Below are 288,358 nucleotides of genomic sequence, written 5' to 3'. Positions count from 1 at the left end.
CAGGAAACAGTCTTGACCTCAATCCTATCGAAAATTTATGGCACCGTTTGAAAACTCTTGTCCGAATGAGGCGCCCATCAAATAAAAGGGAACTAATTGAGGCTATAATTTTTTCCTGGCATCATGTAATAACGAAAGAAGAACTTAAAACTCTTGTCAGCTCAATGAAACGTCGATGTGAAGCTGTAATAAAAAATAATGTGTACCCTACTAAGTACTGATAACTCACTGCAATCATCACTATCTAATGTATATCGATAACTATTATCGTTTAACTTTTTTTTTTGTATTGCAAATAATTGAATTTTGTGTTATGTATTGAATAGAGTTATAAATTCTCTTTAAAATGATATATGCAAGTTTGCATTTTGTGAAACTTAACGTTTTCTATAAGCATACAAAATTCAAAAACTTACAAATTTCCAAAAGTGTCCACAATTTTGGACACCACTCTATCTAATCTTGATATCATGATACCAGAAGATTTAATTGCATTGAAGTAGGATGTCTTATTAAAAACTCTTAAGGTTCTGAATTTTAAAAGTCATCTAAGAGTAAAAAGTAGTTACCGAACCAAGATTATTGACTTTTGTCTCATCTTAACGAGTGGAAGCCAGCTTTAGGAAAGTCAGAAGTTTACTACGGAAAATTAAAAAACAGACTGAATATCTCTGAACGAGGTGGTTTAAGAATTAAGTTAAGCTAAGGTTTATGCCAAGTATTAAAAAAAGTGCCTCGATCTATCAAGCATGAAACATCGATACATTATGAGGCTGCTTTGATGACATTGAAAAATAGATTTGTGAAGAAAATACGATTATGCAGTCCATTTGAACCAGTTATTTCAAATTTCTGTTGTTAGAAGTATAACCGAAATAATTAGATTGATAAGGTTGATTGATAAAGCCAACACTCACATTAGAATTTTAGAATTGTTAAAGGGCCAAACAAGATCTTTCGATATTTTACTGGAAATAATTGCAATAGAATTTGCTCTGGAATTCAACAGAACACATCAGATAATGACTAGAATTTTAAGGAATTATTTATCTTTCTAGCCAAAAAAGATAGGTCTAGACAAAGAAAATACTTATTTAGTAGTAAGACTAAAAATTATCAGAATTTTAGTATCAAATTTAAAAGTAATTTAAGAAAATTTGAAAAATAAAGCGCTTAGCATTAATCGGAATGTATCAGATGTTAGTTATATTACAAATACTAACCAAAAAAGAAAGGAAAACTATATTTCGTAATAGTAAGGACCATGATTTTTGCGAATCTAGAGTGTCTGGTAGGAAAAATATAATTATTAAAAATAAATAATCGATGTTTTTGCTGTTTTTTAAAATTCCATTTGATGTGTTTCTGTAAAATTAAACTCGTCCATTACATGAGAATTGTAATAGATTAGCTCAGTACTACTTGCTATGCCAAAAAACAATAAATCAGCTTAACCAATCAGGCGAATGTGGAATTCGAATATACTTACTCAGTGCAGTTCGTCTGGTTGTTGGTCAAAGCAGGCCTCAATTTCTAAAATTAGAAGTGGGTATGGAAAATTAGAAACCTTATGGAAGATCATCAGAAAAGATGATAAAAATTAAATAAAAGTAATAAAATAATTATTAACTAAATAACTGAATAAATGATAAAATAATTATTAACTAAAATAACTGAATGATTAAAATTAAATAAAATGTTAAGAGATAAACAAAGATTTAATATATTATTAAAGTAATAATAAATATTTAAATAACGAAATAAAAATCCGGACTCCGTTTTATTGTGGCTGCAGCTGGAATTACGATTTCACTCAGAAACTAAGAAATAGCTCAGTTGAACTCCGCTGAATTTAAGCCCTCACTGTACAGAATGATATACTATTTAAAGGGATGATAGAAACAAAGACTGTTCTTTTTCCAGCCTGTCATATATTCTTCTGCGTGGGTTCTGGATATATATTTACTTCTTAATGTATACGTGAATGTAACGGGGACATTGCACAGAAAAGACATTTAACACAACGAATGCATTATTAACACACGAACAAAACACATAGTTAACACAAAAATAGAAACCACGTTTATCATTACGCGTTGCATTCGTTACTTGGTTACTATCAGTCTCTTCTTTTCCAATGTAAGTCACGCGCGAGAGAGAGGCGTTGCACACCACACGGCTAAATTGCGCATGCGTGGTCATCACATCATCAGACAGCCCATCAAGGAAAAAATACAAAACGGTTAAAGTGTCACTGATGAAAATAGACAAAATATTAGAAGCAACCTGAGAGTATGAAAGGAAATTTTAATGGAGATTTGTAGGTATGAAAAAAAGAGAGAAGAGTCCAACACTTTTTGATCACGATCTCCTGCTAATATAATTCTAACTGTCAAGTAGAATGTGACGGTCAGGATTTGGCTGTCAAATCAAAGGATTGATTTGTAACTGAGAACAAACGGTTTCCGAAAGTTTTCTTCCTTCCATGTTTGGCTACAGCATTCCAAGAAGTCTGCAGGTGCTCTTCGGCGCGGGAAGTCATTATTAGCATTGCACGTGCACGATCAAATTCTAATACTTTCGGGAACGAAGTATTTATCTTCTCTCACAAATTTATTGCACTTCTTGAAAAATAACCCTTTAATGTATGGGTGAGCGCTTTTCTTTTTTTAAAAGTCCCAACCTTGATCCAGTGGTTTATTCGCAGGTAAAAACAAACTTGCGTTCAGAAGTTAGAATCAATTTTTAAGATTCACTTACTGTTAAAATAAAATTTTCGGGATCAAAAGTATTTTCTTCAAACATTGTAGTTCAGTACATAAAAGAATGGTTGGAGCCCTTTTATTTAGGGCACCTATGCGATTCGGCTAGAATTATGATTTATTTCAAAAAGTTAAAACTATTCAAAGAGGAGGATTATCTGTTTAATCTTTTGGGTCCACAAAAGGCCAGTGCAATGAAGTTAAGATTGAGAAGCTGAAATGACCCTAAGCTATTGAGATAGAAGCATTAGTTACTGAAATCTTTACTGCTGCACCAATTTCGGTTTCCAGTGTAAATATTCGGAATATTTTCAAACAAAATGATTTAATTTTAGCTGCTGCATGTAGTGCCTGGAATGAAATTATTCATATTTTAATAAGACTAGGTAATTGTAAGGTAACACACAAAACGTTGAAAAAACGCCCTTTTGGGCGTAATGTAAAATCTGAAAGCTTTCAGATTTTTTTTTTCAGGTTTATACGTCGTTTTGCCATAAGGATGTTTCGCCCAGTTTTCCTTTCCCCTTATCACCTAAGGAGGAGTATTCTTTTCCCAAATTCCTCCTAATCTCAGCTCCAGGTGTTCAATGAACAAAATACAGATGTCCGCCGAACACATCGCGGGTGAAATCGTCGCTAAGAAAACATGACAAGGCGAAAACGTCATCGTGGGAGAAAAGAAAGCAAAGAAAAACATTGCAGTTCTAAAACATAGTGGTACAAAACATCGTCATGGAAAATGAAGCGGTTCAAAAACTACCCAGTTTAAAAGCCCCGTCATGGAAAATGAAGTGATTCAAAAACTATTCAGTTTAAAAACATCGTCGTTGAAAATATCGTGCTAAAAAATAAAGCACAAATCATCGTATGGTGATACTATGGCATACATACGTTTTCGGGCTTAAAATTAGCATATTTGAATAACGATTTGCGAATGCAAGAAAGAATGTGGAATGTCTTTAGTTTTACATTTTATATTTTTTAATTAACGAATAAATTTTTGCTGAAAAAAATAAGATAAAAATTTAAGCAAAGACTGAAAATGAGAAAAAAATTCTAAGCATAGAGCTTAATAAAATTTCAAACTTTTGTACATAATTAATAAAGGTTCTTAATTATTAATTTTTTTATAAAGTTTTATCTGGTAATTTTAAAAGTAAAAACATAGTATAAAAAATATTAGAAAAGGAAGATAAGTAACTGCATGCTGTACCTCTATTAAAATTGTTTAGTTAATTAACATATTATAAAATTATGTTAACTGCTATAAGCAGCATTAATCTTCTACAAATTTTTAGTTTCTGAATGCTTAAGTTTCCTTCCGAATTTTTCAGCAAAATTTATTAGTTCAAACATATAAAAGTAAAAATATCCTTCATTCCTTTTTGCACTCACAAATCAGTATGTGAACATGCTTTTACAATTTTTGAAACCTGAAAAACGCAAGCTTGCGATAATTTGTAGGGGCTTTATTGTTTCACTAAGATATTTTCGACGTGTGGTGTAGCGGCCGAAACCGCTATACAAACCCCAGGTTGTTATGCAGGTTTGAAATGAACTTCAAACTCAAGTTTTAACAATAACATGAATTTTAATAAGATAAAAACATTAATAGTTGCGATTCTTGACAGTATGAAACTTAAATATATTTAGTCCCGTAATTTCAGAATTTTGTTACAGGAAAAATGCTCGAACGCATTTATACACGAGGAATGATCATTCTTAGGCCCATATCACACGACGTTTGTTTCACACGAACAACTGTTTCGGACAATTTTTTTCACTAGTTTACTATTGATAGAAAGACGTGCGACTTTTTCCTTCCTTTCCAAAAAAAATTGCAAGTTGTTCGTTTTCAACCAATCAGCTATCAGCTTGTTGAAATGGGGAACCAGTTTCTCCTGTGTTAACCCCAAAGCGATCTATGGTGATTGGTTGTTGTGACAAAGCAGAAAAATTGTTCCAAACAGTGGTTCTTCCGAAACAAACCGCCGTGTGATAGCAGCCTTAGCAGGCAAACATGCCCATAGCTCTAAACAGTAAAGTTCCCCTCCTCTCAGGAAACCATCCTATATATCTCCCTGTGTTTACCTTGCGCTGAACTCCCGAAGGGGGAAGATTCTTTCACTCATACATAACAAAGTGTCCATCTCGTGACCCTGATGAAAAGACTTCTTTTACCTCTTTGTTCACTGGAGTGACCCACAAGGCTGCAACCGGAATCATTAACAAAGGCATAGAATTTCACCACTGATATGAAAACTATTTCAATCTGAAATCACTCATCCTAGACAAAGAATCTTTATGCCACCTTATCACAACTCCTCCCCTCATAGAAGAATTTCCTTAGTCTATGGAAGGGAAAATTCTAAATACAAAACACAAGTGGTAACCATTTAAGTGATAATAGCGAAGCCAGTTACATTACCCTGCACTTATTTCTAGATAACATCACCTTGAGACAGATAAACATAAAAACAAAAATACAACAAAAATAATTTAAACTACTCGTAATGTCTGCCTCATACAAAGTATATTCCTCAGATTTTACAAAATGCTAATACTTAAGATAAAACACTTAATTCTAACCATTTTGACAAAGAAACATACTTTGAAAACAAATTTAAATCCACAAAAATATTATTAAAAAACGCTACAAAAACGTTTTACAACAACTATCATTTTCCTAGAATCAATCTGCGTTGAATCAGCCAAAAGATAAGGAATATCAACTTCTCTCTCGATATCCTCCATCATGAGATTTACAAACTCAGGGCACTGATAACAAGGTTCAATCAAATTTCCCTGACAAATGGTATCACTGTTATGGGTACCCTTAATCTCTACGGTATGGTTGGTTTCAGAACTCACGCTGGTTACTTTCCAATCTTTTCCGTTTTCTAAGCACAAAGCTTTCGATACTGTTTTCAAAGTGGAATGCAACCTTTCAACAGAATTGCTCTGAGGATGACACACAGAAGAATGATACACCTTACTAAAAAACTCAGATGTAAGTTCACTGGTAAACGATCTACCCAAATCACACTGAATTTCCTTAGGTTAACCTGATCTAGAAAAGATTTGTATCAAGGCTTGAATCACACTTTTTAGAGCTTAAATTCTGTACAGGAATGGCATCTGGATGTTTGGAAGCAACACAAATTGACGTGATTAAATATTTATTTTCAAGTGAACTAGGGATCAGAGGTCCTACTGCGTCAATATTTAATCTGCTATACACTTCTGATATAAAGGGCACAATCTTCATTTGGGCTTTCTTTTTATCCCTATTGTGACCTACACGCTGACAAATATCGCACACGTCCTCACAAATTCTTCAATTTCCTTGTAACAATTTGGCCAGAAATAGTGTGTCAAAACTCTATCCTTGGTTTTTGTTACCCCTAAATGACCAGAGATTTCCTCATGGCATAACTTCAAGATCCCTTTCCTAAAAACCAGAGGCACACACAGCTGAAACTTATCTTCCCCCTTTTTTTAGAACATGCCAACTCTGAGTAGTCTCTCCTTTACAATTTATAAACTCTTTTTCATTTTCGCTTTCCCCTTTCTTCCAGAGGGCCGCTAAACTAGCGCATGTTTTTTGTGCTCCCGAGAATTCTGCTGGTGAAACATCCGCAAGGTAAAGATTTGCAATCCTTTCTTCTGAACTGATGACTGGAATTTCAATAGAGTCCTCCGTATTACTTGTTAACTTACCTTCCTTCGAAAGCTCATTATTCACAACATTTTCCCTTTCTATCTCTTCCTCCTCTTCCGATCTGGAATATAAATCTTCTGCGCTCGTTCTCTCTAAACTCCTGCGCGCATGCGCCTGACTACGAATTTCCACAGCATTCAAGAGAACCGGTCGTTTCCTAATTTCCTCTATCAACTGTGCAGTTTTATTTCCTAACAAACAGTACTCTTTATCTAATTCTACCGGAGTAACCGCTGCCTTTGTGGCGACCACACCAAAATCACCTTCAATGGTGACTTTCGCTAAAGGTAAAGATTTGCATTCTGTGTCCAAAGGCTGTTTCATCCATACAGTTTCCCCTAATAAGTCACTAGTATTAATCCAAGTACTATTACACAGATCTATTCCAGCTCCAATATCACTCAGATATTCTCTCTCTATCCCATTAATTACTGCTTTCTTGAAATACGACTAAAACACTTCTCTAAACTCTCCGTTCCTAAATTATTCACCAGATTGGCCTTATTCTTTTCCATCGATGGACAGTTAGGTCGGATATACCCGTCTTTTCCACATTGGTAACGCTTTATTTTCCACTGTTTCTCGAAACTCGCTTCATTGAAAGCTGTCTGTTTCTTAGAATCCTCCATTTTTCTATGCTCCTCCGATTTAATTCTTTGATGACCACTACTTTTCTGATTATAACTACCATTGGAATTCACATACCGCTCTCTAGCTTTCTCAAATGGTTTCTTAAACCCCGCTCTCTGCTCTAATCTCCTTGTATCTCTTCGCAAAGCCTGTCGCATTTCTCTGCTAAAATAGAAGCTGTTTTAAATTCTTTCCAATTATCTAAGTAGTGTTCTCTTATTTCTAAAGGGACTCGCCGCTTAATTGGCTCGGTGAGCATAAGTTCCTTAAGACTTTCAAAATCTTGAACTTCCACGGAATCTAACCAATTCTCTAAATGTACTCTCAATTCATACACTAAATCTGCCCATAAAATTCCGTTTTTTTTTTTTTTTCCTAGAATGTTCTTCAAATTTTGTTTTTAGAGCCAAAGAACTGAGCTTGAATCTATGCATGAGTAATTTCTTTTCATGCTGATAATCATCCCCTTTATCCGCTGGTTCTTTTACTATTAACTGCGCTACATCATGAAGTAATAAAGGAATTAATTGCTAGACCCAGTCGATCTCATTAATGTTCTCCTTTTGAGCCTGTTTCTCAAATAGCATAAAGAATAATGAAATATCTATATTATTCGGTTCAAAACGCGGTACTATATCTTTCAAATTAACCCTTTTCTCTCTAGATTGTTCAACTGTCGAAACCGTGGAAGCTAAGTTTATTAGTCTAAACTACGTTCATCAGTTTTAACTTTTCCAATTCAAAAATTTGCTCACGTTCCCGTTCTGCTCTCTCCCGTTCGGCTATTTCTTCTGCTTTTTTTCTGCTCAGCCGCAGCCCAAATTCTTGCCGCGTATTCTTTCGCCGCTTCCTCTTCAAACTCCTCGGCATTATGAAGAGCCTACCTAATTTCTCTTACTTTATTGGTCTGAGACACATTTGTATCAAAATCCTCCGCTAACTCCAATAGCAGAGCTTTAGTAAATTTCCTCATAAACTCACCCATTATGGAAAACTAAAGCAAAATAGCCTACCCTAATATGCAAAAACAACAGGTCAATTTCTCCAAAATTGTGTAATACCCTAATAATTTCTGAACACTAATTGCCTTAAAACACTTTAATGATCTGTACCTATTTCACCTCTGCATACATACAAAACATAAATCACAAATGTTAATTAAGATGCAAATTTTTCCTGCACTATCTCAACTATACAAATACTGTCCTCTAACACTGAACCGATTTAAAAACTAAATTTTTCTAAAGCATAACGTTACAATACTTCATACAATTTAAACAGTTCATAGAACAATAGAATAAACAGTTAAATGCCAATTAGCAAAGGTAACCACAAGAATAACTTTCAATAACCCAAAGAAACTTTTGATCCCCAATAACAGAGCTATATCCAAAATCAACCTAGTCTCGAATAACTGGCATAACGTCTCCAAAATCACAAAAATGGTACTCACCAATTTGAAGACGCCTTCGATGACTCTCCTGGCACTAACTTGGATACTCCAACTCTTCCGGGAAATTTCACTATTTTGCGGCCCTAGATCACACTCTGGCGTTTCTTTCTGACACACTGTCACTGTCCTTGAACGCAAAATTAGATCGTTCTCGTGCAGAGAAGAAAGTCTTGACTGCTCACATAAAATCCTTTACAATACTGCCTTTTCTGGAACTTCCATTCGACGATCCGGAACACTCACACGACGAGATGTACGGAAAACAACGCACGATGTTAACTGAAGTTTACGGGCGAAACGTCCGTCCCTAAATTTACTCTCAGGAACAGTCCCTAAATGCTGCCACCAATTTTAATATTACTGCTGTAGTGTAGTGGCCAAACCGCTACATAAACCCCGGGTTGTGATGCAGGTTTGAAATGAACTTCAAACTCAAATTCTAACAATAACATAAATTTTAATAAGATAAAAACATTAATAGTTGCGATTCTTAACAGTATGGGACTTGGATATATTTAGTCCCGTAATTTCAGATTTTGTTACATGAAAAATGCACTAATGCATTTAGACACGAGGAATGATCGTTCTTAGCAGACCAACATGCCCATACCATAAACAAGAAAGTTCCCCTCTTCTGAGGAAACCACCTTATATATCTCCCTGTGTTTACTTGCGTTGAGCTCCGGAGGGGCAAAGATTCTTTCACTCATACATAACAAAGTGTCCATCTCGTGACCCTGATGAAAAGACATTTTTGACCTCTTTGTCCACTGGAGTGACCCACGAGGCTGCAACCGGAATCATTAACAAAGGCACAGAATTTCACCACTGATATGAAATCTATTGCACTCTGAAATCACTCATCCTAAACAAAGAACCTTTATACCCCCTTATCATAGACAATAATGTTTTTAAAGTGCGAAGTTTTTAACCGCTTTATTTTCTATGACGATGTTTTGTACCCCAATGTTTTAAAAATGCGATGTTTTCTCCTTGCTTTCTTTTGTTCCACGACGTTTTGTCTGACGACTTTTTCGCCTTGCATTGTTTTCTTCCTGACGTTTTCGTCCTCGATGTTTCCGCCTGCAACCGGGAATACACATATCGCCTAATATTCATTCAATTATCATTGAAAATGACCTTAATGATTTAGTGAACTTAAGAAAATTCTCTATTTTTATATATATCTATATACTGTGTTGCAAAAAGATTGTACTATTAATAATTTTTTGTTAGGTATCACGCAAACGATTACTTTGTATCATAGTACGATAAACATTGCGTCAGTAAAATTATTTACATTAACTAAAAAACTGGGTAAGTATTCTAGATGAAAAAGTATTAAATTTAAATTCTAGATGAAAAAGTATTAAATTGCGTTAGTAAACCTAGGAGATGCCAGTTGAATGTAGAGAATTAAATGGCAAATTAAAAGTTTTGAAGAAAACATTTTTAAGCAATAAAGTTTTGTTCGAAAATTAGTTTGATATTGTAAGCTACTGCATTGAGAAGTCTAGTGTTGAAATGTTAAATAAAGTATTTTAGTCCAAAGGGGCAATTTTCCTAGAAGGACTATTAATTTCGTTTTGGCATTTCGCATTGATTTACGATAAATGTCCGTTCACTTTTCAAATTGTTGCCACTAAATTATTAGAGCCCTGTATTGTATTTAAAGAAATTAAATAATGAAGAATCTGCATAAATGTATATAGTGTTATGTTAATTTCTTCTGACACCAGTTGTTACGTTATTTTCTTCCTTCACGTTCGTTAGGGGTTTGTAGATTGGGCATGAATAACGACGACACTTGATGAAGTATCGAAACACACTTTATTTAGCCAGTACTAATCAGGATAGCTCCAAAGTCACGTTTTACAGTCGTCGAAGATCTACTATACACTCGCTGGAACAATCAGCGACACAGCCTTCAGGTTATCAGGCTATAACGGGGAAGATCTCCACGTTCTCTCCACGCTACAACTCGCGATGCACTAGACGACACACAGAGCACAGCTCCCGACTCTTTGGTTCAGCCGTTCCCGGAGCTCAACACGCTCTCTCGACGATGCACTAACCGCGATATACGAAGAGACTCTTTCGATGCACTCGACGACCCACTCGGCACTCGCTGCCCGGCTGTCAACTTGATCGTCTCCGCACGGACTGACTCGCTAGACGAGACACCAAATGTCTCGCACTTCTCGAGGCACACTCCATCTGACTGCGGACAAGCGGGGTTTATATAGCTTTCGGCTTGTGTTCGAGAACATTCTGGGGTAAACCTGTAAGAATTCGTTCCGAAAGGTTCTCCATCCGTTCATGGTATATCGCCAATTTTGTCGCCAAATGGGTGATTTATCGCCAAATGTGGCAACCATGTATTTCTTGTTATTTTATGGCAACCCTAAAACTGCTTTGCGGGAAAGCCATCTTACCGCGCCTGTATATTTCGTAACAATATGTTTCTCGCATTGTGATAAAACAACGGTACCTAGAGCCATCAAGTTTTGAATAACGTACGTTTCTACCCGAATATGGGCATCTGGAAGCCCATATTTGGAATTTGGAAAATGTTTTATTATCTATTTCATATTTTGTAAAACTTTAACGAATTTTTAATTAACAAACTCAACGATTACAATGGCAACACTGTACGGGAAAAAAAATTATCTCCAGCGCGCGAGACTGGGTATCGGAATTTCTAAAGATATGCTCATTTTAAAATTATTTTGCGATATTACAGTTGAACTGAATTTTATGGTTTAAGTGCGAAGAACATGATATTTAATAAATAAAGGTAACACACAAAATGTTCAAAAAACGCCTTTTTGGACGTAATTTAAAATCTGAAACCTTTCATATTTTTCTTTTTCATATTATATTGCGATTTAAATAGCAAACATTGTGCTCACTGAAAAAGAATATATTTTAATAGATTGTTGAAAACAGAGAGTATCTAAATAGATTGTTTAAACCATTGAGAACCAATAATATATCGTATAGTTAAATCCTTACCAATTCCTCTCACTTTTTCTGTGCTTTATTTATTTTGTTTTTTAAGTTATACCTTTAAGATCCAATAGGCCCTACTATCACCCTCTTCTCTGATCTGAGTTACAATCGTAATGTTTGAAACTATGCTTTATAAAATTAAGTTTTGTGACTGGTTGTCCTGTAATCTAATTGCTTAAGAGTCACTTAATTTTTTTTTTTACCTGATTTTGTAAAGGTGATTGGTGTATATCAAACGTGATCTCATCTCTTTGTGTTGGGACGCCATGTAATTTTAAAATTCACTTTATGAGACGTTATTGATGTCGAGAATTTGAATTACGATTAGTACTTAGGCTTTGTCAACGTAAAATGTCTTTTCCCGCCTTTTTGGGCGTAATGTAAAATTTGAAATCTTTCAGATTTTATTTATTTATTTTTTTTAAAGTTTCATCAGAGCTTTGCATATGCATTTTTCAAACTTTATTTGATTTTGTAATAACGTATTACACCTGCAAAATGCTATTTTTAGCGCAAATATTTTAATACTTTAAACATAACAGTTTTACTCCTAATTTACATATTTATTTATTTACATAGTATGTACAGTTTTAGATCATGAGCAATATAAAAAGGCGATTCTTTACGATAATAGTTAAATAAGTATAATCTTATCATTAGTTTCACAAATTAAACTTCCACATGCATAAAATAATGCTTACTTTTATGCAAAAATAAGGCATTACTTTCCCCACTTCATCTCTATTTTTAATGTCAGACGGGATTAGTTCAGAGTAACATTTCGTGAATGGGTGTTTTAAATACTTTTAGGGGAAAAATAAACTGATTAGTAAAATGTAACATTTTTTGAATATTTTAATTAATCGCTTTCATTGGGAAGGGGGGACATTTTACTAGACAAAGACTGTGATTTTTTTTTAAACTGTTGATAATGAATTAGGTCGCTAAAAATTTATTTTCACCTGGCTGAGTTTGGAGCAACAAAATCTTAAAAATCTTTTAGAAGGGCAATGTATATTCATGTAAAGTAACTTCCTAACGAAAAGACTCGCTACTCAAAATTTTCCGTAGACATAACGTGAAGATAACCCATTTTCCGTTAAAAAGCATTCCACGAGACAGCTCTCTTGCTAGGCTGATAGATTTTGTGTTTCAGCAATTAAGCTAAACCTAATCTTCTTCAAATTTAGACAACTTTAACAAAAATATGAAATTTGAATTAAAATTCAGTCTAAAACTATATATCGAATCAAATTCGCATTCGTTGTCTTCTGAATTATTATGGTATTATTTCTTTATCACAGAAATACATCTAGTAAAGTGTTGTCTGTTCAGCCAACATTAAGTAATATATTGGGCAAAAGTCGACAAAATTTCGATCGGGAATTACCAGTAGGTTACTGAAGGGCTCAAGTAAAAATGCGTTCTTTTTAAAGCTAATATTAAAAAACAATACAAAAATGCTTTAAATAGGTGAGTAGTTTCAAATAAATTAAATTTTAGAATATTAAATGTGTTTATTGAATCTAAAAATAATCATATAAATGTGATTATCATATCATATTAAATATGATGTAAAATAGCGAAATTTACGTTGTATTGCAATGTAAAATATTTTATGCAAATAAATTGCAGGGAGAAAAAAAAAAAAAAAAAAAAAGAAACCCTAAGCCGAGAGCATCTTAACGAGTAGAAAAAAGCAGAAATATCTTGGCTTTTGGGTGAACGAGAAAGAGCGAGTATTATTGGAGGTATAATCCCTCCGCTGGTCGGAAAGGGGTAGATGGGATCTGGGCGAGAGGTTACTAGAAGGTAAAGGATAACCATCAAAGGGAGGTGAAATTTTTACCGTCGATGTGAGAAAACATTTTTGTGCGAAAACACTTCTACCCGATTTTTTAAAATTGAGAATTATCGAAGCATTACAAAAACAAGGATAAAAAGAAATAACGAAATTTAGCAAACACCAATACGAAAGAAATAACAAGAGCAAAAAATAATTAAAAATAATTTAAAGCTGTAGAGAGAAGACGCATTCAACTGAGACGAAACCGAGAAGACGGATAGTAAACATCCTCTTTCCCATGAAAAGCATTCATTACCAAAAAAATAACGGTTAAACATTCTCTTGGATCACTCCTCTTTGAAATATACTGCTCTGTTGCTATAGCGACCGCCACTACCCAGACATAATCGCCAGACCAGTTCTCTTAGTAAACAGACAGTAGCGAGACTATTTTTCAGTTGATTTTGAGTTGAACATTACATTTCTAGCAGTAATTAGTTCAGGGGTTCCCAGCGAGATTGGTATTGATGCCCTGGGTGTCAATTCAGTTGAGGTCAGTGACGATTAGGGGGTTGATTGGGGGTACATAGCCGAAAGTACGCCGACAATTAATCGGAATAATCAATATCGCAATGATTGAGGGGAAAATATTAATAAATATATAATTAACTGCTTATCTGTATAAAGGTGTATCATATATTTATGAAGAAATCATATAAAATAAATAAAAGGGAAAAAGTACACAAAAATTGTTTAATGCAGTTTTAAAATCAATAATATATTTTATAAATATATAAATTTTTTTATGCAATACATGCAATATAACACAGTAAAAATGCCAGAAGAATTGATTCCATTGAAGGAGGATGTTCAAGCACAAGTCTTACTTACAACGCTATATTCTGGAATTTAAAAGTCATCTGAAAAAAAATATCCTCAAACTAAAAGATGGTGCACCAGCGGCCGAGCGTTAAAAGCCGCTGAACACTGGTAGTTCGGTCCGGGGTTCGAATCCTGGTGAACGGGGCTGCATGCGCGTTTTTGTGGTTTTCCGCATGTGTAATGTGGATACAAGCCAGTTTCCCTTAAATAGACCTCCACGGGCATCCCTCTCTCTCCGTGTAGTGCCTAAGGGCGGAGCACGTAATAAGGAAAAAAAAAAACTAAAAGTTGTTACCGAACAACATTATTGACATTACCTTCTTCTTACTAGAAGCATGCTTTAGTCAAGCCAGTAATTTATTACGCAAAACAAAAATAGGATTGTATATTTTTGAACTGTATGTTTAAGAATTAAGGTAAGCAGTTTTATGCTAAATGTTAAAAATATTGTAGGAATACGTGAACAGCAGTCGTCACATTCATAAAAATTGAGCTTCTGTATAATTACAATTTGCGGTGTTGTTCCTGAAAACATATTTATCTTTGTAATATTAGAAATAATAAATAACAATACAGGGGGAAAAAATTTGAAAGGTTTCAGATTTTAAATTACGTCCAAAGGGGCGTTTTTTTTAAATTTTGTGTGCTATCTTTATTTATTAAATATCACATTCTTCGCACTTAAACCATAAAACTCAATTCAAGAGAAATATCGCAAAATAATTTTAAATTGAGCATATCTTTAGAATTTCTGATACACAGTCTCACGCGCTGGAGATAAAAAAAAAAAAAAAAAAAAAAAAAAAAAAAAAAAGTTTTTTTCTGTATAACGTTGTCATTACTCGCTTTGAAATCCTTGAGTTTGTTAATCAAAAATTCGTTAAAGTTTTACAAAATATGAAATCGATAATAAAACAAATTCCAAATTTCGGCTTCCAGATGCCCATATTCGCAGTAGAATTACGTCATTCAAAATTGGATGGCTCTAGGTACCGTTGTTTTATCACAATACGAGAAATATACATACATTTATGCAGATTCTTCATTATTTAATTTCTTCAAATAAAATACAGGTCGATAATATTTAGTGGTAATAGTTTAAAAAGTGAAACGGACATTCAGAGTAATTAGACGCAAAATCGCAAAACGAAAACAATAGTCCCTCAGGACAAACAAAGCCCCTTTGGAACAATAAATCTAACAAACCATTGGTTTTCAAAGCTGTTGTTCATATGTTTAGTCTTAATTGTCAAGTTATTTTTAGGTAATTATTTGTATTATGGTTCTGATGTATGCTATATGTTTTAGAGAAAAATGTAAATTAATCGACGGGAAAAATTGCGGCGCAGCCTACCGGAGCCAAGTCCCAGTACTTTTTTATTTTTGGAATAAATTATAATTCCAGTTGGAGCTCACTAGAGCGCTAAACAAGAAGGTTCCGGCGTTTCTTTTATGCAACTAAACAACAAATTTAGTAGAAATTTGATTTCGAAAATTTTATTTTTAATAATAAAATTATATTAAAAATCGATTCTAACGTCTGAATGGGTATCCGCCGAAAACGTCGCGGCAGAAACATCGCGGACGAGAACGTCGCGGAGAAAACAACGCAAGGAGAAAGCGTCGTGGTACAAAACATCGCAGCTCTAAAAAATCGCGGCACAAAATATCGTGGTCGAAAATAAAGCGGTTCGAAAGCTTCGCAGTTTAAAAACATCGTCGTGAAAAATAAAGTACCTACAAATCATCGCATGACGATAACATCGCACACATGCGTTTTTCAGGATTTGAAAGTTATAAATGCATGTTCGTATAAAGATCGTAGAGCACAAGAAAGAAAGATGGATTCTTGTACTCCTATATTTCATATATTTGAACGAACTAATAAATTTTTGCTGAAAAAATAAGAAGGAAAATTAAGTATTTAAAAATTGAAAATGAGTAGAAAATTAATGAAACTTAAAAAGCTTATTTTAAATTTTTATAGTTAATTAACAAAGGTCATTAATAAATTAAGGTTTTTTTTTATAAACTGATAATTTTTCATGAAAAATACAGTCTAAAAATGCTTAAAAAAGGAAGATAAATAACTCCATGAGGTTACCTCTATAAAAATTGCTTAGTTAATGATCAAACTATTTTCTTTCACATTTGTTAATCTGATATTGTTTTAATGAAAATTATATATTGTTTTGTTTCCGTTTATTCTTAAAGTGTCGTTAACATTTTCATGTATAGCGTGCAATCAATTTTTTGGATGTCGATTTGTTAGTTATAACGAAAGTCAGTTACATAATATGTCACTATGCGATTTGAAAAATGCTTATGTGCGAATCATGCGATGATTTGTAGGTACTTTATATTTTTTACCACGATATTTTCGACGACGATGTTTTTAAACTGCGAAGTTTTTTAACCGCTTTATTTTCGACCAGAATATTTTATACCGCGATATTTTAGAACTGCGATGGATTTTCCCATGATGTTTTGCACCACGATGTTTTCTCCTAGCGTTGTTTTCTCCCCGACGTTTTCGCCCGCGATGTTTTTGCCGCTATGTTTTCGGCTGTAACCGTCTGAATGCATGCCTTTCTTTTCTTGGGAAACAAACCCTTGAACGGAGGTCGAGACTTGTAAGGAAAGAGAAGCTTCCATCCTCATGTCAAAGGCTTATTCTCCAGAATAAATTTGTGGGAAAATTGTCATTTTTTTTTTCACAGTTAACCATCGGATTTGGAGAAAATTTGTTCCCCTGCCACATTCTGCTTGACAGCTAGAATTATACTGAGAGGAGATCGTGGTCAGAAAATGTTGGAATTTTCTGTTTTTGTTTTCTTGCCTATACGTAATCCGTTAAAATTTGCTCTATATTCTGTTTCTGTTTACAGCATTTTCTCTTGTCTCATTAGTGACGCTTTAAACATTTTAACATTTTTCATTGGTGTGCTGGAAAAAGAGTGGTCTTTATTTCTATCATCCCTTTAAGCACTGCATTATTTAGGTATTAATTTCAACCGGAGAACGTTTGAGCTACTTCTTAAATTTTGTGTGAAATTTTAATTCCAGTCGCAACCGCAAATAAGTTAAGGTCCAGTACTTTAATTTATTACTTAAATTATTTTAATAATTAATTATTTTATTTATTTAGTTATTCTTGCTCTTCTTTCCTCACGGTCTTCCATAGTGCTCCGGCACTACTAATTTTAGAAATTAAGTCCTGGGTCAGTGCAAGAAAAAGGTTGAAAATCCTCGTATTAATTAGTTTGTAGTATCAATTTCTTCGTATTCCTATCGTAAGAGCAAGATGTATGCCATTTACACTTTTTAAAATTTTATAGTATACACTTATTAATTTGGTCATTAAAAATAACAGTGTTTCAAATTAGTTTTGTTGGTCTTGATCATAGAATTAAATATGAGTTATAAATACTGTACTAAAATTTATTTAAATTATGTGGTTTTTTTCTCGAATAAAATCTAGTTCAAATTACTTTTCTAAATTTAACTCTCGCTGTGTAATTTTTTCTCAAAATCATCATCAAAGTAGCATTGTATAATTTGATATATTATTTATTGTTTATAGTTTTGCTGATCTTGACAACAGTATTAAACACAGGTTACTGTATAAAAACTGAACTAGAATTTATTTCAAATATGTGATTTTTCTCTCATAAAAACTAATTTTAATTATTATTATTTTTTAGATTTCACTCCGTCTGTGTAACTTTTTTTTTTAATTCATCATTAGTTCATTCATATAGCAGTGATTTATGTTAGCATAATTTGATATTTTATTTAGCGTTTATTTCACTGACGTGATATCGGAATTTTAAGAATTTAAATTTTATTTTACGGATAATGAATTGTTTTCACGCTTCTGGTTTTGAACAAAGAAAGCGTAAGAAGAAGACACAGGAAAAAAACAAGCAAAACAAAACAAAAATGCAATATGTGCTGTTGAAATTGTTATTCATACAAAAACAAACGATATCGCCACGGAAGTTGAGCCGGAAGAAAAGACGAAAGAAAAACAAAAAAAGTAGTCAGTTTTCTGGAAACAAAAAAGTACACGTAGAAATGACAGAAAAGAAGGTAATGTAATCAAAGTATTTGAAATGAAAAATGTAAACACCACCAGGAAAATGCAGGGAAATGCAAAGTATACGAGTTATATCAAATACAGTTAATGATATTTTAGTTTTAGGAAATATGGAGATTTTTATGGTCTTTAAATTTAATAACAAATATGCAATATTACTTTCTTAAAAATAAATCACCGTCAATTTTTTTTTTTTTTTTTTTTTTTTTTTTTTTTTTTTTGCACATTCCGCTGAAAGAAGCTGAAAAAACTGTAGCTCGGTCCTTAAAGAAAGACCTTTTTTATTCGCAACAAAAGGAAAGCGGTGAAAAAATTGAGAGAAGTTCAAGCAGTAAAGCAATTGGCAGCTATGTTTACTAGATATTTTGGATGAAACGAATAACTTTCATAGAAGGATACTCGGACTGGAAAAGTGAAAAAGGTAATAGTGGCAAGAAAACGAAAGTTCTACTAATCATAGGCATCCGTCAAAAATTTTAATGGCAAGAAAAATTTAGTTGAAAGGCATATAAACAATTAGATGAAAAAATACGGAGGAAAAGTGCTGTTACAGATAGTAGCAAAACAAACAAGCATTTCACTTAAAATTTCCATGCCTTTCGTGTTAGCCGCTAACTGTTTGCTGCTTCCCATAGTGGAAGTTGCATAGGAGCTCTAAATAAATTATGTGAATTTTTAGCTTCTCATACGAAACAAATATTGAAATATTAAAAATCATTGAACCAAGAAAAATTAGAAACTCTCGGGTGAAAAGTATTAGTCAAACAGTATTCGTCAAACATTTTTCAGTTGTAACGGACTGTACCTCTCATATAACAAATGTAGATCAATTAACTTTCATATTGCGCCATTTGTCAGAAAAGGGAATCCGAATAGGGAAATATTTTTGGATTTTTATCTTTCGCACACAGACAAATTTTTAGAAAATGAAGTTTTAAACAGTCTTGAAATATTAGGTCCGGATATTTGCAGCTGTAGAGGATAAAGCTATGACAATGGGGCAAATGTCTCTGGAAAATACAATAGATTCCAAGACAGTAATGCCTATTACGTTCCATATGCTTCACATTCGTTAAATCTGATAGTGAATAATGATAGTGAATAATCCTGTTTACAAGCAGTAACATATTTTAATTTATTGGAGAACATTTGTGCCTTTTTCTCGGCTTCTACTCATAGATGCAACATTTTAGGGATTTTTTTTTGGGGGGGGGCAAATAAACGTTTTACAGTATAAAAATTATGTATAACTAAATGATATTGTAGAGGTGAAGCAGTTACAGCAATTAACTGCGGGTTCAATTAAATAAAAAATACTCTACTTGATATATCTCTAGATGAATCTCAGAAAGGTTCTGTAAAAGTGGAATCACAAGAAATAGCAAAGAAAATTAAAATCTAGAATAATTCATTTTATTAACAGTTATTTGGGATAAAATAAATGCAAACATTAAATCTTTACAAGATCCTACTATGACAATTCCGTTTGCGGGAAATATTTCTGGCAATTTATTTATGTGCATTAATAAGCTAAATTTTATTAACTGTTTAGGGAAATAGTTTTTAAGTAATTTGTGACAAAACATCTTTTGAACTAAAACTACATAGCAGAAGTTACGAAGACTTTTACTAGATTTTTAAATATATTATACAAACTTAGATGAAAACGTATCAATTAGATAAAAACAAAAATTGCTGAAAAAAGGGTACTTTGAAGACAGAGAGAATTAGAGAAGGAACTGTTACAATTTATGTTAATTTTGTAAAAAATAAAGTTTCAAGTTGCCATCTAATATGATAATATTTATAAAGATAAACCAAAATTGTTTCCTCATTTCCACATACAGAAATCTTATTGCGCATGTATTTAACTTTGTCTGTAAAGAATGTATCTGGTGAAAGGTCATTTCAGCATTAAAATGTGTAAAAAATTATTGACGAATTCAAAATTAACTTCTTTAGCTTTACCGTACAAAGAACAAAATATTTTCTAGAATATCAGTTATGAGGAAATAATTGACAATTCTGCAAAACTAAAAGCACACACACACACACACACACACACACACACACACATACACATACACACACACACACACACACACACAAAAAAAAAAAAAAACTATTTATGAATTAATTTCATTTTGTTTGCAAACCGCTTTTGACATGTATCAAAATTAATTTCGTTTATTAATTTATGAGATACAATTTAACAGTTCTAATTCCATCGGTGTATTGATACATAACCAGATGCAAGTTTATAATCAGATTTTGCTATATTTTTATTTCTACTGAAATGAAAAATATAATATGTTGTTTTGTTTTATATTCAAAATTGTTTTTTATAATAAAATTAACATATGTATTAGTTTATTTTATTAACCCAGGAACATTATTTATTTATTTACATTTTTCGACACTTTTTTAGTTATTTGTTTGTACATAAAGGGCGGCAAACTTAGGGCACCCTGAGCGGCAAAAGCTCTAGCTGCGCCATTGTTCTTTGCATGAAATATTCTGTATACCAATACAGAGTAAATACCAGTATTCTATATCGCGTTATTATATATTGATATGTTTACTCTTGAATTCTACGCATGTGCAACATTTTAAAATTTTTAATTATTTGATAATTACCTGCCTACATAAAGCACTTTTAAGACTATACGAAATAAATTAGAACTATACTATGTTTGTTTAATTCATTTATTAGCAGTTTATGAATTATATTATAACGACGCATGCTTTGAAATTGTCAAAGTTAAAACTTTCTATTAAATCAAAAATTCAAACAGATTCTGCAATTTAAGCGGTATTCTTAGAATATAAACCTCTTTGAACTTCGTTTCTGATGAATTTTCTATGAAATAATAGTTTTTCCAGTTCAGTTCCGGATAATTTACGATACAGCGGAACCGTTTCAATTTTAAGGCAATTTATTACTACAGCGTTATTCATCATGTGTCGCTCGGATTATGATTTGAATGTTATCCGTCGAAATTAACGCGGCAAAAACATCGTGAACGAAAACGTCGCGGAGAAAACAAAGCAAAGGCGAAAACGTCGTGGTACAAAATATCGAGAGAGAAAGTGAGTGATGATGGCTTCCGGCCACGGACGTGAACCAAACGGAATTATGTACCACCACAGCGGGGAAAACTCCAAAGTAAACAAAGTTGAATATTACATACTAATAACAGTTTCTATAGATTAATAACTGCAGGCACCAAGCATTATTCTGATTATCTGCTTTAAATGTTGAACATTTTAAACATAAAATTATTCACGTTGTTTCTGCTTACGCAGTGTCTTGAGATTTACTCTATTTCACCAAGGCCTACTCTGTTTTTCAATGTGTTAGACGGGCACATTGCCCAGGCACAGTCAACTGGTTTATTTAAGTGTTAGGTTCTTGTATGTACACAATGAAAGTAATAATGGTCCGCGTCGGCCTTCCTCTTCGCATTCACAGAAAAGAGTTTCCCTAAGTCTAAATCTGTTGAGGTATACTGGGAATGGTCCATAACCTGTCAAGAACTGTGTTAGGCTAGCACGGTGGGTCTTAATTTCCATATTAACTTTTGGCAGTAAAGCGAGATATCCTTCGTCCTCCCTCTGCCCCTGCCCATCTACTTTGCAAATTTTGTAGCAAATTGGTCAAAGTTGTTCGTTTAATGTGAGACCAAGGAAGTTTTGTTGGTCGTTCTAGTAAATTCGTGCAACTGGCTGCCTAGTTAGCCAGTAGGTCAGAGGTTTCATTGCCTTGAATCCCTGTATGAGCAGAACCTATTTTAAAGAAGGTCTTTGTGAGATAGGCATTGCCAGAAACTGTTTTTGAATTATGTATACCAAGGGACACCGGCTGTTTTTAACCTGTGATAGCCGACGCCGGATCGCTGAGTACGGAGAATTTTTGATATTGACATCTGTTCGCATACCTTAATGCAGCACTAGAAGCTCTGCTATAGCTGGAAGTTCTGCTTGGTATACCGAGTTGTTCAAGCCTAGTTTTCTTTTCCACTCAAGTGTTACAATACTATTTTCCAGTCTACAGAAGGTGATGGCCATGCCGTTCTCCGTTTTGGAACCATCTGTAAAAAGGTTATGATTGTTGCTTTGAATTGGTTGGTCATTCGTACCATAGGAGAGATTCGTACCATTGGAAGAAAGTTATTGTAGATGTTTTGCTCCTCGTAATCAAAGTGGTAATAAATGTGACCCTAGAGTGTAGAAGTTTGACCCAGCCTGGTTAACCCTTACGACAGCTGCCTTCCTTTGAACTATCAAATATAGGGAAGGAATTCCTGCCAGTTGTTGTAGGGCTAATGCTGACGTGGTGCAGTAGGCACTGCATATTTGAAGTAGCTGCAGTCTCTGAATAGAGAGCAGGGATTTTCTCATCTGACAGGTAAGTTCACCACCTCAGATTGCCGCGTAAGTGATTACTCTTTCTGCAGTGGTTCCATGCAAAATTTTTCGTAGCTTAGATGAGATACCCTATTTACCTGAAATCATGCGTCTCATGTTGTTGCTTAGGATGCTAATTCAAGTCTTAAGATTCCTGACATGTGGCATCCAGGAAAGTCACGATATTTCAGTTGGGGAGACATTTTATCGGTATCCCATGGAGTTTGAAACTTGGGTTGCGTCTAAGATGCCTAACTGCGCCGAAATCTAAAGATTATGTATGCGCTGTGCCCCATTAGGAGAATAGATCGAGACAGTATTGAGATGTCATTTCGAGGTTGCTCCTCCCTGCCACAGTTAGCATAAAATCGTCCGCGTAGGCTATAATTCGAGCATATTCTAGCTCTCGAAATTATGAAATGCCGAGTTTTCCACTATATTCCACAGGGTTGGTCCTAGGCATCAAGAACTGTGTTAGGCTTTAGAGGGTGGGCACCCTCTAAAGACATTTTTGACACAAGTGCCGCTGTCTGATGTAATTTATACACTTCGATCTTGAAGGTACGAACGAAGGATGGTAATAATGGTTGTGAAACAGGCCATATAGTGCAGTAAATGCATTACGTCTGGCCACCAAAGGGAGTCAAAGGCTCCCTTGATGTCAATGGCTATCGCTAGTGAATTCAAGTCGTTATCCTTGTTCTGTTGGATAGTGGCCATTAAGTATTTTAATGCCTGCTCAGTTGAGTTGCCCATTCGGAATCCATACTGGTTGTGGTGAAGTGCCTTGGTCCTTTGCAGAAAGAAGCTTAAGTATGAAAAGAATTACTCTTTCCTGTACCTTACCGATCGCTGGCAATAGACAGACTGACCTGTAACATAAAGGAACTGCCGTGACTTCCCCCTCTTTTGTTTTAAGTTTACAAAGCTTTCTCTTTCCCAATCGCCGTTTAGCCTACCCTCTCAACCCCTTTTAGTCGATAGGCTTTGCTTCATTTCGCCTGTTCCCCTACTTTTTAGCCGTAATGGCTCTCCCCTTCTTAGACCAGTTTTTAGCTTTTTGCTTCTTCCCTTTTTAGCCGAAAGGCACCCCCTCCTCTTTTAACCGCTGGGCTTTCCTTTTCTTTTTTTCTTTCTTTCTTTTTTTTTTCTTTTTCTTTTCTTTTCTTTCTTTCTTTTTTTAGGCCCTTTTGCTCAGCTGACGTGCTCTGCCTTGTTTTAGCCTATTGGCTTTTGCCCACTTTGGTAGTTAGCACCTGTCTCCTCCTGCCTAACCCGGAGTGAGATAACGGAGTGTTTAGAAGCGTGAGTTCAAACCCACTTACTGGCAGCCAATCGTTACAAAACACCGCAGTCGTTTTCAGTAGCAGGAGCGGTTATAAGAGTTTGTTGTTGTTGTCCTTTTCCTAGGCAAAAGCTTTTGACCGCGTCTGGCATGAGGGGTTTATTTACAAATTATTTAATTTCAACATTGATAGAGAATTGATTGAACTTATCGTATCGTTCATCACTAGGAGGAAATTCACAGTTTCTATAGGTAATGATTTATCTGACACAAAGGAGATCAACGCTGGGGGTCCCTCAAGGGAGCATTATTGGACCCGTGCTCTATCTACTCTACGTTGCCGACTTCCCTAGGGCCCACCTAGACAGGAACAATATTCTAGGATGCTACGCGGACGACACAGCTTTAGCTGTGAGGTCCGCCAATGCTAATCACGCCGTCAAGAAGCTACAAAGTATCATGCCGGAAATTGAGGATTGGTGTACTAGGTGAAGGATCTCCATTAATGCCCAGAAATCCTAACTTTTAGTAATCAGAAAAAAGCACACTACAACGCCTCTCAAAAGAAAATTTCATTTATTCAATGAGAAAGTTCCGCAGGTTAATAAGGCCAAATATCTGGGTGTCGTGATTAACAATAAGCTGAACTGGAACGACCACATCACAAATGTTCGTAAGAAAGCTTATGGTGTGATCAATAGCATGAAGCCACTTTTAAACAAATTTTCCAGCTTAGACCTACGTAGAAAACGTCTCATTTACATAATGAATATCAGGCCAATTATTTCCTATGCTTCCCGGCTTGGAGCACAGCGAAGAAAAAACATCTGCACAGGCTCCAGGTGATTCAAAACACGGTACTCCGTGTAATTACAAATGCCCACTTTTTTTTAGAAATGATACATTGCATAGAGACTTGAAATTCGTCCCAATTGAGGCACACTTACAGAAAGTAAATAGAAATTTCTTTACGAAGGCATTCAACTGCACTCACCTGCAGAAATTCAGTACCTTCGATTATGTCATTCTGAACGAAGACTGCGACAAGCGACCACTAGCGGTCCACCTCGTTAAAGACTCCAATTTTCCGACTTAACACATAGGTGCGATATCTTATTGTATATTTGTATACAGCCGTGCATATGTTTACTTAGCGTTTTAGACATCTGTTTGTATACCTAAATTAATTGTTTTCTGCATCATGCTTCTTTTCCATTGTGATTTCAAAATTTTTATGATACTACTTCACACGCCTTGCTGTCCATGATCGAATTATTTCTGACCGAGCGATGTATCTGTACTCTTTCTTTCCTACCTGCCTAGCTCCCTTCGGGGATACTACGCCCGTACTGTACCACTTGATGCGCCCTTGCGGCATTATTTTATAGAGCCGGACACACTGCACTCTGTGCGGTATTCCGGCAATACAGGAACAGTCAGACAGTCAGTCAGTCCTTTTCCTAATTTTTGTAGGACTTTCTCTTATTTTAGTATGGCATATACTTGTAAATATTATGTAAATAGTGATCTATTTTCTGGAGAAAATACGTGTTTTATGTACTGTTTAATTATGTCAAATGTGTTTTTCACATCCCTCACGTGACAAAGGGGTCACCAACTTTCATCCTGTTCTCTGAATCCACTCAAGCATATTTGCACTTGCATCGCTCCTTGAGTGAGTGAGTGAGTGAGTGATTATGGCGCAAAACCAGAGATGATTATGACGCGCCAAACAAAAGATAAGATGATTACAATTGATGACATTAAAATTCAATAAATAAAAACAAGTAGATAAATGTACCAAATCCAGAGGATGAAGTCATATAAAAACAGGTTAAAAGCACATATTAAAATTCAAGAGACAGTCTTCAAAACAAATTACATTTGGTAATAAAAGCCAATATCTTTTAAATAATAAAATAAATTAGAATTGACCTCTCTTCCGATTAAACGGTCGAGAGGTAAGTCACAGCTATTAAAATATTTCTGGCGAAGACTATTAAAACATGGACACTCAATTAAAATATGACGAACAGATAAACAAACATTACAGTTAAAACAAACAGGCTCATTTTCAGCTTTTAAAAGGTAGTTATGTGTCACTCTAGTGTGACCAATTCTGAGGTGAGTCAAAAGAACTTCCTCCTTACGATTTTTGGTTAATTCCCAGTGCTCAATTCTAGGTTTTACATGTCTTAATTTATTTTGAAGCTGAACATCCCAAAGTTGTTGCCATTTTTTTCGGATCTTTTGTTTCACAACACAACAAATGTCTGCAAAAGGGATGAGACGACTGGACAGTTCAACAGCACATTTTGCTGTGATATCTGCCAGCTCATTCCCTTTTATTCCCACATGCCCGGGAACCCAGCAGTACAGGATATCATACCCACGATTCATTAAGTTTATATGTATTTTGAGAATATCCACTATTACTGGATTTTGAGTATTAGGAAAAGCTTCTATTGATTTAAGAGCACTATACGAATCTGTATAAATTATAAACTTTTTGTAGTAGAGCCTTGAGATGTATAAAAGACTATAATATATCGCAGTTAATTCGGATGTTAAGACAGAGAAAGCATTGTGCAAGCGTCTGCCCTCCATGTGGTCTTTAATTACATATGCCATCCCCACATGATCTTTTGACTTGGACCCATCTGTATAAACTGGAAGATAACTGCTATATTTATTCCTGTGCTCAGCGAAGAGTTGTCTGTATATAATCTCGTTAGTGCTTGCCTTCACATGATACTTAAAAACATCAAGAAGCTGAATCCGTGCATTTTCCCAAGGTGGGATTTCAAAATTCTGTACTGCTTGGGGGTGCATATCAGAGAGGGAAAGTTCCTCAATGACAGGGCGAACTCTTAAAAGAAATGTAGGAACACAAGATGGACGTGTTTCAAATAACGCGTTACTTACATCATCAAGTAAGCACAGCTTATTGGGATGTTCAGGTTGGGATAGTATATTAAAATATTGCAAAAGGGACAATTGTTCACGCCTCAGATAAAGTGATGGTTCATTACAGTCAACATACAGGCTCTGGACAGGAGAAGTCCTGAAGGCTCCTGAACATATCCTCAAACCCTGATGGTGAACAGGATCCAGTTTTAACAAAACAGATGACCGAGCGGATCCATAAACAACTGAGCCATAGTCCAGTCTAGAGCGGATAAGCGCTCTGTAAATGCGAAGCATGGAGCAACGCTCTGCACCCCAGGAGGTGTTCGCCAACACTTTTAACATATTTAGTGTTTTGAGACACTTCTTTCTCAGGTTTAAAACATGAGAAAGGAAAGTCAATTTCTGGTCGAACGTTACTCCTAAAAATTTTACTTCGGGCGCAACTGGAATAATTGTACCATTTAGATATAACTCAGGTTCAGGATGGAGACCTCGCTTCCTACAAAAGTGCACGCACACAGTTTTCTGTTTCGAAAAAGTAAATCCCTGTTTGTCTGACCATTCTTGGATCTTATTCAGAGCCATCTGCAATTGCCTCTCTATGTATCTCATGTCTGCTCCTCGACAGCTAATCTGTAAATCATCTACATATAGTGATCCTAAGATGGTGTGAGGAAGTTCTTTTAATACAGAATTTATTTTTAAACTGAACAGCGTTACACTAAGCACACAGCCTTGAGGCACACCCTCTTCCTGTTGAAAAACATCCGAAAAAACAGAGCCAATCCTTACTTGAAAAGTTCTAGCGTTCAAGAAATTCTGTATGAAAATTGGTAGGTTGCCGCGCAAGCCACTCTCGTGAAGATCCCGGAGTATACCGTATCTCCATGCCTTATCATAAGCTTTCTCAATGTCGAAGAATATTGAGACAAGGTGACTTCTTCTGACAAAGGCTTTCCGAATAGATGTCTCTAATAGAAGCATATTGTCTACGGTCGTTCTCCCCTGTCGAAAACCGCTCTGATAAGGCGATATAATATTATTCTTTTCCAAGAAGTAGACTAGGCGGCTGTTTACCATCTTTTCAAACAGTTTGCAAACACAACTGGTAAGGGCAATTGGCCGATAGTTCGAGGGATTCCTCGGGTCTTTCCCTGGCTTCGCAATAGGAATGACAACAGCTCTCCTCCATGCACTGGGAAATGTACGCTCCTTCCACACTCTATTGTAAAGTGTGAGAAGGGCACTCAGTGACTTATAGGACAGATGCTTTAGCATTTCATAATACACGCCATCCAGACCCGGACAAGACCTATGTGTCTGCAACAAAGCTCTCTTTAATTCAACCATAGTAAAGTCTCTATTGTACGGCTCAAAGTTGGAAGAGTTGAAAGCGATGGGATTTTTCTCAGAGCGTTGCTTGATAGAAAGAAATGCAGGTGAGTAATTTCGGCTGGAAGAAACGGCAGCAAATGTCTCACCAATTGTATTTGCAATTTCTTCTATGGAGCTAATCACTCGGCCATTTTTTTCCAGAAAGGAAAGTGAGTGGTCTTTATACATTCCGCATGCTTTTCGAACTCTTTCCCAAACCCGCTTACTAGGCGTAGAGGATGTTATTGAGGACACATATGAAATCCAGGAATCCCTCTGGCTCTGCCTTCTTACTTTCCGTGCATTTGCTTTGGATCTTTTAAAAGCTATGAGGTTTCGCAGAGTAGGATATCTACGAAAAATACCCCATGCTTTTTTCTGTTTTTTCAGTGCTTCATGACAGTCGCGATTCCACCATGGTTTTGAATATTTTAGTAGTTTTCCTGATGTTCTAGGAATGGAGAGCATAGCTGCCTGAATAATAGTATTAGTAACAGCTTCAACAGCGTCATCGATATGCGCATCTTCTACCATTTCATCTGTGAGCTCTGCAATGGAAGAGAAGAGTTCCCAGTCTGCCCTGTCCAGTATGAATCGAGGGGATCTCGACATGGGGTTTGCTCCTCTTCGTGCAAGAGACACAAAAATAGGATAATGATCGCTGTTGTACAGATCATTTCCGACACTAAAAGTGCAAAATGGCAACAGAGATGGTGAACAGATGGCAAGATCGAGAGCGTGGAATGTCCTTGAAGGCTCATGGAAGTATGTATCTTGCCCATTATTTAGGAGACAAAGGCTGTGATCTTCGATCATCTGCTCAATTTGTCTTCCTCGGCAATTTGTATCTTTGCTACCCCAGAGTGGACTATGGCCGTTAAAATCTCCTATTATAATATAATGCTCAGGCAGCTGCTCTATTAGATTATTTAAATCTTGCTGATAAATGTGCTCATTTGGAGGCAAATACAAAGAAACAAATGAAACAACAATATCAAAATTTATTTGAGTAGCGACAACTTGGAGGGATGTCGTCAAAGGAAGTACATTTGAGGGATAATCCAGTGAGGAGAGGAGACCTACTCCTCCACTGGCACGCTCACCTGCAAGGTTATCCTTCCTGACGAAAGAAAACCTCCGAAGTTTTGCATGGTGTTCTGGTTTCAGATTTGTTTCCTGTATTGCGAAGCACACAGGATGGTACACATTTATTATAGATTTGATGTCAAGCAAATTTCGGTGGAAACCGCGACAGTTCCATGACACGAGGGTGGCCATTATGAATGGTTTTTGTTTTTCCTGTGCTGTTCTTTTGTTTTTCGTGGAAGTAGATGCCTGGGAAATTCCAGACCCTCTTCCACTTCCATAAAGTCTGAATCCGCAGATTCAGAAATCATGTCATCAAGAGAGCTATTGCTGCGACTTCTATTTTTATTTGATATTTTTTGTGTGGCAGTTTTCGGCTTACTTTGAATAATTGTTTCTTTCTTTTGTACTATATGAGTTGCATTTTCTTTTTTCTTGTTGGATGTAGACGGTTGGGTTTTATTTGGTAGGGTCTGTGTGCCTATTGATGTTTGGGTGGCGACTGTACGATATGATTTAACAGCACTGGCGTATGATGAATTTGGTCGAAGCTGTGTGCTCTGGACTAGTCTTCTGGCTTCGGCGTAAGAGATGTTCCTAGTAACTTTTGCAGTCTGGATTTCTTTTTCCGATTTCCATTTTGGGCACAAGCGAGAAAATGCTGGGTGGTCACCCTTGCAATTTATACATAAAGGCGCAGCGGTACAATTATCAGAATCGTGGCCAATCTGTGAGCATCGGGCGCATGTGAGGCTGCCACGACAAGACGTCTTAGAATGGCCGAAACGCTGGCATTGGAAACATCGCATAGGGTTTGGAATATAAGGTCTTACAGGAATATTTAGATATCCGGCCTTAATATTCTTAGGCAGATCAGGCGTGTTGAAGGTAAGGATCACGTGTTTCGTGTCTATCAACTTACCTTCTTTACGCATCTTGATCCGCCTTACACCGCAGACATTTTGTTCGGATAACTCAGAAGCGATCTCTTCTTCAGAAACATACAGAAGGTCGAATTCTGAGATTACACCACGACAATAGTTCAGTGACTTATGGGGTGTTACAGTGACATTCGCTTGCCCAAGTTTAGTAATCTGAAGTAAAGAAGCAGACTGGGTGGCTGAGTGTGTATCAATAAGCAAGTCTCCGGAGCGGAGACGCTTTATGTTTCTCGGCTCACCAATACAAGACTGGATGTATTTGTTTATTACGAAAGGAGACATCTTATGCATTTCGCCAGAAGGACTAGAGATTACTAGGAAACGGGGACTATTGTTATGATTTTTTTTATTTGCATCTGTCCGTAATTTTTTTGCAGAATTTTCAGAACTAGGTTGAGCGACAGGTTGAGTGACTGGTTTAGTAGGAGACGTTTCAGAACTAGGTTGAATGATTGGTTTATTAGTAGATGTTTCAGAACTAGGTTGAGTGATTGGTTTAGTAGATGTTTCAGAACTAGGTTGAATGATTGGTTTAGTAGTAGATGTTTCAGAACTAGGTTGAGAGACTGGAGTGACTTCAAAGTTTTTTAATAAAAAAATATGTGTATTTGCCATATTGAAAATAGAAAAGATTCGGGTCCGACGGCCCCGCCCACCACGGAGCCCAACAAGGGAACACAGATTCCTGTGTTAGGGCTAGCCGGACCTATACGCAAACTGAAGCCCCACAGTCGGCTTTCCCGAAAGCAGGTACTCCCGAGAGCTTGACCCCAAGCCACTGACACAAGGACTAGTGACCAGCCGATTGACACCCGTGAGGACGACTAAGGTGCCTCCCGTTTAGCTGAAGCAGAGGCCAAAGCAGTGTGTTGGGGACAGTACCTCGCCCCTCAACTACCAGGACCCTCCTTTCCAGCGACACGGGTCTCCACGCACGGCAAACACGTGGGCAGTTTTCTCCCCACTTGAAAACTAGAAACAAGGTCTGTTCCAGCCTCTCGTGACGAGCCCCAAACTCCGTAGAGAGAAACCACAAGGGAGAAGGGAAGGGAAAAAGATCCAGCCAAGAGGAGAGGAGACGGAAAAGAGGATAGATCACTGGGGCTCCAGGATCGTGACACCCGTCTCACCAAGAAGATGATCCCCTGAAGGGCTAGGGTACCTCGGGATTGCCACACCCGTACTCACAAAAGTGAGCCCCCTGAGGGACATCGCTCCTTGAAGCACCTACGTTACGATAGGCGGTATATAGCTTGCATACTTAGCAAGCTAGATGCGGCGAAAGCGGCAACTGGAACTCGATAATTTTTCCATAAATTTATGCAAAAAAAGTATTCACATATATGTGAAAGTAAAATTTAAATGAGAAAATTATTAAAACGTGAAAAACTTATTTTAATCACAAACTTCCATACATATTCTTTTAGTTATGTACGGTCAAAAGGGAATATATATGTACGTGGAAAACTTAAATGCATTGGTAATTGCAAAAAATTAAATTTCTGTTAACAGATTCTGTTACACGTAAATTTCGTAGTAACCTAATGTATACTCCAATAGTTGCCGAGCGATTAAGGTTGCTAAATACCTGGTAGTTTACTCCGGGTTTGAATCCAAGTGAGCGGACTTGGTTGCATAAATAATTTTTGTGGTTTTAACATTGCGTAACATGAATACGAACCAATTGACCTTAGAAAGTTCTCCACGAATGTGTCATCTTCTGAGGCCTATAGCCCTTGTGTACTTTGTCATGATCAAATAACCTAATTTTTCACTTGGAAACAGATTTCTTGTATATTCATATTTTAAACGCTGTCCATTGCTAAACAAATGAAATCAAACAAATCAACATATATTTCACAAATCAATACGTATTAAATATTAAATAAGAATAACTTTGAGAATCTGGAATAAAAGTGGAAACATTTTCCTTATTTCCTGTATTTCATTAAAATGATTAACTTTCAATGCTCATAAGAAAATTATTTTCTGAATATCAAACTTTTCAAATCCTTGCAAAGCTAAAAATTACTTTTAATATTTCATATAACTCTTAAAGTAACTAGAGAATATGAAATAAATTCCATAAACTTGAATTCTATGCTGTAATTCATTTAATGCTACCGTTTATTAGCCTAGCATAGGAAAATTTCTCCGCTTTGGGAGAGGGAGCAGTTTATTTATAGGTTTTTTTAGCAAATTTGAGTTTAGTAAATAATAGCAGCATATAGTAAATAGTCATAATGCTGTTTGTCTCAAATCAGTAAATGACTAAAGCACAAAACTTGTTTTGTAATTCCTTAACTTTAATTCACACACTGAAAAATTAAGCGCCAACAGGTATGAGAAGAGCAATTAAGCAACTAGGAAATTTGTGGTGTTGTCAGCTTCTTAAAAATATACCTGAAGTAAAGAAGAATAAATTTCACTGAATACGTGCTATCTGAATTAAATGTATGCAATTTGAGGGGAAAAAATTAAGAATTGAAAACAAGCGGGAACTTTAACGATAAGTAAATTTTAAAAAGTGCCATTTTCTTGCTAAATTCTGATTTCAAAATTTTGGTGCTAAGTGCTTCACTGAATACTGTGTAGATCCACACACTAAAATGCTGCGGAGGTAGAAATCAGATGGAGAAACCTTCTTCCTCCTTGGTTCAGGCTGTCACCTTCGTGAAGGTGAAGGTGAAGGTATAGTTTAAGAGAGTGCGGGAACTTTCGTTTACATTCATTGCGCGTTACATTGACATTCTTTTAAAATGCTGTATTTGATGATATTTTCTTCATTTTTCCCTTTCTTTAAATAATATTCGGGAGTTAAAATTGCGTCTCAGAAAATATCCAGTTTTATCACACCAATATGTTATAAAAATTCCTTCGAGTACTTCACATCATGTCTTTTGTCATGCCCTCATTTAATGTGCTAATTAACAACGCCTCACAAAATTATAAACCACTATGACTGATTGAATAAGACCACCGATTAGAGATTAGTTTCTGTTCCTTGCAAATAGGCTGGCTGCATGTCTGTTTTCGCAATTTTATTTTGCTTAACGAGGCCTTACCATTGGCCAGGAGATTAAAGACTGCTAAATTCTGGGATTTCGTTCCAAGTTCGAACCCAGAAGAATGGCTGGAAACATTTAAAGCATGCTTTAAGAAAGTAAATTCCTAAAATTGTGACTAAATATGTCAATGATATATTTTTTTAAAAATCAACGTCGCGCACTGGTCTATTCAGCATTGGCCACTCCTAAGGCCAGAAGTTACTACCCTGCCTTCTTCGGGATTCGAACTCAGGCCCTTTGGTACCGCAGTAGGCTCCCCTAACCACTATACGTTCTGAGCGGCTCAATGATTAAATATGACTACGTGTTTTCGTGGTTTTCTCCTCGTGTAACATAACACGAGCAAGTTCCTTTAGAAAGTCCTCCACGAAGGCATCCTTTTCCTTAGGCAGTTAGCCCTCATGAGGTTTCCCACATAACCAACAAAGTTCTGCGTAATGTAAATATGACACATAGTTCCCATTAGAAAGTACAATTCATTTGAGGCTTGATTTGGTTTATGTGATTACGTCAAAGCCTCCAAGCCTAAGGGAAGGGATGCCTTCGTGGAGGATTTTCGAAGGTAACTGTCTCATATACACGTCTAACATGGGGAAAATCATGAAAACGCCCATGCAGCCAGCCCGTTCGCGGGATTTGAGTCTCGGACCGAACTACCGGAGATCAGCGATTTTACCGCTCGGCCGCTGGTTACCCATGATTCCACTTGATAGATAAACCTCGTGTGCTTCGTGGTATTTAGGAAAACAGACAAGAAACAACAGAAACAGATAAGACTGACTGTAAGATCTGACTATCTTAGCTATCATAAAGTAAATGGATCTTACTAAGAAACCTGCCAACTTCTCTCACAGGCGTGAATAATACCAACACAGAGGAAGGGTAAAATAAACCCTTTTATTATACATCAAATTCTTAACACAAATGCACATACTTCATGCTTACAATAACACCGTCGATCGCGGTGGAATCCAAAGATAAAGAGTAGTGCTGGACTAATAATTTAATTTAAGGCTAACTAGGCTGAACTAACCACCTACTGGGCGATATACTTATTAAACGACCAAAAAGGCGTATCAGCAGCCCAACGTAACAGCAAGGACAAAATAGTAACGTGCGCTGGCTAGCGAAATTCACATTCTGAATACTAACTTTCCAGTTCTAGCTGCAGCGGTCGCCGCGTCTAGCTTGCTAAATATGCAACCTGTATACCGACAATCGTAACATAGGTGCTTCAAGCAGCGATTGCAAGTACAGAAATGCTTGAGTGGGTCCAGAGAACAGGATGAAAGTTGGTGACTCCTTTGCCACGTGAGGGATGTGAAAAAACACATTTTATAGAATTATACAGTACACAAAACATAAAATATATATTTTTTTCCAGAACATGTACCACTATTTACATAATATTTACAAGTATATGTCATGTTAAAATAGCAGAAAGTCCTACAAAAGATGGAAAAGATTTAGAATGCTTGAGTTTGCATCATATGGAGTTGTAATAACAATTTTAAATCCTATGTAGGGAAATTTTGGTTTTCATTTAATGTAAAAGTTGTGAAAGTTCGCAAGTGCCGATCTTCTTGCAGAATTTCATAGCTGAAGAGAATGAAATGATTCATAATGTTGCAATCTTGTACGTCCTGATACAATTGCTTATTAATCTTGTGTAAGAACTTCTCAAGGGTTTCTACTTTGAATCAACCTTTTCTATCATCATGAAGACACTTATTCCTTACAAAAAGTGGGCATCTGTGATGATACGCAAGTATCTGTTCTGCACACTTGTAATCTGTCAAGTTCCCGTTCAATAATTGTCTTATTACTGAACAGGAACTAACAGATTACTTCATACCGGTGAAGCGTAGGCCATTATTGGCCTAATAACAGAAAGATAAAAAAGTCTCTTCTTATCCAAATCTAGTGAAGAGTATTTTCCAATTATGGGATATTTTCGGTGTCTGAAAGAGTATTGCTTGGCAGCATTGTTTTACGCCAAGCAGAGTTTGGCTTTAGTGTAACCCTAAAGTTATTTCGTTTTTGCCTTATTAGTATGTATGATTTTTGACTTGATATAAGAGCATATGGTTGCTCGCTTTTAGCTAAGTTACATAAGCCCATGCGTGTGCTAGTATTCAATGATGTTGTTCTTGTTAAAATAAATTTGTTATTGTTAATATTACAGGCCACTTACTGAAGTTAAGTTTCATTAAATAAGTTGGAGCTATCTTCGGCAGAAACCGTTTGGTCACTTTAGCCGGAGAAGAATATGGCTGTTACCGTGAAAGACGGAAATTGGAGAATGTCGACTTTCACTGGAGAATGTCAACATTCACCAAATACGTCGGTGAAAGATCGAATATTTCTTTACATTCTTGTACATTCGCACCCTCACCGGTGTATGTCGACAATCACAGATATGCTCTGGTGTAGGTCGAAAAGAGAGGAGTATATGTACACGCTGCCATTCCAAAAGGAAGTGTTCCACAAATAAATACAGTTGTAAAAGCAAGGGCCTCTTGTGCCATTCAAAGTGTCATAATAGTTTAAGTTGTTGCAATAAATAAGATTTGAATCACATAATTTGGTAAGTTTATAACTTCTGGTAAGTTTATAACTTCTATTATTTTCCTTTCTCATTTTGAATGCACTGTGTGTTTTAAGTTCTTATGTTCTTAAGTTCTTATTCTGAGTCACAAGTGCGTTTTTTCGCGAATGAATTAAGGAGAAGGAAATATAATATTCTTATATGTTCAACATTCACCATTAGTACATGGTGAATGTCGACATTCACCGGTCTAAGTCAGAAATAAGAGTATTTGAAAAATATTTCGGACATACACCAAGCGACTATGTGAATGTTGACATTCACCGGTGAAAGTCGACATTCTCCAGATTTCGGTGTTTCACCGCAACATGGCTACTAATATTGTTTCATTGAATCGCCAACGCGGCGTAGTGAAAACGAAACTCGGAGCTTTGATAAAATTCCTTGATGAGTATAAAATGGAGGAAAATAAACTCAACCATGATGTTATTATGAAGATTAAATTGGATTCTTTGTTGGAATTAAAATCTCGGGTCAAACAACTCATAGTGGAATACACCAATTTGCCAGAGGAAATTGACTTGAAGGATAATCTAAGCATTACACAAGAATTGGAAGAAAGCATCGAAGAGTTCGAAGTAAGATTTAGAATTTTTCTTTTTAATTGTGAAACAAATAATAAAGATAAATATGAAACCAAAACTGTTTCTAAATCAAATTTTAAACTGCCTGATTTACCTCTTCCTCAGTTTTATGGTAAATATGAAGATTTTAAAAATTTTAAAGTGCAATTTATGTCTATGATTGGTAATAATAATAATTTAAATGATACTGAGAAACTGTTTTATTTGAAAGGCGTCACTTAAAGGTGAAGCAAAAATGTTAGAATCATGTCAGGATACATTTGAGTCACTATTTTCTGCACTTGAAAGCAGATATGAAAACAAAAGAGCAGTAGTTGATGCCTTTATTAATAATTTGTTGAACTTTGAAAAAATAAATGACTCACCTTTTCAGTTGAGATCACTAGTAGATAATGTTAAAAGATGTTTGAGATCTTTAAGTGTATTAGAATTTGATAGAAATAATTTATCTGATGATTTGATATTAAATATTTTATTGCATAAATTAGATAGAGAATCTAGAAAAGGATTTGAATTAAACGTAAAATCAAATGAAATTTCCAAAATTGATGAATTTTTAGAATTTCTCGAAGAAAGAATTCGCATTCTTGAAGAAATAAAAAAAGTTAGTTTTCCTAAGCAGAGCTATGCTACTAAAGTATTAAATCAATTAAGTCGCTCTAGAAATTCAAAACCCTTGGTAACTAAAACAAACCCTTTTCGAAAGTGTATTATGTGTAAAAAACCACACCCAATTTATCATTCAGTTCGAAATTTAAGAGTATTTCTGTTTCTGAGCGGTATGATTTTGTTAAGGAATATAAATTATGCATTAAATGCCTTTCTCCATCACACGTATTATCGCAGTGTAAAGCTAAATTCAGTTGTTATGTCTGTAAGAGAGACACACATCATATGCTGTTGCATAAAAGTGACGAAAAACAAAATGAATCATCGAAAGAAAAAGAATTTACCTTGAACCTTTCGTCAGTGAATGGGTAAGAAGACTGCCCATCTCCCCCACACACAACTTTGATGGCAGCTGCAAATAAATCTAAATTTGTGTTAATAAATACAGCGATTGTTTATCTTCGTGATGTTTACGATGAACGAATTCCTTTTAGAGCCGTGCTTGATTCAGTTTCGACTTCTAATTTTTGTACTGTAGGTGTTATGAACTCATTAGGAATAAAAAAAAGAACGAGCATTTATTCCAGTTTAGTGGAATAGGCAACACTACTTTGAATGTTAAATCGCAAATAAAGGCGCGTTTATCGAACTTAGAAAAAGAAAATGAATGGGAAATAGAGTTATTAGTTGTTCCTAAAATAACTGACATGACACCATCGAAATCTATTGATATTTCGAAATTAAATATTCCGAAAGGAATAAAGTTAGCTGATGACGAATTTTTCAAGGCAAGAAAGGTAGATTTATTATTAGGAGCGGAATTATTTTTTGAATTTTTAAAAACAGATAAAATACGTTTAGAAGATAATGAGATACTTCTTCAAAACAGCTGCTTCGGCTTTTTAGTTTCTGGAAGCATTAGAATTCCAAATGTAAAAAATTATAACTTAAATTATAGTTTTCTGTCAACAGAGTTGGTTTATTAGATTACGGCAAAGCACTCGTGGGCTATGTGCCTTGAGGGATGCCTTCGTGGAGGACTTTTTAAGGCAAACTGGCTCGTATACACGTTACACATTGTGTGTGTGTGATTATGGCAAAGCCTCGAGGGCTATCTGCCTAAGAGGAGAGATGCCTTCGTGGAGGACTTTCTAAGGGAAACTGGCTCGTATACACGTTACACATGGGGAAAACCACGAAAACGCCAATGCAGCCAGCCCGTTTGCGGGATTCGAACCTCGGACCGAACTACCAGTGTTCAGCGACGTTACCGCTCGGCCGCTGGTGGGCTTTCGTCAACAGAGATTAATTCATTAAATAACTTAGTAAAATGATTCTGGGAAGTTGCAGTAAATGAAACTAAACCTACAGTTAATTCTGAATTAAAATTATTGCAATGAACTTTTTGAAAACTCATTTTACCGACATGCGGATGGAAGATATGTGGTTAAAATGCCGTTCAAGCCAGATATTGGTGAAAACATACAATTAGGGGATTCAAAGGAAATCGCTGATAAAAGACTAAATCAATTGTGGAAACGTTTGTCAAGTGATTCTGTAATGAAAGAACTTTATGTTTCATTTTTAAGGGAATATGAATTATTAAATCATATGGAAAAGATGGAAAACTATTCTGAAACTGAAGGAGGATATTTTCTTCCTCATCGTGGCGTGCTGAAACCTGATAGTAAAACAACAAAGTTACGCATCGTGTTCGACGCGAGTGCCAGAACTGCTAACGATTGTTGATTGAACGACATATTATGTAAAGGTGGAATGATTCAAGAGGAACTTTTTTTCATCATGATACGATTTAGAAAACACATTTATGCATTTACTGCCACTATTGAGAATATGTTTCGACAAATTGAAATATTGAAAGTTGTCATCGCAGACCAAATATCAAAAAATACTTTGGAAGGAAGATGAAACTAAGCCTATAGTAATATACAGACTCAAAACGGTAACTTATGGCACAGCATGTGCTCCATATTTGGCACAAAGGACTCTTCAACAGTTGGCGAAGGATGAAGAAAAGGATTTTCCTGTAGCATCGAAAGTGGTCTTGGAAGATTTCTATGTAGACGACTGTCTTACTGGATCTTCGAATTCGAAGAAATGCATTAAACTCCAGAAAGATTTGACAGCATTGCTCCAAAGAGGAGGAATGAAGCTACACAAGTGGTGTACTAGTTTTGATTCGCAGAACTCTGATTTACAGAATTTTTCATTTGATCGTAATAGTATAATACAACTGTGAAGACGTTAGGTATGTTGTGGAATAATAAGAAGGATACATTGCAATATAAAGTACTGTTAATGAAAAGCCTGATGTTACGAAAAGAGATGTTTTATCTCAAATAGCGAGATTATATGATCCTTTAGGCCTACTCGGTCCTGTTATTAGCAAGGCAAAGATATTCATGCAAGCACTTTGGTTGCTTAAGCTAGACTGGGTGGAACAGTTACCACCACCTCTTGCCAATGAATGGAATTTGTTCATTAAAATTCTTCATAGTATAGAAAATATACAAGTAACTCGTTGCATCTTAAAAGAGAATTTTTCAATGCTCATTTTACAGGGATTTGCGGATGCCTCCGAGAAGGCATTTGGGGCAGTGATATATCTTCAAAGAATTACAAGCCCTGGTGAATATTGTAGTAAACTTCTTTGTAGCAAATCTCGTGATCTCCTAGATCTCCTAGATTAGAACTATCAGGATGTCTACTCCTGTTCAAAATTATGCTAAAGTTTTAAAAGCTTTGAAACTCAAAACTGATGACGTTAAGCTCTGGTCAGATTCAAGCATTGCTTTAGCCTGGATCAATACATCACCACATCTTTTGAAAACCTTTGTGAGTAATAGCACAGCCAACTCTATAATGGCCTTGAAGCGCAAAAGTCACGTGATCGAGATGGTCGATGTGTTGTTGTGGTAGTGTATGATTGTGAATCCGTGGTGGCGGATTTTTTAGATGTATATTTTGCTATTAAGTGATTTTAAATCACTTACGCTAAGGTAAATAATATTTTTATCTATACTTTGTTTTATACTTTTTTAATTTTTAGATTTATTTGGGAAAATTTGTAGCTGTTCTCAATCCTATTCAAGTAATTTCGTTTTAACATAACATCGAATACATTAGTTTGGACGTTTCGCATAGTGTTGTTTTGAATATTTGTTTGGAAATGTACATTAGGAATTCCTTATTTTGATTATTACTTTCTAATGGCATATTTGACATTCTGTCCCAATAAAATAAACTTTATCACCACAAGCATTTCAGGCATTAATAACAACTATAGATGCATTCATTCAATTGATTCCATGTTTGTTTCAAAAGTATGAAGCTGAATACATATTGTTAGGAAAATTTCAAACTAATGTTCCTGAATCACGTTTTAAAATGTATCGGCAAATGTCAGGTTCAGATTATTAAATAAATGACCTACAATTATTAGAAAATGAGAAGAAGCTTCGTTTTATAATTTCATCATCAAATATGAATGTCTGTTTTACCAGATTATGATAAGGATTCTATCTTTACTTTTGCGAATATTAATTGATTATTCAAATTTACTTATTAATGATTTTTTTATAGAAAATGTTTTTTCTGATATTTTAGCAGTGCTAGTTTATGTTTCAGGTTATGATGCCATGAAAAAATTAAGGGTGATAAAATGCAATATTTGCCAGGACTTGTTGCAAAGTACTCATTCAGTAGATACAGCAGATGATATTTTTGGTTTTCTTAAAGAATTAGATAAGGGGGAAATTACGAGTTCCTTGTTGACTTTAAAAACTGATTCATTCTTTGATGGCTGCCTAAAAATAACTAATGATTTCTTGAAATTAATACGAATTCTTAGTTTACTTTTCAGATTTATCTACAACTGTAGGAACACAAGTGAGAAACGAACAAGTAGTATTAGTATAGATGAAATGGAGCTGTCAAGAAATACACTCCTTAAATATATCCAAGGTGTAGGTATTTTGCAGAAGAAATTTCTTTGTTGTAGAAAGGTCTACAGATAACATCAAGGATCAAGTTAAAATATTTTGATCCCTTCTTATATGAAAAATGTCTGATAAGGTGGTAGGATAAAGAATTCAAATTTAAGTTATAGTCAAAGACATCCCATTATTTTGCCTGCCAAGAATACGTTAACTGAACTTATATTTATTTATTTTCATGAAAAGGATTTTCATAATGGTCTACAATCACTATTAAATTCTATTAGACAAATTTATTGGCCCATTAATGGCAGGAATATAGCTAGAAAGGTAGTCCAAAACTGCATAATTTGCTTTAAGGCAAAACCAATCATTTCTCAACAACTTATGGGAGAATTACCTAAAGAGAGAAATAATATTAACTTTACATTTAATTGTTGTGCTATTGATTATTGCGGCCCATTTTTGATAAAGAACAAAGGGCAACGCATGGGTAACTATCATAAGATATATGTTTGTATTTTTGTTTGTATGGTGACAAAAGCAATCCATCTAGAGATTGTCAATGACTTAACCGCAGAAGCATTCATTGCTTGTCTGAAGAGGTTCTTTGCCCGACGAGGTAAACAGAAAAAATATTTAGTGACAATGGAAAAAGCTTTGTTAGTGCAAATACAGAAATTAAAAAATTAATGAGCATATTTTCTAAAGTAGAATGGAACTTAGTTGATTTTCTAGCCGAGGAAGGTGTGCAATGGAAGTTTATACCCCCAAGAGCACCAAATTTTAATGGTCTATCTGAAGCAGGAGTAAAATCCTTTAAATTTCATTTTAAACGAACAGTAGGAAATTCAGTGTTAACCTACGAAGAATTTTTGACAGTAACAGTTCAAGTAGAGGGAATCTTAAATTCTCGCCCTCTTACACCGTTAACTTCTAATATTGATGATTTAAATGTTTTGACCCCTGGTCATTTCCTTATAGGCCGACCGATCAATTAAATAATTGAACCCAATTTAAAAGAAGTAGATAATAACAGACCTAGTTTATGGCAAAAAACTACAAAAATGGTACAAAATATATGGATGAACTGGACTAATAATTACTTGAGCACTTTGATTCAAAGAAATAAATGGATGATTGCTAAACAAAATATTAAAATAGGGGATATGGTAGTGATCAAGGAAGAAAAATCTTCCTACCTAAAAATGGTTGTTAGGGAGAATTGTAGATGTGTTTTATGGGAAGGACAACCTTATGCGAGTTGTCTCCGTCAAAACCAAAAATGGTATTTATAAACGAGCAGTTACTAAAATTGCTGTACTGCCAACTGAGAAATAATGTACGAGTTTTTTATGTTTATTTGAAGGTTTGAATTGTAATCTATCATATTTGTTCTTTTCACATTGCAATTACATGTATTATAATTTGTGCATTAATTTACATTGTATCATTTTGTATTGTATGAACATTTAGTACTTTTTTGAATTTTACTTATTGTATTGAAATTAATATTTCAATGCCGGGCGGGATGTTCAGTGTGTGAAAGAGTATTGCTTGGCAGCATTGTTTTAAGCCAAGCAGAGTTTGGCTTTAGTGTAACCCTAAAGTTATTTCATTTTTCCCTTATTAGTATGTATGATTTTTGACTTGATATATGAGCATATGGTTGCTCGCTTTTAGCTAAGTTACATAGGTATAAGCACATGCGTGTGCTAGTATTCAATAATGTTGCTTTTGTTAAAATTAATTTGTTATTGTTAATATTACAGTCCATTTACTGAAGTTAAGTTTCATTAAATAAGTTGGAGCTTCTTCGGCAGGAACAGGATAAAGAAATTTAATGACTTTTAGAGCCCTGTCTCGTGCGTTATTAACGTGGTGAATCCATGTAAGGCGATCGTTAAACAATATTCCAAGGTATTTTGCTTGAGAGACGACAGGAACAGGTTTATTAAAAAACGCAAGTCCTGTTTTTGAGCGTATCTTTCCTTTTTGTTTCCGAATAATCAGAAGTTGTGATTTGGACGCGTTGACTTGATCTTTCTACTGTACACACCATTTTTCAATGTGGGGAATGAAGTTTTGAACTTTGCCGACAGTATAATTCACATTTGGGGATTTCACCGCTAAGGCAGTGTCATCCGCATAGCAGGCTAAAATATAATTATTCTGCTGAATCTGTGGGAACTCTGAGGCATAAAATAGATACAAAATCGGTCCTAGGACCAAGTCTTGTGGAATACCGCTTAAAATAAATCTTTCGGAGGAGTTTGCACCATTAACACAAACACTGAAATTTCTATTAGTGATGAACGAGTGAATCGTAAGAAGCAGTTCTCTGTCAAAATGACAAGAGATGAGTTTAGAAATAAGTTCCTTATGAAAGACGCGGTCGAAAGCTTTCGCCACATCTAGCATGAGGCGACCACAGCGTTTATTATGGAGCGCAGAGCCAGCAAACTCCGTAATGTACTAAACTACTAAACACTAGTTGTTTAGTAATAACTAGTTGTAAACTTCTAAACACTAGTTGTTTAGTAGTCGAAAGTTTGGCTCGAAATCCAAATTGCTCCGGTGGTAATGACGTAAGCTAAGTTTGCATACGACAAAATAACAATAAATTTTTCTAAACACAGGTAATAAACTGCTCGGACGATAACCGTTAGCTTTCATAAGCTCTTTACCAGGCTTTGGGATTAGAATTCCTTTAGCATTTCTTCATTTCTTTGGAAAGTAGGAATGAAGCATACATGCATTTAAAATGCTTGTCAATTTACAAACAATATTAGGCAGGCAGTTTCTTAATCGCAGTGCTTGTTAGTCCATCTCGCTTTACACACAGAGCGACTTCAATTTTTTAATTATTGTAGCAACTTCAGCAGGAGGTGCGAATTTTGAAATATTTTTAGCAGAAGGTGAATTAAGCCAGTCACGTACACGTAGTAATGGGAAAAGTTCAAAGTCTCTATCAACTGACCATTCATTTGCAGTAAATTGTGTTTCTAAGTGTGTAGCGAATATATCTGCTTTATCCTTATTTGAAGTAGCCACCTTTTTCATTGTGATAGAGGGGGCGATTTGAAACAAAATTTTATTTAAGGTTTTTACTTGGAGTCCAAAGAGAACCATCTTGAATAATGAGTTGTGAATTCCTTATGCAGTTTCACGGCTTTTTTGATATACTTGTAGAGGCGATTTATCGCTCTTTTGGCGACTGGATCCCACGTGGGGTTGTAAACGTTTCTTAGATGGTTTCGCTGTCTCATCAGTTGTCGAATATTTCTGGGAGGTCGAAAAAGTACTTAATTTTTGTTGATAGTATCACTTGCTTCTACAGCATTTTGTATTTGATCAGTGATAAAAGAAATAGCAGAGTCGATGCCATTAACATGATTTAAATCACTTGAATGAATAGCAGAGTTTTTTTATGATGTTTTCGTAAAGTAGCAAATCTGTGATTTTTCCTGTGGAAGTGAGGTCATTTTTTAAGACACACAAATTTTCAATGACTGGAAGACGATCAGGCGAAAGTTCGTGAACAACTTCTAACGTGATAGGAATTGTAGTTGAGGATAAAGCAATGTCTAAAATATCGAAGCGTTCTATCCTGTTGGGGCGACAGGTGTACTCCTCAGGTGCTACTGAACAGATTAACTTACACAATTACCGAACAGGAACTTAACAGATTACAAATGGTATAGAACAGATACTTGCTTATCACCACAGATACCCACTTTTGGTAAGGAATAAGTGTCTTCGTGATGACCTCAAAGTAGAACCCCTTGCGAAGTTCTTACACAAGATTTATAAGCAATTGTATCAGGACGTACAAGATTCCAACATTATGAATCATTTCAATCTCTTCAGCTATGAAATTCTGCAAGAAGATCGGCACTTGCGCACTTTCACAACTTTTACATTAAATGAAAACCAAAATTTCCCTACATAGGATTTAAAATTGTTATTACAACTTTATATGGTGCAGACTCAAGCATTATAAATCTTTTCCCTACTTTTGTAACAGGATGATTTAAAATTGTAATCTTGAAGATTTTTGCCGTTAGAATTGCTACGACAATAGTTCCAAGCAATACCTTTTGCATTTAAATCACCTGCGAGTATTGTAGGGATGTCCGGAGGTAAAAGTAGACCCAGCAGACTTTCAGTTAGATTATTTTGAGGTGTAATATAAAAGGCACTAACATAAGTCTTTATACTAATACATACAGTCACAAAATCACAGCCAAAGTCATTGCATGCTTTCACGCGGCAAGAAGGTAAATTTCTTTTAACATAAATAATAACACCTCCGCCCCGATGGGAAGTTCTATCACAGCGATAAATATGAAAATTTGGGATGTTAAGTCAATGGCATTGTTGTCTGTGCGATTCAGTTATGATCGCTATGTCTATGTCATGATCGTACAAAAATTCATGAAGTTTCTGCTTCGCATTTTGGAGCTCGTTTGAGTTCCATATCAGAAAACGTATTAAATTAGCAGTTTTTGTAAATTTATCCGTTATGGGGTTTTGTTGTGTCCTGAGATGCATTTTTCATATCCTGAATGAGCTGTTTGAATATTGAGAGGGAGACCAGACTCCTTGATGATAGTAACGAAGCTTTTAAGTTCATTAAGGATGTTTCTTGCTTCCAAAGGTGCTTCTGGTGCGAGAGCTAAGAAATACGATTTATTTGTGATGACTCTGTCAGCATAAGATTTAGTTTGTGAGGGCTTAGTAAACTTCTCTTATCCGTGATAGTTTGCCCTGGGTCCCACTTGCAGGCAGTTGGCGCACTTAGGAGAGGTATTTCGGTCCTTGTCGCAGTTATACGACTCATGCGAGTCGCCACATCGAACACACCTAAGATCGTGATTGCAATGCGATTGTGCATGGTGAAACCCTTAGCAGCGGAAACAATGCAGGGGGCCATTGCCTCCTGAATATGTAGAAGGCAATGGCCCAGCACGTACATTATAACGTTCCATAGTAATTCTCATACCATTTATGAATTTTTCACGAAATATGTCATGACTTTTCTTTCCTTTCTAGCGTCACTAAAAAGAGGCGAAGATTTATCACTTCACCATTGCGTCTGCGTTTTAATTGATTAAATCTTGTAACACTATATCCTTTAGCGATAAGCTCATCCGTAATTTCATCAATTGGTGTATAAGTAGGTAAACTCCTGGTTACTGCTTTAATGCACTTGTTTTCAGATAGTTCAAAGCAATAATACCGAACTCCTGCATTTTTTAGCACTTTTATTATCTGTTTGTATAATGTAGGCATTTTGGATTGAATTTTGAAGCCACCCTGAATTAACTTTCCGTAATAATCACTTTCAGCTTGCAGATCTAATTAATAGAGCTTTAACGTGACAGAAGGTGAATCTTTCATCTCATAATAGGTTGTGATTTTCGTCCTAAGGTGCTCTGATTAGTTGAAGGTATCGTCAGTGCAGGTGGATCCTTTGGAGTGGTATTCAGCATCAGGTTTGGAGGCAGCAACAGCCATATCAGCAATCGGTGACTCAGGATTCTCGGGAGGCGAAGGGTAAGGGGTAGGTCTTCCGAATAGGTTTTCGAATGCGTTTCGTAGTGTCCCCTTTCGGATTGTTATCCGAATCTGAACTTTCGTCCAAAGCTTTGTATTTTCCGATGTCCTCATCGGAACATGCAGGACCTTCAGCGCGTCTGACATTTGGCTTAGATGTTGGAAGTTGAGGAAATTCTTCACTATAGGTATCATTGCACGTCGCATGACTAGCAGAACTAACTTGCTCTTGCAGCAGCTCCTGGACAATGAATCGTTTTAGTCGTTTTAAAAAAGACAGGTCGCGAGCATCGTTGTCAGGAAGGTTGTTGTAAACCTCGGCTTGTAACTCGAGGTTTGTGATTTCCTCAGCAATATAGTTGATCAGACGCCCAGTCATAGAACACGAAGCAGCAGCCACAAGCAGGAAAATAAGCACAGCAGGGCCGTACGCCTTATAGGATATATTGAGACGAAGCTCAGGCAACAAACAGCAAAGTCAGGTAACTAAACCAGCTCACTGAAATCAATGTTTGGTTGTGAGAAAGTAGCAAACGCGAGAAGGATCTTTCCAAAATCGCCTACTCGCAAAGTGCTTTTTATCAACAACTCCCGATCTCCTGAATAAACTTCCAGATTCGTCTATATTTATACTCTCTTCACTTGACTTTAAATTTGCATCCTGGCAAGGAAATGCGAAGGGAAGATGAGAGATTCTGGAAAGATACCAAACTTAAAATAATTTGTTATGCAAGTTATAAAAGTAAATAAATTTGTATTATTACTAAAATTATATTTCAAGAAATTTAGTTTGACATCTAAATCTAACATCTAATCTAATACTAATAAATCTTTTTTCCCCATCTCAGCTTGTATAAAAATAAAACCGTATGAAAGTTCTAATTGTTTAGTAAATTATTAAAAATAAAAGTTCCTTTACTTTGAAATTAGAAAAAGCATTAACTATGATACGAATGTGATTTTTTTTTGTTTCTAAGATGTATCAAAAACGACGTTTTGTTGAAGAATGAGTATAAAGCGAGCTTCTGTGGGGAGGGGGGGAGATGGTTTATTAATAATAGTAAAAAAAAACTTGATTTAACTTTTTATTAATTGCTAGCCAAATAAAATCGGATTACTTTAAAATTTTCTTTGTTATGTAATTATCGAAAATTTGTGAAAGCCTCTCATTCAGGATAAAATAATTCAGGTTAAAATAATAATAATAATATGAAAAGTAACATTTTATTCCATTTAGAAACGAAATGTAATTTAAAAACGTAGGGCATAGCCAAACTGCAATTAGCGAGCTGCATGAAGTACTTGGGCTCCTTAAATGCATTTCCCTTGCGATAAATAGTGGTTTTATTTTTTAAGTATAATTACATTCGAAACGGAAATCGCGACACGATACGCTTTTTTATCAATCAGCAATTTCTAAAATTACAATATGCGTGTGACTATTAAATAAATTGTTAATTGTAAGTCGAGCATTGATCGTGAGAGCAACAAACAAAATAGTAGATAATTCCGTATCTGTCTTCGAGTTGCCATTGTAGTCATGTCACTTTTAGAATAGTTAATGGCCATCGGAAAGGGGGCCGCCGAAAACATCGCGGACGAATACGTAGCGCAGAAAATAATGCAAGTCAAAAACGCCGTAATGCAAAGCTTTGAGGGAGAAAAAAAAGTAATGAGAAAACATCGCAGTTCAAAAAATTCCGCTGTAAAACGTCGTCGTCGGAAATAAAGAGGTTTAAAATCATCGCCTTAAAAGCATCGTCGTAGAAAATGTTGTAAAATATAAAGCATCTATAAATCATCGTGCTTTTCAGGCTTTAAAAGTTGTAAATGTATATCCGTATAATGGTTTGTAACCGCAAGAAGAAGTGAGAAATATTTTACTTCTATATTTCATATTTTTGGATTAAATAGCAATGTTTTGCTAAACAATTAAGAAGAGAACTTAAGCATTCAAAAAGTGAAATGTTCTTTTAATTAGAAATTAGGAAAAGCATTACGTATAATTCGAATGTGGTTTTATATCTGTTTTCCGCTTTTGAAAATGGGTAGAAAATTAATGCTACTTATAGCCCTTAATAGAATTTTCAATTTATGTGCTTAACTATTAAAAGTCACTGCTAATTCACCTCTTTAATGACGTCAGTTGTATTGGTAGCTTTCAGTGAAAAATATAGTTTAAAAAAATTAGAAAAGGGATAACAGAAATAACTCCATGAGCTTATCCATATCAAAACTGTTTAACTAATTATCAAATTATTTTCCTTCATCTTTGTTATTCTAATATTCTTTTAGTAAACATTAAACTTTGTTTTGTTTCTTTTTTTTTTTTTTTTTTTTTTTTTTTTTTTTGTCTTCTTGAAATATTAAACATTTTCCATGTGCAGCACAGTCTTAAACGTTTGGATTTTAATTCGTTAGTTATGATGAAACACGTCAGGAGGTAGATATATAATATTTCAAGAGGGAACTGGGGATTTGAATTTATTGGATTACGGCAAAGAATATTAGGGCTATCTGCCTAAGGGAAGGGAGGCTTTTGTAGAGGATTTTCTCAGGAACTAGCTCGTATCCACATTACACATTAAGAAAAACACGAAAGTCTCATACAGTCAATTCGTTCTCGAGATCGAATTACCAGTGTTCAGGAACTTAACCACTAGGCCACTGGTGGCTATTTCAGCAGAAGAATATTAACGGAAACTAATTCGTTTTTACATTATTCATTCAGAAGACACAAATTTTAAATTATGTGTAGAAAACTTAGAAGACCTTTTTTTTTTTTTTTTTTTTTCCAGAAATGGTATGCAATTACAGTAAACCCTCTGAAAGGCGACCATTTACAGTTCTAAATGATTTATTCTTTTATGAAGCTGGTAGTCTTAGAAAAATGATATTCAGTACCAAAGTTTCCTAGCTATGCTGATCACTCTAAGAGGTGGTTATCTTAGGAAGATAATTCACTGTACGTTTTAAATGTTCAAGCAATTAAAAAAAATGAATAAAATATATCCAAAAAAATTAAATAATATTCTTAAAGTACTTATGAGAATTGTCTAAGTGTAAAATTGAATATAAAGATCGACGCCAAGGGTCCTTATGACCAATAGTACGAATTTGTCCATTTCTGACCCAATTTTGAAAGGAAATCCCATGGGATCGGATCTAAAGTCTCCCATCATTCTTCACATACCACCAACCATTCGAGAGGACTTATATTTTAAATGTATTTTAAAATACAAGGCCATGTATTTTAAATGCCCCCACTGTTACACAAAGACACCATACACCTGCAATTATCCAAGCCCTTCTCCGGGATTTGAGCTCGGGCCCAACGATACGGCAGGCTAGTATCGCTGCCACTGTACTAATCAGGTAAACTATTACTTGAAGTTGTTTAATGCAACAAGAATACCGTTTTCCAATTCCTTTGCAATGAGAATACAAGGCTTTCTTCAGAAGACGGAAAATTAGCCTTGTTAATAAATCTTAGATATCACGAGAATAATCAATGAATTTTTACAAACAATGCTATTTTTGAAATCACTGACAACTCTCCTATGCTCAGTTCAACAGCACATAAAGGGTGTCTACGCGTTTCTTTTAAGCAACTTGGAACTTTTTGAGAAAACGTAATGTCACCTGACAGTAACCTATCTGGGCAAAAACTACAAAGTTTATAAACTGCCAAATCAGACTGCCAACATCCACTTGAAACACATTCTGCTGGGTTTTCTTCTCTTCAGTATAGTTCCAGTTTTCATGCAGACTAAATTTCAGACAGACTGAATTTCCGAAGTCCTGTTGGCGACAAAAAATCTTTTTAGAAGCCATCTTTTCGGATCTGACATCAATCAAGACAGCATAATTCATGATCGCTCATGCATGTATAGCATCAGTTTTAAAGTGCATCAAAAAAACAGCAACGCTTGGTTTCCGTCGCGGAATAGAAACTGGTTTTATTAGAGCAACCTCTAATTTCTGGTATCGGCAGTTTGACGTTAACGCTAGACGCATTAGTCGATGATCTAACTTTGCTCATAATTTTTCAGATGTGTCAGAGAAACCCATATAATTGAAAATCCGTGGTTTTGGATCATTTTTTTTTGTTTATGTGGTTACGGCAAAGCCTTGAGGGCTATCTGCCTAAGGGAAGGTATGCTTTCAGGGAGGACTTTCTAAGATAAACTGGCTTGTATACACTTTGTGGAAAACAGCGAAAACTTCCATGCATCCAGCTTTTTCGCGGCATTCGAACCTCAGAACGAACTACTACTAGTGTTTAGCGACCTTACCGCTCGGCCGCTGTTGGTCGTGGTTTTGGATAGAAGGAAAATAAATGGAACTTGTCTAGAAACGCAAAATGGGATTCAAAAGTGGAATATCTTCAAAGTTTTCCCACTTTTCCTATTTTCATCTGGAACAGGATCTGACACCGGTCTAAATTTCAAAAGATCTTTCAGAAGAATTTTAGATGATATGACAAAAGGTGCATTCCTTTCCAAAAGATCAAATAATTATGTTATGTATGATAATATAATACCTTTGGTCAGAATGATTTAACACAACAGAGAATATTTTAATATCACAAAATCTCTTCATTAGGATCCTACTGAAGACCGAGGACTTTTATGGTTTTGTTTCTTGCAATTGTATGAGGTTTCTCACTGGTTACATTTGCTATAGACCGAGGATTTGTTTCTTGCGATAGTATGAGGTTTCACACTGGTTACATTTCATATATTTGCGTTTTTTAGCACTTTTCTTTTATGTGGAGACCATTTGTGGAGTTCAAATCCGCTTTTACTGAGCATTTTTAACCTTTCAATTGCAATTTACAGTTTTCTTGAATATTATTAGCACCAGTTATCACATCAAGCACATAGAAATCTCTTAACACTATACTGTGGCTTTAGGGAAAATGCCGCCCAGACGGGAAAGTGGTTAGTGACACTGACTGCCGTACCGATGGGTCCGAACTTGAACCCCGGAGAAAGCATGCATGTTTGTAAATGTGTAGTTTCCGTGCGACATGGAAGTACTCATATCGAGAATACCCCTCTAGAGATTTGTGGTAGGGAAAGAGGGGTGGTGGGAGACCCTCGGACTCGTACCCCGGACCTGCTACTTCAAAATAGGGGTGGAACTGAGCAAGATCGAACTACCACCTGTATGGTGCTGAAAGCTGCTACCAACTACCAGACGCAACCTTATACTCTTTGCCACGATAAAATTCACGGGCTTGTTCTGATTAGGCCAGATAAATGAGATTAGTCCTAACAACAAGAACACACTTTCCAAAACTGGAAATTGTTTTAGAAATTGTGTAGCCGAATATAGCACAGGAGCAATTCCGTAACGTGACAGTATTTAAGCAGAAAATTGATTATTTTGCATAGAATTATTTCTCCTAAATATTTTCTGGAAACCCCAATGCTTAAATTCAGTTCCAACTTCTCTGTACATTTTCAGAACATCAGCAGTTGTTGCAAGAATGTCAAAACGAAATCTTTGAAGAACATTAATCACATCATCGTGAGGTTTTGGATTAATCATTAAAAGTATCATCAAAACACCTGATGATGATTTTTCATTGACATCGAAAACTAGTCTCATTTTTGGACTTGAGTTCGATTCATTGGGAACAAAATAATGAGGTATATAAAAACTTTCATTCTCCAATTGAAACCCCTCAAGGAACTGAACATAAATTTTTGATGGCCTTCCCTCCTCCCAAATAAAGAAATCTGCGAAAAGCCACTCTTTCAAGAATCATCCAAAACATTTTGGTCAGTTGTCAAACAAAATGCAATTGAATGCCTTCTCCTTTCGTCGCGAGTGTGGGGAGGGGCCTACCAGCAGCTTAGCGGTGATGTCGCGGAACACTGGTAGTTCGGTCGGAGGTTTGAATCCCGCGAAAGGGATGACTGCATGGCCGTTTTCGTTGTTTTCACCATATTAACGTGTATACGAGCCAGTTTCCCTTAGAAAGTCCTCCACGAAGACATCTTCCCTTAGGCAGATAGCCCTCGAGTGCTTTGTCTTAATCAAATAAACCAAACCATACCATCTCGAGTGTAAAAATTTTTAAAATGAATTTCATAATGTTTTTCTTCTGTTATTAGAAGCTGAGAATGCGGGTTGTTCTCTAAGTTCCAGAATGACTTAACTAATTCCTCAGTATTAAGATTTGACTAACAAGGACTGGGTTACACGACTGAGATATTTTAAAAACTATTTTGCCTGAAATGATCGAACTTAATTTTGAACTCAAACTGAAAAGAATGTTTGGATCCGTTTTATAATACCTCCGTTTATTAAAGTTAAAAGCAAATTTATAATTAACATAATGTCAGATTTGCTTGATTTGTAAATTAAAGGATTAGTTGGAAAAAGATCGCGAAAGTTATTAAACGTAATTGAAGGTAAAAACATAAAAGGAATTTTGTTAATAACCTTCTCTGTTAAGAAACAACGGTGGCCCAGAGGCAATGCGTCTCAATGTTTTCTTATTTTTATTATATTTTATCTTAAGGTACACACCTTTATTGGTGGACCAGTTTGATGAGCCCTTATGTGTGAGGCCCTTCGGGGGATTCTGCGATAGGCTCTGGTAAGAGCGGAATTAATTCCCGCTGTAAACCAGAATTTGCAACCAAAGCATCAACAACAGTGGAAATTGAAGGTCATCTTTGAAATAAGTGAACAACACGAAATCAACTTCTCCGTTACTTATAATTCTAAATGTTCCTAAGCAAAAACCTGTATTTGCACTACCTTCAAGCTCAGTCTTTCTGCGCAGCCCCTTGTAAGAATGACCTCCGACTTCCAGTACACAATAAACATCAGGATTTCACAATTCTTGTACTTCATTAGGAATTCTGATCACCACAGAACAGAGTAAAATACGACTATGCACAGTAAGCGGAGCGTTCGCAGATACAGTTGTAGATGTCGGAGTTTCTTTTGAACTTGTGCCTGCCTCTGAGTCTTCATAATGTTTAGGTACAAACGAGAAAACTTGTGAAGAAAGAAAAGCTTTAAATACCGACTTCTTCAGCTTCTCAATATGCCACATTCTATCATGAGTTTTCCGAAATGCTTACATATACATACGTGCACACTTAATTTTTAACTTGATATTATGCTCGAAAAAGTAGTTAAATAAGAGTTTATTGCTTTTCACAAATTGTGTTCTTCTTTGGACATCTAGCAGAAAAAATTTCGAGCATTTAAATAAATGACCATTTTTTTTTAATAATAGCTACATTTAGAATTTGCAGAAAACACATTTACATAGTCTTTTAATTTTTTTTTTTTTTTTTTTTTTGTTAACACTTTAATATTTTGTAGCTTCCTTAAGTTAATTATTTATAACTTCACAATTTCATCTTTTTTCAAATCTCTTTCATGCTACAATTTAGTTGATGAATTTGCTACTTAAAAAATTACAAAAATCTGTAAATTATCATTAATCTTTTATTTATTTTCTTGCTGTTGCAAACCACCCAAGCCACGAGTAACTACTTTCACTGTATCTACTAAACACAAAACTGCCGAAACCGATTCATTTTGAATTTAGTACTATAAGTCTTCTAATATGTGCAAATATTAATTCAGGTTTGTTAAAGTAAATCTTCCACTAATTCTCATACCGTAGTGTAATTTTGATCCGATATTGCTAATTCGATACACATCAGGTTTTAGTGAATATTTTAAGTGCCGTAATTTTTAGTATCTGATAAATTGGAATTATTATGCCCATAAGCCTTGGAAACATCATTGAAATTTAGTCATACTTGCAGGTTCTCATTAAATGTTAGAAAATTTAAGTTTGGCTATTTAACGCTTTTTAATAATGTTTTATCAGCATTTAAAACCAATTCTGAACACAGTTTAAGCGCTTTAGATCTCTTCTTTAATTTTAGAATTCTTTCATCTAAATTTTACTGAATGTTAAAATGTTCACCAAATTTTTCAAGTATTTCTTTTAATTCGTTACTGAGTGGGTTGTATTTTTTTACAAGTAATCACACGCTCTTAAATCATATTATCTAAGCCAAAATTTTACCTTTGTACATTATTTGTGTCTTTAATATTTTCCTTTTCAGCGTTCCTTTTTTACTCATTCTTATTTATGTTTTTATAAACATATAGCTTCCCATCTTGAAGTTTCCAAATAACCTAAAACCCCTATCACGTATGCAATTCGTAGCCGGAACATGGCGTCGAAAGAAATATTTCTCAGAAACCCATTTCTAGGAAACCGACGTAGTTGGGTTACCATCTTCATTTGGTAAATAGACTTGAAAGCCAAACAGAAATTAGTTATTCCTCAGATTGATGAAAGAGACCTTTGTTTTCAAATTCCGTATTTATACAAAGTATATTTTGTAATTATTTTAATACTGTTGGCTCAGTACCTTGACAAAATGACACCTGTTTATTACATTAATTGTTACTTTTAAATTGTATATTTTTTACTCCGATTCTTGTGATGATCTGTTGTACATATTGTTGCGTGCGTACGGGTTCATTATGAATTGAATAAACAAGTCCGATGAAAAATGAACAAACATTTATTATTATCACAACAAATAAAACAAAATGCTTAAATTTCTTCAACTATTCGTACAGTATTACAATATCTCACAGTAGTTATCTTTTAACTACTCAAACGTTCAAACAGAACTTAATTCAAAACAGCTAAAGAAACCTAATCCGCGAATTCGCTCCAGTCAACAAGAAGCAGTTTTCTAAACAAACTCTTAAAACAACAACTAACTGAATTGGCAGGTTTCCCCCCTTCTTATAAGCTTTTTTTTTTTTTTTTTTTTTTTTTTTTTTTAATCACGCGCGATTATTCTAGCAATTTCTCGAAATCAAAAAGAGATATTTTTTTATTAAATGTTAAATGCACGTGCTCTTGTATTTTTTAATTTTTCGGTTTAGCTTTCTTTTAATATTCGTCACGCGCTGCACTGCACGGGGAACAAAACACTTTTATTTATAATTCTACTAACATTAACTATTTAAATACCAAATCCGTAACACTGCCCTCTTCCCAAGGACTGCACGTCCCGGGCAGTACAATCCCTGGACAGGAAGCCAAACTTACAACTAAGCCATAAATGCAACAATAAACATTACATTACAGTAGCAAACAACATGAACAATAAATGCAATAACTAACTTAAACAAATCAACTGCTATCAAATACTAAATACAAATCAAACACTAAATACAAGTCAAATCAAATACACATTTAGAAACAAAAAGGACCATGGTCTTACACTATTTACAATTATTTACACTACGTACTATGGCCATAGTAAAGAGCTAACCTTTTGTAATGAACGCCTTTAGATTTAGAGTTCGAAGACTTACGGATCCGAACCACGACGTCATTCAGCCTGTTTAGGACTGTGTACGGACCATCCCAAGGTGACTGTAAGTTAGGCCTGACCCCGAACAGCACGGCACGTCGCTGCAACATTGCAAACGTGTCGCATTGTGACGACCTCAATGTCGCAGTAACGTTGTAGGAATGGCTTAATGTCCGCTTTTTGCGACGTCACATTGCGACGTTGATATGAAGTCAGATTGGGACTTTGATGTGAAGTCGCATTGTGACACTGCTGTGAAGTCACGCTGCGACTTTGTTGTGAAGTTAAACTGTAATATTGTTGTGAAGTCGCACTGCGACATTCATGTAACAACTCATTTCGACTTGATAAAAACCCATAGAGTGACATGAATGCAGCATAATAAAGTGCCATTAATATAATGTCACTAAAGATGTATATGAATGTCACGCAACACTGGATTACTTTCTAAATGATTAGAGTGATGAACTCCTATTTTAGAGAACAGGTAACTACAGCAATGTTTTAATGATTCAGTAAGCTATTATATTTTTAAATGTATTAAAATATTTCCGTAATATTTGAAATTTTTAAATAATTGAAAATATCCAATATAATCATTTGAAATTTCCTCATCTAACTAAATATTTCAAAAAAATATTCTTTGGCTTGCAATGTTTATAATAACTATATTTCTTAATACCTTTTTCCCCCCTCATTCGAAACAGAAATACTGTAAAAAAATTCTATTTAGCTTGGAATATTTTTTAACAGTTTAGCTTTTAATACTGTTTTCTGTTCTCCATTCCCTTTTTCCTTAATTGCTTTCCTTCCAGAAAAAGAGCTAAATTATTTTGATAACTGGATGAAAGAAAAATCGTTTCAGTACTATATTAAAATATAGGAAATTTACCTATTTTATTATCTTGTTATATAACGAAATGTTTCGTTTTGAATTAAAAGCTTTTATAAATCAACACAATCATAGACTCCAAATTAGTTAACTACAATCTTCGTTTCCAAATTAGCGATTTGTTGCTTAATCTATACTACTGAACAAATAGTTATGGGTACAAAAGCCAGTAGCTGGGAAACGTGGTTATGGAAACTAAATTACAGGAAATAAATATTTATACTAAGTTATATTAGTTATACAAAACGGGCATTCTTTTTCATCATTATTACTCCATTGACAAATTACAATTTTATGAGATTTTTAAGCCATAAATTTAAAATAACTGTCTTACACTGCACAGCTTCAATATATTTAAACAACTGTATTACGGTATTCAATATATTTAAACAACTGTATTACGGTAAAAATATCGCATAATTTGTTTCATTTGATGATTACTGTGAATCATTTGTTTTAAATATTTCAGCATTTCCTAAACGCATTTTTCTGTTCTCTCAACAAATAGAGTAGTATGCAAAAGCATAACAAATTTGCATGAATTAATTATTCCAGTTCATAAAACAATTATTGTTACCAAATTTGACTTACGGAAAATCTGTATTACTCACTTTTGAGAATATACACTATACTATAACCTTCACAGCAATGCTTAAATTCTATTCGTTTCTCATAAGGTAAAACTGAATTTCATTCAGTTCACTCGGCTGTTTATGCTTTAAAGTACACAAGCTCCTTTATTTAATCAACACATGTGGGGAGTAAACACTTATTGTATACTGACTTGAATGATAGCAGTAATAATTAATATATAATAACTGAAAATAAATTTAAAAATTATTATTAAGAATGAAGCGATTATCGACGAGAAAAATACCAGAGATGCATAAACTTTATAGAAGTGCGAGAAAAATCAATGAAGAATTTTTGCTATTCACAAATTTCTACAAACAGACAATGAAATCAGGGCATTTGGAATTATTTTAATACGATTTTTTAGAGCAAAGATGAAGATTCGGAAAATGTGTTACCTCATAGGTAACATGAAAGATAGGCGTTCCTGTTATCCTTTAATATAAACACGATTCAGTTTTTTTATTTAATTTAAATAATATGAAGATATCATGTTTTACAATGCATACTTTCAAAAAGTTATTAATGCAATCTAAATGAATCTGTACAACACAGAGCCGTATCGTTTTTAGGTGAATCAGGCATTTGAAAATAATGGGGCACATCTACTGTATGTATAAGAATTTGGAACGTAATAAAAATGTTTAGGAGAAGCAGTTATGAGATTAGTTTCAGATATTAAAAGATGATAAGACCCTGATGCCTTACTTTCTTTAAAGTACTTAATTTTTCTTTAAACTGGACTTTCTTTAAAGTTTTCATTTGATTTCTTTAATGAAATCAGAAATGATTTCAAATTGTTAAAATGCCAAAAAGGCATCAATACATGTTTTAGCAATGATATTATAGTTTTTTTTTACTAGACGAGAATTAAAGAAACAATTTACTTAGTATACGTTTAACTCAAGAGAAATAGATTATTTGATTTCTTTAATATAAAAAAAATGAAAACACGGTGTGAAATGAAATATGAAAACACGTTTATGCCTTTCATTTTAGAAACTACGCAATTAAAACTGAATTTCAGTTATTCTTAAGTTCAAATTGAAATTGGCTGTATTTATGAAAATAAAAGTAATTCCACTACGTAATTTTGTAGGAATAAATTTACAACTTTTGTTAAAATTAAAAAATAACGAAAATATAAAACTCCTCCTCTTACACCAAAAGAAATATTTGTTTGCCCCACAGTATAATGCAGCGCAATTATACGGAGTTTTCAGAGCCTTCGATGCCCACCAGCGGCTGAGCGGTAAAGTCGCTGAACACTGGTAGTTCGATCCGAGGTTCGAATCCCGCGAACGGACTGGCTGCATGGGTGTTTTCGTGGTTTTCCCCATGTGTAACGTGTATACGGGCCAGTTTCCCTTAGAAAGTCCTCCACAAACGCATCCCTCCCCTTAGGTAGATAACCCTCGAGGCTTTGCCGTAATTAAATAACCTAATCTAACTAGAACCTTCGATTGACTCTCCAGGAATTGACTTTCTGTTATAAAATTTCCAAATAAATTTATTTGCTTATTTAAATGCGGCAAAGAAATGAGATCTGTCCCAATAAAAATAATTCCATGAAGTTATATTTTACCTTAAAATCAGTTTTTCTTTCCCTGTTTGGCAAAGACTTTGATTCATCAGTGTTTTATAATATGCGAATTTCCAAGTTATCATAATGAAATTTTTAAATTCCTTTCTTAATTTTTCTAAGCTTTTTAAATACGATTGCAGAAATTAGTATCGTTTCAATGTCTATTTCTGCAAATGATACATTAAAGCAAAACTAGATGTGATAAGCTTAGATAATTAAATTAGACGTAATTAGAGGGTTAGATGTAATTTTTAAGTTCATAATAACAAAATAAAATATCTTGTTTGCAGAAGTGATATATATTAATTTAAAATAAAATTATTATTTCGAATAAAGTTTATCGGTGAAGCTTAGTTATACATTTCGATTTATAGTAATTTTCGTTACATTTATAAAATTGTCTGCAATAGGTTAAATTTTCTTAAAATACAATTTGTAATTCGGTTTCTTTATAACATCAAGTAACTTTTACTTTTAGAGACAAGTTACTATTAATTTATACTCTTTTGTCAAAAGTGAAATTTTAACTTCCTTTATATATAAGTAAAGATGAAATGTAATTTCCTTATTTTTATATTGTTGTCATTTAAATAATTTATGTATCTATTTAAAAAATTAATACCATAAATATATTCTCTTAATCTCTCAAGTAACAAATACTTTTGCACAGGTTTTCATGTTTATTTTAATATATGAAGTGAATACGAGTTAATTTCCTTATAAAGTCCTCCACAAAGGCATCCCTTCTCTTAAGTAGGCAGCCCTCGTATGTTTTGCCGTATTCAAATAATTTGACTTAAACTAGAAAATATTTTTCTCTAACTAAATCTCTTAATAAGGAAATTGGGTTACTTTAACAATACAAATATATTATACGTAAAAGTTTGACATAATTTGCGAAAATAAAAGATCGGATATAATAAATTTTAAAATTAATCTCAGAAATTTACATATAGGAAACATGTAGAAAAGTTCAATGTTTTAAAGTAATACACCATTTGTGAAGTTATAATAATTAAAAAACGTGTTCTATATAACTAAAACGTGGTTATGGAATTCTCGCATCATCTATAATGTGGCGCTAAGTACCACGCATGGAAGTAAGTAATTATTTTGTGAATAATTTAGAAAGATAGCTGAGCACGATGAAAGTACTGCAGTAAAATGCATAAAATCAATTTTTTTTCATATATCTTTTAACATTAAAAAACAACAAAAAGTGAATTATACCTAGCAAAAAAAACCCGACTCCCTAAATTAAAATTTCTAAGCAGTGAGACAAAAATAAGATGACTTTTGATAATGGCCCTTGCTTCCGCACTCTTTGTAATACAAATAAAAGTTAGTCTACTGCCAGTATTTCTTTTCGTTCATAGCATTTAAATTACGCTTTTATTATTACATATTAATTATTACTGATATCATTCACTTCAATGTACAATCAACAGTGCTTACCTGAAAATGTAGCACAGACGATGTGTTCGGTGAACAGAAGTAAAAAAATGGTCGCGAAAATCCTTAAGACAAACAAACGCTAAGCAAACAACAAACTCTTTGTCAGTCTCTCTTGATAACATTAGATACGGTAGAATGTGAATTCATTCACCACAGAATATAGTTCAATGATTTCGAAGTACCACATCACTAAAAACATGCTAAAAACTGTCACTATTTTTAATAAAATGAAGTAACTAAAATTGCAAGATATTAGCATAAAAGAATAATTTATTTAGAAAGTTTACTGAAACACATGGCAATGAATCGGGGGGAGAGAGGTCAGCGCGCAGGAATACCTCCCATTAAAGAAGAATTACGTGTGCAAGGTCAAGAAAGGTCAGGGTGGGGAAGACTGCGAATTTCTTGTCGTCACATTAAACGTTTGCTGCGACGTGTATGTGACATCCGTAAGACATTCACATCCACATCACACATCACAATGCGACATTTCTGCGACGTTGTACCGTGGTCACAAATGTAATGTGAAGAAAATGCGACATTGAGAAGTCACTACAACGTCTGAGCAACTAAGTGTACTGTATGGGACTCCTTTTCGTCGAATCGGGTTCCACAACCACACTCTTTGTCTCCTTCCAGGAATTGATGTCCAATAGCTCTTGTGTCATATCTGGTCTTCACCTTCTCCTTCGCCAAGTTGACTCGCTCTCGTGCGGAACGGTGCATCACTTCAAACCGGGCCTGGACATCTTAAGCTGCGTTCCCACTGGGGTTTATCTGAGCTAACGAACACAATTGACGCAGCCGACCCATCTCCAAAACCAGTTTTTTCCCATAGGGTGGCAAGTTGAAAAATCTGAACTGCAGGCACAGCGGAGCTAGTCGACACATAGAACTGATTCCGTTAGCTCAGATAAACCCCAGTGGGAACGGGCCTTTAGATGTATTCCTTCGGCGATGAAAGAGCAGCCGGAGGGCCACCAAACAGGAGATTACACGGCAGACGAAGGGCTTGACCGAAGAGCATCTGGGATGGAGAATAGTCGGTAATCCTGGTGTTTCTCTTTCCCCCTAGTATGATTTTGGCAGCCTTCTAGGCATGGTCTTTCAGACAAGATGTGGGCGTTTCCAGGTGAGAATCCCTTTTGAGGATGGATTGTCATGTCCTCAGATGTTGAAAGCAGTTTTTTTTGTTTTTGAAGTCTAAGGAAAAGTCGTATTTCCTTAAAAAGTCCAATCCGAGTATTGCATGGATCTGTAAAATACGCCACATATGCCATGTGATGGTAGGCGGCACTTCCGAACGTGATGCTCACGTTTAACTTCCCAGATATGGAGATTTCATCGCCAGACGCAGTCTTGAGGGTAACACAGGATGGCATCCAAATGAGTTTATCCTTAAACTGTTGAGCTAAATCTCTCCGAACGATGGTAACATTAGCTCCTGTGTCAATGTTCATACTATTGCAAGGAACTCCATCGATATGCCCATTGATGGATAGTCCATTACTGTTGCCACTCACTGCCGAAATCTTGAGCGTTTTAAAGCTGTGTTTTTCATTATCTGGAAACCTCCATTCTTCGATATGGTCATTAATTTGTTTCCTCCGTCGATACCGGAAAATGGTCTTATTTTCCGTATCCTGGGGGGCGGTTCTGCAATTCCTTTAGCTCCACAGTTCCAGCACTTTAGTTTCTTGTCACTCATATTTCTTCTCAAGGCATTGAGTTGTCTGGTTAACCCGTCTGTCTTATTTTCCGTGCTCTGGGGTGTTCTGCAGTTCATTCATATGTGACCTTCAACACCGCAGTTCCAGCACTTTAGGGCGAGTTTATTCTCACCAATATTCCGTCGCAAGGCATTCACTGGTCTTGTCAAATCATCCGTTTTATTATCCGTACCCTGGGGTATCCTGCAAAGCCGTCGTATGTGCCTTTCAATACCACATTTCCAACATCTTAGAGCCACTTTGTTCTCACTCCTACTCCGTATCAAAGCATTCACTTCTCTGGATAAATCATCTAAACGAGTCATCAATCGATCCACTGGCCCCTGGACTCGCACAGCTCTGACTGGGTAGCAATCTCTACGGGTTGCTGAGCTGCCTCATATTTCAAGGCGTACGACAGAGCGCTTTTTAAATCTCTGACATCCGCCATTCGCATAGCGTTCTGTATTTCAGGATCCCGGATGCCGTCTATGAAGTATTGCAAGGAGAGGATTTCCCTTGTTTCTGTTGGGTACTCCAAGAAGGCGAGATGGGACCAAGGTCCGTAGAAAGAAAAGGTTAGCTCACTTGGGGTAAACAAACGAAAATGCGTTCTCGCCGTCTATTGGCTGTGACGTCACTGAAGTTCTCTCTCCTCAGATCAACAGAGATTTCCGCATTAAGCTGAACGTAAGCTTATGATCGACTGTGGAAACTCATTAGTTCTTTTTTTTTTTTTTTTTTTTTGCGTTCTCAAATATAATTAAATTTATATAGTATAATGGTTGGTACACACTGCGCGATTGCATTATGCACCAATAATGCAGGCAAAATAAAAAATAATCAGCAAAATGTATCATTTCATAGGTATAGAAACTTATAGTGTGTTTTGATTTGAGTTAATGTTTAAATAGTGGTGATATAAGTTCATTTTGAATTTTCGGGTTACTTAAATTAATTGATTCATTAATATATGTAGAACTTTTATGCATTGTATTAGGTATATTTAAATGCCAACGGTCTTCAATATTGTTGTGAATTGTGACAAATGCATATAAATATAAAGCATTACTTATCAAGTAACAACATTTTTACTACTGAAGCAACTCCCAGCTATGGCTGCATAACAGAAATGTTTAGTGATACATATATCTCCATGGAAGCCATGACCAGGGTCTGAAGTGGCAGACCAGACAGCAGCTAATGAATTATTTAAAAAAAAGTTACATGGGCATACAAGTCCTAGTTTTTATGCATATCATTTTAGATTTTATGATCAGAGTTTTTATGGAGGTAAAAAGCATCAAAACATGTCATATACTGCAAGGAATACAGTATTACATAGCATATAATTATATAATATCACATACACTTTCAGTAATCCAATGTAAACAAAAATACCATAAGCTTAGAAATGCATAATAAAGAAAACACTATATTATGAATAACAGGGAAATTTAAATCTATGTTAGCTTATTACATTTTGACTAGATCACAAGTTAATGCAACTAATTAATGCGACTAGTTAATGCGATACTAAAGATACAGTATCGCATTGATTGAAATTACACTGGTTATAAATGCATCTATGGCTAAAATCAAAATTCACAAAATACAGCGAGTTCAAGGGTGTATAAGTACAAATCTATTAAAGATACATAGTTTTAGTAATCTGTATGTTTTTCCCCGATGCATACAAGCGTGTCCATCGAGGGAATGGAGGCCTTTGTGTATTCCTTTTTAAGAGAATTTGCCTTTTATACCTATAACACATAAAAAAACACGAAAACTCAAATGCAGCCAGCCCATTCATCAGGATATGAACCTGGGTTGACCTACCAGTGTTAGCAAGTTAAATGCTGGGCCACAGTGGGCATTGGTGAGATGTTGCACATACTTACAAATACAGTATATGTAATAACACTCCATACATAAAATACCGTATGTACGATTATGTACAATAAATAAGAAAATATCTGATACAATTCCTTCAGTACTCTTATGTGCAAGCATGTTATATTATGCATTGCTTGTAAGTGCAAATAGCATTAATATATAGCATTACTATATATGTACAAACAGCAATATACTAATGCAATTTGTAATATTATAAATACCATTATTATATGTACAGAAACTTTACACTTGAGTTTGAATATATTAAATGCAAGTGATGCTATGTACATAAATGCACTGAGTGTTTAAAAAAAGTAATTCTAAACATTGTGTACCATTAGTATAGTATCAGGTAGTCATAATTCTTTGTGTTTAGACCTTTCTCATTTTATAATAATCAAAGTACACAGTAACATGTAGACTATAGCTATACTTGAGTGTTGTTAAACTGAATGTAAATAAAAATATGTAGAGTAGAGATAGATATAAATAATATTACATAAAATACACACAGTACCAAATATGCTTAAATAGTTTTAAATAATGTGTATGTAACTCACTGCATTAACTAACTTTTGTTACACATGGAAAAACTGCCATGCAACCAGCCCATTCTCCAGGAATTGAAGTCAAACCACCAGTGTTCAGCTGATGGGCCTCGTCAATTACTTAGAATTTGAGCCTATTGTACTGTTAATAAGGTACATACCAGAAATAAAATATGAGTGATACACGGGATACATGTAAGTAATAAGAAGGACTAACAACATTGCAGAGTACAGACAACAACATTTTAGAAGTCCACAATTCAGTTGGCAAGCAAATTAAGTTGTATTATTATGCTTAAACTGTTAATAAGGTACATACCAGAATTAAAATATCAGTAATACACGGGATACATGTAAGTAATAAGAAGGACTAAATGTATAATTTAAGAATATAGAAAAGTTTAAAAAACAAATATGCCAAAATTCTTGCAAAATGTAAAATTTCATTTTCCATCTGTATTTATACTTTGTAATGATTTGTATTATGAATGAATAATGTAACTTAAGCAAATATTTTATTTATTATAGTTTTAAAATATGCATTCCTTGACTATATAGTGCATCATGATATATTTCATTTATAAAATTAAGATCCATATTTACTAAGATTTTGTTGAATGTAGTGTTTAAAATTTAGTACCAATTCTGACTTTTGCATTTAATTATATAAATTTACCAGCAAAATGTGCAAAATATATTTGTTGGTATCTACAAATGTAATCATTATGTCTGTGGTGATATTGTATACAGGTCATCATACTAAATAAACATCCACCCTTTTTCCATGTGTTCACAGAAAGTACAATGACAGTCAAATGATGTTAATATAAATTGCATAATGTTTTAATGAGTGCATTTATCTGTGTATGAATAATATTTGTCCCCAACTAAACTGATAAACTCTAATTTTTCTTATTCATAGAATGGATAAACTGAATATGTTAAATGAAATGTAATATTTAAGTTATTATATAAAAAAATTTCTTTTTTAATACCAAAACAAACACATACAGCATTTAGTCCTATTAATATCTAGGATTTACTTCCCTGAAATAAAAAATGAGGATAACAATTCAGAAAATGACTACACGCTTCATTTCGTTATTATTTTTATACATTAAATAATACATAAGTGAAATAAATATAGAAACCTAAAAGATAAAATTCTAAATATACAGTATTAATAACAAAAAAATAATAGAGGATATGCAAATATTCTTTGAATATCTTTTATATAAAATATAAATTTATATATATTTTTAATATAAAAAGTTAACATCTTCTATCTGAATACTTTTGGAAAATTTTATTTTTTATGCTTGCTAAAAAGTAAAATTCAAAGGATTAAATGTAGTCTCAATTTTTATATAGAATTACATGATACAGCTGCTAAATTTAAAAGTATGCTGATTAAGTATTACACTTCCTTTCAGTTATAGCTTGAATAGTTCATTGTCCATGTTTCTTGTTGCTGCTTTACATCAAGAAATTACAAACATGCTTTAGAATCTAGTGACTTATAATTTTTTGCAATTTCTTTTTTATCTATTAAAATTAATCATATATTACAGGAAAAGCTTATGCGAGTTAATCTGAAAAAAAAAAAAAAAAAAAAAAAAAATCCACAAGTAAACTAAGATTTCTAAATAAAACAAGTACTGCAGAAACAAATGGACCCAAAGTAGGCTTTAGCAAATTAAAATAAATTTAAATTTCAGCCAAATTAGATTCCAAACATTAGGGTCAAGTTTGTACAGCTTTATAGAATAAATGTTCTTAATTTGAACTTCTTCTATTGCAACATTTAAACATCACTACGTATTTTCCAGTTCTTGTGAAATGTGGGTTTTCAGTCTGTTGAAGCTAAAATGAGTAACGGTATAAACAGCTGAACCTTGAATAGCAAATTCTGTAAGGAAGTTTGAAAGACTTTCGGTGAAACAATAAATTACTCAGAGAACTTTTCGTAATTAAGACTTATTCTACACAGTAAAGAATATTTTAGGTAGTTAAGTTTCGACTCCAAATATTCGAATTTTTACTTTTCCGATGAAAAACAGAAAATATTTTCAAAAGTAAATACGAAACTACTATTAGGAGATGCTACAGTGAACTTCAGTGACGTCACAGCCGAACGAGTCGCTGGCTTTTCGTTTGTTTACTCCAAGTGAGCTAACCTGTTCTTTCTACGGACCTTGAGATGGGACAGCCTTTCAACATTCGTGACGATCTCTTGAAGTGTTTCGGTGGGCTTCCCTTTGAAAAGTCAACTAATTTCCAATCAATGGCAATGATTACTTGCATTTAATTTAATTACTTGCTTTTAATTTATTTCCTTTCACATTTGAAATTTTGTTATTCATGATTTAATTCAAGTCCCCGTTAAACATTTTTAAGAATTTACATTCAAGTTACTTTAAAGCATTTTTCGAAATTGAACTTACTAAGTATGGATTCACTCTTATAAGATAATTCTACTAAAATTAATCTTAGGAGATAATATAATCAATATTCTTTAGTATATGTATATATATGTATATATATATATATAATGTTGTATGATCTTAAATTTAATCAATACTGTTTAGGAAATAAATTATATATATATATATACAACATTTTTAAAATATTTACATTACTAGAGCGCAAATATAATGATTAAAATTAATTTCGGATATCTACATCTCTAGTATACCATCTCGCAGCAAAATGGAACTACCGTTTTAAACGCATGGAATCAGAGCTAATGCAACACAGTGACGCTAGGTTACTTCAGGTTAACTCACCCTATGAGGATCGCGCCGGCGAGGGATCACTCAAAGGACTGAAGTAACCCTTCTGTTTAACCCTGGACTGCATGGGCGTTTTCGTGGTTTTCCCTCATGTGTAAAATCCCTATCACATACGCTACTCGTTGCCGGAACACGACGTCCAAAGAAACATTTCTCGGAACTGCCTTTCCACAAAACCGTGTTACCATCTTTACCATCTTCACTTGGTGAACAGACGCGGAAGGCAAACAGGAATCAGTTATCGCTCAGATTGGCAAAAGAGACGTTTGTGTGTCCGTGTATATGTAAAATGTGTTTTGTAATTATTTTAATACTGTTGGCTCAATATCTTAGCAAAATGACATGTGTTTATTACATTAATTGTTACTTTTAAATCGTATATTTTTTTACTCCGATTCTGATAATGATAAGTTGTATATATTTTTGTAAATACTTTTACATCGTACATTCGTGATTTGTCATTATTTCTGACTTTATTATTCTAAACAATATTTTTGTATCCATATATTTATTTAATAACTTTTATGTACACAATATAATGTCATTTACTGATATATATTTTATAATGAGTGAAAAATATTTATTTTATCCCCCAAATGTTAAATATTTAGTAAAGGCTACTTGTTCAGTTTTTTTTTTTTTTTTTTTTTTTTCATTTGTAATATAATTGGGATGTAAATGGGTGAATTTTAATGACTAGCCTAATTCACAAACTGCACTTCAGTTAATTTCCATCTGTGTATTCCATATCCATGATGATGTGCAAAAACTGATGACTACAGTTGCTGCCAGTTACGTGATCGTTTACGAATTAGAAGTAACTTCAAGTAAACGTTTTGGCAATGTTCCTTTTTGTATTCATACATGTATATATACATATACATAGAGGGAGAGAGATGCGATGGTTTAGAAGCTGTTGATGTATGTTTATTAGTATTAATGTAATTAATAAGATTTTTATTAATGAATGCATATACAAATGTTTTTCATCATTCATAATAATAAATCCATAAATTTCCAAAGTTTCAATATGTAGCATTTATAATAAAAATACAGTTCTTAATGCATTTATAATCTAAAAAGCATTTCATTAACAACATGAAGATAATAGCATACAAATTTAATGTGTATTTTCATTATTACATAATCTATGTTTTCCTTCTTTACGCACCTTATTTTTTGTTTATAGTATATCGCTGATTATGCAATTTTCAATTTGAAAGTAGTAAAAGTTATTAGCAGAAAGGTAAACTTGCCTATATACAAAGAAACTTTAAAAAATTATTCACCTTAAATTTAATAAAAAAAAATTCAATTATATAACAATAACATTTCTTTTTTCACGATCAGCATAAAATACGACAAATTTGACGAACTTATAGCGACGAATATTTCGTAAGCAAATAATCAGAAATAGAGCGTCATAAAATACTGTCTACTCTGAAATTTCCACGATTATAAATTTAGTGAACATATAAACATTTTAAAAATGACTTAGACAGTTATACTACAACAAAACAGCAATACATATATAAGGCTTTTTCCGTATTTCTTCAATTAAATCGGCTCCTATTTCCACCGTTACTGATCTCACAGTTGCAGCTATGGCCATATTGAAAATTTACCCGTGATCCTTCAGAAGCAGAACTTTCGTCTCATTGGTTGATCTCTACGGGAAACACAGCTGCGAACGAAACATTTTTGGAAAAGTTTCAAAATGTTCCTCATAGCCGGGGCATCCCCTCCTCGGCTAGATGGAACATTTCTCGGAAACCTCCCGTTTAAACCAGTGTTACTAGAATCTCCTTTCTCGAAAATGTCTCGGACTAGCTGCGCGCGTCGCTAGATATGGTAGCTCCTTAACGCATATATGACCATTCCACCTTAGAAAGCTCTCCACAAAAGCATTCAACATTCGAAAAATAGCCCTCCCGTGCTTTGCCGTAACCTAATAAATCATATGGAATACAGTTAAATGCCTTTACTTGATTTTTCTTTGTTCAATTTCTCTTTCTTGGTAGTTTCTTGTCCGCAGGTATATTGCCTCTGCTTCTATTATAATTCTTGTATCGAATTCAGACGCAGAATATTTAGAGCATGAGAATTTATCCAAAAATTAAAGCAATGCCATAGAGTAGGTTTCCTTTCTTATACAGGTATGAAGCACTTTCCTACATCATGGTATTCATTGAAACAAATATTCATTGTATTCATTGTATACCTAATTTTTATGCGAGCACTGGGTACTCCTGCCACGAAACGATGTCTGGGTACTACCGCCGCGCCAGCTAAAATAGCCATTCATAGAAAGTTATGTGGGTATGATTACTCCCTATAGTACTCAACACTTTGCATGTGCCGCATTACTTTACCATTCTGTGCTCAAAACTGCTGACTGCTCTAATCATTCGTTATACGATTAGCGTGCCTTATTGATATATATTCTAAAATATATAGATAAACTACAGAAAGGTTACTATCTTCTAAAATAGAAAAGTGCTATTTTTATTACAGATTTAATACTTCAATCCAAAGTGAACTTCTTTAAATATTCACCACCGCTATAGACGCAAACAGATATTTTATCTGATTTTAGTTTACGGACAAAAAAATTGTAGTTGTAGTATAATTTTTATAGAATACTAAATTATAGAATACTTAACTTTGAAAACGTGTATTCAAGAATCCCAGGCCAACTGCGGTTGTATGCCAAAGATCAGAATAATATGCTGTTTTGAAAGTGAGCGTTAAGGATGTAATTTTTACAATGTCTGATGTATGCAACTTAGCCTAAAATTTCGTAACACATTTAGTTAATACCCGCTAATATTTTATAATGATTATCCTATGCCTGTTCAATAAAACTGAAATACAGATATATTTTACTGCTTAATATTCAAACAGAGAGCTCTAGATTTCTTGAAGATTTTATTCTTCGGAAGATTTTCGTAGACAATACGTTTCTGCACGAGCAGTTGCACAGTTGTAAAAAGAAGCAAGTTATGATACTAAGGGTACTGATGATATTAGAATAGAAGCGGCAATTATAATCATTCTTGCACTATTTTCTGCGGAAGGAAATTTTATCGAAAACGTAAATGCAGTTTAGATAGACAATAAAAATAAAGTTTAGCTTAGATAATAAAAATAAATTAAAGTCTGGGGGATATAATTAAGAAATATAAGTCTGAAATCTGGTTTAAGAATCAAAATAACTTATAGTCTAAGTTATCCCTGGAGTGTAAAAACTTCGACTTCGTAAAAAAATCGAAATTAAAGGAAAAAAAATTATAATGCTATGTATTCCTAAAAATATTGAAATAAACGGACAGAGATTTATTTTTGTTCCATTAGTATTACGTAACTGGCAAGTGATATGAAGTACAGGCGAGGAGAAATTGAAAAACACTAAAATATCCTATTTCATTCTTCCGGAAAAATTCCCTGAGGTTTGCGCTTTTAAATCCTCCATGGCTTGGCGCATATGTGCTCGCCATTGAGGCAAAGAATTTGTAAGGGATCCCTACAGATTCTTTGATTGAGGTAAGAAACTTCCTACCTCCTACCTCCATGGCGCTCGCTTCTGGTGTCAGCAAATCCTAAATTTCGCATCTGCCGGGTAAGGAGCCCTTTAAAACAGTACATTCGTTTCTGAGATCTTGAGAGAGATTGTTTTTTAAAGGAAAGCAAAGTAACCAAATCACCTAATGAAAATTTATTAATAGCTTTGAGAGAAATAGAAATGATTCTAAAATTTGCTGAAACAGAGTAATGTTTCGCTATCAACTTTATAACAGCACATCTACCAACAATGGAAGAAAAACTTCGCTTTTCTGTCACCAGATGGCTGCACAAGAGAGGATTATTACAATTTGGATATGCTTTCACCAGTAACTAAAACACATATTTCCTTCATATCGGGCCCGCCTTAGCCCGTTTTCCCATTCACCACCATAACCATAGCCACAGTTTCATGTTGCTGGTGAATGTCAACGTTTGTCGGAATTTCAGGTAATGTTTCATAAACGATGCAGTTTACCATCTTGGATTATGATGGCGTTTGTGAGGCTACTCAATTAATGTGATAATTTCCAGACTATAATTTACGAGGGATGATTATCACGTTTTTAATAAACTTGTGAGCCAAAACAAGAATTTCATTCTATATATGCGAGGTTCGAATCCCGCGAACGGGCTGGCTGCATGGGCGTTTTCGTGGTTTTCCCCATGTGTAACGTGTATACGAGCCAGTTTCCCTTAGAAATCCCTCCCTTAAGGTAGATAGCCCTCGAGTGCTTTGCCATAATCTAATAAAACCAAACCATTCTATATATGCCCTGACGAGAATGACATATGAAAGGAAGCATTAGCATTTATACGAAGAGCTTTCTTTTGCAGTCTTTCTATAATTAGGTGATTTATTCAAGACGTAGCTACACAGAGAAGAAATGAGTATATTAAAATCGGAGTAATCATTTGAAGATATACAATTCTTTAAACAAAATATTTCTACATGAATTATTTGTTTGTGGCACAGTGCTCAATTCGATGTTTCTAGTATCTACATAAAGAGGGTTTTTAAGTAGGCATTAAAATCTCTTCTAATAACTTTCTTCTTCTTCAAGCGATCATTTTCGTCGTTTTCAATTTCGAATATCAATCTGTATCTTTTTAATCCGCCATGAACTGAGTTTATTTTGAACAATTAATATTTTTGCCTGTGGGCGAAGGTTGGACGCAGCCCCGCCCAACTTTGATCCACACAACATAGAAATTATACTCCGTGAATACCGCATTTACTAGCATAATAGTCGCACCCCTGTTTTGAAGCAGAAAAAAAATCGCCAAAAGTGTACAATATTGTGTAGTAGATTTCCCGTATAATAGTCGCACCTAGACTTTGAAAAATTGACAAAAAAAAAAAAAAAAAAAAAAAAAGTGCAATTATTATGCGAGTAAATACGGTATTTATCGTTTGCACATAGCGATTATTAATATCCTCACAATATATTTATTATTGTTATTCCTACGGTCACAATGATGCATTCAGTGAGCAAGAAATTCTGGCATTGGCTAACCACTTACTTCTAGAGACGTGTTTAAGAGGAAAGAGGACAGCTTGTTTATCCTTTCAATATAAGCATTTTCTGCTTTTATCTCTTACAAAATGGAAAAAAAGTGTTATTAATTTTTAAAGATTTAATACTTTAATCCAAACTGAACTTTTTTAAATGTTCACCACCGCTATAGACGTAAAAATAAATTTTATATTATTTTAATTTACAGACCGAAAATATGAGGGCATTCCATATCTTAAAGTGTTGTATTTAAAAATCCTAGCCCAATTGTGGTTGTGTGCTGGTGAAAGTTTCAAAGGTCAGAATAATATGCAGTTTTGAAAGGATGTAATTGTATACCGTTTGAGGTGTGATATTCAGTCTAAAATTTGTAACAGACTTAATGAATACCATAAATGATTTTATTAAAGTTATCTTACATCTTTTTCATTAAAATAGAAAAATATAGAAATTTTTTACTGGTGATTGTTCAAACAGAGGGTTCTAGATTTATTGAATATGTGCGACATATACTTCCGACGATTTTTGTAGGCAGTATGTCTCTGTACAAGCAGTTGAACAGCTTTAAGAAGCAGAATTTTATAATATTTAGGATTATGATGCTATTTGGATAGCGGCGGCTATTAAAATCTTTCTTGTATTATTTCCTTCGGAAGGAAATTTTTTCGAAAACGTAAATACAGTTAGTTAATATAAATGAATTCAAAGGTTCCTCCTTTAATAATAACTAAAAAATATAAGTCTGAAATTCAATTAAAGAATCGAGGAATTTGATATTCTAAGCTATCCCAGCAGAATAAAAAATGCAATTTTATAAAAAATTTTAAATTAAAGAAAAATTTCATAATGTAGTGTATTCTTAAAGATAATGAAAAATTTAGAATAAATAAATTAGTAAGATTGAATAATTGTAAAGATTTTTTTCTTGTTCCTGTAGTATTATGTAACTGGCAAGTGCTACAAAGCACAGGGTATGAGAAACTGAAAAAATTAAAACATCCTTTTCCATCCTTCAGAAAAATTCCCCGTGGTTTTCGGTTTTCAGTCGTCCATGGCATGGCGCATATGCACTTGCTTCCGGTGTCAGCAAACTCTAAATTTCACATGTGTATGATTAAAGAGCCGTTTAAAACTCTACCTTCCTTTCTTAGAACTAAGGGGACATTGTCTGACTTTTGAAGGAAACCAAACAAACCAAATCCAGTAATAAGATATTAATAGCTTTGAGAGAGATATGATTAATTCTTAATTTTGTTGAAATGGACTAAGAGATTTTTTTCGCCACCAGCTTGACAGCAACATTTCTACCAACCAATGGTAGATAAACTTCGTTTTCTGTCACTAGGTTATAATGTTCCTCGGTACTCTTTTTATGTGGAACGTAAAGGGACCTAATGAACTGTAGAACGACTTGTAGAACGGCTGAGTTCACCTGTATAATAACCAAGTCCAGGAAAGGCTTCAAAAACCCTTTTATTCATCAAATAATAACTGATTCCCCCTTCTCGGGCTTACAGCAAAGCCTACAGTCGGGGTTTTAACTCAAGATAAGAAACTAATCTAATACTAAACAGACTTAGCCGAAGCTAGACACAAATACCTAACGTAGTTGGCCCTTAACCTAGCCGGCGATCATCAACAGGCACTTACAGTACGGCCGAGCGTAGTAGATTTAAGAAGGATATAGCCGGATGGCAAACGCGCCAGAAAGGACTCCTAAGCTTTCTCTCTCGAAGTAAGTTCAACCTTCCGTTCAGTCATTAGGACAGTTGGGCTCTAAAACTACTCCATGTTTTCTCTTTATGCGCCTTGCATGGCGCGTATTGTCATTACAGTAACCCCGTAACGCTCGCTTAGTGTTTGTTATTGCTAGCTGAGTAAGTCATCGCTTAGAAAGATGGCTCGCATGTGATTAGAAAATTGTAAAATAAAATATTAATTATTATTTAATTATTATTATAATAAAATATAAATAAAATATTAATTATTATTATAATAATAAAATATAAATAAAATATTAATTATTAGCGATTATATCTTTTATCTATATCCCGCCGAGCAATAAGTAAATGATATAATAGCTAAAGTTAACTTTTAGAACATTTGGAATGCTTTCATTTTCGTTTGTGCTAGGCAATCAAGATTGGATACTGTGCCGTCATTCTGCTGCCGAGAAGTCTGCAATCAGGGTAAATGAGAAATTATTCTTTCATCATGAGTGAACAGAAAACGATTAAAGCTAAGAAAAAGAGCTTAAAAGGTAGTATCGCAAAGTTTGAAAATAAAGTGGATTCAACTGATATTTCCTTACTGGAATTATATGAATAAAAAATATTAGAAGTTACAAAGGAATTAAATAAGATTTTAGATTCTTTATTTGCACATTGTAATGAAAAAGCAACTGATGAATTCATTAGGGAAAAGGAAAATATAGTAGTCTCGATGAAATTTATTTGAAAATTAAAAGAAAAATTTTTGCGATCAAAGGGATAGTTGTTGAAATGAAAATGGTTTGAGTAAAGACATAATTGTTTAGGTTATTAAGTTGCCTAAATTATCGCTTCCTTTATTTAGTGGGAAAAACTGAAGAAAGGATTAAATTTGAGGATTTATTTTCCGCAGCTGTGCATAAAAATAGTAAATTAACTAATGCGCAAAAATTGCAATATTTAAAGAGTTCTTGTAAGACAGATGAGTTAAATATTAATCATTCTATGATAATTTCGGATATTCCAATTAAAACATAGCCTGAGCTATTCCAACAAAACAAAACAAAAAAAGATTTGATCTTTTTTGTAGGAATAAATAATAAAGAAGTATAATAAAGTCTATAATAAAGAAGTTTCTTCATGTTTTCTCTTCTTGGCCCCTTGCACGGCGCGTATTGTCATTGCAGCAACCCTGTAAAACACTCGCTCAGTTTTTATTGTTGTTGTTGGCTGAGTAAGTCATCGCTTAGAAAGATGGCTCGCATGTGATTAGAATTGTAAAATAAACTAATCATTACTAAAGTCCACTTTTTGTTAATTTTGATTTGTTGTAAGGGTAACAAACGCACGCATCGTACGAACACCTTCCTTAAATACTCCTTCTAACTCATTTGTATAAAACGCGATACTAAACATTCATTCTGGTAGGGAATAGTAGATGGGAAACGAGAATAGATAGTAAAGCAGTTTTAAACTTAAAATAAGTGTTAGAAACTCAAAGTAATCTTTACCAGGTGGCTGCACACGACATGACTTTTTGGACATGTTTAACATAACATTTTGGAGATGTTTTATCAATATCTGTTGAGGACATTTTTTTTTTTTTTTTTTTTTTTTCATATCGGCCCCGCTTTTGCTCGATCCAGTTCCAGTTGCAGCTGTGGACGCGTCTAGCTTGCTAAATATGCAAGCTGTATACTAGCTATTGTAACATAGGTGCTTCAAGTAGTGATGCAGGTACAGAAATGTTTGAATGGGTCCAGAGAACAGGATGAAAGTTGGAGAGGGAGTAACTTCTTTGTCACGTGAGAGATGCGAAGACATCGGGTTGGCTGCAGAGATGGAAATCCAAGAGTCTTGAAAAAATAATATTAAAAACATAATTTTCTCGTCCTGTGCAGGTAATATTTAGTTGATATATGAAATAATAGCCCTTCAAATAAGTGTAGAAAGTCCTACGAAAAGCAAAGCAATGATATGGCATAGTCACATGAGTTGATGACCCTCGGTTTTAAATGTGATTGGCTACTGGTGGCCCTTTGCTCGAATTTTCGGTATGCCACCATAGCCTTAAGATCCGTTTACACTAGCGGAACACTAAGCACAAGAAACGCATGAAAAACTTGACAGCTTTTTAATAGCATTTATTTCATATTCTGAGGGAAAATTTAATTTTTGAAATTCTGAATAATGTTATCACCTAGGCTGCTTATTTGAAAACGTAGATATTAAGTTTTATTTAAAAAAAGGAGAAACTTTTACTCACTTTAACGGAGCCATTAACTTTGTGTGCGTTTCTTGGGCTCTAAATTCCGCTAGTTTAAATGGACCTTTAAGCACAGTTTAAAACTGCTGGTGAATAACTTCATCGATAATTGCTTATTAAATCATCCGTTCAACGGTCAACGGTTGTCGGAATTTCAGACAATGCTTCATTAACGATGTAATTTACCATCTTAGTTTACGATGGCATTTGAGATGCAACTAAAGTAATGTCATAACTTCCAAGACTGTTTATAACTTCTGGCGGATGACTACCATGTTTTTTATGAAACTTGTGACTGACTGGCAGGTTATTGCCGGAAATCCAGTCTTGTGAACTGCGTATCCGGCTCTATCAAACTAGCCACAATGGCGACATCACGATAAGTCAATCGTCACGTAAATACAGTAAATAGAAAGTAATGAAACTTGTGAGCCAAAACAAGAATTTCATGGTGAATAGTCTTGATATTTAGGTGGTGATGAGTTACTGCATTCCATATGATAGACGAAGCATTACTAATTTTACGAAGAGCTTTGTTTTGCAATCTTGGCGTAATTAGGTAGGTACACAGACAGGGAGAGCGTATATTAAAATCGGAGTAATCATTTCAAGGTATATAATTCTCTAAGCAAAGTATTTCTACATAAATTATTTGTTTGAAGGACAGTGCTCATTTTGATGTTTCCGGTGTCTATTTAAACAGGGTTTCAAGCAAGCATTAAATTTTCTTCTATTAGCTTACTTCTTTTTCAAGCGATCATTTTCCTCATTTTAACTTCGAGTGTCAATATGCATCTTTTAAATCCGCCGTGAACTGAATTTATTAGGAAAATATTGAGCGTATGTGTGAAGGATACGTGTAGCCCAGCCCGTTTTTGGTCCACACAACATGGAAATTATATTCCGTGATTTTTTATCGTTTCTGCATAGGGATATGCTCATAATATACGCTATCTTACTATTAACGACAATTTACGTATTAGCCGTGGGATGTGTCTTTTAGCCACGAAGCCGTTTCTCGTGGCGTACGGCCACATAACGACACTTTCTGTGAGGAAGAAATTCTGGAATTGGCTAGTCACTTACTTCTAAAGACCTGTTTAGTCAATAAGAGGATATCAGCTTGTTTATAATATCAGTACATTCTTTTGCTTCTTCCAAATAGAAAAAAAAAGTTATTAATTATTACAGATTTAACCCTTCAATCTAAAATGAACTTCTTAAAATATTCACCACCGCTATTGACGTAAAAATATATTTTATCACGTTTTAATTTATGGATGAAAATTTCAGATTTCACTGTTATGCAAACGCTGTATTTAAAAATCCCAGTCGAACTATGTTTGTACTCAGGTGAATGTTCTGAAGATCAGAATAACATGAAGTTTCGAAAAGTTAGCGTTAAGGATGTAATTTGCATATTGTCTCAGGTGTGCAATTTAGTCTAAAATTTTGTAACATATTTAATTAGAATCTGCTTTTATTTTATAAAAAATATCCTATATCTCTTCAATAAACCTGAACTATATATAGAAAATGTCTATAGACATTTTCTACTGAATATTCAAGCACAGTGTTTTAGATTTTTGAAGATTTGCGATTTATACTTCCGATGATTTTTCTAGGCAATACGTCTGTGGACAAGCAGTTGAACAGCTTTAAGAAGAAGAAGAAGCAAATTATAATATAATACTTATCTTTATACTGATATTAGGATAGCAGCGGCCATTATAATCTTTCTTATATTATTTCCTGCGGAAGGAACTCTTTGTCGAAAACGTAAATACAGTTAGATAATATAAATGAATTCAAAGGTAAGACTATAATTTAAAAATATAAGTTTGAAATTCGATTTAACAATCGAAATATTTCATATTTTAAGTTATCCCTGCAGAGTCAAAACTACGATTTCTTAGAAAAATGGAAATTAAAGGGAAAAATTAATAATCTTACGTATTATAAATATTAGATATTATAAATATTACGTCTTATAAATATTAGAAAATTTAGAATAAATAAATATAAAGCAATTTATAATGATAGAAATTTATTTTTGGTTCCTTTAGTATTACGTAACTAGCAAGTGATACTAATTAGAGGCGAGGAGAAACTGGAAAATAAATAAATAAAACAGACTTTTTCATCCTTCATAAAAATTCCCCCTGGTATGCGTTTTAGAATCCTCCATGGCTTGGTGCATGTGCGCTTTCTTCGGTTGTCAGCAAATTCTAAATTTCACATGTAGTTTTAAGCAGCCCCTTAAAACTATATGTTCCTCTCTTAGATCTTTAGAGAAATTGTCTTTTTTTTTTTTTTTTTTTTTTTTTTTTTTGAAGAAAACCAAGCAAACCAAATCACCTAATGATGAGATACTAAAAGCTTTAAGAGAACTAGAAATAATTCTGAAATTTGCTGAAATGGCCTTTAGATGCTTTCGACACTAGCTTGATAGCAACGCGTCTTACCCACGATGAAATAGATTACTTCGCTTTAGTCTCACTAGGTGGCAGCACAGAAGCACATCCTGTCATCAATACCTGTTGGTGCCAATTGCTTTTTCCTTACCGGCCTTGCCTTTACTTGACTTTTCGGTATGCCACCACAGCCTTAAATACTGTTTAAAATTGCTGGTGAATATCTTCATCGATAATTGCTTATTAAATCATCCGATGTACGGTCAACGGTTTTCGGAATTTCAGCTAATGTTTCCAGGGTTTAATTTCTAAAATTAGAAGTGCCGGAGCCCTATGGAAGACCAGCAAAGAGAAACAAAAGTAAATAAATAAATAAAATAACTATTAAAATCATGAATAATTTAAAAATTAAATAGTTAATTATTATTTAATTAATTTTAATAATTAGTATTTGTCAATTATTATCTAATTAACGAGTATTACTGAATTAAATAAAATTAAATTTCATTATTAAAATAGTTAAATAATTAAAGATAAACGTAACTAAATAATTAAATTAAAATTAAATAAAATGTAAAGAGATAAATTACAATTTAATAAGAGATTTGTAATACAATTTTATTGCAAAAAAAATAATGTTTTCGAGATCAAATTTCTACTGAAATTGTTGTTGGGGTAAAAAAAAGAAGCGCAGGAGCCTTCTGATATAGGGCTCCGGTGGGCTCCGGCGCAATTTAAGTTCTGAATGTTTCATAAACGATGTAATTTACGATCTTAGATTGTAATGCGTTTGTAAGGCTACTCTGTTAATGTCATAATTTCCAGGATTGTTTATAAATCCTGAAGGGTGGCTATCACGTTTTTTATGAGACTTGGGAGCCAAAGCAAGAATTTCGAATTTCACGGTGAATACTCTTAATATTTATGGCGTGAGAGTTACAGCATTCCATATGAAATAAGGAGCATTAGCAATTATACGAGCTTTGTTTTGAAATCTTTGCATAATTAGATTTATTCGAGCCGTAGGCAAAAAAAGCGTATTTTAAAATCGGCCTAGTCATTTAAAGATAAAAAATTCTTTAAATAAAATATTTCTACATAAATTATTTCTTTTTGTGACAGTGCTCATTTTGAAGTTTCCAGTACTAAGTTGGCTTTCAAGTAGGCATTAAAATCTCTTCTAAAATCTTTTTCTTTAAACGATCATTTCTGTCGTTATTAACTTTGTGTATCGATCTGGATCTTTTTAATCTGCCCTGAACTAAATGTATTCTGAACAGTTTATATTTTGCCTGTTGGCAAAGGTTGGACGTGGCTCCGCCCAACTTTGATCAACACAGCAAAGAAATTACTCCGTGATTATTTATCGTTTGTATATAGCGATTAATAATATCCTCGCTATTATTTTATTATTGTTATTTTACTAGTATGGAAAGTTTAAATTATTACTCGGATAAGGCTTTTACGCGAGAAGTTGTTTCTCATACCCTACAGCTAAAAAATGATATATTCCGTTTGCAAGAAATTCTGGAATTGGCTGGTACAAGGTCCTGAATACATCGAACAATTTCGAAGCGGCGTGCGACAGCTTAAACCAAAACCAACTGGATTACATGATACAAAAGCAGTGTTTATTCGCAAAGATTTAAAAATGTTTTCACATGCGTTTTTGCTACATGATGCAGGACGGTGGACACTACAGCCACCTTACGACGCCCTTTTAAAGTGCTCAAACGTAGTGCAAAGTTTTCAAATTATCCATTCCCGGAATAATAGTTTCAGGTTAAACTGACCGTGAGAAACCAGCATTTATGTCTAATGCTGATATGGATACTTACTCTCCTAGTAATGTGCAACCTAGGTCTACAAATGAAGTCAAACCAAATGTTCGTCAAACTCGTTCTGAGCGACATGAGTATTTCCGTGATTTTTACGTACCATCCCGATGACACTGGACGGTTATTCTACGCTACGAGAGTCGACAGCAAGTTGTGGACCGCCAGATGTCGCTGCTAGTAAAAAACAGGTCTGCCCAACATCCTATATTCTCTGAGTATCGAAGTTGTCGAAAGCGCGTGAAAAAGTGTTGCCGCGTCGTCAATCAGGGTTGTCCAGTTGACGTACTAAGTAGACAATGGCTTTGTATGTGTTTTCGCCGCTGATTTTTTTCATATTTAAACGAAGAATACCGTCGTAGATCTCTGAATCGATGGCGAATTTATAGAAAATATGTTGATGCTTTTGCTCTGCCAAAAGATGTTTTCATTGCGTATTTCAGATTGCCAAAATTTATAGTTATTTTAATTTGGGATGAACTGAGAGAGTATTTGGAGCCACATTCAGAAAACAAGAACGCAATTTCTACTGAAAGAAAGGTTATACTATTCCTGAAATTATAGATATAAATTGTAATTGTACGCTTTAAAAATGTAGAAGATAATAAGTTTATCAAGCACATAAACCTTCTTCATTTAATGCAAATATAGACATCCGATAAGCTTCTACTCGATTTATGTACAGCAAGAATTACGTTTACTTTAAAATCTAACAGTTGAATACCTTACGAATAATACTGTGAACACAAAAAATGTCGTTCATTATTACGCGAAATTCAGACTAAAATAAAAATTTAAAATAATAATAATAATTATAATTATAAAACTATAAAATAGATTTATAATATTTTTTTCAGTAGTTGTACTACTACTAGTGTGATACTTTTAAAAATAAGTTTTAGCCCAGAGGGGCTATTAATTTCGTTTTGCCATTTTGTGGCGTTTCACGATAAATGGCGTTTCACTTTTCAAATCGTTGCCACCAAGTATTATCGCACTCTATTATATTTAAAGAAATTAAATAATGAGGAATCTGCAGAATGTATGAAAGTTTCTCGCACTGTGATAAAACAACGGTACCTAGAGCCATGAAATTCTGAATAACGTAATCCTCCATCCTAATATAGGCATCTGGAGGCCCAAATTTGGAACTGGGAATTTGTATTACTATCCATTTCATATATCATATTTTGTAAAGCATTTATGAGTTTTTGATTAAGAAACCCAACGATTTCAAAGCGAGCAATGGCAAAAAACACTTTCATCTCTAGCGCGCGAGACTATGTATCGGAAATTCTAAAAATATGCTTTTTTAAAATTATATGATATTGCTGTTGAATTGAATTTTATGGTTTAAGTGCGAAAAACATGATATTTAATAAATAAAGGTAACACGCAAAACGTTAAAAAAATGGCCCTTTGGGAGTAATATAAAATCTGAAAGCTTTCAGATTTTTTTTTTTTTTTTTTTTTTTTTTTTGTGTGTGTGTGTGTGTGTGTAATTTTAATACGTTTTAAAACTGGTTTCTAAGTGAGGACTTTCTAAGGGAAACTGGCTCGTATACACGTTACACATGGGGAAAGCCACGAAAACGCCGTCCAGCTCGTTCGCGGGATTCGAATCTCGGACCAAACTACCTGCGTTCAGCGACTCTACCGCTCGGCGGCTGGTGGGCTTGTTAGCAGAATTATACTGTATTATTATTGTATTATGCTATAAAGTAACAATGCTATAAGACTGAGGGTTTGTTCATGGAATAGTACTTTTGTAACCTATTATAGTATTAAAAAATCATTGTTCCTTTGCAAACTTAAAAAAAAAAATAAATAAATAAATAAATAAAATAAAAATACTGTTCATAGCATTCTCATTTTTATATTGTAAAAGAGATATTGATTATTATTAGTTTTCTATTTAAAATGTGTCGAAACGCTGGTTTGATAAGGACTTGAACTGCAGGAGACCTACACTGATTATTTTTACTTTAGTACTTCCATTGTGAAAATATTACTATCTTTTAATTATTTTCACAGAACAAAATCTTTTGAGAAGGAAGAATATTTAAACTGAGCAGTTCTTATATACAAAATTAAAATAACAGCAATGTAATATTGAAAAAAAGGTATTAGTAATTGTGTGACAAAAATTGCAAAACGAATTAATCACACATACAGGATAGATTAGTTTAATTTTGGTTATATATTTTATATTGAAAAAATATTTTCTTTCATGTTAATTATAAAATAAATTATTTAAAATAAAGCATTTTGATGCGTGTGTGATAATTGAATGCAGCAGCAATCGGCCATACTGTAATAGCGAATGAATTTTATTTCTTTTCCTGAAAGAAATAATTTTCATAGAAAAAGAAAATAAAAAAGGGAAGAAATATTAAGAAAGAAATATTTTCTTTCTAATTTCTTATTTAAAGAAATATTTTTCGAATAGTAACTGTAAAATAAATTGCGGGAAAACAGTTTTAATGTAAACATGCGGGAAAAAAAAAAAAAAAAAAAAAAAAAAAAAAAAAAACAACTTAGTTTGCTATTAGATTGTAATGCAAATTAATCATATTATAAATTTAAATAATTAAAATTGTTTATTTCTAAAAGGATTTGAAGTAAGCTTAATTCATTTACTCTTATCTATTTACCATTGCTTTCATGGTATCCCATATCACTCTTTATTTCTTACCTCTAAATTCCTGCGTTAACTTTCCCATTAAAAAACGAGATTTTCTTTCACATAACATAGCAGCATATTCTACTGCGTGTTGGTCATAATACTGTTTTGTGCAATTTTTTTTTCGAACTACAAATGCAGCGTGTGAGTTAGTGAAATAATGGGAGAATATTCTTAGAACTTCAGCCAGCGCGCGCTATAAATTTCGTCACTCGTCTGTAGTGCGATTGGTCTAAAGCTCCTTGAAGCCTTGTCCCCTTCCAGTAAAGTTAAATGGACCCACCCGCCCTCCAACTGAGGACCACAGAATGGTTTTCTCCGATAAGTTGTGATGGCTGTCCATACCGGTTCTTTTGAGTCAATACTGTTCGCTTAAGTTGTAGACAGATCCAGTGATCATAGAATAGGCGTAGAATAGAAAGTATGCGGCGGACCGCACAAAGAAAAGAATAATTCGTTCAGTTACGGTTCCACTTGACATTACCACAGTTATAACTTCACGGCCAGCGCCAAGTGATTTTAGCGATCTGCAATGTCTCTCTCCTTTCGATTTCAGGAAAGCTGACGGACCAACGATTCTGTTGTTCCTCTAATATCGTTTTAACTATAATGAATCAGCGGAAGTAAAATAACCCCAATAGTTTGCAAACTATTTTAGACAAGATAAGAACTCAGAGTGCTCTTAAACTCTCGACTAGATAAACTCTTGCCGCTAGCAAGGTCTTCACATAATGAGGTTTAGTTTATTTAATTACGGCAAAGCACACTAGGGCTATCTACCTAAGGGGAGGTATGCCTTCGTGGAAGACTTTCTAAGGGAAACTGGCTCGTATACACGTTACACATGGGGAAAACCACGAAAACGCCCATGAAAACAGCCGTTCGCGGGATTCGAAGCTCGGACCGAACTACCATTGTTCAGCGACTTTACCGCTCGGCCGCTGGTTGAGCCTCACATAATGAGGAAACTAACTTACCATAACGATTTCTATGTTTTGAAAGTTAAGAACTTCTCATGGATTTACATTAAATGCATTTTTGTTCTATCCTCAGCCTTAAAAAACGCAACCAACACCAGTTACTACACCGAGTCCTCAGGATGAATTTTAAAAGTATTAAGTATTTTAATTTATTTTGAAATATATATATATACATTTATAGAAAAATAATTATTTAATTAATTCCTGCAAATATATATATATATATATATATATATATATATATATATATATATACAATTAACATTTCCAGCTAACTAGCATGATGCTTATGTAGCAATATGCATGCATGTACACGAAAAATGGAATTTTTAATTCCAAAATTTCGCTATTTCGTTTGTCATTTGAGGTTTAAGAAATTTTCGTTTAAAAGCTAAAACAGAATAATATAAAAGGAAAGCCAAAAGAATTCACCTAAAGCCGTATTATTGCCTATGTATGCATATTGAAACTTATATCATTATTCGAAGCTTTCCTTGCTGCGTCACATAACTTGCTCTCAAGTCTTATCTCAGCGAAACGGATTTGACATCGCGAAACGCCCAAGAAAAACCTTCATCTTTCTCATTCCTCATGGCCAATAGAACAGCTGTATCGTTGTAGAGTAGATACTGTATCATAATATTAACCGATAACGAAAACTGCGCGACTGTGGCAATTTTTAGATGATAATTAGAATACCTTAGATTTTGAGCTTATCATAACATCAAGAATTAGAGGCGCTGACATGGAAGAAAAGTATTTAGTTAACGAGAAAGAATGTTCGACGTACACAAAACCACCACTTTACGGAACGGTAAGTTATTCAATCTGAATTTTTATACTTTCATTTATTGCAGCATTTTAATGCAGTAGATGTGAGTTAGTTGACTTTAAAAGAAGTAATGAAATTATTTATAAGCTTAGCTTATAAATCTTTTTCAAGCAATTGATTAAAAATGCTTCATTAACCTGAAAGTAGTCGAAAAGTATTTTCTCACTATCTATCCATCAAATGCTTGTTGATGAAATATTTTATCCCGCTACATAGTATTAAAAGTTTGTACATGAATAAGTGCACAAAGTGCATGAGCTTGAAAAAGCACCTATCTTTTGTGTACTCATTTAGTTACAAACTTTTAAAATGCGCTATATGTTAAATAGATTAAATTTAAACTAGACATTTATTTTACTTCTGATTAGACTCTTCTTCTAATTTCAGTTACACATTTTACACCACTGAGAAAGATGAAATAGATAATTACAAACTGAATTTTGTATAACTTGGCAACTTCAGAAAATTTATCAAAGTGCATCATAATTGCATACCTGATTTTTAAACTTCAAATTTCGCTTTCAGATTCAATTAAAACTAAGTTTCCAGACTTAAAAAATTAAAATGTAATTTGTTGCTACCATTTTTCGGTAAAAAGATCTATACTTATTTTTGAAAAACGAAAAGATTAAAGGTGTTAGGTTATTTGTTACAGAAAACATTCGAAAGTTATATATTTGAACAGATATCTGTACAACAGTTTTCCTTAGAAAGTCCTATACGAAGGCATTCCTTCCTTGAGGCAGACAGCCCTCGAACACTTTGCCATAATTCAATAAACCAAACCAAACCGTATCTCATATTATACATGGAAAAAACCATGAACTCCTAAGCAGCCTGCCCCTTTAGCCACCTAGAACAAAACCCTAGGTGACTACTAATCTTCGAATGTTCTATCTCCGTGGCTGTTGGTGGGCACGGCTATTAATAACGCGCTAGTTATTAAATTACATTTTAAATTGAACTTACACTACAAGACTGCTCAAATGTAAATGTCATTTTCATATAGCATTTACCATTCAAATTGTTCGAAGAGTTTACGATCGACAAAGTCATTTATTCTTTCACATTTTTGTCAGTGTTAAACATTTTTTTTTTTTTTTTTTTTTGCTACGGAACTCTTATATTCGTCTTAAACTTCAGTAATATTTTCGGATACAAAGGAATTGGGAAAAAAAAGGGGAGAATGAAAAGGGGGAAATCACTTATCTTTTCAATTTACAACTCTAGTACTTCGTCAATGTCTCATTCGGCTACTCAAACATTCTTCTTGGGAGTTCTAGTCGTGGTTCATCGCTGCAGATCTTACCCTCTGTTGACTTCTTGTTTTGACTGAGCCCGAATTGTTTCCGCTTAGTGGGTGGAATCGCTTCACGGAATTCCTCCTCTTCCTCTCTTTTCTTACCACCTCATTTATTACCTGGAATCCGTCTAAGCATGGAGCTGTTGTCAACCGATCGTCTTGTGAAGAAACTTTGGCTTATCGTTCTCTCGATGAAAATTCTTTAAATTTCAAACTTTCTTTTTCTTATCGATTTTTCACCGCAGTGCATACCTCAGAGATTCGCTGCCTTTTTCTTTACTTTAAATATTTTAGCCTTCTTTCTTTTTTCACTTTGCGTGCAAATTTAAAACGAATTTTGTAATCCTTTATCCCTTTTTTGCTCCTACATCTCCAGCCTTATGCTCTATTTATACGAGAAGCTTCAAACTTATTTAACTTAACAATCTTTGATTTCAGTCCTGCTTATGTACCTTTCAAAGCTAGACCTCTATTTGTCTCTGACGAGATATTACGTAAACATAATTCGAGACTCGAGCTAAACATTTAAGCAATAAAGACAGAAAATTAAAGTACAATTATACTTTATTTTTCCAATTATACAGCTTGAAGTAACACAAACTAAGAAAAATGCATAAACTAATGTTAACCTTATAGAAATGATAAACCGACTCTTGACAGTCTTTAAAACATTTCTGCAATTTGGGGGACGCCTCTCTAATCTTACCTTTGTAACATAATGTAAATGATAAACATAAATAAATGATAAAATGTAAAATATGTAATATATAATATGTAACATATAACTATATAAATGATAAACATAAATAATGTAATTTTTTTTATAATTTCTGATCTAATAAATCGATATCTTACAAGGCTTTTTCGTCATCCCACTACGTTTTCTGGTGAGGTAATTAACAGCCTGTCCGTTTAGCGATACGAAGATATGAAGTTCGCTGGCATCGCTGGATTTTCAAATTTCTGGCTTGGAAAGAAAACAAACAAACACGATGTCTCTAAAAATGCTAATTCCAATTGTGACCATCTGGGAGATACCATTAACTGACCCTCAGCCGCAGAGGATTCTAGCACCAAGCAGTAATACTGATCAATTGTTGATTTTTCACGTTTTCGCATTCTCTTTTTATTTTAAATTAATATGAAAAACGAAGAAAAGGGAAGAAATCTGATTTTCTTCAGAAGCGAAGAAAGTCAACATTATTACCGTCAAAGGAAAAAAAAAAAAAAAAAAAAAAAAAAATGCTGTTAAAATCTAAAACATTATCGGCTTCTCAGTAATATATGTTAAGGATGTATTAGAAAGTGTTTTCATTCCCGCAGCTCCAAATTAGTAAGCTCCAAAACCATTAAAAAATACTAATACTTTACTGATACTTTGCAGAATTCTTATATAGCTTTATATCATACAAAAGCAGTTTCTATTTAAAGAATCGAGTATCCCCCAGACAGATAATTAGGAAATTTGAATAGAGATTTTGCATATACTTTGCCTCCTCCCTCATTTGCTGTCTCTCTTGCAAAAGATAAATCTTTGTAATGCTTAAGAAAACTAGATCGAATTAACATGTTTTTTTTTTCTATTATTGTAACAGGAATAATGTCTTTTCTTTTAAAAAGGGCTTAACAAATTTAATCACGACTCAATGAAGACGCATATTCTCAGTTTTCGCCCGTTTTCAGTTTACCTCTAGAACCACAAAAATGCATTACATCAATCTTTCAAATCGCCTGCATTCGATACTTACATTTTTGATTTTTTCGCATGTATAATTTCCATCTCAGAAACTTAAAACTGTTTATTTACTTCGTACGGATTTATATTTATTTCAAATGACCAATTTAATTTAATTTTACCTTCTTTCCTATAAGCCTCCATTCCCCTAATTGTCAATTCCAGAATTTAAATTTGGTAGTGAGCGCGAGTGAAGTAACGCAAATTCTACTTTGAGGAGAAAAAGTTTAAATACACACTTCTCGAAGGAAAGTGAGAGAGTTTGGGCATTTGCCGTCATCTCTGTAGCGTGAGCTTATATTTCCGCAGTTATTGCTGGTTTTACGTGGTATAACAACTTTTACTTTGCTGCCAATAGTTCTCGGAGCGGTTTTAAGTAACATGAGTTTTCTGAGCCCTGTAGAGAGTTTCTACTCCTTGTTAATATCTTCGAATTTTTAGTTTAGTTCTTGTTATTTCAGTTACCACCCTAGGGAGGAGTAGTGTGTGAGCGTCAATTAGACGCATTGTGGATTTTAAAGAGTTTAATAAAGGGTACTTTTAATTCTTCTCCTGTATAGTTCTCACACGTACAGTTGTCACTTAGAAGATAAGCAAGTGGTTCTTACAACTGAAATATTGATGTTACTGTGATGCAACTGGAAAGAAAGATGACAAATTATATTCATTCAGTTTAATTTTGAAACTTTACTTTTAATGAAAGAAAACTGTTTTTCCTGCAAAACCGGTATTAATGTAAATGAAAGTAGGTTGAAGCGAGTAGTTATGTATGCAAAAATGAAATGAGTATGGAGAAAACTTGTAACTTAATTTAATAATAAAGCTTAACATACCTTAAAACAGTAATATGATCACAAAAGTTTGGGATACGAAATATAACATTGTAATAAAATCAGAGGAACAGGTGGTAATCTGACCTGCAGCTCTGCCTAGTTTGCGTTTACGGTTAGTTATGCAAATATTTTAAGTGGATAAGTACTAGTGCAAGGTACTACTTTTTGCAAATTAAAACGCTGGTGAAAGGTACCGATTTTTTTTTTTTTTTTTTTTTTTTTTGACTTTTAGTCAAGAAAGCAAAAGCTGTGGTTAATGTAGTTTTTTATGATACGCTGAAGCATGCATGGTACAATGATAAACACTGTTGACTTCAGGGAACACGTATTAGTTAAAAAACACGGAATCAGTAACAAAAACAAGTAAATTAGTAGCGATTTTTTATGAGTTTCAACGAAAAGATTCTGCAATCAAAAATATTAATAAAATTTTTTGGTAGTGAAACTGCTTCTAAACGAACCATACAGCGTTTGTTCACAAAGTTTTAATCAGGATATGAGAGTTAGCGAATGAGCCTTTGTCTGTCTGCTTTCTTTTGTTGTTGCTGCCTCTTTGTTTTGTTTGATGAATGATAATATTTTTGTCTAAAATCCTGACCAAGGAGTATAATGAAGGAGGTGAAACTGCCTAGTAGAAAAAACGGTCCTAAAATGTCGCGTTCACTAGATGGCGCTGTTGTTCCATCTTAGTAGTTCCAAATGTAAACATTTATCGAGTAGCCACGCGGCGAAGCTTACTACCGAATGAAAAATGTTTATGTTTTTAATGTCATGGATTGCGTTATTATCAACGTTATAATATTCTGCTCACTAATGATTGTATTTTATTCCTCAAATTATAAAATTAATTTACAGCTTTCATGCTGTAAGGCTTGTTGTACTTTTTATGAATGATTAATTTAATGATTATTTTTCAGTCCCTCCCCCTCAGAAAAATAATCATGTTATTAGTAATAATACTTGCTGTATATATGTTAAATTTAATTAGAATAGTTTCTTCGCGTCTCTCATTTTGTAAAATGCTTAGATACACAGCTTGATATAAACTGTGACAAAATTTTAATGAAGCTTATAGAATTTTTTGCTTCAGTCAGTAAGTTTTCTGTACTATCATAATAAGTTATTCTTTTTTATGAATCAGTTAATTTTTTATGTCAGTTTTGATTTTGATATTTTTATCATTTTCTGTTAAAAATTTCCATATCTTTGTTATTTGAGAAGTATGTTTCAAATTGATTTCAAAAGATTTTAAAATAGAATTCGGATTTGAATTCAGTTAAGTATTCTGAACGCTTGGTTATGCTGAACTATATTATTCATAATTAAATATAAAGAGTAAAAAATATTGACTAATTCAATCTATCTTTAATTTTGTCCTGCTTGAACTAACTTCTAACCAATAAATGCAGTATTTTAACTAAAAATATAATGCAGATCTTTTTTATTTTAAAAGTACATGTCCACTTTTCTTTCCAAAGGAGGAAAATTCCATCCCATTCAATAGCCTAAAAGATGAATTTCTTATGTTCAGAAACATTTTATCACAGTTATAATGATATGATATTTTCTCGCTGTTAAGTTTCAAATTGGTACATGTAGCTTTTTTGAAAAAAATATTTTCCATGTGTTATGTTTTACTGGAAAAGATCCCATATTTTTTATTTTCATTTGTTGAACTGATTATTTACTAATACAGTCTAATTACATTTGTTGCAAAACTACCAGTTTAATATCAGAATACCTAATGTATGCTTGCTGCGTATATAAAACTAAAGTCTGTTTTCTCTTGCAGTAATTATTTACTTTTTTTATTCTCAATTTAATATATCTTTTTCAACGATTAATGACTCGCAGTGAAAGAAACAAGTTCAATTAAATAACAAAAATTTTTAAAAAATTTAATAGTAATGATATAATCCCAAAACAATCTTAGCAGTATTGTTTTATATTGTTACACAATGGTGAGCTATAGGAGGCTAGAGTGATTCGTTAAATTTGTGTTCAATTTGCAAGCACCTTGTTCTTTCCCACCAGCAGTTGAGCAGCAAAAGTCACCAAATACTGCTAATTTGGTCCTGGGTTCGAATCCCGCCAAGAGGCTAGCTGCACGGGCATTTTCCTGGTCTTTCCACGTGAAACATAAAAAAGTATATGTGCTCTTTTCCTCCAAAGGATCTGTATGAAGACATTGAACTGTTGGCCATGGTTAAATTATATATTACTCTCGTTCTGAAATTAAGTGTAGTTAATAAGTTTTCAAAGTCATTCTATCCCATTCAATAGCCTAAAAGATGAATTTCTTATGTTCAGAAACATTTTATCACAGTTATAATGATATGATATTTTCTCGCTGTTAAGTTTCAAATTGGTACATGTAGCTTTTTTGAAAAAAATATTTTCCATGTGTTATGTTTTACTGGAAAAGATCCCATATTTTTTATTTTCATTTGTTGAACTGATCATTTACTAATACAGTCTAATTACATTTGTTGCAAAACTACCAGTTTAATATCAGAATACCTAATGTATGCTTGCTGCGGTATTTAAAAAACATCATTAACTATACAAAACTAAAGTCTGTTTTCTCTTGCAGTAATTATTTACTTTTTTATTCTCAATTTAATATCTCTTTTTCAACGATTAAAGACTCACAATGAAAGAAACAAGTTCAATTAAATAACAAAAATTTAATAAAAATGTAACAGTAATTATATAAATAATCCCGAAACAATCTTAGCAGTATTGTTTTATATTGTTACACACAAGGATGAGCTATAGTGTTAAGAGAATACTTCAGTAGTACAGTGGCTTACACAAGGTAGGATCATGGTATTTGCCATGTCATGGTGAGCTGTCCAATAAAAGGAAAAGAAGAGTCCTGGATACATTTTCAAAGATCGTTTATTTATCGATTCTCGTCAGACTTTGCTCCATATTGATTGCATGAAGTCCGCCACAGTAGAATCCCTCCTGGCACGTAAAAAATTTGTATTTCTCTGCACTGAGTATAGTTTCACAGCCTTCGTTAACAACATTCAACATTTCTCATATGGTAAGTGGAGACAAAAAGTCAAACATACTTCAGAAAGAAAAGTATAAGGGCTGTCTCTCAAATTCGGAAAATAACGGCAGCTGTCATCACTTTTTTTTTTTGGGGGGGGGTACATAAAACATCTCCAGTACTAATACCATAATGTAGTAGGGCTTATTCTGCTAACTGCAAAAGAGGGCGAAGAAATGCCAACTACAACGTATTTGAAACAAGAAGAGTACACACAGCAGAAATCCAGAGGGAAGCGAAAAAACAATGAATAGACTAAGAGATTCACTAATTCCCACTATTTATAAGCTAGCACAGTTACACATTTCAACCAATGAAAATATCAAGGATCAAGAAATTTTAATTTATGGAGCACTTAGCATGAAGCCTTTATCTCCACATCATCAAAGATTAAAAATTTATCATCATCAAAAGAGGGGTTCAGCTAATAGGATAAAAACTTGGAAAGCCAAAACAAAAAGCTTTAAACGAATAAAGTCTTCACATGAGAAAAAAGGTAAAAACACTTAAGAAGGACTTTTTAATTAAATTTTGCATCAATACATTAAGGACCAGAATGAATTTAGAAAGGGCACTCGTATCATAATTTAGAATAGTGAAATAAAAAAAAGGAATTCTTGATAAAATTAAAAGTACAGACATTGCAGAAGATAAGAAACAAAATGAAAATATTCCACAGCGAGAACAACCAATCATAATATTTCTTTCACTTTGCAAACAAACTGAACTGAAATTAGTTGTCTGATGACATAGCTTGGTCATGTTATAACAAACCTGTTGGCAAAAATATTGTCGCCACATGAAATCCCTTATCTGGTTCTAGATGGCTGTAATAATTCCAAGGACATAAATTTAATGTGACCTCATCAGATATTCACCCCTTTTTGAGGGAAGGAGGAAATATTAATTATGTGCATAATAAAAATTCCGGTATCATGGTGCCAGCCTCATATAAAATCATGACAATCACTATGGAGCTAACAGTCTGAAATACATATTACATAGATTACATTTTAAATAAAAAGATTTTTTCATTTAGGTATCACCAAAACCATGCCATCTACACAAAAACAAAATTTTTAACATTAAAACATAGAACCACTTATTTAAATATTCCATAATTCAATACAAGCAACTTTTTATGCAAAATACATATAAGTGCATGATATAAATATGGTACATAAAATTTTCGAATATACCATATTGCAAGTACACAGTACAGAATTGTAAATGAAGTATTTCTATGATAAAGCAAAATGCAATTTTTGTACATCCCCAGTTACAATTAATTAGATAAATTACAAACAGGATGAAAAAACAATACAAACCATTATAATTACATCATACCAGGAAATTTTGAAATCAAACACTTATGCACTTATATATTAGGCACAATGTCGTTGAATCTCGAAATGATATTTAAGGGTGATCAAGCCTTAAACTCTAATGATTATGCTCACACAATCAAGAAATCAACAAAAGACACATAAAATTAAATTTCGAACAATTTAACATATTGCATAACTTGTAATAATGTTCTATGATAGTATAAGAAATGAGTGAAAAAAAAAAGAATTAAGTGTACTGAAGTGTGGGAGAATCTTTTAGGAGCCAAACGAAGGCAACTGATGTGAATTCTATAAATGGCTGAGAAAAAATCATTGTCAAGTGCACAAATAACATAATTTACATCATTTACTTTAGAAGAAAAAGTTTTCGAAAACCTATGCTGGAATGTAACCTTAGATTTCACATACACTATATCATTAACATTGAATGATCTTAATATGGCATTTTTCAAGTATTCAGTTCTATTTGCTTTATTCCAACATCTCATAGGCATGCTCATAACTTAGTTTTAGTTGTGTTAAAAGATCACACAAATAATATGATTTTTCCACCTGAATGGCCTTGGATCTGGATTAAACATATTAAAAAGTAATGATAATTTTCTTCCAAAATGCAGAATATTAGGAGAATAACCAGTTGAAGGATGAACAGTACCATTATAAATATTTTGATGGATAAGCAATGCATTTTCAAATGGAATACCTTTTTCATGAAGTATAAGCAAAGAGCTCTTGATGCAGGTATTAACATGTTCATTATACTCAGGTCTCTAAGGAATACAGTGAGATAATTTAATATCCAAGCATTTGGTAATCGATTCAAACACCAGTGAAGGATATTGTGTCTAAATCAAGATCATTTCTGGTCTTCCACGTACATATATTGTAATAAATGTGCTGTAATAGTTTCAGCAGTGAGATTTTTGAGAGGTCTTAAAAAACAAGATGTTTAGAAAAATGATCTAGAATAATGAGATCATGTCCACAATTTCGTACAGGACAACCAATATACACGGAAAAAAGTCATTTGGATATTTAGGTATTCTGATAGCTTTAAATGGAGCCTGTTTAGGAGTGAAAGATTTGTATTTGTTACGTAAATGATACGGGAGAACAAAATTCTTTGTGTCATTATACATACCCTTCTAAAAGAATCTTTCAATAAGATTTCATACGTTTTCTGAACTCCAAGATGGGATATATGAGAAATTTCTCATTTTCACAGGATTTCAGTGCTAGTGGGACAACAACTAATTCAGCATTAGGCTCTAGTGTAGAATTGGGTGCCCCTTCGATTGGCGACATTTTTAAAAAAAGTTTGGTGATGAAACCTCACTTCTAGTTACCACGATAGTTTTAACTTTGTTTTAGCTTCCCGATTTTATTTAAATGAAAATAGATTGATGTGTACATGGACATATTTAAAGCAGTGTGCCTTGCCTAGGTTGTGAAATTCTAGGATGTTTTTTTAAGTAAAAACAAATGGGATTTTTAAGTAAAACATGGACACAGATCTTGTGCAATTCTTTGACTTCTTATTTTGATTTTGTGTAGCGGCCATCTTGAAATTGTGCCTTCCTGGCGCCGATCTTGGCGTCAAAAAAGAATCGCCAATAAACAAGGGGCACCCAATTGTAAACTTTTACCCAGCATTATTTCATTTATTCAAAACAAACATAAGAAGCTTATTGAATCATTTATGAAGAAATTATGTACTTTTGCTGAATTAAGCAAGGCAGGATTTTTCAAAATGTTGGTAATTTCTGAACTACATGGATCAGAAATTTGCTGAGCAAGATTGCTGATTCACCTGGATCTAAAGTGAATTTGTGTTTCAAACAAGCATTGCAATCTAATGGAAAGATGATGCTAATTGTTATACTATATCTAATGATATAGTATAACAATTAGCATTTGCATAACATTAGCCATATTAATTAAAGGTACATAAAAATTATTAAATTCAGCTATTGCATCTTTAGTACATATTAACACATCATGTTTGGATAAAAACAAACAAAACAGCAAGACAAACAATATACACTGGCTGAAAAATTAAAATTGGACCAGTTAGCACCCAATTATTTAGACATGGGAACAAAATACCATTATTAAATCAAAACAATGAGAAAGCAAGAAATATTATCTATAAAATAATATACAATTAATATCATTGCTTATAAGGTATTACACACACTGACCAATGAATTAGAAATGCAAGATCAATATTTTATTGGATCATAGTGCATATTACCCTAGGAAGAAATTGACAGATGCATATTACCTTACGAGGAAATTGACAGATGCATATTACCCTACGAGGAGAAAATTTTTAATAGCGATTTAATCAATGGATCTTGGCCATTACACTTAACTTTATGTCGAAACAGGTATTCAGTAGGTGATTAGCTAATTCTACTTTTCAAGACCACAATTTTGTACTCATAATTTCAGAGGCAGCAGGATTTTATAGACTAAGTGCATCAGTTGCAACTTAACAAAATTTGCGAGATAATTAACAATCTTATGCACATAATACCCATGCCTGCCTATGGAATATGCCTGCCATTTGTCAGTCATAATAATTGGTTCCTCTGCCATGTGCTTCTTAACCAGACACTTGTTGGTTTCTTTCCTAAGGCATGAAACCAATGACAATGAAATATGCCTAATCCATTTCCATTGAGACATAATTTCATGTTATGTCTCTCAGAACATGTTTTTGATTGAAAAATAATCCTTCTAAGACACTACAGACAAGTATCATCTCTGACAATTTCCTTAATTAAAAAAAAAAAAAAAAAAAAAAAAAAAACCATCTATTCATAGCTCAAAAATTTAGAAAAGATAATGTAGAAATCTGAAAAAAATAACAATAAATAAGTGAAGAATAAATTACACATGAAAAAAAAAAAAAAAAAAGCAATGAATGTGTAGCACAATAGTACCAAGTGCAGTTTGACGTGCAATACTGAAATTATAAAAATGTCAAAACAAAACTAACCTTTACAGTCATATCTTTATCAATTATAACCCTTTTTTCACACATGTAATTAGTTGCCCATCGAGCACATACAATGAATTCAACTACAGAATTTACAGTTCACAAACAATGCGGTTTGGAAATCTTCTGCAGACTTTCAGTCAACAGTAGAAATGTAAAATCCTTTTTAGTAGCGGCAACATTATCTGCAACCAACGGAGCATTCTTTTCACAGGCACATTTCTTGCAGCAGGTGCTTTTCTTTTACATGACGGTTTGGATAAATATAAAGGCAGATTTGGAAAGATTGAGGGTATTGCTCCTTCTTGGAGTCTAGGGCGGCCCATTTCCAACTTGAATATTGTCCCATCGAACAATTTCATCTCGTAAAATTGTTTTATATCACTTTCTGCAAAATGATGCTCGCATACAACATCCTTCTCTGAAAGTATTTGGTCGGCCGGAGGAATTGCATGTGTCCATTTGTCTAGCAGCACAGGATCCTGTAAAATATATTTCAACAAGTATGTATAAATATCAGAATTCAGTTACATACAAAATTAAAATACTCTTGTTGTATGCAATTTTTTTAACGTGACTTTGATGCAAATTTAATATTTAATGATTAAAATTTAATTTGAAAATAGTAATGGCAAATTAAAATTTAATTGCAGCACTAACGCTTGAATAGTTTTACACATTCAAATTTAAAATCCTTGTGCATAATGGTTCTCACTGTGCAGTGTATCAAGATTTAAATCTTAATTTTTAACAGCCATTCAATTATGTGGCATGATTTTATAATATTCATAACTTATTTAATATGCTGAATTTATCTCATGGAAAATCAATTTTTCATTACACTTATCTGCTGTTATGTTTTCACTCAACCATGCAAGTGAAGTTAATTTTAAGCAGCATAGTGTTCATTTCCATTTATTATAAAAACCTACTTCAAACGGAAAAGAAGGGGAAATGAGATAATCTTCTTTTCTGTAAATGAAACAAAGAGGCAAATATTCCATCATTCTTGCATAATTCCAGAAATTTATTTAACTTTAAAAATCTCAGGATTGCCTGCTTTCATGCACGAAATGCAAATGCACATAAGTTATGTGAAATATTAAACTAATTTCCAATTTAAAGTTCTGTGAAATATTTAACTAATTTCCAGTCTATTACTTTTTAAATACCCTCTTATTTACTAGCAATCCAGACGTTCTGTAAAGTTATATAAATTCGTCTGACTGTGATCAGGCATGATATAAATGTTGCTCACCTTTGGAGCTCTAAATATACTTGGATTCTTGATTTCCAAGCTTTTATTCTTGTGCCTAACAGATGTATAACCACTGTTGTATCCGGGGACGAAGCAGGTTGCATTACAAGAATTACTCATACTGGAAATTGATATCAAATCAATATTTTCTGTATTGCTGCCTATGGCAAATCCTACGAAAAGTAGAACAGCTAACGATTGCAGCGCCCTCTATAAATAATGCGACAAAAGTGGACCATTTTTGGAAAAAGTTGTAATACCAGTTTCCCCTCCTTGTTTATACTCCGTGATCCCGACTTTTTTGGATGCATGTTTTAATTTGTCCTACGTCAATGCTTTCAAATTTTCATAAACTTTGACTTTATTCCATCATTATTTTTAATAATACTTTAAACAACTGTGCATTAGAGTTAACAATTGATTTTCATATTCCCTGTAGAGGTTTTGTCACCTTTTATGGGTTCAATACTGTTTTTATGGGGGAAAAAAGCACGTGTTTGATAAGAATATCTATTCGTACTTTTATCAGCGAACTTTGGAAGTCTTACGACATAAATTGAATATCATTAATTATTTCCATGATGTCTGTAAGTATTAGTTAAATATTACAATGTTAAACAGTGAAAAATTCTGTAGTTCTGCAGCAATTAAATAGAACGGGGTTTGATTTTTAAATAAAGTAAATTTTAGATCAAATCAAATTCTTGCAGAGGAAGCACCTCATATATTTATTGCAGATAAGAATGTAGAACTTTGAAAAAGTAAAAGATTATACAGGGAAAAGGATATTAACTCTTTGTTTGGATTCAGATTCACAATATTTGCGAAACAACGAAGCCATGTCTTTTCTATTTCCTTAGAATAATGCTAAAGAAATGGTTTAATTGTAAGAAAACTTAAAATGAATAATAACTAAAATTCGAGAGAACAGCATGCAATTTTTGAAATTAAACTTGCAATAAAATACATACGCTAACTTCTAATACTGAACTGAGTATGAGCTATATACCAATAAATTAGAAAATAATAATAATGTGAAAAATTCAGTTTTAGCATATGGAAGTAATTAATATATATAAATTTTATATAAATTTAAAATATTAAATATTTTTTCTCAGTAAAGTATCTTAAATGCAAAGTTATTACATGAAAATATTTGCCTGTGAAATAAAAAGGCATATATGTATATTTTTGTTTCGTGTGATACATTCAAACATACACGCTGCTCGACAGCTGCTAAGGAGAACAACATTATCGCCCATAGCAACCACAAACCGAAAGGAAGCAAAATGTGGAAAAATAGAAAAAAGTGCGGAATTGCTGGTAACAGATAACCAAAGACAGGGACACCCAGTACTTTGCCGTCATGTTTTATAGATAAACAGGCGTAGTCCCACGCTTCTCGCTGTGCTAAAATCCACTTCACACTATGATGTAAAAAGGAAGGCAAAGGAATAATAGTGGGCGCGATGAAAAGAACTGCATATTGCTGTGGGGGTAATACTGTGCAACTGCGTAAAGGGAGGAATTAAGTAACATCACACAGATCCAGCCGGTGTGTTTCCAGGATGTCCAGGATTGCTTTGATTTTCGTGATAAGTGCCTTTTGTTTGATGATCTAGAGTTGATATGGAATTCTGTGATCTGGATTGTCCGGAAGTCTGAAATGATGGTTGGATGTCAGTAGACAGCTCGTCAGGTAATGTTCGGGAGTTCCCGTTACAAGTAGTACGCCCTTGTTGTGCATAGTCCCCGTCTTGCCAATTTGCTTTAGCTAATACTTTTATGACTCTTTTGAGGTGAGAGGGTGGTAGGGGCATATGTTGTGAATTCCGTCTGATGTCGCGAGCTGCCTCATTTGTCAGTGAATCTTCTTGCTCATTTACTCGATTTACGATATCTGTCGTTATCCAATGGAGGAGGGAATTAAAGGCCCGTCCACACGAGGACGCTCCCGACGTAGTTGACGTAACTTTTTTGACGCCGGCGTAAATTCGCAGGACGCAGAAGACGTGAAACTGAGTACGCTCCTGTTCAGCTTTTTCGCCCGCGACGCGCGCGTATAGCCAATAGCCGACCGAGTTTTTATCATGTGTTATAATCAGAAAACCTTCTTGCTTACCCGTTTCAATATGGCGTCAGAGCCACACAGAGGTGAGTTTTTGCTTAGAAATATAACTGTATACAGCAATAAAATAATCAACATTGTTCACGCCATTTTCAGATTTCTCAAACCGTACATATTAGTATACATTTAAAATTCTCATTAAAGGGGAAAACTGTATTCTTATAAAGCAATGATCCGACCAGTATATCCATATGCTTCACCTATTTATAGCACCGTAAGTAATAGGAAGCTAAATAAATTACAGTTTCTACGAAATCAAAGTTTCTGCCTTACAAAATTCTCCTTAATTATTATAAATATTGGCTATATCATGTGTAATAAAAAGCTCTATAAATATCCCAATATTAAATACACCAAAAACTAACTTCAGCAATATAATAACTTCTAAAATAAAGCAGTTGACTGTGAAAGAGTATTCAATAAAATACAATTACGAAATTTTGGAGGAAAGTTACAACTTGTGTCATACAGCAATCATTTCTTGAAGTTTAATTAAATTACCTTTGCAGCGACTTCTACTTGTTACATTATTTTTCACAAACACTGCTATCATAGAAAGCTGAGTGGTCAGCGCGCTGCTTTGGTAGCGGAGGAATGGAAAGGTGGCAAGTTCGAACTCAGCCGTAGACGGTATAATTCAGTTAGCTTTTCTCATTTTGAAACGTGTTTCTTATATTTAATCATGAATCATTATATTCTTATTTTACCTATTATTATTGTTTTCGTTTCTTATTTTATTCATTATTATTATTGTTTTTAATTTAGTTTAAAAATGTGCAATGCAAATAGAAATCCTTACGTAAAAATATATCTGCACCTCTTTATCATATATCATCTATAAATTCTCTCTTATTTTTACTTTATTGCATATTTTATCATGCACATAATTTCTTATAAACTGTCCAAAGTTTGAACCTCATTCTAAATTCAAAAATAAATAAAAAGGAAAACAAAAGACCAAGGGAGAGCGAGTTAAAAAAATATGAAGTTGGTTTTATTATATGGTGGATGGTGTATATAAAGAGAATTAAGTAATTTAATTCTCTTTATATACTGTATTCCAAACCAATTTTATAAATCCTAATTTTCATACGATATAGAATCTGCAAGTCTGTCAAACTGGTCGATACTCATCCTGAAGGAATTAAAAACAAGTAATATACCCCCTCCCCCCAAAAATTAAGTCAATTCCTACTTAGGTCCACAAAGAAAAGTTTAAAAATGCAAAAATAAATAAATAAATAAAAATACAAACATAATTTTTTTTAATTAAAAATTAAAAAAAATTTAATATGTGAAAAAGCTGTATTAACATCAAGTGTCATTCACTGCAAGTTTAAAAAATTGTATTTGAACTTGAGTGGATGAATAAAAAGCATTTTATGTACTGAAAATTTGAACAGGATATAGGGAGAGTGTGAACTAATAGTAGGAATTTAATAATTCCAGATATTCCTTTCGCAAACAAGGCACTAAAAAAAAAATCTCTTTGAACAGGTCGCTCTAAATAAATCTTTCGGACTCATTCTTGCCATTTTTTGCGGTTTTGCCTCTGCTTAATAATTGCACATAATAGTAAAGTTTCAGCTATAAAAAAATCATCTGATTCGGACACCTTGCCGCAAAACATACAGAAGAACAGCGAAGTAATAAGATACAGCTCTGTTGACGCTATATTACAGCGTCACGTGATTTTTGCGCAAAATAATTCTATTGGTTAAACGCACTCTTCGCAAGCGTACTCGTTTGGACGCTTTTACGCTGTTAACGTAAAAGCGCGTTCGTCAGCTACGTTTCGAGCGTACTCGTGTGGACGGGTCTTAAGGTGTCTGAAGCGCCGTAGGTCCTGTTGAACTGATGGTATGAGAACTGTGGACTGGATTCAGTATTGCATTTAGCACTGAAAGGGTATCGCTGCAGAAACTGTTGCAGTCTGTTGATCACTGCATGAAATACTGCCATGGTTAGTGAATTTGCTTCGGCCTGGAAGACGCTACTATTGGGTGAAAGTTGTGCATTCCTTTTGCGGAATTCTTATTCGTTGGTGCACTTAACAAAGGCGCAGCCAATTCCATTACCTTGTCCAGAACAGTCTTGTAGAACTAAAACTTCGTATTGAAAGTCGCAGAATGTTGTTGCAGATGTATACTTCTATTACAGATTGCTCTGACATCTGGGCGAATGTGCAGCTTGTTGCTCGATGCTTCATCCGCATGAAGATGGAACCATGTGTAGCGGAATTGCGTTGGTTTTGGTAATTGGAGAACAGTCTGTAGTGCTGCTGTTAATTCTGTCTGTATATGCAGTGGTGCAAGTCTTGTTATGATATTTGCTGCAGATATAGAAATTGCACAGCTATCAAGCGTAATATTAATGGGAAACCGTTGTGGGATGCAGATGTTTTAATTTTCTATTTTGCTTTGGTTTTGACCAGACTGCATCTGCCTAAGTATGATTTTTTCATCAGCTGACATCAGTGAACAGAATTTTCTGAAATTATGGATTTAAGCCCTAACCGGCGCCTCAGAATTGCCGAAGTTTACACTCAATTCTTAGCGTTCGATTCTCGAGGTTCATTATGTGTGGTATCTAAGTAAGAACTGGATCCCATGTCAGTGCAACGTATTTGAGTGTGCTGGTAATTTAAATTCTATGTACGTTCATTTCTATGCTAGGCTTACTTGTGAGTTTGTAGACATTTTTAGAGGTAATGAGCGCCGTGGATTTTGTTTCGAATATATGAAGCTTGTTTGGGTGCAGCGATCATAGAAGAGCCCATGTATCTCGTTGCAATGCTGCTTAACTTCGTTTCTTGACCTCCCCCTTGTTATGAAAGCCCTGTCATCAGCATAGGCAATATACCATAATAGGTATGACGAAACCATTCCACATTGAAAGTCAGGTTCCACAAGACAGGTGCAGCGCAAGAGCTTTGTAGGCAAACTTTAACTGTCAGCCGAAAACATCGCGGATGAATACGTCGCAGAAACAACAACCCAAGGCAAAACTATATTGTCGTAAAAAACATCGTGGGAGAAAAGAAAGTAGGAGAAACTGCTGCAGTTATAAAACATCGTCATCGGAAAAAAAAGCAGTTAAAAAACAACGCAGTTTCAAAACATCGTCGTATAAAATATCGTGAGAAAAAATAAAGCACCTACGAATTATCGCATGACGATAACATCGAAGACATATGTTTTCAGTCTTTAAAAATTCTAAATGTATATTCGCATAATTATTTGTGAGCGCTAGAAAGAATGAAAAATGTTTTTTCCTACATGTTTTATATTTTCGAAAAGAACTAATAAATATTTGCTGAAAAAGCAAGAGGGAATCTTTAGCATTCAAAACCTGAAAATGAGTAAAAAATTAATGCTACGCATAGTTAAAGAAATTTTAAACGTATGTAGTTAAATACCAAATGTTATAATTCAATTACTCTCTTTTATAAAGCTGTATTAGTAGTTTCTCAAAATTATAGTCTAAAAAATGATTAGAAAATTGAGGATGAGTAACTGCATGAATTTATCTGTATTAGAATTTTTTAATTAATTACCAAATCGTAAAATAATTTTTTTCACTTTGATTATCAGGCATTCTTTTTAGAACTCTATTTTTCATGGAAAGCTCCAATACAACTTTATAAAAGAGATTAACTAAACAATGACGTTTAACTATAAGTTCAAAATGCTGTTAACTGTTGTGCGTAGCATTAATTCCCTACCCATTTTCAGTTTTTGAACGCTTAAGTTTCCTACTTGCTTTTTTAGCAAAAACTATCAATAATTAGTTAAAAATGTGAAATATATAGGTAGAAATATTCCTCATTCCTTCTAGTACTCACAAATCATTATGCGAATGTACATTTACATTTTTTGAACATTGAAAACACATGTATGCTATATTATCGCCATGCAATGATTTGTAGATGCTTTATATTTTACCACGATATTTTCTACGACGATGCTTTAAAACTGCGTTGTATTTGAACTGCTTTATTTTCGATGAAAATGTTTTATACCACGATGTTTTAGAACTGCGATGTTTTCTTCTCACTTTCTTTTCTCCCACGATGTGTTTATATGACGATGTTTTTGCCTTGCGTTGTTTTATCCACACTGTTTCCTTTGGAGATATTTCTGCTGCGATGCTTTCGGCGGACACCTAGAGTTTTGGCCAAAAGGTTCATACGCTGGACCTATATTGTGGAACCTTCAATAATATCATTAATACAGAATGGTTTAGTCATACCTCAGTTACTGCCTGTCCTAATGATATAATAAGAGGGAGGACAAGAGACGAAACAAGTGAGCTTTTGTATGATCGCTGCAATCAAATCAAGATTTATATATGTAGAATTTGACTTGATTCACAGCATGAGAGCACGAAGTAATATTTAAATGGTTTATTTAATAGAAAGAAATAAAAGTATATAAAGAAAAGTATATAAAGATGAAGTTAACGGTATGCAGGATTAACATAATGATGTAAAGGCATAACATCGAAAGCGCAATTAAAGTTCGTAAACTCTTGAAGACGTGTGAGCCGTCTGCTCACGTCTGCCTTCCACTCTCGACCAGGTCTCAGCGCTGTCTGGGATGATTCTTACTGCGCTGGGTGATGCTATACTGATGACGTCATAACGGGCAATTCTCATTCAGCATTGGACGGTATGATTTCCCACAGCTTCGGCCAGCCTGAAGAGGCATCGTCCTCGATGTCTGTTGAATGGACATCACTATCATGTACCTGCAAAGAGAATTAAAAAAAAACAAAAAGAAAAGAAAAAGAGAGTATCAGGTCCTTAGGTTTTGAGCTGATACAAGCATTAAATCAATTTGACCATGGCTTCATATGGTCAGCCGCAGTAGATGTCAAATTTGGTCCTTCATGGCATCCTACTTTCTCGACTTCATATCTGTCATTTGATCGAACAGCTATGATTTTATACGGTCCATGAAACTTAGGTCGTAGTTTCAAACCAGTCCCATATTGAGTTCTCTGAATGGCTACCAAGTCGCCAATCTTGTATAGTTTCGGTTTCTTACGTTTCTTGTTGAATTGTTTTCGATTCTCTTCTTGTATCTTCAAAATGTTGTTTTTCGCATCTTCTCTCATTTCATCACGTTCTTGCATCAATTGTTTTAGATATTCTTCATTCAATATCTCACTAATTCTCAAATCTTCTTTATTCTTCATTTTCGTGCCTATGAGAAGCTCAAACGGTGAATATTTCGTACTTCTCGTAGTTGTACTGTTGATTATTCTCTGAACATCTGAAACATATTTAAACCATTTCGTTGAATCTTCATGTGATAATTTTGACAAAACAGGAATCAAAATTCTATGAATTCGCTCAATTTGTCCGTTACCTCTTGGAATACCGGTAGTAATTTTGACATGTTCTATTCCTTCTTCAGTACAATAAGCTGAAAAGTCTTTCGATGTAAAGGCACTACCTCGATCTGAAATGATTCTGGTTGGATTTCCAAATACAGTCTGTTGTTGCTTCAATTTTGAAATAACTTCTTGCGTAGTTGGTGATTTCACTGGATAGAACCAAGTAAATTTCGTAAAAGCGTCGACAACAGTTAGAATGTGTTGGTATCTCTTGTTCGTCGATGGAAGAGGTCCAATAAAGTCGATATGATACGTACTCAAGGGAACGTTTTCTTTCGGTACAGGATGAAGAAATCCTTCTGCTTTTCCTTGCTTCTTGTTGTACAGTATACATTCTATACAGTTAGCAATTACTTTTTCAACTTTACATTTCAGTCTGGGAATATAGAATTCTTGCTCTACAGCATTCACAGTTTTATCTACAGCAAAGTGACCTTTTTTATGTACCTTCTGTATGATTTCATTCTGTAAGGATTCTGGCACTACTAGAAGATCTTTACCATTTTCAAATTTGTACAAAATATCATTTCTCACGAAGAATCCATTTTCTTCTCCCTTCTCAACTAAATTCTTTATCAATTTCACATGTTCATCTTCATTCTGTTGTTGTACTAACCGAATCTTCTCAGTTACATCGGATGTGTATGATGTTAAAATTAAAGCATTTCTACTTAAAGCATCAGCATGTTTCATTTGGCTTCCTGAACGATGTACAATTTCGTAATCGAATTCTTCAATAAACATTGCCCATCTCGCAATTTTAGGAGTTAAATTTTCTTATCTAAAGTTTTCTGAAAAGCGCTACAATCAGTTACAATTTTGAATTTAGTCCCTAACAAATAGTTTCGAAATTTCTTCAGAGCTTCTATTACTGCAAGGGCTTCTAATTCGTAACTACAGAGTTTCTCTTGCTGCGGTGAAGTCTTCTTACTCATTTTATTGGGTGATAATTACCATCATCAGACAATTGGAGTAATACCGCACCAAAGCCTTGACTACTAGCATCAGTATGAAGTTCTAATGGATATCCTTGCCTAAATATGTGTAGAACAGGTGCCTGAGAGAGAATTTCTTTTAATCTGAAAAAAGCTTCCTGTTGTTCGGAATCGAACTTAAAACCAATACCTTTTCTAAGTAAGTCACTAAGAGGTTTAGCTATTTTAGCATACTGAGGAATGAATTTACGAAAATATCCCGTTAGTCCTAAAAAGCTTTGTAGTTGTTTACAGTTACGCGGTTGTGGAACGTTTCGAACAGCAACAGTTTTGGAAGGCGATAGTCGAATAGCTCCGTTTTCAATTACATGGCCCAAAAATTCAATTTTACGTTTTAAGAATTGGCACTTTTTGAAATTTATTTGTAACCCATACTCCGAAGCAGTTTTGAGTACTCTTTCTAATTTGTCTAAACATTCAACTTCATCATTAGCCGGTATGACTATATCATCCATATAAATAATTAGTACACCTTCATTTAGCAAGTCACGAAATACTGAATAAATATACCTTTGAAAAACATTTGGACTAATACATAAACCAAAAGGAGCTTTAAGAAATTCGTAGATACCATTATGTGTTACAAAAGCGGTGTATTTGGTGCAATTTTCGTCTATGTCTACATGGAAAAAGCCATTTTTCAAATCTAGTGTCGTGAAAACTTTTGACTGTTCTAAGCGAGCAAGTACTTCCGGAATTAAAGGCAGTGGAAATTTGTCTTTAATAATCTTCTTATTCAATTTCTGATAGTCCACGCATAAACGTTTCGAATTATCACGCTTGTTACACAAAACAATAGGCGCCGAATAATTAGAATTGCTAGGCTTTATTATGCCCTCTTTCAACCATTCCTTAATTTGATCGTCAACAACTTTTTGTTCCGCAAAAGACATGTATCTTCTATTTTGACAGACAGGAATATCATCGCATAAATTTATTTGCATCTTGAAGTCAGATTGTCTATTTTTCTGAGGCTGGTACGAAGTAATTAAATTACACAGTCTTTCTTTATGTTCTGCATTCGAAATATGCGATAAATCAATTTCGTTGACAGAAATAGCATTCACCAGATGTGAAAGGTAATTAAACGTCGAGCTACTTCCGCTTTCGGGACTTTTGTTTACATTAACAGAGACGCCAGACGATCGCGAAGGATCATAAACATTCTTCAATGAGACAGCAATATTCAAATTTCCCATAACGCAACGCACGTTAGAATTTCGATATGACTCAGCAGTTATCAAGTTTACATTACTTTTATTCCGATGAGAAATTATTTGAAGGCCATTCTCGGTAAAAGAGAAGTTAAACTGATTCAATACATCTAAACCTAATACAATTTGATTACATAATGACTTAACAACATAAATTTTCGTACGAAGTGAAAAACTATCAATTAAAATATCAGAAATAAAAAAGCCGATAGGGTACGTTTGTTTTGATTCAATTCCGTTTAATGTGATATCACTACAATTTAAATTAGGAGAACCAATCTGCTTGTGTAACTCTACGCTGCATATCGTTACATCTGAACCAGTGTCAACTAAACTATTAACTAAATGATTATTTATTTCTACAGTCTTCATAATTCTATTCTTGTCACAAATTCGTTGTAATAAAGCTGCTTGATATGTCTCGGGGGTCTGCTCTGGACAGTTCGTTGAATAATGCCCGAACTTCTTACATTTTATACATTTTACACCCTTTGATTTGTTTACACAATGCTTAGAATAATGCCTTAATTCCTGGCAATTAAAACATTTGACCTTATTAACGTTAGATTGATTTCGGTTTGATGACGAAAGCTTACTTCTATCTTTAACTTGAGTATCTACTTTCGGTTTCGGATTTTTAAACTTATCATTGTCCGATCTCATTTTATCATAAATTTTAAGCCTTTGCTTAAATTCAGATATTGTTTCGCAACCATACAGTATAGTTTTCCTAACCACAGAATCGGGAATACCATCAATAACATATTTAATTAATGAAGCATCTTCAATGTTACCTCGCGAACACATTTCTTTCATTTTCAAAAAATACTCATCTAAAGATTCATTAGGCATTAATTTACGTTTACATAACATTTCATGCAACTCAGCAGAATTAAAAGCTTTACCATATTCAGATTTCAAAAGCTTTTTTAACTTACACCAGTCATTAACTTTAGGTTCACTCTGAATAAATAGTTTCGCTTTACCTTTTAATGATCTTTTAGCAAAAACTAATTTATGCAAATCACTTAATTTCAAAGAATTTATAACATCTTCAAATTCATCAATCCATTTATCAACATTTTCATATGCATTACCAGAAAAAGGATTAACAATACTTTCAATATCAGAAAAACTAAGATGAGGTTTAAAATGATCTTGAATTGGAAGCTGCATACTGTTATTTACTTGAGACTCGTTAAAACCAGGATTGTCTCTTTGATTATCATCAAGCATTACTTCAGAAAATTTATTAATAGTTTCATCTTCAATATCACTATTTTCTTCATGCAAAACATTTTCAAATAATACAGATAGATCACATAGGAAAGAGACAATTCGGGTTACGACTTCCGTTTTTGAACCTTCTGAATTTATGCACACTACATTGCAAATTTTAATTAACTCATTCAAAGTAAAACTATTCTGCACTGCATCTATTTTCTTATTATATTCTTCAGAATCTGGTTTAAAAATAAAGCCAGAAAATTCACGTAATCATTTCCGGTTATTTCGGTCTCCATCAGTATTAAAAATAAGCTTATGCAAACTTTTGATTTCAGAACTTTTACTGTTCTTTAAAGCTGCTTCCAATTCTGGAATTTCTACTAACTTCATATTGGAAAGAAAGTTTTGTACTCACCCGACAGATGATCGTCGTCAATTGGGTAATCACACTTTATACGAGTAATCCAATAAATCGAATAACTTGTGACAACAGTTCACTCAGTTCACAGTTCAAAGCACAGTTCTACTACTCGCACATTTTGGAATTCGAGGCCGCACGGTTGGTCGCCATATTTTTTTGTAGAATTTGACTTGATTCACAGCATGAGAGCACGAAGTAATATTTAAATGGTTTATTTAATAGAAAGAAATAAAAGTATATAAAGAAAAGTATATAAAGATGAAGTTAACGGTATGCAGGATTAACATAATGATGTAAAGGCATAACATCGAAAGCGCAATTAAAGTTCGTAAACTCTTGAAGACGTGTGAGCCGTCTGCTCACGTCTGCCTTCCACTCTCGACCAGGTCTCAGCGCTGTCTGGGATGATTCTTACTGCGCTGGGTGATGCTATACTGATGACGTCATAACGGGCAATTCTCATTCAGCATTGGACGGTATGATTTCCCACATATATCCGAGACAAAATCCACGACACTCATGACCCCTAAAGAGTCACCAAACTCACAAAAAAGCGTAGCTTAGAAATGAAGAAACATAGAATTAAAATTACTAGCGCAATCAAATACTTTGGATTAATATGTAGTCCAGGTCTTACTTGGATACCACACATAATGGGCCTGAAAAATTGAATACAAACTTCGGCAATTCCAAGGCGCCAATTAGGGCTGGAATCCATAATTACAGAAAATGCTCTGCACAACTGTTGCTGAAAAAAATCGTAACTTATGCTAGTGTAGTCTGGTCAAAATAAAAGCAAAGTTGAAAAGTAAAGCATCTTTTAGCAACCAAAGACCGTTTCCCACCAATATTATACTAGCTTACTGTACAACTTCTACAGCTACAGTAAATATCCTAGTAGGACTTAACCGCTGCATATACAGACAGAATTAACAGCTGCACAGCAAACTGTTCTCCAATTACGAAAATAAATGCAGTTGTACAACACATGTTTCCATCCTCATGCGTGTGAAGCATCGGGCAACAAACTGCACATTCAACCAGGTGTTTGAACGGCCTGTAATAAATTTGTTTTGAATTGCGATATTTTTTAACCGCTTTATTTTCAAAGACGACATTTCGTACCACGATGTTTTAGAAATGCGGTGTTTTCTCCTTGCTTTTTTTTCTTGCTCGTAATTTTGCATTGTGATGTTTTTGCCTTGCTTTGTTTTTTTCGCGACGTTTTCCTCCGCATTGTTACTGCCGCGATATTTTCGCCTGTAACCCAAACTCTAACCTGTTTCTCATGATGCGCCAGTGTCATGGTTTACTAGCTGCTGTCTATTGCCCAGGTAATTTTTTAAAATGAAATGGATGTTGAGGTATTTTGTCGCTGGCAGGGCATGCGGAATGGCAAACCGACAGATGGTGTTGAATGCGCTTTGGAGGTCGAGGTTTAGAAGTACAAAATGCTGTCATTTAGACCCATAAGAGCACAGGCTGATGATTTTGCAGCTTGAGAGCCATACTGTCTGTCACTCAAGTATTGAGACTTCTGTAGATCGTGAGATAATTTACTAACTATTAATATTTCATACATGTTTCCTAGTGCAGATAAAAAGCAGTTGGGGCGACAGGAAACGCGATTCCCTGGTTCTTTATTGCGTTTGAGGGAAAAAGAGTTTGGCCTATTTGAAGATACTGGGAGAAGATTCTATATTGAAACAGCTTGTTGAAGAATTTCAGAAAGTACTGTAGTATGCAGTGGTAGATCGTTTTGATTATCGGGTTGTCTATACCATCTGCCCCTGGAGTTTTTTCCTAGGCAGACATGATGTACTTCTTTTGCTGTGAATGGCGACTCATTAGAAGTGTGGAATACAGTAAGAAGAGGTGTGGGTACGCGAATTTTCATTTCCTTGCCTATTCTTCTCGTGATAGTGCTCATAAAATATTTAAAGGGTTTGACGCATGCGTGCAGTTTTTGGACCAAGTGAAAGATTTACTGGAAAGATTTAATTGACGGCCTTGAAAGTTTCGTTATTTTCTTGACATCACTTAAATAATTTTACATATGGCCGTATCATTGGAAAGATCGAAAAAAGCATCAATTATTTTTTCCAAGAAAAATAACTGATACTTTTTCCAAGAAAAATAACTGATTTTTCCAAGAAAAATAACTGATGTTGCCAGGGAGTTCATCATCCCAGCATCATTCTTTCACGACTGTTGAAAAGCATTTAAAACTAATAGGACGGTGGTTTCATACCTTAACTGGATAATGGTTCACCACAAACAACACATTGAGGTTGAAGGTCCATTTCATCTCCATTCCAAGAAAACCCAAATGATAAAATAACATTCATTATATTTTCTATAAAAAATTTTTGTTTTCCTTTCAATATTTTTAGTGCTTGTAGATTGTACTGGATCCATCACATGTGAATCGTCACTTTACCGCTTACTCATTCCCAACCATTTTCCGTTTTGAAAATCTAGGTTTGCTTTATTATTTTTCCACAAATATTTAAATGCACAATATATTACAAGTTCTTCAAAAACAAACTACGGTATTATTAAACCGCGTAGAAAAGTAATGAATACAAAGCAATAAGAAGACAAAATACCCACCGTTAGGAGACAGCAAAATCGACGTAAAAAGTAATTGAAAATAGAGCAATATGAGCCCAGAAGTGATGGCGCCATAAAGCGTAGACATTCTAATAAATCGATCAAATCTAAAAGAATTAATGAGAGATAGTATTATCAAATACCGTTTACAGGAACTTATTTTTATTTCCTATTAAATGCAACATGCATTTCTAATACTCCTTTTAAAAACATCACTTATGACAAATTTTGTTATATCTATGACTAAAAGAATACTTGTGAAAATATTTTGCTAAAGTGCTTGAACAAAGATCAGATCGCATAATTTTACGAGTGTTATAGAAAAAACTTTTATAGGATTTTGAATTATTTAATTTTTGAATTTATGAGTTAAAAATACTTTTCTCCTTTGCGTACCACCTATTTTTCTCTTGCGTGTACCGCCGGTTGAGAACCGCTGCAATAGAGTAAAAGTAGCAGATAAAACAAGAAATTCGGAAGCAAGTTTTTTTGTACTTAAGTTCTGCGAATTTTCATATTCTAGCCGGAATGAAAGGAGACCTTGTGGGATTTATGGACCCTCCAGCTTTCGTTATTGCGAAATTAATAGATTAAAAAAATAAAAAACGTGTCATTTTTATATTGCATAGCGCAGTTTTCTAAAATACATGATAGTCCTGTTTTAAATATTTTAGCTGCAATCTATTTTTAATTTGCAGGTTAATTCATCTTGCGAGCATGAGAAAGGAAAAAGCTTAGAGCATAATTCAGCATCTACAAAGAATGCTAAGACTGATGAAATACTACCAATACCCCCAAGGACCTGTTCTTGTTACGTTGAAGAAGGTGACTGCGACTGCAGCTCGAAAAAGAAGAGAATTCAGTTAGAGTCTTGGGCAAGATACAAAACGATAACCATAGGAATTGCACTTTTTCTTTTCGGAGTTTGGATTGTTATAATTGCTGTGGTAGGACAGCAAGGCAAGCTCTAGAAATACTGATTGATTTAGCGTCTCTAATGCTGGGTACACTAGTATTGCAGATATTTACATTATTTAGTTCTTATTTTGTGACATCCCAAACAATGTGCACCTGATTAAGTTTTTCTGACATAGAATCAAACTTTTAAATGATTTGATAATCTTTTTCTAACATCGTTCTTATAGATTTCTGTGCTTATAAAAGGTAAAAGGTCGCCAAAACAGATTTGGAAATCTCTGGCTATAAATCAAATACCGTTTAGCAGTCGTTATTGCGCAAATTTTTTTATTAAAGATAAAAGTTGATGGACTCAGATATTTTATTTACTGTATTTACTCAGATATTTTAATTTAAATTTAATATTAGTTTACAAAATTATCATTAAACTTGAATTACACCAGAATTTGTGTCTAAAATAATATAATGGGCTTTTAGAAAAAATTGTAATGTTGAGCAATAAAACTTTTGAGCTGTTATTTAATTGTTGGACAGAGGGAAATCATAATGTTAGAAGAGTTATTTGACTTCTTACATGAAGCAAAGAAAGCATGTAATATGCCAGAGATTACAAACAACTTTTACTACATAAGTACTAAAATATGGTTATTAATGTTTCAATCAAGTTTATGTGGAAAAAACGGCGTAAATAACCAGAGAATCTTTGTAATGAATTATGCCTTGTTCTGAACAATTTTCCTTGTAATACAAGATATACTGGAAGAAAATTAATAAATATTTTATTTTAATAAATAGAGTACATTAAGCCATAAATTCTTGTGGGATCGGAAGTCTATTTCGAACACTGGTTACACGTCTCTGACATGTTCAGAGATATTTTTTTTCCACAGCTCTGATAGTTGCTCAGAAAGTAATTTCTTTCTTTCGATATCATTTGGAAAGCTGTACAAAAGAATATGTATGGTTCTTTGGTTCTTTCATTAGCAGCGAGAGAGGAGGGAGTGAAGACGCGGAACGCTTCAAAGGGAACAGTGCTATTGGATTGATGGGGGATAGCTTTAGAGGGAAAGAATAAAAAGGCGGACCCTGCTGACCAGGCTGAGGAGAAACGCTTCATTCCTGTGTCATTTGTTGACCACGTTCTAATTCAAATGTCTTTTGCCTTTGCGATTTTCTTTAAATCTAATTTGCTAATAACAGAAAGTGAAATATACTATCATCAAAAGTCAGAATTGAAATTTTAAAAGCCTTTGACAAGAGCACAGGACTGATAAATGAAGTTCTGAAAAAACTAGGTGTTCCTGCGTCGACGCTAAAATATTTATGTTTAATAGAAGAAAAACAGAAGAAAAGCAGCAGTTGCAAAAAATCTGTTTCGAAGGACATTTGTGTTTAAGTAGAAACATTCTCTAAGAATAAGGACTTTTTCCTGATTTTTCTCTCAATATCGTACATCAAAGACTCTAACGAATGAGTCTATGCTAATAGAATTCTTTAGCATTGCAGTTGAATGTGAAAGATTCTCGTTTTTTAGCTAAGTGGCTGTACAAATTTAAATTGTGAGGAGGAATCCCCTGTCATATGTTAAGTGGGGTTTCCAAAGACGTCCTAGCTAAATTTGTTGAAGACTAGTTCAACTTAACAAGCAACGCTATCTAACGAAATCAACGGGTACTAATTTTTCTGGAAAGATGCTTTTAGTGTTGAAGAACTCGGCCTCATCTTTTATCACATATCTGCATATCTGTAAAAATACAATCTTTAAAGGTATTCAGATAAAATAGAAATAAGAAAATAAATATTGCTTCTGAATTTTATTTTGTGGAAACTTTAAGGGATCAGAAATGATGACACTCGTGATTAAACTCCTAGAAACCAGATATCTAAAAAATATTACAACTTTACCATTATCGTAGGAAATAAATAAAGTACCAGGTATGACAGAGGTCATTATAACAGATTACCTCAAGAAATTGAGCAAACGATGAATTACGAAACTATGTAATTTTGTTATTCAGGATCAATATACTTTTCATTCGTTGCTGATTGAGTTTTTGAAGAATATAACTAATTTGCGTTTGCACAAGTTAATCCTTTAGACTTGGGGGGGGGGCGGTTAGAGAAAGAATTTAAGTCTTTTGCTGGAAGCGATCAATTCAAATCATTTTTCAGAGCATTACTGCAAGGGCTAATCAGGTAAATATTAATGTATTTGAGATTATGAATGCGATCTCTTTGGCTTCGAGTAAAATCAGAAATAATGAATAATATTTCACCTTTCAAATACAGAATCAAGTGGATTTATTTATTTGACCATGGAAATGACGATGAATCTGAAATTAACGATAAAGAGGGCTGGAATCTCCTAGAAACAGTTGAAGGAAAGAAAGAAATATTTATGATGTAAGAGCAGTGTAAAGATGGTAAAACAGTGCGCGATCAAAAACAGATATCCGGATGAATATCTTAATTCGGGGTTAGGAAGAAAGCGAATACTTAATCCCACTTTCGTTTCAAGATGCAAAGTTACTGGGATGAAAATCTCAGAAATTTCTATTTTATTCACGGTACAAAACAGAAAACATTTATACAAAAACTTAATTCGATTAAAATTGCTTTGTTCAACCTAAAAGCAATGTTCAGATGCTACTTGACGACTTGTTGTCGTAAGAAAATTAAATCTGTATATATGTTAAAAACTCCCTGGAAAAGAATGTTATTTATTCAAGATTGAGCTAATGAATAAAGGAAATAAAAGCCTGCTCATACTTGTTTTTACAGTAAATATTACGGAGTTTGAATTCTTGCGATTTTAACTGTAAAATAATTTAATCCTCTCTTCAAATATAAGTAGTATTTTAAACAAACTAAAACCAAGAAGACAAAAATAAATTTGCGCAATAGCAGAAGTACAGCAGTAGAGTTAAAAATCCGTAGTTAAATGGCATCTTAAACTAAAATTTCGTTTACAGGCCCTTCTCATTTAAATGACTTTTTTTGAACGGACCCTTGAAAGATGTCTAAATGATATTTTATAAGAAATACGGGTGATAATGCTTACTGCACTTGTTATTTCTAAAACGCTTTAATTAAGAAATTCTGTATTACTTCCAGGTAATGAATATGACACGCGCGTCAAAATCTCTAATATTCTCAGAGTACTAACTAACTTTCCTAATAAACTCAAGTAACAAGCAGGATGTAAACTATACGAGTCCGTAAGGTTAAATATAATTTCACGTGTTTAGTCTTTTAGAATATAGACGAATTATTGACCGGTCTTCACCTTGGAATCCGAGAACACAAAATGAATACGGCAATAGTAAAAGTAACGAGCTTTTATTTTTACAATATTTTTGTATTTTCAGTTCGAGGTTATAAAACTAAAATATTAGCAAACCTTAACAATCATAGAATTTACAAGGTTAAAAATACAGAAATACTTTAAAATGTTTATAGATCAAACAGCAGTTTTCAAGTCCTGCTTCGAATGAAGCGCGACTACTAACGAAAGTGTTTGCAAAAATATGTAGAACTTGTCGAAAACAGCACAGCCACTCCGATTGGTGATCTATGAGAGTTTCGATACTTTTGGCTAAGGATAGGCAGGAATAGGCAAAAAAGTAACCTTAGTTTGGCGTAGATTTTGAGTAAAACTCTACCGATTTCGGGTGCGATTAGACACAGGCCCCTCTTCTTTAGCAGTTTTTATTAATTTTTTTAATTTTATTTTTTAAATGGGATAAACGAAGATTGAATTTATATCGATAGAGTTTTGTTCAAAATCTACTCCAAATTAAGGTTGCATTTCTGCCTAAGTTTAAATCTTACATTGGCGTGTTTCTCCTTCATTTGATTAAACTCATTTAATTTGTTTGTACTTCTGGCGAAGCGTAGGAAAAAGAATATGAGTTCAAGAAAGATAGTGTAAGAAATAATGTGTTAATGAAAATAATCATACGAGTCACGCTCGCGCCTCCTGCTCTCTCCCACCAATTAATTCAAGGCATTTTTAGTTCAACTTTTGGCATTGTAAAATATCACACCAACATTTAAACAACAAGTAATCAACTTAAAAATGTATCTTCCTAGAAATTGTGAGTTTTATTCCAACATCGGGAAGAACCCAAGCATAAAAAACAAAAGAAAGGCTTGACAGCGTACGATAATTTTTTAATGCCATAAAAAGTAAGCTAGCTGCCTTTGTGGAGGATTTTCTATGTTGGAAACTGGCTCATATTTGCTTCAAGAAGGAGGAAAACCATAAGGATTCTTCAAGTAAAGAGTCTGTTTTAAGCCTAGAATATGCATAAGGAGCGAAACTATCAGTGTTTCAGTTTTATCTACACGACTACTGGTGGCATGAGAGCGGTACAATAACAGAAAAGGAGTAGCAAACTAGATCCGTTAAAATGATTTTTTTTTTAAATCAAAATTCAGCAGTAACATTGTAAGGTATTTTCTCCCTTCTTGCTGCGTTTTTTAGCGGTGTATCTGGAAGCACGTCCGACTGGCAAACGGGAGGCCCGCCCGGAGTTCGGATTCCGGCGAAGGCACTGGACATTTTTCATGTTTCCTGCTTCTATAAACCTAATGATTCTACAGTGGCATGCGAGCTAAAAAAAAAGTGGTGGACAATAATTCGTCACCATCAGGGTTCGGCGATTGGGTCCCGTCCTCCCCAGTCGCGTTTTGAGAGGGAAGAATGTACCCTCTTCACAGCGTGCCATCGTTATGCAACCGGAAAGCACGTTATGCATATGCATTGTTATGTTACTGGGAAAAAAATGGCATCTTTTCGCGTTTTCCTTAATCAGTGAAACTAATAAAAACTTGCATAAATATACATTAAAAATAACTTTTGTGTTCGTCTTTAAAGCTTATTTCTTAAACCATTTTTGCGAATATTTTTGCAGTTATTTTGGGGAAACCAAACGGAAATCTCAACCCAATTTCATTTTAATAGAATTTATATCTAAGAAAATAATTCATTTTTTCTAAACTTCAAACTATTGACATTATTTACTACGCGGTAAATCAGAAGACTTCGATGATTTCACATCAGATAACTGAAAAATTTTTTCATCTATTTATTTAGTTTGAAAAGATAAAACGTGCTTGCTATCCCAAAATTGCATTTAGATGACAAATCCCGCGAAGTTCTTAAAAATCGAGACTCTTTGCCAGAGGCGAAGAAAGAAATTTCCACTTTAGAGAACTGTAGCGATTTATGGCTCTAAGCAATTTTTAAACTACAAGTACGACTGCATTACTTCTATCGCCAAAACATAAGTTTTAGGAAGAAAGTATAATGTATTACTAGTAATGTACTATCATTATTACAGTGTGCACGCATGTCCTCATGGTCATTCATTCTAAGATTTTTTTTGGAGAATTTACGAGATATTTCTTCTCTGTTTTGTTTTCCAAAATTAACTCTTACTAAGAATTAAAACGAAATTTATCTCAAAAATGTTATTCACAGAGATAGATTAGCTTTTTATTATTGTGTGTTATAATTAACTTATTTACATTTTCTATTTAGCAAGAGTTAATCAAAAAATAAAAGAGAGAGAGAGAGAGAAGTAAAGTAAAACCAATGAAAAGTTTATTCAAATAATTCCTGTTTTATGTCATTAATAACTTAAATAATTAATCTGGGAATTAAATAATAGCTCTATTTATAGAATTCACAGGGTAAATAAAGGGAAATAGGCTAATATACAGAAGAAGATTTTTTGGTTGTGGGGAAAATTAAAACCTTCTCTTTACGTTCTCGTTTCCACCGGGAATGTGATGTTAGTTAAAAGAGCAGTAGAGGGCGCCATGAGCGCAGAATGCGCATTGCCGTCTTCCTGTGATATTTCCGCTGCGCGCGAACGTACTGATATGTTTGAGGAAGAGGACTTGTCACCGATTCCATCCAAATCAACCATTCTTCATCTACGGCACCGATCCAACAGAGAGGATTGCACGAGAAATTTGTAATGTCCCGGCAATATGCCGACTTCGGAAGCAACAGTACGAGGTTGCTAGCCAATATATATATACTCGGCACTCAAGGATGGTAGGGAGTGGATGCTGTGTCAAAAGATCTGGCTGAAGAATCTTCTCCGTAGATCTGCATCTTACTCTTGGTCGTCGTGATGGCTATGAGCAAAAGTAATATCCGATTGGCTATTCTCACTGCTTTTTATATTCTTTTCCTGGTGATTGGCGCTTCTATTTTTTCGGCAATTGAAGCTCCTCAAGAAATCAGCATCATACGCAACCTTCGAAATAAAAGGGCACGGTTTCTTCGAGATCATTCTTGTCTTACAGGTCAGAAAATTTTCATTTTCTACTTTCCATAAGACATGTGTGGTACCCAGTTTATTGTCTATACCTTGTATTCCGTCACTGAAATTCATATCAAGGTTTAATTTACATGCGCCCTTAAGAAATTTTTTCGAGAATTATCACCGGGCTTTGAAGTATGGAGGATGCATTTATTATTTCAGATATACATGATCTGCTATGCGAATAAAACTAAATTTGTGTCATTCTGCTACACATAAAAATAAAACATTTAGAATACTAAGTAAACCAGTTCGCATTTAATGGTCACTTATAAAAAGTACAGATGGTGTAATGCACTGAAACGTTTGTTTGCTCAAAGCCTGTTCCATATGTTTTGTTTTAACACGGACATTTGAATTTATTTTTCCTTCACATATAAAACAATCATACATAAAAATTAAGCAAAAATTTATTAATTTATTCTAAATATTTCAAACTGCCATAAACATTATGAAATCCACTAAATTACCGAAGACAAATTCTTCATTTCTTAGGCAGTTTATAGAAATAAAAATAATATTTTAGATTTTTGAATGTTTTTAATCAGATATCTTGAAATGTGTAAGGACCTTTTATTGCGTATTGGTAATAATGACAGACAAACTGGCTGTTCAAATTTATTATAGATAATCAGATGGGAAATTCAGATATCATTTATATTTTAACCGAGTTTCATGCCATATTGGATCGTTCGCTTTTGAAATATTTTACGTGATACCACAAGCACGTTTTGACTCGAAAGTTAGGAAAATCCATATTTAAGCTAGTTATTCACTTTTAATGGCACAGTCTAAATATGCACATAGTATTTTGAATATGCGAAGAATGATTTTGTCATTTAGAAAGTCAGAAAACAACACGAAAATTTCTATCATTTGAAAAATTTCGGTTAAGTTAAATTTGAGATGGTATGAAAGTGAAAATTAATTTGCTTAAATTCGTGATCCTGAGAAATTATTTATCTTTAATATTTTTTACTCCGAAATGTATTCATCACACGACTAGGCAACGCCAAACTTATAATGCACGAAATAAAATATATTTTATGTTTAAAGAAAAGTCTTGAGTAAGCTAACTCCGATTTTTACGAAACGTGTTACGTCCATCGATTTTCACTAAAAATGCTGCTATCCAAGCGGCATAAGATCTTTAACTTAACTGCTGGACTACAAGAATGCAGTGCTTATCAGAGTAATAAAGTAAACAATGAAATTACACTTAACTGAAAACGACTTACTTCTTAACATTATTTAGATATTTTCAATCCCATCAAGATTATTCGTAGAATATTTGCTAAGATATGGCTTCTTTGCAAAGATTTTAATAAACATCTATATCATTAATCCAGTTATTAAAGAAAGTTTCTAACGCTATTATGAATCTCGGGTACAGAATCTCTCTCAAATTTTTCCGTGCCCACTAGATTTTGCACATTGTTGTTAAAATTTATATATATGTTAAAAAAAATTAAATATAACGTCATTTACTGTTTCGAGCGCAATAAAAATAGAAAGCATATGATGATCCATTCACTCTGGAATATTTTTCTCATTAAAGAGAAAAAACAAAGACCAAAAATCGAATGCGAGAAAACGTAGAGGTCGATAGAGGTATAATTTTAAGAAAGTTGCTTTTTTCCTTCTATACATACGTTTTGCAGTAGTTTAATACAAGTTACTTCTGGAGTATTGTTCCAATGTAATATATTTTTTAAACTAAAGGTAAAACTTTTAGAGTTATTTTCGAGATTTTCCATGTAATAACATAAGAATAAAATTAAAATTGGTAGCTATTTGACCACTCGTGATTTTGTACTTCGCCTATATTCAATACACAACTAAACAATGCAAATATGATTACATAAAACTTCGTTATTAAAGCCTGATTATGAATAAATCAAATACTTAGAAACACATAGCTACCTTAATTTCTTCGCCAGTGGCTGTCTAATAGTTTCTTTTATTTTTTATCTGAATCGAACGTTTGACATTTTACTTAGTCATGTTACCCTTCAAATATAAAATACGACTGGACGTCAGATGAAAAATAAAAGGAAATATTAATATTTATTGGCAAAAAAGAGATAGAGAGGGGGAAGACCAGAAATAAAATTTTTATGAAGGGAGTAAAAATTTATTTTCTATTAGTTTCATTCGCCTCTTAAAGCACACTAAAAAATTTTTGTAAATAAAATTCATTTTTTCTCCTTGCAAAACATTTGACCCATCCGTGGATTAGTAGCCATTAAATTCAAAGCGATATTTGAGACTGCAGTCATATGTTTTCTTCATTTATGTAACGGGAGTCGGAAGCAAATGGCTGTTACAATTTTTGATTAATAGCAATAGAATTGACTATTGTGAAATCCCGCCTTTTCTTGTAATTCATAAATCACACTTAATTCGAAAAAAGAAAATAGTAGGACAACTTACCGTGCTCGTGGAATAGCATGTCTCCAATGTGCCGCCAAACAATAAACATCTGTTATCATAGACGTCTGAATTCCTCGGTCGACATAAGTACTGCAAAAATTATTTTTGTCTATGATGCCGCATTTGATGTGCATGCAGATTATGGAACGCTTCTAAAAGGTTGCATCTCTAGTAATCAAGGGCACAGATCCGCAATAATAAATAATTTTCAGAGTTGTACGGCATTATGAGTCAGAATATTTCATGAAGGAACACATCTAAAACAATTCATTTAACCAGCACTTCCATGTCTTTCTTAATTTAAGTCAGATACAATAATTTTACGAATATTTTTCATTTGAAACAAAAGAAATTTGTTTCTAATAGCACTAAACAGCACTAAATACGTGATATGTTTTTGCAAATTTTGAAAGTTACAGCTCCTTGTGTGAAAACTACGAAAACATTATGAAAGGAAATGAAAAGGGATCATAATTTGAATATTATGAAAGAACTAAAGCTTCAGACATAGCTCAAAAGTCTTGCTAACTTAATATTTTTCGTGTACTGGTAGACGTCGTATTTTAAAAATGTATGCCCTCATAATTTTGGGTCGTTAAACTTGTATTTTTACTTATTTACACGAATTTACGAATAATAGCGGCATACCAGTCTGTTTCAGAAAGATAATTAAAATGTAATCTATTCCTCTTCTAACATCTTACCAACCATTCTAGTTCAAGAACTACTAATTGTCAGACCTTCGCTGTAATCTTTTGTAAGCTCACCCAAATCAAACCCTTAGGAACCCACCAGTGGTCGAGGTGGGGTTTAAACCTGGCGAACGGGCTGGCTGCATGAAGTTTTCGTCATGTGCAACGTCGATGCGAGCCACAGTTTCCTTTAGAAAGTTCTCCACGAAGGCAACCTTTTTGTTAGTTAGATATCCTAGTGTGCTTTGCCGTAATCCAATAAGTCCAATCCAATCCAAATGTTACATAAATTAAACTCCCTGGAGGGTTTCCATTGTTCGCGTGTGCTATGAGTTTCGTCGCAAAATAAAATGTGTTTTAATTTTATGCTTCAACTTCAGGAAAAGGGGAATTCGAATAGGGAATAAAATCAAAAGTAAGTAGTTTTCAGTTTCGGTTCGCGGGAAAGAGTTATCTTTATCAAGATACGGAAAGAAAAGCTGTGATGGATTTATTTCTTTCAAGTCTCTTTCTCTCTGTTTTTTATTTTTTAACGCGCTCAGCTGTTGATATTCGCTGTGTACAATGCAAATGAAAATAAAAAGCAGTTTCAAATTTGGTGATAAAAAATATGTTGTACTAAAATAAAATAGTACAGTGACGAATAATAAACAACCGAAAGTACAGGCCAGATCTTTCTCTAAAATACTGCAAGAAAAGCCCTGAAGAATGAAAGCTCCTAGTTCTTTTCCCTTACAGATAAAACCAGATAAGACATGCATTTTTCAACCGGATGTTTTATACGTATTATCACCAAATGCTTTTTTTTTTTTTTTTTTTTTCCCAAAAGGAAGTGTCATTTAAGAAACAAAACAAAACTAAATGAATAAACAAGTGACGAAACTTGCACCAAGGCAGTCGGGTAAGATCTAATATTATTGTTTCCTTTTCAGATGGTCTTAAATCAAAAAGGCAATATGAATTCAAAACATCCAATATAGCGCAATTAACATTTTTATTCAAAAATCAACCATTACTTTGGAAAAAATTTCGTTTATATAAATTAAATGTGAAAACGTGTAGCTAAAAAATAAGGAAATATGAATCTGCTGTACGGGAAAAGTTTGCGAAATGTATGCAATAATGCGGAAATTAAATTTAATACTTGATCTTAAACATTAATAATGACTCTTTGACACTTATTATAACATAAAATTACAATTTTTAAATAGTTTCAAAATGTGTTTGATTTTCTTATGCAGCAGTAAAATAAAATAGAGTGAATGAATTTCTTGGTTTACATATGAAGATCTGAAAAGAGAGGGATATAGACATGAAACTGCAGAACTCCCGATATAAGGTCAAGTTCAATAAGCATTGTTCTTGACATCAAGTGGCATAAAATATACATATGCAATATATAAATTTACTTAGTAATTTTTATGCATGTTTAAGTACAGAATTATTGATGAGGACTTTATGAAAAGTGACAAAAAATTTCTTTAAAAGCAGTTAGTAGAAAAAAATTATACTTAAATTTTAATTACAAAAAGTTTTATCCCCAGCTCTTAACTGATTAATTAAAGTGTAAAATAATGAAATTGAAACTTTGAAATTTTTTAAACAAAGTACAATTTATGTGATTGTATTTAGAATTACTTACGGGAGTAATTTATAGGAATATTTATGCCTTAAACTAAAATTTCTTTTGATATAATTCTGATTTTCATTATTCAATGTTATGCTTAAATTTAAAGTGCTAACTCTTAAAAAATAGGGTTATTAGAAAAGTTGATGTAAAAGAATGTTCTAGAGCCGTGGTCTCAAATCCAGTTGCATGCAGGCTGAATCCATGATCTGAAAACCGCTGAAGGGCACCTCTCTCTCTATTTTTGATAAAATAAATAAGTTGCATTAACAAAATAAAAAACATTTTGAATAAATTTTTAATTTTAGTTACTAAATATTTATCAAAACATAAATAAACAATCATAATAATATTGCAAAGAAAAAATTCAAATTTTAAATTATTTTCTACCTGCAAGACATTTTTGTGGTTACTTTTGTAATTCATAGATATTGACAGCCAAATATTAAGTTTTTAGACTGACATTTGTTTCAAATAATTCTAACAAGTTTAATCAATCATTAATCAATTTACTCTAATTTAAAATAAAAAGAAAATAAATTAGGAAAACTTTCGAAGTGTTCAGAGAAAAGTTTACAAGTGGAAAAACTTCAGAATAAATAATAAATAATGACAACCTAATATATTCCTCTAGTTTTTAAAATTTTTCTTCGACGCATAAATAAAAATAGATAAATTTGTATATAAATAATTATAAATTTCTCTATCTCTTACCACAGCTTGACACTTGATGACGTTTTTAGTCTGATAAAGTTTGTAAATTATCTTCGTTACGGATTGTAGATGATCATCGATCAATCGAGTTTGTTTCTTATTAATTTTTGACTGTGAAAAAAAGCTCTTCATACATAAATGTTTTCCCAAACGAAGCGATTATTCTTAGAGCAAAAATTTGTAACTGATCTTATTTGATTTTGATCAGTTCGAATAAATTTTAATAAAAATAATCTGTATCGTCAAATCTTTTAATAAGATATTTATCACACTATAAATTAATTCATTCGATTTAAAGATTTTTTAGTGCGCTATTCGTGTTCATTTTTTTATGGCAAAGAAAATAATACGTATAAACTCTGACTTCTTCAAGTAACAAAAATCTTGAAATCTTTGTAACACCATATTTGCCACAAATATATAATTCAAATATATTGGCGCCGCATAAAAGAGCTTCAGGGGCTCTAAGCTTCCCACAGGTCGACAGTATGGGACCACTGTTCTAGAGTACAAAAGTGTTATTTATGTCAGCTCCTATATATATATAACTTTTTGTACATATGTCCACCATTCTGTGAAATTAAAATCGTACTGCGTGATTAGAGCCTCTTCAAGCTGAATGAAAAGGGAAGCAAAATATCACATATTGCAAATGCTATGATGATTTGCCCTTATACGGAAATTATGTTTTGGGAAACGTTATAAAACGTTAATTTCCCTGCTCTTCAAAATATAATAAAGGGATTGAATCTATGAAGATTTTAAACGTTTTCAGATTAATCAGCTTAAGTATGTACAATACCTTCAGAGATGAAATGTGTAGGGTTAAAGTTATTCTACTTCAAGAAATCAAATTATTACAAAGAAAATAATGAAATACCATTTCTTTCTAAAAAAAGTAAAAAAATAATTAGTTTCCCTTTTATCGTGTATTTTAAAAATATAATATTTGAAGTTACATTAAATAAATGCTGAAGAGAATGCTGTAATTTCAAAACAGTATGAGTGAAAAGTGGATCATCAAGATCTTATACATAACTAAACTAATTAATGATGAAATGCGAGAAAGGACAGTTTTTCATCCTCCTGTTCTAATAGTCATTCGACGAAATTCCGCTTGCATTTTTCATGTCTAGAAAAACAATTTTGGATATATAATAGATTTATATATAATGTTGCTCTAACATTCGTATTCTAATTTAAAAAAACTCATTTTTCTGTAATGATATGCTATACTTTGATTCTACACCTAAAATTGTACCAAAATACCAAGTTTTGCATGAGCAGTTTTTTAAAAATTTCCTTCAAAATTTTCTCTCTGTAAATCAAATCTTCAAAATCTCTCTCTGTGTTAATTGAATTTAGTTTACATCTGACACATTTTCACATCGCCTTAAGACAAATATTATTTAGGTTTATAGCCAAAAAATCAGAATTTTTTACTTAAATATTTTGAAGATATATATATATATATATATATATATTTAAATTTAAACAAATTTAAATTCTTAACAAATACGGATAAAAGTAAAAAAGCAAATTTAAATTCTTAAAAAAAAAAAAAAAAAAAAAAAAAAAAGCCAAAATAATTTAAAATAATTTAAAAATATGCAAACATGTAAAAGATTTAATTCTCGAACTAATCTACAATATCATTTAAATTCAGAAGCATAAGCAAATCAAGTGCAAAATCTATCCATGAAAATAAATCTACTAATTTAATAAATTAAAATTAAATTAAACAATTTTTTTTTAAATGCATATGTGAATGATCGTAGAGTAGGCAGGAGACAGACTTATCAAGGGGAAGTTGCCTCCAAACCTAACTCTCCAATCATTCAATTCGTGTTTCGTCATTCATGTAGGCAAGGGTAAAAGTCAAAACCAAAAGTAATTCCAATAAAGTGGTACCCTTAGAAATTAACATTTAAGTATTAACATTTAAGAATTAAAGTTCAAAAAGGAAAATACTAATTAAGTCTTTTGAGAAACAAGCAAGTAAAGTCAAGAATTAAACTTTTTCTTAAAAAATTAAATTTTTTTTATTTAAAAATTAGTTTTTTTATAAAATAATAAAAAAATCTAGAAACCAATGTATTTTAGAAATCCTTGTCTACAGAAACTTCTCCTACACGAATATGCATATCAATAAAAAGAAACTATAAAAGAACTATACATAATCCATATAAACCAATAAGAAATAAAAAACAAAAAGAAACAAAAAGAACTAATTCACAATTTTTAAGATAAATATATATTTAAAAATATAATTTCATATTTAGAAAATACTTAGATACTACATAAAATTTTTTAAAAAAAATGCTTAAAGCAAGTAAATAGTAAGTTTTAATTCTAACTTACCTACTATATGAGTGTTGGGGTCTGCAAAAGTGTTGTGAAAGAGAAGTAAGTGTGTTCTTTAAATTATATAGATGGCGCTTATGTAGGTAAAGTTGAGTGTCAAGCTGCTATCTTTGTTATAGTAAAAAATTTTTTGTAAAGATTAATATTAATTAAATTAAATTAAATTAAATTAAAAATCCTAAAGGTAGTAATATCAATTATTTAGGGAGTTAAGTAACTGAGCCAATCAAGAGATGTATGTTTGCTTGAAGGAAATTAAAGTGAAGTGGTATGTGAAAAAAATGTAAACTGTTTGTAATTTGAAATGTGTGTTCTGTTGAAAAATTGTGAAAATTGTTAAAAAATTAAGTGAAAGATATTTTGTGTGAAAATTGCAAAAAATTAAAGTAATTAAGAAAAATTGAAATGTTTTAATATTAAAGTTTTAAAGTAAAATTTCCCCAAATTTTTTTGAAATGAAGTCCTTAAAAAACCTCTAAAAATTCCCAGAAATTTCTCAAAAATTCCTTTAGGAAGTTAAATAAAACTTAAATTTGATGAAAGAAAATATTAAAAGTTTAATGAACTTGATTTAATTGGTATATCAAAACTTAACTAAATACTGGCTAAAGTATGAAAAATTAGAAGAAGAAGATTAAAATCTTCACTCAATTCGGGCTATAACTGAGACTTTTGAAAAGAGTTGGCCCTTTATTAGTAAAAGGAAAGAATCCAGTATTGATTAAATATACATATTTACAAAATATTTACAATAAAAATTTACAATAATTTCTCTACTCTTTTATATCCTTCATTACCCTCCAGTTAAGGTTTAAGGTAATGTTATCATATCCAAAAGAGTCAAAAAATTATAAAGTAAAGTCAAGGCCTGCCTTTTTAATATATAAATTAATAAATTTTGGTGGTACTTGGTTATCAACTTGTACATTAATTAGTTTTATGATTTCTTTCTTTAAATCGTCATTTTCAGTACATATATTTTTTATTCTGATAATTTGACTATGAAACGTGTTTTCTATTACTTTTCTAGAGATATTAGAGTTCCAATTAATTAGTTTAATAGTAGGAAAATGGATATTCCTTCTTTTATCAAATAATTTAATTTTGTTGTGTTTAATAATTTGCAGGTCTAGGAATTCAATAGTATCTTGGTTCGTATTCGTTTTATTAAGTGTTAAACTATTTGGGTAAATTTTGAATTTCTCAAAAGTAGAATTATTATTGAAGGTTATAATATCATCTATGTATCTAAAAGTATGAGCAAATAGCTTTAATTCATTTTTATTCAAACTGAGTTGGAATTTATATATATATATCTTCAAAATATTCTAGACCAAATTGGTTATTCAATATTGTAATTACTACTTTGCTTGATATATTATATATATATATATATATATATATATATATATATGAATTTAACCTTTAAAAATGTTTAGCAATGATTTTAAACCTGACTAGCCGCTTTTACAGCAAGCTGTTTAAAATATTTACTATAAAAAAGAAAGAAACAGTGAATAGTTTTTTTCACGAATCCAGCTAGGTAAATTCAAGTGTCGAGCTAGTAATTAAAATAACAATTGAAATGAATTTGCATTTATTGCTTTCAAATCACTTACATTCTAACAGGATAAATTTGGAAGAAAAATTAAATATTATCTTACGCTTTTGTAAACGAAAACACACTGCCTTGTGGAAGACAAAAATATTTTAATTCGGACAGTGGTAAAATATTTCTTTTAAATGGCTGTGTTTGCTGATTAAATACGAACCACAAATATACTGCATTTTTCCGGCTGGCAGCATTCTCTTACATCACTGGGTTTTCTGATTCGGCTTGAAACACTTACGCTTTTCCGCTTGGCAACAAAAAGCTTTTATACTGCTGAATTTTAAATCAACACTTCCATAAATTCGCACTAAATATGAAACAAATAAAAACAAATTCAAGATTCCGGCTTTGAAGAGCACACGTTTGGGAATTACGTGTGTTAAAAATCTGGTGGCTCTGGGTGCCGCCGTTTTTCTATAGTGCTGGGATATATGCACGTACAGATTGTCGACATTTTATCTTCAGATACATAAATTATCTTCTGTTCAAAGGAATAAGTTTATTATGTTTCTCTTTTCAACTAAGTGCGCTTAGATTTTATTTTGGCTACCTTCTGCTCGCGTGGTAGCCCACTTCGAATTCCCAAGAAGAGGCCTTGTAAGTGGATATAGAGGATCTGCAGCATGAAAGCACGTAAAATGCTGTCTGGACGAAAGTCCTTTTGAGTAAATTAACAATAGGAGGAGTGGGAGACCCTCGGATCTGTCCCCCGGCGGACTCTCCTTCTGAGGCGAGACGGAGTTGGATTGATTGGTAGTGTCATCTATGAGGTGCCCAATACGTAAGCGAACGACAGGTGCAACTCTTGCCTTTTGGCCACGATAAAATTCATGGACTGTTGTTGTTGCTGTGACTTACGTAACTCGTCTGACAGTAACAGCAAAACAAATCCCCGAATTTTATCGTGGCGAAGAAAGTAAGACTGCTTCTGTCATTATCAAGGGCCTAGGGCTCCTTAAAAGTCACAGTACCGTTTTGTCCAGCACCGTTTCAGCTCTGATCCTCACTAGACGGATCCAAATTTTCTACGACTCTTTTTCGCCTGCCACCAACCTCTTTTGGCTCTAGGTGTGTTTTATATGCCCTCATGCTGCCCAGCACAGACACTATACACTTATAAACATCTAAGACTTCTTCGGAATTCGGACTCGAGTCCAACGATACGTCAACCAGCACTGAAAACCATTATATCGATTAGATTGGCATTCGTATACTTGATCTGATATTACCGTCATATAACTACAAGTCATAACCACAGATTTTTTTTATGTCGTTAAAGATTGCGTCCAGCGAGTCAGTTCTTTTATATAGCTACTAACTTATGCTCATTCCCTTGCACAGAGGTAAAATAACTGATTACGCTAATCATGATCTTTAATTTAAAAAAAGTATTGTTAACAAATATTTGAGAATCTGCTCCGTCTGCGAAGCGCTACATTAAGTGAATTACTTAAAAAAGAGGTGTCTCTTTTTTTGTGTCAGATCTAGAGATAATGTTACTTGATCTCACACTGCGTATTCTGTTTATTGGAAACAGTAAAATGAACCTGCCCCACGATATCAGGAGCATCGATGCATTGAAATTACTAAGGAAATAATAAAGACATCAAAGTGTTTAGTCTACTGAGAAGAAGAGATAAAGCGGAAAAAATCATGGATATCAGTTAATTTAATCGGCAAAGCCAACTTCCATCGTAATTCATTTTTAATTTTTCAGTTTGATTCTTTTGCCTTCTTCGAAGAAAACCATGATTTCGATCATCGAAAGATAAAGAATAGTTCTGTCGTAAACGCGTATCTGTGCCATGTGCGTATTTTTTCTTTATAGTGAATTTAGGTGATTAAATTATTCGAATATGGCAAAGACACGAGAGCTATCCGCCTGAGAGGATGGATGCCATCTAGGAGAACTTTCTGAGGGACATTGGCTCGTATACACGTTACACATGAAAAAACCGCGAAAACCAACCATGCAGGCAGCCCAATCGCCTGAAATCGAAACTAAACTAAATCAAACTACCAGTATTCAGTGGTCTTAAGCATTCGGTCATTGCATTGGTGGAATTCTGTATAGTGAAGAAAGGTTAGTAGTCAAACCCATCAGTAGCAGAGTGGATAGTCTTTTGAGAACTACCAATTCGTTTCTGCCGAACAGGATGTCTGCGTGGAGTTCGCATGATTTCCTCATGTATGACGTGAATACGAGACGATTTCCTTTCGAAAGTTTTTAATAATGCATCTCTCATTAAGTAGACAGATCTCGGTTGCTTTGCGCAATCAGTTAGTTAACCGGCAAACAAGTGACAGTATACTGAAAGGCACTTATCTACATAATAACATACTATCAGAATTTAGCTTTACATATAAAAACCTCTTTATATGTAGTAAACATGTATATATTAACATTATATATTACATATCTAAAGAGGTTTTATATATACATGTAAAACATGTATATATAAAAACCTCTTTTAGATTTACCCTGTTAAATATTTGCCTTCTCAAACTAAAAACAAAGTAGATGGTATTCTTCTGAAATATTCATCTTTTCACAACCAACAATTTCGATTTGCTTCACCTTTGGCGAACATAATGACAGACAGATGATTTAAATACACTAGCTGTGAAATGATTAATTGCCCCACTAAGATATTTTTCCTTTAAACTTCAATATAAAAAAGTTCTTAAAAACTGGGACCAAACTATTTCTTATAGCTTTTCTTCATTATTTGTAACTAGATATTTGACTTAAATTAGAATTCTGTGTTCCATTATTTAAACCAAAACCATAACTTGCTTACCCCAATAAGGTCAGTTTTTAAGATTCGGGACTTAAAATCACGATCAGAAGAATTGTTGAATTTCAAAACGCACAATTGTTGAATTTCTTGAGCTATAATAAATGCTTTTATTATCAGCACTCTGAATTCGCTCAGTTTTAAATTTTCATACTCTGTTTATTAGTCAGATGACTTCGAATACTTTCGGAAAATTGATTCTGCAGTCAAAAGCATATCGCGCATAGTTTTGAACGAAGAGATGGAGAGAGCTATTCATATAGGAAAGAATGTGACGACGGAATTTTCTTTCTGGTGAAAGAGATTTATGCAGTGGAATTCAGAAGGTCATTTTCGGAACTGAATGGAATAGATATGAAGGAAGCTCTTAAAGTTGGTAAAGTTTTACAGATGCGTAAAGCGAAAATTCTGCATTTCTAAGAAACAATCAATATTTCCTTTCCACTACGATGATTAAAAGTAGTAGTTCATTACAACTCAACAAAGCGGAATAAAAATTAAATTGAGTGACTACCGCATACCGTCGCAGATGTTCTGGTGCAAACGGTGTGATCAGAAATAATTTTCCTGCAGGTAAAACAAAATCGATAATTTCCTACCTTAAAGCAGGAATTTAAGGGCGGTTATAAAAAAATTTTACTGAAGATAAAAATAACTTACATTATTATTTGTCGACAATCCGTGTAATGTTGAATTATTAATGTCTATCTGGCGACCAAATATGTTTTCCCTTTCTTTATTTTTCCGTTTTTTATTTCAAAGAGTAGTCGAAAATTTTGAATTCTTCGTAATTATTATCATAACAGCAAAAGAAATAATAGAGATCGATGAAAGAAACGTTAGGCTAAAGAATAAGATCTTTGCATTTATTTTCTGATCAGTTCTTTATGTAGTATTTTTATTGAAACTAAAGTATAAGTCAAAAAAAACCTTACAATTGCTTGATTTAGAAATTTGCAGTGATATTTTTCGTTGATTAACTTTTTAATTTCAAAAATTTGCTTAAGCTATTATTGTAGAATGGGTAATCTCCATAGCAATTATCTACTTTAATGTATTGTTATCTGTGAGAGTAAAAAAAAAGAGAGAAGCGCATTAAATGTTGACGAGCTTTTCATGTAGAATTTATTTTTCTAATCTTAATAGGAATGCATTTTATTAACAGCTGAGAGTGACTAAAACATTCTTAGTCAAAAAGGAATTAAAAAAGGATATTATTTTTCAGCTTTTCCAATCTGTTAATTTAATACAGATTTATGGAAACAACTTTTGCTGTGAAAGAAATGTTAACTGACTAAAATATCTTTTGTAAATCCCAGGTATAATTTTTCCATAAATAATGAATTTTGAATTATTATCTTCTTTTCGAAGTCCAGATACTGTGAAAAACACTGAAATCCTTTTTTAACTCGCATATTTAATATCATTAATTTTCCATTACTGCGAATTTAATGGGTTTGGTTTTGCGACTAGGACTATAGACACAATCGTAACAGCGTAAATTATCTCATTATTTTGGTATTCCAATAATTAGCTTTTAGGCATGTGATTAGAATTCAACAGGTAAACGTGGAGATAATTTAAGCAGCACTTTCACTATACTATTGTACACTCATTAGGTATTTTTTGAAAGCAGGAGAGATGAAAAATGAGTAATGCCCTCGGGAAGACTCGAACCACATACCTCTCGAATACGCGCCGAGCGTGCTGACCATCACGAAGGCATGTTACCTTCATGATAAAGAAAGGGAGGTGGGAGAAATACCTCATATACTTAAGACACAATAACACGCCGAATAAATACTAATTCAGAAGTCAAACAACAAAAATCAGCGTTAATTTACAAAATTTTCACAGGACTAGTTTCGATGGTTTTACCGAACCATCATCTTCAGCTGCAAAACCGCAAATGCTGCAAACCGCAAAACCGTATTTGCGGTTTTGCAGCTGAAGATGATGGTTCGGTAAAACCATCGAAACTAGTCCTGTGAAAATTTTGTAAATTAACGCTGATTTTTGTTGTTTGACTTCTGAATTAGTACCTCATATACTCTTCCCTTTTTTAAAGAGCGACTGGGGATTAGGCGACCCAATTGCCAAACTCCGGTGGTGGAGAATCACCGTCCAGCAACCTTTTAGTTCGGGTGTCACTGCAGAGACATTAGGGATTTTTGAAGCAGGACAGATGAAATATGAGCAATGCCCTCATCGGGATTCGAACCATGGACCTCTCGAATACGCGTCGAGATTGCTGACCACTACACTAAGAAGGTGAGAGAAATACCTTATAATATAGGTAATGCTATTATGCGCTCACATACACAAGCACTGAATACTTTACGCGCCCATATACCTAATATTTTATTATTTATTGCTACACTTGTAAGGCAAAGAAGGGTTTAGTCCACCACGGAGCGGCGAAGGGCAATTCGCTGAACAATGGTAGTTTGGTCCGGTGTTCGAATCCCGGCGAACGGGCTGGCTGCATGGATGTTTTCCTGGTTTTCCCCATGTATAACGTGTAGATGAGCCAGTTTCCATTTGAAAGTTCGCAACGAATGTATCCCGCTCTCTTAGGCAGATAGCCATTGTTTGTTTTGCCATAACTAGATAAGCCACACCAAAAAGGGGTTTGAACTAAGAAATCGAAATGCAGTAAGACGAAAACGTATTAAGGCACAACACTCTTTAAAATAGTTTAAAAAATATATAACATTTAATTTAAAGCAAATAGTATTTTTACCAGCCGTATCTTAGGGCTAAGCAAAATTGAAAAATCTTTAAAACATTAATTAAAAATAATGTTAAATAAATATCAAATCATACACTTCTTATGTGCAAACGAGAAAGTATTGTCAAAAAAGTATTTGGCGCACATAGACATATTTTTTTAGAAAAACTTTTATAATGTGTTGAGCCTTCTTTCGCAATGACGTCACCGAGTTTTTCTATTACGAATTTCACGAAATTTTGGCAGAGATTTGCTACCATGTTTTATCATATTCTGTGCTAGTTTTTTTCTAACTTTATTCCTGATAAAAATTTAAAATTTAATTCTGTGCTACAAATAATTCCAAGTTTGCTCAATACAAGTCAGGTGGGAACCTTGCGTAGACGTTTTGATCCCATGTGGATAGTTATATAAAGTTCACGGTTTGCAAATATAGGCATGTTTGTTTGGGATTATGATACTTGTTTCGCAGTTGAAGCAAACTCCATTGATGGAACACAGCAGTTACTTTATTTAACATTTTTATTTCACAAGATGAAAGGTTCACACTCAGAAAGGTAACATGCAAACAAGAAGAGAAAAACGTATTCTAACGTTTCAAACATAAATTAATTACATTCTTCGTGCGAGAACCGCATGCGGCTCTCGAGCCTGCGTTTCATACATTGCCAGTAAGGCTGTGTTCAGACGGCGGCGTAAAGGGCTTTGAGGCGTAGTCATAAGGGCATAAAATACGGGAATTCCGTTCACACTTGTGAAAACGGGGTGTAAGCCGTGGCCAATGAGAGAAGCTAAATTTGCGCATGTGTGGATGTGTCTACAACTTTCCCGCGCTGTTCTCCTGCTCGATTGATTTCCTGCGTTTGCTCTGCTTGTTTTGTGACAGCGAAATCTTCTGTAGAACGTCGCTTCGTTTTAGCTTCGCTCTGATTGGTCGACGTTTATCCCAGCGTAAAGTTGAAAACTTTGAACCCTATGCCACGAGCCCTAAATCAGATTTTGTGACGATGCACAGACTGGTTGCAACGGAGCTCGGCTTTAACCACTTATGCCCTTTACGTCCCCGTCTGAACGAAGCTTAACGTATACATTAATATTCATCTATTTCAAATGTACAAGATTTTATCAACAATATTTAAAGCTGTCACAAGATGCTTCTGAAAAAGTTCATAGTAGAGCAATATACCCATTTTTTTTAAGAGTTCTGTTTCAAGTTTGGTTTTAAAATATTTAGGCACATAAATTTACTTATTTTTCCAGTAATGAAATACTACTTATTTTGCCAGATATCCAACGCCGCAAGCACTCGTAAAGCCCCAGACAATCTGGTTATCTCCACGAATTTTACTGAAAGAATAATATGCTTCATTTGAAGTTCAACATTTGATTTTCGCCGTAACAATTGCTCTCCATCATGCCCGAAAATGTTGAATTTATTTTATTCTACGAACACAATACTAAAAAAGCCTGAGATTTACTGTAGATCTTAGCGCAGTGTAACCGTGATTTAAATTCGTTTAACAGAGAAATGGTTTTCTTCTAGCTATTCGATCATGAAAGCTGTATTTTCTTAAAAAATTCCTAATAATTTCTGCATCAGCAGACGTTGCTAAACATGCATTGAATCTCTAAAGTTAATTTAAGGTTACAAGAAATATTTCCAAATATTCACCTTTCTTCGCGTTTAGTGAAATGCTTTGGACGCCCTATTCGTGTTTTGTTTTCAACCAAACTGGCTTTACTGCATTTAGAAATTTTGTAGTTAACAACGTGCTTGAATACGTGCAATAGTTTATATGTGTTCCTCTGAGATTTTATACGATTTAAATGAAAAATTACGTCTAAGAATTGACGCTTGAAAAATTACGTTAAATTTTTCTCAAGTTCAAAAGTAATCTCAGAATATTTTCGACTCATGTTAACCATATGACTCCTCATCATTAACTTTTATGTTTTCCAGAGTCAAAAATCCTTCTTCCAACCGTTTTACATGAAAACTCTGACAGAACTGGCCATTTTTCTTACGTTTGTCATCGCAATGCTCCAATACAGTTTTGGCCTTAATTTCGTACTTGAAGTCAAGATATTTAAAATATTTTATTCCTCTTTCAGTGTTATTTAATGTTATAGACGTAATGAACGTAATAGATTTAACACGGTATTTAGACACAAACAATGAAAAAGTATTTACTTTAGGATTAATAACATAATTTTCATTATTAAATGCTTAAATGTTTCCTATTCTCTAGTGTTTTTTGAATGACTGTACAGTAGTGCTCCCCTTACTGCGAGTAATGTACTCAAAACTCGCTGCCAACAAGCGGTCCCAGAAGCAATTTTATGTGGCCCGCGAATGCATTTTAATTATACATCTGTTGCAAATACGGCGCTTATTGTTTTAGAAACATAAGGATATGGAGTGAGCTTATGTACGAGACTGCTATTTGGGGGGGGAGAAAAAGAGAGAATGAATAAATTGTGTCTGTATGCTTGGACGTCAGACCACGTGATTAGAGTAATGTGGGAGAATTTTCCATATTAGTATGGTCAATAAATTTAGTTTGATGACAGACGGCAGCTGATGGCGCTACAATATTCTGAAATTTTCGGTTAAAGTTAAATGTAAGTTATTTAGTGGTTATTTCAACATATTGGAATTATCTGAAATAAATGTCAGTCTAAAACATAATACTCAGCTGTCAATGAGTTTGAATTGCAAAGAAACCAGGTAACCAACAGAAACTCCTTGCAGGTATCAACTTTTAGAATTTAGATAAAAAAAATATATAAATTTGAATTATTTTCTTGGTGTTTTTTTAATTATGTTTATATGTGTTTTGATAAATATTGAGTAAGCTAAATTAAAAATTTATTTATGTTTTGTTTTGGTTTATTCTGTTGTTAAGAACGTAGTAAAAAACATGGTTACCTACCAAAGGAGTATACTTGATGTAAGTGAAATAAATTTTAATGGCTGCTTTCCGTGAACTTTGTGAAAGTTTCCTTGAACGGTGCAGGGCACTTCAACTTATGACATACATGTGAGGAAAAAGATGTGATGAATAACAGCTCACTAACTTCATTGGTATGTCAGTATAGTCTAGTTGGAAACTCGTTTAAATCGGCAGGCACTTGGCTACAATTCCATGCGTAACTTCACAGTAATTACTGTCCGAGACACTCTGCTGGATTCCTATTATCATTCTAGTCTTTGACAGCTATATTCCCTGCATCAAATCGTTGCACCACGCTGGCGATAATCATAGCTATTGGCCACGTCAATAACCAGGACTACACACACCCCAGATAGGCATATCGGGAGGACACACAGTCTTCAAAGATTTCTTAGTATTCCTTCGTCTTCATACCGCGGAATTATATAGCGTTGAACGTTTCATCTCTTCACCATTGCACATACTTAAAATAGAATACAGATATCCAAACATATTAAAATTTTTCTAAATTTTACTAAAAAAAGTGTTCTGACCACTCAGCTGCTTTCAGATCGAGCGTTCGTCCAGCATGCTAACTGAGTTTGAGTCCACTGCGTTCCAAGACTGAAGACGCAAATTTTAGTGCAGACACTGTTAATTAGGCTACACAGTTAGAAAAGATTACCACTGATCACTTATAGTTCGCCCTCGTATTGTTCCCGGCAGTTGAACTTATTAGCTGTGGAGAGTTTTGTTGCCTTCTCTATATGTAACGTAAATAAAGAATAGTTTCACTCAGAAAATCTTTCTCGAATGTCTTCTTGAACAATTTGTTGTGTGATTAAATGATTATCCTCATCTGATAAGGCCTCAAGAAAAGTGAAAGATAATTATGAATTGACTTAAAAGTAGAAATCCCGCTACTTCAATTCCAGAAACTCGGTCAATTTATGCACCTATCTCAAAAAAGTTTGAAGGAAAGCAAACGCTATTATATAAAATATTGAAAAAAAAAGCAGAACGCTATTATATAAAATACTGCAAAAGTTCCGATTGTTGGTGTACACTAAAGTAATAGATTTTTTCTGGAAGCTGCTGATTTTAGGATGTACTATCAAATTAGTGAACGGGAAGAAATCTTGAGACGAGTTTGAATTTGCTGAAATAATTTAAATGGATCTAGTTATTCACTACCCAATGAATAAAATTATTAAACATGTTAATTGGCTCCAAATTCTGTTCCCAGTAAAGGAAAATATTTGAATAGGGGGGTGAGTGGTTTATCTCACAGCAGGGTTTCTGAAACGTGTTTGGTTCCCTTCACCGTCTTTCATTCTCAGGAGTATTTGTGGCACATCGATACAATGAAAGGCAATCCTTCCTGCATTAGAGGAACTTCCAAAACTCTAAATCAGTCCCAGTAGATTTTGAAACCTAGGGAATAAATAGTATATAAACTACTAAAGATAAAAAATGTCGACTACGCTCGAAATCTAGTAGACAGTTTATAAATCAATCAAGACTCGTTTGCACTTGACGTTTAAGCTAAGCAACAAACCCGAATAAAAAGGTTTACAATAGTTTACAGTTGACTGCTAATTAAGTCTTAATGTTTGGTGTTTATACAAGATCTTTTTACAAATTTTTTTTCAGGATATGAAAGTTTTATAGTTAAATGGCAACGATTAAGCAGTGAAGAGTATCATAATGAAAATCAGACAATCCTTCTGGATAAAGAGTCAGTGCCAATGAACTCCCTCACAGCAAGTTTGTAGAGACATTAGGTATTCTGAGGCCGGAGAGATGAAAAATTAGCAACTCCCTTCGCCGGGAATCGAACCGTGGACCTCTGGAATACCGGCTCAGCGTGCAGAACCACTATACCACGAAGGCACGCTAGGAAAGTAGGAGAAATACCTTAAAAGTCTTTTTCTTGTGCTCTACCCAAGTATCATGATTCGTATTTAAGTTCTGAATTTACGCTCGTTGAACCTGAAAATTATGAGCTCCCCTTGTGTATGTTGTATGCGACGAAGAGTTATGCAGTGAAATTATGGTTCTAAGCAAACTAATGAGACACTAGAAAATGAAATACAATGATTTCGGAAACAAAGATAAAGCATATTTAAGTCGTTTGTATAATCCCAAGTAAATTAAGCCAAGATAATGAGTAAACTAACAACCAAAACTAACACTAATTATAAAGTAGCATAGGCAATTGCCAGGAAGATTCAGTAGCATACAGCTGCAGCAAAAACTTTGATTTTATCTGCTTTCAAAGAAATTGTTAAATTTATACTAGAAAAGGTTGCCGAAAGGGAGATATCAGAAAAACCTCTTTTTTAATGATGCTACTTCGCACAGTGGTGAATACATGTTCTCTGATATGCCCTATTCTCTCTACTAATTCGATTATTCGGAAAAACCCTTCTTTGTTGTCACTCCTTTCCTTAAGGACCTGCATAAAAATTTTAAGTTTCATATATTTGTATTAAACGTATCACATGGTCAAAACTGTCGTTTTCTGAAAGCCTGCCTTGTTTCATTCATTTCTTAAAATGGTGGCATGAGCTAATGACTAATTATTCAAGCGATATTTAGGCATGCAATCGTTTGAAACGCAGTGTATAATTATTTTGTATCATTAGTCTTTTTGTACAATCGATAAGGTAAGCGTTTTAAGAAAAAAACTTTGGACAGCAGAGGTTTAAAGTCTGCCTCACAACCACAAAATATTTTACTTCTTTTGTTTTCCATATAAGACAACTTAGATACGCTATTTTAACTCATCGGAAATTAAGCGTTAGTATATTTTTTTCCCCTTGAAAAATTTCTAAAAATGGAATCTTTCCTTTGATTTGAATTTCTTAACTATAAGTTACAAGGTATTTCTCCCTCCTTCTTAGTATGCCTTCGTGGTGTAGTGGTCAGCACGCTTGGCGCGTATTCGTGAGGTCCGTGTTCGAGTTCCGGCGAGGGTGCTCATTTTTCATCTCTCCTGCTTACCCTGTAGTGCCATAAACTTAGTTTGGAGGAACAAGTTAAGTAAAGTGGCCATATGTCTCCTGCTTTCAAAACAACCTAATGTCTCTACAAAGTGATTGTAAGGTGTGAAAATATAATATATTCTTACTATTTTCGTCAGAAAAAATTATATCTTAATGAATGCTTTAAATATTTTTTTTAACTTTTGTATTTACCATGATTTAAAAAAAATAATTTTAATACTAATTATGTTTAATTGTTTTTGTTTTAAGAAACTATTTAAAACTATTAAAATTAATTCTCTTGATCATTTGTTTACTAACCGAAATTTATCGTACTTTTGGAGGGAATTCATAGAGATATTTCAGAAACCCGGCTGCGGTGACAATTCTCTTGGCTGCTGCTTGAGGAAGACCAGAAGGATTATCAACTTTTTTAATATTTATGTTTATGTTACAATTTACATTTAGTTACGAGATTAGTTTACAGATTTATGCCTTTTTTTCATGTTAGGTAGCTAGACATCTTCCAGTAGAAATTATATTCAAACTTATTCTACTCCCTCTCTCTTGTCAGTCTATAATTATACATCGCAAAATCAGATGTCAATCGGTCCAGTTCCGTATAGTTGGTTTTTTTTATAATTCATAGTAAAAAATTTTTAATTAGTCACTATATCCCAGAAGCCCGCATTCAGTGCCTGCGACTAAGAATACAATAATAAAATACAGTATTCGGGTGATAAAAGTAAAATATTGACAACTCAGTGATGTATGTGGGACATGTGGATGAGGGTTCAATTAAGCGCTCTATAAGGAAGTTATTTATGAATTGTTATTGAATTAAGTTGTCGTGAAGTCTTCTTCATTTTATAATCTGACTGTTTTATTTTATAATCTCGCCATTGATTTGTAAGCAATAATAATCCTGAAAAGGAAATTTGAAACGGTTTCTGTGAGTGTTAGTTCTGGCAGCTGGAAAACTTTTGAAAGTTATAGTCCGAGTCTACTGTCTTCCGAAACCGATCATGAAAGTAAATTCTTGTCTTGAACTTTGTATTTCCGTTCCACGAACTATAAACAGTTTCTATATATACGTATCAAGAAAACAAACCGGAATAAAAATGAATGTGTTGGCATCAGTTTCTAGGTGCATAAAAATTAATATTTTAAATATTTTCTGTTATATTAAATGCTTTAATGAAAACATATTAGTTCTTTGTTTTTCCTTTTAATACCAAATAACCATAATGCACTAGAAGGGAAAAATGAAAGAAAAAGCTATAAAAAATCCTGTAAATTGAATGATATTGCAATTAAGAACATGAAACTTGAACAAGATCTTTACTTTGTCATGTGTGACATGTCTTCAAAAGACAAAATCACCTGCTTCTGAAAAATAAATAAATAAATAAGAATATAAGAAGCGACATATCATGCTATGCAAGGAAATTGGTATTACAATATTTCAGAGATACATTAAAAAAATTAGTAAGCTGTGTGATCACCCGTGACCGAAATGGAAGCTTTATAGAGATTTTCCATCCCGTGTATGAGATTGTCCAAGAGTTCCTCAAGTAACAAAGTATATTCACGATGAATAGCACTTAAAGCTCCTGCAGAGTGCTCCGTGGATGCCGCAGTGGTGCAAATCCTTCACACGTTTTATCGGATTTCAGTCCGGAGAATATACGAGCTACTCCATTCGCTGGATTCATTCACTCTAAAAATAATCGTTCAGCAAGGATTGGGGGAGACGTATTCTATTTCATTAGGAAGAAAGTATTATAGAATGCACCCATAAAGAACTTGATAAAGAATATCATATCTGTATATTTCAAAATTCATAGTTACTCTGATAAATTATGTAGATTAGTGCGTCGATTCAAATGCCATACCATAATTCCGCCATTTTTGTATCAATGACCTTTCACGGATGTTTTCGGACGCATAGCGAATATTGTGCTTCCTCCAGATTGTAACAATTCTCAAATCACTCTCCAAATAAAAAATGAGATTCTGGTAAAGAGAACTCGACTCGAGTCCGTGGTAATCCATTCATGATGGTTTCTGCACTACTGTAACCGAGTGGATTTCGCAGCCGAATTAGTGGAACACGAATCATGGATATCCATACATACAGCCCGCTTTTATGTTACCTGTTATTGTTGATATACGTGGATATTCGAGTTTCTGTCGCTGCAGCGAACTACCTTGAAATCTGAGCTGACGTCCCTTGTCTATTTTGTTTAGCAAAAGTTTCCAAATAACGGTCCTGGGAGTCTGTTGTGGCCCTTTTTCTAGCTTGAGCTCCTTGTCTGCATACATTACCAGTATCTTCAAATCATTTTCAGATTATTTGACAGGGTGCTTTTGGATACTAAGTCTTAAACACCTGTTCTGTTTCTACACTCCCAATCGCACGTGATTTCTCCCAATCCGTAAGGAGTCTTTTCAACAATATATTCCATGTTCCTTAGCCGAAAATTTTATCAAATACTCGTATAATTCTTGAAATTAGAATTTGAAGCAACCCTTTGCACTCCTGTCCGAGCATGACGAAAGAACGGGCTCAAAATTCACATATTTCTATGTAACGACGGTGAATTCCATTGGACTACATGATAGCACTGTCTTTGAGCTACCAATTAACTGCATTTCATTAGACTTCACTTAATAGAATTAACATAAAGCATTTTTTGCCTTTTTATGACTTCGTTTTTCCGCCTAAAGCATATCTATGATTTAAATGAACAAGTTCTTGGAACCAGTTACCATTACTTTCTGTACACATTTGTTTCCATCTATAAGTCGAGTTTCAAACAGTCTGGGATACTAGTAGGATTAAGTGCTCAGGATCTGGGATACTAGTAGGATTAATGCAGTAATACGCGACGTATTACTGCATTTTAATTTGCAAAATCAAAGTATGGGCTTTTATTTTAAATCTCCTGAGTTCATTTAGATTTCTAATTAAATATTGGTTTATTTATTGTATTGATAACTTGCCAGAAATCTTAGCATAAAGGTGCGAATAGGCAAGAAATATTAGAAAAACATTACAACTTTGGAATGGATTGGTTTGGCTGATATACATGTTAATTAAACACAGCAATAACAAAATATTTTAACAATTATTTCAAGAATTACTTTACTTTAATATTTACGCAAACTGCATTCGAGCTATAAATTTAGGTAGCAAATGCGTAGCAATAAACTTCATTGCTAGCCTTCATTAGTATATTCTTCCATAACAGATGAATTTTATGCTTTGAATAATAGATTAACAACATTTTGTGTAACTGTAAAAATTGTGAAAGATCAAGTGAAAGGTAAACTCGGAAAGTTCTACATTTTAAAGCAACAATGATGGAAATATGCCAAAGAAGCCCTTAAAATTTCTAATTTGCTTATAACTTTTATGGTATGAAATAACTCATTTACACACGTAATGGATAATTGCAGAACTTAACTAATTGTTTGGAAAATTACCGCCTGTGGTAACTGTTTACCTGTTAATAACACATACCGATTAAAGTTTAAAATCAAACAGTTGTTTATTAGCCATTCCTGGTGGTTTTATAAACTTAAAATGTTAAACTAAACAGAAACGATTTCTTCCTGTACAAAATTACAATTTGATGTGGCTTGCCGGTCAAATAAGTTTCAAACTATTTACACAATAATATTCTGCTTTTCAAAGCTACAAACAACTGATGTTGTACTAAACTGCTTAAAAGGACTCATCAAAATTAGCAACTCACTCTTGTATCCGCTTCATAATTATCACAGGTGTGTGTGTATTTAATTATGGCAAAGCACACGAGGGCTATCTGCCTAAAGGGAGGGATGCCTTTCGTGGAGGACTTTCTAAGGGAAACTGGCTCGTATACACGTTACACATGGGGAAAACCACGAAAACGCCCATGCAGCCAGCCCGTTCGCGGGATTCGAACCTCAGACCGAACTACCAGTGTTCAGCGTCTTTACCGCTCGGCCGCTGGTGGGCCAATTATCACAGGAAAGCGTAGTCAATCAACAAGGTACAAGCTCCAATAGGCCTACGCTTAAGATTAACATCCTACTTTTAAGCTATGCCGTTTTCCGTTCAAGTTGCATAAACCTTCTGAGCAAGTACTGTGAAGAACCAAGAGGAATAAGATGGAGTAGAACTCCAGTGTAGCTGTTAGAAAAATTTAGGAATGATTGCCGCATGCTTAGTTAAAGGTTACATTTCAAAAAACTGTAATTTGAGATTTTATTCATTGCAAAGACGATAATTATTGCTATTAGACGACTGAGAGAAAGTTGAATACGAAGTTTAGAAAAATCAGGTGTTGTAGGTAATCATGTAAATACAGTTTTATGTTTTTCATAAAAACTGTTGTTTGGTGTTGCCTGTAGTAGGCATGGCGTTAAATTTGCAAGTTTGTCATATAGTGGAATGACATTTAATGAATTCAATTTGAGAGGCACGAGCAAGAGTTAAAAGTAAGGAGGCAGCTAACCTTCAGTACAGTAATGTTCTTGTAGAAAAAATTTTAAACTCAAGAAGCGGAGATAACTTTTATTTCATTAATTTTGCATTTTATTGTGTTTCTTATGTTTCTCATGATTATTTCAATTACTTTGAGTTCTATTTTATAAGTTCAGTTAGGATTAACTACTCTTTATTATATTTTTATAAAAATAGTTTTGAATTAACATGCATGAAAGCGAGGGCGTCGGGGGGAACACTTTACTCAAGTATCATAAAAATTTTATTTCATCATTTGTCTATTTATTCAGAATTCCTAGAGAATCCATTAACTTAGCAAAAATGCTACATTAAGAATGAGTTATTTGGTACTCTACTTAATTTGGCTTTAATATCTCAAGTTTTCTAAAAATACAATAACTTAACGGAACTACAATTTTGGCCTTAACTAAATTTGCTAGTTTTGCCTCGTCAGTCTTACTTGAGTAAAAGACGAAACACCTTCGCATTTATTAATTATTGATCATTGAACGGGAGTTGGTTTGTTCCCCTTTAAAAATCGACTAATTTTCGATCAATGACGATAATTACTTAGTTTATTAATTTTCTTTTTCAAAGCTTAAATTTCTATTTTTCAAGATTTAAATTCAAGTACCTTTAAAATTTTTTTCGAATTATTTTTCATGATTTAAATTCAAGTCCCATCGAAAAAATGTTTCATGATTTACATTAAAGTCACTTTAAAATTTTTTTTCGGAATTAAATTTCATACTTCTGGGTTACCTAGTTCTGATACATTCTACTAAATTTATATTAGGAAATAATATAATCAAGCTTTCTTTATTAAATAAATTATATATATATATATATATTTATGCATATATATTCAAAAGCGTTTTCAAAAGCTAATGCCTTGACAGCAAAGAGTTTCAAATCCGTGATAGTATCTGTTCGGAATGTGGTCGAATGAAAGTGGAGTTTAGGTTTATAGCCCACATTCACTTTGTTCACAATAAATAATCATACTCCTTCCTTCCTTGAGTCAAGCCATTTTGATCTTTCTGTTACACATTTCGCAATGGGAAATTGATTTCCTTAGATATGTGGGATAACACTTTTTCATGAGCATAGCACCTCGCACATATAAAAGCGTGGTTCGTTTTGCTGTACATTCTGAGAGACAGGTTACCTCCCTTTATTAGGTTTCTGTCTTATACGACTTATTCACCTCGAAATATAGTGATGGAACGAGGCTTTTACTGATCAATAAGCATTAATCTCGATTATTTCGGGCACAAATTGCGCCACTGTCAATAAAATAATACATAAAAGGGCAAACTTGAGTGCTTGCCTTTTTTATGTTTCTGAATAGCTATTTTTACCCTCATCCATCTTATACGGCATAAAATACGATGCAAGGCCATTTCTTAGCAGCAAGAATGACGTATTCTATATTGCTCCCGAAGATGAACACCTAAAAATAGAAGTGAGTAGGTTGAAACAGATTTCGAACCTTGGAGATTATCATACTTCAAGGAAAAGAGCACTTCATTTAATCTAATAATTTGTAACTGCCAGATGGTGAATGGGATGAACAAAGCAAAATATTTGAAGGGTAAATGAGAAACAATAAGCACTACTTTCCAGACAAAAAAAAAAAAAAAAAAAAAAAAAAATTCATATTTTTGGCTGAATAATTACTATTCATAATTTTTAATGTTCTTTAAAAAATAAATACGTTAATTTAGTAGAAGTTAATGAAATTAACTACACATTTTATATTTTCAAAAATTTACATGGATCATCATATGTTCAAAACAACAAACAATTCAACATTCTTGTTCAAGACAAGGATATAGTTGCTGCTATTATCTCTTCTTTGACAGCAACTGAAAACGAGAGTTTCAGAATTTGACACAAAAAATTCATATTGGTAATGGTTAAAAAAATAGTATTTATTTATGTAACAGGAAAATGCACCTAGAATCTTAACAGCTGAAGAATACGTCGCAAACCTGGGGGGAAGCAGATCTAATTGTTTATTTTAAATATTATTATTTTTATTACGGTCACTTTTGTAATAAATGCTAACTTTGTTCTCTTTAAGTGTTCTCAAGATACCAGAGTTCCCTTATTGTATAAAGCAAATATGAGACAGTTTCCATTAAAAATGTTCTCCACGAAGGCATATTTCCCCTTATGCTATACAGTCCTCGCTCATTTACCTTTAACTCTTTCTCTACCAACTTATATTTCTTACATCTGTATTTTTTTTTCTTCTTGAGCTGTGCAATGTGTTAGTTTTAGGTAGCACGGATTTTAATAAAATCTCTCTCTCTTTTTTTTTTTTTTTTTTTTTTGCTTACTTTCCTCAGAGACAACGGAATAAAGCTGCTCTAGTGATATTTTTAAAATGAGATATATATGCTCCCAGGCGCCATTTTGCCAGTTTGCTTGGGCATAATATGCCCCACTGGCAGTGAAAGGGTTAATGAATGTTTCAGCCAGTTGTAATACTCGTATCGCCTGTTGCTGAGAAGCTTGCCTTTGAGACTTGGAATATTTAGCAGTTTTCCCATTTTGAAAATACAAACATCTATACTCTAAAATTAGTCTATAAGGTATTTCTCCCACTTTCCTAGCGTGCCTTCGTGGTGTAGTAGTTCTGCACGCTGGGCCGGTATTCCAGAGGTCCGTGGTTCGATTCTCGGCGAAGGCCATTGCTCATTTTTCATCTCTCCGGCTTTTTCAATTAACCTAATGTCTCTACAAGTCAAGCAAATTAGTCAGTAACATTAGATGGTACCAATCAAAAACCGTTATTACAAACTTGTCATTTTAATAATGAATGCCTAAAATGGACAGAGGTGCTGAACATAAAGAGGGCTAAACGCAAAGATTAAGCAGAAGTTGTTTTACATTTATGAGATGTACGTTTTTTTTAATTATATACTACTTTAATGATCAGTATTAAGTTAACTTACAATTACTCCCTAGTCCTATGTCTTTAGTCGACATTATTGCAGACAGCTCTAAACTAACGGAAAACATTTTATATATCTGAACTTAGCTTCCAAAGCATTTATGCATTTTTTATCTCTCTGGTTCTTTCCTCAACTTATAGGACTGCTGATCCTATTCTCAAAGAGAAAATAAGAAAATGGATAGAATCAATTTTCACTAGGTTTCTTCCATTCAATTCAGTAACAGTTTATGGACAAATGCTCTATGGTCAGCTTTATTTTAGTTTACATACATGGCGAAAGAACGTAAGTAAAATAATAGCGTGACACCAAAAATGAGAAGAGATGACCTTTGAGCAAATATCATTAGCTCAAAATTTGAAGTGTTGTCATTGCTACATCTTATTCGCTTCTTTACGTTATTGTTCAGTATTTGTCCAAGGCTGAACCTACAGAACCTCTGACTATAGAATTTCGGAAATGGTTCAAATGTTTAAACTAATAGAAAAAAAAAAAGTTTACATACGAGGGTTACGCCCTGGGTGTAAATGAAAGACTCAAAAATGATAATAAAACGCGGTGGAGGAGGTTTTGGAAAAAAAAAAAAAAAAAAAAAAAAAAAAAAAAAAGTATCTTTTTAATTATTAGGGAAGTAATGGTGAGGGGAAACAGTTCGTAAATATCAGCTCATTTTCTTTTAAACTGCTCAAATATAAAATTAATATTTCGTAAAAATATCTATTAGATTAATAACGTCTGGTGTTTTTAGGCAGCATAAACTAACTAGACGTTAAAAGACTGTATAGGGATTTATCCTTAAGTAGTTTGTGGGGGTGGCAAAATCTCTCTATATATATTTGATAATCTACTTGATCAACTAATTTATGTTCGATTCGAGTGAATGACCATGTTTGAATGTTTTCTTGACCTAACGAAAAATCTAACCAATTATTTATATTTGCAGAAGCTTCTTTCGCCGCTAGCAATGATCACGGAAACATTAAAATTATTTTTGACACTGTTTTCAGATTAGGATACGATTGAACTAAATTACATTCATGACTTGTTTTTAAATTATATAAGCTTGCAGACGCTTTAGCACCTGAAATGATTGAGAATAGCGTATTTTTAGAAACTGCATATTTTTGATTGAATTTCTGCAGCATTCGAATACTTAAATATTAAGTTATACGTTATTGCCTTTAAATTACCTAAATTCTGTGATATAAATATTTCACCAAATGGAAATTAAAAAATTGGAAGATACTGCGTTTAGTTTTTCATAGCTCTATTTCAAATGTATGGTTAAAACGTCTAAAAGTTCTTTAAATTCGACTATGAGAAAATAGTTTTCTAAACAAATAGCTTTTTTATCAATTGATTCTTGACAATCTGATTTATTAACCTCTCTTTTTCGTTTCTGTTCAAATTCTATTGAAATATTCATTTCTAAAGCTAAATGTTTACACATCGCAAAATTACGTTTAGATATATTAAAGAAAGACACAGCCCTTCTATTAAGCATTTAGCTTCATATGAAATTATTGTTTTTGACTGCAAGGCTTTATTTACTTTTTTTGTTAATTGCAGTAATAAAGTCCGAGCCGATAATATGCATAAACATTTTTAATTTATTTGCTATAAAATACTATTATTTTCACATTATTGCAATGGTTTATCGCTTGACGTCATATCTTTTAATAACTGATACTCGTTTATTTGCAGATACAATCTTAAACAACGTTTGTTTATCACGTTTCCGTGTGATATTTTAATGTTGCTTCTGAATGTACGTAAGTGCATATCATCAACTCATAAAGTATATTAAAAAAAAAGATGTAGATACTCAATACAGTTTAAAAAGTATATTAACATGCTTGAATTTGCTGAACCGACATTTTTGTGCTCTAAATTTAAAATATCAGTCGAGCAAGGAATGTATTTAATTTGATTACTTCTTTGTCAAATACTGGCTTGCATAGCTTTGCATAAACCAGCCATTTGGCCTATTGTGACTGCCGATTTGGCCGTTAGGCAGCCCTAAAGGGCGTTAGTATTGAATCTGTACATAACTTTATCTTCGCATTTTGAAATTCTAGTGCCTTCTTTAGAGTTTTAGCCATCTTTGCAGCAATTACGGCACCCATTAATTCTAATCGGGGAAGAGTAACTCGTTTCACAGGCGACACTCTACTTTTTGCCCAGATGAAACTTGTTTTATTATCTTTAGTGAAGCACTTAAAATACGCTACTGCACCAGATGCCTTAGGACTAGCATTACAGGAAATGTAGATTTGTACCTGATCTTAGTAAAAATATATTTCAGGGTACCCTTTGCCAAAAATTGGCGATTATTTTGGCACCATTCCTGTTTATGTCCAACGCCCTTCCCAATAAAACGGCATCCAACACATAATGCATTAAAACATAATTAAAATAAAAATTATATAATCTCAATAAACTGCATTCTAAATCAAACAATGAAATAACATAAAAGAGGAAATACATGTTATCTCATCTACGCACTACAAAAAGGAAATATCGACTTAACCTTATTTAGAAATTTCTGTGTTTTCAGTCTGTGGCATTACAACACTCCTTAACAGCATCCAAAAACTTTCTTAAATTATCTGAACTAGAATCTGTATATTGCCGTCACCACATAAATTCACAAAAATAAGAATAAACAATATCATCCGTACTGTCGGACAAACCCATTCAAAGCCACCTGAACGATCTTTTTACGTTCAACCATACGCATTTTCTTCCTATAAATAGGACACTTATAACAACTACTAAGTAAACATTCATTTAAACACCAGTCAATTAATGCTTTCGTTCTAAATCATACAGAAATTTCAGGTTAATCTTAGAGTCATTTTACGGTGTAAAGCGCCATTTTACGGTGTAAAGCGCAAAATAAGCAGCGTACTTCCTAACCAACATCTAGCATATAAATAAGCTCTTACAAATATTTTCCCATCAGTCAAATTCACCGCAATCATGCAACCAATCACGTCATAATAGGGTCTCCATAACATTCAACTACACCCAGGTTACCATAAATGAAACAACAACTTAGCGATAGATGAAACAATAACCTGGCGATAATCCAAAGGGAACCCTAAAATATAGACAAACCCCTGATCTTTTATCGAACTTATTCCTTGTTGGAAATATTTCTTAGGTATGTGTAATCTCTTAATGCTCCGTTTCAGAGCACCAACCCTTTTATTCATTTTCCAAGTCTAGGGATAACTCATCATCCCAGGCCAAACCCTTTTTCCAAATTTATTGCAATGAGCTTTTAATGCGGCATGGTTAATGGAGATATAAATCCTACAGGATCATACACATTTAGCATAGTCTTTAAAACACAATGCTTTGTAGGTTTGACACTCTCTAGGTTATCTAAAAGAGGCTGAGCATCCAGTTGAAAAGTATCAGAATAGGTATTCCATAATATTCCTAAAACTTTTAAATGGAGGCCAGAATTTTCTTGGACACTGCATGACATATTTTCTTTCCACATTTATCTTAGTTTTATAGAATTAGAGTTAAACTTGCCTAAATGCATCCCAGCATCTCTAAGAATTTTAGCGGCAGTAGAAGATAAATAGTACGCCTCTTCGTAAGAATTTGAACCGGAAATTAAATTATCAACATACAATACAGCATCATTTTATTACCTTTATAATTCTCTTTCTAACATTTTTGAATATGATATTTGTCAGTAGCAGCTAAAATGAAGGGCTAGAAGGAACATCGAATGGTACTCACGTAGATCTTGGAAATCTGAATAAGTCAACTGCCATAATCAAACCATAAAAATTTCAAATAATTTCGGCCGTCTGGTATTAAGCCAATTTGGAGAAAAGCCTTCTCAAGATCCGCGCAGAATGCGACTTCATGTTTTCTGAAATTGATAATTATATCTAAAATGTTTGGGTTTAAATTTGGCCCTGGTCATAAAAAAATTATTTAAATATTTAAATTGATTTTCTTTCGAAGAATTATCAAATACCATACTTACTTTAGTGGTGAATTTGCCATGCATCTTAACAGATCTATGCGGCAAGACATAACCATTCTCAACGTCATTATCTGAACATTCTTCAATTAGCTTATTACCCTTTTGTTCAGTAACAATTTCTTTATATCGTTGAAAGGTCGTCATTTTTCGCGAGCTTATAATTTAATTCAAAGAAACGATTCTTCGCTATTCTGAAATTAATCCCTATCCCTTCCTTATTATCCTTCCACAATAATTTCGCTTCGTATCTGTTATTAACGAATTTTAAATTGTTTTCAAATTTATTGATGATTTCTTTATATGTTTTCGAAAATTCATCGTCACTAATTTCAATTATTTAAAGGTTCCACAATTTCTTTAAATTAGGGGTGGGCAGACTTTTCCAGACTACTTCTAATTTTTTCAGGGTGTTGCGGTCTAGTGGCGAGCTAAAAAAAAGGTCAACAGTATTTCTTATAACTTAATAATAAATACGGAATATGCACTTACCTACCTAACCTTACCTAAAAAAAGCTTACTCTTTTAAAACCACGTTTTAAGCAAAACACAAGATACAAATATAATATTAATACCAACAAAATATAATCATTTCAAATGATGCATTTATTATCAAACAATTCAAAGTATATTAAAAATGATTTTCATCTAAAGTTAGTTTTCGTAGTTATAGTTATTTGTTAGTCTGCATACTATCAGCCAATCTTGGATACCTCGGTATACTATATTGTAATTACTAACTGCTAATCCTGCACTGGTTTGTAAGTGGTCGTCTGTGAGACGGGAACAATATGCTATCTTAATTATATTTATTGTTGAAAATGAAGATTCACACAGGTAGGTATAGCCAAAGAACGATGTTGAATGAAAGGCAACCTTATTAAAATTATGATACTTTACTTCGTCCATTAGATGCTAAAAGTTATTTTTAGGTTCTGAACCACGTGTTTTCCAAAATTATGTCATGTATGAAGAAGTATGTATGAAGAAGATGTATGAAGAAGTATGTATGAAGAAATATGCATGAAGAAGAAAAACTTCGTTTTCCTTAAGAGATAAAGAGACTATATAACTTATATTTTCAGTTATTTCTTCCACATCAACATTGCTAAATGGGTTGTAGAGACATTAGGTACTTTTTGGAACCAGAAAAAATGAAAAATGAGCAACGCCTTTGCCAGGAATCGAACCACGGACCTCTGGAATACGCGCCCAGCGTGCAAACCACTACGCTACGAAGACACGCTAAGAAGATGGGAGAAATACCTTATATACTCCCCCTTTTAAAGGCCGACTGGGGCAAAGAACGTCTATGTAAATAAGGAAAAGTTCTATAGACGTAGTGTAAACCAGTTTATCTTCTACGCCGCTAGAAAGAAGAGGGAAGATTCGCCAAGGGATTTGGCGACAGAACCTGTTGGTGAGAATTCCCCCTCTGTGATATACCAGACCTGGCCGAGATTTTCCTCCTCCGCCACGTGTACAGGAAATTGAGGAACACGGGTTAAGATGAATAAGAAAATTAGGTGAAGTTTCACTTTCACTGGCTGTTGAATTTGCATTATCCATATCGAAGTTTGATGTCTGATTTTATATCTGTCAGTATGGAGGGCAAAAAATGGAGTCACACAGCTTTAAACTCTTGATAAACGTGACCGTCGAACCTGTTCGAACTTCGACATCACCTTCGACCTTTGGCGCTTTTTGGCGACAGATATTTCACGCATGCACAGCTGTTTCCCTTTTCATTCGAAGGGAGCCATTCGCCATTCCTGCTGCTGCGAAGTTTTCCTTCTTAACAATACATATTCTTTGACTGGGGTTTAGGGGACCCAATCGCCAAATTCCCCAAATTTACAATTGTTTATATTTCAAATAAAAAAGGAGAGAACATTATGAGAGGTGTATTTGCATTCCAAACACCATTTCTTCGTGAAGTTGCGTCATCAATGATTAAACTTTCCTTCTGCTCTAGGCACTTAACTGGTTAAATTTCACCAAGTAAATAATAATTGACAAGAATTAAACTTTTAATATAGTTTGATCTAAGTTAATTTTAATTTCTCCCTCTTATGTTTGTAATTTTAATACCAGGCCAAAAAGTATAATGCAATTTTCTAATTTGTTTTACCGAATTGTGACACATTTTTGTTTGAGTGTCCACATAATTCTTGTCCACTTAAGACTCGTTCCAGCATTCCACATTGAATACACTTGTTCAAACAAATGCGTTGTATGTTGTTTTTGATTCGTACATACCTTGACAGTGAACAAGTGACCTTCAATCATTCAAATCTAAATAATAACGTTAGCAGCGAATGTTTTTTCAACTGCTGAACTGAGTTATGCGTGTGCACTGACTTCATAATACGTAAATATAACGCACGCAAAAAGTTGCAAATATTGAAAAAACGTATATTTTTTTTTATGTTTTCAGACTGACTAAGTAAAAGAAATTTTAAAAGTACGCAATTGTTTTATGCATTAAAATGAACTGCAGTAATTCCGAAAAATAAAGGTTTATCTTAAATGTGATGTTCGGTACAAATTTGCAGTCTTTTTCTTAAATCTCTACCTGATGAAATTAATTTCACTGAAGAAGAAAAACGTTGCAGTTTCAGACGGCATAGAACAAAAGGCTCAGCTCAAAATGCTATAACTTTTCTTTTAGTTCAATCTGGTCTCTTCTTTTCTTCAAGACTTTAAATTCAGAATATGAAGTAATTTTAGGAAAGCTTTATGTCCCCAAAATGAACAAGTGATTAGAAAAACAAACTCAAATTGCAATTCAAAACAAATTAAAAGATTTTAATGTGTTTCTGCTGTTAGTCTTTTGATTGCTTGTTCTTGATTCCCACTGGCAGCACAAACGCAACAGAAATTTGCTCATCCTGCGATTTTAGCAAGCGTCGGTTCTAACTTTCTCTTAAATGACTTTATTTATTTTCTTACCCTTTTTTGCTTCATTTGGGCAATGATGAAATATTATGTTCATTATTACCTTTCTAAATTTTGCTTTCAATGGGTGGCAACAGTGACCTACTAACGTTTTAAACTGTAGCATACTTAGAGGAAATTTTTGATACTCTGGTACTTTATAAATGTGTTTAGTTAACTTACCTAAATAATTTTTTTTTTTATCATTTTACTAGATTTTGCTAGTAAGTAGCAACAACTTTGGGAACTGTGCTTTTATTCTTTTATGCGTCATAGTCCATGCTGATATTGTATCGGTATTGCTAAAAGTACACGAATCCGAGAACAACCTTTTTAAATTCATCAGCATTTAAAAAAAAGGAATAAAAGACCTGAAATTTAAATTCTTAAATACATAATTACAAACGATAACAAAATATAAATTTATTGAAATGACATTAATCTCAAAAGCTTAAGGTACAGAGGATTAATTACTTGTAAAATGCTTACATGAGTTTATAGGTTATAAATACTAGTTCATCTAAAAATTTAATTAATTTTGCTAAGTTTATGCAATGTGTTGTCTTCAGTAACCCAATGATAAAATATGTATATATAGATATGTGTGTGTGTGTTTGTCTGTGTGTGTAATGATTCGGTAGTATAGATGACTTGCTATTTTCCAGCTACGTACGTAGAATAACAGAGCCGTGTAGATATCTTGAGGATAGAAGATAGTGGCGTTGTAAAACATTTTGGAAAGAGACGTAGCTGAAGATTTGATTATAAGTTTTATTTCTCGTTAAAGCAATTCTGAGATGATAATCTGATTCACATATCAGAATACTAAGCTTAAAAAAGTGCACCTCACACTTGTATGAGTTTAGCACATTTTAAGACAAAGTATAAGTCTTTATTTCAGAGAAAGCAAGCGGCAGCACCATGTTGACAGAGCGAAAGCAAAGCGGGTAAAAGAAAGTCTGAAAGATTTCAGATTTTACATCACGCCCAAAGGGGCGTTTTTTTAACTTTTTTTTTTTTTTGTGTGTGTAATCTTTATTTATATCATGTTCTTCACAATTCAATAGCAATTCAAATTCAATTCAATAGCAATATCGCAAAATAATTTTAAAATGAGCATATCTTCAGAATTTCCGATACACAGTCTCGCGCGCTCGAGATAAAAATCCCCCCCCCGTACAGTGTTGCCATTGCTCGCTTTGAGATCGTTGAGTTTGTTAATCAAAAATTCGTTAAAGTGTTACAAAATATGAAATAGATTATAAAAAAAATTCCAAATTCCAAATTAGGGCTTCCAGATGCTCATATTCGTAGGAGGATTACGTCATTCAAAATTCGATGGTTCTATGTACCGTTGTTTTATCACATTGCGAGAAATATACATACATTTATGCAGATTCTTCATTATTTAATTTTTTAAATATAATGCAGGGCTCTAATATTTGGTGACAACAATTTAAAAAGTGATACGCCGTTTATAGTAAATCAACGCAAAATGCTAAGACGAAATTAATATTCCTTCTGGACAAATTGCTCCTCTGGACTAAAAAGGAAAGATACTGCACAACAGCGGTATTTATAGTAAAAGTTTTCTTCAATCCAATTGGCTGATAGCTATGCGCAGTGCTGAAGGTTAAGATGACACAATGTGGAATTAGTTTTCAGGTATGAGAGAGTTTCGTAAAAGTCATTACTATTTTTAGAACAGAGAGGGGGAATCCCTAAATTAAAATGAGGAATTGAGGGTTTTTTTTTTCATTTAAAGTATGATTTGTAGTTACATATTTTTTATTTTTCATATATATATGTGTGTGTGTGTGTATGCATGTATATATCGCGTTATTAATTATATGTAGAGTATCTCTAAACTATCTGGTGAAAATGTAAAGGCTGATACAAGGAACTGAAATAAGCAGATTTTGTAATGGACTGTGTATGCGGAAGTAGACGAAGCTATTAAGATTGGTTGCTGAAAGCGGTCCGCTGGCGTAAATGTCGTCCCCGTGTGAATTTCGAGAGGTATGCGTCGCTACACGAAAGCGGTGCTTGTTTACATGTATTTTATTCATGATCTTCGAAATGAAAGACAGCTCAAAGAATTCAAATATGTACACAGAACGATTCCCGTGTATACTGCGTAATCGCCAGATATTCGAGCATATTAACGAAGAGCTATTGCTAGATGAATCGTTTCATGCTTTCAGGCGTGCACAATGAAACTGGCGAGAACTTCGGTATGTGCTAAGAACAATATGAAATGTATCGCTTGGAGTTGCAAGCGACATGAATAGGGCTTTTGCCGAAGATGCCCTCCCTTTCTATTGAAGGTTGTAATATGTACATTTGACGATAGTACTGCTACTAGCACGAGAGCTTTGGTGTGAGAGGTGTGCTTTGGATATGAGCCAAACAACCGTTTAGAGGACTTTAAATGAGGAAAAAATGCATTTATGACATTTGTGAAGACTGAACACTTTGAAATCGGATGGCTTTCCTCTACATGTTACTGCCCTCTGGTACCTATAGCAAGCTAGAGAAAATTTTCACTCCCCTTCTTATGTCTTAAAAACAACTAATGAGGCTAAATTTACATATTGGGGTATGTTTATTCTCTTGTGATGCATGACCATTCACATGACACTAGACTGCATGCCTACCAGGAATGACTTTTCATTAATGTTTAAGCTGGCATAGTATACGGCTATTTAGTAAGATCGTGCATTCTATCTAGTCGTTTGAACAGCCGTACGCGTTCACGAATATGGTACCAACACTATGGAGCGCCATCTCACTTCAGCAGTAACGTCAGGAATTACCACTATTGCTACTTTCGGTCTCTGTTTGATCAGAGGAGAGGGATCTATTACCTGGACACCACAATCACCAGATTTCACATGCATGGATTTATTCTTCTAGAGGCACCTTAAGAGCAGGGTTTGCGAAAGTTCTATTTAATCCGTTAAAGATCTAGTGTCAGCTCTTACCGGAAATGTGAGCGAAATGCATGAGATCTTTGCTAATGTACGCAAATCTATGCGCCGCCGCTGTGAATCTTGTATTGCTGCTGGTGGTCGGACTTTCTAGCGTTTATTGTAAAAGAGATGAATGATTAAAATATATTTTCTTCAAGCTTTTTCACTCACATGTTTTCCTCACCTTCCTCACATGCCAGAAGATACTTGTGTGATTTCTGCACACACATTCCATTACAAAATCTGCTCATTTCAGTCCTCTCTGTTCTTTGCAAGATACTTCGTTATATACTTTAGAATCACCTTGCGTGGGTTTTAGAATCACACTTTATTGCCCTTTTAAATTTAATGACTATATTCTTTAGAAGACAGTAAAGGAACTAATAAAATAATTGCTATAGTTGCTCAAAATGCTTCAACATAAATGCCAGAATATAAGAGGACAAATTTGAATTTAATCTAACAATAGTGGTAAGCTACTTGATATAGAGAAAGTTTACACTGTAATGTACATAGCAGGAAATTAATCCTGGAAGTAAGTGTAAAAATTAGAAACAATTAGTATATAATTAAAGTAAGAAGTTGATCATATTTTCTATCTTTGAAAAGCAGACAAAAACAATTATCGTCAGAGACATGTTTATGAATTGTATCTGGATGAATTCCAAAAACCACATGAATTTTAAGCAGAAATTGTAAATAAATTATTTTAATTTGAGTTTGAAATGACTGGAATTTAAAGTAATCCAGTCACCAAAATATGATATTCTCCTATGCGGCATGCAAGAACATGTTATTTTTTCAATACGCAAATAATTACAAATTCGAAATGGGCGAAAACTTGAATAAGGAAATATTAAATTTAATAAAATTAAAGCTTAAATTAATACATTTTGCACCCATTTCCGAAACAAAATTCGAGTTTCGTACCCGGAAAAATTCCAAGTGATTCTATTATTATTTAAAGACTTTAAAATTTAATTATCTCCAAGCAAAAAGTTAAGATTGTGATGCGTAGAACAGCAAAAAAAGGCTTGAAAATAGTCTATTGTTTGAAATGTGGCGAAAATGGCATAAAATACCTGATTGTAGAAAAGTAAATGTAAATAGTAATTACACATTTTGTTTCGAACATTTTATCTGAGTAAGCTTTCGTTTCGAAGTTCTTATGTCTAAATTTTCCATAAAAATTATTATTATTAAGGCTTTCCATAAGTAATAAAGAATCTGTGATATTGTTATAGAATTATCATTACAATTATTTCTGCAATTTTTTTTATTTCTTTACAAACAGTTTTCTAAAGATTAATTATAATAATAAAAATACAGCCTCTTTGCCGAATTGTATTATTCGCCATGCTGAAATAAACTGCTCCTATACCCGGCTTTTGCAGGTTTATATGTACATTTTTTGCCTCTTGTTCAGTAAATCAGCAAATTTACAGATATATACCTTTTTTCATAGCTGTAATTCATCTATTATTATTGATTAACATTTATTCATCAAATGTTTGTGCATCATTTTCCCCTCTTTTGTAAGTCACGCAGGAAGCGGTGTATAGCATTAAATCTGTTATTGGCATTATTCATTGTTTATGTTTAAATTTCCTATGTTTTATATATGTAGTTTACTATGTATTGTTTATGTTTAAATTTCCTAAAAGGTTCAGGCTATATATAATAATACATTTTAATAATAAAAAATACAATAATAAATTATAATAATAAGAATACAATAATAAATTATAATAATAAAAATACAATAATAAATTATAATAATAAAAATACAATAATAAATTATAATAGTAAAAAATCTCAGAAACGTGACTGGTAATGGTTGACTGAGTGTCATGCATTCTTCTTCTCCATAAGAACGAGCATGAAATACAGTTTTTGTTAACAGGTCTTATTTGCTGTTTCCCATTTGTGTATTTCATTTCACTGTTTTTCCTCATTTTTTCATATTCTGATGGTTATTTTACTGACGACTCTCATTAGTATATTTTAAGCAATACTAAACGTTTAGGTATTTTAACTTATTAGCATGCTTATGCAACAATTTGATTTAAATTCTATACTGCTGCTTTTATAGAGTACCCTTTTTTCCAGTTTCTAAAGTCACTTCAACTATCGGTTTTATTATGCATATAATATACATATACGAGAATGAGGAATAAGTAAAGCAAAGTAAAGTTATATAGGTTATTAAACAGCATGAGAAATGCATGGAAAGCTGGCGGCAAAAAATATTGAAAGCTAGTTAGTAAATGCTTTTAAATTGCTAAAAACGTTGAGAGTTCAGTTATTGCAATCATAAATTAGTTGGCTGATTGCATGTTACGTGATCTCCCTAGGTGCATGGGTAAAAAATTTTACTAAGTGCTTTCAAAAACCAGAAAATTTATAAACTTGTAAAAACATAAAGAGTTAAAATTCATCCATACAAAATATGTTGCCACTTAACTGCGAGTTGAAAAAATATAAATGTGGAATAGTTACTAATAATGTCGCAAGCGAAATCATTTTACGCTAAATGAGTTCCAAAATCCAAACGCTGATATTTATTTACAAATTAAAGAAATGTAGATTACGACAATTTGAATTATAAAATCCTATACCAATAAAAAATATCACTTCAAATAATATTTATGAAAACCATTTAGAATAATTTTTCGTTTCCATAACTGCAAAATATATCAGTGCTAAGCGGAAATAGTGAGAAATTAAAAATAATCACAGATGAATACCCAGTTAGCTTAAAAAATAAGACCTATATAGACGAGGTTGTTACACAGAAAAAAAATAATCCTAAAAATTTACCTTAATGAAACTCGTTTTAAAAAATGGACACATATATTATGAAGGAACGTGTCTTTCGTGGAAAGAGGAAACAGAACACCAATCTTTGACCACGATAAAAATTTCGATTGTAAGTGTACATTCACCAAAACTACAAGATATTTCTCCCGCCTTCTTGGCATGCCTTCGTGGTGTGGTGGTCTGCACGTTGGGCGCGTATTCCAGAGGTCCGCAGTTTAAAAAACGAGCAGAAACAAATGTTCAACAACGTTTCATCCAAAATTGGGAGAAATGCATAACCTGTTGTCATTCTTCGCGCAGTTCTTGAAAGCTATTCTGCATTTACTACACGCAACTAATACTTCTTTAGGTCTTCAGGATACCTAAGGATTGTCTGTAGTAACGCTTAAAAATATACAAACCTGGAATTAGAAATAGCTTACTGATATTTAGAATATAGACTCATGTCTTACTATTCAGATACTTTTCTTAGAAAATGTTTAAGAAATGTTGTTACATTCTTTCTGGAGAGTAAAATGTTGCTGATTTCTGCATCCAATTTGAAAATCGAGACGTAATGAGCTCTATTTTATACGTTTATTTAACATAAACGTATCATGTTCTAGATGCCCTCAGTTTCTCTAATAAATTTTGTAACGTTCATTGAACTGCCATTGTCCTAATGTGCTGCGTACGACGCCTTTTCTTTTTTTTTTTTTTTTTTTTTTTTGTTTTCTTTTTCTCTCTCCTCCCTTTTGCATGCTCTGCTCAAAACATGGAAATATTTGGATTGAATCCAGTATCAGCGTTCAGCTGGGTATAAAAGGTTTATGTTTGTCTTGCCCCCCCTTTTTTTTTTTTTTTTTTTACATTTCAGTCGCAATCGCAATTCGCGCATGAAAATTAATCAGACTTTCTCTTTAAGATTTCGAAACTAATAACGAAAGTAACTGCGATATCTAACTAGGGTAATGTTATTGTTTTATAAAGTAAATTACATAAAATCTCTAGATTGATTAAAAATATGTTTAATATTACCGGACATAAATGAAATGGCTTACAAGTTACACTGTCACTAACGTGCCGCCTAGACCGTCACCATCGAGATAGATAAGGCCTGCGCGCTGAGTTACTACGTCACTGCTAGGGGACCGGTCTTCGCGCAGTTTAGCTTCCTTGCTAAACAATGAAATTGGTATCTCATACTATAAAATCAGTCTAAAACAAAATTACAAGCGGCAATATAATGTTTTACAAAGCTTATACGAATATGAAATATTTTCATTTTCTTTTGTTGGTATTTATTTTCAAAACAAAATTATTTGAGAATGGTGTGGTGCTTTTAAAAGCAAATCATTTCTTTGAAGAAAAATTGGTTTTAAAATTCAAGTAGCTAAAATTTTTACTTTGATTTTTCTGCACTGTCTTTGTGTCTCTCGTTGATTCTCATCACCGCATCAATTTTTTTTTGTTTCACCCACTACTTTAACAAAATGTTTGCCAGTGGGAACACATGTTTATCTCTCATTCTAAAAATTATTTCTTACTTACATATTGTATGTTAATCTGTATTACAGTTAATGTTTTCCTCGACAGAATCTGTAGTTAAATTGAGATAATGTTTATTACATAGCTCTGAAGACTATCAATATTAAAATTCCAAATAAGATAGGAAAAAAAGTTTTTTAAATAAAGTTATACACAATTTTTTTGAAAATATTTTAAAAATATACGAAATACTTAAAAAACTTTTAGAAACTGAAATTTCTTGCAAATATTTACATCATACCTATTTAACTATAAGCGTTACCTCTGTTCTGAAAATATTTTTGCTATTAATATCCACATGAAAAGAAAATATAAATCCTAACATCATGTTCAAAACTTTTCTGTATAATGTAAGCAATTTTTAAACTTAACTTACATAGCTTTTGGTGGTGCCACGTACTCAAATTAAAGACTGTAATTTAAAAGATAATTAAAAAAATTGTTTTTAAAATTGCATTGAATTGAAATACAATGAAAACAAGTATGTCTACATATGAATTCAATTACTACTGCTTCTTCAATAACTGTACATTTTTAAAATTTCATTTTGCAGTTTCGCAATTTAATTACCTTAATATGAATCTTACATACATTACTTTAGAAACTTTTCTATCATTCTCAGAAAGATTTATATTGCATAACAAATTTTAAATAAACTGATTGCATGATAATAACATATATAAAAGTGAACAGAAGCTATATTAGCTAAACATATGCATTTAAGTTTCATCATGATAAAATGATATTTAATGATTTGCAAAAAACATTGATATTTAAATTTAAGAACACAGTACTCTGCCAAGAATCAAATTTACTCTGCATTTGATATTCTACATATTATGTAATGAAATAAGTGTAATGCTTTTAACCCCTTAGGACAGTTATTTCATATAAAATTAGTTTCCAATTAAAATAAATAATCATAAATTTTGCTGACAATTTTTATATTACTAGTGTTAGTAATTATTACAAGGGATGATGCTTCAGATGTCAAAAGTAAACATAAATTCAATTCTTAAAACATAATGAATAAAAAATTACAACTTATAAAAGCCAACAAAAAGTTTGCTGAGGGTCCCTTAACCGTGACGTCACAAGCCAGTTTCGTTTCAGAGCGCAGGCCTTATTTATCTCGATGGTGACGCCTAGACGGGAAAGTGGTTAGTTGCTCTGACTACCATACCGATGGGCTCGGATTAGAATCCCGAGAAGGCATGGATGTAACTTGCCTTCATAGGAGGTAATGGAGGCCGTCTATTACGAGCCTCCATAATAAAATGACCATCACTTCTGGGCTCAATAGTGGCCAAAGCCTATGAAGGGTATGCCCGGCATTAAAAGAAAAAGGTGTAACTAATGTAAAATCCAATATTTTCTGTAAAGGTTTTATACATAATAATCATTCTTGCAACAGTTTATTTCCCTCTTCTATCTACCTCTCTCTTTTCTGTCTTAAAAAATAACAACTGAACAATAAAACAGCTATTATTAGATTTCTGTTAATTTTCGTAAAAGAAAATTTATATGGTGGTCAATAATGTTTTTTTATAAACATATAAAGTTTACGGAAAAAATTTAAATTAAAATTTTATGTCTTAAAATTATCCAATTGCAAATATTGAAATTTCACAAACTCTATACCTAATTTAATTTTAGATTGCTGCAGAAGTAAATCTTATTTAATATGAATCTAGTTTATTTGTCTGTTTTGAGCAAAATCAAAATTCTATAAACATACATATGCATTTAATATGACGCATATAAGTACAACGTACGTGTGTGCTGGGAACGCAAAAAATAATCATTTGCTTCAGAAATTTGTATCTATAATTTATTTTAAAACAAAATTCCTAAGAGTATTTCAAGAGAAATTTTAAAAATCCGAATATATTATAATGCTTTGAAGTTTACTATTGAGTTTACAGATTTATTTTGAAGTTTACAGATTGATATATTATGTCAAAATCCTTCTTCATAAAAATATTTTCTCATAGAACTCTTACGAAAGAGTTCACTGCAGCATCACAGAATTCTTTGTACAGGTTTATTGAAAATATTTGCTCGCACTTCATATGAGCAGAACTTCGCACCTATTGGACGAGCAGCAATTTGATATGCACATGAGAAAGGAAGTCTCCGTAATGTCACCAAAATTTTGGCGCAAAATATGTCATTTTTATCTTAACTAAGCGGGCTGGATCACTTGCAGCGGTTCTAATGAGCTGGTATTCTTTAGTTGGAGAATTAGATCAACGGATCTTACTCCAATGCGACATTTTGCCTTGGAAATTAATTCATATGACTTCTTGGTTGATCTCAATGTTTTTTTTTTTTTTTTTTTTTTTTTTTTTTTTTACGGTGGAAGATATAACAAATGATATGCTGGAGAATTTATTGTTTTGATGTTCGAGTAAGTGAAAGAAGTTACATAAAAAAACCCTTAGGAAAATTTTCATTTTATTTCATATGTTACTCTTCTATGCTTGTCAATTTCAAAAATAAATCATTAAAACTGGGTCAGTCGTTTTGGATAATCCTATATTGTAAATAGACACGGGAAAAATTAAAAGTTTTATAACTTGAAGAAATTTGATAAATGCCTTATATGACAGATGTTCTTGAATGCTTGATATTAACTTTCAAATATCAGACATAAGTCGTTGACAAATTCTTATTCTTGTCTAAATAGGTTTAATTCATCATACTTTCGTTAAGGGGTAGAAACACAAACATTGCTCTTATTTCAGTAAATGAAAAGGAAATTTGGCTCTTTGGATGTAGAGCTTAAGAAGCTAAATTATTCGTTCTTTTCCTGTTTTTTCATCAACACTACTAGGCGCGCAGTGGAAAATACTGCATTACTCCTATTAAATTTCCTTTCTGAAATCGGAAAAACATAATCTTCAGCAGCAGATTGATATATTATGTCAAAATCTTTGAAATAGAGCTCAGGAAATGGTGAATCTATAAATAACAGCACAGCCTCTTCTTTCATTGTTTCAGCAACACTCTATGGAGAGGGAAAAAAATCAATTATAAATCATATTTTTTCATGTTTATTACAAATATTATTTATAATATTTTTACTAGTCATAACCTTGAGTTTCACATTATAAAATCTCAAACATAATACATGAGTAAAATTCTCTCCAATTTGTAATTTTTAAAATCTGCGCTGATTTCTATACTGCAACTTGTCAGCATGAAACAACTCAGCGTTACTCATAGCGTCACTTTAACGGGATTGTTAGGAATGTTGTAAGATTTCCTTTATCGAAATTTTACTATTTTCTCTTTCCTTCAAAATTTCATAAAATATTGATTTGAGGATTATATTGGGTTGAAGTAATTCGATTGCTACAGACAGCTCCAAATGGAGAATGGAGAAAGAAAATATTGCTACATTATAAGGTATTTTCTCCCTCCTTTCTGCATTCCTTCGTGGTGTAAAAGTAGCACGCTCGGCGCGTATTCGAGAGGTCCAGGTTCGAGTCCCGGGGGGGCATTGCTCATTTTTCATGCCTCCTACTTCAAAAAAGTCTAGTGACTCTACAGTGGCACCCCCCCCCCAAAAAAAGTGGTGGATGATGATTCTTTACTACCAGGTTTCGGCGATTGGATCTCCTAATCCCCATCCGCCCTTTAAAAGGGTGAGTATATAAGGTATTTTCTCCCTCGCTTCTGCATCATGCCTTAGTGGTGTAACGGTAGCACACCAGGCGCGTCTTCGATTGGTTCAGGTTCGAGTCTCGGAGAGGGCGTTGCTCATTTTTCACGTCTCCCACTTATCAAAAAGACCTAACGACTCTACAATATAACTTTAATTATTAACACTGAATCATCATTTTATACAACTCCTGTTTGTCTTTTTAGTCAGTTTTCCAATTCCCTTTCCCATTAATTCTTCCTTTTTGCTGCAAAAATACTTAGTTATTACAACTTCGTTCTCCAGTTTACTGTGAACATTTTTGGCAACAAAAAAATACTGCGGTGACTTAAAAACAAGTGATAAACTGGAGAGGCAATATCTGGATTCTTAAGCACATGAATAAGAATTTCCCTTTAAGTCGTCCATTCGTCGAGTCGCTATTACAGTATGCAAATTAGTGTTATCGTACTGAAGAATCTCTTCAGGTCTGTAGATCAATACACTTCATTTGATGGTTACAGCCCGTTTTAAATTATTTTACTGATAATACAGATGTCTGTATTAATGTTTGCCTTTTTTATAACTGTTTAAGCTAAATCATGCCATTTATATCCCACCATATGCAGAGCAAAACCATCTCTGGTTGCGATTCTGACTTCTCTGTAAGACTTGGCTTCTCCTTCGGACTCAGTCAGTTTCAAATAACATGCACATAAAAAAATCCTTTTTTCATTTGCAGTCCCAACATGCCTTAATAAAGGTTCCGTTTCATGTGTTGAGAGAAAAAATATGCAAATCGCTATTCTGATAGCTCTGTGCCATGAATTCACGTGGAACATAAACACTAGATCTAGAAAATTTCCTTGATCATTTCAAGTGATACTGCCAATGACTCAACAGATTGACTCTCTTCCATAATTTCTTTACTTGTGGTACTTGGTCTGGTGGAATGTCTCAACATATCTTCTTCCACCTTCCTTGGTCGCCTATTTCTAGGCTTGTTCTCAAATTTTAAATGTTCCCTTTGGGATTTCTTAACACTGACATTCACTTGTATCATGTGGGTTCAGCGAAAAAATATTCTATTTGCTTCTGCAGCATTTCCATGTAAGTGAAATTCAGAAAGCATAACATGGAGAATATGCAGATTATCACAGAACGACATCTACATATGAACGAAAATTAATTAATTATTGATTCAGTGAAGTCGAGGAAGAAATGGTGTTCATGGTTTTAATAATATAATAAAATTTCGATCACAGGATCATTTTAATATAAAAATCTTGCATTACTTTTGGAGGAACCTAATATTATACGATTACTACGTATTTACGTAGTTTTCAATTCATCCTTTAGTTTTATTGATGAAATGCAGGATGATTCCATATATACCTATTTTTTCGTGCTATTTTTTCGTTCGGATGCACATTTTCACCTTATGGAGATTCAATTCGCAGATTCTGCAACCGAGCTGGCTGCATGATGGTTTTCGTGATTTTCTCCATGTTTAAAGGAAAAACGAGCTAGTTTTCATTAGACAGTCTCTCACGAAACCATCTCTTCTCTTAGGCAGATACCCCTAAAGAGCTTTGGAAGAAATCAAATAATCCAATTCAATCCAGATCAAATTTGGCAGTAATAATTCAATTTTTATTAAGTTTAATTTATTAATTTTATAATTAACTAAATTATTTATTTACTTTACAATTAACAAATTATTAATTAATTAATCAATTAATTAATTTTATTATTTAATTGTTTCATCATTACTTACTGTAATAGCTTTAGTCTTTCATTAACAAAATTTGCAGAAAAATGCGGTTAGGGGAAAGATTTGAAATGTAGCTAGCGAAAATGGAGTATGTCTTCATCTGTTCATTTTGAATTGCCATTTCTAGTTTTGCTTTCCAAACTTCTGCATATTGGCACAATGGCAGTTTTTGCAACCCCTGCAATAGCATTTAATTTGTAGGTCTTAATTTTAATAGCTATTACTCTGAAATTTATAGATCTTACTCTGTTATGGTATTATTTTAAAACAAGTCAATTAGGAAATATGTTCTTTCTCTCTCTCTTTTTTTTTTTCGCCTTTTTCTGGAACAGTTTGTATTTTTCCTTTTAATTTCCAGACCTTTCTATTTGTAGTTTATTTGCACAATATGATATTTGATTTTTTCTTCCTGAACCAGGAAAAATCTCTGAATTAAATATTTTCAAATTATGTTATATTCATATTCATTCATATACACTGACGAGATAAAACATTATGACCATGCCCACATTTTTCAATGAACTCGTCTGATTGGCGTCTGACTGAACTGACTGGCACATGATTAAGTGGGAATGGTATTTAACTGCTTCTAGAGAAGGTAAAGAATCATTCTTGCACTTACTTTTGCCAGTGATGGGAAAGGCTGCTCATCTAAACGAATTTCATAGAGGGCAGATTGTAATGGCGCGAAGACTCGGAACGAGTATCTCCAAAATTGCACGAATGGCAGGTTGTTCACGATCTTCCGTTGTTAGTATTCATGCAACGTGGATAAATGACCGTGAAACCAGCAGTGAACGCTAAGGTGATGGACGTCCACGCGTCATCAAAGAAAAAGGACCTTGGAGACTATCCCGCTTAGTACAGCAAAAGTGGCGACAGACAGTGGCTCAGCTGACAGCCCTGTACAATGCAGGTCCAAGTGCAAGTATTTCGGAACACACAGTTCAGCGCACACAAATGGATACGGGACTGGGCAACAGACTTTCCACTCATAAACCCCTGTTGAATAAGCGTCATTGTGAACTAGGTCTACAGTGGGCTCCCGAACATCGAGACTGAACCATGGATAAGTGGAAGACAGTTGCCTGGTCAGATGAATCACGATTTCTCACTCATCACGTCGATGATTGTGTCAAGGTATGCCGTCTTCCAGGCGAACAGTTGCTCCCCCTCCCGTACAGCAGGTCATACACAGGCTGGTGGTGGCGGTATTATGCTTTAGGCGACGTTTTCATGGACGGCTCTGAAATCCTTAGTTGTGGTACAACAGACCGCGAAAGCTGTGGACTATTTGAACATAACCGCAGATCAATTGCACCCTTACATGACGTCTGTCTTCCCAACTGGAAATGAAATCTTCCAGCACTACAATGATCCATGTCACGAGGCTAGAACTGTGTTGGAGTGGTTCGAGGAGCATAAAGATGAATTCCAGTGGCCACCTAACTCGCCGGATCTTAACCCGATAGAGCACACTGGAATGTCACGAAGCGGTAGCTCAGAGCTCAAACATCACCATGTTGGAATATCTCGACTTTGCATGACCGTTGCTTAGACATTTGATACAACCTCTCTCCAGACATGTACTAAGAACTTGTGACATCTATGTCAAGGCGAAAGGCCAAAGGTCGCGCAACGCGTTATTGAATAGGTGGTCATAATGTTTTGGCTCTTTAGTGTATATAGAGAGAGTGATTCGCAACCTCGTTTACAAACTTCTGGAAGAGATAGGTTACTCAAAGACGAATCGGGATCGAATATCATCGAATTGTCGGAAACGCTATCATTGCGCGTATGTTTCCAGAGAACACGAGCAATGAAAGACCAAAACAAAAATTAAGAACACTATTTTAGTCATCAAAACATACTAATTATGATTTTAAGTGAGGTCAGAGAAAGTATTAGAAGTTTCGGCCACCATATGCGACATAAGTCTGACATCGGCACCTCGTGGAATCATGGACGTTTTGAAATGTTCCGGGCGTCAAGCAAATAAGTTCGACAAGATCCTCCTCACTTTCCATGGTTGTATTATACACAAGACCATTCACAGAACCCCAGAAAAAAATCTAGAGCTGTATTGGTTCATCAATAACTCTGTCCATTACGTTACGAGTGAGTTTCCGATTTTACATTACTATCTGATACCGATTCATTTTTGAGTAACCTGCTTCTCCCAGAAGTTCTTATACGCAATAATGAACCACCCTGCATAAATATACGCACACACATATATGCAAGTTAAGCAGTTTTGTGAAAAAAAATATTTCCTTACGATATTTTTTCCAAACATAAGTACTTGTTCGTAAATAACCCAATTGTTTTCTTTTCGCAACCTTTTTTTTAATCCATTTTTCTTTAGAAACCAAAAATACTGCGGTGAAGAATTACTACAAATTTGGGCGTTTCGTTGCAAAGTACAACATGGATACAAAAATAAAGACCGGGTAAGGACTTTGTGGACGTGCATAAAATCACACTGCTTTTAATCGAAACGGGTAGCCATATTTCCGACTCTTCCGCATTTTACAGTGACTATTTTTTTTTTTCACATTTGAGTATATAGGTGCTCAATCAAATGGATTCGCAATAGTTAACCTTCTTTGTATTAGTTGATTTTTCCTATTTAACAGTAAAATTATTATCTCATATTAGCGAGAAAGTAAACAGTAAGCCAAAGATATATTTCCTGATCATTCAAATAAATAATTCAAATTAAAAAAATCGGAACAAAATGCTTACATTTTGTAACTAAACTAAACTGTAACGAATTAAAATATTTGGAAATAAGCAGAAAAAGGTTAGAATGAATATTTCAAAGGGAAAAAAGTCCGCGTAAGTAGTCGTTTAAGGAAGGTAAAATTATAAGGTATTTCTCCCACCTTCTTGGCGTGCCTTCGTGGTGTGGTGGTCTGCACACTGGGCCGGTATTCCAGAGGTCCGCGGTTCGATTCCCGGCGAAGGTGTTGCTAATTTTCCATCTCTCCGACCTCGAAATAACCTAATGTCTCTACAAAATCTTCAACTGCAAATATAAAATGTAACTAGAATCACTGATATAAATCAAATCATTTCATATTTTAACAGCATAGTTAACATAATCCTTTCTAACATCACTGTTTGTGAACAATACCAAATAAATATGGTATTATGATGTAGCTCTGCATAATTACAGTGGCATACTTTTTCAGGTGACTTGCAGATTAGAATTAATTACCCTTAATTGGGAATGTAGTCAGAAACCTAACATCACACAAAAATTGACAGTACAGTCGGAAACAAGAACACTAGCGTGTTGATTATTTTCTTCATTTTGCCGTTTAACCTTCAAGTTTAATTCATGACTTGCGAATTGTGCGTTCTATATATAACCAAAAGGCATCGCGTAATTAATGATTACAGAATAAGAAGAGAAAAATACAGCTTTCAAAAAATTTTATTTCTATTCCATACTTAAAGCCTCTATAAAATATTATTAATTAGTATGAGTAAAACGGTGAAAATCTAAACCATAAAATAAATTCAATTTCTTTCGGGTTTTTATTCCTCTTTCTTATTCATGAGAGCACTTCTACGATTATAAAAAGATACATCGGGAAACTGCACAATGAGAACGTGCTTTTTCCAAAACTCAGTCGGACCGAGGTTTCTGTATCTTCCGGTGTGGTGCTCTTATAAAAATTCTCATCCAGTTAACATTTTTGTCAAAAGATGCTTGAAAATCAGGATCATTCTGCTGTCATACAGATTATTTTTAGCTGGCAAAAGGAAAAGAAATCTGGAGTAAAATAATTTACTAATTTTTAATTTTCCTCGCTTAGTATCACCTTCTTATTTTAGGCTAATATTTTACTAATCATTCGAGGTTTAATAATGACAAACACAACTTTTCAGATTTCTGGCCTTTGCATTGATTTACTTCATTTTATTAAATAATTATGAGCTGGCTTAAACAGCACGTTCTACAGATTTTAAATAGAATAATGACTATGCATAAATAATATACACCGTATCCACAAAAGTGCTTACCCGGCCTTAATTTTGGAAACCGTTGGTTGTAGATATATGTTTATAATAACAGATGTGTATTAAAATTACGAAATCCAACTTATTATAAGCTGCCCCTGTCCTAATAATTAAGTTTCGAAGATTGTTACTCCCCTTATATAAAATAAAACATAAAAAATGTGATTCTCATACGACAAAAATTTACAGGGATATTTAATTTCATAATTTCCGATTTTTGACATCATTTTTAATTTCCATTGAGGTGTCAGTTAATATATGAATTAAAATAATTCGAGGCTGATTTATCTCCTTAAATACCATTCATTTATATTATTTTGCGATATACTAGGGTCTTTTATTTATAATTTTGTAATATTTAGCATGCCAAAAGAATTTTCATTCAAGTAATTTATAATATTCTCATGAAATTTTATTGCTTTAGAAACATAATCTAGTAATTCTAAAAAATTCATTAAAGTACAAATATTTTCCATTTTTAATTAATTCAAATAATATTACAGGTCGGGCAATGTGCTAACACTGAAACCTGCCACTGTTTTCTTGAATACGGATTCTGTATGATTCTGTGAATAAGATCTCTATTTTGAAAAAATTAAATTTATTCATCAATGCTTTTAACAATAATCTGCATAGAAATGCTTATCTCTTAATTTCTTAACAACGGAAACCTTTTTCTAAACCGATGTTTTACTTTTAGATGCGACGAAATGCAAACATTTCACTCTTCAATTTGCTTACGCCCTCTCAATATGATCTCCGGTTTTTTAATGTCAAATACTTGTATCTTGTTCAGCTTTTGCTGTACGTGAGTGGCCCTTTTTTTTGTTAATTTTTTATACAGAATACAAAATTTTCTTAAACATAAGCATAGGACCAGAGGAACGTGTAAAAGCTTAAATTTCGTAAATTGTACATAATGAATTTCTTTAAATTTAAAACTGCCAAAGCATGAATATTTCTATCATCTAAAATATATTTGTAACTGGAAGTATATGACTATGGCCAAAGAACCGGAAGTCATGGAATGGAAATCAAGTTAAGGACGTTTATGGATAATGGTGCATATTTTCGTCTTCGTATTCAAATTATCTTCAAATGAAAAAAATTATCATGAACGAAATTATTGTGCGATTTGTATTTTATACATCACTGCAACTTACATAAATTGTTCATAAGTAATTCGTAAATTACAATAAATTTTTTCAATTAAATAAAGCAAACAATATCTTGCTAAACGGAGCAGTATCCTTTATGAAACTATACGAATATTTAATAATATATTTAATAATAATAATACGTATTATGTTCTATAGTCATATGAAAAAAAATCATATTTCGAAAAGAAATAAATGTATTTACTGGCTCTGTTTCTTTCGAGAAATTTGCCAAGATAATAATTTGCCTCTTATTCAGAATAGTTGCTTCTAACGATAATTGAGAATTTCAGTTTGTTCCTGGAAGCGCTTTAGACGTTTCATCTGTTCTCATAATTTACATGAATGCCAGTAGAAAATATAAATTCGTTAAAAGTACTAGCTAAGTAAATATAGGATTTAGCACGAGCGAAAAGCAGAATAGCGAAACAGATTATTCCTACTCTCAAGTGTATGCGACAAAGAACTTTTTTTGTAATTAGACAGAAACAACCTAGGACTGATAATGGTTTTACAGAATAACTCTGTGCATTTTTATTTAGACAGGCACACAGAATCTCTTTCCTTCAAATTACAGAAATAATCTGTACCGAAAGATTTTGTGAAATTTTGCTCTTTGACGAAGATAGACTCCATGCCTCTGTTCAGAGCTTTTCTATAAAAACATCAGCTGTTGCCATTATATTTGTTTCTATAAAATCGTCAACTAATCAGCCAAGTTAATTCTGAGTAACTTTAAATATGATAGTGGCTTTCATCTCTTATTAATATTTGCAAAGAATCTTCTTTACACTTAAGAAAAATTTAGTATGACAGAAAATATTCACTTATTTATTACTATACCTTTTAAGCACACTTACCTTGATCAGAGATTTGCTTGTATCGAGAGGCATAATTGATACTAATTTCTGCATTATTATAATATCAGCTTCACTCAGTGCTGTAAAATACTTTAAATCTTGCGACAAATTTCCAGGCAAATCCACTCTCATATAGACCGTTGTAACATCAGTTTCTTTGAAGAGATTGCTTGCATTTCCGAAATTTCTTTCTCGTGTGAGGAATTCTGCAATATTGAAACAAGATGACCAACGTTTTGCTGAATCGACTAAAGTCAAGTTTAGAGTGATACACACCGTGAGTTCGTATAAGGCACTACAGAAACCAATCACATCACTACCTGGTCCGGCACCTAAGCTTATGACATTTATATCAGGAAAATTTAAACAACATTTTAGCGCTTCACAGTTATCTATTGCTTCCAGCACTCTGTTTCTGGCCAAACCAGCATGAAGGGAGGAGTAGCGATGAATGTATCCGCATACGTTTTCTGCGGAACTGAGATCTATATTTTCGAATCTACCTCCCTTGCTATAACGGAAAGAAGCGATAATATTGTCTATTGCCTGCTGTATATCAGTTTCTGAAATGTCAGATACTTTACAAATATTATCAAAAGCTTCCCAGAACAGTCGAAGAAAATTAATTTCTTCTTCTTCATTTCGGTTAAGCTTTGCTCGCTTACACTCGCTTATAATATCAGTTTGACTTAGTTGTCTTACACGCTTTGAAGAAAGGGTTTGTGATGAGTCCATAGTCATTATCTATTTATACTTATTAGTAAAAACGAGAGCACTGCTGATACATAACATTATTTTTTGTCGTATTTCGAAGCATTGCAAAGTGTTAAATGAAAACATGAGTCGCAATAGAAAGCCTTGATGCCAAAACCTCGCATACGTATAGAGATTAGATAAACTATTTTTTTATCGATAAACACGATTTCGTTTCTTCTGCACCTTCCAGCCAGTTCCGTCTTCACACTAATCGACAATGTTTTCATACGTGGACGAGATAAGCTGATTTAAAGCTATCAGAAAGGGAAATATAGATTTTTTAAGAAAAGGGATTTTTCTTCCCTCACTTTCACTTTTTTTTTTTTTTTTTTTTTTTTTTTGTGTGTGTGTGTGTGTGTGTATATCGCGTGTTAATTCTGGTATTTTGCAAAACCTGAACAAATCAGTATGCTCGTGCTTACACCTTTAGACTGAACGCTTTTCAAAATAGTGAATGCTAATGTCATGTTACAGATGAGGGAAATCTTGGAGAAATGAATACTTATCTAATATGTACTAGAATTTTTAGTCCAAAGGGGCATTGTCCCTGAAGGACTACTGTTTTCGTTTTGCGATTTTGCGTTGAATCACTATAAATGTCTGTTTCACTTTTATAAGTGTTGCCACTAAATGTTAGAGCCCTGCACTATGTTTGAAGAAGTTAAATAATGAAAAATCTGCATAAATGTATGTCTATTTCTCGCACTGTGATAAAACAACGGTACATAGAACCATCGAATTTTGAATGACGTAATCCTCCTACTAATATCGGCATGTGGAAGATCAAATTTGAAATTTGGAATTTGTTTTATGATCGATTTCATATTTTGTAAAACTTTAACGAATTTTTGAATAACAAACTCAACGATTTAAAAGCGAGCAATAGCAACACTCTACGGGGAAAAAAAACACCTTTTTATCTCCAGCGCGAGGGACTGTGTATCGCAAATTCTAAATATATGCTCATTTAAAAATTATTTTGCGACATTGCTATTGAACTGAATTTTATGGTTTAAGTGCAAAGAACGTGATATTTAATAAATAAAGGTAACACACAAAACGTTAAAAAAACGCCCCTTTGGACGTAATTTAAAATCTGGGTTATAGAAAATACTACTATATATGTAAAGAAAATAAAGAATATATAAAAGATAACATTTAAATTAGGAGCGTAAATTAATTTTCCTTCTCTATTCTAAAAATAGCAATCTCTATTTGCACTGCGTCATTTCGAGACTAATATATGTCATATGACTCTTACATAGTTCTGAGGATGTAAATTGAACCAAAAATCAAACAGAAAATAATAATTTTACAGCAGAATTAATTATCCAATCAAAATGCATTGAGAACCAAAACTAACTCAGTTGGAATTAAGATTTCACACTGAACTTGCTCGCTACTCTTCGACCTAGCTGCACTGCTGTCTGGTGCTTCCTTCTTGCTGCAAAGTTATCAAAAATGTAAACCTCTTGAAATAGGCCCAAATAATGTGCCAAGTTGTTTGTGGCCGCAATATGTTTACTGAAAATAAAATGAAGATTTAATGTGCCTCGGCTGCCAGTCTCTTATTCATTGTGGATCGGCATTTTCAGTATTCTTCGTGTTCAATACGGATCTACTTCTACTCCTAACAAAATTCCTACGTCTTTTCCTCTGTTTTATCACAATTGAACATGTAAGAAAAATAAAGAATATGTAAAAGATTAAATTTAAATTAGCAGCGTAAATTAATTTCTCTTCTCTATTCTAAAAATAGTAATCTCTATTTGCATTACTAGGCTGATATTTTCTTGCTTGAACTTCATATCCCAGGAAATTTATCTTTTCTTTAGCAAATTTACACTTAGATTGTTTAAATTTTATATTTCCTTTTTCAGCTATGTCAAATAGTATTATATTAAGATGTTTTAGATGTTCGTCAAAATTTGGGGAAAATACTATAATATCATCAAAATAATTTAAGGCAAACTGAATCTGATATTTGTTTAAAATTTGTCTACGCGCTCTTTGGAAAACAGCTGGAGAATATTTCAACCAAAAGGTAATCTATTGAATTCACAAAAGCCAAAATTTGTGTTAAATGCTTATTTTTCTGTATCTTTTTCATTTAATTTCATGTGCCAATAACCAGATGCTAAGTCTAATGTGGAAAAGATTTTTGCATTCGTTAACTGATCTACTAATACGGAGGTTCAGAATCTGTTTTAGTAATTTGGTTAACTTTTCAATACACAACCTGGTTTTTGGCTTTTCATCCCTTTTGTAAGCTAAAGATACAGGGGCAGCATAAGAACTGAATGAAGATTTAATTATACCTGCATTTAACAACTTGTCTATTTGTTTCTTAATTTCACTATTAGGAGATGCTATGTATGTTCTACAAATAGGTAATTCTGAAGTTAAAATTACTCGTGGAGGTTCAATATTGATACATCCTACATCATATTTGATTTTATAATATATAATTATAGTTACTTCCCAATTTTCGCAACTGTCATTAACAGTTTCATTTTTTTCAGTATGATTAGCATAATTCTTGGTACTTACAACTATCTTCACATACAAAATTATTTTGAAGACGTTTATCTGACTGAATATCTTTACTTATTATATGTTTAAACTGATATACTTCATAATTATTAAAATTCAATTGAAATAAGTAAAGAAACACAAGATGATGATAATAATAAATATGTTAGACTAGAAGTGACAACATAAAATACTATGTTATTAGTAAGTCTGCCTATTTTACATCATAATTTAGTTACTTTGGTCATAGAAAGACCTACAGATAGTGATAATAATTTTGCGTTAGGATTGTTCTCAATAATTTGGATTTGTGCATTACAGCTTAAAGTAGTTTCAGAAATTACATTTATTTGACTGCCTGTGTCAATTATGCCAGGAAGATTTTGTTTTCCCATTTGATAATTTACTTTAACTCCACGCCTAATTTTGAGGTGCATACTGTTTAGGGTAAAATGGCCTTGGAGTAAGATTTCTAAGATGATAAAATTTTTGTTGTAAATTTTGCCTGGGATTTGAAAACCTAGGTACATTATTAGTATTCTCTGATTTTCCCTGCGAACTTGAGGTAGGAAATAGCTTACGCGCTAAAAAAAATCCACTCTTGCAAAGAATTAATATTCTGGATAACATCCTTTGCTGTTCTGGCTTCAGTTAATGTTTAAAATACTTATCTATTGGGAATCCGAAACTTGACTATCAAAAATTGGAAAATCTCTAAGTTTCTCTAAGTTTACGGAAGCTGTTTCGGGTTTGCTGAAAGACATTTTTGCTTGAGAACGCGTTTTGCATAGAGAAATTTCAGTTATAATTTTTGTTAATCAGACATCAGTACTTGATTCTGATTATTAACAATATCATTACGATTGGAGAAAGCAGAAGGGAAGTAATAATTTAGCACGCAGTTGAAGCATTAATTTAAATCCTATACTGGCGAAAAGAAATTTTAATTTATTCGTAAAACAGCCGAATGAAGCTACACATTTCGGTGACCTTCAGAGCATCAAAATGATTTGAAACGTTGGCACTCTGAAAACACTCGTCAAATAATTTTATTATAAACAGACGCTGGATTAATTTTGAACGTCTGGTACAAGGTTTCATTTTTAAGCACTCGCAGCAAATCTATGATATCATCTAGTAACCTATGATAAAATTTTATAAATTAGTTCAATTTAGCCCAAAGGGGAAATTTGCCCAGAAGGGCTATTGATTTCTTTTTGCCATTTTGCGTTGGTTCACTATAAACAGCGTTTCACTTTTCTAATTGTTGCCACCAAATATTAGAGCCCTGCTTATAGTTAAAGAAATTAAATAACGAAGAATTTGCACGAATGCATGCAAGTTTCTCGCACTGTGAAACAGCAACTGTAACTAGATACATCAAATTTTGAATAACGTAGTCCTCCACTCGAATATGGACATCCGGAAGCCCAAATTTGGATTTTTTTTATTATATAGTTCATATTTTGTAAAACTTTAATGAATTTTTGATTAACAAACTCAACTATTTTAAAGCGAGCAATGGCAATACAGTACGAGGAAAAAAAAATCACAAAAAAACTTTCAGATTTTACATTACGCCCAAAGGGACATTTTTACCTTTACTTATTAAATATCATGTTCTTCGCAGTTAAACCATAAAATTCAATTCAACAGCAATATCACAAAATATTTAAAACAGCATATCTTTAGAAATTCCGATACACAGTCTCTCGCGCTGGAGCTAATTTTTTATTTTTTTCCGTATAGTGTTGCCATTGCTCACGTTGAAATCGATGAGTTTGTTAATCAAATACTCTTTAATGTTGGACAAAATATGAAATAGATAATAAAACAAATTGCAAATTAGTGCTTCCAGATGCCCATATTTGGTAGAAGATTATGTTATTCAAAATTTGATGGCTCTAGGTGCCGTTGTTTTATCACAATGCGAGAAACATACGAATACAGATTCCTCATTTTTAAATTTCTTTAAATAAAACACAGGGCTATAATATTTAATGGCAACAATTTGAAAAGTGAAACGGACATTTAAAGTTTAGAACGCAAAATGCCAAAACGAAACTAATAGCCCTTCTGGGCTAACGCCGTTTGGGCTTAAAAAAAAAAAAAATATTACATGATACTCACCCAGACATATTTCAGAAACGTGGCTCTGTTGTAAACTTTTCTGCTGCTCCTTGGGAAACGCCAAAGAATTTTCATCCATGAGATATTTAATTTTGTATTTATTTTGCTGTAGTGTTTTGTTTTTGTTTCACTTTTTATTTTTGTTTTAAACTATTGGTTTTCCCTCCTGTTAGTAAGTTTGGGACTATTGAAAGATTTAATTTGTGTTAATTATCTCGTGATTATACATATACATATATATATCAAAATAAATTAAATTAGCATGCTTTTTGGGATACCCTGTATATAACACGCAAAAGTTTCGTAAACGTGTTCGCAGTAATACATCCTGGAATACATTTCTGAGCAGCAATGGAGAAGACATGTCTGAAGTAACTGGACATTTACAATTTAATACTATAAATAAGTGGTCAAAGACATTCTGTTTCACACGAATAATTTGATTTTGTTATACTTTATTTTCATTAACACAAAAATTGCTATCATTATATTTCTTTCTGCAAATAATAAAACATTTTCAAATTTATAGTATATAGATTCAATTAATTAACTTCCTTCTGCTTTTTCTTCAGTACTCTCACTTTTGCTTTGGTTTCAGCCGCATATTCTTGGCCAGATTTATTTTCTGATGGCCCATATTGGTAATTTTCAGCAGCAGAAGAACGATATTTTACATCCAAACTGTTTAAATACTGATCTTGGAAAGGTGTATCTATGAGTAATAATACAGCTTCTTCTTTCATTATTTCAGCAGTATTCTAGGTCAAAGAAAATTCAGTTACACATTAAAAATACAGTTCACATATTAAAAATGCTACATTGGGTAATCAACTTAGACATTGACTTAATGACTCAGCTTAGTTTCATGAATTAAATTTAAATTTAGACATGAATGCATGGATTTGTATAAGTTTTGTTAAAAGCACTCATTAATAAGATAAAAAGTACCGATCTGAACGCGTTGAAGAAGATGAAAATTTCACGAATATTTTAAAAATTTTCAGAACCGGGCGTAAAAAGGTTCAAAGAAAAACCGCGATGGAAATACTATACATATATATATATATGAGATAATCAAAGCAAAGGAAATGACGGAACACTGTAGATGCGTGATTAGACCCATATTGAAGAAGAATTTTGATTGCGTAGTCTTTAAAGAACTTGGCAGTCGAGGCAGTTTCAATTCCATTTTTATTTCCAATTGATATTTGTGGCCACAATCACTTGGCACTCTAGTCGTGCCTTTCCACAGAAGATTTACATTTTTGATATTGTTGAGATAGAAAGCAAGCCAGCGAAATTACATCTTAGCACAGTAGCGAGCAAAAGCTGAAGTGCGTCGTTATGAAAGATGGAAGCACGCGAAGAGAAAAGTTTTGGTTTACAATTCGGTGATTGGTTGTCAAGAGGCATCTGGTATTAACGGTTACGTAAGATCGCATGATTAATTTGAATGACGCAATGCAGATACGTTATTACGATTTTAGAATAGAGAGGAAGAATTAATGTTTATAGTTATATTATAATTCTGATTCATATATTTTTATCTTACATATATATATGTAAAATAAAAAAAATACGATGGCTTTGCTCTACGCGAACAGGCACCTCTACTTAAATTTCCTCAATTTCAGGATCTCTCCCCCCCCCCAAACCAGTATTTTCGAGAACATTCGAGCATATTACGTAACCGCTCTTTTTTGCTACTGCTCTGTCTTTCTTTGTTTGAATAATATGACGCAATAAATTTAAAGTTAATCGTATTCAGTCTAAATTACTATCGCATATGTAATCTTGAATGATCTGCTATTTACATTGAATAAAAATGTGGAGCTAAAAAGTTAAATTCTTCTGTGTCGTCATTGTATTACACTCAGCCACAACAATGTCCAGAATTCTGATGTGACCAGACTGCCAAGCTTCACTCATGTGCCCGACTGCCACAATGTTACATATATACACTGCCCTCCAAAAGTTAAGGAATAGCACGTTTTTCAAAGCTCATGATTACAAAAATATCAGTAACATTTAAATTCACAACTTATATGCACGATAGTAACAAAGTTTAAGAAAATGTATGCAAAAACAATAGCTAGCACTTTTATTTTATAGAAATGAATACTTATGCAAAAATTGGAGAAAAAAATGCAAAAATTGTAAGTTTTATTCACGAGTGTTCATATTTGAGTAGACCTTCAAAAGTCAAAATTTGAAAAGAATATATGATTTATATAGGTCAGCTGAATAGTTGAATTATATGATGAAAAGAATATATGATTTATATAGGTCAGTTGAATTATATGATGAAAAGAATATATGATTTATATAGGTCAGTTGAATAGTTGAATAGTGAAAAGAATCTAAGATTTATACAGTATTAAAAAGAACAGTTGTGCGATTAACTATATCTTGAATGTGTAAGCATTTCTCAGTGGTAAAAAATTCTTCAACTAAAGTAAACCGCAATAATTTTAAATGACATTAAAATTTCTAGTTAAAGCACATGAAACGTAAAACTGGTAAAGCCATATACGGGTCCTATAGGGAAAATAGGTCAGTGAGAGAATTTTTTTTTTTTTTTTTTTTTTTTTTTTTTTGCCGTAGTTGAATGAATTTCTCAAATAAAACAATACATCCTCATGCACCGAAAATAATCGAAATCTTAAATAAAATGCTTGGAGACCGTACACAAATGTTGCTAAAAGCATTTGCGCATTTTTAATTCTAGTATGCAAAATTCCTAAATAGAATTCCTAAATCTAGTTTCACTATAGCTCAGAAAACCATTAATTTAGAAGCATGGATTTCAAATTCTTGTTTCACGAAATGCTAAAGTCTAAACTTTCAAACCGCAACAATTTTTGATGACATTAAAATTTCTAGTAAAAGCACATGATAAGAGATGATAAAAAATAATAAAATAAGATAAATAAGATAAGATTAAAAAATAATGAATTAAGATAAATTATTGGTTTATTTTGGTTTATGTGAATACGGCAAAGCCTCGAGGACTATATGCCTAAGGGGATGGATGCCTTCGTGGAGGACTTTCTAAGAGAAACTGGTCGTATACATGTTACGCCATGGGAAAAACCACGAAAACGGCTGTGCAGCCAGCCCGTTTGCATGTTTCGGACCTCGGACCGAACTGCCAGTGCTCAGCGACTTTACTGCTCGGCCACTGGTTGGGCCTAAGATAAATTAACTGAGGTAAAAAATAATAAATTAAAATAAATTAAAGGTAAGATTAAAAATAATAAATATGATAAGATAATTTCTAGTAAAAACACATGATAAGATAAATATTTGTGTTGTCAACTAACGATAAACGACAGTGATTATTAAAATGGCCTCAGATTTAACATATTGAAAGGCAACCATGAAATAAAAAAAATAAAAAATAAAAAAAAAACACTTTAACCCGTTGTTGTTGACCCGCGTAACCCGGCAGGCTGTGTACCCGTCTTTGTATAAGGCAAATGTACGAATAGTGCAGGTTAAGCGAAACGTATGTTCAAGTGCCGTTAGGCAAAGGGAAGCAGAGTTGAACAACACACTTTATTTATTTGTTTAATGTAAGAGTTTGTTTATTTGTTCCGTTTGTTATTCTACATGAGGAACCCTAAAAGGATACATGATACAGAGATACTGACCCGTCATAAAGTTCCCAATGAATTTCGCATTTCTCTATATTTTTTACAGGGTAAAAGTGCTTTGTATACAAGTTCAAATCTACAGTTTTGTATATTACAGATTTCGTTCTCTTCCTGGAGAAGATAGATCTAGTATCCAACCACTCTGAGTTATTGAACATACGAAATTGGAAGACATACTACACGGCAACATAAAATTTTAAATTAGGCAAAAAAGCAATCTTAGTTTAAACCTTAGGAAAATTGCTTTTGCTCCTGAAGAATAGGAATCTGTGTCTGATCTCCCTCAAAATCGATAGAGTTTTACTTTCTGACAAATTTTAAATTATTGAAAACAGATGAAAGTCTTCTGTTGAATAATCTATTACGCTATTATTAATCACGCTTTCAGAAAACAAAACCGTTGAATAGAGTGAAATGGATAAAAATGAAAAATTTATGAAAGAATGGTGTTTACAAATACCGAACATAGTTATAAACTCTTCGCTCTATTGTGCGAACATTAATTATTCAAAGTGTGTTGAATTCATCCGTAACAACAGAAACGAAGAGTGACAAAGAAGATAATTCAACCATTCAACCAAGATAATTTATCGTAAGGCTAGTGAAGTTTTAACTGTGAAATTCGCAGTTAAAAAAAGGAGTATATTTTATTTTAAAAAAATAATTTTTTTCGGAATGATATAAAAAAATTAGTGGAATCTATGTGGCAAGTGGATACTTGAATTCTTTTCAGAAAGATTTCATGCATTGAAAATATCGATGAATTCAAAGAAAAACCTGACTAAATATAATTAAGCTACGAAAAAAATTATTTACTAAGTAGTTAGAGGGGAGCAAAGGAGCGGTCCGCCCCGGATGGTACAATTTTTAGGGCGGAATTTTTTGCATGAATCATTATTTTACGTGGAATAGTCATGTGGATCGTCAAATTCGGATCGTGGATTCGGAGATTCTGAATTGCATACCGAATTTAATTCAGAAAAAATATAGTTTTTACTCGAGGTAAATTATTCAAAGAAATCATCGCGATATTTCAACACATACATACCCTTATACTTTTTTACTGAGTCGAAACTTTTGAACAAAAATTATGAAAATCAAATAAAGTATGATCATAGTGGCATTAATAGGAAAGAATTTCTTGTTAACAGAAAAGTATTTCAAAAGTTTTACCTCCGTTATTGTAAGAGAAGCTAAACAGAAACATAGAAGGACAGTCTTTTTGAATTTTTGCAGTTTATTTCAAAATATAATCTCCAGAATAAAGTTTCTGTTGCGAACTTTCCTCACAATTGTTATAAGCACTACTAGTTGTGAGAGGAATTTTCTAAATAAAAATCAGTTAGAAAGTATTTAACAACTATAAATGTTTATTTAGTCTTTATCAATATATCTCTATCTCTGGAGCAATCAAGTAAATCTCAGTAATGTCATTGACGATTCTGAGAGGCAAAATTTTAAAACATTGCAATAAAAAATTTTCTTAAAAAATAAAGAGCATTTAAATTTATTTCTCCATATGTCATTTTGCAATTTTTTTAGTTACTAAGAGGAGCGGCAAATTCAGAGACCGCACCAGACAGCAAACTCAGAGGCCGCCACGGGCGGCAAAAGCTCTACCCAGCCCCTGTTAATAAGCCTTATTTATTACGTATATTTTCAAAATTACGATATGCAGTCTTTCTCACTCTTGAATTCATTCAGTATCTCGAAAACAAAAACCGTTTTGCTACATTATGCAATCTTAGTCCGATAAATAGGCCTAAACGAAGCCCCAAATGCGCTTGGATGATCGAACCTTTGCTGTAAGTTATTTCTCCTTTGACTTACTTATCCATGTTTCAAAGAAAGCTCTCATACTTTCTCAAGAAATCGTTCTTTTGTTATTGGTAGCATTTTCAAATTGTACATAGAGATATAACAAGGAGGATATAGGCTATCTCAGTATGATTTAGAGTGAATCGACTGAAGAGATAAATAGACAATGGAGTCCTCTAACTGTACTGGTTTGTTGCTTCCTTCATGTGGCATTTGGTAACATGTTTCATCTCGACTTTTACTTGCTCTTTGTGCTTCTTTCAATGGTGTAGAAGTGGTGTTAGCACCGAAGGACTCAGCCTCGAGGTGCAACCTCCATCAAAACTGATTGATTATTATGAAATATTGTACGGTCCGAATAACTGTTGATGATAAGGAGTTACTTCAGAATTATATGAAATATAAGTCCCGCGCATAAAATTTAACAGATGTTGATAAACTGATAATATGAGCTTACTGCTAAAAGTTCTTTAAGTATACATCAAAGCACATAGTTACACAAGCAAACGAAACAATTTTAGGCAACATTTCCAATATATTAATGCAGAAGAAATGGAATAATTAAAAAAGATTTTGTGCTTCTTTAGATCTCTTTAAACGGCTAGAAGACGGAAGGGACTCTTATTAAATAATAACACTAAAATAAAAAAAAATTAAAAATTAAAAAAAAAACTGCCAAGAATTCAGGATTTATAAAAGTAAAGTTGTCGAAGAAAACAGTGGATATTTCAATATATTAAAAAAATTTTCTCTTGGAAGAGAGTAGAAGCAAGAGCTTGCGAAAAGTCAACATTAAAAAAGGTACGTCTCCAACGAGGAAAATTTTTCGTGGTTCACGAGATTTTACTGAAGTTTTGCATCCAGTGATGCAAATCCAATCTGAATGAGCCTGTGCTAATGAAGGATGCAAAGTAATAACATTGCAAATGAATGTGAAAGACAGTGTTTTTTAACTGGATGGTTGCATAAATTTAAATCACATATTATGTCTTAAAAATAGAAACCAAAGGTGTCCCAAATGAATCCGTTGAAGATTGTTTAGGAACTGATTCAACAAAATGGATAGATAATCAGCTGAACGACGATTCTAAAATTGATGAAATTGATCTTTTTATTCACTTCACTGCAAAAACTTTTATTTCAAGGCGAACAGTATAACACAAAAGGAACAAAAAAGCTAAGATTGTAATATTTTTAACCACTTATCTTGTTATTTTGCCTATACTTTCACTCCCACGTTCATCAGCACCCATCAGTTCGTAAATTAGTTAATATACTATATAAGAACAGAATTTTTAAATTTATCGGAGACTTTTAGGGGCGACCGCTAACTGATTATTTTTGCTCAGCTTTTAAATATACTTGAATAGGCTTTAACCTTTCCTAGCTATGTTTGCTTTCATGAGTCGAAGGTCTGAGCCGTTACTGAAGGACTTTGTCTATCTTTTTGGTAGACTTTGTCTTAAAATTTTCATAAGCTAATATACATAAGTTTTACTTTAATATCTACTTTCTGTGAATATCCCAAAAGCGGAAGTTTACTGTTATTACACGAACTGTTTAAATTGTTTGGCTGAAGATCTGAATAAAAAAGGCTTGTTTAAAGTCTTCTTCTGACTTGATGTTTCTTTAACTGAAGGATTAGAACGGGGCGATAAGCGACCTGACTGGTCTTTAGAGAGCTAGAAATTAACAACGAAAATAGATATGTTTTGTACAAAATCTCTTTATCACTTTACTCTGTGAAAATGCTGATGAAACAAAAAATATCAGACTTGTAGGGATACGGAAGTCGTAGAAACCAAGATAATTCAAAAGTGAATTGTGTCCATAAAGCGGCGGCCCAAATCTTAAAATATAGTCGAAATCTAACTACACATATGATTACTGGAGAAGTCAAACAACAAGAATCAGCGTAATGCGTAAAAATTTTGTAGGACCAGTTTCAATGGCTTAAATGCAGAACCATATTTTACTCGATCATTTGCAGTTAGGTAGCTGAAGAAGATGGTTCTGTATTTAAACCGCCGAAACTAGTCCTACAAAATTTACAAATATTACGCTGATTCTTGTTGTTTAACTTCACCAATAATCGTTATTCCGCGTGTTATTTTAACCTACAAATATGAGTTAAGAATATATAGAGCCATGAACAGGATTTTCTAGTTTGCAATAGACTCTACAACACATTTGACATTTGCACGAATTAGAGATAAATTTGAGACTAGTGGTACTATATGTCACGTATACACGGGAAGAGCTGGGAGGTCTCGCATAGTAAGAAATCCTTCCTCTTCAGGTGTAGTTTGAAAGACCTTACGTACTTGCTACAGAAGTCAACCAGACAAAATACACGCGAAACAGAAATTTGTACATCAAGTATATCACGTATTCTGAAAACAAAAATAGAAAGTTTACATCTCAAGAATATTACATGCAACGAAAGAAAACGAACTTAATCTGTTTTAAGATGAATAGGACAGGGGATCGGCACGGTTGGGCTTAAGAAAATTCTCGAATTTATTAATTCATGTGGACAGAACGACAGGCAGAGACAGCAAAAAGTGCAGATAAATAGATATATTTAAATTTCCACCATTTTGTAATCTCACACCTCTGAAGATATCGTGATTTTAAAGATTTCAATATATAAGTGATTCATAACAATTTTATTTACTTATTTTTGTCAGAAACAGATTTGTTTCTGAAAAAGAAGTATCTGTGTCTGGTTGCTCTCGAAAAAGACCGAGCTTTATTTAAAATCTCTACAAAATTAAAGATGCTTTGTTGCCTGATTTTAAAACATATATCATAGTTATTCATTCTATTACTCTAATTTTGTTTTTCATTTAAAGTTGACGAAATGAGAATTTCTTGTTAGATTTGTTTAATGTAAGAAAATTATAAAAGTGCTTTGTGAATTTGATCCTTAAAATCCTCTCTTAGATCCTCTACACTAATATAGTCATTGCACAGAGATAACTATCGAAGCATAGTCAATACACTAGGTGTTACTTGGAACTTATGGGGTAAATTCAAAATACCTTGAACATTTTTTCAAAATAAGCAAATTGTCAATCTATCTCTTGCAACAAGGTGTTGCATCACAAAAAGTACAAATAATGAAGGTTATGTACAGAAAATAAAACAGCAGTTGACTCTTAAACGTTGTAGGGAAGCATATGTTTCAAAGCTATCCGTAACAATACAAATACACACACGCGCTACTAATATAATATAGCTAAACTAATTGCTAATATAATTCAATGACGAACGCAAAATGTAACAGTTAATTGAAAATTAAGTTAATTAATAAACTTAGTTTTATTGGAAAATATTTTATTATTACAAATCTAAAATTGCTTTGATATTTTTAATTCTTTTTTATTACCTTATAAGATTTATTCAAAATCTATTCCAAATTAAAGTACCGTTTCTGTCAAATTTTTCCTTAATTTTAAGTCTATGTACAACTACTGCTCAAAAATTGAACAGAAGGCTCAGAGAAGGCTGAAAATTTCCTTCTGGGCTCTACTTCCTATAGAAATGCACTGGTTGTATTGGGATTTCATTGTTTCATCATGTGTAACATAAATTAGGAACCAATATTCCTTGAAAAGACCTCTTAAACCCCTCCCCTTTTCATTGTCTAGCATTCGTCAATCGTCTGAATCGGAGATTTTTGCCCAGCGGTAGTTCGATATTTCACCGATGAAGAAGGAAATATAGTCCTCTTTATCCAAAACAAAAAGTTTCCACTTGCTTTGGGGTTGGGGTAGGACTCTGATCTAAACATATAGACACATACCACTTTCTATGGGTCTGATATTATTAAACAATATGAGACTTCAAGACAGCATTTAAAAGTTGCTTGGTAAAAGAACAGTTCAATGAAATGCTAAACTTCTTTACGACCAAATTCGTATAACATTTATAATAATTTATATTAAATTCTGAAAAGTAATTTTCTTTATTAAACTCACTTTTTTTTTTCTTTTGTCAAGCTATAAATTCGCCCTGAAAAAGTGGGCAATGATACAGTTTGCAATATAAGGTGAGCGGGAAATATGCAATTTGCAATATAAAGTGGCCTTACATTCTTAATTCTGCAAACATAGTTCACGACTTTGTTAATTTAACCTCCACGTTTTCAATATTACCAGTTTTAAGTAAGAAACCGTCATTTGCCTTCTAGTTATAATTTTTTTTTTTATAAAAATAAAAGTATTCCTTCCATGCATGCATGGAATAAATAAAGGAATTTATTTATAATAAATATAAATAAATAATTCCTTTATTTATTCCATTGCATGGAAGGTAAATGCAGTTTAATGTTTTTATCAGTTACTCGAAATTCCCAGCATTAAGTTAAAATAAAAATAAAATGCAAATTTCTCTTACATAAATGAGAGAACCGTAGAAAAAATTACAACTTATTGCTCTCGTATAAATTAATTAGCATTTTCAGCAGTGAACTAATTTAACTGCATTGAGAATTAAAAAATAAATAAATAAGGCTTCTGTTTAAATAAATTTAATATTTTGAATCTCAGTTTTTCACTTTAGCCTTAAACTTGCACCTTATATTTTTAGAGGTTAGATGTTCGCTATGGATCTTGAATTTAATATAGATTTTTAGAGTTCAAAATTTTGTTATTCAGCAGCAAATGGCTTGCTTATTCAGCTCATGTGTTTAAGATAGAATTGAAATTTGTTGCCTTAATGGTTGCAATTAAATTTTTATTCTTAAATTTTATTATTTAAGTATTCGGTTCTGTTTTTATTTTAAAAAATTATCCATAGCTTTAAATTGCACATAAATTATTATTTTACTAAGCTCATTCAATAAAATGTCAAAGTATTGCTTTCATTTCAATAACAATAGTTGAGCAAATAATTACTTGCACAATTATTAATATAAGACTAAGTAAAGAAAGTTATGATCACTGATATCCATTAATTAGCAGAAGGATTTTTAAAAGTGCATTTAAATATTCTCCTTTATTTCTATTTCAGCGAGCCCAAGTTGGTATGATGTTTAGCGAAGGCTAATTTCAAAAGCCGTTGGGTTTAGATTTGAAATCCCCGACAGAGCGTGTGTTTTGTGATTATAGGTTCTTTGCGGAATGGAAGCACTTAAAATCTGTCGATCCGAAAATTGCTGAGAGGTTGCTAGTAGAGAAAAAAATGCATGAGATCCTCGGATTTCATTCTTTAGAATATTCTCGGTCAAAATGTGATAAAACTTAAGACAGGAAACTTTCGTGTTCTTTGCCTAAGTTATACAATTAACCAGCTTTTTTACGAAATAAATAGAATGCTGAAGAATCATAGATGTCGTCGTAGCTTAAATTATCAGACGATAAGTTTAAAAAACAGGATCCATTTATTATTGGTCAGGAGAAATAGCAGTTACAAAATCATATTTTAGGAGTAAATAAAAAAGAATTACTAATAACTTTTTGTATGAAGTTTACTGCATCGTTATATTTAAGAAAAAGCTTTCGATATTCCGTTGCGAGTCCTTTTATAGCCTCTGGAAAGGTGGAGCTTCTAAGAAATGGCGTCAGCCAATCCAGTTCGCTTTAAATATTTCCAGAACATTCTATAACTGTACGTGTAGAAAAGGCGGGAAAAACAACTTGACTACGGGGCTGTGGATTTAATTCCACGTACTTTCACATAAGAGACCGTCGCCATTAAAAAATGAAAAGAAGATACAGTTAGAATTTTAAGTGTACTCTTGACTATGGAATTTTATTATTACATATACATATATATATATGACGCATCTGTCTTTTTTTCAGTCAATGCCTGGAACCAGAAGTGAAACAGGCGAGAGTGAAATGGCGAAATTATTGAACATAGATTTATGACAAATGTTCCGATGAGAACTCATGTGTTTGGAAACATGTTTAAAGCAGCATTTCAGATCCTAACAACTACCTAAAGTGGAAAGGGGAATAGAGACTACATGAGAGGTCATACGGGTCGGTCTAGTCTATTTCGTACTGAAATTCTATCCCATTCCTAAATCTTGTTAATTACTTCCAAATCCCAAATTAATATTAATACGAAATGTTACGAGATATTTTCCATTAGAAAAATATAGTTGCAAAACATTTATTTTTTTTTCCTCATCAATTTTTTTCGCACTATGAAAATGGCATTGGAAAAATACTAAGCGTTCAAACGATAAAAGAATAAATTGCATAATAGTTAACATAAATTATTTCTTTCATGAAAAGATATGTTTGTAGTTGTATTAAAAGTTTGTGAAAAATTTGCAAATTTTCAAACATTTATTAATCTAGAGCTTTCTTTTCTCTTGCTTTAACATACGTAGGCAAGTATAAGCTATGATTACTAAAACATTTGAAACCAGATAATTCTATTAATAGCTTATACTAAATAAAAACAAGTAAAATTTTTTTCGAGTTAAGTTTGCTAATATATTGAAATTCATAGATGAGATGCACGTTTCGTGAAATAATTACCATTCCTTTAATTTAAATATTGGAGTATTTACAGTTGATTGAATCAGAGCGTAGTAAATTCTCATATAATTTCATTAAAGCAAGAATGCTTCAGTTACTGTTATATTAAATCATTCTCGAATATCTTTAGTATCTCTTTTATAAGCTTTGTTAAAGTAACTAATAATAAAACTGAACAACAGAATCAGCAACATAGCAAATCAAACAAACAAACGTATAACAAAATCTAAAGTCCTATTCTTATAACTCTGTGATAAGTCTTTGTCTACTGATACGGAAATTCATAAATAATGCACACATATTAAACAAATAGAATTTTTTAAAATTTCTCTTACCTCAATTATGAAGTTCCTGTTTTCAAAGGGTATGATAGAAAGCAGTTTCTGCATTATTATAATATCAGCTTCTTGCAATGCTCTGACAAATTTTGAATTTTGCAATGGCTTTTTCATCAAATCGACTTGCAAATATGAAGTCGTAATGTCACTTTTCTTGAACAGATTGGTTGCATTTCCAAAGTCTCCTTCTCGTGTGAGGAATTCTACGATGTTGAAACAAGATGACCAGCCTTTCACCGAATCTACTAGCGTTATGTTTAGCGCGGAGCAATTTGCATACTCATAAAACGCACTGCAAAAACCTATCACATCACTGCCAGGTCCAGCACCTAAACTTATGACATTGATTTCTCTAAAATTTAAATAAGGTTTAAGATCATCACAGCTGTTTATTGCTTCCAAAACACTTTCTCTGGCCAAGCCAGCACCATGGCCAGCATAACGGTGAATATATCCACATAATATTTTTGGATCAGTGAAATCAATGTCTTCGAAAAGTCGGAAAGACTCCTTAAGGCTGTCAGCGCTTTCCTCTATATCAGTTTCTGTAATATCACATAAATCGACACTCCATACACTGCGGCATCTAATAATCTCTTGAACCGTCCAAAACAGACGAAGAAAATGAGATTCTTCTTGCTTCCGACTAAGCTTTGCTCGCTTATTTGGACTTTCACTCTGTTCACTAGATCGTTTCGCGGAAAGGGTTGGAACATTGTCCGATTCATCCATCATCTCAGTTTCGCTAACTAAAGTGAGCTACAAGTAAGTAGTTCGTTTCACTGCTACAAAGTCTCGTTTCCTGTTATCGCTGGTTAGCAGCGAAGGGAGAATTTCTCAAAAATAAAGCTGCTTATCTTTATTTTTAACAATACCATCTGATAAAGATAAAAATCAGAAAAATAAAGGATTTCGATTCCCAGGAAACTGGTTTTCAGACCAGACAAAACATGATTAAAGTTATACAAAACGAAAGTACATTCATTTATTTTCTAGGGTGTGTTGAGAGATAACATTCAAATTCTGACCGCAAGGTCAACATGACGTAGACAATAACCACGTCGGGTGAATGATTCCTCAGGGAAAACACTTCAAAAAGTTCTTTTTTTTTTTTTAATTTCGGTTTGACGTTGGCATTCCGGATATAAACACAGGATAAAACTTTCCTAACTTCAGTTCCTGTAGTACATGTTTACAACTGTGTAGACGTAACCTTTTCTGTCTGCTAGCGTAGACAGATAAAGCTGGGCTCTTTCTTCACTCAAGTTGAATGTCTCATCGATATTTACTCTGGACTTCAAAGAGAAGGACTGGGTTCATAAGGCATTTCCCCCTGAAACAGGAAGTGAGTGTTGTCATGTTGGCTCTGCAATTCACAACAAAGAAATAAACGTTTTAAATCTGGGAAAAAAAAAAAAAAAAACAGCTTTAAAAAACTGTAGGTGAAAAAAATAGCTTTAAAAAAACTAAAAATATAGTTGAAAAAATGAAAAAATAGCTTTAATTTAGAAGAGAAGATGTTATCACTGTAAGCATTTATAGCGTTAAAAGTTGATGATACTTATTTATTAATTTCAAAATAATAAATCAAATACGCTATGTTTTCTTAAAAGTCGCAGGTCCCCCCCCCCGTGCATTTATCACGAAGGAGAAAAAACTATTGCACTCATTATATTTTCTTCATTTGAATACTGACAGAATTCTATTACCCTTTCTAAGATAATTATAATAACAGTTTTCTAAAGTAAGAGGTGAAAAAAAACTTAGTTTGGCGTAATTTTGAATACATATGTCAATTTTTATTTTCTGCAGCTAAAGAATAGGAAATTAAGTTTGACTGCTCTTAAAATCGGTAGTTGTATTTAAAATTTAATCTAATCTAAGATTGCTTTTTAGACCTAATTAGATTTTACACTGGCGTGTTTCTCTTCCGATTAGATATAAGAACAGATATTTCAAAAAATAATTATCCAACTTATACTCACATTTACATTACATTTAAATAAATACCAGATCATTGTCTTAAGTTTGACAAAATAACTTTGCTGACAGTATCTGAAGAGAATTACTTAATCTTTCAAAAGAGGGGCAAATGAGAAAAATCTTTTATATGCGAAATTACTTTGATGTTTTATACATTATAAATTACCTAAAGTGATGAGGTAGCTTTGATTTTTACAAATTATCAATGCATTCTTGTTTATTTTTACAGTTAGAGCATTCAACAATATTCACATCGTCATTTGTGAGTCCTATTTTAAAATCATTCGTATTTCATTTATTATTCCTATCATCATTTTCGTAATCGACCTCAAAATGAATTTTCTTCAAAAATTTAATTCGTATAGTCTTTCAAAAGCTCTTTTCTAGACACAGATTGGATTAAACATTTTCTTTTGCGGCAATGTAAGCAAGCGATTTTTCAGGTCATATTCACAATCACTGCATAGAAAAAGTTTGCTGCAAATTCCTATGTTCTTCCCATTAATAGAATTACTTCACATTAGTCCTGTCTTCGACACAGGTATTCATTTTTTTCGCCACAAGCAAATTGTCCCTTGGAAAACTATGAAATATAAAATCACTGTCTTTCTCATTTTCATGAATTTTTATGGCACTTTGCTACAACGCAAGAAGACATGTTACATAAACGATACTTTAAAACAGTGGTTTGAAACTTACATTGCACATGGGCCAGTGCACATTTTGAAAGTAGCTGAGCAATCACAAATACTTAAAAATAGCCGGGATTATTTTTTAACAAAACAAAAGTTGTTAGAAACTTTTTACTAGATATTTGTAAAAACATACGATAAAAAATAACGCAAACAAAAATATCAAATTTATACTTATATTTTGCTTGAAATCTAAAAGTTGGTATCTTCAAGACATTTCTTTTTTCACAATTAGGGATTCAAACAGAGAGCTAAATATTAAAATTTTTAGTCTGGCATTTATTCAACTAATTGTAATATATTGAACTACTAAGTAACTTGCTTTTAATTTAATCTAAAAAGAAATATACGAAAGCTTCACAAGAGGGACAAGACTTGAGAATAAATATTGCCAACCTATTCTTTTTCCTTTATTTATGAGATTTTTTTTCTATGACGCAAAACAGAAAAAGTAATATTTGTATGTAAATTATTGTTTTTTACAACCACTTCATGGCTCTTCGATTTCTCCCCGGATGATCGAGATAAATCATATCAAAAATGATTGATAGCAGTTAACCAACAATGCCCCATTGTAGTCAGTGCACCTTACGTGGTTTGAAACTATCCTGTTTATTTCAGAAGTTATTCATATTTAGTGACAATAAATACATAAATAATAACCAAAAGGTAAAACTGTTTGCTCTCCGAAATCTACTTCGTGAAGCGTGGAAGTAATGCACATTCTTTCCAATGCGTTATAATTATCTTTAAAATAATTTCTGTTTTTGATTAAAAATAAGACAAACATGGAAATAGACGGAACAAAACGGCTGTACAGCATATTTATGGCCAACAGCTGTCGCAGATTTGCATTTCTACTCGTAATGAAAGGACTTTCATTAATATATTCACTCCTTTTCACCTTCCAAATCTACACCTGCTCTTTGTACATCCATAAAAATATGTCACGCAATCTCAGCAACAGAAAATGGGGGGGGGGACGAAGAAAAAATTTTCCATACGGGTGTGTTCTGTATCAGATGAATAGCAGGTGATTACAAATATTAGGACACTAAAAGTAAAGAAAAGTTTGTACAAAACAAAAAAATGATGCCAGAAGTGCTGTATATCGACTAGTTCATCGATTTTGAAAGCATAACAGTGGAACACCACTGGCTATTTGCCAGGTTTCTCACTCAAGCTCATTTTTCTGCTCGATATTTTATTAATGTCAAATAAATATTGTTAAACGTTTAACTCTTCGAATACATTGAAGGTGGTTTATGTTGAGCTAAATTATGCATTCTCGTATGCGTTTGTAACAGGTCATTTGTAAGTACATAATAGAATCATTTAAAGCTGGATATCTTCACACCAGTGCTTACTTCAGAGTGTTGTGTGTGTGGGGGGGAAGGGGGATTATCCATTTTAATCATTGTAGTAACTGGAGGGAGGTATTTTGTATCTCTTCGAAATTTAATATTCCCAAAAGCTCCCAACAGCCTATATTACTTTAAGTTTTACGCATTCTAGCTTTGGAACCAGCTTTTTAATATTGTTGAGGTTCCGTGAGCTATAGAAAAACGTATACCATAAATTGATACTAACATATTTTACCACGGGTTCTGTGATGTTAACATATAGAGAAACTAAAGCACTTGCTATATAAGATCATTATGCATAAATAATTTATTAATTTTATCCACCAGTAAAATTTCCATAGCTAATATTCTACAATAACCTCATCAAGGCCATATTAGATCTAACTAAAATTATTAATAATTATAGTAAATTAAATTTATAATAATAATAAATACATGAATTATTCTTTATAAAAATAAGCGAACAAATTTATGCGAAATTTAATTGCTTTATATTACAAATTTTAATCATATAAAACTTAAACAAATATTTCTAAACAGATTCGTAGTTTTAAAAGATTTTTCAAAAAGCTACATTTTATTTGGAAGAGTGTTTAGACACAGATACGCAGACATATCTATCTATTGCAGTATTAAGGAAATTTGTTATTAACACAAGACCATATGCTCAGAAAAGAAACGAAACTTTGTTGAATAACTTCATGCAGCTACACTGCCCCTGGCGTTTTTGAGATTAAGAAGTTTGTATGGATTTTATTTGTTTGCTTATATAATGTATAAATAAACAGACGACCTTAGGAAATTTTCTTTAAGGAACTCTTTGTATAATCAAGAAAATTTACTTTAAACGAAAACTGTTCGTAACGGAATATTTAAGCAGTGGGATTCGTCGGAACCGTGCCAAAATTGTTTACATTCTCTTATTCTGTTATTTTGGTTAACGATGAATGCTTGACTACGATTTCAAGTACGTTTTAATGAATACATAAAATTTTTATTTCGTGTTTGAACGAAATCGTGGGGCTGCTGCAGTAAAATGCAATAATTATGCTTCGAAACACTCGTTTTTGTAGTTTGGCATTTGTTAAGTTCCTAAACTTGGAATAGTATATACGTAACTTTTTATAACTAAATTTGTATTCCATGAAAAATCCCATGTGCATTACAGTAAATTACAGAGTGTTTAAGTTGCGATAAACTAAATGCGTTGACGACTGATGTGGAAAAGAAGAAACGAACTGTCTATAACAATACTATAAATGAATAATGTAATGGCACTGTCCCTCTATTAATAAATGATATTATGAAGTTCCTACTGTAAGGATCTTAAGTTTTACTAACGTTTATTTTATTTTAAATCTTTACTATCACTTCTTATTTTCTACTTCCGGCCAGAATTATAAGCGTGAAGGTTTTTATGCAAAGTTTGTCTGGCGAACGCCAAGTATTTAAGTGTGGCCTTTTTGCCAAGCGAAAGAGAGGAAGCAGTAAGTCAACGCAGGCCGCTTACCTTAGAAGTTACGCAGTTGCTGTTCGCCTTCCAGGCCAGAGGTTTTAATCCTCTTGATAAATTAAACGTATTGTAGTGTTCACAGTCTCTGTGCTACATACGCTTCCTGTTATTATAAGGCCAATCTTCCACGTGTATTATTCTAAAGTTAAATTAGAGTTTAGTTTTATTTTTATACTTTTTTTTACGTTAGACCCCGAGTGGAGGGTCAGTGTATTCCGAAGTACGGAAGTTATTGTATATAGCGAAAAATAAAGGGTTTTGTATACCCTTCGTCTGTATCCTGTCTACTTACCACAATTAGTGAACATAGCTTTAGTAAGCTCTCTGTTCCGAGTCAGGTCCTTGTATGTTCCCGAAGAAGGTTAGAAGGAACATAGAACCTGATAGTGGCGCCCAACGAAGACCTGCGCTGCCTGCAGAAACGGCTCAGAATCCAGAAATGCCAGCTGCCGCCCTGGAAGGATTCGGTTACATCGTCCAGACCATGCGCGCTTCGATGAAACCAGAAGCAACGTTTAATGGAAACTCACCGGTAACCAGTTTTTTGGAAAAATTGGATGACCACTTCATGCTCTACCCCGTGCACGAGTTTCAAAAAGTTACCTTAGCTACCAGCGCTTTGAGGGGCCAAGCGCTTAACTGGTTCAAATGTATCGGCAGAAGTCTCTTGGGTCAAGCAGGAAGTCCCACCTATACTTACGAAAATTTCAAGACTGCCCTACTAAAAGCCTTCCCTGTTGTAAGGGATCGTGCGAAATTAGAAACGGAACTTTTTAGTATATATCAACAAAGAATCGAAAACCTCTCGAGCTTTATTTTAAGAAAAATTCACGTTTTCAAGCTCTTGTATGGAAACCGTCCGGATCCTGAAATAATTCAAGTGATTTTGCCGAGGTTACTGCCTCAAGTGCAAGACTTTATTGAATTAAGAAATCCGACTACACTGGAAAAGTTATTTGAGCTAGCAATCCAGTTTGAAAGTAGAAGAACGGCGGACGTCGAAAGAAGGCGCCAATATCAACAGCGAAACCAATTTGGTACGCCAAGACTACAGCAAACTCAAGCATACGGCTACGGAGAAAAAGCGAATCAGTGGGCAAGGAAACCCGAGCATTCAAAAACAGCCGGCGAACGTCGACAGTTCAATAGCAACCCAGGAAAAAAGTCTCAAGGCCAGGGGAAAAAGAAGGAAAGCACGGAAAGGAAAAATAATTTAAACTAAAACGGATTTCTGCTGACGAGAGGGTGCGGAAATCCGAAGGCCACGAAAACCCCTCTTCCTACAAGATAAATACAGTAATGGTGAAAAATTTGACTCTTCCGAAGATTGAAGTCTTGGTGAATAATATCCCGGCCACCGCACTCCTGGATACCGGCGCGCAGTGTTCCTGTGTGGCAGAGGAGTTTTTTAGAAAGTATTTTCGCAAATACCGCATATATAATGCGGATAATACAACAGTGTTAGCGGCGCAAGGAGAAAAATGTAAGTGCGTAGGTAAAGTACCTTTGTATATCCGTATCAAGGACGAACAAGTAAAGGTGATGTTTTTTATAGTAAAGAATCTGCAAGCACATTTAATCTTAGGAATAGACTTTCTTTCACACGCACAAGCTACACTGGATTTTAATGAAGCGTCCCTTAAGCTGACAATGAAACCAGTGCGTGTAGAAAAGGTTGAACCGCCAAAGTTAAATCTTGACCACCTGCCTAATGACGAGCAAGATAGAATCCGACAAGTGGTAAGTGAATTTGCTTCGTTATTTAGTGATATTCCAGGATTTACTCAGGTTACTAACCATAGTATTGACACCGGAGATGCATTGCCAGTTCGTCAAAAACCATACCCGTATGATAAGAATAAGGAAAAAATTATAGAATGGCATAATACCGATATGCTACGTAAAAAGATCATAACGCCCATCTCAAGTAGTTATGCTAGCCCGGTGGTTTTATGTAAGAAAAATAATGATTATCCTTTGGAGCATCCAAAAAGGTGGAGATTCGCTATTGATTACCGTAAATTAAATTCCATAACGAAATATCCGGTATATCCGTTACCGATCATAGAAGAAATTTTAAGGAACATAACGTCGACCAAATTTATGACGACTTTAGACTTAACGACTGGTTATTTTCAAATAGGGGTGAGGCCTGAGGACGTGCCTAAGACTGCTTTTATAACCAAGTCTGGCACTTATGCATTTTTGCGTATGCCGTTTGGCCTTTCAGGCGCCCCGGCAACATTTCAGCGATGCATGGACATTGTGTTAAGACCTGTTCTTGGAAAGTCCACATTTATCTATTTAGACGATATCATTATTACTAGTGATAATCTCGACCAACATATACAGGATTTAAGACAGGTGTTTTCTTTATTAAATGAGGCCGGTCTAAAAGTTAATGTCGAAAAGTGCAAATTTGCAGCCCCTGAATTAAAATATTTAGGTTACAAAATATCGCAAAAAGGGATCGAGACAGATGAATCAAAAATAATCGCTGTACAAAAGTATCCGACTCCAAACACGGCAAAGAAGCTCTCTTCTTTTCTAGGACTTTGTTCATATTATAGGTCCTTTATAAAAGATTTTGCGGCTATCGCTGAGCCATTGTTAAAATTAAAAAAAAAAAAGGCAAGATTCTCGTGGACGGCCGAAGCCAATAGTGCTTTCGAAAAATTAAAACAAGCATTAACGCAAGCCCCTGTGTTGAAATTTCCTGAAAAGGATGAAAATTTAGAAATTTCAGCGGATGCTTCGGATTATGCGGTAGGAGCGGTACTTTCGCAAAATCAGCAGCCCGTGGCATTTTTTAGCCGAACTTTAAATCAAACACAAAGAAACTATTCCGCGACCGAGAGAGAGGCACTTGCAGTTCTGTTAGCAGTGCAAAAGTTCCGAGTCTATTTTGGAAAGGCGCCGATAACAGTATACTCTGATCATGCGGCGGTAACTAGATTGTACTCAGGGAAAAATTTATCCCCAAGGTTAATAAGATGGGCACTCAAGCTGCAAGAATATAATCTGGTAATCAAGCATACCCCTGGAAAGGAAAATATCGTAGCAGATGCCCTATCAAGGATTAAAATAGACGAACAAGGCAATACCGTAAAGATGGCAATGTTGACAGCGTGTACAATAAATTCCCGAGAAACTGTAATAACCGAACTGGGTAAGGATCCTGAGTTTGGAAGTATTTATGAGTATTTGAAGGATCCTGGAAATTTTAGCCACCAAGATATTGTGGCGATAAGAAATAGGGCGGCCCATTACGAACTAATAGATGGTCTATTATTTTATACAAAAACTACGAATTCCAACAACGAATTTCGACCTGTTATCCCAGCTAGTCTTAGATTAAATATCCTGCAGGAGCTCCATGACAGCCCTTTAGCTTCTCATGCTGGTATTCGAAAAACTATCCAACGCGTACGCGAGGCAGTCTACTTTCCTGAACTGCAAAAGTTAACAAGGGCGTATGTCCAGTCCTGCCCAACATGTCAAGAAGTTAATTATATTAATTTCCGACCGGCCGGGTTTCTAAATAGTATTAAATCCGAATTTCCAAATGAAATAATTGGCATCGATTTATTGGGCCCTTTCCCAAAAAGTCAGTTAAATAAAAGTCGCTATCTCCTTGTTATGGTTGATCATTTTAGTAAATGGACCGAAATTGTTCCCTTAAAACGAGCCTCCGCGAAATTAGTTACCGATTCTATTTTAAATAAATATATTTTAAAATACGGGGCGCCCCTAAAAGTTATATCGGATAACGGTCCTCAATTTGTAAGTAATATATTTGAAGACATGTGCCAAAAACTAAGCATACGTCATTTAAAAATGGTCCCGTATCGGCCGCAATCAAATATAGCGGAACGGGTCAACAGAAATATAGTGAAAATTATCCGTAGTTATGTTAAAAATTTTCATAAAAGCTGGGATAACTATGTCAATGAATTTGCTTTCGCCCTTAGGACCGCAAAACATGATACAAGGGGCAAAACTCCTGCTGAGTTATTTCTAGGCAGAAAGATTATAACACCGTTAGATAAATTATTTTATGTGCAACAAAGAGCCCCAGAATTTAAAATGGGTGATATAGAAAAACTAATAAAAGAAGCAAAAAAGAATACGGAAGTAGCACAAAGAAAACAGAAGTTATATTATGATTTGAAACGACGGGGAGTAACTTATAAAGTAGGGGATGAAGTTTTAAAAATTAAGCATTCACTTTCTTCAGCACCAGAAGATAAAACTGCCAAATTTTTTCCACGATTTGAAGGACCATATGTTATAGAAAAAATAACTCACGCTGTTGTAGTGTTAAAAGCCAGAAATGGTGAAACCTGTTCCGCAAACATTGATCAAATCAAGCCCTACTTCGATCGTAATAAAATGCAAATCTTTTCAGATCTTTTGCAGGATCCGGCACGGCAGACACCGCAGGTACAAGTTCCAGAGGTGGAAAAACGACAAGTACAAGGGCAAGCCAATGAGAGACAGAAGCAAGTGAAAAGAAAATTGCCCCGCGGAAAAATTGAATGTAACAAGAAAAAGAAGCCGTTCCACCGTCCAGAAAACAGAGTTCACGAACACCCCCAGATTGAAGAAGGGGGAAGGACGACGTATGTGAAGAGGACCAGGAGAAATGACGGCAACTATAACCCGGCTTTAAAACGGAAGATCTACTCATCCGACAGAACTCTCCGCAGCAAAAGTCGCCGAACTGCGGAAGGGCCATCAGCGGCGGAGGAAAAAGTTCAAGGAAAGTTTGAACGGCCAGCAACGAGGTCCAAGCAAGAACACGGAAGAAATTTCCCGGTTCCGCCAAGACCAGCTGCCATCAAACGGCAAAGACCACAAGCAGAGGAGAAAAGGAAATTATTCAAGGGTGGCCGTACTGGTGAAAAAAGGAAGCTTCCAGAGGAAAGCACTGAAGGGCGAGCCCGTACAAGAAGGAGGATCAACCAAGCTACTATCTGCAGTACCTTTAAAGACTGGGCCCAGAAAAGGATGTCCGAATATTACAAAGATAAGTAAAATTTTATGTTACTTTGCAAACTTAAGTTAATCTTTCATTCTTACTGCAAGTGGCAGATTTCAAGAAGTTTTACCTCATGCGAGGTCTACCTTTATCGCCAAAAGGGCGAGAAATGAGTTGTGACCGATTTTCTTATTATGTTTTTCAATTACTCGCGCGTAAAACTAAAGTTGATGTATAATAGCGTTGTGTAAAAACTTAAATATTGTAAAAAAAGTTATTGTATAAATTTTATTTAAAACATTCTAGCAAGAGAGAAGTTTTAGTCTGAAAGACTTTTTGAAATGTATTATTTCAATGTAGAAAGAATTGGCACTTGCTTTGAAAAGAATAGAAGTTAACAATGTACTACTAATGTATGTTTTCAAATCTGTAAAATTAACGGCATGTTGATATGTTCTGTTATTTTATATGGTATATTATATGGTTATATTTATATGGTTCTGTTATATGGTAAAAGTGAAAGTAATGTTAAAAATTTGTTATTCGTGTGACTGTAAAGATTAAATCATGGCGAATATGTGGTAAAGGTTGAATGATGTAGTTAGGCTCTCTGACGCTACACTTTAGAGTTAGCCACTTTTAGAATAGTACCTCAGGGTTTAGAGTTGAAATTAGGGTGTGTTAAGAGGTCTCGTTATGTTGAACTTTAACACGTTAGTGTTTTGATTGTAGGAGGAAGTGTGGCACACGTAGACAGAAACACATTCGTGTTTGGTGTTCTTTTACAACACATGTCAGAGAGCACAGGGAGAGATAATTAAAATAGTCATGAATGAAATAAGAATGTTAAGAGCAGTATAATTCTATATGTTACTTGCCATGTCATTGTGTAACATTTCATTAAACTAGTTTTCCTTCCAGATCTCTGGAAGGAACCAGAATTGAATAAAAGCTCCTGGTTAGATGCAGTACAGATGAAAAAAAAAGATTGTTGTATATCCTGGGAGCTGCTATTGTAACAAATTTCTTTCTTTTAAATTTTCTAGTTTCTAACGAAGTTATGTTTGTAAAAGGTTGGCCTCGCGTTAGATTCTAGAGCTAAAAGTTTTCAACAAGGTCGTTTTAGACCTCAGTTTCAAACTAATTAACTCTGGCGGGAAGTATGTAAGGATCTTAAGTTTTACTAATGTTTATTTTATTTTAAATCTTTACTATCACTTCTTATTTTCTACTTCCGGCCAGAATTATAAGCGTGAAGGTTTTTATGCAAAGTTTGTCTGGCGAACGCCAAGTATTTAAGTGTGGCCTTTTTGCCAAGCGAAAGAGAGGAAGCAGTAAGTCAACGCAGGCCGCTTACCTTAGAAGTTACGCAGTTGCTGTTCGCCTTCCAGGCCAGAGGTTTTAATCCTCTTGATAAATTAAACGTATTGTAGTGTTCACAGTCTCTGTGCTACATACGCTTCCTGTTATTATAAGGCCAATCTTCCACGTGTATTATTCTAAAGTTAAATTAGAGTTTAGTTTTATTTTTATACTTTTTTTTACGTTAGACCCCGAGTGGAGGGTCAGTGTATTCCGAAGTACGGAAGTTATTGTATATAGCGAAAAATAAAGGGTTTTGTATACCCTTCGTCTGTATCCTGTCTACTTACCACAATTAGTGAACATAGCTTTAGTAAGCTCTCTGTTCCGAGTCAGGTCCTTGTATGTTCCCGAAGAAGGTTAGAAGGAACATAGAACCTGATACTACTACGATAGAGAATTATATCAATCCACTGTACCTGATTTGAATAAGGATAAATGCTTTTAAAATTCGTAATAAATATTTCTGTTAACTGTAACTTATTGCAAGTTGTTATGTACTCAAAACCGGCATAGAGTGATTAAAAAAATTACATTAGAAAATAAAGTGCGTATGACCATAAATATTGTCTAGTAATAAAAGAAAAGTTGTTGTGACTAATCTCACTTATCTGACCTCACCAGAACAAGCCCACGAAATGCATCGTGGCAAGTAGAGCAAGATTACGCCTGTCCATGGAGGTAAGAAAGGGAGGAGGGGCCATTCCGCGCTAGAAGTGAAGCACTGCTTTGAAGCTTGGGTCACCAGACGGGGTGTTCTTTGTTTACATTCAGAAGCTCGCTTGACAAGATTCTGATAGTATTTCGACACACGACAGTTCCATAGAAATCGAGAAAGGGACACTCTCGCATGAAAGAAACATTCATAGTGTGATGGATAATAGCAATTTGTATAGTTTACTGACATTTACGCAAAAATCACATCTTGGTTATTTTTCGATAACTAACAACAGCGATTTTGATTATGAATTTGTTTTATAAAATTCTAAGCTGTTGCACTACAAAAATATAGATTTTAAGAAAATTGCTAAAAGAGATCTGCCAAAATTTATTTTCTAGAAGATTTGAAAAGTTTGAAACTTGATGGCTAAATGTAAATATAAAATTATGTATGTTAAAATATTTGTAATTAGGCACATAGGTCAGATTAAGTTTTTATTAAATAGAGTAACGCATGCAAGGGCTATCTGCCTAAAGAGAGAGATGCCATCGTGGAGGAATTTTGAAGAAAAACTGACCTTTGAGTGGGTATTAAAAATAATACTTATAATTTTCATTCAAATTATATTCATATATATTTTTTATGTAAAACTTTCGGGTGTATGCTAAATTAGTGTAAATTACTTTACACGAAAAATATAGTGAATGCACAGATATTAAAGATTTGCACATGCCGGAAATGATAAATAGGAAATATGTATGGGTATTTATGCATGTTCTTGCAAAAAGCATGTATCTGCCTTTGACAAAATACTTAAATATTCATTAAATTATTCATAAATGTATTTGAAATGAAGAATTTATTCACTTATAAACAACTGTGAAAGTACTGTGAAGAAATCTAATGATTAAATGTATCTAATTTATAATGATTATAAATGTTATCTAAATATATAATAACCTTAATATTGAATTGTAAACATAAATTGAAATCCTGTTGACAAATACGTTATAAAACTATTTAAGCAAGAATTGTTCGTATTGGAAAGCAATCTGTTAAAAGGTATTGTAAAGCAAATGCTATGAGATGCGCACTTAAGAAGAACGTAATAAAGAGTTTTGGAATATGTATTGTTGAAATGAAGGGTAAAAAAAAAAAAAAAAAAAAAAAAAAAAAAAATCTGATAAGTATAATTAAAAGAATTATTCCCTTTACATTTTATAATAACTCAGTTACAAGTTTTAAATAATACTTAAAAAAAAAAACTTATTTTATTCCCTCTCAGAAATGTTCAGAGAAAGTCAAATACTATTTAATACCTATTTAATTATTAGGAATTAGCGAAATACTTATTTAAAGTATTTCGCTAATTCCTAATAATTCTCTAATTTAAAATGAACCGAATAGAGCATTAATTATAAATTGACTTACATTTTTCGATTTAAAAGAAGCCAAAAAATCATGTCATATTTAAGAAAGTATTTTAGGAAGAAGCTCTGTAAATAGAAAAGAAATAATGCATAATTTTAATATTAATAATACAATAAACTTTGATCTTAATTTTTGTACCTTAACCGAATAAAATCGAATTACCTTAATTTTTTTTTTCTAATGTAATTAACGAAAACTTGTGAAAATATTTCATTCAAATTAAACCATTCTGAGAAAACTGTCCTGTGAAAAGTATAGCATTTAATTCCGTTCAGAATGAAATGTTGTTTAAAAAAATGTTGTTTTCACATACTTAGGACTCTGAAGTGTTGTAGAAAAAGAAAATATATACATTTATATGTATATTTGCGACGTAATTACAAAATATTTACTCCCGAACGCGTCAAATCCCATAGAACTCAATGGTAAATGACCCAATGTTTTGGTCACCACGTAGGGATCGCCGGTGCTTCAGAGCAGGGTACGGAGAAACTTGTTTAGGGCGGCTCCATCTTACTTCCTACCTCCATGCGCCTGTCATTAGCAAGAGCCTTGGGCACCATATAGGGGTGACAGTACGATTTTTCCAAATTCCACACAAATTTTGAGAGAAAGCTCACCGTCGCCATATACTTAGAGCGCCCCCATGCCGCAAAAACACTGTACATTTATAAACATCCGAGTATTCATTGCCGAGAGCTTTATGCTGGATAATTATGTAAGTAGGATTTTAGTTACCCTACTTCTGTGTCAATTACACACTATGTCTTCACTTCACTATGTCTTCACAGACAGTTCTGTGTCTATTACACTTCTGTGTCTACTATGTGTCAATTTACATAAAAGAAAAAGCTGCCAAAAGGAAATGAAATTAGAATATGTTTAATGTTATGTAATGACTTTCAGTGCATAACGGCACCATTGTGTTGAAGCCCTGAAATTTAATAACGGTGGCAGCATTGGTATGAGGATTGGCTGTTTCGCATGTCGCTCGTTTGGTGAATCATAAAATGAACCAGAATAATGTTGTTGCTTATTGTTATGCATCATTGAATTTTCAAATTGCAGAATTACACCGCAATTATATTAGCTTTCAAATTTTAAAATTGTTTATACTCCGAAATAAGCAAATGTTTTAATAAATAAATGTTTTAATCAAATATTTCTTCTAGAATTTCCCAATTTGCTTTTCAAGAATGCGAATAAATACATCTTTAATTATATCTTTGACATGTCTTTCATTTTTTATGAAAAATCAATAGTTCATAAAATTCAAGAATTTGCATGCTTGCGAAAATCGAACTAGAGTTTGGTTTTTATCGAAGCAAGAAACAGGAAAGATCAGCAATGCTTCGATGGAATTTGAACTCAGGATTGCTAATCGGATATGACTGCAATCCACAAATGCACCACAAATGCATGCAGTAAAGAAGTAGAAAATTCCTTACATTCTCCCCCATTTAATGGGTGACTAAGAAGGAGGGAGCTCGGTCGCCAAATCCAGGTGGTGACTAATTATCGTCTATCACATTTGCACTCAAGCGCTACTTTTAGAGTCATTAGATTTTCATCGGAGCAAGAAACAAGTACACCATAACCAGAAAAATTCAGCAGTGCGCTGCTCGAATTCAAACTCCGGACCTCCCAAATGCTAACCGAACGGGCTTCCAATTACACCATGAAGGCATGTGGCAAGAAAAGAGAACCTAATAAATTAGAAGAGAAGTATTACAAGCTGAGGAAAATAATATATATCTCCTTATATATATAAACTTTAATCAGATTGCGTTCATTCTTTTTCGATGTCATTTATGTATAAAATACTTCTCCTTCCACTCCATATCAAATTATTACTCAAACTGTCAGTGTAATGTGAGTTTGAACAAATTAAAAGTAAAATTAGTTTCTCGGGAAAGTATTTTGATTGCGCATAAAAATTCCATAATCAGGAAGAAAATTATAATTGTTATTGTAAATACGTAAGGGACATTTTCTAATCAAAATTATTACTCTAATATATAAGAAACACGAACATGAAAAATGGGTTAATTAACTTTATGATTAATTCTTCATTAGGTTTAAATTTCTTTAAATAAGCTAGTTATTTTTATTTATTTATTTTATATTCGCATTTGTTTTTTTATCAGTGAATTTCAGTTTCTTCGTCGGTAGTAACTGCAGTTTTTATCACCTGTGATTGAAATATCTATGTTTTATTTAGTCTTCTGTCATACATTTCCGCTTTCCATTTTGAATGATCAATTGTTTTTAAAATTTTTATTTGTATTGTAAGAACTTGCTGAGTTTTAAACTAACCAGTTTCATATAGTTATTTTACCTTTTCTATTTTCTCTCATTTCCATTTCCTGCCAGAATGATATCTCACTTCTGCGCGTTATGCAAAGTAAGGTAGAAAGATACTCTTTAAGCTGGCGTTTGAGCTACTTCAGGCAGAGCGTGTTCTGCTTTTTGACCACGTTATTTCGCTGATATCTAAAGCTTGCTATTTTACGACCGTATATATTAATTGCCGGTTTGTCTACGTCGGTGGTAGGGCTAGGTTCTTTAAAGTGTTCGTCTGCATTCTGGCAAAAGTAATTTTTTTTCAAGCCATCACAGAAAGTACTTTGAAACTATAATTATTTATTTTAATTAAGAAAAAAATTCACGAGAACTTTCAGATATTTTAGTACATTGCTTTATGATATGTTGCACAGCACAAAACTTTTTTTTATGATTTCGTATAATTCACGATAACAGTTTCACCTGCTACGTAGCCTTCCAAAAATACAGTATACCAGGTCTTAAAATTTCATGAAGATAAAAAAAATGTATATCTATGCAACAGAATTCTGATTATTCGAGCCTCTATGAGCCAAAGCAAACCCGTAAACGTAACCTCTGTCTGCAAATAAAATCGACGCTAAACTAAAGGTTTCTACGTTCCTAATTTTAAATATACTGTGTTATACGAGTAGTTCAATGCAACAAATGTACGATTTTCGTACTGAACTAAATATTAACATCGAATACATGAGTATAAACATGAAAATGTTCTATGATAAAAAAATAATTACTTACCTCGAATAACACGTCTTAGTTCAAACAGGAAGCGCGAAAGTAGGATCGAAGCATACAGCACGAACAGAAATAGTGAAAGGAAACCTCAAGTGGAACGGGGTATGAACACCAGAGTATCTCGGCAGAAGACCTACCCCTTGTAGAATAAATTAGACGTTTCGATTTTCATTAAAAAATAACCTGAGTATTAACCTCGAACGATACTATGAAAAAACTAATTTTGATAAAGCTGAAAGTAATTTAAGATGAAAAATTAAGCTAATAAAAATAAGAAAATAATTAAAATTTCAAAGTTTAAATTATGAGAAATTTAAGGATGTAAAAACTAATAGCTGCAGGCCAGAAAGCCGTCGTGCTGGTGAGCAAGATACATGTAGAATGCTGCAATTCAAAAGTCCATGAGAAGTAGAAGATAATGAAAAAATGGCTCAGCGTCTTTCTCTATAGGTCTTGGTCAGGATCCACGAGAACCAATCAGAAAGCGCCGTGAGTGAAACTATTCCCCTCTAGCGGCCGTTACTGAACTGAAAAGAATGCACTAAAGACTTCTAGCATGTGTCTCCATGTTGCAATCACGTTGCTGATTCGGTATGACATCAGAGCAGCTCGAGCACTATCGTCAATAGATAAACGTGTACATGAAACCGGATTACAACACAAACAGGACGAAGCATGTGTCTCCATGTTGCAATCACGTTGCTGATTTGGTATGACATCAGAGCAGCGCGAGCACTATCGTCAATAGATAAACGTGTACATGAAACCGGATTACAACACAAACAGGATGAAGCATGTGCATGTGGCAATCCAGAGTTGGCTGTGGGCAATCCGGGATGACGTCACGAACAGGATGCAACGTGCTCATGCTTAAACCACATGGTTGCTGACGTAACAACCTAATGTGCTCCTCAGCAGATCCCTCCCCTCCGTGAGCCTCAGAGCCTCATGGCTCCAAACCAACGTATTCTACCTACTCATGAATATGTTCGTCATTTAAAACCCTTCTGTAATTGAAAATATATGACTACGACCAACGATTGCGATATAGGTTGGGTAAGGGGAAGAAGTTGATTATGTATACATATATATTTCATACATATTATGTTTTTACATTTTGCATTACAATTGAATCTTTACTTTGTGTTTATACTTTTTTTGCAAAGGAACAAAGTATCACTTTAGCTCATAAGCTATAGCTTGAAGTATTTACTTTTTAATTTTATTTCAAATTTTGCAGCTCAATGCGCAAAATTCTTGACCTCACAGGTCCTTTTTAGTTTAGTTAATATGCCTTTCTTACATTATGTATACATATATATATATAGACCAAAAAAAGTAAAAGAATTTACACACGTTTGGTAATGTCGATTGCAATAAAAAAGAAAGGAGCACAACTAGATGTTATAGCAGTCCCATAAACAAAATTTCGACGTTCTACGACTAATCGTTTTTGAGTTATGCAAGGTATATACAAACATACGTACAGATATCACAAAAAAAATCCCTTCTGAATCCATTTTAAATCTCTTTTACAATCCGTTTTGGAAAAAGGAGTCCTTTATTTTCTCCGTTATTGGTGTTGTAGTTGCTAATGCTCACTTGACTGTTACATAATCAGCCCAAACCCACAAAATTCCTCTTGGCAAGGAACGCAAGTTTACCCCAGCCGTTGGCAACAGCTTTGAGCACCTTACAGGTGACAGTGCGATTTAGCTCAGTTCCGCCACCAAATTTGACGAACAGCACCCCGGAGGGGGGGGGACGGGTCCGAGGGTCTTTCACCCCTCTTTCCCCACCATCAACCTCTCGGGAGATTTTTCGGCTCGCCGCATATTTAGAGTGCCCTCATACTGCACGGACAGTATGCATTTACATTCATGGCTTCTCTGGGATTCGAACCCGGGCCCTTCGGCATGGCAATCAGCGACGCTAACCACTATACCGGCTGGACGGCTATTTTGTCCGTACGTACAGGTACAGTAGAAGCTAGGCTAACATCTCTGTTGTACCACAGATAATTGAGGTACTGCTGGACCTAGCTTTCCGCCCAAAGTTTGGGAAAGAACACTCGGGGGGGGGACGGTCCAAGGATTTCTCGACCCTTCTCCCCTACCGTCAACCTCTGGAGAGGATTTTCGGCTGGCCATGTATTTTGAGTCCATCCATGCCGCGCGGACACTATACGCGTATAAACATCCATTCCTTGTACGGGATTCGAACCCGGGCCCAACGGTACTGCAGTTAATGTCACTAACTACTATACTTGCAGGGCAGCTTTCCGTACTTAGATCTTACGCAAAAAATCGTCCATATAGATTTGCGAACGGTCAAAATGTATATTTCTGTTGAAATGCGTTACCCGAAATTTTTCACGATTTTCAGTACTTTCTTTACTTCCTTTACTTCGTACAAGGAAGTAAAAATCAGTTTATAATTCGCCAGTACGTTTTAGAAAGCGCTCGAGCCTCACGATGCCTAAGTCAATGCATTGAAAATGAGGCACTGAATTAACTGATTTTGCGCACACATGCATGTTTTGCGATAAAAACGTTGAATAATTTTTTTTTGGAGATTTAGAACAATTCGAAAAATTAGAACATGAATTATATAGTCTACAAATATCAGAAAAACTTGAAAAAAAAGCATGTCAGGAATGCGGGTGTTGTATGTAGATATTAATCTATTTTCTCTCATTAGCGTAAATAAATAAAAATTGCAAATTTATAAATGTCGTCAAACGAACCAATATTATCACTGAATTATTTATAGAGAGAAACACGTAAAGATAAAATATAAAACTAGGCAAATGAACTAGCTCAGGTCCTACCTAGAGCTTAAAACATACGCTAGTTTAAGGTTGTTTATCTACCTATTTTACATTAAGTTCTGCAATTAAGTTAGAAAAATGATGTGGGAAATTGAAAAATAACAGTTCTCTTGCAAATGAAAAGCATAAAGCAAACTCTAGTATTCTCCATACCATTTAATATAAAAAAGAATTTAAGGCACGCGCAAGAGCTTAATATGTATGAAGATAAAAAATTATAATGTGAAAGAAATTACATTCACAAGATTCATCTTGACAAAAAATTACAAAATACCTTCCAAAAGTGAAAAACCTGCATTGTATTAATATTATTATTATTATTGTGAAGCCGAAAACATTTTTATTCTCATAGCTGCTAATAGTTTCCCGCTAGACTGTCATGAAAAAAGCATTAGCTAGCAAGCAACCAAAACCTTACATCTATTCTTTAGCTATTACAATCTCTCTCTTCATTTATCGTAGGTTTCTTGGAGTAAACGAGAAGAGTAGAACATCCGTAAATATTCTGGTCGCTACTAAAGAATGCAGTATTTAATACTAATAAAAATAAAGTTGACCATGACATAAAAAGTTTTACACATCAAAGGGAGTTATTCTGAAATATGTTTCAATATACATAAATATGTAACTCGTATTTAAAAAAAGGATTATGACAAAATAAATAATAAATAAATAAAAGAGGAAAAGTACATCCGTGTCCAGAAGTTAATTATGAACATTTTTAAGCAAAGTCATCACCGCAGAGTCTACCGAATTTTTTTCTGATTTGAATAATTAAAATATACAAAGTTGAAAATCAAGTATATGCAAGTTTCTGATTCTTGCAATTTAGAGGACACGTGGTTATTCAAAAGTAGATGAAAAGGAAATTAGCACTAACGAAGTTCGTTTGTCAATAATTCTGAACGTGAAAGAATGAATATATAAACGTGAAATTTTCGACTACTGAAATGCGTCATCTGAGAGACTGGATTTCGGAATCCCTTAAAATGCTGTCCACAAGTTTGGACAGCGTTCCAGGTAACTGAAATATGTTCTAGACGCACTGCAGGAGGTCTCATTGTATCTACGACTGTAAAAGAAAACCGAAAATTATCTGTGATAATTAAATGCAGTCGATGCTACTGGACTAACCAACTTGCAAGCCGCCTGTACTGTTGCATAAGAATCTATACCGCCAAGCTCTTACTCGATATTTGACTTCCATATCGATTTGCGTAATTCAAAGATCATCGAACAGAGTGGACAAAATATCTCTCTACGCTATAATAATGTACAATATTCACTCGTGATATGCTGTTTCGGAACAGCAATCGGATGTAGGACAAATAACCCTCTTCTACGAACATGGAATAACTTGTATAGAAGCTTAGGACCCATAGGAGGTAAGTTATGCAAAATCAATTAATTTTCACATAAGGACCTTTCGCCCATCCTGTAGAAGGTGTTTGCTTTGCTGCAGATCCACAGAAACAGATGCATTAAAATGGTCCAATATCTTGTTCATCGATGGAGTCAATTCAGTCTTCAACCGGTATTCCAGACGTCAGGCATCGTTTTATCTGGCATGAAAGATACACAACATGCCAGCAGGAAATTATACAATAAACGTATGTATGTTGTATTGTTGGGTGATGGCGCGGGGCTGCAACATGATTAATGGACGTAACTACTGAGTTTAAAAGTACTTGAGAATGACACTTGATGAGCTGTTGTTTCGCCCAACTTCGTCTTGCCAAACATCATTTGAAATGAAGTGACTTCACTGAAATTCAAAGCTCTTTAAAGAAACGCGCATAAAAATGTAGCCATAGTTCTACATTGACAGGAAAAGCCACCTAAAATACTCAATTAACTGCATTTTCTGAAGGAATTCAAGCCAATGCATAATATTATTAACATAGGGTGGGAAGGAAGCTTTTGCGATATACAGTAAGACCCCGCTTAACGCTGTTTCGTTTAGCGCTGTTTCGGTTTAACGCTCTTTTATTTGAATTGTGGGATTCCCCGAAATTGCAAGCAGCGTTAGGCTTTCCAATATCCGAAGCATTTATCTGTGTTTCTTCTTTCCTGCGGTGTTATACGAACGTATTTTTTACCGCTTGAAGTTATTGTGAGTATAAATTTATATAACTATTGATATAGTGACAAATATTATGATTTTTAGTTTTTATCATGGATGATAATAAAAATAACGAAAATAAAGCAACAAGAAAAAGAATTTCACTAGAAACTAAAATGCAGGTGTTTAGAAGGCTAGATACTGGTGGACGTCAATCTCAAATTGGTGCTGCATTGAATTTGGCAACTTCAACAATAAAGACTATTCTTAAAAATAAAGAAAAAATACTGTCATCGGCAAATGCAACTACGACAAGCTCTGCAACTAGAATTATCCGTTCTAGAAATAATAAAATAGAGGAAATGGAAAAACGACTTTCTATATAGATTGACGACGAAATTTAACGCAATATGCCATTAAGCCAATCTATTATAATGGAAAAAGCAAGAAGACTTTTTAATTACATTCAGGTTGAGGCAAGTGATACAAATGAAACTTTCTTGCAAGTCGAGGATGGTTTAATAGATTTAAGCATCGAAATAATCTTCATAACGTACAGATTACAGGAGAAGCAGCAAGTGGTGATACGAAACCGGCGGCTGAATTCCCAGCGACATTAAAAACAATAATTGAGCGAGGAAACTATCCTCCAGAATTGGTTTTTAATTTTGATGAAACAGGTCTATTTTGGAAAAGAATGCCAAAACGAACATTTCTATCCCGTGAAGAAAAACGCGCACCAGGATTTAAAGCTGCAAAAAATCGCTTAACACTTCTACTGGGTGGTAATGCAAGCGGAGATTTCAAATTAAAACTACTACATGTTTACCATTCGAAAAACCCAAAAGTGATGAAAGGAATATCCAAATCAACTTTACCTGTAATTTTGGAGTCTAATAAAAAATCATAGATAACTACGATCATTTTCCAGAATTGGTTCACTGAATATTTTTGCCCGTCTGTTAAACGCTATTGCGAAATTAAAAAACTTGAATCAAGAGCACTACTTTTAATTAATAATGCTCCAAGCCACTCAACGAATTCATCTGACTTAATAACATGAATTCCAGTCGAAGTGGTTTTCATGCCGCCTAACACGACTGCCTTAATCCAACTAATGGATCAAGGCGTTAATATCAAATTTTAAGGCTTATTACCTGTGACGAATATTTAGACAGATGTTTGAAAAAATAGACAGAGAAGAGAAACAATCAATGAGAAAGTTTTGGAAGAACTACAATATCATGAATGCTGCAGAAAACATAAATCTTCAAATTTTAAGGCTTATTACCTGTGACGAATATTTAGACAGATGTTTGAAAAAATAGACAGAGAAGAGAAACAATCAATGAGAAAGTTTTGGAAGAACTACAATATCATGAATGCTGCAGAAAACATAAATCTTCAAATTTTAAGGCTTATTACCCGTGACGAATATTTAGACAGATGTTTGAAAAAATAGACAGAGAAGAGAAACAATCAATGAGATAGTTTTGGTGTTGGTGTGTATTTAATTATGGCAAAGCACACTAGGGCTATCTGCCTAAGGGGAGGGATGCCTTCGTGGAGGACTTTCTAAGGGAAACTGGCTCGTATACACGTTACACATGGGGAAAACCACGAAAACACCCATGCAGCCAGCCCGTTCGCGGGATTCGAACTTCGGACCGAACTACCAATGTTCAGCGACTTTACCGCTCGGCCGCGAGAAAGTTTTGGAAAAGCTACACTATCATGAATGCTGTAGAAAACATAAATCTTTCTGGGAATGAGGTAACAGAAAAATGTTTGAAAGGGGTGTGGAAGAACATTTGGCTAGATCTAAGCAAGGGCGGTGACACTGGACACTCTGTCGATATGAATGAAATAGTGGAATTAGCGAAACAAATAGGTTTAGATGAAGTAAATGTGGAAGATGTCGAAGAAATAGTGCAAGAAAACAGCAGCATGTCTTTCTAATGATGACCTTGAGCGAGGAAGGAAATAGCGGGCCAAGAAGAACACAATATTGAAAGTTGTGTTTCTGAAGAAGAGCAAAAAGAACTTTCGACAGCGTTTCTAAAAAAACCAGTTTGACCACTATAACAGAAATCATGGACCAATTTATTGAAAATGACCCAAATTTTGACAGGAGTTCAAAGGTAAGATGGGGTGTTATGAATGCCTTATCCACTTACCAACAACTTCTGATACAGCGCAAAAGGGAAACGCAAATTACATTAGATACCTTCTTGATAAAAAGGCAGAAAATGGGAAATACAAAAGAGACTGAATGATTTGAAATGTAAACATACTGATTTAGAATTTTATTTATTTTTATATGTATATTCGTTTATTATGTTTCTACATTTGTAAGAAATACATTTTTGTTTTATTGTTATAAAAACATAATTAATAAATTTAATGGTAAAATACCTGACCAATTTTCTCCCCATCTTCCCCTAATCCCATTATTTACATGATGAGATAAACTCGTTTAAAGCTGTTTCATATTACGCTCTACTTTGATGGAACGTATACCCCGCGTTAAGCGGGGTCTTACTGTATATACAAGAAAACTCTCCTTCTCATTAAGCTTTGTTAAAAAAAGGGGGAAATTTTTTTATACATATCCAAGACAAAAATTTATAATTTTATCCTCACAGGATATCTACATTTCTTTCAAAGTAATTAGAGAAATTCAGTTTTACATATCGAAACATTTTAATTAAGGACTACACTAGAGAATAATTTATGAAACATTTTGCATCATGTGAATGTTAAACATTAGCTTTACACGTCTTTCTTAGTGTTTAAACTTTTTCAGATGCTGCTCTCGAGGACTTCATTAAAGAAATAATTGCTGCAAACAACAGAGGTGTATCTGCTGTTGGAAATGTTACCATGGAACCGAACTGGAGCTTTGGTCAATCGATATTCTTCTCTAGTACGGTCATTACCACGATAGGTAAGACTTTTATATTTTTTCAAAATTATTTTAACATTCTTATTAGTATACCTTGATAGGAATTAAAGAACACACACACAAAGTTGTATCACGCTTGAAAATGTACAAATATAATTTTCAAAAAGAATTTCATCTCAATAAATTTTAAAGATCATGATTCAGACAAGAATTGATTGAAAAGAGTAATATTTTTGGAGGAAGAAAAATCATTCGGTTATTTTTCGTTTGAAACATTGCTTAATTTTAAGCTACATCAGAGTTATTTGTTAACCAGGGCATAGTCGGCATATAACCCTCATTCACTTCGCGAAGGATTTTTTTTAAAGAAAACTGGCTCATATTATGTTACACGTGGGGAAAATCACGAAGGCGCCCACTGCAGCCAGCCCGTTCGCTCGAATTCAAACTTTAAAATCTTCAGAAAACGCTTTGTTGAATACTGATTCTCAAAGAGCAGCTTGAATAATTAGTAATCGTTTACATCAAATAGTAGTGAACATTTTCGTTTAAAATTAACGCTAAACTAACATTGAAATTTACCGATTATAAAAATTTGTGTTAGTACTAATCTCCTCGATTTTTTCTTCCTGTTGGTGGCCGCTGAGCTTTGGTAAGCCTACCTAAGTTCGAATCCAGGACAGCACTCTAACTTCAGGGTTTTTTTTCGGGTTTTCCCCACGGGTTATGTAAAAACGAGACAGGTTTCCTTGGGAAGTCTGCTGGAAGGAATCCTTCGTTTTAAACATACATCTCTCTTGTGTTTTTTAATATCCAAACAATCTGCCCCAGTATATGAAATAAAATGCAGATCATTTTGGCTAAGTTCTTCAGATCAGAGAAGCTTTCACATTCAAAGTACTTAAATGAAATACAGTTTGAATTTACAACTAGAAAATAATGAATATTTCCTATGTGTGCGTCTGGTTATGGATACCCATAACGTGCTAAGCCTATTTTTTTTTTTTTTTAACCATAGCAGCCATATTTGTTTACATTTGAAACTTAGCAGAATAGTCAATTCAGTCTTTCTGCACCTTCAGTGTCTTTTTGCCGAGTGGGACCAAAACGAAACTTTTAGTTTTGTGCACCAAAAAGTCTTCCTTCTTCCCTGCTAGCCGAATTGCTTGTTTTTTCGTAGAAAATGTAATTTTAATTGTAACACAAAACTGTATTTGATGTTTTATATTATTGTTTTAACTGTATTTGATGTTTTATATTTTTCTATATCTTTCAGTTTTTTATGAAGATATTTTGAGTTTTTATGTATTTTTGCCTTGCCGCGAAGTGAGAACTGAAGTAATTGAATGAGAAATATATCTTTAATGAAAGTCGAGGAAATAATTTCAAATGAAATGCATAAAAAAACTGCGTATAATTTAATATTCCGTACAAGGAAGTCATGTGGTGTACACATCAGATTTGTTTCTTGACAGAACGAGAAAAATACAATAAGGGGTAAAAGATTTTATAAAACAAGCTTTTATTTAAAATTCATAAAATAATTAGAGGACTAAACGGAGAAAAATTATTTATCATGTAGTAACAACAAGAAGGAGAGATTAAATAATTTTCTCTTCAAAATTCACCTACAAATTTATATGATTTTACAAAAACGTTCTACCTTATTTCATTTTCATCCTAAAAGGATGAAATGACACTTTGTTGGCCGTAAAACTGTTTTTCAATAATGAAAAACTACTATTTTAGTTCCAATGGTTCTATTGCGTCAAATGGTCGAAAACGGTCAGCGATTTCTAAAAATTTGCCAAAAAGTCAGAAATGATATTACAAATTTAATTCTAACTTCATACAAAAGATTACTTTTTCGCTCTGTCTCGTGGTGCAAACAGTAAAATTCTGAAAATTTTAGAATGTTTGTTAAATAAAAAAATGTGCAAAAGATCTCTTAATATTAAATTACAATGTCTAAATAAAATTTTGAAAAACATATTACTGCACTAGATTGAATTATCCCCCACAGTAAGTGTGTGTACATAATTTGAGCTGGATAGTTTATTACGAAATACGTCAAACATTCGGTGACCAATTTTGACCATAGCGACAAACACCATAAGCTAGTAAAAAAAAAAGCTTATAGAAACGTGGCTAGTTTTAAGAAATTCTAAAAATGCATCGAATTAATAGTTTTATCATTCTTGCTTTAAAAGAATGGGCAAAGTTTGTTTTATAACGTTTGAAAATTTTAAATCTTTGTAACGGATACATTTTTGGACGTTAGGATTTTAAAATCCCATAAAAAATATAATATTACCGATCAGAAGAAAAATCTACTTTTGAAATGAAATGCTGAAAAATTTTGTATAACCTTTTAAGAAACTGAAAAATTCTAAAACAGCGTTTTAGATTTCACTGCAATGACTAATCAATGCTTAAACACTGATCAATCCTTAAACTCTGTTATTTTTTAGATTAATAAAATAAAATGGATAGTAAATGTAAAGAAATCTATAGACAAGCAATAAAGAACTATGTGAAGTAATGACATCATAACAATGGAAGTTTGTTTCCAAGCGATGGCCATGGAACAGATTTTTCTCCCTTTCTGCTTCAGACTGCAACAAATTTTTTTAAAATGTAGAAAATCGCCCATTTAATATTTTATTTTATCATTCTTATTTTATTAGAAGGCAAAGAGTTTCTTTTATAATCTGTGAATTTAAAATTTTGTAACCGATGTTTAAATATTGAAAAATAATAAAATAAATTTAAATTTAAAATCATAGACATCAAATAGTCGAAAAAATCCAGTGATTTCCAAAAATTTGTCAAAAAATTAACAATTATGTTTAGAAGTTTCATACAAATTTCATTTTAAAGAGTCCCCCCCCCCCCCGTCTCTTCGATGGCGCAAACCAAATTCCTGAGATTTTTTTAGCTCGTTCGTTAAGCGAAAATATGAGCGAAAAACTATCTCAACATTATATTTAACAAAAATCAATATCAAATTTTGAAAAAAAAAAAAAAAAAAAAAAGGTGGGGGAGATTTGTTTAAAAAAAACTATAAACTTCTGACCATAGCGACAAGCACCAAGAGTGAAACAAACAAAACCTTATAATAAACTGAAAATTCGCGGTATCTGTTTAATTTGTATTTAAGTAAAAGTGTTCTTTTTATGTTTTTATTAGAATATATTCACCAGCAGTTTGATTTTTAAGTAGAGATCTATCAGAATCTATAGCCTCTTACAGACTATACTTTTCGCTCAAAACTTTTACCTAAAGTAATTCAATTCTAACTGCTTAGAGTTGTTCATAGAAATATATACTATATGAACAGGAATTGCTGGTCATTTTAAAAAATTTTTTTAGTTATCGACAGAAATGTAATGATTACATAAAATAGAGGAGAGGGGGATGTGTGCTTTATCCTGTTAAGTCTTAGAAAAGACTAACTAAATCCTTATTTTATATCACTTAGATCCAGTGTTCTTCTAGGCACGCAAATTCTACTGCGCAACTATCACTCTCAGTACTCAATAATAAACTCCGCAGAAAAATACGCTAATGAATAACGTAAACAAAATCTACATAAGGGCAAACGAGAATAAAAGCGGTTTAGATTAGGTATTCCTTATTTTCGCCCCTGAGAAAGCAATTCTGCTATACAACACATAGTTCACTTCTGGTTCCTCCAATGACCGAATGGTTAATTAACCCGTATGTTCGTTTTATTTAGCCATTGCTTACTCTGATTTAATTCATTCCTTCTTAATGATGATGTGGAGGTACTTGTTTAATTAATCAAAGGTACTCCGTAACCCAACCGTGGACCAATGACCAACAGCCTTAGTCATTGGTCCGAATGGTTAGGCCCGCTGAATACATGTAATTCGATTCAAGTTCAAATCTAGGCAAAAAGTGCTGACTGTATGGGTGTTCTTCGTGCTTTTCCCATGTGGAACGTGAATAAGAGCCAATTTCCCTTAGAAAATCGTCCCCGAAAACATCCCTCCCCTTAAGCAGATAGTCCTTGTGCGCTTTGCCATATCCAAGCTCACTTTCGATTACAAAAGGTAACAAGTATTTTCTTTATATTTTCTACCGACAGCTTATGTTATCTACTCGTGAAGATATGTTTGAGACAGGACAATGATCATTCAGTATCTATCGATGTAGCAAGAGCACATTTGAAACGTGATCCAACCATGGGACTCATAGCAAATATCAACCATGCTTTGACAGTATAAAACTTTAGAAATACTGCTAATTATCTGAAAATTGTGGTTTTCACTAACAAGACTTTCTCCCAATATTTCTTTAAAACTACACTCTCTTCATCAGAAATACTAGACATGTTTTACATCATATCATACGCATAGAAGACTTCAGCTCCAGATTATGTTCCTGCAAAGAAGCTACTCATGCTGGCATCTGAGAGAAATGTGAAAATATGAATGCAAGATTGTTCTTTACAGAATGCCTGTCCGAATAACTCTTGAGTACTTGTAATGGAACATAAATTCTCTTCCTCAAAAGAGCCGATGACTTCCATGATTTTGTCAAAATATTCAAAATAATAACAAGTTGGACATGAACATGTTCAGAACTGGCCTGGAGGCATCGGTATAAGTTATTTAAGAAAGTTTTTTTTTTCGTTTTTTTACATTTGAAGTAAGTTTTTCAATATCCTGGAGCAATTCACGACCTGTTTCTGAAATCCCGTGCAGCATGTCAAACGCAAAATTTCGCTAAACAAGACATTTGTGCCTTACCTACCTTTTTCATATATGAAGCTGTATCAGTCAAAAAGAGTTTCATAACATCTGCTGTCAGCAGAAAACTTTTCAATGGTTTAGGATGCATTGTCTCAATTATTATATTACATACCAATCTGCCCGCAGCATCAGTTATTTCATCTATTGGAAATGAAAATATTGCTGTCACCAACCGCTCTTCGGATATTCTTAACTGCACCAATGTAAGCAGGATCTACACTGATGCAAGGGCAGTTTCTCATTTCATATAAATTTCCTAAATTCTTTTTAAGTATAGAATTTTTCACTTTCAAATCGGATGCCGTCCGATACAAAAATATTGCACACAAATCATGCATAAACTGATTGTAGTTTCTACTGCAAACATTGGTGCAAACAAGTTGTGTCGTTTTATCGGTACTGCATTTCTTGCTAATGTTTTATCACAAAATGATGCTTTTCAGCACAAAAAGGTTTTTTGGTAAACTTTGCAAATCTACACTGATTAATCTATTGTCAAGGTGTCCGTTCTAAAATTAGTCATTTTCCTCTTCAACGAAAGCCCTGTTTTAGGCTTGGCAGCGTAACGCATAAGACGACACAAAGAGACAAACGAAACTGACAGAAGAAATTTCGTCAGAATCCAGCCTTACCCTGTATAGTTCTTACCCCCTTCTAGAAATTCGTCCTGCTTGATTGTTCAACAATACAGCCCCCCCCACACACACATAGAGCAACGTTTTAATCTTTTACTTTTTTATCTGTATTATTATACTATCGCTATTTATACTTACTACTATCGCTATTGACTTGAATTATGTGACGTTTCAACTAAGACATAATATTTTGAAAGCTAGTAAGTCACAGAACTCATAATACTGTTGAAGCCCTCTCATCTCAGTGATTTTTATACAACACTGTTTAAGTTACATAATCGAATGTGCTAAGGAAAACTAAATATTAAATCTCGAAAAAAATTTAATGTAAAAATATGTGACAAATTAATATACAATTGAACGTTTCTCTTTAACGGATACTAAAGGTTCCATGGGGTGTCATGAACTGCTCACTAATGGGGAATGTTCGCTAAATTGAAATGTCCGTTAATAATGGAAGTTCTACTATATATGCTTTTAATATAATTTTTCTTATATTATATTCTTTCGGGTGCAATATAAAAGAAAAAAAAAAGTTATATAATATATGAGAAAATTCTAACATTATTTTATTTCTTTTATTTTTATCTAGCTATATTGAGAAATTATTAATCTAGCTATATTGAGAAAATGTCATTTATGTATTATGCATTTTACTTTTAGGTTACGGCCATGTGGCTCCATTATCGGAAGGAGGCAAGATTTTTTGTATCGTTTATGCTCTCATTGGAATTCCACTTACTTTAATTCTACTTACGGCATATGTAGAAAGGCTACTTATTCCTACAACGCTTTTTCTTCAGTTTCTGAATTCCAGACTGGGCCATTTGTACCAACCATTTCACATTCGAATTGGTCACTTAACCTGCATTGGGGTGAGTACACACACGTCTACAATTTTTAACTTACAGTTGTGCAGCATATAAATACCGTATTGTGTCTCTAGAGACATAATATGCTATTTACATGGTCTTTCTTTTAATTCATTATGAGTTTACGGGCAACGTTTCTTTTCATTCATTACAAGTAACACTAAATGTTGATAAAAAAAGAAACCGGATAAGACCAATCAAATTTTGAAAACTTTCATAAATTAAATCTGTTCTCCATCCCTTTCAAAGCAGTCTTCTTCGGCTTTTATGCATAGGTCACAGCGCTTGCAACCAAATTGAATCTGGAAGCTTTTAGTCGGAATTTTATCTAGCTCGTTGTATAGGTTTACATTTGTTAACCATTTGTCTTATTAACTTTTACTGTCACTTATATTATCGTAGGATCCCACCAAAAGGCAAATTAGCTCATGTATATAAGAATGGAATTTTTGATGTTGAGGAAGAGCTTTTAGTAGCAATCGCTGACCGGCTCAGTGCTGTTTTCACCCAGCTAAATTTACTTCTTTCTTACTTTTCGCTTAGCTAAATCTCTCCTGGTAGTGTTTCCTCACGTGAGTTAAGGGCTTGAGCCACAGCTTCACCACAGCAAAACAGGATATTCACCACAGTGAACATCCTATTTTAAATACTTAAGTTTTACTTTAACTTTTGTGTTCTATTAGTCCAAGCAGTTTAAGTTGTGGCGTCTTCTGTTATTGCACGAGCTGCGTAAATTCTTTGTACTGAAGAATTAATGAAAGGTTTCTTTTAAACCTTCTTCTGTGTCCGGTGTTATTTCACTGGAAGACCAAGACGAGGTGATAAGTCGCTTTACGGTGTACATAAAGCAAAAGAGGTTTACGTAGTTAAGTTCCCTACACGGTTTATGATTTGATTTGAATGCTCTTTAACTGGATCAAAAACAAAGACTCTTCAATTTGAACTTAAGTCTAAGAAACAGAAGAGTGTTGCCAATTCAGCAAACAGGAGGCGGCAAGGATTGTTTCCGCTAGAAACCATTACGTCTTCAGGACGATATATCTTAGTGCCTTGTCCTAGTGAGCAGGTAATTATGATCCTTTTATTTCTGAGAAGTTTTGAGATGACTATCTTCTTTTAGCCACCTCAAAACATCGCAACAAAACGCTTACTTGAATGTTTGACCTGGGGTTATAATTTTTATTGCACAGTCCTCTTCATATAGAAAAATTAATAACGATGTGTTAGCTTTGCTTTGCCTCTCTTATTTTGTGAAATTAGAGATTCTACGCTGTGCTTCAATTGGTAATATTATTTATGAACCAAATTCTCTTCCGTTGTCATGACCATACAGGATGCTTAGTAAATCACAGAGGATGCTAGACACATGTCTATTAATTAAAAGACTTTCAGGGAGTATGATAAATATAGTATAAGCTCTGGAATATATATAAATTCAGAAAAGAAATTAGTTTGAAAGATATTCGGACCAAATTTTAGTAATGAACCAAAATTTGGTTCGGCCTTGTACGGGAGTTTTTTTTTTCCCTTTTCTTTTGGTCAATCTACTATTGTGAAGATTCTGCTAAGAAGAAAATCAGTTGACGTCAATGTCTTTACATCTGAATTCGGCCAAAATATGTGCATGATAACCTGAAGTATAATTATTCGACAATACCTAACCAATAGCAATACGTAACGTATTGCCATTAAGGAATGTCAAATATTGAATACTTATGTCCCAAAAAGGATTTCCTACGTTTTTAATCTTTTTATTTTACTATTCCTGTGCTCGTTTCTTTCACCGAGTTTTTAAACACTGCGCATCATTTTGAAAACTAAAGTGATATGATGTTTAATTTAATAATGTAACATTTGGAGGGGGAAACTGGAAACAAAGAGGAAATGAAAAGTGTTTCATCACTATAAAAATTTATATATTGAGATGACAATGCTTGGGATTTGACATGAGTACGCTGTTTATGGTAGATGCAATCAAAGAACTCACAGCTGATTGCTTATATAAAAATAAATAAACAATCAAAAAATAAAATTATCTGTTTTTTTTTTTTTTTTTTTCAAATTCTTGCTAATTCCTTAGTAACGTGTTTTTCTGTTAGTGTTTTTAACTATTTCATTTTAAATATTAACTTTGAACAGTGTTAAAATTTGCTAAATTCTAGAATGATTTCATAACAGCTTAAAATACTGTCCAGCTGGACGTCTTTTCGAAAAGTTTATAATAGGGGAAGAGCTGTAGAAGACACTCATATCTGTTTCCGGGGTGTTTTTCGTCAAAACTGGTTCCGGAGCTTCCTCTTTCCCCCGGCTGTAATTCTGTCGCTCTCTTTTGTGTAGTCTGGACGACGTTTTCGGATGATGATGAGACAGATGGATTTGGCTATTCCTAAAAAATGCATGGTCCAACCATTTGGAACAACAAGATCATGTTCCAAGGAATAGGATTTGAGCTCGCAAGAAGGGGAAAAAAAAAAAAAAAAAAAAAAAAAAAAAAAAATTGTAGGGTTGCTTTAACGAAATTAACCGCTAAATGAGTCGATTGAAATAAATTCATTGGTGGTTTCTAACTTCAAAATAAAGAGTTAAGAAACTATACAAAAATGAGCAAATATAAATTTAATGATCTAATTATACATTTCTCTTTTATTGAAAGTTTTTCAAACGGCTCCTGGCTACTGCATTTTTTTTAAATTAATTTTATTTACACAATATATTACTTGGCAAATGTACACAGCCAAGTGTTGTACTGTACACAATGCTTTCAGGTTAGCTTAGTCCTAAGTAACACATTACCGAATTCGCTGAGTAAATGTACGGTATTGTAGATGAATTAAAATCTTATAGCATTTCTTTTTATTCTTTCTAGCTCGTTGTTTTTTCATTTTTCTTCCTTATCCCTGCTGGAATCTTCTCATACATAGAGCAAGACTGGAACTACTTAGATGCAATTTATTACTGTTTCATCTCTCTCACAACAACAGGTTTAGGCGATTTAATACCAGGAGATAACCTTCATCAGCAATATCGACCACTCTATAAAGTTTGCACTACAGGTATGTAATGTTTCTAAAAGAAAGAGAATATAATCTTGATTCTGAAGCAAGAATACAGTAATATAAGACTTTTTTTTTTTTTATCTATTTCTATATTGTATAGGTGTCAGTCTTACAGTATATCTTAAATGGCTAACTTTTCATCAATTCTCCGAGAGCGAAATCATGTTTTATACATATTTTCATTATTTAAGAAATATTTATTTGCACACAATTACATGTGTATATAGTATATTTCATCTATTTGTAAACAGTGTAATTGCGCCAATTTTACGTTACTTATTAAATAGCGGAAACATTCATTCATTCTCGGAGAATGAAATCATTTCTTACATTTAAACATTTATTAAGCATTTATAGCTACATAAATATGTGTGGGTGCATTTCATTTATAATTTGTGTATCATTACTTATTTACGTTATGCGTAGAAACAGAAGTAGGCATATGTGATTAATATTAATCTGAGACTCAAATAGCACACCCTTTCAGCGTAGATATAATCAAATTAAAAGGCATCCAGGAAGCATAATAAACCTAATCTATCTTCGGACCATCGTCCTATACCATTTCACTCGTTTCAAATTACAGTGAACGTTGCATAATGCATTGTCCACGACTATTTCCTTAACTGAATTAAATGAATGATAGCATTAAAAGACGAGAAAAAGTATCCTTCAAAATAGCAAATGATTTCAACGAATTTTATATTTTAAATATAACTAGAATATATAAGTGATTCAACAGCATTTTAATTGGGAAAATGAAAAAGTTTGCTTATGAACTGTTCACAATGTCTTTAACGGAAAAATTAATTTAATGAACTGTTCATTACGTTTCTAGAAATTATTTGACCTATGCAGTACACCCAATCTTAATGCACTCATGTCCATAAATTAAGGATAATGCAAAATCAGGCAAAGGAAGAGTTAGAAGCAAAACAAATTTGACTTAAACAAAAGGTAAAGAAAAAAAAAAAAAAAAAGCTATATGTTTGATATTATTAAAGAATTAGCGATTTTTTCTCCCTGGAGCAAATTACAAAAACACCTATTTACAAAAAAAACAATATTACATGGTTGGTATGATTGTTAATACATTGTATGTCTCCCAGACGATGCAATACAGTCCGTACGACGCCTAAGCATGCTCAGTATCAAATTATTGATCTGATCTTGGGTTATATTACACCATTCAAAAAGCAATGCTCTCCAAAGTTCCGGTAGAATGTAGGAGGAGGTTGACGGGCTGCAACTCGTCGGCCAAGCATGTCTCACACGTGCTGTACTGGATTTAAGTCCGGTGAGAATGCTGGCCAGTCCATACGGGTGATACCCTCCGATTGAAGACATTCGCTTACGATGTTTGCACGGTGAGGACGGGCGTTGTCATCCATAAACACAAATTGTGCGCCCATGGCGCCCCGAAACAAACGTACATGTTGTTCCAGAATGACGTCCCGATAGATTTGGCTTGTCATGGTTCCAATTTGAACATGCAGGTAAGTTCTGGAACCCAGAATAATTCCACCCCAAACGAGCACTCCTGCACCACAGTAACGGTGTCGTTCAATGATGTTTTCTTGGTGGTAACGGGTACCTGGAGTTCTCCATATGAAAGTCAGGCGAGAATCAGACTGCAAGCTAAACCTGGACTCGTCGGAAAACATCACACAAGCCCACTGTTGCGGTGTCCACTATGCATGCTCTCTACTCCAGGCTAACCGCAGGCGACAGTGAGTTGCAGAAAGTGGAACGCATCTGACAGGTCTACGAGCATATAGACCAATCTGCCCTAAGCGTCTGTACACGGTCTGCCTTGAAATTGTCATACCAGTGGCTAAACAGAGCTGACGAGACAGGTCTGAGGCTGTGCTCCGCCTGTTTCCTTTGGCAGTAACGGCCAAATACCGGTCCTCATTCGGCGTTGTAACTCTGGGGCGACCTGTGCTGTAACGTCTACTCACATTACCATCATCTTGGAATCGTTGCCAAAGCCTGGAGATGACACTCTGGGCAACTCCAAGTTCGTCTGATACTTCCAGTTGGGTACGTCCACATTCCAGACGGCCGATAATTCTACCACGTCAAAAATCATCCAAATGCATCCTTTGTGTCATAACTATTGGGTTATTGCACTGAAATGCTTATAAAGCGCCTGCGAACAATTTTACTTCTTTGCCTGTATTCCTTATATATCACTCTCGTCATTGTGACGTACCATCGGTGTCATCTGGTTACTTTCTGAAATTTGCATATGATTCTTGAAGATGTGTGTAATGATTTTACAGATGATACATTTATTTTAGAGTTCGATTTCCGCGTGGCTTCGAATTATCCTTAATTTATGGGCATGAGTGTATTTGGATGGAAACCCTCAATGGAAGAAAACTTGCCAATGTAAAATGTTAAATTAGACAAAAAAGCAAACTAAAGAGAATGGCGGATTTTCTTTCTTTCTTTCTTTTTTTTTTTTTTTTTTTTGCTTCCAAAGAAGAGGGGCTTGTGCCGAATCTCCCTCAAAATCGATAGAGTTACTGAAAATCTACGCCAAACTAAGGTGTCTCCCCCCCGCCTAATTTCAAATGATCGACTAAAATAGAAACCAAGTTTTCTGGCGGCTTAATCTCCCTTAGTTGGCAACATTTTCAGTCACTTAATAATTTTTATAATCAATTTTGAACTTATCTGGCGACTTTACTTCAGTTTAAAAAATTTATTAGTCCAAAGGGGCTTTGTCCCTGTAGGACTATTGTTTTCGTTTTGCGATTTTGCGTCGGAACCATATAAACGGCGTATCACTTTTCAAATCGTTGCCACCAAATACTATCGCCCTGTATTATATTTGAAGAAGTTAAATAATGAAGAATCTGCATAAATGTATGTATGTTTTTCGCATTGTGATATAACAACGGTACCTGGAGCCATCCAATTTTGAATGACGTAATCCCACTGCGAATATGGGCATCTGAAAGCCCAAATTTGAAATTTGGAATTTGTTTTATCATCCGATTTCATATTTTGTAAAACTTTAACGAATTTTTGATTAACAAACTGAACGATTTAAAAGCGAGCAATGACAACACTCTACGGGTGGGGGGGGGGAAACCTTTTTATCTCCAGCGCGCTTATTTTAAAATTATTTTGCGACATTGCTGTTGAACTGAATTTTATGCCAGTGGAGTAGCAAGCATAACTGGCGCCCGGGGCAAAATACCTTTTGGGCGCACCCCCCCCAGAAAAAACACAGTGATATGATGAAAATCTTGTTTGGAGACCATTTGGCACCCCTCAGCAAGCGGCGCCCGGGGCATCTTACACCCCCTTGCCCCCTCCCCCTCGCTACACCACTGTTTTATGGTTTAAGTCCAAAGAACATGATATTTAATAAATAAAGGTAACACACAAAACGTTAAAAGAAAAGCCCCTTTGGACGTAATTTAAAATCTGAAACCTTTCAGATTTTTTTTTTTTTCTTTAATATTTTAATCATATTAAAGAAATCATCGATGTATTTCCCATGTTTTTATATATACATGTTTTATTTATGTTACATGTTTATCCCATGTTTTATTTTATATACAGGGGAGGGACTTCGGTAATTCGGTAACAGTGTCTGAATGGTATCATTAATCACGATCACGTTAAACGGCGTCTATTGTAAAGGTCTTCTTTAACTGGACTGCAGACAGACGACAAATTTGGGCAATGTGCACTTTGTGTGTTGAAGACAACGGTGTTTTTCTTGTAATGATTCAGGCACGTTCTCCTTTGTGTTTAGTTTTCGGTATTCGAAATTGAATCTAAAATATTGCTAAGTTCAATTGTGATGATTCTCAATAGTGAATATGTTTGCTCTGAAAAGATATATAGAAATTCTGATTAAAGCTCCGGGAACTAAAAAGGCTTCGGCATTATAATAGTCATGAGGAACTGCATTGTAATAATCATTAGTTTGAGCAATAAATTTCTTCACGAACTTTCCTTCTAAAAAATACCTCACAAGAAGGCGAAGAGCTTTCGAAAGGAATTTTAAGTTAGCTGATAGATGATCTATAAATTCAAGATTAGATATTTGGCTTACTTTCAGTTCAGTTATAGTTATACAAATTAGCTGAATATTGGTAATAAAACTTAGTATAACTCAACAGTTATATAAAGGATACCAATTTCTAGGTAATTGTAAATGCTAATAAACATCTTCGTCACCCTATACTTCTAGATTTAAATGGCACTGAATTCGTATACATGCAACACACGTTTTCTTAAGAACGAAAGAAAGAAACTGCAACAAAATTAAAAGCATATAGGTATGATCATTACAAGTTTCATAGCAAAATTCTAATAGATGTCTTTTCATATACAGATATATTTTTTTAAAAAAAACTGATGATTTCTTTGTAAGATAAATTTGAATTTTATAACAGTTATTTTAGTTTCAATGTATTTTCCTGTCGATTCTTGTTTCCACTTACAACTACCTACCAGAATGAGTTTTTAACTTCGCTTTGAATGCAAATGAGTTAGAAGTAACGTTAATTTAAGGAATGTTTAACTTACTTCGCCAGAGAAAGCTAGAAATTCCGAGTAGCACGTGTTTTCCTTCGGGCTCATACTCTCTTGAAGCTGTTAAGCTCGGCCGTATTTACGTGCCTTTTGATATTCACCGGCTAGTTTAAATTCAGGGCTAACTACGTTAGATAATTGTGTTAGCTTCGACTAAGTCTCTTAGTTAGTTCTTATTTTGAGTTCAAGCCTGAGTGAAGGCTTTGTTGTAAGCCTGAGAATGGCGCCAACTGTTCATCTTATGTGGAGTGAAAAAAGGGTAGTTAACCCTTCTTGAGTCTACGTCTTTATTTGTTTGAGCTCAGCGATAAGTAGCTAACAAGTTCACTAGGTTTCTCAACGTTAATTTTAGTACAAAAAGAGTGAGGAACTCAACATTTTAAATATTAACTATAAAGTAAAAGATTTCAGGTAAATTCTTTTTCCTTCTTATGCTTCAGAGGTCAAAGGTAAATTGTTTCTTAAACCAAACGGTAAAATATATGAATTATAAAAATAATTGCTATGATAAATATAAATTGATATAATACACGCAAATGTAGATAAGAGGTGTTCCGATTAACTTTTAAAATGATCTGTTTAAAAGAGAGCCAGTATAATCATTATTGGAAGATTTATTAATCAACAGTCCCCCCTGAACAGCGAATTATTTTATACCATCAAAGATAAAATGCTATTTTATTATATTAGCTATTTTACTTACTTTTCTATAATACGAAGTCAGTTTGCTACATGCGCCATGAATAGCGTTAAATGGTATAATAAAGAAATGTTCTTAAATGCTCATAGAACAAAAGACTGAAATATAACCGAGACACATTCTTATAAAAAGTATTTCTAAATTAAAATAATGAATTCGTTATCCTCATACAACAATTAATTTACTTAATTTACTAACTGTTAAATTATAAATACTATTTGAATAACAGAAAATTGCAAATATACAATCGTTTTTTTAATTTTAACGTTTTTCTTATCATCATTACAAATTTTCGTATGTTATATTACATTATTTTAACCGTTTCGCTTTTTCCCTATTTTATAATTTTCGTGAAGAATACTTTTTTTTGTGCTTGTTTCCCATTCGGTTTAATATGTCAACAGACCAGAACCGATTTTTAAGTTAGGCCTTAAGCACATGAAATTCTTCAAACATCTCCATTTTTTTTTTTTTTTTTTTGCTTAAATGCAAACATCAGAATATCATTCCTACATTTATGCAACTCAAATTAATTTCAAATCTTCTAAAATTTTACATAAAAACAAATTGCCAAGCCTTCGTCACATTACAAGAAACATGCGTAAACGTTTGTCTAAAATTTAATATAAATGATATTACCTTCATTTGAAAAATTGCTAGTTCTTTAAAATTTTCCTCTTTTCAACATAAATCTTGGTCTAGAACCGAAATCGCTTGTCAACGCCATAAAAATACCTTTGCTTTTAAATTCGAAAAGCTCACAGCCTAGTCGACATGTCTAACGAACCTAACGAAAGGGCATTTGGTTCACACAGATAAGATAAATTGTCGCCTGCATACCCAAAGATGTCCGCAACTAATGCGCGATGATCCTACTCTCCATAAATCTTGGTCTAGAAACGAAATCACTTGTCAACAGCTTAAAAATATCTTTGCTTTTAAATTCCAAAAGCTCACAGCCCAATCGACAAGTCTCACCCATCCTGTCAATCTTCCCATTGTAAATACTAATCCCATTGTTAATATCTCTAAAGTTAATCTTTCAGAGGATCAGATGAAAGTATTAAAGTATAACTTCAACTTTTCAAAGACATATGAAACTTCAGTTCCTCAAATTACTGCTCCTGATGAAAAAGCTTTTAAATTCTCTAAAATTTCAGAAACACAGAAAGATACAATCCGCCACGTAATTACTCATTATTATTATTATTTACGTGTTCCGCCCGAACACACTTCACGGCAGGGAGAGATGTCTTCGTGGAGGAATTTCTCAGGGAAACATTTCTTTTTGTTTTTTGATTAATCAATAAAAATTAAGTTGTTTTCTCTCTTACATTTTCTTTCAACCGGGGGGTAGGGAAGGAGACAGATGTTTGAAATACATAATCGCGTATTTTATATTTGTAGCATAAAAACTTATACTTTCTAAAACTGCATATTTTAATAATTGCAACCTTTTAAATACGTACAAAATTTTTTAAATATTTACGAAATTTAAAATCTAAAACCTTTTAAATTTGCGCGAATTCGAAAAATTTTAGAAGCAGCAGAACAAAAGATGATGATGGGGGAAAATGTCTTCAGAAAAAGAAGAAAAGTTAATCCCATTTCTTTGGTCCGAAAAATTTGAGCAAAGTGGGTTAAAGTTTTCATGCAGTGTTTATCATCCAGATAAAGCATAAAAGTTGTGACAATGCCATGTTTCACTTTAAAAAAATTTTAAGACGTAAGCAATGACAAATCACGTTGCATAAAATTTTAACTGAAATGGAGGCTCAGGGAGTCTCAAGCAGAGTCGATGACTCTAACAGACAAGAGAAAAGATAAAAGAAGATGCGTTAGAAAGACAGCTACTTGATACTTTATAAGAAGGAGAAATCCCGATTCCAAACACATCTCTTCCCTTTCCCTTCTTTGCCATCTTCTACTGCTCTCTGTAAAAGTACCACAAAATTCAGTTAGCCTTTCCTTTATTTTTTCTTTTCAATTTAATGATGTCTTTGGTTTTGTTTTATGAACTTATGCACAAAGTATTGCTGTAAAAGTTTAAATGAGGAATCACTTGTTGTTTAGGAACGGATTAATCTAATTAACATTAATTCCTACGGGAAAATAGTTTTGATTTACGAACATTTCCGATGACGAACGGCCTTCAGGAACGAATTGTATTCCCGAACCGAGGTTTCATGCATTCTTTCAACATTTTAATTTCTCCTTATAGTATTTTACAACCAGTCAAAAGTGAACATTAGCACTTCTAAAGCTGAGATTCTTTTTGTATTGAGTTTCAGATTTATTCAACAACAGCAAATGTTTAGTATGATGAGCTGACAAATTTAAGTTTGATTTTTATTTTAGAAGAGAACCGAAGTATTTTTATGATTTTTGTTTATATTTTTAATTTTTGAAACTAAGGGGGGGGGAAACCTCTTTTTTTTTCGGCATTAGACTGTAATTTGAAGTTTTCAGATAGTAAATTAATTGTTCTTTTTAGATTATTTTCTCAGAAAAACTGATCACATAAGAGGTGGTTGTCCTAGGAAAATGGTTACCGAATTCCCTGAAGGCTTTTATATATAATCTCACGTTATTTTTAAATAACACATAAATAAAAGTTCTGTTGGATAGTTATTAACAAAATGTTCAATGAATCGTAGACCTATTTTCAATGGTTTAAAAGCTACTTGAGCACAATATATTTCATGGTAATTCTCTGTTAACATGTTTTAGACATATGATTGTCATATTTACTCGTACTATTATTATTCATATTTAGTCTGATTTGATTATTTGATTCGGGTAAAATATGTTAAGGCTATTTGTCTAAAGTGAGGGATGGTTTCGTGAAGGATTTGATAAGAGAAACTGGCTCACGGGGAAAACCACGAAAACGCCGTCATATTTAGTCATTCACACGTTTGGTAACTTAGAGTGTGTATTTACAACTGCTACACCAGATATGATTTGCTATATTTAATGAACCATACGTAACACACCTTTAGAAAGCAGCCTCACACCATCCAAATAAATGCATGGAATCTCCTTTTTTTCTTAAGTGAAAAGGAAGCATTGCTCTACACGTGCATTTTTTGTTTTCACAGTTTATCACTAAGTTGTACGTATAAACTCAAAATGATGTTGTGTATTCAAATACTTCATAGTTTAAATACTTAAAGTAACTTTCATGTACTGTACAGCCAACGCTAATGTCTATTTACCAATATAAAAGTTTACAGAACAACGGTTGCAATTCACATATGCCCTAGCTTTAATTTTGTATATGTATTGCAACTGTTTTCGTTAAACTAATATTATGTATCTTTTCAGGTTATCTACTAGTAGGTTTGACATTTATGATGCTCTTCCTGGCGGTACTTTACGACATACCTCAATTAAATTTCGGAATGTTCTTTTTGATGAAAAGTGATGGAACATCAGATCCGGAAAAAATGAGATTACATCCATCAACGGGATTATATGGTCCAAAATACACGCAACATATCGATGAGCCAACAATTCGGCACGTTAAAGCAGTCCCACATCCACAATCTTCATCTCCAGAAGATAATCCGTAATTTCAAAAATCAGGAAAGATATTTCTTACTTCTGCGTGCACATACGTTTCAAAATCGACAGCCGTTTAATTATGTAAAACGTTATGGTGCACAGCATATCTTCGTGGAAGGAAAGCACGATTAATAAATACTTACACTTCTACAAATAAGATGCCATTTCTCTGAAATTAGGAGTTCAATTGCCGTGCTTTCCTCAACTTTAAGAACTGAAATTTAATTCAAAGAGGGAATATATATTCCCTTTAAGCCTCTTTGCAACGACTGACACTTCATTTTCAAGATATTTATTTGTAAATGATGCAATTCATTTTCATGCAAAATCTATGGACACCTTCTTGTGTTCATTGATGACCTATTCGTAGGTCTTATGTGCTTGGACAGCACATTACTAGGGACTTTTCATTTAGCAAGTTTTCAAATAAGATTTAAAAATGTTAAAATTGCTCTTCCAGGTAAAACACCCAGACTAGGAAAACATTAGCAGAAGAAACAAAGGACCATGAAAGTATTATGTTTCATATTAAAACATTACAAGAATTCAGATAATTTAATGTGTCCTTTATAGTCTTAATAATGCATTAAACATCAATATTTTAAAACAGTGTGCATTGTAAAATATTGAATGGAACAGAAAGTAAAGCGATAATTTTATTTTTCCGATAAATTGCATAACGGCCTTCTTTTCAAAAGTGAGATAAAAAATATTACATTAGCACAGAACCTAAGTTGGATTCTAATTTAGAATTAGTTCCTTACTCTTGACTGACCAAAAGTACTGAACTGTTAATTTGAACTGGCATTATTTGCCTTTGCTCGCAAATGGGAATTTAAATTAAATAAACGAGAAGTTTTATATATATATATATATATTTTATTCATAAAGATATATGACACACATTTCCTTAACCCTCCCCTCCGAAACAAAAATCTCGGGAAATTTAGATAATTAACAGAAATTAGATTTTTATGTAACCTTACATATGACATTTCCATTACTGCAAGAAATACTTTTCGAATCTGTCATCTTTGAAAGCTTCGAACAGTAGAATTTCTTTATTTTTGTATGTATCGTACACATACCTTTATCTAAACAATGATCGGGAATGTATTGCAGCTAGGAAATTGAATTTAAAACCGAAGAAAGGAAGCACGTAGAATAACGGATGAAAAGCATTATAAAAATTAATGCTTGCTAAAATAACAAAACAATTATCTGGAAGAGCTAAACAATATTTCCTTCTTGTATGTGTGTGATGTGCACTATAAATTTATATGTTTTCATGTCTTTTATCGGTGTTTCTTTCATAACTAAAATAATGCACAGCTAAAGTCAGAGTCCATTCAGAGCTTCAGTTCTCTTTGCATTATAAACGAAGACTGATGGAAACTTTCCTTTTCTCGTGCATGCATGTGCAAATTTTTAAGTGTAAAGAATTAGTGATATATATTATGCCTTGTAACAGAACTGCAACAAGGAAAAATATATATGCTGAATTTATAATTTATATTCTAAATCAGCATAATTTACATTCATAGTAAAAGACGTTATTTGCTGTTTGTTGTAACTTAAGAAAATTATATATATATATATGATTGATGTTGTTCAAATAATGTGAAATTTTTAAAGTTTATGGACGTTTCAACTGTATGTAATTATAATAACTAGTCAACTAATTTTTAAAGCTTCGCAAAGTTAATGCAAAGCTTTAATAACAACTTGTACAAATGTGTTTAATATTCAAATCTTCCTCAACACTAGGGAGAATTTTATGCAATAAAATAACAGCACATCGAAATTCATGTAATCAAAATATTTCTTATTATAATAAATTAATAACGGAATTTTTTAATGAAGTAGTCTCATTCAAAAATTGGCAAAATTTGGTCTCTTCAGAAAGTCAAGGTGCTCTGAAGGTCAATTTGTGTGGTCACTTTTCCCTAACTAATTGTAAATGCATCTACTTTTATGATAACTTGCCTTACAGAAATTAAAGAGGAGCCTTGTTTTGTCTAGACAGAACCTCTAAGAACACCAATTAAAACAGAACTCTCATAACAGAAGATTATTCCAACAGTAATTAGACTTTTAGCTTTGTAAGTACAGTCCAATATCTTGTAACTCAACGTGTTTATATATTGTTACAATTGGAGATTTTAAAAAAATTAAAAAGAAAGAAAGAAAAAAAGTTTCAACTTTGTTTTTAGAAGCTGGAAACGTTTCACAAATATTGAACCATATTTTGACTATACCCTATTATAATACTTATTCATGAGAAGTGAAAATAATTGTATTTGCTTTTAAATTTCTATATCTTGTCTTCCATGCTTTTCTGGTTATTACAGAAATCCCTGTCTACAAAATAAATAAAAGAGTAGCTTATGGGTAATTTTAATATATAGATAAACACACATTAAAATAAAAAATGCCACAAGCTGAAAATCTTAAAGCTACAATGACAAAACCATGGAGAATCTTACTTTATCTGAGAACGTTCAATTCAAAAGCATGCATTCTAAATCAATCCATACTCAATTCTGGGATTACATAACAAAACTTTTTAACGTCTGTTTAACAATGAAACATTAGTGAAATTTAACGAATACAATATTTGAGGACATTCTGCAGAGTACGACAGAATCCACAGCCTATTAATAAAGAGAGGCCATAAGCGAACAACTACTCTTTATTTGTTCTCTATGTCAAATGAACATGTTACATTTATCACATTACACACAATGTTACATTTATCACATTTATCAGTCACTGAGTATCTCATCTGTGAAATGGTGGCTCCCTCCATTCTTCCACACTGCGCTAAAACCTCGTTAGTGACGGTGGCTCTGATTTTGTCCTCCAGTTTCAATAGTGTAGCACAAGTTTTATAAAAAATCTAGCATTGTAATCTTGGAGTACTTCTATGTTAAAAAATTACATGACTTCCTTGCACCGATTAATGATACACATTTTTTGCTGCACTAGAATAATTCGCGAATTATTCAAACTTAATTAACCCATCTCTCAAGGTAAGTTAAAAATGTAAAAAAAAAAAAAAAAAAAATTACAAATTTTTTAAATCAAATATCCGGTCAATTTTTGTCGTCAAACATCTCGCATTTTTATTTGTTCATAACAAGCGTAAAACTTTTCCATATATAAGTTAGATTTCGCTGTTTGTCGAAAATTAATTATCATTATTTTTTTTTTAAATTTGAAATTGACGAAAAGTGAATATTTTTGTTATTTAACATACTTTCATAATTGAAAGTATATGTCTATGACCAACGATTGTGAAAATAAAAGATGGGTAAGGTGTGTGAATGTATGTATATGTACAGGGTGCATAGAAAAGTCCCTTTAACCTAAAAATTCTTGCGAATGGACACAGTTACAGCTATGCAGGTGAGGTAACAGTATTGCAAGAGACTGCGCCCAACCTAATGCAAACGACAGCAGCGCCCCAAGTGGCAAAATTTGGAAGACAGGCATTGCAAATTGAAAATGAAAAGAGATAGAGCAAAATTTCCAAATAGAAAGTTTTAAAGCATCGATTAATTAGTACGAAAGGGCATTTGGTTCACACAGATAAGATAAATTGTCGCCTGCATACCCAAAGATGTCCGCAACTAATGCGCGATGATCCTACTCTCCATAAATCTTGGTCTAGAAACGAAATCACTTGTCAACAGCTTAAAAATATCTTTGCTTTTAAATTCCAAAAGCTCACAGCCCAGTCGACAAGTCTCACCCATCTTGTTAATCTTCCCACTGTAAATACTAATCCCATTGTTAATATCTCTAACATTAATCTTTCAGAGGATCAGAGGAAAGTATTAAAGTATAACTTCAACATTTCAAAGACATGTGAAACTTCAGTTCCTCAAATCATTGCTCCTGTTGAAAAAGCTTTTAAATTCTCCAAAATTTCAGAAATAGAGAAAGATACAATCCGCCACTTAATTACTCATTATTATTATTATTCACGTGTTCCGCTCTAAGACATTTCACGGAAGGGAGGGATGCCTTTGTGGAGGACTTTCTAATGGAAACAGGCTCGTATTGATGTGTTACACATAAGGAATACCACGAAAACGTCCATGCAGCCAGCCCTTTCGCGGCATACCGCTTGGCCGCTGGTGGGCCACTTAATTACATATAACATGAATTTTAATTACAAATCATTTGTTTAAAGGGAAGAGAACGCCTATGTGAAATTCATTCTAACCCTAATATTATTATTCCCAAAGTTGATAAGGGCGGATAGATTGTTATTATGGACAAACATACATACATTGATGGAATCACGAAACTAATAAATAAAGGCCCATATTGTTCAATCCCTCAACTTATGACCTCATGAAATTTAAAACAGCTGTTAAATTTTTTCATATACTTCCAATTCACTTTAATAAATCACATATGTGATTTGCTAACCATGCTACGGAAGTCGTCGATAAACTTCAAGATATTTTTCCCTTGCACTCAATTATGGCTTCATTTGATTTAAATCACTATTTTATAATGTTCCAGTTGAGCAAGCACTAAAATGTCTTGAAACTAGGTTTCGGGAATACAGTTTACCATAAACACTTTCCTGTTCATTTATCTCACCATGCTGAATCATGTTACCAGGCTAAGCAAAAAATGGCTTCTTTTTACTTTTATGTATTTCACACTCTTAAGAGTTTGTTTCTCTAAATCTCTGCTTGCTTATGAACTCAATTATTTGATATCATTTGCCATCGACAGAGGAATTTCTTCCATGGTCACTGATAAAGCCTTTAATAGATTTTCATTTTGCCATCATAAAAGACAGTCCACTGCATAGAAATAGCATTAATAACCTTTTCTTTCTTCCATTTCATCCTTCTATAAATTATAAAATTGCCCGGATTTTCCAGAAGTACAATTTTGAACTCATTTTTTTCATTTTCTTAAAGATTTCATTTCTGTCTTTTAAGGAATTTATGGCATATCTTGCCAGTGTGGTCTGAGATACATCGGCAAAAATAAAAGAGCGTTGAAGTTTCACATCAAGGAACGTGAATATGAACGAAAAGAATATATTAACAAATCTTCTATAGCTAATCATAACTGAAAATTTAATCACAGTTTTCAGTTTGGATCTGTAAAATTATACAAAAAGCTTCTTGAGTTGGTGAATTGGATTTTCCTGAAGCTTATAACATTCACAAAGATTTATCTTGTTTAGTTAATGACTTTAATTCTGATCCAGTCCTCCATAATAAAATTCTATTAACTTAGCTTCTCTACTTAGTGCTGTTAACCGATGACGTTGTCTTCTTGTTCGCTTTACTTCTTTTCTTTTGACATAAATGGCCCTTCACTCTTCCCTTCTTAGCCTCTTTCAGAACATCTCTCAACTTGGAACCCATTCATGTAACTTTCAGCATGAAGCCTACTCCCTGTATAATACATCTGTATTCAAGTATTCCTTCTTAGCTTCCAATGAATAGGGTTCTGAATCGATAAAGTCTTAATTAAAATCTGACCAAACACAAGGTGTTTGTAGCTTTGGCTTATTTGATACTAGAGATATTCAATAAAGAATTTGACTGATAAGTTTTGGGTAAGAATCGTGTTGCACACGTACATAAACTAGAAATATATTTTTGAATAGCACTATGTTTGCCATATTAATCAGCCTTATGACAGTGCAGTATCATACTTTTTATGAGAATGAAAGCAATTATTGAAAGTAGATAATGCATTTGTCATCAGTGAAACTGGGAGCTGGGTTAAACAGCAGTGGAAATATACAAAATGATCCAGAAATAGTTCAAAATATTTAAAAGGTCAACTCACCTTCAAAATGCTCTGGTATAGCTGTGATTAAATGCATTGATATTTGAAGGTTTTTACTGACCAATTTCATTTCAGTAGAAATACAAACTTATTTAAATTTTCATAGTAACACCTTCATTTCCATAAAGTAGCATAAAGGTATAATTTATACAAATCAGATTACAAAATTAAATATGAAGTTTTAGTTTCTCATACATCCCTTATGTTAATATATCTTACCCTATGTTTTATAAGAATTAAAAAGTAGGGGTGAAGATAGCCAAAAAAATCACATTTTCTTAACTAAAAGCTATTTTCTTCTTCATAATTTTATAAAAGGAAGAAATTTTATAACACAACTTGGAGATTTTGCTATTATATACAGAAAATAATTATACGATCTCTCAGTTCAAACGGTAGACCAAACTTTGGAATGTCTCAGAATTGTGCTTTTGCCTATGCCTTTTAAGGCTGTTTATTTAATCCTTCAAAATTCTAACCATGGTCATTTGTGCTCCTCCATCCATGGGAGATAAAAAACAAATTGGGATCCACAGGAAGAATAAAACTGATTCAGTTTCCAGGACATATTAAAGATGAGAATGTAAGACATAAGTATATACTCTACAGGCATAGTCATCTCTCCTTCGAAAAAGCAGCTTCAAACAGTTACTACAGTCAGATGTCATGCTATTGTTTTTCCTCCCCAATGTCTACTGCCTCCTATAAATTACAAGAATATATTACGGTCAATGAAGATACAATAGGTCTGCAATTTCTTCTACTTTAAATTCTTATAGAGGGGAAATACAATTATAATTCAAGTAGCTAAAGAAAAAAATTTGCTTCTTCTTGAATTCCAAGAGACAGTTTGCAATGTATAGTAAGAAGAGTTACATAGAATGTGTAGTGTTGAAAACAGCAGATAGCTATAACATAAGTACATCTTTCTGATAAATTCATTTGAATCCAGCAAGTTCTTCCTTTATCCCTCCTTTGAAAAAAACAATACGCCATATAATTTTCCCTCTTGATTTTCAGATGGTAAAATTAGTAATAAACAGGTGGAAATCATGCAATTAAAATATGATATGACTTTTAAAATATTATATTTCTAGCTAAAATGAACATGCATTTGTAAATAAAAAATATATAATTCTTTCATAAACACTGCTATAAAAGCGAAATAATTCATTTCATCAATTTCTTAAATTTTATGAAACAATTTGCTATTAACCATGACAAATATGAAAATGAATGTCATAAACATGTCATTCAACATTACATATTCTATCATTAAACTCACATTTATTGAATGTCTACTTTTTATTAATAAACACAAAATAAATTAATATGTTAAGGCCAAGATTTTAGACTTTACCAAATTAATCTCTCCAAAATAAAAAATAATTTTAATGTGTTTTCCTAAATTTTTAAAATCAGAATTCAAGATTTTAGAATACAGTGCATATTATACTAATACAAAAATATTTATTAAAGAAAATTACTTCTTATCAAATAAAAAATATAACACATAAAAAACATACTTTTATGCAGCAAATATTTTTCAATTTCTTTTTAAGTATTCTTAGACAATAGCAAATAAAATAAGTTCTATCTAAAAATAAAAGTATAGGATATAGGTAATTCATTAAGAAATAAAATAAGCATATATATCACTGCTAAACCAGCACATTTCCAATTATTATTAGATTTTCTGCTACAACTAAGGGTAAAAATATAACTAAAATTAAAGTTTTATTAATTTATCAAAAGGAGATTGTTCAGTATAATAAATAAAATCTCAAAACTTCTATATTCATTTCATTACAAATACTTGAAATGAAGCTTAACACTAATTCATGTATGAATAAACTAATTCTTGATATTGAAATATTTGACGATTCTGAAAAGCTTAAAGGAAACAATACGGGAACTTGAAATAGTTTCTGGTATTTAAGATTTTCAAAATGTAAATTAAAAAGAATAGAGAGTAGTTGTATGATGACAAAAGCAATGAACGCCATGGGATTCTGACATTCTAAATGCTGTGACTCAAGAACAGCCTATTCAAAAGCTGGGGAAAGAGAGTAAAGATAAAGGTAAAAAGCAAGGAGTAGTTATTTGTGTGAGAGTAGAACATGTAGGCCAGCTGTTATACTCTACAGATCAAGAAAGTTAATTCAAGTTTGATAATGATATAGCTTTGCAAAGCATTCATCATCTATAATAATAAAAGCAAGTGTAATGTGTCTGTCTGACCGAGCTCTCCAGCCAAATCTATCGCACGCAGGGACCTGGAATTTTTTATACGGAAGCACAAAGGGGCTGGCCACCAGACCTCGAAGCCCGATTTTCGATTTTTGAATTAGAAAAATTTTAAAAAAATTATTTATAATTAATTAATCACGGCTTTTTTGACTCACTGATATTATTATTTGTTTTCAAATAACGTTCGATTGTAACAATTGATTTCTTTATTCTAGCGTTAGTTTGCTGTTTTGACGATACATTAAATCGATTAATTACAATTCATTTCTTTTTTGTAGCTTGTGGGGGGGGAAGAGAGAGAGACAGTCTACATGTCCTACACTACTATTCCTGCGCTATTCACTTATCTGCATTTTCTAAATGCACGGGCAACGCCGGGCGGGTACACCTAGTATAATATAAAAGTATATCAAAATTTTTTTTTTTTTTTTTTTTCCCCAGATATACAGCAAACGTCTTTCTGAGAAGAGCAGAATATTTACATAGTTTCATTATTTCAATTTAAGCATTTTAAATAGGTACAGTTTCAAAAGCATTCTTTTCTCACCTATCTATTTTTGAATTTTCCTTAGGTTCCATTTATTACAAGCATTTAAAAATATATATATAATTCTAAAAGCATGCTTTTCTCATCAGTTTAATTTTGAATTATCCATTGTATCCATTAATTATAAGCATTTTAAATAGGTATAATTAAAAAAGCACACTTTTCTCATCTATTTTTGAATTTTCCATGGTTTAATGTGATGACAAAAATATAAATATTCAGTAAAATAAAAATATATTAGCATTCAGTAAACTTTGAACTTCCATGACAGCAAATCATTACCAGTATACACTAAGGATTAAAATAGTTAATAAAAGCAAAAGTGCATAGTCTTGGCAACTTTTCACCAACAAATTTTCAGAAACTAGAAATTCAATGTGTTTACATTACAGTACAGTTATTCAAACTTATGACCTTGATGGTTTTGATACATCTTGAGTTAACACAAACACTGCTAGTAAGTTAAAATGTGTTTTGAGTTAAAATATAAAGATGCACAAAATGTATTTGTGAAAGTCATATGTAAAATTATGCAGTAAAAATATATATTTTTTATGGAAAATTTCCTTGATCCTTTATGACTTTTTAACACTTGGGGGGAAAACTTTTATTTCCCCCTTAGGTATAACAATGTGGCATCAAAATATAAATGTGAAAATTCTGATTGTTTGAAAATATAATAAATATATTTAATAAACTGACTATGTGTAATTAATTAAAAAATTTAAAGAATGAATAAATATAACCAGATCTTTATTGAACAGTATTTACTCCAAAAAATAATTTATACATTTTACAACTACAATTTTCATATTAACAAGTACAAATCAAGAAAGCTCTTTATAATTACATTTTAAATGAATATTATCACAGACATTAATGAATGTAATGAATATATATAAAACAAATGCTATAATTACCACATGAGGAGGAAAATATTATTCAGGTAATGCTGAAAAATAATTTCCATTAATCACAGATAGATTCAAGGCTATCACTTTGTATTAGCTAACATTATTAAAATGACTATAATGCATAGCTGCCAACCTTGAAATATTACAAACCAGGAGTTTCCGGAGAGTTTTCTTACAGGATGACACACCACCATTCTAACTGACTTTAAATTTGCTTTATAATTCATGACTCAGGTTACTGAACTATTTATAATGATTCTAATATAAAATATATTAACATTCAATAAAATATTCCTCATTTTATGTTCTTTGGCTTATTTCATTTTCTAATTTTCTTTCACTTTTACAGCGAGAAAATCTAGAGTAAGAAAGAAAAACAAACTACTTTCAAATGTAATGAAAATAAAATTAATAATTAATGCAGATACTATTATGTGGATAAACTCAGTAATGTACCACACAGTCTCAAATTACATGTGGGCTAAATGCACAATCTGGTAAAACTGATATCAAAACAAAACTTATAGAGTAATAAATTGCAATTATTAACATGCATAACATTTATATTACACTCATTCTACAATAATTTTTACTTTTTTACTGTTATTCTCAGGGAGTTGGCCAGCTATCTATAATACAATACAATCTGAGGTCCATGAGTTGAAAGATTTTTTAAAAGCCTTTTACACAAAAGTGAGGCAGCTCAAATACAAATTTTAGAATAGTTATGGTATCATTGTTTATATATATGTGTGTGCATACATGTGTAAGATAAAAATATGAAAGTGTCCCCTTTCTGTCCTAAGAATAGTAACTATTTATAGTACATCATTTCAAAATTAATCTGCATCATGCTAGATCAAAATTGTTGTGTTTTACTCGAATAACTTCCTAAACTGGAACCACAGATCTACAATCAAACATGTAAAGAGTATTTAGCCACATAATCTTTTCAAAACTTCCTGTATGGTATGTTTCAAAGTAGAAACCTTAAAAATGAAATTCCAAAAATTTACAAAACTATATTACTTGGAGAGAAATTCTGTATGCACAATCTCTTCTTTCACCATGTATTAACAATATTTAAAATTTTATATATTATTTACATGGAGTTACAGAGGCCTATTTTTGGGGTGGGAGAAAAATAAAAAAAAAAAAATTCTGTATAAATTTATGGTAACTGCTTCTGCAGTTTCCTATATTTATAAAAGGCTTCACGATAATATTCTATTTCTAGAAAGTGGAGGAGACTTTTACCCACTATTCACATTCTTGTTGATAGTTTTAAAGCAGAAGCCTTTAAAATGAAATGCCAAGAAATAACAGAACTAGAGTACTTGGAGAGAAATTTTGTTTAAAATAGCATTCCAAGTTAAATTCAATAATAATTAGCAGTTAGTATTAATGCAATATATACTGCAAAACTAAATATAAAACTTGACTCAAAATGCATCAAATATCCCTTTATGTTAAAGTGCCACAGCTGGTCAACTAATAGCTTACATTGACATTTGAAATTAAAGTATTCAGTAGAGCTAGCAAGAATAAAACTCCAGATGCAATGATAAGTTAAGTTGTTAGTATATAGCTGAATTAAATACACGTGTAATCAGAAATTAAAGCAATCTACAAGTCACTTGACACAGAAGAATGAATGCACACAAGTTAGAACGAGTGATACAGAGCAAGATAAAATTTACACTGCCTTTTTCTAAAGATTGCAGTATTTAGCCTTTACTCTGAAACAAAGTTCTAAAGTTATTTGAGGTACATGTGGAGCTTCTAACATTATGTTTTAGTGAGTTTATTAAAACATAAAAGCAAACAGAACAGACAGATTGTCAAAGCAGACTGAACATCTTCTATAATTGGTTTACTTTTTACAAACTTCAGCATTACAGATAATGATGCATTGTGTTTTTAAGGAAGTATTACTAAACTATGTAGAAAAATTCCTTTGATTATAAAGGTTGCAATTGCAAATGACATGCTTAATTTTATCATAGAAAGTTAATTTTTTAATATTTTTTTACAGACTTTATTTTAGCCTATTTCAGTAAAAGGTCTGATTTTTATTTTAATAAAACATAATTTATACTATTGTCAAAACTACAGGAATTAGGAAAAAATTTCTGCGAAATTTGCATGAAATACTGAAGGTGGGTGCATATTTGAAAAGGCTAGGTTTATACATCCTGATAATTTTAAAGTTAGCTCAATGATTCCCCTACACTGCATTATATTTAAAAACTGAAATGAAGTTTGAATTGTTAATCTGCAAATGAAAGCATAAACTACACCAAGAAACATGCATATTTTTTTATTAGGGAACATCATAATGTTTATTATGCTTAGATGCTTGCAATCTGCCAATTTCACCATAAAAATGCATTAAAGCATGCACTACCTACTTATTCCATATATAAGGTTGTTCAATAAGTTCGCGGAGTGCCATCTATTCGTCAATATTAGACCTAAAACTTCGATGCCATTTTCATATTTGTTCTTTCTTAGGAACACGTTAAAAGTTTCATTTCGATCTGTTAATTTATTCATTGTTTAACCGCCCTTTATATCTAACGCATTGTGCCTTTTTTCAGGTATGGATAAAATTGAGCAACGTACAGTTATCAAATTCTTTGTAAAGAAAGGTTTAAAGGCAACGGAAATTCATACCGAAATGGTGAATGTGTTGGGTGAATCTGCTCCTTCAAAAACAATGGTTTGCAAGTGGGCTAGCTTATTCAAAAGTGGTCGTACCAGCCTTGAAGACGATCCGCGAGAGGGACGTCCAAAAACTACATCAACACCAGAAATCATCGGAAAAATATAAGATATGGTATTGGAAGACCGTTGATTGACTGAAAGAGATTTAACAGAGGCTTTAGGCATTTCATTGGGCACAGTCAGCAATATTTTGAGTGTTAATTTGGGTTTCAAAAAACTCTGTGCAAAATGGGTGCCGCGTTCTCTAACGATGGAGCAAAAACACATTCAGATGCGACTTTGCCAGCAACATTTAGAGCGTTTTAAGAAGAATAAAAGCAACTTTATCCGTTGGTTTATCACAATGGATGAGACTTGGGTCTACCATCATGATCCTGAATCAAAACAGGAGGCTACGGAGTGGTGTGAACCCTGTTAACAATGCCTTACTTATTTTGTTAGTATAATTTAGCTACTTGTGTATGGCAACAGTAGGAGATATTCAAGTTTGAGAACGATGTAACGAAGCGAGGAGAGTCATTGTTTCTTTCGTGATAATAAAGTTTGTTTTCGTTGAAACTGATTCTATTGTGTAAATAATCACCGCAGTTATAGTGTTTTAATAATAGAGACTATCTTTAAATCTATGATGTGAGTCTTTAATTAAAGGCTACTTTGCTGAAGTGTGATTTACGATTATAAATACTGAAAGCAGAAAAAGTCGGTGATACTTTTTTCTAGTAAGCTTTAACATTTCTGGCGTCCAGTTACAGGACTATTTACGTATTTAAAGATGTTTTAAGTGATAAAAGGTTTTAAAAAAGAAGATTTGAAACAAGTTGTGGAAGAAATCGGTGAATGTTTACCAATAACCGTTACAATAGCAGGTTTAAAAGAAATTATTTTAAACAGTGCAGAATACAAAAAAGATCCTGAATTTGTTCAAGATTTACTTGCAACTGCTATTTCGGATCGAAAATTGATAGAGCAAAGACAAATTTAAAAGGATAAGCTGGATTATGAGCTTCAAAAATTGAGAATAGAGCAAGAACTTCAAAAAAACAAAAATGGATTATGACCTGGAGTTGGCAAGAATCCAAGCACAGAATCAAAGTGAGTCATTTCCGTCTATTTCTGTTTCTGATGTAAATAGTTCGAAACGAAAGTTTACTTTGCCTAGATTAGAAGTTAGTCAATTTGGAGATGATATTAAAGAATGGCTTCCTTTCTGGAGCCAATTTGAACAAATTCATAAAGATAATGATATTGCCCCTGAGGATAAATTCCAGTATTTAATTCAAGCTACTGTGTCGGGTTCCCGCGCTAGCTGTCAAGAGTTTTCCGCCTATCGGTGCTAATTATGAAAAGGTGGTGGAAAGCTTAAAATCCCGTTTTGGTAGGGAAGATATTTTAGTCGAAGTATACGTAAGAGAATTATTGAAATTAATCGTAACTGTTCATACTAAGGAAAAGTTTTCATTAACTTCTTTGTACGATAAACTTGAATCTTATTTACATGCTTTGGAAACATTAGATGTGACAACTGATAAATGTGCTTCTATATTATATCCAATGGTTGAGTCCTGCTTTCCAGCAGATTTTTTAAAAGCGTGGAATCGTAGTAATTCTTCCGATTCTAAAACGGAAGCGAAGGATCGATTAAACAATTTAATGCAGTTTTTGAGGTCTGAAATAAAGTGAGAGGAAGGAATATGCTTAACTGCAGCTGGTTTCGGTTTGGGGAAGCATCAAGATAATAATAATAAGCCAGTAAAAAAGAAACATTCTAGTGCAGAATGTTTACGTAACAAGACACCGACAGCTGCAGCGCTGTTAACAGCTGAATCTGTTTCCAAGGCTAAGAAATCGTGTGTTTTTTGTGATGGTAAACATTTGAGTTCTGACTGTTTTTCCGCACAAAAAATGAGTTTATTGGAGAAGCAAAAAATTTTAAAAGATAAGCTTTGCTGCTATGCTTGTTTATCATCTGGCCACACAGTCAAGAAATGTCGAGTTTTCTTAAAGTGCTTGATTTGCTCTAAAAAACATGTGCCTCTTATGTGTGATGTGCTTGATACACAAATCAAAGCTGTACAGCCGAAAAATGAAGAAAAACCGATAGAGGGCGAAATTAACTTGTCTAATTTCAAAAGACATACCCCCAGAGTTTTTCTTCAAACTTTGAAAGCGAACCTTATTTCTGCCGGTACACAGAAGACTGTAAGATTACTTTTAGATTCAGCTTTGCATAAATCATACATTTTAAAGACTGTAGCCGAAGAAATGAAATATTTGCCAGTTCGTCAGGAAAGTATGGTACATTCTCATTTCGGGGGTGTTTTGACAAATGAGTTGAAGCATAATTGCTATAAAATAAAATTGAGAAGTTTGAATGAAAAGTTTACGTGCAATTTCGAAGTCCTAGATCAAGCTACAATTTGTGACAATGTTCGGCCTGTGATTAAAGAACTAGAAGAAAATGGCATAATTTTAACAGATGTCGTGGTTAATTGCGAAACCATTCATGTTCTCGTCGGAGCCGACATAATGGGAAGGTTGTTAACCGGAAATAGGAAAATTTTGTCTTCGGGTCTCGTTGCTGTAGAAACTAGTTTACGATGGACATTAATGGGTAAGGTGCCAGTAGAAGAAGCTCCTAATGAAAACTTAGCAAAGGCAGTGACATCAATGTTTACAAATGAAGCTGAAGTTTCAAGTCTATGGAGATTGGATTTAATAGGGATTAATGATCCTGTAGAAAAGAAATCTAAACATGAGATTGATCTTCAGACCAAAGAACATTTTTTAGAAACCGTTACAGTGAATAATGATGGTCGGTATGAAATTTGCTTACCTTCGGCTGATGATAAGTCACCTTTACCTGATAATTTTAGTTTAGCTAAAAAGAGGCTCGAGTACACTACTTCAAAACTTTTAGCTATGAGTTTGTATCAACAATATGAAAATGTATTTTTAAGTTGGATTGATGAAGGCATCATAGAAATTGTGCCGACTTCTGAAGTGAACTCTTATGGTAATTACTTACCTCATCGCCCTGTCCTGAAGGCAAGCAGCAGTACCACACCTATTCATCCAGCGTTTGATGCTTCAGCAAGGTTGACAAACCATCCTTCTCTAAACCAATGCTTGCAGTGCGGTCCTAATTTAATTGAACTTATTCCAGACGTCCTACTGCGATTCAGAGAGCGGCGATATGGAATCATAGCAGACATTAGAAAAGCCTTTCTACAGATAAGTATTCGAAAAGAGGATAGAGACTACCTGCGATTTTCATGGTGGGAAAACATGGAAGAGGGAAAGCTCAAACTTTTTCTACATGCCAGACTTGTTTTCGGTGCAAAATGTAGTCCTTTCCTTCTGGCTTCAGTTATTGAGCACCACATTGAAAACAGTGAAGATTTTGAAGTTGCTTTTAAAAGGAGACTCTTGCAAAGTTTCTATGTCAACAATGTCGTTACTAGTGGTGACACTAAACAACAGTTGGAAAAGTTTGTTACCGATTCTAAAGTATTGATGTCCAAAGGCAGTTTTGACCTAAGAGGATGGGAATATTCTGGCGAGTTCGACGGAATCAACGATAAGAAAGAAACACAGGTATTAGGTCTGCTTTGGAATAAAGAACTGGACACTCTGAAAATCCATATGGGATGGTTGAATGGCTTTAATTTGGAAAAGATAACAAAACGAAGCATGTTATCTGCCATTCATAAGGTATTCGATCCTTTTGGTTTTTTCTCCCCCGTTATGCTCTGTCCAAAAATAATGTTACAAAAGGCATGGAAGAAAAGTGTCAGTTGGGACGAAGAGTTGACTGGCGAACTTCCTAAAGATTTCTTACAATGGCTTGAAGAATTAAAATGCTTAAGTGAGATTGAAATTCCCAGATTTATTCAAGTCACTTTCGAAAATTTCAGTAGTTGTGCCCTTCACACTTTTGTTGATGGCAGTAAAGACGCTTATGCAGCGGTTACATTTCTAAGGATTGAGAACAACGATCGAGTTGAATTGTTTCTTCTTGCCGCAAAATCTCGAGTTGCTCCTTTAAGAGGGGCCACTATCCCAAGAATGGAGCTTTTGGCAGCCGTAATTGGTGCCGATTGACAGATTCAGTAACCAAAGCCCTTGGACGGGAAAGAATTAACAAATATTACTGGAGTGATTCCACAACAGTGCTCACATGGATTAAAAGAGATGAAAACTGGTGTGTTTTCGTGCGAAACCGTGTTAAGGAGATCAGAGAACTCAGTAAACCTTCAGCTTGGAAGCACGTTCCTGGAGAAAGAAATCCTGCTGATCTGCTATCCAGAGGTTGCAAGACGAAATATCTAATTACATCAAGATGGTGGGAGGGACCACACTGGATGAAAGATCTCACCGAATTCCTTAATTACGTGGATTCCTGTAACCATCATAGCTAAGTGGCGACCGACGCTCGTAGCTGTGTAGACTGCAGTTTCACGTGCTCCCGCTTGTATTGTTGTAAGTGTCGTTTAAAAACAAAAGTCGATTTCAATTGTATAGCACAAGTTTCAGCAACATACCGCGAACACAGTGCTGCAAATCTTTAGTTTCTACGACCATTATTTCAGCAAATACTTAGTTTTTATTGTTCTCGTGAAACGCGGCCGATATTCCTTTGTTTGTGAAAGTGGTTAAGCGAAGTGCCAAGGATCACAAGTTATTTATAAAATTCTTCCTGTGTAATAGTGCTGCCGTCTATAAAATTAATTGAACTTTTTGATTAATTCACATTCCCAGAATACCTATGGATGCCATTTGATGTTATTATTTCAAGCAATTAAGGAAGTACAGCTCATTAAAATTGTGCCATATTCAGCTCAATTAATGCAAGTTTTTCCTGGATTATAACTTATTTACAAGACTATCGACGCTGAAATCGTACTCAAGAGATAGGCTCTTAAACACTTTATCTTCGTTGAAAATTTCTTTCCCATCCCTTCTTCTGAGGCATTTATTTTAATTATTTTACATCATTTAACGTGCAAGTGCGTTCCATTTCTCCCGTCACCTTCTACAGGGAGTTTTTTTTTCCCACATACTTGCCCCCGAAACCAGTTGGGAGGCGACCTTGAACTGTATCTGTATGCCCACGACCGTGCTCTATTGTTACAGTTCTAATAAGAACAGCGCCCTTTCAATGCACATGGCTTTCTCAGTTTCATCGGCGGAGCATTTTTGCCCAATTTCAACAATTGTGTTTTAAATCTTTAACCAAAGTTCTAAAAGGATAAAAGCACTGAATGAAACGGGGTTAAATACTGCATCTTCACAGATCATCACATTATCAGTTTGATACCATGCGCTTATCTTTCAGTTAATAAATTATTGAATTACTATTTTTATTCACTTGTAAGCAGAACTCTGCACAGTTTACCAGTTTTCACGGTTTATTTATTAACTCCTGCAGTTTAGTACTGTAAGAAAAAATATACTTTTTCCTAAAATTCATTTTAATATTATTTTATTTTCATTGCAATTATTCTTATTATTATTATCTGGTATTTAGAATCGTATGTACATGTGTTAATGTAACTAGTGTGTCTTTTCATACTTATTTATACTCCCCTATCCTATCACATTGTGTTTTATGTATTTTGCCTAACTCTGAAAAGTTTTTACATACTGTTGTATCTGTTTTCTAAGTATAATACTGATTACTTAACATTCACTTGCAGAAATACCTGTCTGAATAAGGTTTAGGACTCCTCTTAATGACTTAATATAATGTACGTCTGACAACTCACAGTTATCTAATTAATTAACCTTTGGTTAAGACTTGACATAATATAGTATTACCAACAGATAATTCTGTATTTTTATTTAATTTGAGTTTCTTTCTTTATATATATATTCTTTTTCCTAAGAAACATTGGAACTGCATAACACCTGAATTTATAATTATTTTTGTCAGACTTTATGTGAGTAATAGCATTTATTCTAATAAGCAATTATTCACTACTATTTACTTATTTATGTTAACTTCATGTACTAGTAATTTTCTGCTCTGCTTATGAATAATTTCTGATTTTTGTCATTTTTGTTTTATGTGAGCTATGAAATTGTAAACTATTATCGATGGCTTCTAAAGATAGGTCTTCCTCACCATCATTATTAAACATCTCCCATTCTTTAACTAGCAATTCTGAAAATGCTGATTCCTCCAGATTGAATGATATTCTACGAATTACTGATAAAATTAAAGATATTCTAAACATCGGAAAAAATAGAAAACTTAATACCCAAGAACATAAAGATATTTCTGGTCATTTAACAGCTCTTCGTCAAATAGTGGCAGACCAAGAACTTACTCTAGCGAAGCACGAAGGTACAATTTCGGAACTGAGAGAGCAACTGTCTCTTCAGCGTTCAAATACTACAGTTATCTCTGAAGTAAAGGAACATTTGCAGCAACAACAACACGAAGTTAAAAAATTATTCGAAACAAAGTTTCTAGATCAAAACCCAAATTCCTACGCCGTTGCTGCCGCCAAAAACATTTCTTTGAAACAGACTCCAAAAAGTCAATTCAGAGATCATATTCTACTCCTGAAACCTAAAGATTCAGAGAGAACACCTGAAGATATCAGACACCAACTAAGTTCGACACTTAATCCACAAAAACTGGGTATTCATATCAATAATATTCGTACTACTAAGTCTAACGAGCTTTTAATTGGTGTCGAAAAGAAAGCAGACTTAGAACACTTACACCGCTCAACCGTTGAAAATTCACAACTACAAGCCTCTGTAACTGTTCGTACTTCAAAACCCAAAAGTACCAAACTCATAGTGTTTAATGTACCATCTTCAGTGGCTGCTGAAGACATCAAATCGGCTTTTCTGAAAATTACATCAAATAATAATCTTGATATTTCATGTTCTCCAGTTCACCGATCTGAAAATACAAATAATTGGATTGTAGAAATTTCTTCAGATTCTAGTGACTGTTTTATTACTTCGTCAAGAGTCTTCATTGGATTCAACTCGTGTTCCTTCCGTCCCTACATTTCACTTCCCCGTTGCGTTCACTGCCAGGGTCTTGGACATAATAGTCGAAGCTGTCAAAATCCTCCCTGCTGTTCCATCTGCGCAAAACAACATTCCCATAGAGAGTGTACCTCAAACGTAAAACTCTGTGTAAATTGTGTGCGAAGTAACCAAGAAACTGGTTCTTCGTTACCAACTGATCACGGTGCTCATGAAAGAACATGCCAGACGCACAGGAGTCAGCTCAACAAATTATTGTACCCGGACAAAGCCACAACCTCACATGTTGCTATCATCCATAACTAATAATTCTTCAGTTGATATTAACATGCAAGAGCGCAATTTAAAGAATAACGCTTCAACTCAAGATTATAACGTGGACAGTAATGTACAAAATAATCTACCCCCAACCTTGCTAAAAAACTCGATTCCATTTTCTTCAATTCGTTTTCTCCAAATCAACTTACAAAGAGCAAAAACGGCTTCTGATCATCTAGCAGAATTCTTAACTCATAACCATAAAGACTTTGTTTTAATCCAAGAACCCTATTGTATCGAAGGGAAAGTAAGTAGCATTCCAACGTCTTGGAATGTCTTTCAATATTCTCCTCAGTCGCCCAATCAACATCCCAGAGCAGCTATCATCAGTTTTAATCATAGCTGGCACCCAATTCTAATTACAGCCAAAAGAGACCTAGTTACAATCAGTCTTAATAGTTCCAACTCTCAACTTCTTATTTCAAGTATTTATGCATCTCCCTCCGAGGATATTTCCCCTTTGCTTCACGATTTAGAATCCATCTTGTTTTCCTTCCGAAGTCCACACATAATTTGTGGAGACTTCAATTCACACAACCAGCTTTGGGCTACAATTCCACAAGTCCAAGAGGAAGGGCCCTTGAGGAATTCTTCAATTCACATAATCTTGTCATTCATAACCAAGCCTCGGATTTACCTTCTTTCAAAACAATGTATGGGAGAGGGTGGCCAGATCTCGTAGTTACTTCCCATCACCTAATTAATTCGATTTCGAATCGCAAAATTGAAGAAGACAACTCCCACTCAGATCATAAATATATTACTTTTAAAATCAAAGAGAACTCAGAATCAGTTTTAATGAAACGTTTTAAAATTACTAAAAAGAAAGAAAAGAACTTTATTAAGCAAATTCAACAATCCGCATTTCCAATGACTTCTTCCTTCCAACTAAAGAAGATCTAAATAAAGCTACAGAAGATTTTATAAAACAAAATCCAAGAAATATGTGAAAATACCTTTCCAATACGATCTGCAAAACCTTACTTTCATCATATAAATTGGTGGACTAAAGAGTTACGCGTTCAAAAGCATAAGGCGAGAGCACTGAAACGGAAAATGAAATCGATTACTGATGATGAATTAAGACACCAAGCCTGGCTTAAATTCAAAAAAGAAAATGCAAACTACAAAAAGATGATTCTCGAATCTAAATTAAAAAGCTGGCACAACTATTGTTCAAACAATAAAGAAATTTATGGCACCTTATACAAGATCGCCAGTAGTAAAATATTTAAACCGTCACAAATCCAACTTCCCTCAAATTTGCTTTCAAGTTCTGCTGAAATTCAGGATGCCACTCTCTCAACCCTAAATGAGATTCTTGACTCTGTCTTTCTAAAAGATGATCCAGCTGAAGATTCGCCTACTCAAACCAGAATCCGTAACTGCGATGACATTCCACAAACAGACAACGATATTCCGTTCTCAAAACAAGAAATAAAGCAAATAATTAAAAACCTAACTTTAAAAAAGGCACCAGGCCCAGATGGCATCAATAACCACATTATAAAATTAATCAATCAAGCCCATCCTGACATAATCTGTAGTTTTTGCAATCGATGTATAGAACTCTCTACTTTCCCGATTGCCTGAAAATTGGTAATATAATACTCTTCAATAAGAAGAATAAAAGCTCCGATGAACCTAAATCTTATCGTCCGATAAATCTTCTTCCAGCCCTGGGAAAAGTTTTGGAAAGATGTCTTATTGGTCGTCTAAAATTTCATGTTTACTGCAAAGACTTAATAAGCAATAACCAGTTTGGATTTCGAAGCCTACTTTCAACAAGCCATGCAATTAATTCAGCTCTTGAACAAGTCAGAAACAATAAAACCAACCAACTTCATTCTGCAATAATATGTCTCGACTTAAAATCAGCTTTTGATTCTTTATGGTGGCCAGCAGTTTTACAAGCGCTGCATTCCTTTAAGTGCCCTCAAAATTTATTTCTAATTATTCAAGATTACTTCAGAAACAGGAAAAGTATGATTCTTTACAACAACACTGAAATTGTGCGTAATCAGTACGAGGATGTCCTGCGTTCCTTTAAGTGCCCTCAAAATTTATTTCTAATTATTCAAGATTACTTCAGAAACAGGAAAAGTATGATTCTTTACAACAACACTGAAATTGTGCGTAATCAAGTACGAGGATGTCCTCAGGGGTCTTGCATGAGTGCAGATCTCTGGAATATCAGCTTCAACAACATCATTGCCTATCCATGGCCAGATCACTCTAAAATTGTAGCTTTTGCAGATGATGTAGCTTTTATTACAAGTGGCCGTACCAGAGACATTTTACAGAATAATTGCAACGAAACACTCCAGTTATTTAACCAACTTTGCAAAATTCAAAAACTACAAATTTCACATAGTAAGTCCCAAGTCTTAGTGATCCATAAACCAGGACAAAATATAACTAAAGCTTTAGTTCTAAAAATTGACAATCAAAAGATCAAATCTGTGAACACAATTAAGTACCTCGGTTTAACAATCGACAAGAAATTCTCCTGGATTCCTCATCTACAAAATATTAAACTTCGTACAACATCAATAGCTAACTGCCTACGACGTATGCATGGATATAACTGGGGCTTAAATCCCCATATAACACGTATTCTTCTAAAAACAGTCATCTCAAAAATGGTAAATTACGGAGCCGGAATTTGGGCACAACCAATGACAGTAAGAAAGGTGAAATGTTTAAATTCAATTCAAAGGCCTTTTACTCTTTGCATTACTCGGGCGTATCGCACAACTTCAAATATAGCACTTGATACTCTAGCTGGTACTCTTCCATTATCAATCAGTGCAGAAATGGAATGCACCTATACGAAAGTTCTCCAACTTAACCAAGCCGCAGAATTCAACAACCAAACCTTTTGGCCATCCAACTATGAAAAGAAAATTAACCCCAATCTTATCCATCCAACGCTTCGCTTCAGCAAAATAATATTCACCACGTCTGAAGAAAATTCAAGTTCATCTCCAATTGCTTATACTGATGGATAAAAAATTGAAGGAAAAGTTGGTTCCGCAGTCTTTTTTCAAATTACCCCCTCAAATATCATCAAATGGAAAGGCCATCTCCATAATAATAATAGTGTTTTCCAAGCGGAATTGTCAGCTATAAAAGCAGCGATTGAAATAGCCATTCTCAAAAATCTCAACGAATTTAGCATAAAATCTGACTCCCAAGCAGCTATTCTAGCTATTAAAAATCCCTTACCTTCTTCTCCATTGATATCCGACATAAATTCTCTTCTTGGAAAAATCCCAAACTACAAAATTCAAATTTCATGGATCAAAGGACATAGTGGCCATTTTGGTAATGATCAGGCAGATGAACTAGCCAAAGAAGCAGCTATTAATCAAGATGGTACTGAAATCATCATTCCGTGGCCTCGCTCGAATTTCAAGTACCAACTAAAACAACTTGCTTCAAAATCTTGGCAAGATTTGTGGAACAATGCTCGCTCCACAGGGAAGACGCACATATAACTTGATGCCCAATGTAAGCTTAGCATCTCTGAACTCGAATCCTTCCCTAAATTACTTTATAACAGGACATGGACCCTTCCCCACATATTTCTACGCAAGAAATTTGGCAAATTCTGACATCTGCATATGTGGGGAACAGGGAACTCCTGATCACTACATTTTCTCATGCCCCTTAACTGAAGATATTCACATAAAATTCCCAAGAACTGACCTCCTGGCATTCCAAAGATTTTTAATTAAAGATAAACATCAATATCCAAAGTTTCAGAAAATTATGCAACGACTCTCTTCCTACGGCCTAGATCTCTGTCAAGTGTAAATCCACATACAGTTTAAACTTAGTGAACTTTTACATGCTGTAATTATGGACAAAATGGATCCGCTCATGAACTGAACTTTATAAACTGCAATAAACCAATATATCTGAAATAACCCATGGACACCTACCTCTTTAGCATTATTATAACAATTCATTTAACATTGTGTTGCCAGTACTAATTATAATTATCTCATTATGTTTATTTGTTTATTAATTATGTTTATCTCCTATTTTTGTTGCACCAAATCAGATGTTCAATTTATCTTGTGAATCTCAAATTGTATTCCTACTATTTTGTAATCTACTTATGCCCTACACCATTATTTTTAATAAATACTGGATGCGGGGCGTACTGTGGAATTGCACGATGTACCATAATAGGCAAACTTTAAACCTTTTGAAAAGCTTCAGTCTATGCAAATTCTTATAAAACTTGCAATTACCCCCCTTTTTTTTCTCTCAAAGAGTTAGTATGGGAAGGCATTACCAGTTGACCTATGGTACATCGCTGGTGTCCCCCATACTTTTACCTTTACCTTTACCTAACCATCATAGCTGGTATAAAGAAGAGATTGAAAGGGAGAAGTTGAAAACTACTAGCCCGATGACAAATAATAAAACTGTTTGTGATAATAATTGATATTACAGGCATTTTTCTAATTATGAGAGAATAGTATGTATGGTCGCCTGGATTCTTCGTTTTAAGCATAATTGTACAAATATCGAAAGCAGGAGATACAGAGAATTGAGTACAACATAATTTCGTGAAGCAGAGTTAAAGATATTACATATGATTCAAAAGGAATCCCTTGATTTGGAACATGATAGACTCAAAACACTTCAGGTATTTAAAGATGATCGTGGCATTTATCGTGTAAAAACTAAGATTATATACAGGAAGGATAGTGAAGATTTCCTGAAACCGGTCGTCCTTTCTTCAAAACACAAAGTTGTGAAACGACTTATTTTTTCTGTTCATGTGAAGAATTGTCACGCAGGTAGTCAGATACTTTTGAATCTGCTTAGAGAAAAATATTGGATTCTTAACGGAAGAAAGACTGTGAAAAACATTGTGGCTAATTGCACAATCTGTAAAAGATATAGTTCAAGGAACATGGAAACGATATGTGCACCCCTTCCTGAAAATCGTGTTAAAGATGCTACGGTATTTCAAATTACAGGGGTTGACATGGCTGGCCCTCTGTTTCTAAAAGAAAGTAGAAAGAGTTGGGTGTTAATATTCACTTGTGCAGTGTACAGAGCAGTACATTTTGAGTTAATTACTGCAGCTTCTACAGACACCTTTTTAATGGCATTTAGAAGATTTATAGCTTGCAGAGGAAGATGTACTGTTGTATATTGTGACAATGGATCTAATTTTGTTGGAGCAGCCAATTCATTAAAAGATTGGAACCGTATACAGAAACATGGAGTCGTCAATTTGATTAATTGGAAGTTTAATCCACCGACTGCCGCATGGTGGGGCGGTTGGTGGGAGCGACTAATAAGGATATTGAAAGATCTCTTAAAAAGAGTGTTAGGTAAGGCACATCTCAATTATGAAGAAATGGCAACTGCTCTAGCAGACTGTGAGAGTGTAATCAACTTAAGACCTCTGACTCATCTCTGAAGCAGATGTGATAAAGAACATTTCTCCATCGATGTTTTTGCAAGACGTTCATGAATGCAGTGTTCCAGATATTGATGCTGTGGAACAAAATTCTTTGTCCAAGAGACTCAAATACAGACAAATCATACTTAAAGAATTGAGGAATCGATTTCGGTCGGAATACTTAGGTGCTCTCATTCAACGAGGAAATAATGAAAAACTAAGATACCCAGTGGCCGTGGGTGATATTGTTCTAGTGGGAGCTCATAACAAAAAGAGAATTAACTGGCCTTTAGGTCGTATTAGTGAGCTTCTTTTGGGTAAAGACGGTAATGTGCGGCTTGTGAAAGTGCAGACTTTACACCAAGAACTTCTTCGTCCTATTCAGAGAATATATCCTCTTGAGATAGCATCTCCTACTGACTGTCCTAAGCCTTTGGAATCCAATAGTTTGACCAAGTTCTCAAAGCTGCCTGTTAAACAGGATAATGGTGTGTTTGACAACAAGCCAAGGAAGACTGGTAGAAAAATTAAGATTCCAGAAAAACTGGACTTATAATTTAAATAAGTGCTTTAGTGAAATACATTTTTATTGGTTGTTATTATTATTTCTTATACTTGAGTGTATTTCTGTGCTTTATTTATTTAGTATATTTAATGATAATTTTATGTTTTGATTATTGTTTATAATCAAAAGGTGGAAGGATGTTAACAATGCCTTACTTATTTTGTCTGTATAATTTAGCTACTTGTGTATGGCAACAGTAGGAGATATTCAAGTTTGAGAACGATGTAACGATACGAGGAGCGTCATTGTTTCTTTCGTGATAATAAAGTTTGTTTTCGTTGAAACTGATTCTATTATGTAAATAATCACTGCAGTTATAGTGTTTTAATGATAGAGACTATCTTTAAATCTATGATGTGAGTCTTTAATTAAAGGCTACTTTGCTGAAGTGTGATTTACGATTATAAGTACTGAAAGCAGAAAAAGTCGGTGATACTTTTTTCTAGTAAGCTTTAACAAACCCCGCTCTTCGGCGCCAAAGCGAGTTCGTGTGCTAAATTCAGCCAAGAAGGTGTTAGCATCAGTTTTTTGGAATGCAAAAGGAATTTTGTTTATAGATTACCTTCAAACTGGCAAAACAATTAATTTGGATTATTATTGTAACCTTTTGAATCAATTAGACAAAAAAATTCGTGAAAGAAGATCCGGATTACAGATGAAGAAAATCATTTTCCACCAAGATAACGCACCTGTGCACACAGTTTAAAAAACCATTGCTAAAATAACTGAATTAAAGTACGAATTGTTGCAACATCCAGCCTATTCGCCAGATTTAGCTCCCTCTGACTTCTGGCTCTTCCCACACCTCAAACAATATCTCCATAGAAAACGATTTTTTTTCAAACGAAGAAGTAATAGCTGCCGTGGAGGGATATTTTGCAGAGCTGCCGAAAAACCACTACAGTCAAGGGATCCATAAATTAGAAGACCGTTGGAATAAGTGTATTGAAGTTGAGGGAAACTACGTTGAAAAATAAAGTCATTTTTACAAATAAAAATTGGTTTCTTCATTTCCGTTCCGCGAACTTATTGAACAACCTGGCAAATGTCGTAATTATTTTAACTTGAACAAAGAAGATATGCATTTAATATTAATGTCACCCTTCCACATACACCATACCTTATAAATTATCAAATTATACAGAAAGCTAACTGTTGGCTATTGATGAGCCATACCTTTTGATGTCAATACTTAGCTGCAGAACATTGGCAACGGTGTCTCCCTTTAAGACAGCGATATGTGAAACCATAACTACTAACAAACCTGCACTTTCTGTAAATAAATTTATGTTCTTTTTTCACTCTTATGAAGAGTATTTTTTCTTGCCACATTATATAGCGTGGCTCAGTCAAGTCTGTTTTAATGAATACAAAATAATCCTAGAGTTTCCATAAAACTAACAACTGAAATACAGATGGTTTGACAAATGTTCATATTTAAATTGAGAATGTTTAGCAAGAATGAGGGAATGAATACACATTAGCTTTTAACTCCTTTCAAGAATTAAGGCTTTCAATTCTAGAAAACAATACATTAATGTTTCATTCCTCCCGATAACTATATTTTTGAATGGTAGATAAAGTAGAACACAGTATGAAAATAGCACATTGAAATGTGAAAAATTTAGAGTTCATATAATACCAAAGTGTTCTAACTTAATTCCACAATCCTCAACATCATCATTTCTATCCTCTAAAATTTTATTTGCATCAAGCAAATCCATTTCATGCTCTGCAGATACTGGTGTCTTAGATGCACAGTAGGCTTTTTCTAAATGGGCTGTGTTATAAGTATCACATAAAGAAGGCTCTTTAGTAAAATATTCAGATGAAGGAATATCAGATGATATTTTAGAATCCAAAGCTGAAGATATCTGCTGTTTTTTGCCACAAGAGTCTGACAGAGAAAATGAGTCATGGTATACATCCTTTGGTGAAAGTGGCTCGATGTAATTACAAATTGAATGACCTAAAACCTTAGAAACACCAGATTTATCAGTTAATGTTGCATCATCCTGTTCACTTTCTCTAGCTATAGGTAACCAATTACTAGCTCCTTTTGGTTCTTTTGCAGATGGTATCCAGTACTGATGTGTAGAGGAGCCAGAAGGTTTTATTATAGGAACTTTACTCTGATTGTCATCACCACTTTCTTTATCTGAAGATGAGGAACATTCTGTATTGCAATCAGATGCAGTAGATGCTGCAGAGCAGCTATCTTGAGATGAGTCTAATATCCCTGCCTTGTGAAATGCAACAAGAGCTAATATGTTTTCCCCTTTCTGTTTAGCTACATGGCCAAGATCTAGAAATAAATCCTGAGATTCTAAATTCAATGCCAGTGAAAATGCTGTTCTAAATTGATGGTAACGTAACAAATGATGAAAAAAGCGCCTTGCTATGTGATGGATTTTGTACTCATACATTTTAATAATTCTTTCTGGTAATATATCGACACAGTTATAAAATGTTCCTAAAGCTAATTCTAAACCTGACCGTGTTTGAGGATCTAGAGGTTTTCTGAGTAAAAAGTTAGCTATTTTAGATAGACAATGAAATAAAAGTTCACCTTCATGACACCAGCTCAAACTTCTCATCATTAAAATTGCTCTATCAATACAATTGCATTTTAAATACTGACTAACCAGTTCCAATGCAGAAATATGATTTCTTGTAATGCTACCAAAGGAAAATTTTAAAAATACAAATGATGATAATTCAGAATCTAGCATAACCAAACATGAATTGTTTAAAATAGACTTCTGCCACAATACCTTTTGAGGAGTAAAATGATGCAGGAAAAAGGAATTCAAGTCTATAATATTGTGCACCGTTTTGCTATAATACATTTCAAAGCTAATACTGTTTAAAACTGCATCAAAACACTGAATCTCATTAGCTGTGCCAACTATTATTGCTAAACAGTTTTCAGGATGCCAGCTTATCTCCTTAGGAAGAAATGACAAATAAGTTACAATAGTAGATTTTTCTCTTAAATCATATATTAAAAGTAATCTATTAGAGTCAGATACAATTAATTTATCTACGGTTGAACTCCAATCAAATGAAATGAGACTGCCATGCATGGGAAGTTTAGCTACAAATATATGATGACACTGATTTTGAACAACTTCATAAATGCAAACGTTGATGTTCCTTTCTGTTTTACACTTTACTTCTTCCAAAGTCAGAATTTGGTTAAAATTCTGCTTGCTGTAAATAGCATGGATAAGTTCACCATTTACTTTTACAGTACATAATATTTCTATGCCATCATTTAAAGAATATATAAGCATATTGACACGTTCCGTTGAATAAGCAACAGGCGTCCATGACCAAACATCATCATCAGAGAATCTCCACCAAACTAGCAAATGATCATTATGCAAATTTAAAGAGAGTTTTCGTTCCAAGCTCTTACTACAAGGTCCTATCAAATCTACAGTTATTATTTTTGGTTCAGGGCCTACTAACTTTCCTCGTTTCTTACCAAATATTTTAGTAGAAAATGATGGTGAACTTTGGTTCATGTAGATGACTGCTAGCTTTGGTTCTGAATATGTAATAAATATGCAGCTCTGACAGATTACAACATCAACTACTTTACTTGGAAATAATTTTCCATTTAAGTTATCATCAATCTCAATTTTCTCCACAGTGTTATTTCCAATATTTAATTGAACACTAACAATTGTTCCATTGCTAAAAAACATAATCAAAGGTTGATTTATATCCCATGATAGATACAGACATTTGTAAGACATGAACAATTTATTAATGTATTTTACATCCTTTTTTCTGTACTGCTGCTTACATTTACTACATTTATTTAAAAAGTATTCCCTTTTAGCATTCCTGTAAGGACCCTGAGAACACAAATCTTTTTCACATAATTTGATACAGTCAACCTCACGGTTATGTACAACCTCCACTTGTTTAAAATTTAATACATATAATGACGTTAAAAAAGATGCCATGTTTTAGCACAGATGACAACTGAACTTAATCAGGGATATCATTATGAAGGGTAACTAAATGTTGCACAGTTTTCTCCACCTTTTCATATTTCAGCACAAAATTTGCCTGAAAAGTAAAAAAAAAAAAACTTAATTATAGAAAGAATTTAATTAAAAAAATAATAAGATGATGATAATCTTTAAAAAAATAAGATGTGATCATACAGCACATGGATACAACTCTTTACTAATATAAAGCAAAGCATAAACTACAAGTATAAAAGGATAACAGAAAGTTTGCTTGGATATACTGAATTCATTATTAATGCTGTAAAATTACTGCCACTACTCTGTCATACCAATCTTTGAAACTTTTTATCTCTGTTTAATACTTTATTGAAATGTTTAGTTAGAAGTCAAGTCTAATTTCAAATAATATTATTTTTAACATTTAGACAATATTTTTCATAGTAAGCTTACATAATTTTCCGTGGAGTTATTGCAAATCAAACAATCAAGAAATTTCTGTAATGGAAGGAAGAATTAAACTTGTCACGTTAAATGATTTCTTTTTCATTTATGTCTTGTTATAAAAAACCTAAAGATAAATAAAGGAAGAAAGCAACTGAAATTTAAACAATATATTCAAATACTGAATCACAGAACTGTCTAAAGTTTGATTTCTTCCCTCAGGTGAGTCATAATACAAATATAATATTTTAACATGAAACATTACATATTAAATTATCAAAACATTACTGACATTTCATTAATAGCATCTTTGTTCTCCAGAATAAAAAAATCCCCTGCACTGAATTTCCCACAAGCTGGACAGCAGCAGGAGAAACTGTAAGATACTCCAAAACTAGGTGAATTTGCTAATGTCCATAAACATTCTACTTTCTCTTTCTAAATTTTTTTGCTTCCTGAGCCTATTAAGTAAGGATATCAAATATTTAACAACAGAAATCTACTATATTTTAAACGAGACTATTTTCACTAGTTGAAGGAATGAAACGTGTGCGCCCAATCGCAAATCGGTAGCCTTCGGCATTATATTCTCTTTCTCACCAAGGCAACTATAAAACAAAAGTTCAAATTAATGTAAATCAAAAGGTATGACAACACCTTCTGATTTATCAAAAGCAGTGACTAAAACATATGGTAAATTTCACTTAGTCAAATGAAAATTCAATTCAAAGCATTAACTCTTTACAATGAAATGAAAGTATTCATGACACAAAAAACAAAGGTGAGGTAGCTAGTGAAAACTTTCTTATAAGCAGTGAGTGAGTTCTCGGTTTTAAGCAAAATAACTTTTATTCACAACACTCATATTATTGGTGAATGTGCCAATGCAGATAAAGAAGCTGCTTCAAGATATTTGAAAGAACATAGTGAAATGATAATAAAAGATGACTACAAAGATAAGCAAACATTCAACATTAATTAGATAAGTTTATTTTGGAAAGAATTGCCATCATGTACCTTTATAGCAGTTAATGAAAGTCATGTCCTGGATATATATTAAAGACCAACTCACACCATTATTAGGTAGAAATGCAACAAGGGATTTCAAAGTAAACTGATTCTTCTGTATCATGCACAAAATCCAATAGATGTAAAAAAATTATCAAAAATTTCCCAGTGATATGGCATTCAAATTAAAAAGCACAGATCACAAAAACATTACTTGAAGCTTAGTTCACTAGATATTTCTCTTCTAGAACATAATATCAGTACGAAGGAAACAGATCAGATTTTATTAATCTTGGATAATATTCTAAGTGATTTAACTGGGCTTTGTGATTTAAAAGAAATAATGCAAATAACTTCCTTTTGTCAAATACGATGTTACTGATTCATGTAATGGATGAAGGTGATGCAGAAGCATTTAAAGCGTATTATTTGTATCCCACTTTTTCAGAAGTCACAAAAATTACTAAAAATTTTAGAAAATTGCATCTACTTTAATGGAATTCTGGAAGAGCTACAATTTTAGAAACACTATCAAAAATATAAGTGAGGCATGGCATGAATTAAGGGCATGAAGGCAGTATTATATAGTAATTATGAAGGCAGTATGGCAATAATCTGAAAAAATTGCACCTACTTTAATGGAATTCTGGAAGAGCTACATCTTTAGAAACATTATCAAAAATATAGGTGAAACATAGCATGAATTAAGAACATGAAGGTAGTATTATGTAGTAATGAAGACAATACTATATAGTAATTATGAAGGCAGTATGGCAATATATCATACAACATTGTGCAAATTATTTCACTGGTTTTTGAAACTCAGTTTGCAGAAGACATTAATACAGGGTTCGTAGCCACATTTTAGTTAAGAAAATAAGCACCTATAAGCACTTTCCAAGCACATTTTAAGGAAAAAAATAAGTACCTGTCTAATTACATTATACACAACTGCATAACCGTAAAAGAAAAATTAGATTTGTAATTTAAAATATGAGAAATTCAGTATTTATTAAGAGAGAATGAGCATTATTCAACCATGAGAAACAATAACATTCTTTTTTTTAAATTTTAAATAACAGTTCAATTTACAGAACTAGTTTACAATGAGAGGAAAAAAAAAAAAAAAACTATGCAGAACTAAATTATGTTACAAGATTTAATGATGAAATTTCAGTTCAAAATAGAGAAAATAAATAATAATAAGCCATATTTATTATACTTGCTTGGCACCTAAAAATAAATACAATTTATTTTCCCACTCATATTAATTAATATTTAAATAATTTAACTTAAATCAAAATTCTGAATATTTTCTAAATTTTCATTGTATAACAGTTTTCCCTTAACACATATTGCAAGCAAAGTAATTTAAGTAAAAATAAGTAAAAAAAGAAACTTTTCTGAAATCAGAAGATGGGAAATTCCTTCATGCAGTCATCCTTTAACAGTAAAAGCTTAACTAACTGGCATACTTGGAAATTGCCAAATATCTGAAAATTCTGGATAGTCGAGTGTAACTGGTAAAAGAGGAAAATGAGATAGATTGTAGCTGTTCTTTAGATTTTTCAGCTAAATAATACTTTTGACATTTCGATATGTACATCATATAAAAAATAGCCCAATGGAACTGAAAAATAATCTGCTTAGCAAGCACAGTAAAATTTTTTTATCTCTGCGAAATATTGCAAGAGATATTGCGCAATATGCACGCCTCAATTCTTCCGCACGTGATATCTTCCGCAATCGAAATCAAGAGCTGCCATGTGCCCATGTGGCATATTTATCATTGAGAAGAACACGTTGCACTCCATGCAATATCCCTGCCATACTCATATTGATTAATAGATAGATTTACCAATATAGGGTGTTTTTCATTCTAATTTTGAACAGACTGCATTAAATTTCCGGAATAAAATCATTCTTCGCTTGGGTTGGTAGATCGCAGAACTTTTAGTCCTATTCAATCCAGGTTGGAAAGTGACCAAAAAAATAAAATTTCCGTTGCTTGCTTTGCTGCGAACTGTAACAATTTCAATATACGAGATTTTGCGGAGAAAGGAGAGGACCTCCCCAAAACTTCCGTGCTGTATAATGCATTGGCCAAAAAAAAAAAAAAAATTTTTTTTTTTTACTATTCGATTACTTTCATTTCATTTATGCCATTCCGAATATTATTCCTTAGAAAAACTAATCTGTGTTAAAACACACTTATACATTTTTGAAGTTTATCCATACTTCAGTAGTTACTGCAAATATATTATTATCAATATTCATATGTATGCTCATAATATAAGCATACTGATCCTAATAAACGCGAATATGAACTGACCATGCTGAACGAGAATGCAAATTATTAAAATCTTGATAGAAATTTAAATACGTGTAGTATTGGGTGGAGCAAAAGAAACGGAATGTACTGGAATTTTCTACCGCTTTCGCGATTCTTTGACCAACAGAACGACGTGTACCTGTCTGTACTTGCACACACCAAAGGTTATATGTTAATGCAGAGAAAGGGGCAAAAGGCTATTTCTGGGAGTGTGATTCACCATCTGATGTTCCATATAAGGAAGAAAAGTTGTTTATTTAGTTTCAGCTTTGGTACGGGGAAAAAATGTGTGTTCATTTAAAAAAAAAAGTACTAAAAGCAAAAAATAAGCACTGAAAACAAAAAAATATGTGCTTTGGAGGAAAAGTAAGCACCTATAAGGGCTTTTATATTTTATTTTCAAATATAAGGTCTTATAAGCACTTATAAGGACAGCTATGTACCCTGTTAATAACATAGTGGAAAATGGACAGCAACATGATTTTAAAGTGTTAGATTCCTTTAATAAAACTGAGCACATCAAACACTAACAAACTACCTAATGAATCACCTATTAACATAGATAATTTGATACCAGTACTGAACATTGCCTTTCTGTTTGCCGATTGATAAAGAATGCATTTTAATACCACTACAAAGAAATAAATGAAGAGAAAAATGCATATAAACATTTTTAAACATCAACACAGCTATTTTTAGATAATATAAAATGAATTAAGAAAAATATGCATTTTTAAAAATTATTTCTAATAAAGGCATTAAAATTTATTTATTGAAAAACTGGGAGAATTTTTTATCCTTTCATACTGACGCAACCACCTTGGTGAAGTCTGGCAATTTTTTACGGTTTTTGCACTTTTTTTTAGAAGGATTCCCAAATTACTGATATTTATCACAAGTGAATAAACATTTGCCACACATAAAAAGAATACATACTTCAACAACTTAAAATAAAAATTTTAATTATTAACCCGTAACTGGGGAGGTGCTGTCTCAGATACCCCTACAGGTGTTGTTTCTATCACCCCTACTCTATATTTAGTCTGATTGAGTGGATTCTCCTGCTAGCTTCTCCTTTTGTGACCTTGATAATTCTCACCCATTAGCTAACATTTTTTGCACCTGCTTCATTGTGAAATTCTAGTCCTTTGTCTGAGAGCAGTATGTCAGACTGCACCTCCCTCTCAGTGTTACGATTTCTGTTCCAGGTGGAAATATGACTCTGAGAGTCGGTCTGAGAAATATCATATATCCTTCTGATTTGTGTTATGCAGAAGAGCTGCAAAGAATTCTTGATGAAGTAGGAAGTGAATTTAGTGACGAAGATGAATGCCAAGAAGATTTTGTAAATGAAAGTTTGCATTCCATGATATCAGAACTTTCTGAATCTAACAATGAATCACTGAACCAGAAGAGAAAAAGAAAGAACTGAAACCTTCGTATTTATGCGCAAGTTGTAAAATGCCAGTTTGGTATGTACAAAAAAAATATATCACGAATGTGCACAAGAATATGCTGAGTAAATTGATATTTTTTGAAGAAAACAACGATATTACTGATAGTTAAGGTACTGCCATTTTTTTATGTTTCGTACAATATTTATATTTTCCATCTGAATATATCTATCATATGGTAAATTAATGGAAAACAATCATTATTCATAAATATAATAGTTACTCTGGTTTGTTTTGCATAATTTACATTTGCAAGTGGTTTTTCATAAAAAAAGTTCATGTTGCAGAAAAGACGTTCCTTGTGTTGATTGATTTCTTTGTAAAAAAATAAATAAATAAATAAATAAAAAAAATTCTGTTTGAAGATAAGTGTTTATAGAATGTATGGGTAAAATAAAATTGTAATATTTTGAATAAAACTTCTTATTTAAATCATAACAAGACGGGGTCTCTGTGACTACACGTCCCCGGTTACGTCCCAATATTTGACCTTCCCTGTTACGGATTAAACAAGGATTACATGATACATTAAAAAATAAAACACATTTTTCTTCAGATCTTTCTGTAAATTTTTGTGCATCATTCTTCTCCAAGTACACAGTGATCTGTTTTCACTTAAAAAAACATCCAAAATTCACAGAGACCCAGCTTCAGACAAACCTCAGCAACAGAGGCTATCTAGGAAATGCATTTCCTCATTTTTTTTTTTTTTTTTTAGAAAAGCTTCAGCAAAATCCTGTATTTCTGCAGAAATTTTACGGCAGATTTTTCCATTGCTGGCAAATACCATAAGCTCATATTTAAAACTAAGCTTACGGCAAAATATGTCATAATTTGTTTATGGAAACCATTAAAACATGGAATAAAACAAAAAAGAATGCATACAAAAATGGCGGCGTTGCTTGACTGAGGGATTGTTATGAGCACAGTTGCAGGAAGAATGGGGTTAGAGTAGATTGAAGGGTGCCCCTTGGATTATAGCTAAGTTGTTTCATTTATGGTAACCTGAGTAGTTGCATGCTATGGAAACCCTATTATGATGTAATTGGTTGCATGATTGCGGTGAATTTAAATGACGAGACAGATTTTGGATAAGAAGTACGTTGTTATTTTGTGGTTTACACGGTAAAATGGCTGAATGTTCTAAGATAATTTGAAGTATGATTTGGAACGAAAGGGAAAAATGCATTAATTGGCTGGTGTGTTAGTGAAGGTTTACTTAGTTGCCACTATAAATGTTCTGTTTGTAGGAGGGAAATGCATATGGTCGGAGGATACCTGCACTATGGAGGATATTTTTTAGTCTTATTTTTATGAATTTATGTGGTGACGCCAGTATACAGATTCTAGTTCAGATAATTTTAGGAAGTTTTTGGATGATGTTAAGGAATTTTGTTTGACTGAAGACAGGGAAATTTGTAAATAAGGTAAGTGGATATTTCCTTTGTATAGTGCTAAGATGAATTTTCATTTTATGTTATTTTATTGTTTGATTTAAAATGTAGTTTATTGAGATTATATATTTTTTGTTGGCTGCGCCTTTTACTTTTTAAGTTAATGTAGATCGATGTGTACATGGACAAAGTCAAGGGAGTGCGCAATGCCTAGTTTGTTCAATTATCTGATTATTATTATTTTTTTGAGTGAAATTACGTCAATGTATACATGGATATCAAATTTGTGCAATACTTTGACTTGTTATTTTGGATTTGCATGTGCCACTACACAAAGCCAAACTAACAAGTCAAAGAATTACACAAACTCGGTGTCCATGTACCAAATCGTCAATTATCTCTAAGGGGCACCCCTAAATATATTTTTACCAAGAAGGTTGTGCAGATGGTTACCAGAGTTTGGCACATTCTGAAAATTTGGCAGCTTCTATTAAGGTGGTTGCATTAAGGTATGTACTGAATTTTTTCGAGAAGGGAACTAATTATCATTCTTTTCAATATTGTTACGTTTTTCTCTTCCTTCACGTTCGTACGGGGTTCGTAGATTTGGAGTGAATAACGACGACACTTGAAGTATCGAAACACACTTTATTTACCAATATTAATCAGGACAGCTCAAATACTTTTACAGGCATCAAAAATCTACTATAAACACGCTGACACGATCAGCGACACAGCCTCTAGGTTATCAGGCTATCGCAGTGGAGACAGCTTCACAGCAAAGCACTAGAGTACAGCTCTCGCCTCTGCTTGGTCGTTCTCGGTACTCCATGTACTCTTGAGATTCTCCTTGAGACAACTTGTGATGCACTCAACGACACACAGAGCACAGCTTCTGACTTTTCGGTTCAGTCATTCCCGGAGCTCAACACGCTCGCTTGACAATGCACTAACCGTGATACACTACGAGACTCTTTCGGTGCACTCGACGACTAACTCGGCACTCGTTGCCCGGCTGTCAACGTGATCGACTCCGCAGGGATTGACTCGCTAGACGAGACACCAACTCGATACTAACTCGCACTTTACAAGGCATTGTCACTTGCCCTCTCGATACTCACTGAGTGTGGACCAGCAGGGTTTACATAGCTTTCGGCTTGTGTTCAAAAACATTCTGAGCTAACCTGGTAAGAATTCGTTCCAGAAGGTTCTCCATCTGTCCATGGCATATCGCCAATTTTGTCTCCAAATGGGCAATTTCTGTGGCAATTGTGTGTTTCTTTCCAAATGTGGCAACCCTGCTTTCTCTTGCCATTTTATGGCAACCCTAAAACTGCTTTGAGGGGAAGCCATCTTACCGCGGCAAGGATATCACAAAATCATTTTCATTTATACACAGAATTTTCCCCTTTATCCATAAACAGGAAAATAAAAGTTTCAATTTCATTAGTTATAGTCTGATATTTCAGTAACTTCCAGTGAAGTGTTTATATCTTCATATTTTATCATGTTAATATTTGCACACCACTGTATTTTTATTACCACAGCTTGTTACAGATACAGGAATATTTAGCTGCCGTTTTTGATTTTTAGTTCCAGATTATTCTGGAGTTTTTAAAGTTCCATCAAACACAGATATAGAACAAAAGTATCAGGAGTTTAAGTCTGCTACTGAGTCATTTTTCCCTAAAATCTAGTGATAAGAGGATCATCTTGTACAGTGACTTCACTATTATTTTGTTTTATTTTATTTATTTATTTATTTATTCATTTTTTTTTCTTAGTTTCCTTTATTTAAGTGTTCTTTCCATTTTAAAAATTGTAAAAAAAATACCAGGAAATTTTTTCCTAGAATACAAAGATCAAAATTTCAAATGGAAGACCAACCTTGAATCAGAGATTTAGATTTTTATGCATTATTTAAGTCTGTGCTACTGGTTTTCGATATTCTGAAATAAATTAGGATTTTGGCTAATGGAAGTAGTAAGGTAAGCACTTGAGAAAAATTTATGCACTGCATAACTACTCGAAAATCTTTACTGCTGAGCATGATGGTTTCATATTTAAACAAATATTATTTTATGTCCTTTTTGAGTGTCTGATGACCAAAATTCTCGTGATCTTAACATAATCCCCATTTTTTGAGTTAATTTCATGTTTTCTACTTTTTCAGATGTCAATCAGATTTATTTACCATATTTCTGCTAAGTTTTCCCCATCCCCATTATACAAAGTGGTGCTTGACAAATATTTTTATCATTAAGCAAAAAAAAATCACTAAAAGACATTATACAGTACATTTCGGATAATGGAAGTCCGAAATCCGGACATCCATTATCCGAAATGATCTAAAGTACGGACCTCAAAATTAACAACAACGCTTTTCTCGTAGGTTTTAGCATGCGTATTTTATTGCCCCCCTTCCATGCATAATAAAACATCTGGAGAGTCCTGATTCTTAATTTCACTTCGACACTAAATAAAATACCTTGTTATTGAAGAAACAATCATTTTAGCATAAATTTGTACGATCAGTAATTTGGCTCCATTTCTGCATATCTGCTTGGCACACATCTCAAATCGTTGATCTGACGCCAACCTGGCAAATCATTATTTATTATACTTTCCTTTCATCACCGCATGTTTATCCACACATGACAACTTGAGTAATAACCCATATAGTGATGCCTAAACAATTTTTTATGTTAGTAATTGAATAACAAAAGAGTATGGTAACCATTATGCTTGACGATGATTACAGATTTAAGTTAAAAGTGCTAAAAAATATTGACAAGGAAAAATTTAACAAAAATTTCTTTCCATATGCTAAAAATATATTTTGTTGATGATACTCATAGACCCAATGATTACATTTAGGGCTATTTTAATTAAGAATAACTGATTTGTTATTTACATAAACCCAGAACCAGCGCCAGGGCTCGTAAGGTGGCACCGGGTCGCAGAATTTAGGACCTAGACTGCATCAGGCGGTTAAGATATCTAGCGCTGGCCCTCAATAAGGCTTAAGTATACAGTGGGAATGTATTTATTCAGAACTCTAAGCCTTAAGCATGAGCAAGAAATAGACATAAGTATAATAAATAACTAAACTAATACAATTCAAGCTTAAATGTCTTAGTGTGCAAGATAGAAGCAAGATAAAATTCAACGGAATAACTTATCATTAGTTGCCAAGCTCATGATACATAGCCAAATATGTATAGTGAATGACAGATAAATTTGATGATGATAGCCATGAAATTTAAATATTTCCGGATATCGCAAAACAAAGGTGAAATTTTCTAATTAACAGATTTTTTTAAAGAAATGTGAAGAAGCGGTAATAAATGAAGATGATATAAAAGAAGTTTTTCATTGTGATGGCAATGCTTCTCAATTATCAATTAATTAATGAATGGCGAAATCTGTAGTATGGTTCTAGATACAGAAAATACTGCTACCAATAGTGAAGAAAGTGACAGAGAAGTTACTGAAAATGAAAAAATTTCGATTGACAAATTAGTCAGAATTTTTTACACAGCAGTCGCAGGACTTCAACAATATAACTAAACAAGATATTGTGTCTGTCTACAGAATTAAAGAGAAAGTATTAGCACAAAAAACAAAGCAATTTAAACACCTTACATTGAAAGAAATGTTTAACAAAGGTAAACAAATAAATATTAAGCTTTTCTTTTGTACATTTTGATACCATTTAGATCATAAATACTTCATGATTTCATATTCTTAATTTTATAATTTCTACATGCTATCTAACTAGATTTAAACTGATGATTTAATATCCGTAAAAATCCCAAATCCAGAATCACCGAAGTCCCGACAAGTCTGCATTTTGAACTTTGTATTTTACTACATCTCCCAGAGCTTATTTCGGCTCTACTCTGATATGCGCTCTAATTTCACCAAATGTGGCGATATGTGTTCTGTGCTGGTTTTTGGTGCGATTGCATGTTGTATGGCAACCCTGTTAAGGTTGAAAAATCTTTTGGTCGAGTAGATTAATTGCTTGTTGGTTCGTGTCGTGCGTGTTTTGAAATGGCCTATGTCGCAATGAGAGACATGGTGGCAAGATTTCAGTCGTGTATTTTAGATTGCGTGCAGAGAGTCCAAAATGTGGAGCTGATATGAGAACTCGGACGAAGAATGGTGTTTTTGATAGACTTGTGTGGATGTACAGTCAAATTGTTGCTGGTAAAGCATGTGGGTGTCAGCGAAGTTTAAGGTTTGGATCTTGGTTTTTGTGCAGTAAGTTAACGTTGAAGGAAGTTTTTATCGCTACTTTCGAAATTTTGAATTGTAGAAAGACATGTGATATAGCAAAATCATGGCACTTTTCTTCACACAGATGTTGTGTGACTGGCGAAATTTTATTACCGAATGTATTTTGGACTTTGTATGCTCTGTGTCTGAGAAGATAGGGGGAGATAAAGTGGTGAAAGTTGATGAATAGAAGTTTGACAAAAGGAAATATCATCGTGGCCATAGAGGGGCAGTGGATATTTGGAGGTGTGGAAAGAGGGTCTGGGAGTGCATGATAGAAGTAGTGGCTTTTAGTGGCTGTGCATGATAGAAGTAAGGAAACGCTGATGCAGTGTATTAAAGAGTGGATTAAGCCTGGTATAACTATTTTTTCGGATGGCTGGAAATCTTGCAAGGATTTAAGAAAAGAAGGTTTTGAACATTTATTTGTGAATCATAGTATAAATTTTGTGGATAGCGTGTCTGGCTGTCATATAAATACCATAGAGAGTAAGTGGCGGCATGTTAAAGCTACGTTGCCTAGTTATAATAGGAAATGCGATTTTCAGTTTTATTTGGCTGTGTATATGTTTCTTCATTACTGTCGTGAAACTGGAGAAGATCCTTTTTGTAGCGAATAGTTTATCCAACAGATGGCAGTATCTGCCAAGCTCCTTTGGTAATTGTCGATGCGCATGCGCAAGCGGAGTGTAAAAAGAAGTATGTTATTAGGAGAATGAGCTTTCGTTAAGAATGTTGCTGCACGTTTCCGCTATGTAAATAAAAGTATATTTTTATAACATAGATGTTCTTTACTCTCTAATGCGAAGCACTAGGTTAGTGCACGAATCTCTTCTGATACAAAATCAATTTCCAAACCGTGGATCACCACAACAAAAAGTGGCGTCTGTGACAGGACGCATTAGTTAGGTAAAGGACACTTTTGATGGTTTAACAGTAGAAATGGAAGCCTTCAAAGTAAGAAGAATACCACTGTGTGCAGTCTTCACGAAAGCATATAATAGCCTACATGGACATTTGAATGAGTCAGAATTGAACAGTGATGTTCTATTATCGTCCCTGGAAATTCTGGAAGATAAAGGAATTCGACTACAACAGTTGGATGAAGAAATATTGGATCTCCTGTCAAAATCGAAAGAAGTCTCGCAAGAAGAATATACTAAAGAATTTGAGTCATGTGAGACTTACAAGGAGAAATTAATAGCAGCAGGATGAAAGTGAAGCAAATCACTGTGAAAATAGAGAAAAATTTGCTGACTCATACATCGGTAAATGAAACCAGAACTGTTGATTCAAGAACAACAACAACGAATTTGAAGATTCTGAAAATAAATTTGATTGAATTTACAGGTGATCCACGACAATGGTTGAATTTCTGGAATACCTTTAGTAAGATACACGAAGATCCAGTGTTAGATGATCATTTGAAATTCATATATCTGATCCAGGCTACTGCTGCCAAATTGAAAGCACGGGAAATAGTGCAGAGTTTCCCGACAACTAAAGAAAATTATCTGAAAGTCATCGAACATTTAAAGAATCCTTTTGGACGTGAAGATATTCTTATACAAGTGTACGTTCGGGATTTATTGAATCTTGTGTTGATAAATAATAATGCAACCAAAAAGGACTTTGCGCTATCATCGTTGTATGACAGTTTAGAAACAAAACTGCGTGCTCTGGAATCTCTCGGTGTGACCGAAGATAAATACGCTAGTGTTATTTTTCCGTTAGTTGAATCTTGCCTACCCCCTGACATCTTACGCGTGTGGGAGAGGGAACGGGAGAGCTCGTCACAACAAGGTAAGAGCGATCTTGAATCTATTCTTCTGTTTTTGAAAAATGAAGTGATATCTGAAGAGAGAATTAAAATAGCGCGTTTTTCTTTTGATAAAAGTAGAAAATCTAAAAGTTACATTAATGATGAGTCTAATATTCCTACTTGTAATGATTTGTATACAGGAGACAAATTTAAAGAAAATGCTCCTATTAAGAAAGTTGAGGAATCGTGTTTATTTTGTGATAAGCCACATTTCACAGAAAAATGTTTTAAAGCTAGTACGCTTACATATCAGGATAAAAAAGATTTAATATTTAAGAAGGGTTTATGTCTATTTTGCTTAAAAAAAAATCACATTTCTCGTAATTGTAGGTCTAAGGTTAAGTGCTTAATTTGCCAGAAAAGGCATTTGGCAGTAATGTGTCAACAAGTTCCTTCTCAATTGAAAGAGACTAAACAAGTAGAGCCTGTGGCAAAAAATGAGGTCAATGTTTTGGCTAGCAGATCCGCGCTCCGAACAAACATTAATCCTAAGGGTAAAAAATGGCAACAGGGAAAGGATAGTCAGAGGGATTATAGATACGGGTTGCGAGAGAAGTTATTTAACGAAAGATATTACAGATTCTTTGAAATGTAACAGTGTTGGTGAAGTGAAATTAGTTCATAAATTATTCGGAGGTGTAGAAACAAAAGAAAAATTGCATTCTAAATATATAGTTCATTTGAGTAGCCTTGATAATAAATATGTATGTAGTGTGCATTGTTTAAGTGAATCTGTTATCTGTTCTGATGTAAAGAAAATACCTAAAGGTCCTTGGTTGAAAGAACTTCGTAATTAAAATATTCAAGTGTCAGATGTAGAGGGTAATGCTCCCAAAACCGAAAGTGACATTAAATTGTTGATAGGTTCTGATATTGCTGGAAAATTATTCACCGGAAATATTAAATGTTTGCAAAGTGGTCCAGTCGCGATGGAAACACGTTTGGGATGGATTTTAATGGGTAAAATTCCAGCGAAGGAATCTTCGGGTATAAATGATTCTCTTGCATGTGTTTCTTTATTGCTAAACGAAAGATCAGCAGAAAACTTGTGGAAGTTAGACGTTATTGGTATAAATGACCCAGTTGAGTCTAAAAAGAAAACTGAAATTCATGAGGAGACCATGCAGTATTTTGAGGAAAATTTGAATTTGGATTCAGACGGGAGATATGAAACTGCATTACCTTGGGTACTGGACCCCTCTCGCTTGTCTAATAATAAAACGTTGGCAGAAAAACGCCTGACTAATACGCGAAGGAAATTATTAGATTCGAACCAAATTAAAGTTTATCAGGAAGTATTCGATACTTGGTTGAAGGAACGAATTATTGAAGAGGTAAATGAAGGCGAAGTAGATAGAGAGCACTATTTGCCTCATAGGCCGGTTTTTAAAGAATCTAGCGAAACTACGCGAGTAAGGCCAGTTTTTGATGCTTCGGCACATGCCAAAGGAGAACTTTCCTTAAATGATTGTCTTGAGAAAGGTCCCAACCTAATAGAAACAATTCCAACATTGTTGAATCGTTTTCGGAAATATCCTGTTGCAGTAATTTCAGACATTGAGAAAGCCTTCTTGCAGATTGGTATAAGAGAGAAGGATAGAGATTATTTACGTTTCTTTTGGAAAGGTGCAGAAGAAGAGAATACTAAAATTTACAGACATTGTCGCGTGGTTTTTGGGCTTAACTGTTGTCCATTTTTGTTAGCCGCTACGTTGAACTATCATTTAAATCGTGCCCCAGATCAGTTTGCAGCTACAGCCAACATCTTGAAGGAGTCCTTCTATGTTGATAATTGCCTGACTAGTTTTAAGAATGTTGAAGAATTGAATAGATTTGTAATAGAATCGAGAATGTTATTGTCACGGGGAAAGTTTAATCTTAGAGGATGGCAGTTGAATTGTGAAACCGAAATAATTCCCAACTCTAAATTAGATACATTCGTTTGCGTTTTAGGGTTAAACTGGGATTTGAAGGATGATACTCTTTCCTGTAAAATTGAGTCACTAAAGAAAGAGGAGATTGTCACGAGTAAACGAACACTCCTTTCTTGCGTGCATAAGTTATCTGACCCAGTGGGCTTCCTTTCTCCCGTTACCCTGTTCCCAAAGGTGATATTCCAAGAGTGCTGGAAATTACGAATAAATTGGGATAAAAAATTGCCAGAACATTTAGAAAAGAAGTCCATGCAATGGGTAAAAGAACTGAAACTGCTGTCTGATGTCAAAACTCCTAGATGGCTTAATATTGACAGATCGGTTAACGGAAATGTAAGTCTTCATGTTTTCAGCGATGCCAGCAAGCATGCCTATGCTACTTGTATTTTCTTAAGAGTGAAGACCAAAAATAAGGTTTATTTAAATTTTGTGCAAGCACGCACTAGAGTTGCGCCTTTAAAGAGTATATCCATTCCTTGTTTGGAATTATTATCCTGCTTAATCGGAGCACGCTTGGGACGTATGGTCTTTTCAGATTTGAACATGCCAAATTTAAGAACATTCTTCTGGACTGACTCAACAACCACTTTGTGCTGGATCCAGCGAGACGTACGGTGGGGAACTTTCGTTTGGAATCGTGTCCAAGAAATCAGAACACTCACAAAAATAGAAGATTGGCATTACATCCCTTCGGAGCTGAATGCCGCCGATCTCCCTTCTAGAGGCTGTTCAGTTAAACAGTTTTTGCTGTTGAAATGGTGGGAGGGCCCATCATGGCTATTAGAACCAGAATCGTCATGGTCAAGAGGCACCGATTTTCCAGACGAAGAGATCATAAATTCAGAAAGGCTTAAATCAGTATTGACAACTCTTAATAAAGATTCTAAACCTGACAATTGGTATTACAGGTACTTTTCATCCATAAAGAAAACTGTACGCATGTTAGGTTGGATTCTTAGGTTTTACTTTAAATTACGAAGAATTACAAACAAAACCTCCAAAATTTTGTCAGTTTCGGAAATTGAAAGAGCTGAGATAACTCTTATGTTATTGGTTCAAAGAGAATCATTTAAGAGTGTGAACGATGATAAAATTAAAGACCTCAGACCTATAGTTGATCGTGATGGTTTGAATAGAGCTAAAACCAATATTTCTTATCGCGACGATACTGATGACTTTAAGTTTCCTGTCATTTTGCCATCTGATCATGCAGTAGTAAAATTACTAATAATGAATGCACATAATGAGCTGCTGCATGCTGGTACTTCTATGGTGATGTCTCATTTGCGGGAAAAGTATTGGATCCTCAAAACTTGTAAGACAGTACGAAACTGCATTAGAAAATGTGTTAAATGTCAAAGATTTAAATCCAAAAGTTGTGATGTAACTCCAGGAATTTTGCCGAAAGATAGAGTACGTGATGCAAATGTTTTTGAGATAGTGGGTGTCGATCTGGCAGGACCCCTCTACCTTAAAGATGGTCGAAAAGCTTATATTGTTCTTTACACATGTGCGGTCTATAGGGCCATTCATCTGGAGTCAGTAACATCCTTGACAACTGAAGCTTTTTCCAGTCATTGAGACGTTTCATTTCTCGTCGCAGAAGACCATCTACAATATACTCAGATGATGGCAGTAATTTTAAAGGAGCAGAGAGCCTTCTGCATACAATTGATTGGGAGAGTCTGTGATCAAAGGCCGCTGAGCACGGAATTCAATGGAAATTTATTCCTCCCTCCACACCTTGGTGGGAACGTTTAGTTCAAATGGTGAAACAGATTCTGAGAAAAGTTCTAGGTCGTCCTGCCCTGGATTACGAGGAGTTGCTTACAGTACTATGCGACTGTGAGAGAGTAATCAATACTAGGCCACTTACCTACGTGTCGAAAGATGTTGAAGATTCATCCCCATTAACTCCAGAAATGTTCCTGCGGGAGATTTCCAAATCAGGAGTACCTGATATCGATACAGTGGATAAGGAAAAACTGAGTAAACGAGCTAAGTATCTACAAAAGGTGAGAGAACAACTTAGAGCAAGATTCCATGTGGAATATCTAGGACAGTTATGTCAGCAGTCCATTAAAAACTCTATAGCTAAACCTCTCCAGGTGGGTGAAATTGTTCTGCTTGAAGATAACAACAAAAAAACGTGCTTTTTGGAACCTGGCGCGTGTCATAAAGCTGACACCTGGTCGTGATGGACAAATAAGACTTGCTCTCATAAAAACTTTAAAACTCATAAAGACTTTTGAGTTTTTGAGACCAGTGCAAAGACTGTACAGACTTGAGCTGGATAATCCAGTCCAAAAGGATACGACTGAAAATATTCCTATGACTACCAGCAGTGGTAGAACTGTGAAACCAGTAATACGTCTGTGAAATGTGTTGTACTTGTTTGAATACTTTGTAATAATTTGATTTATTTTTTATTTTTCTAGGTTTAGTATTATCTGTTAATATGTTTAGAAAATTATGGAATGCTGCATCTTCAGGTAAATTTGTATTTCAATTTAATTAGAACATCTTGGTAGGCATAATTTTATACTTTAATATTGTATACTGTACTATTATGCATATATTATACTTAACAGATGTGTGAATTTACCTCCCAGTAAATTCAGGTGCGAGGAATATGTAGCGAATAGTTCATCCAACAGATGGCAGTATCTGCCAAGCTCCTTTGGTAATTGTCAATGCGCATGCGCAAGCGGAGTGTAAAAAGAAGTATGTTATTAGGAGAATGAGCTTTCGTTAAGAATGTTGCTGCGCGTTTTCGCTACGTAAATAAAAGTATATTTTTATAACATAGATGTTCTTTACTCTCTAATGCGAAGCACTAGGCTAGTGCACGAATCTCTTCTGATACAAAATCCATTTCCAAACCATGGATCACCACACTTTTAACAAGTCTGTAGAAATTATAAGAACTGTTGAATGGGAGAAATTAAAAATTTCTTTGTACAGTATTTGAAGAAAGTGCTTGTGTTTTTTGTTTTTGTTATGTTTGAAACTGATATTTCTGCTCTTAAAAGAAGCTTTCATTATGGTAAGTGCATTTTATTTTATTGTTTTTATTTTGTACAATGTTATGTTCATTGTTTTTTTTGTATGAATTTCTGTTTTTATTGTTTTTTTTAATTGTTTGTAATTTAGTTTAGTTTATTTGGTTGATTTGTGCGCATTGCCTAGATTGTGCAATTCGTAGATGTTTTTTTAAGTTTAAACAGAATGCTGTGTACATGGTATTCTTTGAAATTTATTGTTATGTTAATTTATTAAAGCGAGGTGTCCATAGTTCATAGATTCTTTCGCTGCCGAGATTGTCAAATTCGTAGATGTTTTTTAAAGTTGAAACAGAATGCTGTGTATATGGTAGTCTTTGAAATTGTTATTATGTTAATTTCTTAAAGCGAGGTGTGCACAATTCATAGATTCTTTTGCTGCCTAGATTGTGCAATTCATAGATTTTTTTTAAGTTAAAACATGTCGCTGTGTACACGGAATCTTGTCAAATATTTTTGTTTAAAAACTTCACGTTTTTGCTATCTAAATTTTTTGTTTTTGTTTCGGATTTTTAGCTTAAATTGTGTGTTCAAAACGTGGTTTTTGCATTTGCGAAAACTGCGTTTTTGGAGACATTTTAGGTTTAAAGTTCGAAATGTAGACAAAAAATTTAGATAGTAATATGGCACCGTGGAGTTTCTCACCAAAAATGTTTGGCGAGAAATTTGGCAACTTGAGGGCGCATATAAAAGTAGTTCCCTTATTTTTATACAGTTTATATTTCTTCTCAATACAACAATTTTCATTTAATTCCATTGCTTATTCATAAATTTTAGTTTACTTATTTTTATTAACATTATCTAATTGCTGTATGCATAAAATATAAAACCGTAGATTTATAAAAATCTTTCATGATGAATATTTTATATCAATGGCTTATACAATATACCTGAATACGTAGATAAAACATTTCGGCTTGAGAAAGCTTGTTACAGCATTTCATCTTTCTATCAAATGCTATCTTGAAATGTTTTCAAGAGGCTGACTGCTAACGCGAAATGAAGCAGTGTTTCTGATCAACAAATAAACTAGGCTGTAGGTATGTCCTGTATCCCTTCTTTGCAAGTTTAGGATCGGTCATTCCTTATGATGCAATCTGGTCAATGTTTTCAATAATGGGACAGTTAAATGTCAGGCAGTTTGGGCCATAATTCCTGATAAAGGATTAACCAGCAAGCTTCCAGTCACTGGATGGAAAAAAAACTATTTTATCAATCATACTGCAATTTTTTTAAAATCTTACAACAGACTTTGGTTCTTCCGCCATTAATCTCTATTAAGCAGTATTGAATCAAATAAAAAGTTAAGGTCTTCTACAGAATTCCTATTTGCAATGTCACCAAGATCAGAACAATTATAGAGGTGATTACTATTATGCCCCACAGCTGGTACAGTGGTGAGTCTGCCTATTCCATCATGATAGAAATGTTTTTGCAAATAACCATGGCCAGTTTTAAGACATGTGTTATTGAAGACTGTCATGGCTAGTTTTAACATGAAAATTTACCACACCCACAGCTCCAAAAAGGCTATAGTAAATCAAGATCTATAGTAGAGAACTAAGACTTCTCCTCAGCCAGTTTTCCAAAGAAGTTCTGCCAATATACATGAATGCTAGATCAATTAGTTATGTATTTTAAAAAAGACTTCTATTTCTTCTCTTACATCAATGATTAGGCCTGGGTTATTTCTTTTACTATACTCTTTTTAACCACATTAGGAGGTGTAGTTTTAAGTTTAGATATGGTAACTAGAAATTATATTCACCATAAGGAAAGTTACTGTCATCCTCGGCTTCCTCAATCTTAACAAAACAAATAATATTTTTACCTCTTCCCACAGTCTTCTGATAAATTTTTAAGGAAGTTTAGTTTCGTCATTATCTAAGCATTTTTTACACTTACACATTGCTTAAAGCAAATCTAGTTTCGTCATTATCTACACTTAAACACTTTAAAACTACTATTATAATAAAATAAACAGAAAAAAGAAAAGAAAGAAAGTATCCAAGCACTTGCCGCGCAGTAAAAATTACAAAACTTATACCATTTTACATCATGATTGCAACTGATTAAACAAGCCGAAATAACGACTGGTGTTGTATGCCATGTTTAAACAAAGGGACACCGTTTGCAATTAAAAGTGTAAAATGAGAAACTTTCGATCATTTTCATAACAACGTGCGTTATTGATAATTAAAAGTGAAAGTGTTCTATTAAAATGGACAACCTAACTTATTTCAAGTGCACAATTTTTTCTTAAAATAAATATACTAAAAAAAGAGTCATAATTATTTTATGACAACAGTTTCAGAAAATAAAACTGCCCTTACCTTGTATAGTAAACAGAGCCGAAATATTTCTCACGAATGCGATATAATACATATTCAAGGATAAATTTATGCATAAAATCACAATGACAATTCATGATCAACATCACACCGCGCTTATCCCTTTCGAAACGGTGCTTTGCGTAACACCTCCGGTTATAATATTTGTAAAACAGTTTCAAAATTACACTTTATTCCCAACATTAGAGTCAAATATATGCGCTGGCTTTCAGTTGTTATGTCTTTGATTGTTGAAAGTCATAGTCAAAGTAGTTGGAACAAAGTATCGAGAGGCTTTTCCGACAACATGCACGCCTATCCACGATCTACTTGCTTTGACAAGTGTTTGCTTATGTCATCTAATATATCAGATAAATAGCTTTGGTGTCCATTATTTACGCAAGTTAGATTGAGCCTCGTCTCCCAAGCACATACTGTTGATTCGCAAAAATTTTTTTTTGGCATCAGACATGTATTCTCCGATTTTGTGTCAAAATACCTATAAATCTAATACATATTCTAAGTCGCGCTTTTGAGACATGAAAACTGCAAGTTGAATTTCGTCAATCGGCCTAGTAGAACAGGAGATATGGAACTCACCTTTTTTTTTTTTTTTTTTTCCCGCAGTGTTCTTTTTCGTCATTTCTGTTAAAAAGAGTCTGTTGTGTAAATTTCCATAGCGAATTAAATTATACAAATAAAGAAATATTAAAAAGTAAACCAAATGAAAACATTCAGTACACATTTAAGGGCGTCGGATGCCTATTCTTTTACCTAAATTATGAGCAAGTATAACTAAAATTATATTTCATTTCATTATGCGCTATTTCCGTTGAAACGCTTTTCGGGACCTTGGATCGTAATCTTGCTACTGGTACCTACTACAAAGAGTACAAACCAGTATATTAAAATAAGAAAAAATAGCATTAACAAAAATAGAGAAAATAAAAGCGTTAAATTTTTAACACAACACCCGAAGACGAAAACACAAATAATAACAAAGTTATTCAATAAAATTAGAATAAGAATAAATCCGTGCAGAGCTTGTAAAAGTCATGAGCGAGAATAGAACCAGCGATCTAGAATTGAGACTTTTTTTCGCGCTAAGCTGCGGTTTCTCTGGTGGCTTTCACACTCTTCCATCAATCAATACCTTTTATGTCGGGCTGCCGCTGTTTTTAAAGCGACGTTGCCGGCTCTATGACAGTTGTTCCGCAATGGCGCAAGAAGTAGAATTGTCCGGGTCGAGCAGCGGGAGGTCAGAAATGGGAGAGGGGGATGACCAACGTCACAAGGTGAAGACAAAACCATGAAAGCAGCGAACAAGGAGTGAGAATCTGATAGAGTAAATTCATGAAGTGTAGGTGGTGTAAGATGCAAGAAACGTTACAATGAAGTTGCTTTATTTATGACATCAGAATTCATACAAAATAACACAAATACAGAAGAACAATAAAATATAAGTACAATTACAGTAATAGATACAAATACATAAACGTAAATTAAAAATGAGAAAATATATATACTATATACAATGAAATGGATAACTCCTTGCAGCATTAGGTCGGAAAGTTTGAGTCACGAGTGAGGCGTACCGCACAGTCCATATTTACTGTCTTCCCTAAGAGGAATATAATCAGACTTTAAAGTGCTGAAGATATTCACAATTAAACGCCTTATTGAAGAAGTTGGTATTTATTTTATGCAGAAAACTCTCTACGGTGTCGAGCTTTAAGTCCTTGTGTAATGTTGCATTCGAAACAAAGTAATGAGGGTTCGTGATAAACCTCATGTAGTTATTCTGCAACACTTGTAACTTGCTGATGTCTCGTTCAGTGGCAGCCCATGCAGGGAAGGCGTAGGAAAAAATTGGCCGAATAATGGCAGTATACAGGTGTCTCTTACGTAATAGATCTAACTTTGAAGACTTACCAATTAAGGGCGAAAGACTAATAACACCCCGTGCCTTGCTTCTAACTTTTATAACATGATCATTCCATTTGAACTGACTATTGATCACTATACCAAGATAGGTAGCTTTTTTGACAATCAGGACTGCTACGTCAAAGATTTTTAGTTTTTTTCTTAGAGGGGTTCTAGATAGCTTTTTGTTGATGATAATGAGTTGAGACTTTTGAGCATTAATTGCAATGCGCCATTTCTTACACCAATTTTTGATTTCTGGGATGGCTTTTTGCAGGTTTTTGATATCACTCTCTGCGTTAAAAGATTTTATAACTAATGCCGTGTCATCAACGTAACATTCCCCTTTACTGTACCTAAACACAAATTTTGTCAAATGTAGCTGCAGCTGTTCAGCATTTAAACGGGTAGTACCGGACTTTAGTGAGCCCCCTGTATATGATACATAGAATCACATATAGTACTTAATTAAAATTGAGCGACTATTAGTAGTAGATTATATACATTAAAGTAAAACGGAAACCACCTATTTATGGCTCCTTATAGATGCTTTCATAAAATAAGTCTCTCATTTTCTAAAAACAATACCGTCTTTGTTTTGAGCAAAACGCATTACTAGAGTTTGTAGGGGCTGAGATGACAAGGCCATCTATCGATATAGAAAAGAACACCCCTTACATTCGGCATCCTGACAAATGTTTTCGTCTTCGAAAGAATGACAGACTGTGTCTTGACAGCATCTGAGAAACATGAGAAAGAAAAAAAAATTGTAAAGTGCACACAATCCGCACAGTTGTAAACTGCAGATGACCAGGCTGTTATGTAATTACATATAATGTAAAACAGATTACTACTTTTTTAGAAACAAAGCCTACCTCAATTGTGCTTTGAAATTATAAAATTGCATTAAACACAGAACGTTGAAAATACACATTTGTTTCTTCGCGATTTCCGAAACTGTGACGTCACGAATCTTAAACGAAAGGAAAAAAAGATTAGCTTTCGGATGAAAAACATGCCCGTATCGCTTGTAAATCACGGCCCAGAGGACTGTGGTTCAAACCCCGCTGGGTGCATCCTTGTACTGATTGTGCACAATCGTGTCGAAAACGCCTCAGCTCAACGCAACTTGAGCTTGGTGTGCGAATTTGTGCTTTATGCAAATAATATAGGAAACGTCACACCTGTTTAACTATAAAAGAGATATCTTTTGTGGTTCTATGTTGAAGCTCATGGTCATGGAGCGATTTTTAAAAAATGATTGTGAGATGGTTCGACTTACGGTAAATGTGAGGGCAAGGAACGATTGGCAAAGTTTTCCTGCAGGCCCGCATCCTTCATACAAAACCATCCTGCAGGTTGTGAAACGTTTAAGGGAGAAAGCCTGTGTGACTAGCCGACTTTCGATCCGCCAAACCAGCTAAGGTAGGGCGGAAAGTGCAACCGGAAAATGTTTTATCACGGCCTCACATATCCAAACAGCATCAGAAGAGAGATACGTGAAAACTGTGGCTTCTCAAAAAGTCGCTTTTAGAAAATACTAAACGAATTAGGTGCTCATCCATACCGACTAACACCTAATCAGGCATTACCGGACGGGATGCTGAGAGACGTTTCGCATGGTGCAACTTCATCATGAACCAGAGAGAGGTCCAGCTTCTTGGCAGCCAACGTTCTTGGCATGTATAGTGTGGACGTATGAGGCATGCTGTTCTCGGAATGAAATGTACAATAGTCAGAACATCCATTACTGGGCACTGGAAAATCCCCCATGTTCTACAGACGTTTGGCGTCAAATACAGTTTTCGATTAATGTTTGCTGCGGAATTTATAATAACAGGCTAATCGGCTCAATATTTTACCAGAGTATGTTAACGGCCGCACAATATTTAGAGCTTCTGCAAGACATAATAGCGGATTTTGTTGAGAACCTGTTGTTGCTTCAACTCCTGAATGGATGTTTCCAAGAGCCCGTTGCGAGTGAAGCAGTACACGATGGAGGAATTCTGAGAACAAATAATCGGGCTAGGCGATTTCGAAGAGTAACCTCCACATTCATCTGGCCTGACACCAATGGACTTTTTCCTGCGCTGGTATCTCAAACAGAAGGTATATGCTACCCCTCCACAAACATCGCAGGACCTTCAGTGACATATTACAGATGCTTGTGCAAACGTGTCACCCGCTATGCAACAACGTGCAACATGAAGTTCTAACAATGTCCGGATGTGCATTCCAGCTGATGAAAAGTTTAAAACATCGAAAATAAAGATAACTTGTGATAACTAGTTGTTTTTTACTTTCTAAGATAGTTTTGCGACGTCACAGTTTCAGAAAGCGTGAACAAACAAATGCGTGTTTAAAACGTTCTCTTAAAATTCATGTCCACGAAGTGTCTCTTCGTACTAAATCGACGATGCTCTGCAACTTTGTGATTAATTTTTTCTTATTATCTCATATCATTTTCGAGATAGAGATGCTAACTCCGCTATTTTCCACAAGGTGGCACTGAAAGCTATCTCATCTAGTAGGGAATAGCCACTTTACTACACCAGGACACTTTTATAACTATAGCCCCAACCGTTCGGCAGTTAAACGAATGGTATCGGACTTTAGTGGACACCCTGTATAATGCAACGTCGCTTTAATAAAAATATGTTGTAAAATAGAAAGGAAGAAAAGCCACTATTGTGTTCGAAAATCAGATAATTCTATCTGCATATCAGTGAGGCTTATGTAT

At 33.6% G+C, this 288,358-nt stretch overlaps 5 protein-coding genes across 7 annotated transcripts; 2 read left to right on the top strand and 3 right to left on the bottom strand.

The window, feature by feature from the left end:
* Window positions 1-85,166: 85,166 nt before the first annotated feature.
* Window positions 85,167-113,680, top strand: LOC146993450 (uncharacterized). The gene is made up of 2 exons (XM_085807188.1): window positions 85,167-85,407; window positions 112,665-113,680. The coding sequence occupies exons 1-2, from the start codon at window positions 85,339-85,341 to the stop codon at window positions 112,935-112,937; spliced, it is 342 nt and encodes a 113-aa protein (XP_085663314.1). The 5' UTR covers window positions 85,167-85,338; the 3' UTR covers window positions 112,938-113,680.
* Window positions 113,681-118,754: 5,074 nt separating this feature from the next.
* LOC118199728 (potassium channel subfamily K member 1-like) lies at window positions 118,755-243,389 on the top strand. Its single transcript, XM_085807184.1, has 5 exons — window positions 118,755-119,205; window positions 215,793-215,933; window positions 221,968-222,179; window positions 225,043-225,229; window positions 233,820-243,389. The coding sequence occupies exons 1-5, from the start codon at window positions 119,031-119,033 to the stop codon at window positions 234,065-234,067; spliced, it is 963 nt and encodes a 320-aa protein (XP_085663310.1). The 5' UTR covers window positions 118,755-119,030; the 3' UTR covers window positions 234,068-243,389.
* On the bottom strand, window positions 164,275-174,923 carry LOC118204546 (uncharacterized). Of its 3 annotated transcripts, none has more exons than XM_085807186.1 (3): window positions 173,303-174,923; window positions 167,260-167,434; window positions 164,707-164,846 (listed from the first exon to the last, which is right to left on the bottom strand). In XM_085807186.1, the coding sequence occupies exons 1-2, from the start codon at window positions 174,041-174,043 to the stop codon at window positions 167,270-167,272; spliced, it is 906 nt and encodes a 301-aa protein (XP_085663312.1). In that variant the 5' UTR covers window positions 174,044-174,923; the 3' UTR covers window positions 164,707-164,846; window positions 167,260-167,269. The 3 variants fall into 3 exon arrangements, 2 of the variants coding, with proteins under 2 accessions (XP_035232747.1, XP_085663312.1); XR_015038381.1 differs by lacking the exon at window positions 167,260-167,434 and adding an exon at window positions 170,142-170,284 and having other exon boundaries at window positions 164,709-164,846; window positions 173,303-174,890; XM_035376856.2 differs by lacking the exon at window positions 167,260-167,434 and having other exon boundaries at window positions 164,275-164,846; window positions 173,303-174,417.
* LOC118204545 (uncharacterized) lies at window positions 179,156-208,528 on the bottom strand. Its single transcript, XM_085807185.1, has 3 exons — window positions 208,098-208,528; window positions 191,027-192,362; window positions 179,156-179,478 (listed from the first exon to the last, which is right to left on the bottom strand). The coding sequence occupies exons 2-3, from the start codon at window positions 191,762-191,764 to the stop codon at window positions 179,263-179,265; spliced, it is 954 nt and encodes a 317-aa protein (XP_085663311.1). The 5' UTR covers window positions 191,765-192,362; window positions 208,098-208,528; the 3' UTR covers window positions 179,156-179,262.
* Window positions 243,390-243,424: 35 nt separating the features above from the next.
* On the bottom strand, window positions 243,425-284,083 carry frtz (WD repeat-containing and planar cell polarity effector protein fritz). Its single transcript, XM_085807182.1, has 3 exons — window positions 283,699-284,083; window positions 260,828-263,734; window positions 243,425-243,960 (listed from the first exon to the last, which is right to left on the bottom strand). The coding sequence occupies exon 2, from the start codon at window positions 263,626-263,628 to the stop codon at window positions 261,283-261,285; it is 2,346 nt and encodes a 781-aa protein (XP_085663308.1). The 5' UTR covers window positions 263,629-263,734; window positions 283,699-284,083; the 3' UTR covers window positions 243,425-243,960; window positions 260,828-261,282.
* Window positions 284,084-288,358: the final 4,275 nt, after the last annotated feature.

This window comes from Stegodyphus dumicola, chromosome X1, assembly GCF_044657685.1.
Source record: "Stegodyphus dumicola isolate Sdum_Otavi_A_Nest chromosome X1, ASM4465768v1".
In the NCBI taxonomy this organism is placed as follows: Eukaryota; Metazoa; Arthropoda; class Arachnida; order Araneae; family Eresidae; genus Stegodyphus; species Stegodyphus dumicola.
The sequence above is the reverse complement of the archived record's forward strand: the minus strand, read 5'-3'. Positions and strand labels throughout refer to the sequence as shown.

Excerpts from the sequence above, each read along its gene's own strand:
- LOC146993450 (XM_085807188.1), top strand. The coding sequence starts at position 85,339 with ATGGAAGAAAAGTATTTAGTTAACGAGAAAGAATGTTCGACGTACACA. Across the intron at positions 85,408-112,664 it reads AACCACCACTTTACGGAACG|GTTAATTCATCTTGCGAGCA; the intron begins GTAAGTTATTCA and ends TTTAATTTGCAG.
- LOC118199728 (XM_085807184.1), top strand. The coding sequence starts at position 119,031 with ATGGCTATGAGCAAAAGTAATATCCGATTGGCTATTCTCACTGCTTTT. Across the intron at positions 222,180-225,042 it reads GTCACTTAACCTGCATTGGG|CTCGTTGTTTTTTCATTTTT; the intron begins GTGAGTACACAC and ends TATTCTTTCTAG. Across the intron at positions 225,230-233,819 it reads CTATAAAGTTTGCACTACAG|GTTATCTACTAGTAGGTTTG; the intron begins GTATGTAATGTT and ends GTATCTTTTCAG.
- LOC118204546 (XM_035376856.2), bottom strand. The coding sequence starts at position 174,043 with ATGACTATGGACTCATCACAAACCCTTTCTTCAAAGCGTGTAAGACAA. Across the intron at positions 164,847-173,302 it reads CAAGCAAATCTCTGATCAAG|AGTGTTGCTGAAACAATGAA; the intron begins GTAAGTGTGCTT and ends CCCTCTCCATAG.
- LOC118204545 (XM_085807185.1), bottom strand. The coding sequence starts at position 191,764 with ATGATGGATGAATCGGACAATGTTCCAACCCTTTCCGCGAAACGATCT. Across the intron at positions 179,479-191,026 it reads ACAGGAACTTCATAATTGAG|AATACTGCTGAAATAATGAA; the intron begins GTAAGAGAAATT and ends TCTTTGACCTAG.
- frtz (XM_085807182.1), bottom strand. The coding sequence starts at position 263,628 with ATGGCATCTTTTTTAACGTCATTATATGTATTAAATTTTAAACAAGTG.